Consider the following 288,358-nt stretch of genomic DNA (forward strand, 5'->3'; position numbering starts at 1 on the left):
CCTCCTTCTTCTTCCCCCCATCTCCTTGCCCTGGTCCACTGAAAGGGGAAATTTTCCTCCTCTATCACCTGCCCATAGTTGCCTGTAATCTCTTCCTCTGTGGCCTGGTAAGGTCACGTCACCAAGGGCAAGTGATCAGATTGCCGGCAATCGAGTTCAGGACAGAGGCAGCCCCTGCTCCCCTTAGTCAGTGACCCACATGGAGACTGAGTTGCCTATGGGCTACATCTGAGCAGGGGGTCTAGGTCTTCTCCATGCATGGTCTTTAGTTGGTGCATCAGTCTCTCCAGGACCACCTGAACTTATTCCATAAATGACTATTTATTTTTCTCATTTTAATAACAAGGAGGGGCTGAACACATTTCCACAACAATTGACTGCAGTTCTTAAAATACATCTAATAACCCTGGCATGTGATATTGGAAAGAAGGAAAGACATAGAAAAGCACCACTCAGGCTTTGGGTTGGCCCTCCCCAAAATCTACCTCATGTATGAACTGTCAGAGTGTGTGGAAGGGCCAGTTCTGCTGATCCAGAGCTTCAGGTTCTCCACGACATGGAAAGAACAGGATAACCAGGACGAGTCCAGGTGAAGATCTAATATTGATGGTTTAACAGAAGCCAGAGACCTCAAACCAGGCCAATGACTCACTGCAATGAACATTTGTAAGTGAAGATATGTGAGCAGAAGGATATACTGTAAAACACACTGTGATACACTAAAGCTTCCACAACAAGATGTTTTTTTTTTATGCCCTTAACTTATTCTATAGCTGATGCTGATTTTGAACTACCAGTCTTCCTGCTCCTATGTGCTGCTTGCTGGGATTATAGGCCATACTACCAAGTTTAGCTCAAGTATAGTTTTTACAAGTTTCGCTGATGAAAATGCAGAACTATAAGTTCCTATAAAACCTGCAGCCAGTCCTGATGAGACCTTATAGGCTAGGGTCAAATAGAAGGAGAGGAGGACCTCCCTTATCAGGGGACTAGAGGAGGGGAATGGGAGGAGAAGAGAGAGGGAGGGTGAGTTTGGGAGGAGATGAGGGAGGGGACCACAGCTGGCATACAAATTGAATAAAATGTCATAAATGATAATGATAATAAAATTACATTAAAAAGCCTGAAGAAAGAAAATTTTCCATTGCAAAATAAAGCTAAGAGATTCTATTCCCCGGGAATTTTTGTGGCTAAGCTTTTACTCAGAATTTGTTTAAAATGTTAAATGACTATTGAATAATATTTGGTAATACATAAGAAAGTGAGAAGATGGAACGTAAAGCGTTAGTTGTAACTTACACGTCTATAATAAACCCATGTTGATAAATCACACTGTAGTATTTCCGTCAGAAACAACTCATCCTGTTAAAAGTCCTGGTAGAATTGGAGCACAGTCGAAAACAGAGCCACATGAAAGCCTTGGTGTTAAAGTGACATTGCCTGGGTCTCTGCACGCTGGCTCACCTTTTCCTTTCCCTGTGCAATTATTGCTCATGTTAGTGAAATCAGTTCTCCCCTATGTGCTATCAATTCACAAAGACGACACACTTCTTATCCTGTCCTGTTAATCTTGCTGCTATTCTTGTACGTCCATCTTTCTGTGCACATGATGTCATTTTGACACTGAGCTGAAGGGCCAGGTCAGATACACTCAGGAGAAAAGATTGTATGCCTGACTTTTGTGTGGGCACAAGAAGTCACAACTTACATTCAGATGGACAGACAGGCAGGCAGGAAGACAGAAAAACAGACTGTCATCTCAGGCTCTGTTCAGCACTCAGTGGTCTCACTCTTCTTTCATCTGTGTGCATGTCTTCCACCTGTACAATCTTTAAGTTATGTTGGTCCCTATTTCTCTTTAGCATGTTTACATCTTGTTGCATGTTTCCCTAACACCAGTCTCTCCCTTTTAAATGCCTGTCACTGAATCCAAGCTCCAATCCTCATGACACCCCACAAAATTACTGGCCACTGATGAACCCACTCTCTTTTTCAGCGAGTGCACCATGGAAAATGTCAAAGGCTGATTGGTCACCATGTCATGCCCTTGCCATATGCAAACTAAGCAGTTAAGTGTAGGCAATTGGGAAAGAGTTGGCCACAAAATATGAGGCTGTTCTTTCTAGGTATTCATTTGAAGGTGAAAACAAGCAGATTCTGCAATTACTCAGTCATTTCAAATTCAAAACTTTATTACGTGAAGTTCAGAGACCCCACTCTACCGTGCTCATCTCAGGTGCTCTGGGCTAGAGGGGGACCCTTTGGTACCTTGGTGTCCGAGTGAGGTGTGTACACACCAGTTTCCATGTAGATGCCATCCTCTTTGGCTCCCAGGGCCAGATTGTTCTCCACAGAACAGCATATGACAGAACATCTGGACAGACAGAGGTGAGATGTAGCCATCATGGAGAAAGTTAGGTCTAGAAGTGTCAAATGAAGCAGGGTTATTATTTTCGCTTAAAGGGATTTTTTTTAATGACTTGAAGGCATTTTCTATAGAAAAGATGTTTTCCATGCTCATTGTATTCACCCCTTGGAGGCAAATTCTACTCAATCCTGTCTACTGTAGAGGGAGACTTACATCATCATAGACCTAAACTGTGTGGGTTTCCCCCTCCCTCCCCCTCCTTCCTTACTTTTATACTTTGGTAAAGTATTTGGGGGTGGGGTTGGAGAGCCAACTGTTCAAAACCAGACATTTTTTTTTCTTTTAATCTCCAGCATTTTGTTGTTTATTTTTCTACTGTGATTGATGATTAAATTGGCTAACAGCACCGAAAAAAACAATGTTTAAACCAAATAACTGGCTAGTGATGATGGCAAGGTCCTAATACCCGTGGCTATACACTTGGGTGGTTGTATATATTTTTTTTACTAGATACGGTAACAATTTAATAAAGCCGTGAGTCCATAGGCCAATAGCTTGGTCTTCAGTGTGGACTGTGGGGGGGAGGAGGTCGGTTAGGGATGATGATCTCACCTATCCTTCCCCAGATATCTTTATAGCTACTGTTGCACTGTTGTTTCCTTATTTGTTTTCTAAGGCAGAGTCTCACACTTTCCAGGAACTCACTCAGCTGGCTAGGGGCTGGCTAGCTAGTGAGACTCAGCAGCTACCTGTCTTCATTTCCCTTGTGCTAGAACAACAACTGATTTTTTAAAACCAAGAGAAACAACAATAGCAGCAACAAAACATGGATTCTGGGGAGCAAACTCTCTTTCTCATGGTTATAAGACAAGGACTTTGCCCACCTGTCTCCCTAGATTGCATTGTTTATTTGTTTGTTTATTTATTTATTACTGCATGTGTAATTCTTGTATTTTGTTATATTTAAAATCCTAGTTTCTCTATGAAAAAATGGCCTGACTAGAATGTGCTATTCTGTTCCCAGGAACCTTTATTTTATTTATATATGTATTATTTGTTTATTTTGACATGTATGTGGAGATCTGAGAATAACTCTCTGCAGTTGGTTTTCTCTTCCCACTGCATGGGTCCTGGGGGATCAAACTCAGGCTGACAATCTTGGCAGCAAATAGGAAGCCATCTCATCGGAGATCAATCCATTAATTAACTGAATGCTGCCATATAGACATCAACACATTTCAGTAAGGCTAATTTTTCATATAGGCATCAAAAAGCTAAGATTTTAAAATATTACACTGAAAGTCACAGGAAGGTACCCTGTAAACTCTGAATTGTTGATGCCGTTCTTTGCTTGTCTTGATAGTGACTCAAGATCAAATATCAAGGATGACCATTGCTCTGACCATAAGCAGCATTTTAAGTCACTTCTTTCCCGTTGGCCTTCTTTGTTTTCTTACAGCGCAAGCCTTGCACACACCAGGCAAAAGTTCACCCACTGAGCTACATCTCCACCTCCTGTTCAGTTATTCCTAAATCATCACCACTGCATTCAAGAGAGAATTGACAAGGATTATTTAAAAGAGCTCAGAGGGAAAGCAAATGATTTCTGAGGGAGAAAGCAAAGCAAAACACAAGGTGCGCAAGCCTCAAGGCCGTGGGTTCTATGGCATCCCGTCACGACTTAGCTATTTCCTGCTTTCCTGTGGAGCTTTTGCCAAGCTGAAACTCAGTGAAGATTCTGACAGGGTATTCATGGCAGTAGAGGGGAAACTGTCTAAGTTGAATCTCTGGAGACTAGTTTGGGTTCGATTCTGTATTAAAAAAACAGAACTTTCCTTGAATTTTAAAACAACCTCCTTTCTTAGCTGACATTTCACAAAAGTTGTGTTGTGAATAGCTCTAGATGGGGCATTTTGTCACGCTGGACTTACTCAGAAAAAGCCCATGTATACAAGTGGAAAATACTGCTCTACATGCACTTTGAAGAAATTATCTTCAACTAACAATTAAATCTCTCACCCAATCAGAGCTTATTTAGCTAACTGACAGAATTTGTTTTTCTCTTTTCACAGAATTAAGGCAGCCTGTGCTATTTGCATAGAGCCCCTGGGACTTTTGGGCAGGCTTTTGGTGGGCGATGACTCATTGACCAGAAAGGCGTCTCTCACTACTGAAGAGACGAAGAAGACTTGTTCAAACAGAACATCGTTAATCCCTCCTAAACAGGAGGCCGTCCGGATGACAGTCTAGCACATTTTATGCTAGGCTTTTATTCAGGTGAGTCATAGTTAGAAGTTACAGGATTCAGTCATTGTAAAACCAAACAGAAAAACAACGGAAAGTTAGAATAAATTGGTGGGTTTACAACGATCAGGACGGTGCCTTATAATGTTAGGAAACACGTTGACACGTGAAAGATGTCTCGGAGAACATGCAGCATGTTAGAGTCCCTCCACAGCACTTTGTTACTATTAGTTTCAGGCGTTATGGAGACTGAATCTGGGCACTTGTGGATGCAGAGCACTCATTTCTTTTCACTCTTCTCCGTGTCTGGTAGAGAGACTCCGATACAGGCTCTTCTTGTTCAAGGAAATGATGCTTATAAATTCTCACATGCAGACTGGTTAAACTGACCACCAGACGCTGGTACAAACAATGCAGAGAAACTGGTGGGCACGGCTGAGTTTGCAGGCTGAGTTAGTGTTGCTGGGAGCACTCATAGGGAAAATGTCACCAGGGGCTCCCTGTGTGTCACAAAGTGTTTTGTAAGATGTGTCTGTGTGCATGTTCAGGTAACACACACACTTACTGGTGAGGGCACATGTGTCTGTGTGTATGTTCAAATAACGGGCATTTACTGACAAGAGAACATGTGTTTGTTCATATGTTCAGACAACACATGCATTCGCTAATGAGGAAAAAATCCATCTGTTTATATGTTCATATAACAAATGCATTTACAGTTGAGGGAACATGTGTTGTGTGTATGTTCAGAAAACATGCATTTGCTGATGAAAAAACCGTATTTTTAAAAGAACAGAGGCCAAGCTTAAATCCTGAGGCATCACCTGCTGATACTCATTTTAAGGACAACTGTGGAGGATGGCCATGGACTCAGCTTTCTGAATTGTTTTCTGCTTAATGTTTGAAAGCCAATTGAATAAAAAATTGAGAGGGTAGACTAACGTATGGAAGGAAAAAAAAATATGCCAAGAGGATATAGGAAAAAGGTCATTCCATAAAAGTAACTGTCAGAAATAAAACATGCGTACATGAAAAACAGAAAGGAGAGTAAAAGCAGAAGGTTAGGTGTCAGAGAAATTTTAGAGAGCAAGAAACAGAGCCCAACAGTTATTATAGCAGAAAAAGACAAAAGTGAGGGAAAATTAATAAGGCACATACCAGACAGATGCAGAAGATACAGCTTATGTGGTAGAGACAAGGGAGATAAAGGTGAGAAGATAGAGAGAGAAGTAGAGAGAGACAGGAAGAAAGGAGGGAGGAAGGAAAGTACAGAGCAAAAGAATGAGAAAGAGAGATATTGAGAGAGAGAGAAAGGAAGGAAGAAGGAAGGAGGAAATGAGAAAGGAGAGGACAGAGGGAACAAAGCAATAGAACTCTACCCCTTTGGGGAATGACACAGGAATTATCCCTCCAAACTGTTGAGAGTGCAACAGCCCTGGCAAATGTTCGCAAATGGTTACTGCTAACTGATGAAGCATAATGTCTTTATATTAAAAGATGTAGCCTCCTTCTCTTTCTGGAGAGCCCTTTGCTCATTCTTTGGCATACAGCATCTTTGCTACTATCTTTTACATAGCTCTCTTTCCTTGATACTTGTATTTAAGTCTATATTAAAATCTTTTCTTAATAAACTCCAATTTGCTTCATTGAAAATAGAGAATAAAAGTCTTAAATAACATTAAGAAAATACTAGAAACTGCCATTTTTCTATATTTCATCCCTGATAACACATCATATTATAATCTAGAAATTCTTAACTGTCATTTAATTGGAATGATAAATCAGATAGTGAAAATAGGATTTGTTCATTCATTGTTCATTCATTTTTTCATTCATTGCCTATGTGACTTAGAACAATTAGGAATTGTTCTAAGTCTGAAACAGGTCTTACATTCCCATTAGAGTTTTTTGTTTGCTCTTCTTCTTCCTCTTCTTCCTCCTTTTCCTTTTCCTCCTCTTCCTCTTTCTCCCCCTCCTCTTCCTCCTCCTCTTCTTCTTCTTCTTTCCAAACCAGATTATTTTTATGACCTATTTCAGGTCAATACACAGTGGTGGATGGATTGGAATGCAGAAGAAAGTGGAGAAATAAAAGCATTCTAAATGTTTCCTTTTTGGCAAAAGGGATACATAGATGATTATTTGGGGAGAGATAAGAATTATTCAATTGATATTAAAAATAGTGAATAATAGATTTAAAAGCAGCCAGGTTTCCACAGAGTATGACACAAAGAAAGGGTAGGCCATTCAGTCAAAAAGCAGGCAAAAGGGCATGCCTTCCCAGTACAGGATCTGGGGATTAGATCACTAGCAAACATGTGAATGCTTAGTCTGTGTGCTGTCCTGCCTGTAATCCCAGCATGGAAGACAGAGCCAGGGAGCCTCTGAGCAGGCTATCCAACAGACTAGATGAATTGTTCAGCTCTGGGTTCAAGCGAGAGAGACTCTGCCTCAAATATTCACTGGAGAATAATCAAGGAAGACAATGGGTATCAGCTTCTAGCCTTTGTGCACCAACATGAACCTATACACATGCAAGACAAACCTACATGTACCCTGCCACCCCCATACACATAGGAGAAAAGAAGAAAGATTCTTCAGTCGTCGAGCTTGTGGTGGGTTTGCACAGCATGGCAGAGACTTCCTGGTTGTGCATATGTGACCAGATTCCTGCAGATTCCTGGAATGGGAATATAGATGTTCTGTAAAACTGGAAACAAAATTTCTTGAAAGAAAATTTCTTGCCTTGATTTTGCTCTTCCTCAAGTGGAATACAAACATGTTCACAGGTAAGCTTTGGCCTAGGGTCTGAGCGTAGCAAAACAAAACATGAAACTAACCAGGAGATATCTAGAGCAGTATCAGTCAGAATCTGAATAGGCCTTTATGTAACTCTAAATATATAAGAAAACATAATGGCTTATTTAAAAAGCACCTGAGTTTGACAGACAACTTCTTATCCTCCTCTTTCAGATCTATTTTATGTATATGTGTACATGTTTTTTGTACACATATACATATGTATGTATGTATGTACATGTGTGTGTTTGCCTGGTACCTCTAAAGGTCAGAAGAGGGCATTGGATCTCCTGGGAATGGAGATATAGAGTGTTAAGAGCCACTATGTCTGTGCTAGAAATTGAACTCAAGTTTTCTGGAAGAGCAGCCAATGCTCTTAACCACTAAGCCATCTCTCCAGCCCTAACAACTTCTTAATTATTTTATAAGTTAGCTTTTGGTATAATGCTAGAGAAATTGGTATTAGAAGTGGTACCAACATCACAAAAGAAGTCTATGTAATTTTGATTTATTTGATGGTTTACTGATGTTATGGTCAGGAATTTGCTGAAAGAATGACTTTAGACTTGGGTAGTGTGCAAGCCACAAAGGGTGTAGAAGTCCAGCATGCTGGCGTCACCACCTTTACAACATGGTGGTAACCCCAAGAGGAGCTTAGAGGTCCCTTTTAAAGTCAGAAAGGGGAATTCCTACTGGTTATGTGATCTCGATTGGTATTGGCTGGTGCCCATGAGGCTACATGACTCCGATCAGGACTCGGGTGCTTTTCAAACAGATTGTTAACCAATCTTATCTTCCCCAAGCCACATATCTTGGCTGTTTTTGATTGGTTGCCCTTTTTCTGTTTTTTGTTTTGTTTTGTTTTGTTTTTTTTCCTGTAACTCTTGCCTGTACTGTCTAGCAAGAAAATGAAGCCTGCCATGGAGTTGGTCAGGCTTATTTAGCCAAGCTCTCTCATTGACAACAAGAACAAAATATGGTAGACCAGAAAGATGATCATTCACATCCAGAAAAGGACCAACAGCAGTATTACATGTGATGGTATGCAAGGCAAATTGCCCACTGAACTAGATGAAGTGGCTGGAAATTTCCAGAAATAGTATGTGAAGAAGCATGGGTGAAGTATAGAAGCCAGAAAGCAGGTATGCTTAAGAGTAGAAGTAAATGGCTGAGCAGTATTCCATTGTGTAAATGTACCACAATTTCTGTATTCATTCTTTGGTTGAGGGACATCTAGGTTGCTTCGTGATTACGGTTATTATGAATAAAGCTGCTATGAACATGGTTGAGCAAATTTCCTTGTATGGTGGAGCATCTTTCAGATAGATATATGCCTAGGAGTGGTATAGCTTGGTCTTGAGGCATGGCTATTCCCAGTTTTCTGAAAAAGCACCAGATTGATTTCCAAAGTGATTGTACAAGTTTACATTCCCACCAGCAATGGAGGAGGGTTCTCCTTTCTCCACATCCTCACCAGCCAAGTGTTGTCACTTGAGTTTTTGATCTTGGTCATTCTGAAAGGTGTAAGATGGGATCTTGGAGTTGTTTTTATTTGCATTTCCCTGATGACTAAAGACATAGAGCATTTCTTTAAGTGCTTCTCTACCGTTTGGGATTCTTGTGTTGAGAATTTTCTGTATAAAAAATATCCCATTTTTTTTAATTGGATTACTTGGTTTGTTAGTGTTTAATTCTTTGAGTTATTTATATATTCTGGATATTAGCCCATTGTCAGATGTAGGATTCATAAAGATCTTATCCCAATCTGTAGACTGCTGTTTTGTTCTATTGATGTAGGCAAATGGAAGGAACTAGAAAATATCATCCTGAATGACATACCACAGATCCAGAAAGACACATATGGTATATACTTACTTATAAGTGGATTTTAGTCATATAGTACAGGATAGACATATTACAATGCACAGACCCCAAGAAGATAAGTCTGATGGACATCTTAGGCTTCATGTTGGTCCACTAGTAAGGGGAGTGGGGAGATATTTCTGACATAGACTATGTTGCCTTCTTTCTAATCATTTCCCGCTGATGCGACTTCCCTCTCAGGCCACAGGGCAGGAAGATGAACTCAGTCCTCATGTGAATAGATGAGCTGGGTTTCTGGGTAGGGGGACTCCCCTATTCTGAGGAATAGGGGATAGGAGATTTGGGAGAGAGGGTGTGACTGGGAAGAGAGGAGGGAGTTGGCCCAAGGCAGAGATGTTAAGTGAATTAATTAATAAAAAGAGAGAGTAGCAGAAAAAACAACAACAACACATAACCAATGATAAGGAATCTACCTTGCAGCTTTCAGGACCCATGATGCATACCTAGCACACTGCAAGACCTAAAAAAGCAAACTTTTCAGACATGAGCAATTCTAGAAGAATGTCAATTCTGTAATATCCACTTAGAAGAGATGACAAACCCCCAGAAGGCAAGAAGTGAGACCAGCTAGACTATGGACAAAGGCACTTTTCTCAGGAGGATGAGGAGCCAGACGGATTCATGTCCCCTGTTCCAGCAGTGATCATAGCTTTATAGCTTCATATCACTCTCCTCCTATGCCATTCCTGCCACCATGCTTCAATGCCTTTTGTTCCAATTTGTAGTTTATGGCACAGTCTCCCTGTTCCTGTTTATCTGGGAGACAGAGGAGAGGCAGGAAGGAGATAACATATTGATCTGAAGAAGCCTTGAACTTTGAACCGGATAAAATAATGGTCAGATTTTAGATCAATTCCCTTGTAAATCAAATAGTGCTTTTTATTTGTGGAGAGAATTTTAAGTGACTAGTAGCTAGAACCAAACTTTGTGTGAGCCAGCACCACTTTCTTCCTAGCTCCTTTCTCCTGTCTTCTGTAGTAACACTGATTAAATTGAATATGTTTTCCTTTAAGTTTCCCAGGGTCCTTTGTGGATGGCAGGAATGTGGTTCTTCCTCCAAATATAATTGGAGCAACTGTAATAGATATAATTTCTGCTATATAATTGGCCATTACCAAAAAGAAAGAGTTTTGTTTGTCATGGGTTCAATTAACTCTTTACTGGGTACAAATGCAAAGACAGTAAGATGGTTGCAAATCTGTCCTCATTACCCTAAGGATGGGTGATGGGACAAACCCCCCTGTGTGTCTATGTGTGGATGATGAGCAAAAGAAAACTAAGGGCTCTCCCCTGTGATGCACAAAATTCCTAAGCCAGGACAGGAAGGTATGATGTTTGATGTCACAAAAGAGGAAGTGCTCTTAACGCCAAGCAAGCTGTTGGTAAAATGTTCTTGTGAAATGTATGCAATTTACCCTTGTTCATTCAACTGTTGATTTCTCTACCCCACGGTCTGGTTTCAATCTGGACATTGCATTGTGATGTTCATTCTAAGCATCACCTGTCTCAAGTTTGTATAAACATGCCACCATTTTTTTTTCTGTATTGTCAATAAAACAACCAGGCAGTGCTGAGCAATGGAGAGAATAGGGTGGGACATCCTGGTCTGGAGGAGAAGAAAAGGAAGCAAGTGAGAGGGTCAGAGAAGAGAGCTCGGCAGGAGAGGACCTGGAACCACAGGAGAGATGAATTGGACCTAAGATAAGACTAAAAGCAAGTATAATGTGGGAAAATGGGAAATCTGAACGGGAGGAAACTATGTGGGCTTGAAGGTTTAGGATGGAGTAGCTATTGCCCAGCATTGTGCTCTAGGTTAACTAAATAAATCCTAGTCTCTGTGTGGTAGTTTGGGTAAACAGCTGGTTTAGGAATAACCATTGTTTTGTTAAAAGATAAATCAATAGTAAATATTAATCATCAACAACAAGAGCACTCCTAAAGTCTCCCCCACTCCATGACCTTCCTTCACAGAGACAATGACAGTTTGAGTACATGCTAATGTGTGTCTGAGCTTTGCATATCATGTTGTTCTTTGAGCATTTACCAGAAAAGGAAAAACTAGCCTGACGCATCAAAGTTAATACCAGCAATACTGATAGGACTATGGTTTTCAGAAGAGAAAAATGAATAATTCTACTGTTAGATCCTGTTGAAGAACACCCATTCTTCCCAGTATCTAAGGTGGGGCCTCCAGTTATGCACAGCCCAGGAGGGTGCAAATCCTTTCCTCTCAAAACTGTACAGCCAACAAAACCATTTTAAAGTTTTTCAGGCCGTGAAGCAGCAGACCCTGCTCCTGGAGGCAGGTGGCTTTATTTGCAGTGAGGGTTGGGACAATTGCACACAGCAGCAAACGGGCAAAAGCTGAAGTTCTCGTAGAATGAGGCTGCAGTCTGTGTTGAGGCAAATAACCAGAGTAACAAACTGTTCAGCAGGGAGCTAACAACACAACCAAGGAACGTGGTCCAGCAAACATCGCTTGCTGGGAGCATGTGTTGTGTGTGAGTGTGTGTCTCTGTGAATGTGTGTGAGAGTATGTATATGTGTCTGTGTGAATGATGTGTATGTGTGTGACTGTGTGTCTGAGTATGATATGTAGTGACGTTTATGTATGCGTGCACTTGTGTGTGTGGTATGTGAGTATTTATATGTGAGTATGTATGTGGTATGTGTGTCTGTGTATGTCTCTGTGTGGAGTGTATAGATGGGTGAGTGTGTGTCTCTGTGTGTGGTGTATGTGACAGTGTGTATGTGAGTATGTATGTGTTTATGTGTGCGTGTGGTGTGTGTGAGTGAGAGTGTGAGTGTGTGTATGTGTTGTATTAGAACCCAGACAAGGACAACAGAAAGGAAAACCACCCTCGATGGAAAATTGCCCAAATCAAACATGTTCTTTAGGCAAACTCTGATCTAAAGGGCAGCTGTTAGTCAGTCACTTGCTGATGACAAAGTTATAAAAACTTGTAGAAAATCAGTTTTTTTTTTTTTAAATAAAACAAAACACAAAAGAAAACAGCACCTGTGTACCATACTGGTCAGAGTTTCCTTAGACTCCCCTCAGGTATGCTTCTTAAAACAAACAGGACAAGCAACAAGAGTGGAAATTTAGATAAATAGAAAAGAAAATCATAGCTTAGTCTTGTTATAGCATCTAAATTTTCTGGCTTCTAAGAAAATGTAAAACAGACAAAAATAAGCAAATAGTATGTATGAACCACACTTTGTGTAAAAAGCTATTTCTGTAGAAACTCTCTGGTTGGGATGGCATTTAGTAAATAAATATCAGATCAGATACTTTAAGTTTACTTAAAGAATCCAAGTAATTAGAGTACTTATGTTAAAGGAACTGCAGGAAAATGCAATTACAGTTCCTCAAAAAGGGGAATATCAGTTATATAGCAGAGTCTGTTTGAAAGGGATTCTAAGGCTGATAAGTATGTAAATAAATATTCACAATATTCAAGAAGCTGGAAGAAATCTAATTCCCTCATCTATTTGTGAATCAAAACCAAACCAAAACAATACAAAAACCTTTCCAATGATCTTAATAACAACCTGCCCCAGTAATTAGAACAGTCTATAGTGGTCATTTACCTTAATCTTCCTAACTGAAAGAGAGGACAACTGGGATGAAAAACATTTAAAATACAGTTCAAAGTCAGATTGTTAAGGAAGAAATTTGATAATTTCCATGACAATCAGAACTCCATAAGGATAAGCTAAATGTGACCAGTGAGACAATTTGGGCCATATAAATGAAATTTTATCTATATTTTCATAAACTTGTCAATAGCTGATGAATTGAAGGGCCAGTGTGGAACACAAAATGTAAGCGATATGTCAGAAAAACATGGAAAGTTTTCTTTTATATCCTGGGTCTATATGCCAAGAGTTAGAATGAAGATTGCTCTTCATCCTTAGACATTTATTATTGAGGGTTCGGAGCCAGGGTCCACTTCTTCTCTTCAGAGTGTCCAGGCACCAAAGCATGCAGACACTGGACAGAAGGAACGAAGCTTAAAAAAACAATGCTTAGCTGGAGGATCCCAGTCTGGCAGTGAGTGCCCAGAGGAAGAAAGCCTTCTTCAAAACAGCCTGAAGCTCTCTCAGTGGCAGCAGCTCTTAGATGAAATCCAGGGAAACAGCTTATGTACTTTATTTGGGAAAAACAAGAGCTATACGAACCTGAACTTTGGGGAATGGAAAGAGATTTTCAGGGTGGGTGCATATCATTGGCTGGGGATGAGATGCTGTGAATGCTGTGTTTGCGTTCCAGGTCTACGCTATGTGACTACCTCAAGAACTGGGGAGGTAGGGGTCTTGAGACTACCTCTCCTGGGGCATGCAGGCACAGAATAGGGAGGGAACAATCCTTACTCCTGTTGGTCTCAGGATTAAGATTTTTCGGGATTCGGACAAACCTGGACCTCACTTTTTCCCTGGTGGCACACACATAATGTGCTCCACACATTATGAACAGCCTAACTACAAATTTACTGTTTTCCTTGAACCCACCAGAAAGCTGAAGTCACACAATATCTAAACTGAAAATGTTAAGAGAGAAATATGACGGGAGAAGGATGGGACATTTGCTTAAGGGAGTAGGAAGTGGAGACAGAGTCAGGTGTTAATCCCCAAAATGAGAGGGGAAAGACCATTGACCAAATAATCATTGCCAAATTAATTAAGGCAAGCAATTAGTTAAAGAGAGCTTCTTTGTTTGTGCAGGTGAACTGTCTCTTCTTAAGAGTGGGGTTCAAGAAATTAGTATTGGACATGAGAAAGACAGGGTTTTTATAGTTCAGGGCCAAAGGGTTTCCAAACAGGGAATTTGGTGAGCAAAATAGGTGGGGTTACCAGAGCACAATATAAGCATAACAAATCTGTCATAATGGCCTCCTGAAACAAAGATGTGATTGCAAAGTGGTGGTAGCAAGGTATCCAAAACAACCTTCTGAAACAGAGGTAGGGTTTCAAAATGGTTATAAACAATTTTTTTTTAAACAAACACATAGTTGCTATTTCCTGGAACAGGCAGTACAGAACTAGGTGGTGCATAACCTAGATTTAATCATGAACAGGAATGAGCCTACTTTGTCTTTACTATAAGATGGATTTTAAGCTCAAAATGGAGGCAGGCTGGTTCATCATAGGCACTAGTAAGAAATGGTCAAGGAATTCAGTTGCTGGTGGGAGTGCAAACTTGTACAACTACTTTGAAAATCAATCTGGTGCTTTCTCAGACAACTGGGAATAGTGCTACTTCAAGATCCAGCCATATCACTCCTGGTCATATACCTGAAAGATGCTCCATCTTTACAACAAGGACATTTGCTCAACTATGTTCAAACAGCTTTATTTATAATAGCCAGAATCTGGAAATAACCTAGATGTCCTTTAACTGAAGAATGGATACAGAGATTGTGGTACATTTACCCAATGGAATACTACTCAATTATTAAAAACAAGGAAATTATGACATTGGCAGGCAAATGGATGGAAGTAGAAAGGATCATTCTGAGTGAGGTAACCTGGACCCAGAAATATACACATGGTATATACTCGCTTATAAGCAGATATTAGACATATAATATAGGATAATCATGCTATAATCCACAGACCTAAAGAAGCTAGATAACAAGGAAGACCCTAAGGAGGAAGCTTAATTCTCATTCAGAAGAACCAATAGAATAGACACCAAATCTAGTTGAAGAGAGGGGACAGGATGGGAGCCTACCATAGAAGTCCTCCGAAAGATTCCACCCAGCAGGAGATCAATGCAGATGCTCAGACCCATGGGCAAACTTTGGGCAGAATGCAAGGAGTTGTAGGAAAGAGTGGGGGAATAGAAAGTCCCAGAGTGGACAGGAGCTCCATAACAAGACCAAAAGAGCCAACAAATCTAGGCCCATGGGGGCCTGCAGAAATTCATTAACCAAAGGCTATGAATAAAGAGAACCTAGACTCTCTGCTCAGATGTAGCCAATAGGAAGCTCAGTCTTCATCTGGATTCCCTAGTAAGGGGAACAGGGGCTGTCTCTGACATGAATTCTGTTGTCTACTCCTTGATCACTTCCCTCTAGTGGAAAGCCATTACCAGCCACAAAGAAAGAGGATGCAGGCTGATCCTGCATGAGACTTGATAGTCTGGGGTCAGTTGGTAGGGGACGAGGGCTCCCCCTTTCTGAGAAATAGGGGAGGAGATAAGGAGAAAAAGGGAGGGAAGGTGGGACCAGGAGGAGATGAAGAATGTAACATGAATAAATTATAAAATATAAATTAATGTAGAAAGGAAATTGGCAGAAGTTGAATGTGAGCTGCTGAGAGGGTGGGACCCATGGAGGCAGTAGATGCAAAAGCTTATTACACACACACACACACACACACACACACACACACACACACACATATGTTTTCTCCAGGGATTCCAGCAAAGTAGATTGATGAGAACCATGATAAAGCGTTCTTTGTGGTGTGTGCTCCAGGAATGGGGTAGGTCCTGAAGAACAAGCCAGAAGACTTTAGCATCCTTATCTCTTATCTTTATCCTGTGGGAAGAGTCTTAAACCACAGACTGCACAGCTGCACCCCAGGCACTGGGATGGGGTTGGTTTGGAAAATGCTAATGTTTTCTGTAGAACAGAAAAGCTTCCTGACCTTGGAGGAGGGCAGGGTTATGTAGAACTGTAGCTGGTTGGTGGGAGGTTTAAATGCTCTGGTCCACTGAGTGTAACCGTAGCAACTGAAAATCACAAATTCAGCTCAACTCAATCCTTGAAGAAGTTATGTGCTAATTAAGGGGCATCAAGACAGCCAGATCCTGAAGACAGTGGTCACAGTGTGTGCATATGATCAAAGCTCAGCCAGAATCCTCATGAGAGAGGGAAGACACTCTGCTGAAAGCGAGGCAGACTATGAGGAAATGCTCTTGAGATCAGCACCCACTGTGAGGCAGAGTATGTCTACATAAGTTTACACTGTAATCATAGCAATTGGAAGCTCAATTTACTTCCTTTCTCTTATCTGACTCAATCATTAAAACGACAGATCTAGTATATAGAAAGGAATGTCTTCATGTAAAATTAAAGGTAGCTTCCTCAGTTTCTATTCCTACACAGATATCTAACTTAAAAACAACATAGCAAAACAAAAAACAAACAAGAAAACAACACACACCCAAGCTGTACTAACAGTGAAGAACAATCAATGAAGTACCAGAAAAGTAATAATGAATACAAATCCAGATGATAATGATGATGGAACTATGAGGAGAAGACACTGAGGCTGTGAAGGAAAATATTAGCAGGAAATAATAACAGACTGGTTATGTCAGTAGACATGGGAGCTGTAGTATGGTGTGCAGTGAAAACAAAAATAAAAAGCACCACACAAATGCATGACGTACAGATGCTTTTTATAAGACCCAACACACCTGATGAAAGAATTATTCAGTGTGAATACAGGTCAAGAGACATTAACCATACTGAAGCCAGATTTATCATCAGTGGAAATTCAAAATGGCACAACTATTTTGGAAGACAGTTGCACCATTCCTGTAGAATGAAGTACTTCTTACAATACAGTCTAGGAAGTCCTACTCTGAACAATCATCCAAGAGAAATAAAAATTATATTTAAGCAAAGATATGCAAATATTCATAACATTTTATTCATAAAGAAACATGGTGCACAATGGGCTACTAATTGTCCATTAAAAAGTAGAATTGGGCTTAGAGAGATGGCTCAGTGGTTAAGAGCACTTCCTGCTCTTGCAGAGGACCCCAGTCCAGCACCCACATTAGGCCGTTAACCACCTGTAACTCTAGCTCCAGAGAATCTAATACCTTCTTCTAGACTCCTCAGGTATCTGCATATATAGGTGCACTTACTCCCACAGACACATGGACATATGTGTAATTTTAAAATAAATAAATTTTAAAGAAACAAAATGGATAGATATAAACAATACGTTTAAATTTAAAATTGCTAAGTGAAAAAAGCCAATCCCCAGACCATATGCCATAGTTCTCTATGCATCACATTTTATAAAAGCAAATTTCAGAGCTAAAGACCCAAGCAGTGACTCATGCGGATAAGGACAGTATGAAGAAATCTGGTGAAACAGAACAATTGTTTTCTATGATTTTTTTTTTTTACAGAAGATAATGTGACTTGATGTATTTTTCATAGTTCTTAGAGTTCAGTACCTTAAAGAGTAAATCTTACTGTATGTACATTTAAAAATATGGGCTGTTTGCAATACTGTACTTTGAATTTGTAAGTGACGTGATATTTTTGGCTGGGCATATTTATCAGATACATTATAAATAAAATTTAAGGTTGTTTAAGGCTCCCAGAACTTAGCACAACTGACACCACATTGAAGGCCTCATCCTAAGCTTAGAATGTGGCATGTAGGCCCTAACACCTGCCAAAACAGGAACAAAGACCTAATCCAGTACATAGTTCCAGGATCCAGAGAAGTCTCTAAGTCTGCTAACCTTGTTTTTAGCTTCTGTAGTTTTGCTTCTCATTAACTGCTCTTTCTAATTGAAGGATGACAATCAGGACACGTTTTTTTGTGCATAAATGGCGAGGACTGTGCTGCATGATTTGAGCAAGTTTCTCCTGCAGCCACTGGCCAGCAATATAAAATTTCTAGTCATCTCTGGTCGACTTCCTTGCAACATTCTTATTTTTTGAATGTTTGAATGTGTCCAGGATGAAAGCACAAAAAAGCCCTTTCCCAAACTGCCCTTCCTCACAGGCAACACTAAATTACAACTTAAATGAGCATCTCTTTCTGGTGGACCCAGTCAGATTGAGAACAATGTGCACACTAACTTTCACTGAAAGGGAGCCATTCATTTTTCAAGGACGTAATGTTTTAAGTTAATCCTTCCTTTCTTCCTCACAAATAACTACTGTCCACCTTTTTATGTCATCTTATGAAGTGTCAGGTTGTTCATTCTCCTAAGAAGGTGGGTATGCTAAGGCTCATGAACCATATACTGGACGCACGCTGTTTTTACAATCCTAGTGACTGTCCCTCTGTGGGATAATGTTCATAATTACATGGCTTAGCTGTTCCGTTTACATTGCCTGGCTCTCTAAGGAATAATGAAGGCAATTTATAATTATAATGAAGTTTATTGTGACAGTCCTTTGACCTATTTCATTAGTTATTTGAATAATGCACACACACAATTACAATGGCTAAAACAACCAAATATTCAGGTACTGTGGGAGCTATCATTAGTACATATTCATCTTAGGCTACTGTCGTCATAAATGGACTTTCCCTTCTATCCTTTTAAAAGCCCAACTTAAATTCACCAACCTAGAGGACAGGTGTTCAGTTTAAAGTACAGAGGTTAGGGCAAGATCTGGAGCTGGAACGCTGCCTCTTACCAATTCATAATCACCAATGTTGCCAGTAAGGGGCTGGAGGTGCCAGAGATGGAGATTTGGTTTTAAGACAAAGGGAGTCATGGAAATCAAGTACAGAAGGTATAATTGTTGGAAATAGGGTGCTACTCTCTTTTCAGAAACAATCAGGGATTTAATGCTTACAATTAAAATACATGCTTTTTAAAAATATGAAACAATTCTTGGATTCTTAGAATTAAAAGCACCTGCTAACTCGGGTCACCTTGGGAAACAAAAGCCCATTGTTTCAAGATTAAAGATGAAGTGAGGAGGGTGTTGTGGATGGTAATCATAGTATTCAGGACACAGAGGATTGCAAGGCCAAGGCCAGTGTGGATCACAAAGTGGGACCCTGTCTCAAAACGGAAGCAAAAGCAAACATGAACAAAAGGAAGTAAAAAGTGATAAACTGTGTTTGAGCTATATATCTAAAATATAAACTTTGTCTTCTTGCTCTTCTTTTCTTTTCCCCCTGTGCTGTAGAACACCAGTTCCCTCATCCTTGGGCAAGATGTTTCTTTGTTTTCTTCAACACACCTGTTTGCCTTAGGTTATATGATTTCTAAGTGTGCACTGTTTCCCAGGAGAATGGATTCTTCTGAGTATTCCTTCCGATACTACAGTGCTTTTCACCCTCAATAGTTCTCTCCATGTGCAAGAAGACTTACTTGGAGCCCAGAACCTCTGCATCTGCAGTGAGTCCTCCTAAACATTTCAGTTTGATCCTAAATGCGTTATTGTGGCTGCTTTGTTCTCCAAGCCTCTGCTGTTCTCTAAACCCTACTTTATCCTGAGATATTACTACTTAACCAGTATGACAACATAAAAACCAGGTCTTCTTTTATGAAGGTTTTTAAAATAACATCTTTTTTTGTTTGTTTTTCATGAGTGTGTTTGGGGTACACCTGTCCCATGATGTATTTGTGGATGTCAGAAGATAACTTGAGTCATTGGTTGGTTTCCATCACATTGGTCCTAGGAACCCACCACAGGCTGTTGAACATGGCAGCAGGCATCTTCACCAGCTGAGCTAGCTCTTGTCTTCAAAAGGATTTTCTTCTTTAATACCAGAGTAACATGTTCCCTTGATTTAGCCAACAATAGGAAAATAATGCTGAAAATATGAAGTGATATGAAGATGGATTTGAAGGTGACAAGAGGTAAAGTATGGACCAGGAGATGGTCCATGTGATAAGTTAGGGGAAGACAATGAAAACTTCAACTATGTTTGAAGTAGGAGAGGGAAAACAGAGACAGAGAGAGAACAGCTTATCTGTCTAGAATCTATAGAATTTAGCAAGGAATCTTTTGAAGAGAGTGATGGTAAAGATGAATTCTGAATATACCAGTGGTGGGAGTTGGGAGCAGTTTGTGGCACCAAGAAGCACTGGTAAGCTTTTCAGGTAAAGAGATTGCATTCAAAACCCAAATCCATACGACAACAAACAAATGCTTTAATTTCTCCCTGTATTACTTAGTATGTTTACATACAGAGGTTAGCACACATATCCACAAAGAGGGTTGTGATGAGGATTGAGAGCTATTGCATGGGAGGCACCTGCTGCAAGGCTTCCAGGCTCATGAATGGAAATCAAGATTGTTATGGCCACTATAAAGAAAGGCCTATTCTAATTACCCATCAATGATTAACAATGACCCACAATAGAACAGGCATCAGGGAATACTTACATGGGGTGTTGCCTTGTGCCTTAGGGAGCTGGCCTGACTAACAGAGTCTAGCTGTCCATTCATAGGAGATTAATCTTTAGGGGACCCGTGTTTGAGAAGGGCTTTTGAACATCTGCTTATTTCACCTGTTGTGCTCACTTGAAAATAATCCCTAAGGGAGACTCCGACACTGAATGCTGACAGGATGAAGATCTGGGTGGGAGTTACTGGAGTGGAGCAAGGGAAGGCAGGTGAAGGAGAGCCTCCTTAAAGACTCCTTAAAGACACAGGGCAGGGGAGCGCAGGCTGCTGAGCAAGCCAGTATTGTAGACAGGGTGTGGCATACGAGCTGAAAAGGCCTTTCACCTTAGAAAGAGGGTGGATCCTGGGAAGGGCAGGTGGCCAGAGGTAAGGGCATGGGCCAGGCAGGACTGGAAAGGGACAAATGGGAAATTGCTGGGCCTGGCTGGGTGGAGCCCAGCCAATAAATCATTGAGTTGGTGGAAGTGGCATGTGTCTTCCTTTACGTAGCTGGTCGATTAAAAGGGCCCCGCTTCCTTTCAGTGCTGGTTTTAGTCACTCACTTACTCATCCCTAAAGGCAGCTGGACAAAACCCACGATGCTCCAGGAGTGAGTGGCACTCAGTAACATCTGTTTCACTTGAGCAAGTACAAGCAGCATTACACATCACCGAAACCGTCAGGGCAGGACAGGGTTGTTTCTGGAATTAATTATATCGCAAAGACGTGCTGTTAATGAGATGGAATGTGCCATACATATGTAAATATAGGTTTAGATTTTTCTGATTTAAACAAAGCATGCTTTGATAGGATATTGTTGGAGCCTGCCACTTGTTGTGCTTGATTGGAAGAGAGCAGTGGTGTTGCTGCACGCATAACCTTGGTGTGAGGGAGAGATGAGTTCAAATCCAGCCCTTACTCTTGCCTGGTAGTGGTGGGGCTTTAGGAAGTTACTTACCCTGTTCAGAGATTAGCTTGCTCTCCACCAAAGAGATGGCATGGGAACTAAATGCAGCATGCAAGGTACACAACACCATTAATGATAATAATAATAATGATGATGATGATGATAATGATAACAATAATAGTAATCCACAGCCACTAGTTGCTTGTCTCCTGTCATTATCTCTAACTTCCTTCCAAAGCTATTGAGGTAGCATCATTAGTGTAAGTTCACAGAGGAAGTGAAAGAGGATACAGTAAGTCTGTTGCTTGCTAGGATAGCTGAGATGATATTGGTAGGCCCAGCCTTCTGACGATCACACCTGCTATCTTGTCTATGTGAGGTGTGGGGACACAGTGCAGCTTGGGTCAGTCTGACAGTGTGTGTGCTCAGTCTAGAACTTCATTTCACCAAACAACATGAAATGCTCATGTACTTCACTTCTAAGAAATGATGATATATATATATATATATATATATATATATATATATATGACTTAACTGACAAGACACTCACACATGTTGATGGAGTGAGGAACATAACAAAATTACAAACAAAACATAACAAAAAAACTTAAAACTTAATCAGGGCAAACAGCATGAAATATGGTCAAAGCTCAGTCAGAGATACTCACTTTAGGTTGAGAGAAACTCATATAGACACTCAGTTTGTAAGTGTAGCTGGCTGGGCTCTGGCCTCTTTCTCAGCTCTGTGTCTCCACCTCAGACTCCAGGGAGGTGGAGATTCTCTTAGTTTCTAACATGCACCATCACCTCTCTCCTTTTTTCCCTTCTCTACTCTTTTTCTGCTCTGGAACCACTCTCCATCTTCTCAGCCCACTTTTTCCTCATCCGTTCCTTGAAGGACATTCCTGCCAGCCTGCCTCCCCCACCCGCCACCATGCAAAGTGGGGTTCTGAGGTCAATGGTGCATCCTCCAATGTGTGCTCCTTGTTACCTGCCAAGACCATCCTCATACACTGTGCATGTTTACCCATGTGTCCACCTTCATAAGACAGCTCCCCTATTCCATGGTCCTGAGGGCAGGGATTGTAGCTTTCCTGTTGCCATCAAATCCCCGGGGCTGAACAGGTCTCCCACGCAGCAGAGCAGACTCTCCATAAATCCTTGTTGAATGAATGAGTGAAGGCACCCTCAAGTATACTTTGTTATTTGTGAAGTCAATGTCTCAGGAGGAAGGTGGAATTTATGAGCAGAGCTTTCCAGCAGAGGGTAATTAGTCCTGACATCAAAACTTGTATATGATTATTTCTACACTTTTTATTTTGAAGTAATAATCATTTTTGCAAGTTCTGCGTGTTTGTGAACTCATGAATTATGAGCAATATCAAATGTGGCAGTAGATGGCTCCTGTTCAGAGCTTATGAGAGAAACAATATAAAAGTAAACAGCTTAATTGGGGGCTTCTCTTTTAAAAACAATGCAGCTTAAGAAATGAAGGGAATTGCTTTGAAGAAAGAGAGACTATGGCTAGCTCTTAAGTCTAAATGAAGTAAACTCTGCGTTTGGCCTCTATATCTGAAATACATATGCAATGGTGGAAGGCCCAGGCCTTGTTTTCCTTTCAAACGACTTGGAGACCATTGGCATATCAGAAGTGAGGGAGACAGTATGGATGTATTGAAGGACCGTCTTAAAGGCATTTGCACATTCATATCTCTTGTGCTTACTTTTCATTTCACCAGAAAGGACACTGACATGCCCAGTGGTGAGGCAGCTGCTATAGACACAAAAGGAGTTTGTGCAGTCAGACAGTGCTGAGCAGCGCTTCTGCCATCAATATGTCAAGGACAGAGTGATAAACCTGCCTTCTGACCCCTGCTGACCCTTCCTCACAGCAGCTGCCTACCTTACCCAAAATAAGGAATGTGCCTGTCTACAGCAGAAATGGTGGTGTCAGGAGGGAGGCCTTTGGAAAAGAGAATATCTGGGCTTGAACTCTGAGCGGTTGTTGAAGTGTTGTATGTTCCTCATATGGAATTAGAATTACTGCTCTTGTTAGATGTTCTGAAGATTAAATGCATACAACACACACACAAACATACTGTTTAACTCAGTATTTAAACATAGGAAACTCACTTTCAATCATATGATGTCAATATACAGCTTTTTTTTTTTTTAAGGAAGAAAGGGGTTTATTTTGGCTTATGACAGAGTCTATAATGTTGGGGAAGGTTTGGCAGCAGGCACAGGAAGCAATCAGATCACATCTCATCCGCACATAGAACTCACTTAACCACATATTTTTTTTTCAAGACAGGATTTCTCTGTGTAGCACTGGCTGTCTTGAAACTCACTCTGTAGACCAGGCTGGCCTCAAACTCAGAGATCTTCCTCCTGAGTGTTAGGATTAAAGGAATGCACCACTACAGAACTGGCTTACATATTTTCTCCATTATTAATAATTAAGTAATATTGCATTTAAAATACATATTATTAAAAAAATAAATAACTTTGATTCACATCTGAAATCGCATTAGTAATTAGTAATGACTCTGAGATATCTTGGCCCTGGATTCAGAAGTGTTAGTTGGTTTCTGCTTTTCTCTCTAGAAACTGAGCATTAACCGAAGACTTAAGAGACAAAGCTAGAGGTGCATTTTCTTAAAAAATTCTTTTTAGATGCTTTAATCTTATTTGTTATGTATATGAGTGTTTACCTGTGATACACATACCATGTGTGTTCCTGATGTCCTCAGAGCTCAGAAGAGGGTGGGAAATTCCTTGGAACGAAGAGTTACAAATGATTGTCATGTTGGTGCTAGGAATCGAACCCAGATCCTCTGCCAGAGCAAGTATTAACTGTTGAGCCACCTCTCCTAGAAGTACATTTTCATTTGAGGGACGCTAACATTGACCAGCTATATTAAAGCTGTATTATATTTTTCCATAACTTCCACCTTTAATTCCTTTTTTCAGATGAAATGAAACATAAGAACCGAGTGCAATAAAGAACAGAAGGACACATGCTGCGTGGTCTCACTCTTTCATAGTGTATAAGAGCAGAATTTTGCAATGCATGGTGGCACACACCTATATTCCCAACACCCAGGGAGGCAAAAGCAGGTGGATCTCTGTGAGTTTGAGGCCAGCCTGGGCTGCAAAGTGAGTCCTGGACCCCCAAGTCTACAACCTTGTCTTGAACAAACAAACAAACAAATGAGTAGAATTTCACAGAAACTGAGTAATTTGGTGGCCACCAGTGGCTGGGCTTGGGGAGCTCAGGGAAGGTTGGCAAACAGATAATTTCAGTGGGATGAAGAGTCGCAAAGGAATTGTTTTGTATCACATTCACTACTGAGAAAAATAGCTAATTGAATATTTCCAAATTATTGAGAGAACTGATTTTGAGGGTCTTATCTTCATCTCACCCCAAATAATAAAGATCCGAGGCCATTAACTTTAAATAGCATGATTGGCCATTCTGCAACCCATAGTTACGTGAAACATCACGTTGGATATGATAACTGTGTGCAGTTTTTATTTTTTTAGTTAAAAGTAAGTAGGTAAACACACACATGCATTTCTCCCATTACACTGCTATCCCCTTAAAATAGACTCACTATCGATCCCTGACTCCCTCAGCCTTGACATTCGGTGGGAGAAGCCCGGTATTGCTCTCCTAATGTTGCAAACCTTCCTCTATTGAGTTCTGAAAATATTTCATATGATTCTCCTAGACAGATACAGCTGAGGGAGGTAACCAATTATCAGGATGTTCACCAACTGAAGAACTCTGAAAGCTGAATACAAGATCAGCAATGAAATAGCTCTGTAATGCAAATGATATACAATTCAAGTTTCCTTTTCCAAGTTTTGTTTCAAATGTATGTGTGTATATGAATGTCTGTGTGTGTCTGTCTGTCTACCTGCTTTGATCTTTTCCCTTGGTACCTGCTTACTGCTTACTTCTAACACTCAGCTTCCCTGTAGGGTAACGGCCCAGACATTCAGTAGTGAGAGTCACAGATGTAATAATTTCAGCACTAATTTCTTTTGCTCTCTATTTTCATGGCCAGCCTTATAATGGAAGCAAAGAGATATTTCTCTGCTAAATCAGGTGTCAAAGATATTGTCGGCAGAGCTGTCAACTCAACTTCCCAAAGCTGAGAGACCGCACTCATGCTTCTAAGATGAAGAGCATGGTGTATAATGAACATGGGGATGGGTATGGATAACAATCTCTAGGAAGGCAGGCAGGTCAAATCCCATGCTTAACTATGATGAAACTGCCACCACTCGGCTAAGATGCAAATGCTAATCAAGTTATTCCTGATTATCCCAGTCTACAATCAAGACTTTCGCCTGGGTTTGGGCTGAACTTAGAGGGCTAATGGGACAAGTCTTGACAAGGAAGAACTATAGGCTTTGGTGTCAGGGTTGAGAATTTCACATGGATGGGTGCCCAGAAACCATTGCCGGCAGAGCACCTGGACTTCCACGTGACTACAGCAGCGTGACTACAGCTTTGCCCCCGAGAAGATGAACATTAACTGCAGGTTACACACAAAAAGAGCATTCTTCCTGGCATAAATATTCATGCCACACCCAAATCTTGTAATTTATGCAAATGTAAGACATTTTAGCTTTCAGAAAGCGCAAAAGTCTTTATTTTGAAAGGTTTTCATAAGCATTTTTTTGCAATTTGATTTTTTGTAATATATATTTATATATGCATGTTTTTATTGGGATAAAATTATTGGTTCCATGCAGAAAGATGGGTTTGAGTATCCCCCAAGATTTTTTTTTTAATTAGGTAACAGTGTCTTGTTTCTATGGTATGGGGGCTCTAGAATTGTCACCTTTTTGCAAGCTTCCTAACGAAATCATCCATTGTTAAAAGAAGCATCTGAAGTCAGCAGGAATCTTGGAAGAAAATCAAGTTTCATCTCCTTGATACAAGTTGAATGTTGGTGTCAGATTTCTGAGTGCTTCAGGACAAGAATGGAGTTACATTTGAAGAGTAAAACCTAAGGGAAGGAGGGAGTGGTGGTCCTGTGGTTGTTCTGAAGTCAGGAGAAGAAATCTTCAGTCTGTGCAGCAGGATCCATGGTGGGGAAGGAACACAGCTCTTTCCATGAGGATGCTGTGACTCACTGTCGTTGGCACATGTTCAATTGAAACACACCCTTCTTTTCTCCCAGTGGTCTGGGAGAATACATCTTTGTATATATTGAATATCTTTGGTGATATTCAAAACCACCTTTATGCATGGAACCAGTACTTTTGTCCCAGTAAAAACATGCATATTTATATTGCAAGGATGATTATCTTGCCACTGTGATTTGTCAACTTATTGCTTAGGTTAAAAATTGGGTTTGCAGGAAATAATCTAATTCTCCCGAAACGGCCCACATGCAGCTTACTGAGTCTCCCTCAAGAATCACAATATTAGCAATACTTTCAGAGTTTACTGATTTGAACCTGTTTACCTACCTAAGGCTCTTAGGCATTCTCTTTTCCATCATGTCTTCAATATCTACATGATGATATTAAATAGGACAGGCATGGAAGGATAGGATTTTTATGGGTCATTCAGATGGCAGGAGAGATGAAAACAAAGACATTTTCAAAAGTTTTGATGAGTTATTTCTAATTTCTTTACAGTCATTTACAGTGGATTAATACTGTGCACAATACACACACTTTGAGAATAAGTAAAACAGGAGAACGACGTGAACAGTTTAAGCTGTTTTCCTGGCGTGACCACAATCTGACCAGTATGGGGTCTAGGAGAATATAGTGTGCTTCCAAACCGAGGCTTCTGAGAAGGGAAAGCGTCATCTACAACTGGGGAATTTTATCTTTTCCCAGGCTGATGTGTGACAGACAGACCAATGGGAGAAAAGCAAGATGTGTTTCAATTGAGCATGTGCCAACTGCAGTGAGTCACAGCGTCCTCCTCAGACAGGCAGGACATCTCAGTATGAAAAAAGACTCGCTCCACCCACCCTGCTCACCATGCTTTGCCAGACCTCAGCACTCTCTACACTACTTTCTAGACATGTCACCATGCTTCTGTGGATTGACAAGGAAACTGTAAAATCTCTAGCCAGGGCAAGACTTACATTATGACTTGAGTAATGGCTGACTGCACATAGTGTGTATGTGTGTGTGTGTGTGTGTGTGTATGTGTGTGTGTGTGTAATTTAAAACCTAAGCACTTTTGTTTGTGGCTTTTTAATTCATTAAACATTTGCCAGCAATACATATATTATACGTATTTATATAACCTATTTCCTTTAGTGAAAATTATAAAAATATTTGTTTCTCTTTTACATCTCATTTGTAAAATTATGGAGGATGTACTTACAGAATTAAGAAAACTTGGGATAGGATTTTAGTGTAGTTCAGGCTGACTTGTCATGTGGTAGAGGATGACCTTAAACTCCTGATCTTCGTACATCTACCCCCCAAGTGCTGGGATTCAAAAGTATGCTATTAAGCTTTGTTTCAAAGAAACTTTGAAATTTATGCTCAAACTCCTATTTATAGATGAAAACATTAATGCCATTTCAACCATCTATGATGGAAGTTTAGTCAGAATTATACAATAGGACAAAATTCTAACCTCTTTACTAATTTTCTGACTTTTGATAACAGAGTTAATTTAGGGTCATATGAGATGCTTGACAAACTATTGTCAGTGAAATTTTCTGAAAAATTAAGAATTTATGTTAAATTCATGATTTAGCAACATAAAGGTCCATGAACATTATTTAGAAATTTAAAAAGAAACCAACAAAACAATCAAAAAGACTTAAACTACCAACATAGACCTAGTGGTTGGACCAACCACTAAAATATAAAAATAATCTCTAAATGCTTTGATATATGTAGCCAGACTAGTGTTTGAGAAACCTAGGTGTTGAAACATACACCTGTTTACATTCCAAGACAGTAGGACAGAAAATATACTAAAGTATCCAGCTAAAATAGCCAGCTTGCCTAGTTACACAGAGAGTGTAATCAGAAAGTTATACCTGGGGAAACTCAATTTTAATTTCAAACTGCTTTTTTACAGGCTTTCTGTTGTCACGATGTTACAGTTTCATTATGGAATATACAAGAAAACACATGAACTTCTGATATTAAAATGATTTTTTTTGGGGGGGGAGGTAAAGAGTCTTATGTAGTTCAGATTGACCTCAATCTAGTGATCCTCCTACCTCAGCCTCCTAAGTGCCATGATCATAGGCTGTGCCACGATCAAACTGCTGTGCCACCACACCTATCTTGGCTGTTTACTTGTGTAGGAATTTACAGCTATTACCATGTACAAAATGGCTGCTAGAATATTAAAATTAGAGACCCAGTATTTTGATTAACTTATGAATAAATACCTGACAGAAAGTTTTGAAGCCTACTCTTTTATATTTAGCGTTATAACGATCTCATGGTTTTTTGCATCTAAGAATAATGTGTAAGGACAGCAAATGCTACCAATAGCCTTGTGCCAGGCAGAATCGCAGGCCAAGACTGAAGCACAGAGAGAAAATTTCACATAACATTTTATAAGCCCCAATGGTCTAAGACCCTTTCTTTTCTCTTCGTAATTGTATCCTGGCCCATTAGTTCAGTAAGCTCCATAACAGAGACACCAAGAAAGATATTTCTGACTGTGTCAGCTTGAGGTGTGACTGTTTGATGCTCATATGTATGGTGTATGCACACATGGAGGTATGCACATGGAGGTTAGAGGAGAGTGTCGGCTGTCATGCTGTATGACTTTCCACCTTATTCCTTTGGGTCAGGGTTTCTCACTGAACCTGATGCTGATGGTGTCTTTTAAGCCCAGAGATCCTCCTTTTTCTGCTCCCCACGTAACTGGGGTTACAAGAACACGTATGTAGCCACACCAGGCTTTAATTTACATGGGTGTTGGGAGCCAAATTTAGGTCTCAAGATTACACGGTAATTACTGCTACCCTCTGTGAGCCACCTCACTAGCCTCTGTGTCATTTCATGATACCCCAGTTAGGCCAGAGGAGAAAACCTTAGACCCCAGGGACATCCATTAGGGATGATGTGAGTGTTCTCTTCTTAACCTTCTTCATCTCCACTGAACAGCACTGCTCTCCCTTCGCAGACTCATTCCTCTTCCTTTTACCTCTAAGTTTTTAGAGTGGTAGTTTAATTATAATATTTTCATCAAGGTTTCAGTAGCTCATTGCTTTAAATAACAATGTAGGAATATTAATTTCTCTTCTGGTGAAGGCACAAGTTAGTCTGGTGTAGGAGTGACTGACAGGAGGTGAAAGGAGTCACAAAACCACACAATAGCTTCCAGACCATGGTGGAGACCTTTTCCCACTATCCAATGGCCTCTTCTCTTCTCTTTCCTAATTCTATGCACTGCGATGTGCTGACTGGTTCTTCCTTTCAACCTCAGCAGGTATGGACTGTATTTCTACAACTTGTTTATAAATTAACATTTAAAATGCCCAGTATCTCACATCCTACTTAGAGAACACCCAGTCTTTTACTTTTCTCACCTAATGCTGGGAAGAGTGAAAGGACCCTAGAAATTGTGTTATTGGTAATTTTTCACTGAATTTTTTTTTCAATGCAGTTTATTCAGGAACCTTGAACAATCATCGGACCCTGGGGAAAGCCAGCCCACAGCTTAAGTAACGTCTGGGTAGCCAACCCCAGCATGCCATGTGGGCAATGCAGATAGGTCCACATACATGGAAGCAAGCCAGATCCTCAGCCTTAGCCAAATGTGGAATTGTTCGTGACAGAGAGCACTCATCGGGAAGGTGGAAGGCGGAAACCAGCTCCATCTTTAAGGCACAGCATTCCGCAGCTCTCTACAGTTCCCCCTTTTTGTTTTAGATGCATCAGGCAAGAGTAGAGGTCTGATCTCTGATATTAGAAATAAATTGGGACTTTGTACCGAATTTTTTTTCATTGCTGGATATTCTCTGAAAAAGCAAAAAGGCAGGTGGATGGTCACATTAAGATCAAGAGCCTCTTTGACAGTAGGGATTCCTCCAAGAGAGAAATACAGGAACGGGTCCCCATGCACTGTACAAACCCGTGTACTATAGCTGGTAGTTATTATTTTGCCCAGTCAGAGCTACAGTTTTAGTAGAATAAGTTAATATTGTAATTTAAGTTCAAAATGCCAATAATTTATGATATATTTACATTTGATGTAATGATGTTAAGCATTTTCTTTCTGAGATAGGGTCTCCTGTAGTTCAGGCTGGCCTCAAACTCACGATGTAGCCAAGAGTGACTTTATACTTCTAATCCTTTTGCCTCTGCCTCTTGAGGGCTGGGATTACAGGTATGTGACATACTGGTCACATACCTTTGTGTGTGTCAGGTAAATACTTTCCCAACTAAACTACATCTCTATCTCACAGAACAAATGTTTTCTAACTTTCAGACAGTTAACACATCCACAGATGCTTCAGGTTTTGACAGCAGTTGCTTGATTGTAGGGTATTTGTAGTTTTTAGCGTTGGTCAAGTGAGATTTTGATGTGTTGTGATGCTGAGACACAGTGTGATTTATTTGCATTAGTCTGGTTGATGCAGTCTTTTCCAGTTTCTGTGCCTGTAATCCAAAGTTTGAGTCCTTTCATAGACTCAATACATTGTTTGAGTTTGGTGAAGTTCCTTTCTTGCATCATATAAAGACACGAATAATAAGTGGGATGGCTACCGGTGCTGCTGACTCTAGTGCCAATCTCTGTGACTGGCATGGGAAAAGCTACAGGAATGTGTTTGCATTTGTAGTCACCAAATACTTACTGAGTACACACAGCAAGCTATGCTTGGCATTTGAGAGAGGCATTGTGGGACAGCTAAAATGGACACGGGGAATGGTGCTTCTGAGTTAACACACACAGACTCATCAGAAAACTCAAGGCTTAAATTATACTTTTCACTGAGTTTTGATTAGAAGTTCAGAAAAGAAAAAGGTAGAGCAGATTGATTGTCCTGGGAAATACAGAATTTTTGAGATATCAAGAGGAATGGTGCATCAGGCATGACAAAATGAAGGTTGCTGGTCCTGGGTACCTCTTGATGTGGAAACTTCCTATAAAGAATATGCTGATCACCCATGAGGGAGGGGCTCATGAGTCCCACCTCTCGCTGAGGCATTTCTGACAGTTGATGGCTGCTCAGGGAGAGTCAGTTTTCTTTAAGGGTGTGGTTGAGCATGCTTCAGGGGATGGCCCCATGCCCACTCAAATATGTGCAGTACTGACTGAATGCACTGAGCTATTAAGAAAAAAATAAAATAAAATAAAATAAAATAAAATAAAACAATAAAAAGAGGACATGAAGTTGAGCAGGGTCTGGAGGATGTGAAGTAAATCTAGGGAGAGTTAGAAGGAAGACTGTGAAATGATGCAAATACATTGTATGCATGTATGAAATTCCCCAAGAATTAGTAAGAATGCTACAATGAAAATTAAAATAAAAATTAAGACAAAATTTATTTGCTGATTAAATGGTTAATTTGGCAGTTTTCAGCTGCCGATTTAGTAGTGGCGGGGAAATCTACATCTTCTGAGGTTCCTCATCCCTTTGTCAGCTGTTCTGTCAGAGTGCTCATTGTGTTTAACTGAGATTAATCTAAACAGAAAGTTTCGGCTTTCTCTGGTTGCTAAGTGCCTGCTGTCTGCAGATGCAAGTACATTCATTCAACTAGACAAGTAGTCAGGAGGAGTCAACTTCTTGCTTTTTCACTTTACTTCTTCCATGAATGAAATAATTGTGTCTTTAAAGCATCCTGAAATTGTAGAAAAGCCCTCGTGTCACTGAAAACTTGGGAAGGTAGCATGAGGCTTTGAGAGTCCCACATTTATTTGGAACAAATTATTCTAGGATTTTCTTCCAGCATGTTTAGAGGGGATGGGAAAAAAAATGTATGGGTAGAGATTTTTCAGTTGTGGAGTATTTCTCAGACTCTAGAGGCTTCTTATGGGGTAAAGAGATAGATGTATCTGCATTACTTCATTGAACTTCCTTAAGAACACTGTGCAGTGTGCACCATTCTCTGAATTCCTTACATGTCCCTTGGACAGGGTGAGCACAGCTGGCAGTGCCTACCGTACAATATTGCTTGCTTGTTCTTGTCTTTCAGTGATGGGTATTTAGATGTGGAACTACACACTTATACAAATCTGATAAGCTTGTACTCAGTTTAGAATATTTTTAAGAATGGCAAGGCCCAATTACATAATTATGTGCCAACAAAAGTCTACACTGATACTCTCAATGTAAACCTGGATTTCTGATCACCGTCATTTAAGGCTATCTGAAAGTCCTTTCTAAGAGCAGAAAGAACTTTCTAAGAGATTCTAAGAAGGAGGTGATTTCTGTAATACACCAGAACAGAAGTAAAGATGTGGCTCAGGCCTAATGTCTTAAGTCTTCTGCTTATAGGGTGGGGCACATTTCCTTAGTTTCTCAAAGCTGGATAGGCTGGGAATGTTATCTAAACTTTATTGAGTCCCTGGGATTTCTATGCCATCATATCTCAGGAAGAAGCAAAATGACTGTAGAATTTCTTTGCGATCCCTGTGAGAGATGACTTGATAGTGTGGAGTACAAACCCTCATATCCTGTCCATGAATGCAAGTAGAGTCAAGATTAACATTGAGAGGAGAATGACTTCAGACCTCCATTGGCTCCTGCTTCTTGTAAACAACGGTCATTGTACACAGTCAGTAAATGTTTTCTCAATCCAAGAGTGAGGATTAACCTTTTTGGGAAGATGACTTAACAAGAAACTGAAACTTGTTCTGTACACAAAGACGGGATGAATCAGGTTCTGACATGGGATAAGCACTGATACAGGCAGAAACTTGTTCAACGACACGTTGGCAAAAGAAACCCTCAAACAGAAGAAGACTCTAATTTTGTCAGCATTTCCTAAATGACTCCAGATTTGGTAATATTAATGTGCTGGAATCCTTCAAAACTCATAAGCTTTAGGATAAATTCTGATTTTCTTATTGTTAAACTGAAGAAGGAGTTTAATGTTGGTTTTTTTATACGAGTAATTTTATGTATTTCAAGTATAAAATATGCTGTGACAAAAGGAATTGATTATTTTAAGTAGTCTGTTTTCTTTAACTCCTATTAGCTTATGGATTTGGGAATCATTTCTTGAATTCCATTGTGTTCTGGATACTATGAAGGGTTTTGTTGACCTGATAAGTAGTAGAATCATAATGTAGCACTTAACTTAGCAACACATATTTATGCCATAAATATTTTTGTGACTTAGTGTAAGAAAAATATTTTAAACTGAAAAGTTCATTTTAAATTAACTACTTGGTCAGAAAGCTGCATAGTGAGATGTTTGCACTAATATTTCTTGTGTTGAGAAACACACTTTAGATCACCTTGAAATACTAAAAGAAGGCAATATCATAACACATTACTGGAATTTTTATGTTATTAAACTCCCTCCATTTGAGTTCAGCAGGGTTCAGTTAGTTACACCAATCTCTTTTATGGCTAACGTTGGTTCTTATTTACAGAAAATGAGACTGGGTTTCCCAGTTTATTTTCCATATCAATGGGGAAATGGTCCACAAGCTCCTTGTTTGTGACTGTAAGCTGGGACCCGGAGCTAGAGAAGAACCAAAGTGAAGGGAACCTTTCACTCTTGCAAGCCACAGCTGAAGACTCACCTGCTGAAAGGTTGCAAAAGCTTTAGTTTGCATCAGTGCTACTTGTGGTGCTTGCTAAACAGGACGTTTCCTTGATCTTGCCCTTTCCATTCTCAGGATGGCTCTTCTTGTCTGGCTTGAGAGCAGGAATTTCTGGTTTTACTGAGAGCAACTGGTTGTTTCTCAATGTGTTTAATCTAGATGCTACTCCGAGAAATGCTCCAAGTCATCACACGCTAGAACCTGGGCTAAGGAGTCAAGCGCAATACCATAGAGGTGGCAGTATAGGCTATTTCCCATCTTTCTGCCTATGGTGCTGGAAAACATGCACAACAAAGGCTATAAAATTTTATTTGCTTATCACACTTCATTTCTTCAGCTCTGTCCCATATCTCCTAGCTTCACCCTTTCACGTTAGACCTCTTTAAAATGGTCTCTATTGCGAGTCTACAAAATTCCATTTCTCAGAGTGAAACTTCAACTGTTTTAGGATATTCTAGGAATATATTCTCACATATTTGTAAGAAGGATGTTTAGTCCAGTGGCTTAGGATAAACTGTCTTGATTCAAATGCCTCCTATGTCATCTGTGTGCCATCTAAGAGTCACTGTATGCCCTAGGTTTGCTTTCTTTAACGTGGAATAATAATAGCATCTATTCCATGTCTGTTAATATATTCGCTCCTCATACTTCTCAAGCTTGTGAGTAGATTAACAGGTGTAAGACACCTGGAACAGTGGAAAGAAGTTATTAAAAGTGTATAAGTACTACTTACTGTTCATTGTGTTAAGGCCACTGGGCCAATTATCTGGCCCTAATAGTTTGATGTACAGAGTTTTACTATTGTATTTCAGGAAATGAAAAATATTCTGTTCCTTAATCTTCAGAAACCATTGGCTTCTTTACAGAGAGATAGATATGAATGCACTACAGAAAATATCAACCAATTCATCCTCAGTGTTGTAGAATCCGTTCTCAAAGGATACATTTACAAAATACCCCATATTAAGTCTTGGTGAACATCATGGGAGAGAAGACAGAAAGGCTGTAAGACTCAGAGAATCATGGACTTTCCTGTAAGATTGTCTCCTAGCCTCCTATTGGAGACTATACTGTAAAAATATCTCCCCAACATGGCCACAAAAATGTGAGCTGAACAAAGAAGACACCGTCAAACCTGCCAAACTCATTGAAGAAAAGCTCACAAGGCCTCAACCCTACACGAAGAATGATAGAAAAGTGAGTGAAATTGGGACTGTGAGAGACCATCCTCCCCATGAAAAGCAACCCCGTTGGTCGTTCAGTTCCAAATGGTCAGCACTGAAGAGGTGGGCATACGAGTGTCATTATACAGACCCAACAGGTTATAGTTAAGAATATATGTATATGAAATACTTATGTGCATGTAATAACCGTTGATAGAAAGAATTTGAAAGAAAGCAGGAAGAAGTCAAGGAAGGAAACTGAAGGCAGAAATGTTGCATTTAAAATACAGTCTCAAAAAAAATGATAGTGATGAGGTTAAACAAATCCTGGGGGTAGTGCAGCTCACAAACATGCTATTGGTACATGAAGCTGAGCCTTGTTTTGTTTTGTTTTGGTTTGGTTTTGATTGCTTATAATTTTTCCTTTATTTATAAAGAGACTATTAAACTCTAGAATTAAAATAAAAACAAAACTAAAACTAGTCTATGAAAGTATATGTGATATAAAAAACAAAAACAAAAAAGATAAGAAAAGTAATTTTTTAAATCTATGACTCTTACAAAGATCTTCAAAACAATGACAATATGAAGCTGAGCCTTTCTTTCTTATAGAAAAAGGAATTCAGAAGATTCTCATTTCATACAATTTGGAAGATACTCCTAATACCATTTGATTCATTCATTCATTCATCCATCCATCCATCCATCCAAACATACATACATACAAGGTTTAGTTATATAGCTCTGGCTGGCCTAGAACTCACAATGAAATCAAACTAGCTTTGAATTGGAGATGATCTTCTTGCCTTTGTCTCCTGATTGCTGGATCACAGGCTTGAACCACCTACCATGTTTTTTTTAAGCATCTAAAGGGAAGTACATTGTCTTATCATTAACAACAGTTTATCAGTTTCACAAGTAAATCCTATTTTTCTGATTGTATCTGTGGGGCCTCTGTGGTTGTACTGCATTCTCATTTGAGCTGAGATTATCTTCACATTTTTTTTTTTCAAATTAAACTCTGCTTTAAGAGTGAATACTTCTGTTTAGGAGAATGCCTTGATAAACTTGTTGGTGACATAAAAAGAGGATTTGAAAGAACAAGACTGGAGAGAGATAAGAAGACAAAGGTGTGGGTGACTCTCTAACCACTTTACATTAGCTATAATGGCACAACAACCAGATGTAAGTGCCCGCAACCAGATGGTAAGACCCGATTGCTGGAGTTAGCATATATGGCTGCTGTGGGAAATAAAAGTGGAACTGACCTGGAAGCTTCCTCCCTGCCATATAGCTTTTATAGTACTGAAGGATATTATGCAGTCCAATGGGGAAAGTCATCAATGGGCCCTGTGTCTGTAGGACACAGGGTGCAATAGTGGTATAACTGACACAAGCTTAGCCAACCACTTCCTGATTGGATTCAAGGCCTCCTTCAGAGTAAATAATTCATATCTGGTGCTGTAAACCCTGTCACAAACCCTTGGTTCAGGAAAACATCAGCCCTTGGGGTAACCTACTACTGTTGTTTTGCTAAATGGACAAATTGTCAAGCTGCCCTATAAATATTTATGCTAATAACCATAAATTAGTGTTGATGTCAGCCTTCGTCAGGAAAGTTTCTGTTTGTAGAGGGAGATGGTTAATGCTTAGAGTCATAGCTAGTCAAAGCTGAGAATAAGCGACTGTTGAGTGCTTTAAACAGGGCATCTATGTCACTCCCTCCAAAGCTCAGAGGATGTCATAGAAGAGGAAGTGGAAGGATTTTAGAAGCTGGAGGTTGAGGAGGAGGGTTGTGGAATGCTGTCTTTGGATGTGATGTGGCTATTGAACTTGTGAACTCACAGCAACTATGGCAGTCAACTCAAAGCTTGAACAAGACTGGGCCAGTCAACAGTCCATCATGGATGAGGAAAGATTTCCTAATGTCCCATGCTTTGTCGGGGATGATTGGTATACCACTATTTTGCCATCTGTTTTTGCTGGGGGAAATTTTGTTATTTTCTTCAGTATCGTGGCTACTAATAGGTTATCCTTGCTCAAGTAAATAAGCCCCTACTCATGCTCATTCAAGTAACTCTAATTAAACTTAGTAGGTAACAAAATAAGCAGGCAAACAAACAGCAACAAAAGACCAAAAAGTAAAATAAGAGTGGACTTGTTGAGACCTTCAGCAGGAGTTGTAGGGAAGAGGGATATAATGGGGTAAAATGACACAAACACATTAAATACATGTATGAAAGCATATATAGTAATTCCTTTACTGTTGTGATAAAATGCAGTGACCAAAAGTGTCAAAAGATCATCACACGCTACACACGCACACACGTGCGCGTGCACGCTCACACACACACACACACACACACACACATACACACACTAAAAGGACCATGGAATCATGGGAAGAGGGAGAAAAGAAAAGAACCTCTGAACCTCAATAGGAGAGATAAAAAAAGTGAAGAAATTGAAACATGAATTTATGATGTAGAGCTTGAGAATAGCAAATCCATTAAACTGTGTCCACTGAGCAAATTGTATAATTTTCAAAAGTGTTTCTAATACTGGAAGGTTTTCTCTTGTTGTTTTGCTTTCTAGTGTCCAGCATCTACTTTCATCTCTCTAAACCTCCAGTGAGCCTTGATACACCCCTTTCTTCCCTGTAGGGTAGTTTTGTGGTCCGTAAAGGTGCAGACTATGAAATACTGTACCCTTGACCACACCCTTGTACATACACAGAGAATAGTTCTGGAATTCTAGGTGCTAAATTCCTGGAAAGTGTATGACAAGTGAAGACAAGACTGGGAGCAGAGTGGACAGCTGCTTTATGGTGGTCCTAATTGCAGACGGGGAAGCCACCTCCCTTCTCCTTCCTGGCGTAGTCACCACATGTGTTAGCCATGCACTTCAAGGCACAGATTAACCATATGATTTACACACACTGTCCTGTGAGCCACAAGAAACACCAAGTAGAGACTCTTATTATGCCTTTAGGTGGATAAGAAATCAGGGCCAGAGTTGCACTAATTCTCTAGTTCAAGGTCTCACAGCTGAGGAGAGCAGGATGGCAGAATCAGTGTGAGAAGAAGAGTTCCTGAATGTCAGACTCAGAGTTACCCCCCTGGCACCATCGGCCTCTGCTGACATTGGGGGTTGGGGAAAGGAGTTGAGTTGTGTATTAGAGCAGGAAAGTTGAGCCTTGAGAGGGATGAGCTGCAAGTTGGAGCCAGATCAGTGTTTACAGTTTGTGTATGCAGAGAGTCTGCACAGGGGGCATGATGAGCAGCCAAGCCCATCATCCTCAGGAAGCCGATGATTTGCTCTTTTCCTGGCCTTTTCCTGTTACCGGGAGATGATACCATCAAAAAACAGCTCAGTGAAGGTGGGAGATAGTAAAGGTGAAGCATGGGCATACGGACTAAAATAAAAGCAGTGAGACAGCTTTCATCTCACTGTCAGTTAACGGGATTCTGAGAGGTGAAAAAGACCTAAATCACGAGATAAGACAGAAAACTTGAAGAAATTGAAAACGAATATAGAAAAGGGAAACTTACTGTTTGCAACAGACATTTAAATCATCTTATCACTGAACATGAAATCAGCAAACAATAGAGGGAACTTTACTGGAATTTCAGAGGAAGTTTTGGTAAACAAAGCTTTCTAATTTGTTTTGTTTAAATATTTATACTCAAATGACTACAGTCTGACTACTGCACACGGGCTTAGTCAATCTCAATATTTCCTTTTGTCTTTTTTATAAAGATTCTTGGTACATCTTTAATTTATTGTTAATCCTAAGTACATGATTATGATGATTATGATGGGTCAACGTTAACCCTGTGTCGTATTTTTCTGATTCATGGTAGATCTTTGTCCCAAGCAAATGTAATCAGTTTTCAGGTAGAAAAGTAATTCAAAACGGCATCAAAAGAAATGAAAAGAAAAAGAACATGGGTTGTGAAGATTCACACTTAAGTCTTCATGCTTGCATGGCTGTTGCTTATACCCATTGAATCACCTTCCCAGCTCTGACTCTAACATTTTATTGCAGTTACAGTGACCTAGCTGGTATCAGTAGGTTAAAATTCCATGTTACCACTCACAGCTCTCTGACTGGGAGGAAGTTATTTAAATTCTACAAGTCACAATTTACTTGTCTATAAAATGTGATAATAACAGGACCCATTTCATGGACTTGTTACAAGCATGAGCTGAGATAATACATATTAAGAATTTGACAGTATGTCTGATGTGTAGAAGTCAAACAGTGAATGTTAGCCATTATAATTATGGTGGTGTTTGTGGTAATGGTGATGATTTCTGTCTAGTTCTCCTCTCTCACCTTTGACCTTTTTCTGTTGAATGTGACCAGAAAACCTCAAATATCAATTTACCACCTCTTAACTTCAATTGGGCTACTGAGTTACTCTGGACATAATTACCCAAACAGAAAGGACTAGAGCTTCTGATTTTCATGGTCCCTATCTAGAGAAATATTTTGTTCTTTACACAAAACAGAGCAAAAGATTCACTGTATTCACCACCTTCTTTAGTATTTTATTTATATGTGAAGATATTACCTGTAAAATCAAGACTTAGAGGACCCCAAAATATCTTTATGGCTTTGTTTCCACACAGATACTGTGGCCTCTCCATCCATCTCCTCATGTATTATTATCCAAGAATAAGAATTCAGCATCTATTCTGTTCCCTGCCTCCTCTGGCCTCCTAGCCTTTCTGCATCAATGTACTGATCCTGCCATTACTTCCAAGTGACAATTGTGACAGTCTTGCCTCAAACGAGCTCCTCAACCTGGCTTTTCAGTTTGAACCTCTACTCTGTTCCTTCCATAAGAGTTAACTACAACAAGTTACTTCCCTCTTTAATTTTTAAGTCAACCTATATTCAATTAGAAGTAATCCTTAATGGGGAATGGATATGATGTTTAAACCAGTGCCAGTAAAGTGCTTAGAATATGGTTTTGAATATAATGGCTGCATAAGTCACTATCATTTTCTCCATGTAGAAGACATTTTCCTTGAGAGATTTTTGTGAGAGGCAGAGCAAAAGGGATAGAGTTTCTCTCTCCACCATATGGCACCCTGAATAAGTAGATAGTTAATAGTTGTGAAAAAAAATGATATTTGAGCAAGGGAAACAGGGTTACCAGGAACTCAAAGCTATGAGCCTTGATTTGGGATGGCAGTGTCAAATGTCCTTGTATGACGCTGTTAATAGTAGCAATGATATATGGTCTCTGTGGCAGGTCTTCCATTGTCCTTTCTTGTGATGAGGTCTCCTGGGACACCTCTAGTTTTGCAAACCTGGTTCATCAGCTTTTCTGTTGATTTTTGTGATTTGCCTAAAATTATGTTCATGAATTACTTTCCTAGCTTGTTAGCTGCTGTCCACTTCTTTGTTGGATCCAACCATCTGGGCAAATTCAGTGGTTCTGACAGTTTGTTTTTCTGGAGATAAGGTCCTATGTAGCCCAGGTTGACCTTGAGCTTGAGGATGTTCTGGTCCTCCTGTGCTTACCTCCTGTGTTCTGGGATTAGAGATATGAGGCACAACTTTCTGGTGTTGGGGATAAAAACCTAGGACTTCCTGCATGCTAAGAATCTTCTGCAATCTGAGCTATATCCCTAGCTTCTGTTACAGCTTCGTAAAACTCATTTTCCTTTAGGACATATGATTTTTATATTCCTATCCAGATGCTCCTCATCTTCACATTTCTGTGCTGTCTCTGACAAACTTTTCTCCCACCCCCCTGTTGCTCTGTATTTCTTCCACTATTTCTTGGGTAGTCCACATTGGCCTAAAGTCTTCATCTCTGAAGCGCTGAGGTAATCTCTCAGACCGTTTAATTCCATCCTATTTCTCTATCTCCTTCTTAGACTTAGCATCCATCCCCCACTCCCCAGCCTCACCTCTGCAATTGTCAAGAACCATTCTGTTCAATGAGTTCAGTAGGCATACAGGCTTTCTGGAAGGCAAACCAGTATTTTTCAAGGTCTGTACTGTGATACACCCCTAGAATTGCTTCCAGCCTCTGATACTCCTTCTTTCTTTTTAGGATTTCTAAAACAGTTTTAGAAGTTTACGGCTGCAATAAATCCACAGGTTCTTTATGGACCTATAGATCCCTCACTAGGAGACAGGCTTGAGACAAGATTTGTGGCTTCAGATAGCCTTAACTGAAGATGATACCATGAATCCTGGTAGACACCATAAGTATTGGCAAGTTTGTTTAAACTTTCCATGAACCCAAAATATAATGGGGCTACCAAAGAATGTCTAAATTAAGTACAAGCTTTAATGTCAAAATATAAAAACTGTTTTGTTGTAATTCCTTATACCTTGTCAGCTTATGACATAAAATACTATCATTCTAAATTGACTTTGTATCTTGGAATGATAGACAAATACAATTATTGTCATGAACTCACTATAAACGAAGAGATAGCTGAAAAATGTGAAGCCCAGTCAGTCTTAATTGAAAAGATATATATGGACTTGTCAAACTTTGTCATTCTGAACTCACTATGAACTTGTGTAATGGATACATAGATAAGAAATGTTTAGTTTTAAGGAAAAAAGAAAGCCATGCAACCTGTTGTATTTTTTAATTCTTCTGTTTTGTGATTAATTGCCTTTTTGATTATGAGGCAATTCCTTTCCTGATGCAGAGAGCTTTGTCTCAAAAGTGCAAGAGCGGTGACCAGAGAATAAGCATTGCTTGGAGCCCACTGGACTTCTCTTCATCCATGAGTTGTAAATATGTATGTAGATATGTGTTTGCATGTAAATGTGTCTGTCTGTTTTTTGTATATATGTTACATGAGTGTATGTCAACTGTCTGTCTGTATGTAAGGAGCTCCTTTCGAGCCCATTGAATATGTGTACGATTATGTACAGCTCTATATGTCTGATTTTTTGTCTCTCTTAATTCTTATTTCCTTGTGTATTAACAAAATAGTTAACAGACTCAGGCCTCCACCCTCAGCTCTCTTAGATAACAGGTGTACTTTAGCCTACTGGAGAACTCCACAAAGAGGCTTATCTACAGATCAAAGAGCCTTCTTTTAGAGCCCCCTGCAGTTTTTGGCTAGAAGCCACCTCTTACAGCCCTGGTTGGAGGAAAAATTGGTCAGTTAAAGTTTTTCTCCTTAGCAGCAGTGCAGCCAGTCCCAGGTCTCTAGAGAAGGAATCCTGGGCTCCCTTCCTCTTTCTTGTTCTTTCAGTCATCTGTAGTGATCAGTTGCCTGAGCCATCAGCTCAGTGACTCAAGAGATAAAGTGAATAGGGATTCTGCATCTTGTACCAGATTCTCTCCTGGACCTGCCAAAGCTGGACTTTGGCATGACAATGTGAACCCTCATCCACATCAGTCTTCAGCTGCTTTGACTTGACTATAAACAGTTTCAATGCCTTCATCTCCATTCAAGCCTCCAGTCTTAAGATCCAGGTTAAGTTTTTGACATCTTACATATCATTACTGGATGAAGAGCCTCCCATGCTAGAGCTGGCTCATATAATTGGCTTCCCTTGGGAAGGAATGCATAAGCTAAAATCACACAGGTTCCATCTTGACTGGCCTTTCCTTCCGTTCTCTCCTTCCGTTGTGAGGACTTTGCAACAATCAGTTTCTGATGGCTCAACATCTGGTGCTTCTAAATCTGTGCCACTTTTCAGTGCACACAATGTGATTCTTGTCTCATTAGAAGTTTCAGAATAACACACACACACACTCACACACACACACACATACACACACACACAAACTCACACACACACACACACACACACACACACACACACACACTGTGTCTACCAAAGTATTTCTAGCAGGATGATTCCTGTTGAAAACCAGTTAACTCTACGACCTTCTTCATGACATGACTTCTAAGTATGAGAAGCTAGAAAAGTAGAACTTAGAAACTGTGCCTTCCTAAGCTATCTCAGTGCCTTCTGGGAAGGAATATTGCATCAACACACAATCCTTTTGAATTTTGATTCTTTCATCCTTGCCTTTTCCCAGCTATCCTCTGCATGGTTCTGGGCCTCTGCATTAATCATCACCTCCATCGATGAAGATGGATGCACCATTAATCTAAGTATATAAATACAAATATTTAGAAAGCAGTTTGATAATATGTATGTTGATAAAAAAAAAACAGTAGTAGATTTTCCCCATAGCACCTAAGAGCTCCCCAGCTACCAGCTTTTGGCTAGAACAACAGTACCTAGCATGAATTCCCTCTTGTGCATAGGGCCCCAAATCAATCAGAAAGTGATTAGACCCTCTAGCGCCTTTCATTACTGCATTTGAGGGTACATCCTGCTTGGCAGGTCATTATGGTAATTTGCAGGATTCACAGCGAGGTAATACTGCTGGTGGCTTTTCTCTTGTGGCAGCCTACATCTTCTGGCACTACAGAAGGGAGCCAGGAGTTTCCAGCTCAGCTACAGTTTGATTTCTCTATGTGCAGTGACCAAAGTGCATGGTGTATTCAGCAATCGGGTATTACTAACAAGTTCTTGATGAGCAATAAAAACAATAGGAATAGTCTGTATTACTTTGGAAGGTTCTGTGACCTCCCTGACTAAAAACTTATGGGAGGTATGTACATACCTACACACACACACACACACACACATCAAAAGATAAGTTTCTAAATTTGGAATATAACCACTTATACATACATATGCTAGTTAATAAAGTAATGTGGCAGTAAGTAGCAGAATAAATGAAGATGCTTCCCATTTACATGGTAATGTAGTAACTATACATAAGAAATACATTTTTGGAGCCTGACAGTTGTATAGAGAATGACAGGCAATCAAGCGTGTTTGCTTCATACCTTTGAGTCCTGCCTCTGGATCACCTCACCCTGGTTCCCATTTGGGAGGTAGTTGGGAAGGGCAGAGAGGCTCATTATGCTGACTAGCCTTTTCACCGGATCCACCCAATGGAACTCTGCTCAAGGCTGCTTCTTTTTAGTCAGTTTTCTGTCAGCTGGAGATCAAATTGCAACTGCCAAATGCAGATGGGTAGGAACTCCTACATTGTCATAGTTTAAATATTGCATATTGGTAGAACAGCTGGGTAGCTATCTTAGACCATAATACCTGATTCCAAGAGCACAGAGTTGTGTGAACCATCCTGCATGCTTGATAATAGCACATTTGAGTTTTAAGAAGGTAAATCCATGAGACTGGTCCCGATATAGAAGGCGTTTAGTTCTTTATACCTTCTGCTGATCCACTGAGCTTTTTTGTTGTTGTTGTTGTTTTTAAACTTCCATTCAACATGTGGGTTTATTCTGTAACTTCTATAGGAAAGGGAACTATGTGTGTGTGTTTTGTGTGATGTGTATGTGGTGTGTGTGTGTATGTGTGTAAAGTTACCATTAGGAAAAAAAGATTATTGCAAATCCCATAAAATAAATTATCAATGGTATGCTGGTTTATCTTTAACAACCAACCTTTTAGAAAAATTGGAAACAATTAGAGAAAAATCTGTTATTTACAATGTTTTGATTCATGTGGCTTAACTCTTCTTGAATCTCTTTCTGTCTTACCTAATGTCTCAAAACACTTCCTGGTGCAGGACTGCACTGAAGGCTGCTTTTCTTCCGGCTTCTTTATCTCCTCTAAATGCTCCTCGTCTCTGAAGAGATGTCATGAATTTCTTCCTGCAACAGTGACTCTACCAGTGTCGCTTTCCTTCTCCATCTTGCTGGGTTACTTTCTCTCGTCTCTATAAGCACACAGGGTTGTGTAGAATCGTTCCTTACCCCATACTGTGTTGCAGCCTCTTCCTTACCTGGTTTTTTTTTTTTTTTTTTTTCATTACACTTTGACTAGAAACTGTGTCTACATCCAAAAAGATGAGCACAGCCCAGAGGCATAGGGAGATGCTATCAGGTGAGAAAAGTTGGCTCTACATGGACCAGTTTTCCCTTCAGTCTATTTCCTTTCAGTCCGTTTTCCTGCTTATATGTTTTCCCAGGTTCCCCTCTGTGTAGAGTTTTCCATTCCTTATGCAACCTAATTCCAAGCTAGAGGTCAGTCTCCATTAAAGGACACATTCATTTCTTAACCTTAGTGACACCAGTGATCACCTGGTGTTCACCTCGTTAGGTCTCCAGCATATGCCAGTCTACCCTGAGCTCCTGAAACGCTGCAATTCTGTGCCAGTGTAAACCTGTGACTACATGTTCCTTCTACTTTTTGATTTCCTACCTAGACTTCATTTCTGTTTGCCAGTACTGTACTCACCTTCGTGCAGTTTCTCTCCCCTGTTCATCTTGCTCTCTTCACATTTTTCTAGCAGCATTTTAGACACAGTAGATAAATGATCATTCATCAGTTCTAGACATACTGTGGACAAGGATTCTTTGATGACTGGCAACAGATTGAGCCCATTCCAACATAAAGTCAAACCCTGAGAATGGAATCTGGGTGTTTCCAAATTCAGCACTTTTTTTTCAGACTCATGTTCCCTGACCTATGCCAGTGCGGGAAGATTTTTCTGCTAGGGATTGATTGCAGAAGCATCATAGCATAATGATAATTGGAGGCCAGTGGCTAATTGAGGCTATTTCATAGAGGGTGTATGCTTTAATGAGTCTTAGTTTCTTTTGTTTAATGATAATCACTCTTAAATCCATTTACACAAAAGAAACTATAGTTAACACAACTATAAAGCAGAGAAATGTGTCCTTATTGTAGATCTTCTAAAAATATTCCAAAGGTTACTACATTCTTTTGCTCTCTTCATCCTATATCTACTCTATACATATATTGCCCATATCTATTTTGTATATTATTACTGTGTCTGTAAATAAAAAGCTCTTATTCATCTTATTAATGATAATAGATATAGAGCTGTGTTCCTTTCTAATGAATGTTTTGCTATTTTATGACACAACTATGGCTATTAGAGACCTTAAGTGTTTGTTATGTTTAATTGAAATTCACCAAGGGAATGCAGAATTTAGAAATATGAATGTCCTAACCTATCAAGTACCCCAACATCCAGTTCTGATATGCCTAATTTACAGGGGTTAAGTTAAAACATGGCAAATACAAAATTCCTTATCGCTTAAGAAATAACTGTGAATCTACCCCAAAAATATATGTGTAAACATGACTCTTACAGTGAGTAATCATAAGGAATGTCTTAAATGTCCAGTTAAATTAGTTGTGATGCATTTATGTGAAGGAGGTTATGTTTCTCTTAAGCCAGTTTGAATAAGTGTGTGTGCTCAATAGAGAGAGCCCTCAATTACCCTCGGATGAGTGCTGACCTTTCTTTTCTTAAGCTTGACAACAGTTTTGATAATAATTTGGAGCGGTCACTTAATGTGAAATTAACTAGTAATCTCTGAAATAACCCTTAAGCAATCACTCCTACTAATTTTTCACAAATACTGTAGAAATTTTAATGACCTTTTACTTGGATGATTTCCAAGTTCAATGGAATTGCTGTGTTTTTCTCTCTAGGCGGTAAGAATGTGTTCTTGTGTTCAAAGTCAGCATTGAATAATGTGCTGCTTAACACAGAAGAGGAACAATTAGCAATAATGTTTTAATTAAGAATAAATTTTAAATGTTCAACTTTGAAGGTCACCAGAGAAAATATTAATCAGAGGAGATAGCAGAAACCGAATGTTTCTTTTTTTTTTCAAGTTGTTTGCTTGTTTGTTGATTGTTTTGTTTTTGTAGTATACTGAGCTCAAGACTCCAATTCAGGATGTTGTTTTCAATAGGTGAGACGTTCCCTTTTCTTTGTTTATACATTTTCTTGTAAGATACTTCCACTCCGGAGTCTGAGTTCCTCCATTCACGAGTATTTGACACAAAGTACTTTCTTATAGTTTTATCAGTTCAGTATTTCTACATATCTAGTCTCTTAGAATGAATGGGGTCACCTGACAGTGACCTTAGTGTTGTTTAAAAATAACTGTTTTAGGGTCTTGAATTTTGTCTTAAGTAGCTATTCCTATAAATTGATCACACGTAACCAATTTCTATGAAATACGTTGCACAGTTTAGGTTCATACAGAGATGCACCTTAGGCTAATGATCAAAGAAATACACCTACCATGTGAGGTTTTCCATGCCAAGCTTTCTCTTTATGACTGTAACTTTATGGTAAACGAGAGATTATGAAATATTTACATACATACAATAAATTCTCTGAACTATGAACTTAAGATCTGTTATTTACTTTGTTCTTAAGTGTTAAGGTCTTTAATATTTGCCGTAGTGTCCTTTCCCATCCTTTAAACTTTTATGCAGTCTCCAAAAAGTATAATTATTTTTAGCTTCAGGAGATTGCCAATGTTCTTTTTCTCCTTGAATGCTATTCCTTTTTATCAGGGCACAAAGCCTAGCGTGCAAATCTCTCTGTATTTGTTCAATGAGTACATCTTCGCAAAACTTTAGGTAGCCTCAGCAAATAAAGAGATAAAAACAAAGGGCAGTGCTTTGGGTAGCAGGCAGACATAGATTCTACTGTCAAACTTTTCGCTTGTTTTTTTTTTTTTTTTTTTTTTTTGAGACAAGGTCTCCTGTATCTTAGTTGCCCTTCAACTTTCTGAAGATCCAGAGAGGATCTTCAGAATGTCTCAATCCCTACCTCCACCACCTCCTCCTGAACGCTGAGATTACATGTATGCACCACCACACTTCAAAAGACTCCAATTCAGGTGGAGTCTCTCCAGCCCACTTCAGCAATTTCTGTTCATGAATGCAAAGAGAAGGTTTACTTTCCCAAGGTTCCATCCTTAGCTAAAAGAAGCCCCTGTTGGTCTCAGATGTCTGCTATGGCTATTGATTCATAGCAATGGCCTAGAAACTATGAATCTCATTCTACCATATACCTAAAACTTAACACATGACAGTATTTATTATCCTACTCCAACTTTTACCACTATTATCAAATGCAACAGATATTGAATTAAACTAAAGAAGATTCTGAGGTCCTCACTGCAAGAATCATTGGTATTTATAAAACCTGACTGCTATGACATCATTACACCCATACCCTAGGTCAGCTTCCATGTCACTTGTAATGTACAACTAATTAGGATGAATGGAATGATTCTAATGTGATTGGTCTAGTAGACTTTAGTTGTCCTGCATGGGGCAGGGGAGATAAGAATACAAAAATACAGTATAACAAAAATACAGTGTAACCAAAAGAAAACAATAAGGAAACTATGTCCTTGTTACATTATTATTATTATTATTATTATTAGGTGTTTTTTTTTTAATGAGGTTGATACACTTAGGATATTCCTTGTAGTGTCTACAAGACTGACTCCTAGGAGACAGAAAATAATAGAGGACAGACACAATTCACCTGTGGCATCAGCTGGAATGTCATCTCTCTGGCAAAGCTGTAGTGCATCACAGCATAGGCCCTACCTGAATGCTTTGATGGGGAGATAAGTCCAGATGGAGGCGATTGCACAAGCCTCCGTCCTCTGGTTTGCCAATGTGCTCGACAAAGCATCACTTTTTTTTTTTTTTTTTTTTTTTTTGCATGACGTTTAGGCACAATTCCTGTTTGCACCCGGGGGGCAAGGCAGGTTATTAAGGCCAAGAAGGAGGGGAGACTGTGGGAGGACATAATAACTGGGAGGACTTCACAGCCTCTACCTGGGGGGAAAGGGAGGAGGGCTGAGCATGGAGGGTGTTGTCTTCTCATTCTGACTATGTGTTAAGTGGCAGAGAAATTTTGAAAGCTGCTTTGAGGAGGAGCCAGTGGCTGGGCATGGGGTGTTTTGTGCCTCACTCTCCCCACTTGTAGGAAACCCTCTCTATATTCACAGGTAATTGGACTGGAAGGAAGACAACTGGCCAGGGAAGGAGGCCATTCTGTCACTCCTCCTCCTGTTGCTTATCACCTGCATCCTGATTCTCTTCCAAAACCACCTCAGCTGTGCCAACGTGGCTGCAGAGCATCTTGACAAGTGCCAGCATCTGCTTAGCCTCCCTGTGCCATCCCATTAGCAGCTCACCATCCCTGGCCATTGGGACCACTCCTGATGGCTGTGGCCTCCGCTGCCCCAGGGAGCACCTTCTCTAAGCAGCTCCTTTTCTTTCTCCTGGTGAGTAACATCCAAAAGATTAGGGAACTAGGCTTGCTCTAGCCTGCTTCCTCCTGCCAGCTGGGGCTTGAAAGAATCTTTAGTAGGAAGGCAGCGAGGATAGATGGAGGGAAAGAAAAGCTGATTTGAGAGCAATTTAGAGCTGAGGGGCTTGCGATCCAGGCTAGGGTTACGCTTACTCTCCAAGCTCCCATGCATGCCTGTGTGATAATGTCTTTCAAGGGAAAACCTCATTCAGTTTTGGCTGTGATTTTTTTTTCTTTTTGAGGAGTAGTGAAATAACTTTGGCATTTGGCCCAGAAGTGTCTGAGATTTACTTTAGCTATCAGGCATTCATAAAGTTCATGTATGTTCCAGATTATTCCACTGAGCAGTAAAAAGAGAAAAGGATTCTGGGTGAAGACATGAATTACTCAAGACACTTTTAGTTCATTCAGGAAGTCTTTAAGGATGGGGAGGACTTTCAGCATGAGACTGTAGTCTAACTCAACATGGGGAATGTGACAGTCACCAGACTTGACATGAAGCTGCCTTCCACCTGGGTTGTAATTTATAGGTTGCCATGTTTGCCTTTGATGGGGAAAGTTTCTCAAATCTTCATCCAGGAATTCTGTATTGTGACTTTTTCTGGTTTTTAATTTAATTTTGTATTTTACCAGAAATACTTTAGTTGTAAATTATGTTTTCAGATTCTGGGGGTTTTCATGAATGGGCACAAACACTTTCTCCATATAAAAAATTCATAGTTTAGGGTTGATGATCAGCTTCTCATACTGCCTCTACCTGAGACAAAAGGCCGCCTGGAGTAAGTATTAAGTAAAATGTGGTTAAACCCACTTTTTTTTTTCTTGCTTTTGGTCCTGATCCCTGCCCAACCTATTGTCCTGTGCCCTTTCATCTTTGAACCCCATACTGACTGAAAAGGCAACAACTCCTTCCAAGTCAAATTTAAACCCTAGTTTAACTTGAAGGCAGAGGGACTCCTGATGGGCTGGAAACTTCCGTTGTTTCTGTCTACACCCCATTCCTGATGCAGGGTCCTAAAACAGGAAGGAACTAAAATGAGGGTGGGGTTGGAAATGTAGACATATCCTATAAAATATACGTATACACGTGTATGTACATAGGGTTGTGCCTATACAAATGTGCATGTTTATTTATGCATCTATGTCTAATTGTGATGCGCTTTCCCCACACTATACATGTAGACAATTACTAACCTGAACTTGATCCTCAGGAAGACCTGAGGCATAGTCTAGTGAAGTTCTTGGAATTCCGGATGATGACGTTTCTAAAAAGCCAAATGGATACGAATGTCTCTTGTTTTCACAAGTGGTTATTTTAACTGCAGCTGTATGCAAATGTGACCTTAAAATTGCAGATCCCGACATTATATGCCTAACGTATTTGTAAAGCAAATTTACAGCCTATTTTAAACAGCTATAACATACCTCCTGGACTTGCATTAAAAGACTGCAGCATCCTCAATATGAACATTAACCATTTTGCTCATCCCTAGACAGTTAACATGTTCCATAACTTTAGAACTTGGTCTTCCAAAAAAGCAAAATCACAATTGATCTGTATGGTTCTGAGAACTTTAGCTGTGGTCTTTTTTTTTTTAAATCAGCATGAAGTTATTTTAATAAATAGGACAAAACAAGTAAGTATAAAGTATCACAAAAGAAATAAAAAACGTTTTTGAATTATAGAATTCTCTGAGCTCATGATTTTCACTTTTTAAAGAGAGTTTGTTTTGGAGTTCTATAGTTTTTAACTAATAGCTGCACCTTAAATATAGTTAAAATTCAGAGACTTCTGTAAGTTTAAAACACTTATCTAGGTGCCTTGAGAACACTTAGATTTTGAAGTTTTTCTCTTTTCTGTTCTAAGACAGTCTGAAAAGTGATTTAATGACAGTAAGATGGTTCTAAGTATTATTTTCTATGAGCCTCAAAAATCTTCAGATATTTCTCTGTTCAACAGTAACCTCAAATAGCAATAATAAAACAAAGATTGGTGAGTTAGTGCACCGGTGCTTATAGAATTCTAGAATTCAGTACTTTTTCAGGCTAAAGATCTGTGAGGTTTGTGGCATCTTGGAAGTAATACTCTATAAATTCAGTGGATTGTAATATGTTGTGTTGTAATTATATACTAATGATGTAGTCCTAAGAACTGTTCACTTAATTTTTTTGATTGATACTAAATGACTCTGGAGTTCCTGAAGCCAGTTTCCTGTGCCTGCCAGTTTCTAAATGAATATGAAAAAGTATGGATATGAACATGAAAAATATGAAAAGTATGGATATGAATATGAAAAAGTAGAGGATTAAAAAGTGAATTTCTCTCTAGAATTGATAGTAGTTTTATCAATCAGACAAAATTGTAACGTGAAAAAGTGTGATCAAATACGATAATTAGATTTATTCTTTTTTTATTTCTTTGAGGTTCTGGTATTATTTTGCGATGCCTGTCAGAAAATTTCTCTTCAAGTTCCCTCTCATCTTAAGGCCCAAACACCTGTAGGCAAAGGTGAGAATCTGTGCTGGGAAGTGAACAGTTGCAACTTGCTGCAATTAGCTTTTGGCTGCTCTTGCGAACTTTGGGATGAAAGCTATGTAATTGCTGCCCTGCATTACAACTTGCCATACACTGAAAAGTAGTGCCTTTGTGCTCATGGTGGTTCAAAGTAGTCAAAAGAGCAAATTTTGCTCTGTATCTTTCCTTTCTAGGAAAAAGTAGCAAACATCACAGAATTAAGAAAATTGTCCTAGTTCAAATAAAGCCAAGGCATCAAAACCAGAAGCATATTTTGAGTTTTGTCAACTTTTCTGTTGCCAGAATCTTAATGTCAGGTTTCTTTGCTGATGAAACATTAAACAAACGTTGGAATGCTCCATATGAAATCTTCACCTCTGGTTGGATAAATATTTATTAAGCACTTATGTGGTCTATTTCACAGAATACTTTGTGAGAGTCAAATACAATTCCGGTGTATTTCACTACACAGCCATCAATGTGCATTAAGCACTGAGTTTATCAAACCTCAGTCAGATTTTATGTGAATATTATTTGCATTATTAATGAGAAATATTGCATAAAAGTATACTAGGTTTCTCATCTGTTGCAACATAACTTTTATCTTATTGCCAAATAAAATTTAACTTAATCTCAAAATCTACTGTCACCATCTTATGAAAAAATGCACTATAAAACCATGTAAGTCAACAATGTATCATGAAACAGAAAAAAATATATTTCTCTCCATATTTACACACACACACACACACACACACACACACACACACATTAACTAATCTACCTCTAGAGAGCTCTCAATTTGTGATGGAGTCACATCCTCTTAAACTCATTATAAGTTAAAAATGTAAATGAAAAATGCATTCAGCATACCTAAGTTACCAACCAATGTCTTCTCATCAGGGTCTACTGTACAGTTTCAGACATGGTCCCATACTCTCTCCCAGTCCCAGAATCATTAGGAGTGGCTCATAACTGTGGCCAGCATCAAGAGGGAGTGTCTTACCATATATCCTTTGCTTAACAAAAAAAAAAAAATCACTATTAAAGCCCCAGGCTCAGTCAGTGTCTACCACATGTATGTCACTTTCACACTGTCATGAAGTTGATCCATTGCAAGTCAAGGATCTGTGTAGACAAACACATGAACACTAGGGAAAGTGGAATCAACCCAAATTAAAAAAAAAAAGCAGGACAATAGTTTATTTCTTAAACTAATTCATGATGAAAGTAATGGGAGGGGCATGGATGTAACTCAGTTGGTAGAAGCTTGTCTTTCTTAGAGGAAGTCCTTGGCTCTAACCTCAGCCACTTCTTAAAAAAAAAAAAAAGAAGAGAAGGGAGAAAGGAAAGAAGGAAGGAAGAAAAAAAAGGAAGGAAGAAAAGAGAGAAGGAAGGAAGGAAAAGAAAGGGGATCCATAACTTCACTAGTTTACTTTCACAGCCCTACATTTTAGAATAGCAGGTATGCGGTGTCCCACCCTCCTTCTGCTCCTCCCGTGCAGCTGTAAGTCTTGTAAGACTCGTTCTCTCCTTGTTTAACCTGACACTTGCTGTGAAATGTCTTCATTGCAGTGAATCTGGAGGAATGTCTCAAGTTGCCCAGCCTGATCCTGTCCAGTGACCCAGCCTTCAGAGTTCTAGAAGATGGCACTATTTATACAACACGTGACCTGCTTTTGTCTTCCGAAAAGAAGACGTTCTCCATCCTCCTCGCAGACAGTCAGGGGCAGCAACAAAAGGAGCTAGATATTGTCCTGTCAGCCAAAGAAAAAAAGGTAAAGCGTGTTAGGGCAGGACGTCCTTTCAAGGCCTTTGTTGCATCTACAAAGCTCATGTTATCCTCGAATGGGTAGTTTGTCTTCTGCACTCAATGTTCTCCTAATTGAGGACCAAACTGTCAAAAAAGAGTGGTATTTACACTATTTATACAGTTAGTATTGATGAAGACTATGCCTGAGGAGCAACAATGGAGTATCAGAGGTTTCAGATAAATTTTAAGGTGTGGCATGAAGAACCGCCAACCTGAAGAACAAGAGCAAGGCAGGGCAGATCTGAGAGAACAGTGAAGGAAGCCAGGCAGTGGCACCACACCCTGTGGCTGCCTTCCAACTGACTGGGCTTGTGGAACCCATCAAAGAGACCTGATCTCACATTAGGAAGCTCTATAGGGTCCCTGTCTATAGAGTGGGTGTATCTCTCAGCCAATGGATGTATATGGGTGTCTTGATCATAATCTTATCTTCATGTGTTTAAGGGTGACGAGTCTTGGTCAGGAAAAGATTGCTAAACTTCACATCTCACTTCAAGTAAACTCAGCACACTGACTTATCTTAGTCTTATAAAACTACTGATTAAATTTATAAATAAATTTCCCAACTAAACCTCTTTTGACGGCAAAGACCACTCTTCCTTGAGTTTAAAATATGCTTCATGCTTATAAAAATGATCCTTTTTATCCAGATTGCATGAAAGATGTTTGAATAAATGATGTTCACATTTTTGCAGAAGTACATAAATGTGTGTAGACAGAGTTTCAATGGATTTCACTTGTACCATTCTACATGAAATGAAACCAGTTCCTACCTATTTGTAAATTGACCATCTATTTGGGGTCAGGGAATCTAAGGCTTCTCAAAGATATTCATATCAATGACTAATCAAATTCTGATTACTAACTGGTTACATTAGGAAATATAGGTAGAACTAGGGAATATAATATAGTATGAGGTCTCTCTCTCTCTCTCTCTGTGTATGTGTATGTGTTTGTGTATGTGTATGTGTGCTTGCTGAAAAACATAACACAAATGCTTGGAGATTATTTATGATATTGTCATGTATCACCCTTATTTTCTTCATCTTGTTGTACGTGGGAAAAACGACAATTTTAATAATGTTCAGTAACACTGTATTTCTTCATTCCCATGAAATGTAGGTTTTTAGGAAGAGGCATACCAAAGACCCAGTGCATAAGCGCAGTAAGAGACGATGGGCTCCCATTCCATGTTCGCTGATGGAGAACTCACTAGGTCCATTTCCGCAGCATGTTCAGCAGGCATGTTCTATGTTTTTTTTTTTTTAATTTCATATGTGTTAAATATTCTTGTCATTAAACCTTCCGGTTTAAAAGGTAGAACTTTTAATGGGCTGAGGTTGTGGCTCAGTGGTTGTATGTTTGTCCAGCATGCACCAGGTCCCAAGCTCTATCCCCAACACCTAATAAAATGCATAAATAAATAGAGTACAATACATTGAATGAAGGGTTTAAATTACCAACTGTACTGACATCATCTAGTCATCACAATGAGGTATTCCACAGAATTTCTTCATTCAAATACCAGTTTTTAAAGTGGTTTTAAAATATTTTATTTATTTTTGGGGGTGTGGTGGGCACACATGTGCCAGAGAAACGTGTGTGAATCAGTTGACTGCTAGAAGCAGTTAATTCTCTCCTTCCACCATGTGGGTTCCAAGATTCAAACTCAGATTGTCAGGCTTGGTGGCAAACACTTGTACTCTTGAGCCATTTCTCTAACCCTTTGCTAGGTTTCTAAGTGTTAATTTGCATAGAGTATGCCTACCAATTTTACATAAGTTAATTTGACTTAAATGAATCCTCCCCTCCCCAAATTGGCAAATGTTCTGTTCAGTATGTGAGCTGCCTTACTGCCATCGAGCTGAAATGCAAGCACAGGGCAGCTTTGGAACAATCTGAGGTATGTAGAATTAATTGTGCAAGAAGTTGCATTACTTCAACAGTGATTGTATAGTTTTCAACCCCAAATAATTTGAAGTTATAGAAAGGTTTTCTGCACTGTGTGTAGAAAGAGGAGATGCTCCACAGGCTTTAGAACTACTTGGATAGTAAAACATTAGGGATCAAACAAGGGTCTTTGACTTCACACATGGAAGAATGGAGACAAGATTTCAAATAAAATGGGAGATGTTGGACAAAGGAACAGAGGAAAGAGAAAGTGATTAAAAATAAACTCTTGCAGGGCAGTGATGGCCATGCATGCCTTTACTCCCAGCACTCGGAAGGCAGAAGCAGGCAGATCTCTGTGAGTTTGAGACCAGCTTGATCTACAGAGTGAGTTCCAGGACAGCCAAGGCTACACAGAGAAACCCTGTCTTGAAAAACCAACATAAACAAACACCCACAGATGGTAGATGAACATATTGATCATGATGTATTTGTTCTTTCTCCAAATTGTTTCTTCTTGTTCTAGATCCAATCTGATGCTGCCCAGAATTACACCATCTTTTACTCCATCAGTGGACCAGGAGTGGACAAAGAGCCTGCAAATTTGTTCTACATAGAGAAAGACACTGGGGACATCTATTGTACAAGAAGCATTGACCGTGAGCAGTATGACCAATTTTTGGTAAGATTACTGAAATATTTATTTAACATCGGGTCTTTATTATTCAGCTCTTAATATTTAAATATTGGTTTTTAAATAAATATTAAGTGTCAAATAATTTATTTACTACGTAGAATATTATCAATAAACTTCAAAGTTTCACTGGTACCAGGCTGGGTAGAGGATGGGAGGACATATAGAAAATATGACACATTTTAAAGCATAGATGTTTATAAAGCTCTGGGGAAGTAACGAAGATTTTCATGGGGCTCAAAGTTCTCTATAATAAAACACTTCCATTACTGTCAGTCAAGATTTTATGTTGTAAAACATATAACCTCTAAAAATCAAGATAAGCAAAACTGGTACTTGGACCAATGCCCTGAAAGTCTGACCTAGTTGTTCTGAGCTGGGTCGGTAATCCACAGGGGTCTGACTATGTATGCATGTTGGTTGGATCCACCATTTCAGGCCTTGCTTAGTGTGTTGTTGCTCCCCCTCCCATCCACCCCAACCCCTTTTTTAAGAAATGTAACCCTTGAATTGCATTTTGTCTTCCTAACCATCTAGAACTTATTTACCCATCCATCTTATTATTCTACCTAAAGATAAGTCCACCTATCTGTTTAGCATTCTAATCTTTTACTGGTATACAAGAGACATCCCCATTGGCTTAGGAGTGTGATGGTGACAGACTTAAAATTACCAACTCTGAGGGAGATAACGGTGTTCTTTGCTGGTGGAGTTTACCCAAGAAAAATGTCTGTGAAGAAAGTTCAGAGAAATCTTAGCAGCCTCTGGGAGCTAAGCAGGAGTTGTTGCCACAGGGAGCCACAGAAAAGGAGTTAACTGCTCTGAGAAGGAGTGGAGGGCTCCCAGGAAGATGCATTTACAATGCAAAGACCATTTGGAGTCAGCCATACAGGACAGGCTTGTCATCCTAGCAATAGGAGGGCAGCTCAAGACAAGAGGGCTGTGAAACACCTGGCTATCAAAGAGCTAGAGTCTATAGCAAAAGAAGAACAGAAAGAAAAAGGGGGGAGGAGAGGAAAAGAGGGAAGAAAGAAGGATGGAAAGATACATCAATAGCAACAAACTCTGACCTGAATGTTACTTGACACTTAGAATGTGAGTAGAAGGACAAATGAAGAGGAGAGAGTGCTTGGTAAAGAACTAATAAAGAGGAGACTGGTCTTTGTTCTAGACTATCCATAACAGAACTAACTCACTAAGGTAGCAGCAGTTTCAAAACAACAGAAAATTTTCATTGTAGATATTTCATAACTGAAGACAAGGGTGTTGCTGTTGTGACAATTTCTTTCTTCCAAAGTTCTCTAGATTTAAACATATTTTGCTTTTAATAATATAAAACTATTTCTTAAGAAAGCTTTTTTTGAAGGCTGCCTTACCAGACCACATAGGAAGAGGATAGTGCTCAGTCCTGATGGGACTTAATGGGGTGGTAGAGATGGAGGAATTGGGGTGGTAGGGGTGTGGGGTGGTAGGAGGCTCCTCTTACCTGAGGAATAGGGGTCAAGGGATTGTGAAGAGGGAGAAAGGGTGGGACTGGGAGGAGAGGAGGGAGGGGCCTATGATAAGGATTAAAGGGAAGTAAATAAAGAAATTGAAAAAAAAATGTTTATGAAAGCCATAGGAGAGAGAAGCTAAGTTTCATTGTAATCTTTTTATTTTTATTTTTTGAAGTGGTGGGAGTGGAATCCAAGCATTGGCCATAGTTAGCAAGCAAGCATTCTGTGACAGAGCTCTCTTTAAGCCATCATGGTTTTCATTTTCATCTCCACCTCTTTTGGTCCTGGCGATTTAACACAGGGTCTCATCTACATAAGCAAAATGTGTGTCTTACACCTGATTCCACGGCAGCCACGTTTACCTTTCCATCCACACACAAATGAAAGTTGCTAGAGAAGTATAAGCCACTTACTGCTCAGACAGCACCTTCCCCAGAAGCAAGGCACTTACCCAGAAGGCACTCTGCCCAGTCATAAGAAGCCATGTGCTGTGCATGGTACAGGAAATACTGCATTGAATGCCTTATGGGAGTTCTGACAAAGTCTGATTTTCAACCTTCTGTTTTCTTTGTTTATTACTACAAATAGTTTCAAAGAATGGAGAGAGAATGGTTAAAATAAGCTTCTTTGACATTTTAAAAGGTTTTATTATTGTTTGACACTTTCATACAGCTACACATTGAATGATTGTCATTCTCCTATGTCATCCCAGCTCTTTCCCCCTGGAGCATTCATCTCAGCCATGCCCATCCTCCATCCTCATTGTTCTGTGTGGAGTCACTGAGTTACTTTCTTTCTGGATATTTTACTAGTTTTAGGTTTTTATGGTCGAGATGAGTAGAATAATTTGAAGTCTATATTCACTTGGCTTTTGAGAAATTTTACCTGTTTCTCTTATGTTTAGGTTTAAATTGACATTAAGAAATGCCACTTGTAAAATATGTACTTTTCAAATAGAATTTACCAAGTGAAGTTTCACAAGGAGATGAAAAAAAATGTAAGCTGTAAAATCACTAGAATCAGGATGGAATAGAAGATTTCTTTGTCAGTGGAAATTTTAATGAATACACTTTAAAATTATATATCAATTTTTAAAACAACAGCTCATTTAATTATTTTTTATCTTGCTATAAAAGGCCGTATGAATATATTTATAATTTTCTCTCTTATTTTATTTTTAAAAATTATACAATATATCCCTTACTCTCCCTCACTCTTCTCAGGCCCTACCCTCCTCCCTTCCAATCTAACTTCATCCTCTCTCTCTCAAACCCCCCCAAAATAAAAAATAATAAAGATCAAAACAAACAGACAGACAAACTGACTGACAGACAAAAATTCAGGAAGACAAAAGGTATCAAAACACAAGAAAAACACACCCACACAAAATATGCTCTTTGCTTTGTGTTGGCCAATGGCTCTCGGGCATGGGATCTTCTCTGAAGTGTGGTTTATATACCCAGTGATGTTCCATTGGGAGAAAACTAATTTTCCACTCTCTTACAGGTATCAACTGTGATTAGCTTCTGTGTTAGAGAGAGTATTTTGTGTCTACCTCCTCTCTCAGTGCTAGGGCTTTATCTGGTTTGCAGATGTGTAGACCCCGTCCTTGTTGTCAGAGTCTCTGTGAGTTCAGATGAGCACTAGTCTTATTGTGTCTGTTTCCTTGGAGTCATCCACCTTTCCAAACACTTCCTTTTTAAAAGATACATTATATGGCTTGGTCCTCCAGTACACCTTAAGTATTTATCACTGTCCATTGTAACTTGGTGAGCCACAACCTCTAGGAATCCGCTTTCTTAGTTTATGAGCTGCAACTATCTCCCTTACCTACCACAGAGCCATTCTAATGTTGAATGATAAAACACTGACAATATCACGTGCAAAGAGAACTCCTTAAAGACATAAAATATACATACTCTGAACTTTTGTGCTGGGGGTTTTGGTGCAATTGCTTGATCATGTGCTTTTATTTAATTTATATAAATATGAGATATAAATAATAAAATGCTGTATTGAAAATAATTTCATTTGACCAAGGACTAAGAATAACAGCCTTGGGGCTAACTTAATGTTTATTCTCACTGTGTTCATGGTCTGTCTCTTGCTGCGTATTGTGTTGTTTAATCTTGGATTCTGAAGATTTCCAGGCAGTTTAGGGTTTTTAAGTCATTAAATTTATCTAATCTTATAGAGATTCATGGCAGAGAACTTTTGACAATTTGTCAAATAAGAGGTGAGCTTATATGTAATTTTCCTTATAAGAAGGAAGATTTCTTCACCTATTCCAAATAATTCCACAAAGACAGTTGCAAAGATTTTCCTCTCCAGGTGTTGGAGATTTGTAGCTTTGAAAACAATCTATAAAGCTCTGGCCTCTTCTTTTTTCACACAGAAGCATCCTGTGGAGTGATGCTGATATCGTTCCCAATATCCTTAATCCTTAATACAGTTAAATAGGATTAATATTATCGCTGCCTTACTAACATTTCAATACATTATATTGCATTTATTGTAGAACAATGGTATCTTGTTGGTACATAAAATGTTACTGGAGGTTTTTAAGTGCTGCTGTAAGGACTAAGAAAATATCTATACTTAGTTGCTCTATTATAAGCAAGAACAGATTCTCTGAGAGGTCGAGGCAACACTTCAGTGTTAGATGCTTTCCTGGGTCCAATCATTCTGTCTGAAAAAATTTCAAGTAGGTTTTTACTGGGGGACTCTAGACTCTTTACTAGTGAAAACTAAAACCAAATTAGTATGTGGCACAAGATCACTGAGTCCAAATAAGTAAGTGCAAAAGCATCTCTATATGCAGTCAAATATCAAAAGATGGGATGTTATTATTTAAAGCTACAAGTGTTTCCTAGGAAACGTGATGTTCAGTGGATGAGTAAACCGGCAGAAGTCACTGGAAACGATGGCAGACATAGGGAGGGAGCCAGTGTAATGCCATCGTAGACAAGGTAGAAGAGTTAGTACGGGAGGGTCAAACCTATGGGTAGGTTGTCTTCCTAAAAGGGAAAACGACTAAATGCAATAGGAAAAGAAAATTAATTAAAAACATTTCCAGTATAAGGCACTGTGCTACTACTGTGTTAAGTGTTGCAGGGGAATGCCTGTGACTCTGCCGCTTCATGTCTGAAGACAGTTGTAATCTATTAGACAATTTTCTGCTTTCATCTAGTCTTAAATTTCAAAACCAGCACTTTGAGAAAAAAAATTCATATAATCTGTGGGGAGAAGAGAGGAAGTATTGGAAGGCTGAATAGTGTAATATTTGAATGTTCTAAATAGAGTGGTAAAGATGTAGTATGGTGGTGATGGTGGCTATGGTGATGGCGGTGATGATGGTGGTGACAATGGTGGTAGTGACAATGGTGGTGATGGTGCTGCTGGTGGTAGTGATGACAGTGGTGGTGGTGGTGATGGTGATGATATGTCATGATAGTTATGGTAGTGATGATAGTTTATTATTGATGTGAAGATGCAGCATGACCAATTTATAAAAAAAAACCCATTTAGTTGGGGGCTTGCTTACAGTTTCAGTCTATAATTGTCATGGTGGGGAGTGTGGCCACAGGTAGGCAGGCATGAAAACAGAGCAATATCTAAAAGCTCACATATGATCTGAAAGTTGCAGGCAGAGAAGCAGGGAGACTGGGATTGGAATGGACATACTTTCTCCCACAAGGTCACATATCCTAATTCTTCCTTACAGTCCACAAACTGGGACCAAGCATTCAAATGTATGAGTCTATGGGGGGCTATTCTTATTCAAACTTCCACAATGGTGAAGGTGATGATGATGATGGAGTTTGAGGTTATGGTGGTGATAGTGAGGGTGGTGATGGCAATGGTGGTGGTAGAGATAGGAGGGTTGGTTAGGATGGTGATGGTGGGCAGTAATTTAGTAACTACCTACTGAACATCTACTATACACCAACCACATAAAGAGGGTATAAACATAACTGGATAAAATTTATAAGAAAAAAAACCACATTAAATCCTGGAGGCTGAGATCACGTAGTTTAGGATATAAGCATGATTTATTAATATTTTATTAGAAATACGTGTTTGTAATAGGAAAATAAGAAAATACAAGTATAGATATCACCCAGAAATAATTGTGATATATATATATATATGATCTGTATATATTGAAATCGAAACATGTTTATAAGCTTCGATAAGTAGCTGTTATTAGTGTAATTGTAATGGGGCTCTCTGTGTTCTAACAAGTCCAAAATCACACAGTTAATTCTGAGAGCAGTCGGAGCTCATGGTACTGACAGCACATGGGAGTTTGGTAGAAGAATAACAAGAAATAACTCTTCAAGGAGACAAAAAACTACATGGCGCATATTCATAGTGTGGGTGCACTCTAAACATTGCGTCATTTTTTAGCTCTACGTACCTGTGCATGATGTTTTTAGACAACGCCGTGCATCCTACTTTGCAGCTGGCTTCCTTTTGTGCATGATCTGTCACGTAAGAAGCAGCTGACGATGTTCTCTTCCTTCCAGATCTACGGATATGCAACCACCGCTGACGGCTATGCCCCAGACTATCCTCTCCCCTTGCTGTTCAAGGTTGAAGATGACAATGACAATGCCCCATATTTTGAAACCAAATTGACAGTTTTCAGTGTGCCTGAAAATTGTCGAACTGGTAAGTTGACATTAAAAAACAACATTATTTGTGTGTGTGTGAGAGAGAGAGCCTGTCGAAGTTCTCTCCTTGCACTATGGATTTGAGTTCTTGAACTTAGGTCATCAGACTCAACAACAGTCCATTTACCCACTGTGCCATCTTGCTGGCCTGCTGTTTTTACAGCGATATAATAAAAAAGATCACTTGCACTTTAAAATAATGTAAAGTCAAATGTTTCCTAGGCATGGTGACATATACTTAAACCCTAGAGCTCAGAAATGAGAAGTCAGTGATATATGTACATTGAAGGACAACTTGGACTTCATAAGGCCTGCCTAAGCTACCTAGGGAGACACTGTATAAAAGTTTAATCTTACAATTTCACTTCATGCTCTTTTGGTACTTTGGATTATATACATCTTTGGTTTTGCTGTTGGAACGGTTTGCCTATTAAGGGTCAAATTGCTCTGAGCAAATTTTCTTAAATTTAATTTTAAACTTGAGGTAAGGTTGTATCTTTTCCTTTTCACATCATGGCCATGATTCTGGTAATCTTTATTTGATTTAGTTCTCCCTAGGGTTAGTTCTTGGAGTTTTGTAGTTTAATATCATAGAAATATTGTAGTGCAGGAATAACGGCTGGGTTTTCATTCAGCTTGGAAGATTCTGGAAGAAAGGATCTGACTGGGAATTCAGACACAATATGTAAGGCCAAGACTGTTCCCTAGGCCAATGGAAGAGCCTAAGAAACCTGCTCAGTGTTTAAAGCACTTGTAAGAAGTGTTAGTTCTTGCGGCCTTCTGCATTCTGTTGCTCTGTCCATGTGCAGATATAAAGTTGCCCTCTTAGAAGTATCTTTAAAACCCTCATGTCCGTGACAGATTACTGTATAACATTTGATTGTCATATGCTACAACTGCTTGCACCTATGAATAATTCAATTTATTAAAATGCAATATGAAATGTCTTGAGTATGTAAACATTAAATTAAGTTGCTCTACAACAGAGACGTTCCCATTCAAAATAGAGCATGAACTGTGGTTAACTGCTAATTGTTGGCAGGAGAAAATATTTGAGAGTCACTATTACCAAAGGCTTAAATTCTTATGTGTAAAACACAAGCCGTGCTTTTCGTAGTATACATCTACTTATAAGTCCCAAGGAACATGTTCTTGGAGGAAGTTTGCAAGAGCATTTGTACAGCCCTCAGGTTATCTGTAAAAATCACTGCTGTGTGTTCATGTGTGTCTTTGTGTGTGTGTGTGTATAAAACATGTCGCAATGATGCCTGTATTTTTTGTTTATAATTCAATTGTATCATGGTTTAAAATCTTGACAGTGTTGGCTTTATCCACACAGGAACTTCCGTGGGACAGGTGACTGCCATAGACAATGATGAGCCGGGAACCCTCCACACTCGTCTCAAGTACAAAATCCTACAACAGATCCCCGACTACCCAAAGCACTTCTCCATCCACCCCGACACAGGTGTGATCACCACCACCACACCTTTACTGGACAGAGAGGTAACAGATCGGCGCACTAATTCATCAGCCTCTGTTCAAGCTGCTCATTACCGCCGGGATAATGACAGCACAGCCCATGTGCTTCCTCCCTAAGCCCTCTTCCCAGGCTGTGCCCGGGGAGTCTCTGGAGACTTCCTTGCCTCTCAGAGATGCTGAGATAGCTAGTGCAAGACAGGTCTGACTTGCTCTCATTGTGGGACAGGAGCTCCTGAGAGCACTGCTCTAATGTATTTCATGTCTGCATTTGAAAAACTAATTCCAATACTGTATATCACTTAAAAACCAGTGAAATGTTTTCTAGTAAAGCAGACGTAGAGTCACTGGCAAATGCAGCAGGAAATCTGAACACTCTCATTCATTTTCCTCCCCATGCCTTCACAGGTCTACTGCTGCAGGGCTATTGATACTTACCTTTCCTTACATCAGGGAACGATTCATATATGTAAATATATCATTTGTATCTATATCTATATATAGAGGGCACAAGGGGGAGAGAGAGAGGGAAAGCAAAGGTCAGAGAGAGAGAGAGAGAGAGATTCTTCATAGTTTCACCTTTTCCAGAATGTTACAGTCTGAGCTATGCAATATGTAGCCTTTCCAGTCTGGCTGCCCTCTTCTCCTTAACTGATCTTCCCCCATGTCCTTTTACAGTTCAACAGCTCATTACTTTACAGTACAAATTATTCTTCCATTGTCTGAATATACCAGTCTGTTTACTCATTTCACAGCTAAAAAAAAGATTTGGGGTTTCCTTAGGTTTTGTCAATTATGAATGAACAAATTTACTTAAATTTAATTTTATACTTGAGGTAAGTAGTCTTTATTTCATTTAGTTTTCCCTAGGGTTAGTTCACAGAACTCTGGGGTCTTAGCATATAGGATGGTGCTGTCCCTTAGGTCACAGTGTGGTGCTAATCACACTCAGGCTGAGTCTTTTCTCTTTGGTAAAACCTCTTGACACGCCCTTTCAGGCATGTCCAGGGACATGTCTCCTAGATGATTCTAAATCTAGGCAAACTCAGGATTGAAATTAGCTGCACTACTTATTCAATGTCCTGTTTTGCATTTGTATTTATGGTGTTTTTATTAAATGATATTCAGGGCTGAGCATGCAGTTGTGTGATTATACACACACATATACTTTCTAAAGCTTATTTGTCATATAATCACAATACAAACAGTGTATATAAGATCTGCCTTGAGAGAAAATAGTTGTATTTACCCTTTCTTCCCTTCCTTCCTTCCTTCTTTCCTTCCTTCCTTCCTTCCTTCCTTCCTTCCTTCCTTCCTTCCTTCTTTCCCTCCTTCTTTTCTTCCTTCCTTCCTTCTTTTTATCTTTCTTTTCTTTACAGAAATGTGATACCTACAGGCTAGTGATGGAAGTCCGGGACATGGGGGGACAGCCCTTCGGTTTATTCACCACGGGAACAATCACGATTTCACTGGAGGATGAGAATGACAACTCCCCTTATTTCACCCAAACGTCTGTGAGTAGACCTAGGTGCTCCTTTATTTCTGATCATTAAAAACATCTAGAATTTGGCAGCTCCCGAGAACAGACATATTGCTTTAAATAGTAGCCACTTAAAAACAACAGTGTGAAAAGCAGGTTTGTGTAAGAAGAGTTGGGGTGCTGAACGTTCTGGATGTAAGGGAGCAGCTTCACTCTTGGCCTCTGAAGAGCTCCTCTCCTCCGATGTACCTTATATGATCATTGTTTTCTTTGTTATTAAGGATGCTTCAGTTTGGTAATCCTTGGACTTAAATTCTTTTATAAGTTGAAGAAGAGGCTTTCTTTTCGGTGTCCTGTGTGTTTCACATTCTGAAGCATAAAAGGAATTGGTCTTATGTCCTCTCTGGGGTCAGAGCGAAGACCTGACCCCAGCTCATCCTGCATTGCCCCTTCACTAGTAAATTGCATGATAAGGTTTCAAAGGAGTGATTGTTTTTCTGATTCTTAATGAGAAATTTTGCACTTTTTCATGAATCTACACCATACTGTTAGAGAATAAAAAAAAAACAAACAAAAACTGAATATACTGATGGATGCTTTATTTTCAAAGAGCTCACTCTTATAGACCATAAATCAGGATAGGTAGAATTTAAATACAGATCCAATCCTTTTCGTCTTATGAATTCATCTTACATTTTGTCTTAGTTAAGGTTTTATTTCTGTGAAGAGACACCATGACCCCAGCAACTCTTATGGAGAAAAACATTTACTTGGGGATAGATTACAGTTCTGAAGTTTAGTTCATTATTGTCGTCGGGCGGGGGGGGGGGGGAGAGACATGGTACCGTGCAGGCAGACATGGTGCTGGAGAGGTAGCTGAGAGTTCTACATCTGGACCCATGGGAAGCAGAAAGAGCAGTGAGCCACTTGGCCTGAATTAAGTTTCTGAAACCTCAAAACCCAACTGGAGGAAGTGACATCCTTCCTCCAAAAAGGCACACGTGCTCCAAGGAGACAACACCTACTGGTAGTGCCACTCACTGGTAGTGCCACTCACTGGTAGTGCCACTCACTATGGGGCTATTTTTATTTAAACCACCACACATCTCTTTCAGATTATAATGCCTTTTTTTTTTTTAGTGTTTTAATATCTTAGGCCTCTGTCTTTTTTTTTTTATTTCAAAGAGTGATGCCCATGATTTAATATATCAAGAGAAGAGAAAACTTTTCCCTTAAAATGTTTGCTTGTGAAGCAAAGTAAGTGAAACAAGATTACTTATGGAAACTGGTAATTCTAGGCTGCTGCTGAAGCTCAGACAGAGAGCACTTGCTGTGAGGTCCCAGGTTCACTCCACAACAGTGTAAAAGAATAAAAAAAAATAACAAACAAGTTATATTTGTTCTCACTGTCTACGAGTACTGTGCGATTAATATGTTAGTATAATTTAATGTTTGCCATGTCTGAAGACAAGGATAAACTGAAAATGCCATACAGGGTCAGAGAAGAGACAAAGCTGAGTGAGAGCCAGAGAGAGCAGGAAAATCGCCTCTCAGAACTTTGGCAGTTAAGACATGAGTCACCTTTGTTGAATAGAAGAGTTTTGAAAAGAGGATAAAGAAGAAAGAATTTAGCTAGGCACGACACTTTGTAATTTCTTTTCCAAGTTAGGAGAATCTATTACTTCCATATTTTATTCTTTAAATATAATTTTAAATACAAAGATGACATTGTTAAAGCTGTGGATGTATAATTAGAAAGGCCTTTTTTTTTTTCCTCAGTATACCACGGAAGTAGAAGAAAACAGAATTGATGTTGAGATTCTAAGAATGAAGGTACAAGATCAAGATTTGCCCAATACACCTCACTCAAAGGCAGTATACAAGATCCTGCAGGGAAATGAAAACGGAAACTTCAAAATCACAACAGATCCGAACACGAATGAAGGAGTCTTGTGTGTTGTCAAGGTAAGTAATATCCATAAAGCTACTCTTTAAAGCATTCAAACCCATGCTCCAGCACTGGTATGGAAATTACCGCCGTCTCTGAGCCTTTCACAGCGGAGCTACAGTCAGTGAAAGGACACATGGGGAGGGGAGTGTGTCTTTCAGGACACAGCCACTCCATTAATAAATAAGCCTAAAAAGAGGACTGCAAAAGAAAAAAGAAATTTTTGTTGTTGTTGTTGTTGTTGTTGTTGTTTTTTTTCTGTGGAGGGCAAACAGGATCAGAGGAGATAACAAGGGATTAACCATTGTAAGAAGATAATTGACCTTTGTGTTAGCACCAGCTTTGGGTAACATTTTGAACCCAGGTCCTCCGGAAGAGCAGCCAGTGCTCTTAACCGCTGAGCCATTTCTCCAGCCCTGGGTAACATTCTGAAACTAAGAAGGGCACTTCCTTTCTATTAAACTTGGACTCGTCAGTGTTCTGATAACAATATGTGGGCTGACCGGCGTATGACTATTAACAGCCACTGAACTACGAAGCCACTCGGCAAGTCACTCTGCAAATCGGGGTCGTTAACGAAGCCCAGTTCTCTAACGCTGCCAACGCACAACCCCCCACGATGTGCACCACGACAGTCACTGTGAAAATTAAAGACAGTGACGAGGGCCCCGAGTGCCAGCCGCCAGTCAAAGTCATTCAGAGCAAAGATGGGCTGCCAGCCGGCCAGGAGCTCCTGGGCTACAAAGCCGTGGACCCCGAAACGAGCAGTAGCGAAGGCCTACGGTAATGCACTTCCTCCAAGCTCCCGGCTTTTCACAGAAGCACGTTTCAAGCTGAGGAATGGACTGTGTGTCCCCTCTTTGGTCATCTGATGTCTGCTTTTTAAAACAGGTATCAGAAGGTAGGAGACGAGGATAACTGGTTTGAGATCAACGAGAGCACTGGAAACTTGAAAACGGTGAAAGTGTTAGACAGAGAGTCCAAGTTTGTGAAAAACAACCAGTACAATATTTCAGTCGTAGCGATGGATACGGGTGAGTGCCATTTTCTAAACGCGAAACGTGAATGTAGAGTGTGCCTATGTCTAGGTCGAATTTTAGTTCAGACGCTGTTTACACTAAGATGCTAGTAATCTATGACAAAAACAAAGCAAAACAATGTAGGATAGCTCATTTTACTCAGGTCACACCTCTGGTCCTCTGTCTATCCCTCAGGCAAAGCTGCATGAGAGTAAATGACTGGAGTCTAATTCTGAGTAGGGAGTTATTTATTTCTGCTGAGAGATCCCTGGGGTTGCTTCCTCTTTGGTTTAAATTATGATGCTCTGAACGTGTTTAAAGGGCTCAGAGCAGTGCAAAAATAATCTGGCGCTGGCTCACATCCTTGCTGGAGCTTATGATTGCCGAGAGTTCTAGAGCCACTCACAAAGGAAAAATCAGTTTCCTTCAATTGACTATGTATACAAACCACACTTAAGGGTAGGCCACAGGTTCAGTAGCAGGTGTCCAACACAAAACAAACTCTTGTGTTTTTGAAGATTTTCAGAATTTCATAATGCCTTGTCTGGGGCTTTTTCCTCCCTGTCCCAGTTAGGGTCACTATTGCTGTGATAAAACACCATGAGCAAGTTGGGGAGGAAAGGGTTTATTTCATTCACAGTTCCATGTCACAGTTTATCCTCAAACGCAGTGAGAGCGGGAAAATGTACACAGGACAGGAATCTGGAGAAGAGAATGGATGCAGAGGCCGAGGAGGGTGCTGTTTACTGGGTTTCTTATCATGGCTTGCTTGGTCTTTATTTCTTTTTATAAAACCCTGGACCACCAGCCCAGAGATGACCCCCTGCTCACAGTGCACTAGGCTCTCCCACACCAATCACTAATTAAGAATCCTTTACAGGCTTTCCTACAGCCTGCTCTAATGGAGGCATTTTCTGAGCTAGGGTCCCTCTTTTCAGATGACCCTAACTTGTATCAAGTTGACACAAAACTCATCAGGACATTTACCTTACAGCCCTTTGGCTTATGTATTAGGTATATGATTTCTGGTTTGGTGTTTTTATAGAATTTTTTGTGTGTGCAAATATTTTGTCGTTGAATTTATATGAGTTTCTTGTGCTTTTTCTTTGCTTCTTTTTTTTTCTGCTTATTTTGTCCTATTCTATTTTGGTATTATTTTATTATTATTTTTAGATGCCTGTTTATACTCTAAAAAATGAGAGAGAGAAAAAAAGTAAAGATTTGGGAGGGTGAGGGGTATTTGGGAGATGTTGGGGGAGTGAAAACAGTAATCAGAGTACATAGTATGAAAAAAATCTATTTTCAATTAAATAACAATAACAACAACAAACTAGTTCCAGAATCAACTCTCTAGAGCATCTTCTTCAAATACTGTCAACTGGTTAGTGGTGATCTTGAGACTCTTGAAATAAACCATATTAGATAGTTTAAATAAACATGCTCCTATAAATGCACTATTATGGAATGTAGTGTACTAACCTATATCACAGACATGGGTGACGTAAACGTTAAAGTGAGTAACACACTTTAACACACTTGAAACAGAAGTGATACTTTGGTTGTGTACTTACTCAGGTAAGACAAATGCTCACAGAGATGAAAGAAAATGATCTTGGGCTTTTCAGAGATAATTATTTTGCCTATCTGATTAACCCAAGAAGGACTCTGCTGTTTTCAGATACACACACTGAGCATGTAAAATGTATTGCCAGGCAGGAACATAGGCCATTTCTACACCATTTCTTGAATTTGTTCAAGTTAATAACATACAATGATTCCCCAGGCATTATTGGCTATGTAGCCTATTTTAGCAATAGTGTTTTAAACTTTTTTTTATATTGAACTATGTGTGTGAATGTATGTGTGTGTGTGTATGTATGTGTCTGTGTAGAGCTATGTGCATGTGTAGGTGACCAAGAAGACCAGAGACATTGGCCCCCCAAAGAGCTGGAGGTACAGGAGTTTGTGAGCCACCTCATATGGGTGCTGGGACTTACACTCTGATCTTCTGGAAGAGCAGTACATGCTCTTCATCATTGAGCCACCTCTCTGGCCCTTTCACTATAGTTTCAAAGCAAGAGCTGTATCTACTGAAAGGGAGACAAAAAGTTAACTGAAGATGCCGGCTGCTTCCTACTCATGCAGACATGGCTAGCTAACTCGTGCTTGCTTTGCCCATTCAAAGCTTTTCTTACCTCTCAGGTCTGCTGCCTTTGGCATGGAAATGCCAGGTTACACATCCTCTTTAGTGAAAAGAGTGACAGTGTTAAAGAGCCCTCCTCTCAGCTAAAACATCTAAATCTGAACTGCCTTTTCTACTTCCATCCATTTGCCTGCAAATTTCATGTTTTCCTTGTTTTTAATTGCTGAGTAGTATTCCACTGTGTATATGTACCACAATTTCTGTATCAGTTCCTCAGTTGAGGGACATCTAGGTTGTTTCCAGATTTTGGTTATTACAAATAAAGCTGCTATGAACCTAGTTTAGCAAATGTCCTTGTCGTATAGTTGGTTGAACATCGTTCAGATATATGCCCAGGAGTGGTATATCTGGATCCTGAGGTAGTGCTATTCCTAATTTTCTGAGAAAGCACCAGATTGATTTCTAAAGTGATTGTACATGTTTACATTCCCACCAGCAATGGAGGAGGGTTTCCCTTTCTCCACAACCTCTCTAGCATGTACCATCCCTTGAGTTTTTGATCTTAGCCATTCTGATGGGGGTGAGGTAAAATCTCATGGTCATTTTGATTTGCATTTCCCTGATAACTAAGGACATTGAACATTTCTTTAAGTGTTTCTCTGCCATTCAATATTCATCCATTGAGAATTCTCTGTTTAGCTCTGTACACTGTTTTTAATTGGATTGCTTAATTTGTTGCTTTTTAACTTCTTTAGTTCTTTATGTATTTTGGATATTAGCCCTCTGTCAGATATAGGGTTGGTGAAGATCCTTTTCCAGTCTGTAGGCTGTCATTTTGTTCTGATGACAGTGCCCTTTGCTTTACAGAAGCTTTTCAGTTTCATGAGGTCCCATTTATTGATTGTTGATTTTAGAGCCTGTTGTTGGTATTCTGTCCAGGAAGTTGTTTCCTGTACCAATGAGGTCAAGGTTCTTTCCCACTTTTTTCCTAACAGATTTAGTGTGTCTGGTTTTATGTTGAGATCTTTGATTCACTTGGACTTTACTTTTGTGCAGGGTGATAAATGTGGGTCTGTTTTCATTTTTCTACATGTAGACATCCAGTTAGACAAGCACCATTTGTAGAAGATGCTATGTTTTTTCCATTGTATGTGTGGGTTTATTTCTGGATCTTGGATTCAATTCCATTGATCCACCAGCCTGTTCTTTCTTTCTTTCTTTCTTTCTTTCTTTCTTTCTTTCTTTCTTTCTTTCTTTCTGTCTATAAACATCTCATGAAGATCTCTTGAGATTTGCAGAATAGCTGAGAAGTAAATGATGGTCAAGCATATTGATGAGAATTCGGTACATACCTGTTTAAGGAAGACTTTAAAACATTATTTATGAGTATGTGTGCATCTGCCTGCAGCATCTTTAGAAAGCTACAATCATTGGATCCCTTGGAGCTAAGATTAGAGGCAGTTATAGGAAGCTTGGCTGTTGAGAGCCAGGCTGATCCAAAGCTTTTTCAGAGACCCTAATGAGAGGACCAAGGGGACCTACTTCTGTGTCCTTGCCCAGATATCATCTTGGCAAGTTCCAGTCTAGGGATGGGACCAGGGTCTTAAAGAAGTTAATGTTTCAGTTTCTCAGAATGTAGCTTCACCACCCTTTCCCCCAAGAGACTGAAGTTATTAGTCTTAATTCTTCTGTGTGCTTCATCTCTAACACTCTTGAGATAGTCCGTGTTCACCTTGTGCAACAGTGCTTTATCAGCCTTCTGCTGAATTTGTCCCATTTCTTTCCTAAGACCCGTATGCAAGATGCTGTCCTTCTAATTAGACTTGCTTGGCATAAACCGTCACTTGTGCAAGAACTCCTGACCCCAGCTTACCTATCTTCTTTACCGCCTCATCTTCTGGTCCTCCTCCTTAGGACTATGTCACTGAAGAATGATCTGCTTCTCCATGTCACCTGACATGGATGCTAGGATCTAAACTATGGTCCTCTGTGAGAGTAACAAGAACTTTCTCTCAGTAAGTCTCAACTAATGCAACTGTTTAGACTTGTCATTTCTATATGGTTTGAGAAACACATCAACAAACATCCAGGTCCAGATTGTGAAATTCATGACTGTGGATTTTATGACTTTGAGGTGTACTTGGTACTTGGAACAACTGAGCTCAAACTTTATAAAATACCTTCTTATTTTTAGCTCATGAACAAAAAAGTCTTAAAATCTTAAAATTACTGAGTAGGTATCATATCAAAGTGGTAAGCAATTTCTTATTTGAGTCCAAAGTAACACACACTATGTTGGGAACTAATGGGCATATTTCAGCTTGAGAAGATACAAAATGGAATTTTTTAATAATTAGGCACTCTTTTCATTCAGGGGATGACATGGAATATAGTGAGCTTCCAAACACTGAAAACATACAAAAATGAGAACTACTGACTTTTTAGAGGCTCTTTCTAGAAATGCTAAGAATTAAGATCTTATTAGTCCACGTACTTCTTAGAAGCTCTGTGACTGATATTCCCCCACTTACTGACACTTATAATTTGACTAAACAGATAATTTAAAGTAAGCTGTTGAACTAGATAAATGTGTGGGCCTGTCTCTATGATGTTCCATCATTTCCTATAAATGGAAAATCGGCCTTTGTTGCTTTGGAAATGTTTCAGGAGTTTATTTTCAAATATGGTTTTGATTAATACATTTTCAAGTAATGTCAAGCATCTCCCATTCTGTTTTTAGCAACATCCTTCAAACTAAGAATCTTATAGGAAAAAACAGTAAATGATAAATATTGGCTAAATATAGGCATAAGTGAATCTCACTTTAATGTGATATGAGAGTAATCTATTTTTTTTTTTTTTCAATTTATCCTAGTTGGCCGATCATGCACAGGAACATTGGTGGTTCTTCTGGAAGACTTCAATGACCACCCACCACAGATTGACCAAGATGTGACCATCTGTCAGCAGGAGAAGGATTATGCTGTTTTGGAGCCTGTCGATCTTGATGGGCCTGATAATGGTCCACCTTTTCAGTTCCTTCTGGATAATTCTGCCAACAAACTTTGGACTCTTGAACCACAGGATGGTAAGGACTTATGCAAAATGTTGTAAACAATCCTGGTTCAAGATTGCTGAAGGCTTTTGTTTTTAACTTGGTTAGTCATAATAAATACATGTGCACTGTATTACTCATGTTGGAAAAGATAATAATGCTTTCATACCTATTTTTATCTGTAATCTATACCTATCTATCCACCATGTCTATCATTTATTTATATATCTATTATCTGTTTATCATTTATCTACTTAAAATGTATCAATTATCTACATATGCATGAATGTTTCTATGAATCAATCATCTATCTTATTCAGGGTTTTGCTCTGAATATTCTTTAAGAAAAACATACATCAATTTTATATTATCGGAATATAACATTTTAACTATGGTCTCCTTCCTTCCTTCCTTCCTTCCTTCCTTCCTTCCTTCCTTCCTTCCTTCCTTCCTTCCTTCCTTTGTTTCTTCTTTTCTTTCTGTCTTTTATTCTGTCTTGTTGGTTTTCTTGTTTGTTTTTGAGACAGGCTCTCTCTATATAACCCTGGCTTTCCTATATTAACCATTTAGACCAGATTGGCCACAAATTCACAGACATCAATGTGATTATGCCTCCTTAGTGCAGGGATTAAAGGAATGCACTATCACACCAAGCCTGAAGATCAGTCTACTTTTAATTTAAAGTAATGTTGACCCTTTTTCCGGTATTATGAAACATCAAAATAATTTTTAAGAAATAAAAATGAAACATTAGAGTTTTTGTTGCAGAATTTTGAAAACACACCAAGTAGGAACAATGTTGATGTTAAAATGTTATTTTAATAAATATTCTATCTACCCTTTTCCTTTTAGGTAAACGTGCCATCCTTCGTCAACGACACAATCTTAATTATAACTATTATTCTGTGCCAATCCAAATACAAGACAGACATGGTTTCTCTGCAAAACATGTATTATCAGTGAGAGTGTGTGACTGTGCAATTCCATCAGAATGTAGAATGAGTGCTAAGGAGGAAAGGGATGTTAAACCAAATGTAGTCCTTGGGAAATGGGCCATTCTTTCCATGGTCCTGGGCTCTGCATTACTTTTGTGTAAGTATTATTATCAAAAGTCTATCAACTCAAATGTCATGTAATTCTTAATTTTTATCAACTCAAATGTCATGTAATTCATTAATTTTCCATCACTGTAGCAAAATCCTGGAGAAAGCAACTCCAACAGAGAAGTCTATTTTACTTTAGTTTCGGAGGGCCCAGCCCATGATCAGCAGTCTCTGTTGTGTTGTGCCTATGACCATCAGCATGTGGCTGAGCTAAGCTACTTGGTTTATGGCAGCTAGAAACCACAAAGAGAGCAAGAAGAGGTTAGGGTCCCACTTTTAAAGGCATGTCCCCAGCAATGCAACTTCCTTCATTAAGGCGTGCTCTTTGAAGATCTCAACTAACTCTCAACAGGATTCTGAGGTAGAGACCAAAACTTTAACACACGGACCACCCAGCACAGCTTACCCCAGCTACAATAGTCTAGAAAAATATATAGCAGTTCTTTATATTAAAGATATGTGTAACTGCTGGCACATGTGCCCTTTTAAAAACCTTGTTCTGTGTCTATAAGTAGGGTTCTGAGTAATAGGAAAGATACCAGTAATAGTAGATTAAAACTGTTTAGGTAAATTTCACAGGTCATGCTTTAATTCTTGAGAAGTTGCTCATGAGACAGTGAAGATTTCTGAAAAGTTGTGCAGATACTTTAAAAATATTGTTTTCAATTTTTAAAATTTTAGTTTATTGTCAAATTATTTTAATATCTACCAGAATGCGAAGAAATATTGTTTTACTTTTCTTTCTGATTTCTCTTGTAGGCATTCTGTTTACATGTTTCTGTGTGACTACTGCTAAAAGAACAGCAAAGAAATGCTTCCCAGATGATGTAGCCCAGCAAAATTTAATTGTATCAAATACTGAAGGACCAGGAGAAGAAGTGACGGTAAATCAGAAATAAAGTCCCTCTGAGTTACATGGAAATCCGATGAACATAATTGATTAATCCATAGGAATAGTAAAATGTAATACTTTTTATTGATCCTTACTGCACTGAGCAGAAATTGAAACGCCCTGCATATTTTAACTCAGTGGCTGTTTGTACTAGCTTCAAAGAGCTACTATAACACACTGAGTGACTCAAACAATAGAAACACATGTTCTCTGTGTTTTGTAGGCTAGAAATCAGAGATAAAATATTTACAGGACCACTTTTCCTCTGAAGGCCCTGAGGAAGGATTGACGAAGCTCTTTTTACTCTTTGTCCCTTGGGCTTGTAGCTACATAAAGTGATTTTCATGGCATTACCTCTCTGTGTGTCTTAGAATTCAACTTTTCCTTTCTGTAAAAACATTAGACATGTTAGATGAGAGCCTCACCTAAAGCGGTATCACTTCTTTGAAACTTACATGATTGCATCTAAAGTGACCCAGGGTTTACGAACTCAAAGAATGGATTACGAGTGGGCAGAGTTTGACCCAAAGTACCTACAACATGGTTCTTACCATTGTCCTGATTTTTACATGCAAAGAACAGAGGCCCAGCCTGTGGCTTGTCTGTGGTAGGAAACAGTTGGTCTCATTACCATTGGTTCATTTTCTAACTCCACCTTTAGGAGGCAAATATTAGGCTCCCCTCCCAGACAGCCAACATCTGTGATGCCAGCACGTCTGTGGGGACTCTTGGTGGCCAAGGAATCAAGACGCAACAAAGTTTTGAGATGGTCAAAGGAGGCTACACGTTGGAGTCCAACAAAGGAGGCGGCCACCAGACCTTGGAGTCCAGCAAGGGAGGTGTGCTGGGAGCAGCAGACTCTGGCCGATACGCTTACACAGACTGGCAAAGTTTCACTCAACCCCGGCTTGGAGAAGTAAGTGCCCAAGTCTACAGGTGCCCGTTCTGTGAGATCTCAACATGATTTGTGAACCAGGATTCCCAAAGTCCGCCTCACACACCTGGAACATACTTTTCCATCTCTCGAACCGACATAGGCACTGATGTCAGAAGCAAACTCAGAGCAAAATACTCGTTCAAAGTTCAATTGAAAAAAAAAGATTCACAAGACTTTAGGACCAGTTTATATGGATGACCTTGAGATATCAAAAAACTGATGTCTTTACTGTCAGAAAAAGCATCTACAGTGAACAATTGGCTATAGTATAATGAACAGATCAATTGTTACCATTTTTGCCAATGTGCTATATTTCTACTTGTTACGAAATCTTGCCTACCTAAATCAAACAGATAGGTTGGTAAGCTTTATTCTTAGGTTCTATTTCATTATTCTGAGTGTTTCTGGTTTGTTTCAGATTGCTTGGGCTGATGTGAGCCAAATTTTAGAAAACTACAGCTACATTACATGTTGTATATATTACACATGTTATTATTAATGTATTATTAACATGTAACATTAATATATTAGACCCTCATAACTACATGACAATATGCATTCAAGAACCACAGCCTACATTGGTTTCCCTCACATATATGAGGAAAGCCATTGAGGTAAATTTCAATTACATACACTTTATATTCAAGTGAGAAGTTGTAAATTATGTATGTGATATATGCATAGCCTTAGTTCTTATAAGTGTGTTCACTCTGAGCATTTATTTATTTGCTATAATTTAAGAATGAATATAATATAGACCAATCATGTGCATTTTTTATATGTAGGAATCCATTAGAGGACACACTCTGATTAAAAATTAAACAGTAAAAGGTAAATCCAAGATATCATTTTTATGCTAGTCTGGTTTAGGTGTCACTTAAAAGACATAATGAATTGTGCTCTTTCTCCACACAGAAGGTGTATCTGTGTGGACAAGACGAGGAGCACAAGCATTGCGAAGACTACGTCCGTGCGTATAACTATGAAGGCAAAGGCTCCATGGCCGGCTCTGTAGGCTGCTGCAGCGATCGGCAGGAGGAAGAAGGGCTGGAGTTTTTAGATTACTTGGAGCCTAAATTTAGGACATTAGCAAAGACATGTGTGAAGAAATAAAGGTGCTGGTTAATAGAGTGCGATCTGCAAATGAATACAGAGGGATAGCAGCTTGTGGTAGCAACTTTGCTTATTATAAGACGGTAAAGTCTTTTGTAGATAACGGTGCTTTACCGACAGTACCACCCCGAAATTCTCCTTGTCTCCAGAACTTCCCGTTGTCTGGACAGGAAGTTGTCACTGTTCCTTTTCTTTCTGTGCATGTATACATTGCCGTTTCAGGACTGGACTACGTGTGAACTTCTGGTGACCTTTGAAACCTAAGCTCTTTTGCACGCTATGCAAGACTCCATGGCGAAGTTTGGTCTCGCGGAAACCTAAAATACGAATTTGCATTGTGTATATACAAATCAAACATGGTCTTCAATTCTATTTTCTTTAGTGCTGGGATACTGTTTTTCCTCTCCCAGAGCAGCTTCAGATAGATTTTTAGGTATTTTTAGGTAGAGCCTTTTGTGTGCCTAAACAAGCTGGATTCTCACTATGCTTTTCACTCCCCTGAGGAGCACCGTCTTCACTCAGGAGCCTTCAGAGATTAGTCCATCGATGTCCGTCAGGTGGCTGTGTTATTGTGTGCTTCCTGGAGCTCCTGTCAAACAACGTGGCCAGAACACCATGCTCACAGTACCTTGAGCTGCAGAATTCCGTGCAAACACTGGAATCCTGATCTCCACAGGCTGGCTTAGGCTCACAGATATATATAATATATAACATTATATGTATATGTTATATATATATGTTATATATATATATGTTATATATTATATATATAATTTGTCAAACTTAATGTGGCATTAGCTTACATTAAAAAATATATAAATATTTTGGGAAGAATATTAGCCTCTTAACTTGATACTGATCCACTATTGCAGGCTTTCAGCTAGTCTCTATCTTCAAGTCTGTTTCCGAGCAGCCTTAAAGGCATTAAGCTGTAACTCTGACATAGGGCCTAGCACTTAACATGGTCAACACTGAGTTAATGTCTATACTGGAACTGAATAATCAGTCCATCTTGGTAATTACTCAAAGAAAAACTAGAAGGTCAAAAGTAATTTTGCATAGATATGCATTAAGATTATCGATCCATTACACCAACACCTACCAAATATGATTGAATTCATAAATATTTTAACATGAGTAAATAAATCAAGGTAAAATATTTTAATAAGATATTATTTTTTTGCTCTATAAAGAAACTATTGTTAAATGATATTTTGTTAGTCCTTTTTTAGTTACCTATAAATATGTATCAAGTTACATGTCATGGACAATTTACACTTAAACCAAACTGACTTTTTAAAACCATTACTTTCTATCTATTGGCTAAAACAGATTTCTGTTTCATTTAGGTTTGTGACTAGTCCTATTGGTCTCAGTTAGGAAAGGTGCTTCTTATTGTGAAATTGTATAGTGGAATAAAATGGAATATGGAGTCAATAAGCCAGATTTGATTTTGTAAATTCCCCATAGTATATGATTTTTATAGCCATTGAAAGATAATGTGGGGTGGGGATACAATTTTTACTTTTTGAGGTAAATGTCACTCTGACAATGTGGATTTTGACAATTTAGGTTCTAATAGTACCAATTTGGAAATGTTTCAAATGTCACAGTAAGTTACATTCTTCAGTGTAGTTATAGAATATCCAATGAGTAGTTACAAATTAATCGCTTCACAATAACTTACATGTTGTTTGTCTTCATCTTGCTCTTATACTTATTGAATTATAGATGATGAAACTTGTGCCTAAATTAAAAAGTACAGTTGATGTTCACAGGTAAATTTCTCATTTATCAAGAGAAAGAAAGTTATTAGATAGTATGGAAAATTAATCAGTATTAAGCAGTTTTAGTTACTTAAAATATTTTAAGACTTAAGATTTAAAGGAATTATATTTAATGTTGGATTTATTTAGGCAACTCCTAGTAATTCTCTTTTTGCATCAAAAATTAAATATTAATTGTATGATGAATTAAATCTATAAAACCCTACCAGGCTGCAAATTTAGTTTGCTAATAAAGTACTGTATTTAATAAAAATTTTGAGTTAATTGCTGATTTAATAAATTAAGCGTTATAAAATGTTTTCTATATTTCATAAGATATAAGGGAACCATACAAATCCAGTTTTCATCTTTTTGATTTAGATTTGATTTGATTTGATCTTTTGGATTTATCTGTTTGATTCAAATAATTCATAAGAAAATATCCTTTGGGAAGATCGGTAGAGATAAAATGATTCAGTTACTTTGAGCAAGCTTCCTCAAGTACTCCAAAATTTTAATTCCCAATGTGTATAAAAAAATCTTGCATAAAACTTGAAACCTGTATATACATTTACATGTAGAAATGTCATTTGGAAAAAGATCAAAAATGGTGTCTTAGAACTGAGGAGTTGTACTTTCCCTTTTTTAGCATACCAGTCGTAAAAGTGGTGTACGGTTGGAAAATTCTAGATGAAATGACAGCCATGGAATAGAGTGTTTGTGGCATTGACCAGCTTACTATTTTCTCCTCTTAGCTACAGGAACACTGTGTGTGATTAGACACTGCCTTTGCCTTTCTGCTTAGGAAGGAATGGAAAAAGTATAGAAGGAGAAAACGTTCTAAGAGTAGACAGACTTACACAGTGTGTAGGGCCCAATAAAATAAGTCAGTATACAACAAACATGTCTGGAATAGATATTATCTGCAAAAGCGATAAAAGCTATGCTGTATCACCTCAGACTCTTTTAACCAACAATAGCCATTTTAAGATGTGTGTGTGTGTGTGTGTGAGAGAGAGAGAGAGAGAGAGGGAGCGAGAGAGCGAATCAGTATAAAAACACACTGACTTGGCCCCAGGTTTCTGATGTATTTGTAATGTATGTTGTGTGAAGATAAATTGTTTAAAATCTGCATTACTTGTCATTCATGAATGGGAATAGTGTACCTTTGGATAAACAGTCTACAGAGCTACAAATCATTTGTTCACTAACTTTAGGAGTGGGGGAAGCAGAAGCAGGCATGCCCTTCCTTTGGTCAATATTAGGCATGAGAACATGAATGCATAGGATTTGAAATTTGTGTTTGGTTATCAATGTGCAGCAATTAACATCTGAAACTGTGGAATCTTATTTCTGATATTTAGGAAATTTAAACCACATAACATGACACTGTGAATCCCCCCCCAAAAAAAAAGAAAGAAAGAAAGAAAGAAAGAAAGAAAGAAAGAAAGAAAAGAAAAGAAAAAAATAATTTCAAGGCTATGGTTGAGCTATGAAAGGTTTTCATACCTGAAAACTCACATGGAGCTATTTTCTCTCTATTGAAGTTCAGGAAAAGTTAGAGAAGCTTCAGTCCAGAATGGGAAAGGAGAGGGGTGTGATTCATGGCCAAATTGCTGTTTAACACGTGTGAGCAGCTGGTTTTGATCCCCAAGACTCCAATGCAAAATGAAACCCAGAGTGGAAACAGAAGAATTTTCTTTCTTTCACTTTGCCTCCCATAAAATGTGTAGTTAAATGAGGAGTTACAAACGAAACAATGGTTACATAGCTCCGATTCCGTACCTATGCAGCTATCCGGTAACAGCGGTCTGTTACATTCTGTGCCGTCGTTGCTCCCGTTGCTCAAATGGAAAAGCAGCGCCAAGAGCATTAGCTGGGTAATTCTCAGACATGCACATTCTTGAGTCCTGGCCTGAATGTCCCACAGAGGGGGCTCTGAGCTGGGACCCTCCGCTCAGATTTCTGATGCGGTCCACCTTAGGACCCAAGTCCTCTGCTCTCGTTCCCCTCAGAGCTCTGCTCTTGTTCCTCTCAGAGCTCTGCCTGTGCTTTCATTATCTCTGTCCTCTGGTCGGCTCCTGACGTCCTATCAGGGCAGGGGCATCTCAGCCCGACCTCAGCCTTACTGAACTGGAATCTGCGTTTTAGGAAGAGCGCCAGTAGATGTGCATGCACATGAAACCTTGATAAGCACCATGTAAGTGACTGGGTGAGAGGAAAGAGAGAATGTGCCAGAAGTAAATGAGGCCATTAGCTGATTACAGCTAACAGGGCAGGTTGCCTAGAACAACAGGCCCAAGGAAGTTATTTTTGCTGAGTTAGTGACCCACATTCAAAACCATCTCTAATCACTTGCAAAGGATCAGCCTCTCCTCTCTGTTGTGGACTACTGACTTTTTGAAGACTTTGTGTCTTAACAAGATCATAAGAACATATAATGTACTCAAAATTTAATAAGGCACATTTTTAGTGTGTTTTAAAAATTTTTTATTTTTTTTAAATTTATTACAGTTTATTCACTTTTTATCTCAGCTTAGCCCCCTCCCTCATGCCCTCCCAATCTCTCTCTCCCTCCCTCCCTCCCTCTTCTTTTCCCATGCCCCTCCCCAAGTCCACTGATAGGGGAGGTCTTCCTCCCCTCCCATCTAACCCTAGTTTATCAGGTTTCATCAGGAGTGGCTGCATTATCTTCCTCTGTGGCCTGGTAAGGGTTTTCCCTTCTGAGGGGAGGTGATCAAAGAGCCAGCCACTGAGTTGATATCAGAGACAGCCCCTGTTCCCCTTACGAGGGTACTCACTTGGACACTAAGCTGCCATGGGCTACCTCTGTGCAGGGGTTCTAGTTTATCTCCATGCATGGTTCTTGGTTGGAGTATCAGTCTCAGAAAAGACCCCTGGGCCGAGATTTTTTGCTCTCCTTGTGGAGCTTCTGGCCCCTCCAGGTCTTTCTATCTCCCCCTTCTTTCATAAGATTTCCTGCACAAAAGTTTGACTATGAGTTTCAGCATCTGCTTTGATACCCTGTTGGATAGAGTCTTTCAAAGGCCCTTTATGGTAGGCGCCTATCCTGTTCCATTTTCTCCCTCTTCTGATGTCTATCTTGTTTGCCTTTCTGAATGAGGAGTGAGCATCTTACCCAGGGTTCTTCTTTTTGCTTAACTTCTTTAGGTGTACATATTTTAGCATGTTTATCCTATATCATATGTCTTATAACCACTTATGAGTGAGTGTATATACCATGTGTGTCTTTCTGCTTCTGAGTTAACTCACTCAAGATGATCTTTTCTAGTTCCCACCATTTGCCTGCAAATTTCACGATTTCAATAAGGGACATTTTTATTGTCACTTAATAAATAAATTTGTTTTTTCCACCCTGAATTAAAAAAAATCACGTTTAACAAAGGTAAATTTTGATGTATGGTGTGTGCATATGTAGGAGTGTATGAGTATGTATGAGTACATGTAAATGTGTGAGACTATGTATATATATATGTGTGTGTGTGTGTGTGTATGTACAAGTATGAATATGTCTATGTATGAATGTATATGTCTGAGTGTGTGTGATTTGATGCAAGGTTTGATCAGGCGTAGTTAAACAATTTATACAGTTTTATTTGCTAACCAAGTTGAATAATTTCCATGACCGAAATAACACTGCTAGGATTGCTGTGACAAACAGGTGGCTTGATGTAGTCTCTTTTTTGTACAGTTTGTGATTATGCATGCTTTTAAAGTTTTATTTGTTGGGTGTGGCTGATACAGAATATTATAGGTGTGACTAAGACATTGGCAAAAGCAAGTCCTTTGTGTAAGTAATCAAATTCTGTCTAGGTTGCTTTCCCTTCCCCCCAATCAGGCTGGGAAACAGTGTAGAAAAAAATGCTAAGATGAGGTCTAGGAAGATGACTCAGTTGATAAAAGCACTTGCTGTGCAAGCCTGAATTCAAATTTCAGGCTCCATCTAAAAGCGGGTCTCCTATATTCCTACAGCATAGATGATTGGAGGACCAGGGCTACCTTGGTAACTTGATGGAGCCTCTGCCATGATATTAAGTTAGTAGACTTCTATGTATCACAGACATAAAATTTTAGTTTTTTTGTTATTATGTAGCTGATTCTAAACTTCCACAGATAACAAAGACTGGCTCTAAATATATATATATATATATATATATATATATATATATATATATATATATATTTTACTTAAGTTGTGATCCAACAATGTTATTTTCTAGATCCCTTCATTTCTTTCTTTCTCTCCCTCTTTTCCTTTCTCTTTCCCCCTCCCTTTCTGTCTTTATGCCAGGGTCTCATGGAGCCCAGGCTGGCCCAGAACTTGCTGTGTAGCCCTGGATGACCTTGACCTTGGGGTTCTCCTTCCTTAACCTCCCTGTTGGTAAGATTGGAGGAATGAATCTGCCAATGTCTGCCAATAACTCATTGTTTTCTTATTCAGAGTTCAAACCAATGAGGCTGATAATATCTTAGAGCTCTTTCAGTGAACCCCAAAGCAAAGTGATTAACCACTTGCTGGAAGTAAGACCAGGATAATAATAGATAGCTAGAAGGTACTCTCTTCCTGCCCCACTAAACCCAGAAGCCTGGCTATAACCCTTGGGTGCCAATTATAAGCCGACTTTCTTGGACCACCAGTTCTCAATAATGACATGGAGATCTTTTATTAATCGGGAAAGCTAGGCCTTAACTTAGACTTGTTCCCCAAGTAGCTCTTAACGTAAATTGTCCTGTTTATATTAATGTATATTCCGCCACGTGTCTTGCTACCTCTCCTAACTATCTTAGTTCTGGCACCTTGTCTGCCTGGCAAATCCCTTTTTTTTTTTTTCAATGCAGTTTATTCAGGAACCTTGAACAATCATCGGACCCTGGGGAAAGCCAGCCCACAGCTTAAGTAGCCTCTGGGTAGCCAACCTCAGCATGCCACGTGGGCAATGCAGATAGGTCCACATACATGGAAGCAAGCCAGATCCTCAGCCTTAGCCAAATGTGGAATTGTTCGTGACAGAGAGCACTCACCATCGGGAAGGTGGAAGGCGGAAACCAGCTCCATCTTTAAGGCACAGCATTCCGCAGCTCTCTACAGTTCCCCCTTTTTGTTTTAGACGCATCAGGCAAGAGTAGAGGTCTGATCTCTGATATTAGAAATAAATTGGGACTTTGTACCGATGTTCATTTAGGTGTCATCCACCCAAAGAGCATCAGACCCGACCGATACCTTTTTCTCAGGGGCGGGACCTGGGGCATCAACCCGTGTGCAATCAGACTTGCTCTTCTCTGGGTCCAAAGCGGCTGACCCTGAGTGCAGTGCTTAGCCTCGCATCCTGAGCGTAACATTTTAGCTTTTTATGGTAGCCAACCATGCTTGGGGAGACTGTCCTGCTTCAATGGCTGTAAAGGCCTGAATGGTCATGGCTGCATTACGCTGTTGTGAGACTCTAATCTTGCATATATACCACAGGCAAACCAAGGAGACCAACACCAGAAGGCCATGCCCGCCCATTCCTTCAGATGATTCATGGCTGCAGCAATCCATAGTGATAATCCTGTGGCTAGTCCTGCGTCCACTCTGGTAGAATTTACTGTGATAATGGCCACTCTCAGCTGCTCCATCGTAGTATCGAATTCTCCAGTCCAATTACATAAAATATAGCTAGACAATTGTTTAGACAGATTTGCAGCACAGGAAAAATTCTCATGTTGTATGCTAGTGACACAAAGTCCAGCATACTTTCATTGACAGCCAAGTTGAGCCATTTGCCATAGGGTATCAATTTGCTCCTGCATGAGGTCAATCCTCTGATTGAACACCATCAAGCCTCCTTTTAGTTGAGCATTAATTCCTTTTTGTACATCTAAGGCATGAGCTACATTGGCTAAAAGATTATTCAGGGTCTGAGCAGTCTGCACAGTATGACTCCTGGCTAATGCCACGGTGGTAGCTCCAACAGCCGCCAATGAGATGGCAGTAACAATGGCGGCTGTAGTTCCAAGATCCCTTTTCTGTCTGAAGAGAGTCATAGCGTGAGGGGCATCAATGGGCACAGGCACCCAGCGAGGCATGTGAGTAACCAGGGCATACCTAAATTCACTAGCATTCCAGCATTGGGCAAAAAAGCAAGTATCATCACCACAATTACTTGGCTCTATCTGGCTAATAATGAATAAAAATGGGGGATATAAACAAACAGGTGTGGGCTTATAGGAAATATTATGAGAAGCCTTAACCCCCTCGTTGGAACATCTTGCATCAGTTCTAGAACTAGCAGTGGTGGTGTCTGAGGTCTGAGTAGGTTCAGGAGACCATTGCCCCCAGGGGCAAGACATGCTCCATGTAAATTGACTAACTCCATGTTTTGCTCCACTTTTGAAAGTCATTTAAGGTTCTTAAATTATTTCCCCCCCCTTTTTTTAAAATTTTTCCTCAATTACACTTTATTCATTCTGCATCCCCCTATAAGCCCCTCCCTCCTCTCCTCCCAATCCCACCCTCCCTCCTCCCTCTGCATGCATGCCACTCCTCAAGTCCACTGATAGGGGAGGTTCTCCTCTCCTTTCTGATCTTAGTCCATCAGTTCACATCAAAAGTGGCTGCATTGTCCTCTACTATGGCCTGGTAAGGCTGCTCCCCCCCAGGGGGAGGTGATCAAAGAGCAGGCCAATCAGATTATGTCAGAGGCAGTCCCTCTTCACATTACTATGTAACCCAATTGGACTCTGAACTGCCCTGGGCTACATCTGTGCAGGGGTTCTGGGTTATCTCCAAGAATAGACCTTGGTTGGAGTATTAGTCTCTGGGAAGTTCCCTGTGTTCAAATTTTCTTGTTCTGTTGCTCTCCTTGTGGAGACCCTGTCCTCTCCAGCTCTTACTATTTCCCAGTTCTTACATAAAATTCCATTCACTCTGCCCAACACTTGCCCATCAGGCTCAGCATCTACTTTGATAGTCTGTAGGGCAGAGGGTTTCAGAGCTGGCAAATCCCTTATCTCAGATTCCTTCCCAGAGTTCCTATCTCTGCAGGAAGTTCTGCATTTCCTCTCCTGCTTCTTTATTAAACCAATCAGGAGATGTTGGAGGGAGTGTTTACAAAATATGATGCAGTCGTAAGAATAACGATACCAAAGTCTGGCCTGTAACCAGATCTCTGCCCATACAGAAATCAGTATATTTATAATACAAAGACAATCTTTGCACAGTGAACAGAATGATCATCCCACCACCGACTTTAGAGAATTTAAGGGACCTGAAGTTTTCTCATGAGATGTTGTATGGTTCCTGTCAGGTCGATGAACTTCATTGTTTTGACCCATCAACTCTAAGAACAATTTTGCAGTTGATTTTATCAATCAAATTATCATGCTCTTGAATTCAAGGAACTGTTTTCCCTGCTGTGCTGTAGCACTTTACAGCTGGGCTCTGCAAGGTTTTGCTTTTGTTTTTACATTTTGTTATGCAGGGGATAGAATCCCTCTCATGCATGCTTAGCACAGCTCTGCCCCAGAGCCTTAATCCCAGGCCTGAGGTTTTGTTTTTAACTTGTTGCTCTACATGGTATTGAGTCTTTACTTGTTGCATGAGTCAAAGCACCAAGTGAAAGCAACTTCTGTCAGTGTACACTGCTGAAGCGGAGTGTTTCATGCTTGCTTTCTGCTCTGCTGTACAATGCTCGCAGTGAATGGCGAGATGCTGTTCTCGTTGCCTTCAGTCTGACAGATTCAATGCTGACTTGCAATTTCATAGCCTGAGGTATGATTTCGCTTTGCAGTTCATCAGAATTCTGTCCTTTTACATCCACTGCAATCTCAAACCCGTTTCTGTGCCCCCTTGACTACACTTCCGTCTTAGAACCAGTAGAGGTGGGATTGATAAAGATGGTGGCAGTTTCAGTCTGTGACAAGACAATTTTGTGGTTTCTCTATATGACCAATGCTTATAACAGCTTCCAATGAACTGCATTGGAATTCTGTTATAGACTATATGAGCATCTTATATATCTCAATGGAATGCCTAGGACACGTATTAGTCTTTAATAACAGCTAGTCAGCAGGGCCTTAAGCAAAGTAGAATTTAATTTTTCTGTAGTGCAAAGCAAGTCAAATGTTGGGCTCATATGGAGGCAACTTAATCATTCTTGAAACTGTTTTTTGTTTTACTATCTTTTATATAAATCGCTTTGTAAACACAAGATGACCAATGTAACTTCAGCTGTCACATCTGTCTCTAAAGTGATTGTTGAGACAGACAACTAATCTAGAACTGACTATATTTTCTGACTATATAAAGATTGGACAATGCCTGCTGATGGTGGCTTATGCCTTTGATTCCAGCACTTGCAAGGCAGAGGCAGCTAGATCTCTAAGTTTTACGTCAGCCTGATCTATAGAGCAAGTTTTATGACAGCCAGAGATATGTAGAGAAACTCTATCTTAAAACAACAACAACAAAAACCGAGCAATCAAAAACACCAGAAGATTAAAGACAGGAAATAGATTGACAAATCTAATCATTGCAGTTCTTTGGTTGATTTTCATGACAGAAGTGGACAAAAATAAGATGCACACAAAACAGTCCAGGGCTTTTCTTTCATGGCTCAAGTAAGTCAGCAGTCAGCCTTCTGTTGATAGGGAAGTAGAGATGAGAGCCAAAACCAGCAGTAGAAACAAACAACCAAGAGGCAACAGAGCTCCAAAGGGCAGCTAGGAAACTGGTATTAAATGAATAAGTGGGAGACGCTGGTTGGTGGACTGGGAAATCAGGTGAGATGGTCACCTAAGAATTGAGCCCAGCACATCCATGATCTGGGACTTTGGCAAGAGACCCAGGAAAAGAGAGGGTGACTCCCATGACTCTAGTTTCTTGACCAAGTAGGAGAATGACAAAGTCATTAGCTTCATTGAGGACAACAGCAGAGCTCATTTTACTTTGCAGTGAAGGTAGCCATTTACATTAGACATTTGAACATGAGCTTTTTATGGGAGTTTCAGGCAAATCCTTCCTGTCTATCACTTAGTCATAAAGGATACACTAAATGTTTCTTTTTTTTTTTTTTTTTTTTTTTTTGCTACTACTTAGTACACATGTAATCTATTCTCAAGTGTTGGAAGTGCATTCAGGGCAGGGGTCAATCATTACATAGCTATAACAATGACTAGTGCTCTGACTCATTTTGTGTGTATACTCAACTAGTGTGGAGACTCAACTGTGCATATTCAGTTTTTGCTCAGGGACAAGGCAAGCATTTTGTCTTGTGTCTATTTCTTTCAGTTCACTTAAGTTCTTCCATCCTGACTCTAGGTGCTAGTATTCTATAAGGAGAGTCACACTAATATGTTAGCTATACCATCATCATCAACAGTCTCTTGTATCCCTGACCAGCCTTGGACTTTACATGTATCTGAAGATAATCTTAATCTTCTGATCTTTCTGCTTCCACCTCTCTGAGTTTACTGGCAGACACCACTAGATCTACTTATGAGGTGCTGTGTATTAAACTCAGAACTTTGTTCATTCTAGGCAATCACTCTACCAACTAAGCTACAGCCCCAATCCCAGAAAGCGTATTTTCTGGTCAAATATAATTATCTTCAGAGAGAACAACTTAAGTTCTAGCTCAAGAAAGCTATCACAGAAAGAAAAACAAATTGAAACAAACAAACAAACAAACAAAAAATGAGTAAGAGCTCAATGACTAAGAGGTAGCTTATTTTCTATTAGGTGGTTGTGACTGAGCAGAGACTATTTGGAGAGGTACATTTCAGCTTCCAGGAAACAGCAGCAGGCTGTAGAAAGCCCCTTGATGTATCCCTCAGAGAGGACTCTGAAGCCTTCTGAACACACTGAAATAGCCATGCAGCACTTGATCTTTCAAATCCCGGAGACTTTGGCATTTGATCTCATTGGGATGAGAAACCTCTGTGGGATTTTTTTTTTTTTTTAAGTTTTAGGAAATTTTAGAGTAACTTAGTACAATAACATAACAACCCCAACTTTTTACATTCATTATTTCTCAGTGACTTATTGAGAAAGGGACTTTCGATGTAGTCCAGGCTAGTCTTGAACTCCTAGTCTTTCTGCCTCAGTGTCTTGAAGGCTGGGATGACAGGTGTATGCTGTTAGATTCAGCCCTGAATTAGTTAAAGACAAAGACAACAAAGTTGCTTGGTTGAAAACAGAGTAAAGTTATGAGCATTATCAACAAGAAAACCAATTAAAAGGTTTCTGGCATAACCCCAAGGAGAGATGACAGCAGTTTAGGGCAGAATGGTATTGATAGAGATGGTGAGAAAAAGATAAAGTCCAGATATTTTCCATAGGTATCTTTGGAATTGACCCTAGAAAAAGAAAAAAGAGAAAAGCCAAAAATTTGCCTCACCTACTGGAAAGGAGGTGTTGACAGAAAACAAAAAGATTGATTTTGTAAGACCTTGGAGGTAGCAGAGCTAAGACTGTATTAGGCATTAGAATCTAGAATACAAAGAGAGACCTATAACAGATATTTATACATGTTTATCTCAACATCCTGCCAAGACTTAAAGTCGGCATCTGGATGAGATCAATATGGGAGTGACAATACTGGGTACTATGATGTGGGACCAGCACTAAGTCCCATCCCCTGCGATACTGAGAGGTTATAGGAGGAAGAGGTATCAATTAATGACAGGGGAAAGAAAAAGAGAAGTCAAGGTCAACATGTTTCAGTGATGCGTGGACCAACTTCTTGCAATTCAGATACTAAGACAAAGCTGAAAAACACCAACAACAACAACAACAAAAAACCCCATGTTCCATTCAACTCTAAGAACATGCTTTTATTTTTGGGATGTGGTAACTAGCAGGAGAAATGAGGTAGCGAGCAGTCAGGACAGGGCCTTCCTTGTTTTTCTTCATGTATGATGGGGAAAACAGAGGTGGTTTAGTGGATGAGGTGGGGGAGAAGAGGCAGCATTTTTCCAGCAATGACCTTGAGCAGGTGGGAGTAGGTGGATGATGGAACAAGAAGAGAGCCTGACTTTAGTCATGAATGAGGTGGTGTTTACAAGGAATGGGAGAAGAGACAACCTATCTGGCACAGGTGCCCCGAGTTGTTTAGGCAGAGAGAAGCGTCTAGGAGTTCTCCATGATTTCCAAGTGCTCTGTGAAACGGAAAGCAGGTCAGTGGTGGATCAGGCAGATGTTCTGAGGTTTGAATAGAGGAGAGGTATACAAAGATGGATAAAGAGGAGCTCTGGGGAGTTTCTCCTCGCAACTTCAAACTGGATAATGGTGGGAGCACCCAGAAGAGGACCTGGCCACAGTGCCCATCAACAATTACTGTTTTCTCTCTCCACCATGCCACTAAATGTTCTTTAGGCACAGTGACGGCTGCTAATATGACACTCTCTTCTATCTGTCAGCTGCCCTGGTCAAACATTCTGAAATCCTATTGTTGAGGGTCTCTTTATCCATACATACTTCAAGGTTAATTCATCACATTTTATTAATAAAACGTCAAAAAAATAATTTTTCCTGAACATGTGGAAAGTGGTCATAAAGAGTATCAGCTAAAGTTATTTATCTAACATGAGCTATAGTCTAACTGTTGGTTCTTTAAAAACATTAATATTTTAAATATTATTTTATTTATACTATAAATGAAATTATTTTATTTATAATATAAAACACATTACTGGATTTTTCTAGATTATCAATTGTATCCATCAATTTCTTCATACTGTGTTGTTTTTGTTGTTTGGAGGTTAATGATCCATTTATCTGCTTAGAATTTCAATAAAATGGGTTTCTTTTTAACTCATTATGAGGTTGTAATATTACTAAGAAGCCCTAAAGAATAATAGACTCTTAGTCAGTGGTTATAGAATTTAGTGGCTTCATCTGGGTGTGTCATAAAGGTTTCTTGCCTTCTCCTATAACAGTACAGTTTTCCAGTAAATAAAATGTTTTATGCCCAACATTTTCATATGGATATTTACTTTTTGTGATTTGAAATGTTTCTCTTTTCACATCTCACATAAAACATTAAATCTACTGATTTGGTTGACCTGATTTGAAGTTTGCTTTCTCATTTGTTTCTTCTATAACTACAGGTAACTTGGTATTTTTAGCTTTTGTTACATTATAAAAAATTGAATCTGGCCAACCTTGAGGACACTTTGTTTCTTTATAAGTTTGGAATATGGTGGTAGACATCCCGAATTTTATGATTATGTATGACAAACTAATAGCTATACATACATACCACCAGTTATGATGTACAGTGTTTATGTACCACCAAGATTTCTAGCTCCTCATTGTATCAACATCGATTTCTATTCACTTGGCCTTTTCACTTCCTTTTATTCTTGTTCTTATTATTATTCTACAAGATAGAAACAAGAGTATACTACTAAAAAAAAAGGACATACAACAGAAAACAATACACTAATTTCCATTGTTTCTCTTAAAATGAACAAAATTCAAACAGCAGTATACATTGTTAAATATTATTTTATATTATTAAATATTATATGTACATATTTCTTTTTGTTAGCCCTTTCTCTCCTGAGCCTTCTCTGTACAACTGTATTTTTCAAACTCATGTTTTATCTCCATGAGGAGTTTGCTTAGAATGTGATTTTTTGCATAAAAGCACACTATTGTTGTAAACTTTTTGCTTGTTTATATTTACATTTCATTCAGAAATATTCTGTTTCAGCTATTTGATTGGATTCTGTTTGTGAGAGCCAGTAATTCTTCCATATGGAGCCTAGTGTAGGAACAGGGATGGATAGAAGGCATCAACCACCATGAATTTTTTTTTTGTCTTTAAAGATAATAATGTAGATTGTTCCTAATTGCCTCATAACAAACAACTTTCTATAGAAAACTATGAGACTCTCTTGGAATTGTGTAATAAGCGGACGATTGCTCAAGCAATGGAATATGAGGGCATTGTTAGATAACTTTGCTCAATATTCTTTTAAATTTGTAATTCTATCATGGTTCTCAAATTATCCAGAATTTATCAGCTTTTGATATTATTTGGCAAAAGGATAAATTTAATATTTTAGAATACCATTCTCTGATTTCTAGAAATAGACATTTGTACACTTTGGGATTCCTTTTTTTTTTTTTACTTTTTTATTTTATTAATTACAATTTATTCACTTTGTATCCCAGTTGTAGCCACCTCCCCCCTCCATTCCCAATTCCACCTTTCCTCCCTTTTCTTCTCCTATGCCCCTCCCCCAGTCCAATGATGGGGGAGGTCTTCCTCCCCTTCCATTTGACCATAGTCTATCAGCTCTCATCAGGATTGGCTTCTTTGTCTTCCTCTGTGGCCTCAGGTGGAGGTGATCCAAGAGCCAGCCCATGAGTTCATATTGGAGATGGTCCTTGGTCTTATTACTTGGGAACCCTCTTGGATACTGAGCTTCCTTGAGCTACTTCTGTGCAAGGGTTCTAAGTTACCTCCATGCATGGGGATTCCTTTGTTTTAAAATGCTTGGTCCCTTTCTTGTTCATTTGTCTCTTGAGGCTCTGTTATATTCTTGCATGTGTTGAAGTTCCTAGTCTACGCTAGGTATGTTTTGTTTGTGTCACAAAAGTTTTCTTCCAATCAGTGTCCTTTGTTAAACAGAAATCTTAAACTTACAAGAAACCAAAAATTTTCAAGATTTCTATTTCTAGAAAGGAGAGCAGATGAATGGGATGTGGTAGCTAGCAGGAGAAATGGAGTGGAGAGTGGAAGAGAGCTCTTTGACTTCTGTCATGTGTTATTTGCAGGACTGAGATGGGTTTAGTGAATGATGTAGGAGAGAAGCAGCAGAATTGTTCCAGCAATGCCCTTGAGCAGGTGGGAGCAGGGGGTGGGGGGATGATGACACAAGATGAGAGGCTGATCTTAGCCATGAAAAAGATGGTGCAGAAGTGGGGCAGAAGTGCTTCTGATTTCTTTCGAAAACCCCTTTCTTTTTAAAAATTTTTATTCATTACAGTTTATTCACTTTGTATCACAGCTGTGGTGCCCTCTCTTGTTCCTTCCCAATCCCCCCTATCCTCCCTCTTCTCTGTCCATGCTGCTCCCGCAGGCCACTGATAGGGGCAGTCCTCCTCCCCTTCCATCTGACCCTAATCTATCAGGTCTCATCAGGACTGTCTGCATAGTCTTCCTCTGTTGTCTGGTAAGGCTGCACCCTGCCCCCCCCCATCACTCAGGGGGAGGTGATCAAAAAGCCAGCCACTGAGTTCATGTCAGAGACAGTCCTTGTTCCCCTTACTAGTGTACCCAATAGGACACTGAGCTGCCATGGGCTACATCTGTGCAGGGATTCTAGGTTATCTCCATGCATGGTCCTTAGTTGGAGTATCAGTCTCACAAAAGACCCCTGGACCCCTGTTTTGGTGCTATAGCTTTTCTTGTGGAGCTCTTGTCCCCTCCAGGTCTTTCTATCTCCCCATTCCTTCATAGGATTCCCTGAACTCTGTCCAAAGTTTGGTTATGAGTCTCAGTATCTGCTTCTACCTGAAGGGTAGAGTCTTTCATAGGCCCTCTGTGGTAGGTTCCTGTCTTGTTCCCTGTTTTCTTCCTTTTCCAATGTCTATCCTGTTTGCCTTTCTGAGTAAGCATCGAGCATCTTACCCAGAGTCCTCCATTTTGCTTAGCTTCTTTAGGTGTATAGACTTTAGTGTGATTCTCCTATATTATATGTTTAATATCCACTTATAAGTGAGTATATACCATGTGTGTCTTTCTGCTTCTGGGATATCTCACTCAGGATGATCTTTTCTAGTTCCTACCATTTGCCTGCAAATTTCTGATTTCCTTGTTTTTAATTACTGAATAGTATTCCATTGTGTAAATGTATGACAATTTCTGTCTCCATTCCTTAGTTGAAGAACATTTGGGTTGTTTCCAGATTCTGGCTATTATGAATAAAGCTGCTACAAACATGGTTGAGCACATGTCCTTGTTGTAGACTTGAGCATATTTTGGATATATGCCTAGGAGTGGTATAGCTAGATGTTGAGGAAGCACCATTCTTAATTTTGAAAAACCCTTTCCACCTCCAGGGATACAGTCTTTCATTCTGCACTGTCTTCCATTAACTTTATAGCTCTCTGGCCTCAGCACAGGTTGGACAGACTAGAAGCTACTTTGCATGTGCTTTTGAGTACCGGCTCAGTTTTGTACTTATCTAACCGTGACTGTTCTTTCGGGTCCATCTCTCAGCGATTTCTTCTTTTCATCATGGTGTCTGTATCAGTCAAGATCCTCCAGAGAGACAGAACTGACAGAAAAGAAGAGAACTTACCAGAATGGTTTACATGATGGAGACTGGACAGTCCAGCAGTGGTTGTCTGCCTGTCTGAGAAGCCACGAACCTTTTTCCTGGCCAGTCTACGAGGCTGGGTGCCTCAGTTGGGCCTAATGTGGTATTAGAGGAGGAGGGCACCTACAGTAACAAAGGACGAGTTCCCTCACCTGGGAGAAGCACTTCTTTTTAAGGTGCTTGTCACCTGGGGGAAAATCCGCTCCTTTATGGAATTTCTCTCAGGTGACTCTCAAATTAACCACTCTAGTGTCTGCCGCCTTTATGTATGTATGTATGTATGTATGTATGTATGTATGTATGTATTTGTAGCCATTAAGTTCTTATTGCACACTCATCTTTCTTAAATTATAAGTTAAAAACATCAAGCGTGTTTGTTTACTCCTTTACAGAAACAACAGTTGTCATTCCTCGTAGGCTCGTCTTTATCATGTTCAGTGTCTTTTATACTTATCAGGAATTCCAGTCTTAATAAGTGTGATCCAAGACATCAATCAAATATGTGAATATGTGTGGAGATTAGAAAAAGAAAAGGATTACATGTCAATAAATATGTCCAAATGCACTGTATATTCGTCAATCATTTATTTGCTCATTTGCTCATTGATCCCACAAATACTTAAGTGTTGACTATTTGGGAATTGTATTAGTATGGGAGACATAAGGGTGAACTAAAAAAACGTAATCATTAAATGTAATCTTTGGTGAGTGAGAAATATTACTTAAAAACACACCCTAACAAATTTATCATTGTAATTTTGTCAAATGTTCTGAACTGGTTTAATGAAGTGGATTTTACCTGGTCAGGGAATAAATGAAAGTTGACACTTTTAGACAGGAAAAAAGTTAGTTTTCCCAGGAGCACAGAAGAGATCTTCAAGCAGAAGAAAAAATATACCATAGCACTCACAGCAAAAGAAGCCTATGAGTGCAAGGGTCTGAAGAACACAGGTGTTTGCATGTGGGTGTGTGGGTGCATGCATGTGTGTGCACCAATACTGAGATTGCAGGAATAATTTTAAGTTGGATAAGGTACAAGGGTCAGTCTAGACACAATCCGAAGAGAATACACAGGCACAGCCAACAAGGAAGAAGAAAACCAGGACTGATAACCTGGGCTTGTTTGTCATGGGCTTTAAACTCAGACACACTCTCTGTCGCTGGCTCCCATGTATATTTTCCACTTCACTGACACTAATTTTGAAAAGCAAGCTTAAACGAAGTATGTGAAATGTAGAAAGTAACCATTTTATTTAACAGAAACACAAGAAGGTATTAGAAAAAAATTAATTTTTTTAAATTGGTGCAAATTTTCAATAAGTATACAAACCTTATATAGTCTCATTTTAGTTTCATATAGTTAAATCAGAGTTACCAAAGGATGTCTTCACTTGCTATTGAGAAGAGGTTGGAGGCCTTGAAGTGGTGAGTGAATTAGCATTATAACTAAACCTACACTAAATAGAGAGCCTTTTACAGAAGCATACTAGAAAAGCAGGGAAGAGTCACAAAAATGAGATGGAGCATGTGATGTAAGTGGGCTGAGGAGTATTCCACTGTGTAGATGTACCACAATTTCTGTATCCATTCCTCCCTTGAGGGGCATCTGGGCTGTTTCCAGGTTCTGGCTATTATGAATAAAGCTGCTGCGAACATGGTTGAGCAAATGTCCTTGTTGTGTACTTGAGCATATTTTGGATGTATGCCTAGGAGTGGTATAGCTGGATCTCAAGGAAGCACTATTCCTAATTGTCTGAGAAAGCGCTAGATTGATTTACAAAGTGGTTGTACAAGTTTGCATTCCCACCAGCAATGGAGGAGGTTTCTGCTTTCTCCACAACCTCTCCGTCATGTATTGTAAGTGGGCCAGAGACTGGGAAGGATGGTGTGGAGAAGAGGTGTGCCCATAGTTGCAGACACAAAAGGACTTCAGGAGCATTTAGAGCATTTATTCTGAGTGCATCATACACCTTTTGTGACTACCCTGAGCAGTGAATAGTTGTGCCCTTGTTATCACATTCACTTTCTACTCCACCTCTATGAGATCTAAGCAGTGTACTTGAGTCTTGTTTTATTTTTCTTCTTAGATTTCTGTCATACTTGCTCCACTGTCGATTCGGTATTAGGGACACACCTTGGATAAACAGAGTCCTCCTGAGAGCCACATTCAAGCACAAGTTTCTCTTTCAAGGACTCTGACAGTTGTGGGGGTGGAGTTGGGGATCTCCCAAGAATTAATCTGTTCCGTGGCAGGAGCCTGCACACATCTGTGCAAGTAGGATTTTTGTACATTCGCTTGTTTACTTCAGCGGACGTTTAGTTTCTGGCTTCTGAAACTAGAAGGCTATGAAGCTGCAGGGTAGATTTTTGACCCTGGATTTCAGGTTTTACGTTGTTCCTATCTCTAAGGAGTTTCTGGTTCAGACGCTGTGATATCCATGTAAGCAACCTCTGTCTCCAGCTGTCTCTTTGTAACTCTCTCACAACCAGTTCAGTAGTTTAGTTTTAGCTGGAGGACGTGCCATAGCTCAGCACCCCTTGTTTTGGATTACTTTTCTTGTCAGTTCTGAGGGCTGATGCCTGAGGAATTCCCATAGCAGGACAAGGTGGACAGGAAACTGGTCCTTACTTTGCCTCCATTAGAGTAACCCAGAGCTGGCTTATGTCTCAAGAGTTCTGTTCTCAGCCAAAAGACATTCTCAGAGAAAGTCATGTGCATCTCCACTTCTCACACCACCACAGTAGGATGTTTCAAAACCGGTTCAAGGATTTACAATGGCCATCTACTCTAATCCATCAAGGCAGAACATTTACTTAGAAGATGTAATTTTCTATCTAAATTTTCATGAAAGAACAAATAACAGTTGCTATTTTAAAAGCTTCATTTATCTGTTATCTCTGAGAGGAATTGTCTAATCGCTCCCTCACCCCTTTGTGGAATGAGGAAGAGCATGAGCCATCCCAAAGGTATTGGAGGCTGAAGGATGGCAAGAGTTTGGCAATGTCCTGTTGTCAAGAGCTGTGATGCTGAAACCAGCTGGCTTCTGTACTTTCTGGAAAGCTTAGAGTTGGACACTAAGCTTTGGTGTCATTGGTGGTGTCATCACCAATGAGTTGATAGACATTTATGAAATCATCCCTGGGCAAACATGAATGTGGGTTAAGAAGTAAGAAAACAAAACATGATACTCAGACTCATGACCCAGGCTTATTTTACTAGCAAAGACTGGTACTTTTATGGCTATGGAGACAATAGAACACTCACTGACGCAGCATTCATTAATAGAAAACACCAGGTCAGGCACTTACCATTAGACATTAATTTTGGGTTTAACATGTGATTGGTATCATCATCATTCTGGGCTCTGTTCATAGCGGGGGGAGGAAACATTTTTGATAACTGAAACGGTACTCAGTGCTGTCGTCAGCTCTTCCAACTTGTTTTCTGTAACTGTCCTTAAACCAGGCAACCGGGAAAGGACACATTTGTCTTCCTGAGGAGACTTTCAAGGTGGCTTTGAAAAGAGGTGCAGAAGGGTGAGTCAGAAAAAGGAGTCAGCGCAAAGCAAGGAGCTCTCAGACTTAACTTCCTGGTTAAGCCCCTGTAACTCAGGCTTAAGCGCACGTCAAAGCAGAACGCAAATTCTCCTGTTCTTGTTCACTTTTCACCATGAACTCTAATCCTGATGACAGTACAGAGAACAATAATTGGTACCAGGACACCTAGGACTCTCACGTGGGTGCTGTTCCGAGAAAATCACAGGAAAACCTCTTCAGATATGGCAAGGCTAGGCCTCAGTTGATGTGTTTTCTTGTGACTTTGGGTAACTTTGGTTTTTATTATTTCGTCCTTCCCTCTTTCCCTCTCACCCTACTCCCCCCCCCCCTTTCCTTAGCTCCCTTCCTAACTTTCCTTTTCCCCCTAAATTATCGAACCCGTGTCAATGTGCGTAATTTCTAAACCTTGAGACCTTCTAGGATGGAACTACTATTGGAACCTTATTTCCATGTCAGTGGGACTTTGATTTGCACAGTAGAATCTGCCTTGAGTCCAACTCTTATCAGGCTAGCTTCAGGCAGCTGTGACTAATTCAGCCAGTTGATCCAAGGTAGTTGTGGGTCTGGGAGTTAACCTCAGGGCAGAGACCTCCTCCTGCAGCGGGCAGTGCGCTGGGCGGGGTCAGGGCCAGAGCTCTCCGATGAGTCTAAGTACAGTCAGGGCTCCTGCTGGGCAGGGCCAGCTGTTAATCCTGCCAGGCGGCCACCGGGGCGGGGTGGGGGCGGGGTGGGGGCGGGGGGGGTGACAAGGGACATATAGGTGGCGTCTGCTGGCTGGCGAGAAACACCTAACCAGGTGAAAGGGTGTCGTCGAGAGGGAGTTCCCACCGGTCGGATTCTTAAAGCCATGAAGACTCAGGAAAAATAACAAGGAGTGGCCCACTGGAGTCTTTTGGACTTGCCTGGAGCTCCACCCTCGGCTAGAGGAAAAGCCCCTGGGGACCAAGGCGGGAGCATCAGACCGGTGTGAGAAAAGCGCCTGTGCGCGTTCCACCTCTGCGCAGCGGGTGCAGGGCGGCGACCTGTCCCTTGAGCTGGCCATGGCGGCTGCGGGACCTAAGCGCTCCAGGAACCTAGCCCTCGGTCTGGGGCACCTGCTGACCCTCGCGGTGAGCTCCGGGACCATCCCGGGGGACGGGGAGAGGAACTTTGGACCTGGGGAGACTGGTCCAAGTGTGGTCCCAGGGACTCGCGACTTCTTAAACTGCAGTTGTTAGCGGTGAGGGAGGGTGGCGGAGAGCCGAGCGACCCGGGCGCCAAGGTCCCGCAGGGGAGGGAGTGTGGCCGCGAGCTGTAATAGGCGCGCGCGGATGGAGACGGGGGCGGATCGCGGACGCCCAGCCAAAACCCTGGCCTCGGGGATCCCTGGGCAGAGCGGGGTGCGCCAGGGCAGTGCCGGGGCCTGGAGCACAGTCACCGGAGCTCCGGGTGCAGGCCGCCCTGACTGAGAGCAGCTGCCTGGCGGAGGACACCAAAAAGTCCTTGGGGTCAGAAAAAGGACGTGTTGCCTTTGAGGGTTCTGTGCTGCGGGTAGGATTCGAGAGAGAAGTCAGAGCTGGAATGAAGAGAGAGTCTGGACTTTCTTCCAAAGTCAGGAGACGGGTGGACACGAAGTGACCACTGATCCCCTCATTCTCTGGGAAGTCTGCATGCTGGCCCGGGGATCTTGGCCTGGAAGGAGTATGGATTTTCATCTCAACTCCTGTTCAGACTGATTCTTGCTTTAAGAAGTAAAACAGCCAGGATCTCAAGCCCTCTTGCAGGGCTTTTGTTAGCCAAAACCAAAGTAGCTTTATTTGGGACATAACTGGATCTCCCTAAGGAGTCAGAAGACTCAAGAACAACCCCCCAACCCCAGCCCCGGAGTGAGTAGGCCTTTGGGGCATCTGGGACAAGAATGCCACAAATTGTAGTTTTATGTGGGTCTCTTGGACAAGGGAAAAGTTCATTGTGCTAGGTGCAAAAGCGTTACTGACTTGATAGTGCCCTTTAGCTCTGAGCCTGAAGCAGTAGGCCCGAGTTGATCTTGAAGGAAGCCTGGAGGACCAGGGAACCTCAGGGTGTGTGGGAGTGAGGTCCAAAAGGTCCGGACATCTTCCACTTCTCCTGGACTCTCCTTTCACAAGGGATTCCTGAGTCTTTTTTTATTACTGAAAATGTGACTGGTTACTGGATTTAGAATGTCAGTCCCAGGGAATAGATGGACTTTAAACCTTTGATCAGAATTCCCAGGGGCTATCCATAAGCACAGGTAGGGACAGGTCCCTCACAGTCAAGATCTTATGGCTACAGAAACTGAGTCTTAGTGACATAGCATTGCCTTGTGCAAACCCCCTCAACTAGATCCTTTTAAAAGAAATGTATGCTAAGAGTGAATAAGTAGAGTCCTCGTTCCTTGATCTCTCTGAGCTTCAGAGTCCTGGAATGGGTGTGTGTGGGGGATGTTCTGGCTAACCCCCTCCCCACTTTGCTTTCAAGCGGGGAAAGTGTAGTGTGCGTTTCCTCGAGTTGTTCTAAACTCCAGTGCGCCTGGGAACAACGCTTTGGCAGCCTCAGATGGCGTGAGAATAGCATAAGGAGTAGGTGTGAGGTCTGCTGAAGACGAAGAAGAACTTTTTTGGGGTGAGGCTCCCTTCACATCTCTTTCTCATACTCCGGTAATCCCTTGACATTTCCTGGAGTCAGCTTCCCACCACTTCCCAGGACTGCTCCACCCCTTGGTGACTTAAGCGCTGGAGTTCTGAGGAAGAACTGGCCTTCTTCCTGAACACCAGTGGCGCTTTGTTCCCGAGTCCTCTAAGATCTCCCTTGACAGGTTCCAGTGATGAGTTCTATTCTTCACATAATTCTACCCTGTGACTCATCCCTTACTCTGGAAATGAACACCTTAGAAAAAAACTCTGTCCCTCAGAATCTGACTCCCTACCCAGTTTCTTCATCGCCCCCCCCTTGCCTGTGTATGATTTAAAGGCATTACATGAGTTTTTAAGACAGAGCTCTAAGCATAGAGTTAAAAGATATATCTGCAAGCATGATACTGTGCCCCCGCTCTCTGGATCCTTGTGCCTTACACCGCAGAAACTATACCTTTTGGCAGCAGACCCTCTTCTTCCTATGCCCCACGCCATGGCTGCTGCCTTCTGTTCTTTACTTCTGTGTGCTTGGCCACTGTTTTCCTCACTTGTACATGCTAATTTTCGGCGGAGCCTTCTTCTAAGTCCTACTTCTCAAATGTATATCCTCCCCCCAAGATCATTTACTCTATGCTTTACAGAATCACACTGTCCTAAATTACTATTGCTATTTCGGATGTCAATTTTAACCAATAAGCTTTCCTATCCCCACATAGTGTGCTATAATAAATAGCATACCATTTATTATGTTCCAAAAAAAAAAAAAAAAAGATTTTCTTTTGGTGTCAGAGATTTCTGTATGCCCTGATCCTCATGGAAAAGTCTAAAAGCTTCTCTCTCCTCATTACTGCTTTTATTATTGTTTCAGTAAGTTCATGTTCAAAGATTTTGTATGTCTCTGTTTACCGCTATCTATCACTTCTGTTACTGGCTGTTGCTCTTACTAATGTCACAGTGGACAAACTTGGCTCTATGCCATTTCTATATGAACAGGTACATTTATGGATGGGAGTACCAGAAGTGGGGATGACAAATACAAAGACAATGACCATGAATTTGGAGATGTTGTTCTCTCCAAACTGGTTGTATATGGCTCAAAAGAAAGTTGTTTTATGTTTGATGGCATGTTATACCATTGGTGCTAAGTCTGTGGATGATGACCCCTTTGGGGTCAAATGACCCTTTCACAGGGGTTGCCTAAGACTATCAGAAAACAGATTTTATATTATAGTTCAAAACAGTAGCAACATTACAGTTATGATGGAGAAACTAAAATAATGTGGTTGGGTGTAATCACGACATGATTAACTGGATTAAAGGGTCGCAACGTTAGGAAGGTTGTTGTGGTTTATTAATGTTTATTATTGATTTATCGTTTAGTTAAGCAGCGGTTAGTCCTAAACCAGCTGTATACCCAAATCACCACACAGAGACTAGGATTTATTTAGTTAACATAGAGCACAAGGCTGGGCAATAGTTGCTCCATCCTAAACCTCCAAGCCCGCATAGTTTCCTTCCATTCAGATTTCATCCATTATACTTGCTTTTAGTCATATCTTAGGTCCTGTTCATCTCTCCTAGTGGTTCAAAGTGTTCTCCTGTAGAGCCCTGCACTTCTACTCTTCCTGCTTCCTTCTCCTCCCCTCCAGACCAGGATGTCCCACCCTATTCTCTCCCTTGCTCAGCACTATGGCTGGTTGTTTAATTGACAACACAGAGACTAAATGGTGGCATATTTACACAAATTTGAGACAGGTGATGCTTAATGCGATGTTCAGATTGAAACCAGATAATGGGGTAGAGAAATCAGCGTTTGAATTAACAAGGGTAAATTCTATAAGTTCCAAAAGAACATTATACCAACAGAAGGTTCAGAAATACTGTGTTACATCTTTAAGGGTTACATCATGTAAGAATTACTGAGATTGACTATGAGGCTGCTTGAGTTGGGCAGAAGCTTTGCAAAAGGTAAAATTGAACCCATATTTTATGCAGAGCACCATAGAAAACTCCAAGAAGATGAACATGTAAAGTGCACGGTGACTCCATGTGGGTTATAAGAGAAGCATGATAGATTCTGATAAATGCTCGGTTAAGAAAGCCTGTCTATGACCTGGATTCCAACTTTTTAAAGTTGAGAAAAGCAATGATATAAAAACAGAATTTCCATGGTAAAAGAACAAAAATAAAACAAAGCCAAACCAAACTACAGCATAAACTATGTTAAAAGGCAAATATATATATCAATATATAAATATGATATATATCAATATATAGCAATCTATCTATATATATCAATATATAAATATGATCTGTATATATATATAGAACATATTTATACAGATATATACAGATCATATTTTAAAGGAGAGCATATACATTAAAAAGTTCACATAAGTTCTGAAGAAAATTCTTATATGAACAAGAAGAATACATATTCCAGAAATTAAAAAAACCCTTAAAGTATAAAAATAAAAGTAAATTAAAAGCAATTTTGAAATGTCTTTTCACACTTAATGGTTTTTGATAACATGCTTTGTAGGCAAGAATGTGATGAATAGAAAACTCACAAATTGTTAGTGACAAAAATTGTATATGACCTTTGTTGGCTGTAAATAGATCAGGTGCATGCAGGAATAGAATTTGTCTTTCTAAATTATGAAACCAATACTTGGCTATCCACATACTGATACATAGGCCTGTTTTAGTTCGTAGAATTTCATGTGCTCTTATAATGTCTACATAGCCTTTTATTGCTCTTCTTTTTCATAACTTTTCCTATAAGCTTTTGAATCAGCTCCAGGAATTTAGCTAAATTTGAATTTAGATCCAGGAAATACTCTGTTGAGATTTTTTTTTTTAAATAGGGATCATAAAGTTGTAATTTAATTTAGGATTAATGTATGCATGTTGCCAATTTTTCTCAACTCATACTAGAGACATGTTTCTTTCTGTGTAAACCTGACTATCTGTTTTGAGTTTAGGTTCTTCTGAAGAGGGCAGCTCTTCTGTTGGGAAGTCATGGGAGGAGGAGAGCAAGGCTTTCGTAACCACAGTCAGGAAGCAGATAGCGGGAAGCAGATAGCGTGGTACTGGCACACAGCCTTTGGGGCTTCTAGCTGAGCTTACCCCCTGGCATTTCTACACATTTCCTTGCTTTAGAACATGACTTCTTTTATGTTATATGACTGGTTTTGTTTATGGACATGAAGAGTAGTGATAGCTGTATTTAACAGTTGCTTCTCTCTTATTGGTTGGTTTGCTTGAGTTTTGTAAGCAAAGTCCAAGCAAACACAATTGAGAAATGTTTCCCCTTTTGCAAGCCCTAGCTCCTGCCCAGGATTTCTTCAGTGTGACATGAAGAACCTATGGTGACCTTGGAAAACCTATTATGTTTCTGGGTTTAGCAATGATATCATCTTCTTTTCTTGTTGCTGTGAATAAACACCCTACAAGAAGCAATTAAGAAGGGAAGAGTTTATTTTGGCTATAGTTTGAGGCTAGCATCTCCCTTCATGAGAAAGTCACAGCAGGAGGAGAGTGAGGCATCTGGTCCTGTTGTACCCACAGTCGGAAAGCAGAGAGAATATGGGTGCTGGCTCCAGCCTGTTTTCTTCCTACTCAGTCCTGCACCCCTGTCCGTGGGATGATGTCACCCACTTTCAGTGTGAGTCTTCTCTCTTCATTTAAACCTTTTGGAGATATCCTCATACACACACACGCACAGAGGTGTGTTTCCACTAAACACACCAAAGAGTACCCGTTCTAAGAGGGTAGCTTTTGATGCTTTCCTGGTGGCATTGTGCTTATAACATACAAGAGACTTCTGACCGAAACCACGTGTTTGAACGTGGATCATAAACCCACGCAGAGGTCAGGTTAGCTGTGGCTCTCACTTATCCTGAAGGCATAATGGAGAGTAGCTTCCTGTACACTGTAGTTGAGCCCCATGTTTTTAATCTCATCCCGTCTCCACCGAGTCCAAGAAACCAGAGCCAATCTTGGCAGGTCAGAAGTTATTTCTGGATTCTTCTATCCTGTTGTCTATGTTTTGGTTTTATCTGCAGACCTTGCCTTTCGATTCTTTTCTATATTTGTCAGTCCTTTGATGCTGTAGGATGTTTCAAAATCATGTTGTTCATTATTGCTAGTTAGATTTTCTTATATGTCTTCATGGAAATGAAAGTTGTTTTCTTTCTTTTTTTTTTTTTTTTTCTCTTGAGTTATTTCTCCACAGTGTTCACACATAGCACACTCCAGTATAAACCTGTTTAGGTAATTTATTTACTTGAGGCAAATCTTTATTTTCAGTATTAGTCAGTTCTTTCCATTACTCAGAGACATACCTGAGAAAAAGATGTTAAAGGCAAGATGTATTCTTGGTCACAATAATAAAGGTTTTTGTTCATGGTTGGCTTACAACATTGCTTTCAGGCTCACGCAAGACAGAAACAGCATGGATGATGGTGGAGGAAGCCTATTTATGTCATAGCAGACATTCAACAAAAAGGAGTAAGATGAAGGAGGCAGGACAGGATCCATCATTCACAGACTCACCTCAGTGACCTGCTTATGTGAATCTTGAGCCAACATAACTTTCCATGACTTCCTAACAATGCCATCAAAGGAAGCATTCATTTATTGTCATTGATTAGGCCAAACCCACACCATGCAGCTTTCTCACAATGATTGGATGTTTCACCCAGAAAGCATGCCTTTAGGGACCCACCTTATTTGTAACCCATAGGAGCTCCTTCTAATGTATAAGAGAGCGAGTCCACATAGGCTATTGACACTATTCAAAAACTGTTCCAAACTTATTCCTCAGAATTACTTAATTTTTCTCCTTGTACTATACACATTAGCCACTATGTGTTTTCAGTGTCCCTCCCTAATGCTGAGACCTTGAATAGAGTTCCTCATGTTGTAATACAAATATCTGTGTTTTCAGGTGGTCGTAGCCAACCCCTGGTGAAAGGGTGGTTCAAACCCCCAAACGGTCAGGTCACAACCCACAGGTTGAGAACTGCTGCACTCTAGGTTTCTGTTCAGGTTTTTGTCATCTGTCATTCCGTATGTTTGCATTTTAAACCCGGCCATCTCCCGTCATGACTGCCTCATGGCCATTCTTCAGTTGATCTTACCTGGTTTCTAGGTGAGGCTGGCTTCCCCTCCTCTCCTACCAGCCTGTACTTTCCTGCTGTGGCATTTCCGTACCCTACCGAGCTTACAAATATTCTGGGGTTGCATTTTCGTGAAGCTCATGCTTGCTACTGGGCTCTACTGTATAGCAGACATTCATTGAAATTTATTGAATGTATGAATGAACTGATGTCAGGGACACTGTTTGCAAAGGTGATTGTCTGAACTGGGCCATTCACCTGTACCGGTAAGACTTCAGTGCAAGAACCATGTCCCTCCCTTAGAACAGTGCTGCACCACTGCAGTTGTCCGGGCTTCCATTCCTATGAGTCTGCAGTCTTGTTGCCATGTGTCCAGGTGACTGATTGCTGGTGAAGACCAGATAAGGCCATTTCTGTAGCTCTGTGCCTCTCATCGCTGCTTTTCTGTGCACTCTGAACAAAACCTCCATTTCTTACCATGGCCTTTCAGATCCTACGTAACGTGTTCCAGGCTTCTCTTTAAGTGTGGAACTGGTTTGCTCCCTCAGTTCACCGAGGCCCCAGCCTTCTCTATCATCTTTGTGTTTTTTTTTTTTTTTTCTCTCCTGTAACTATTATCTTTCTTGGCCGCCACCTTGGTGGGATGTGACGTTTGTGCACTTGTCTGTTTTCCTCGCTGCACTGCAGTGTGATCCACTGTGGGGGCAAGGACCTTGCTTTGCTCACTGCTGGAGTCTATGACTGAGCATAGCACCTCCTTATCCCTGAGTGTTGGTTGAAGGAATAAGTGTTGGCTGAGTGAATGACTAGATGTGCTTCGACAATCACCGTGAGCCATAGTCCTCAAAACATCTGGCTGTGCCCCTACCCTCTTGGCTAGGAAGCCTCTGAAAGTTCCTTTCTTTTACTTCCAATGTAAAAGTCTTTCTTTTGGGGAGGAGTAGGCGAGGGTTTGTTAGTGTATGGGATATTCCATGGGCTTGCTTTCAGAGACCTAGCAATTGCTTCCTGCGGCTGCCAAATGCAACAAATGTGTGCTGTGGATAAAAAGGACTGGCCCTCCACTCATACTTTCTTTGTCTGTCCCCAGTGTTCTCTCTGTCTGTCCTCTGCGGACACCCCCTTCCCCTTTCCTCTCTGCCCTTCTTTGTCTGCCCACATGGCTCTGCACCCATCTTTTTGCCTGTTTATATGTCCACCTGTCTGCCTGTATCTTTTTCCAGATCCTCACTCCTCTCTCCTCTTTCTTCTCCCCTCTCCCAATAAACACCTTTTTTTCCCCCCCCAGGTTCCTTTGCCTGTGAAGGTCCTGCCATGGGTACCCCTTACTGCATTATATTTCATAACAGAATCTATTTTAATTTTGCAAATAAAATATAATCTCTACCGTATTGGATCCCTCCTAAATACTTCAAATTGGATAATTACAGGTGCTTTAAAATAGATTGGAAATGAAAATTTTCATCCAAATCTAGCTGATTTTCATTTTTGATAAAGGACTGAATGCTTAGCAGCGTAGGTGCTGGTTGCTTTCCTTGCTTTTGGTCAAGGACTGTGGTGAACTGAGGAAAACGGAGCGTGCATCTTTCAGAAACATCCACAGAAAAAGCCCACAACAGAATTAAACTTGAGTTTTCAAATACACAGTTGGAATTAGCTCCCTGAAGATCACTAAATCATTTACAGCATTTGAAGTCAAGTGTTTCCTGAAATGGCCTTAGCTGTCAGTGCGGAGCAGTTGTGTACTCAGAACGAGATCCCATGTTGTGTAGACTCATGTCTAGATTCTGCCCACCCCTCCCCTGGCAGCCCCAGCCTCCCTCAGTGAAGGCACTGAGGTGTGTTTTAGCAGGCTATCACTTTGGCTCTGTCGCTCCTGAACATTTACAGGAACAGTGTGATGGGTTGGTGGGTTTATTTATTTCTCTTTCCTCTGTGTGTTTGGTACTGTCTCACACATGCTGCTGCTGGATGCTCTCTCAAGCCTCCCAGTCAGTGTATTAGCAAATTCATTTTACAGAATAAAATGAAAACAGTCCTAAGAAAGAACGTGGTCCCCTGAGCATAAAATGCCTTGCAAAGAAGGGAGCCACGGGGAGTCATTACCCTTTCATCCATCGCCTTTGTATATTTCAGATTTCTTACTTTAGCACATATTTCTTATTTTATTATGTTAATTTAAATTAAATAATTGTTGTCTGATTATACATATACTTAAATATTCAATTAATGTTTATTTTATGCAATTAAATGAATATTTCTGTGTAATGGAGACTTAAGTAAACTGTGTATTCATTAGAAAGATCTTGTGAGTGTATGACACAAATGTATTTGTTTTAGATCCTTGCACTTGCCTGTGATGCCTGTAAAGAAGTGACCCTTCAGGTCCCTACCAAACTACCTGCTGAGAAATTTGTTGGCAGAGGTAAAGAGCAGCTATAGTGTGTGCTATGCTCCGTTAAAAGTTACTGTGATACTTAGAACCATGATTAATATTATAATCATGATTAATAGTGAATAGTGTAATGTTTTTAATACATGTTATATTGTATCAATGAAATATATTCTTTATTGAAAAATATGATTACCCAAATAAGATAAAAATGTTAAGTTCAAATAATAACATAATTTTTGATGTTTATATTCCATGGATCATATTGTATATGCTAAATATGCCTCTAAGCATTTGAGAACCAATATTGAAATTATTTTTTGACTTTGAAGGTGCTGTTCTTACTGTATTTTACTTCTACATTGTGTGCGTGTGCTGGGCATCAAACCAAGGGCATTGCACATGCTGAGCAAGCAGTCTATCTCAAGCTGTGTCTTTAGCCCCATATACTTGTTTTTATCAATCATTTTTTTAGTTTGTTTAACTTATAAAATGTGTGTGTGTGTGCCCACATAAACAAGCTGGGCAAAAAATTTACTCCCTGGCCTCTCACTGACCTGTCCATTTTTGATATGATTTAGTTGTAGAAGGAAAAAAAAATCAAACTAAATTGAACATAATATGGTAACTATTTCACGTTTGTTGTAGACTTCAGTAGTATTTCAGTCTAATAACTTCTGATTTGAAGTCGAGTAGTATGTAGTCTCTAGTAGCTAATTTTAGTTAAGAAAGAAAACCCATTTTCAGTGTTGTGTCAAATGTTCAAATGCTGGAGTCCACATGCCTTTGTTTCAGGACAAGTATCTCTTTAAACAGATATAAAACAAAGCTGTAGAAGCAATATGTATGTTAGGGAGAACTTTAATCATGTAGTGTAGTATATGATATAAAAACACCAACTATTCCAGAGTGCGTGTGGTTTCAGCGTTTCGGTCTCCCTGCACATGAATACTGTGTCGACTTTTGAACCCTGTGTGGCAAAAGTGACCGCTGTGTGTGTTTTCTGCAGTGAACCTGAAGGACTGCCTTAAATCGGCAAATCTAATTCACCTGAGCGATCCTGATTTCCAAGTCTTAGAAGATGGTTCAGTGTACACAACCAATGCCGTTGTTCTGTCCTCGGGGCAAAGGAGCTTTACCATATGGCTCCTCAACACAGACAACCAAGAAGAAAGGGAGATATCTGTCCACTTAGAGGGCCCAGGAGAGGTGAGTGAGATAGTATGCGTGAAGTGGAATGGTGTTGTTTCTTTAGGATTAACTGACACTGACTAGGAAGATGTGGAATCAGAGTAGGCTTGGGATGGTTTGGTTGGGAGGAGAGTGAAAGCCATGGCTCAGTCGTGTTTAGGGAGGAGGGTTGGTTGTGCAGCACATGTCATTACGAGTGGGTCAACCCTGTTCAGTGAAGTCATCCCAAGTTGTCATCCTTCACATTTGGGATAAGCTGCACATGAGAACTTGAGATAGACTACAAAGAAACGCTTTTGATTTTTGGAATGGATTTTCTAAAACACATTTGGAAACTCTACCTCTTAATTGAATTATTTTTCCTCTTGCATATTAGTGTTATAGGGATCTCTGGTTCTTGTCTTCTTGAAGAAAAGAATTCAGACAAAAGACTAGATAGTTTAAGCAGATGTTTATTTAGCCAAGCCAAGTCAAGCACACAAACACTCTAAAGAGGGGTTGGGAAGACTGCTCCAAGGCAGTGATCAGTCCAGTGAACTCTGTGTTGTGGATCTTAAAAATGTTTTATGAATATTCATGAGGTAGGTAGTATATTCTGGGGAAAAGGTGATCCTTTCTCAGTGTCAAGTTATGATGGACCACATCTCATTTTTCTTTCCGTGGTCCTTAGAATAGCCCACAAGAGAAGCAGGGCAAAGCCATAATGCAAGGGATAAAATGATGATGTCAGGCCTTGGGGGATGCAGACACTTTGTTAGGCCATATGTCTCGGAGGATGTCCTGGTCCCTTCATTTCTAATACAGTGGGAACCGTCTAACTGCGGTGTTAAAGTGCTTACCCTCACAGGGGTTCTGAATGACAGGAGGCTCAGCTCCCTGGACACAGCTGCAGCTTTCTTCCTTTACCACACCCTTAACTTCTTGCCTACCATGGCTTGTGGTTAGGAAGACAGATAATAATGGAGAAGGTTTGGACCACATGTGTGCCTGTTGGTTGTAATACCAAAGGTCAAAATAGCCACTTCTCAGTCCCTGGTCATTCTTCCCTGAAGCAGCCTGAGTGCTGTCACTGTATTTCTCTCTTCATTCTGACAGATCTCTGTTGGTTCCCTGGCTCTGGCTAGTGGCTGGTGAGTGGAATATACATATGTTAAATACAGCAGTGAAGACATTCTCATTGCATCTCTTTCCTCCCATGTTCTTGCATGGCAACATGGCTGCAAAAATTTGCTTTTCAGTGTTGCATTTACTCTTCTAGTCCATCAATCTTTCTTTCATACTTTCACCACGTTATTTTTCTCAGGAGGGTTTTTGACATAACAAGAACAATAGTCTTTTTCTTTGCCATTGCTGTTATTATTTCTGCAAAATTGAGGTTTAGTTTGGTTTTCACGTACTTCCGTGGTTTACATGTCCCTACCCATGAGAGGAGACAGCTTGAATGTCTGGGGAAAAAGTAGACTCTATTGACTTTGTAGGCTTTCCTTGACTTTAACAACTAGGGTTTACCTTTCTTTTCTTCTCAACCAAGGTACTAAATGAACAACATCATCCAGAGAACATTCTCCGCCGTGCCAAGAGAAGATGGGCTCCTATCCCTTGTTCCATGATAGAGAATTCCTTGGGCCCTTTCCCACTTTTCCTTCAACAGGTATAGTTTACTTTGGCTGCTGAGGTCTGCCTTTTTTCCATTATCAGAAATAATTAATAGCTATTTAAAAGTAATTGTGGGCAGACTAGTTAGAATGCCTGCCTGCCATGCTCAAGAGTTTGAATGAATCCTTACTAATTAAAAAAAAAAAAATCAAAACTATGTAAAGTAGTTACATGTAAATATAAGAATGGAAGGTTTAAGTATCATGCTTCAACATATGTGTGTAAATATTTCTTAATATTGTGTATACATTTTACAGTTTTAGTCATGTGAAAGTAATCGATGAGAACTGTAAAACTCATCTAGCACTCTAAAGCAATCTCTGTGTTACTCATTTTATATACTGTTAAGTTTCACAAAGATAGCTGTTCTCAGTGTATAGTGTATTCTGACTAATTCACTCCCACCCACTCACTTCTTTCTTGCTTACCCCTCACACCACTCTCCTTCTTTCCTCCATTTCCCCTTCTGCTTTCATGTCATATAGGAATGGATACACACACACACACACACACACACACACACACACACACACATGTACACACACACACAGTCTAGATTCATAAATGAGAGAAAGTATGATGTTTGCCTTTCAGAGTCTGGCTTATCCACATAGACAAGCTCTTGCTCTCTAGCCTGAGGCTGGCCTTTTCTCCGAATTCTCCCATCTTTGCTTTCCCAGGGCTGGGATTACAGGCATAAGCCACCATACCTGGTAAAAATCAGCTTTTATAATAATTGGCCAAATACAATAAAATCTCAGGACTTAAGTAGGTGGCAACAGATAATCATTCAAACTCATATTGCTATATTTTCAAATGAGGGGAATCCCAAGTGTCTGGTTCATTTATATAATATTTAGTCTTCAGAGTATTGCTTTTTTTTGCTATAGAATTTTGTAAGTATCTTGTTTTTGAAAAATTCAAATTTAATTCCTTATTCTATTGCTGCATTTTTCTGATACTGAACACAGCAGAGGACTGATGTTTATTCTAGTAGCTGGCAGTGTTATTGCATAAAAATACCCATGCAAATTTTACTGAAATAAACATGTCTTGTGCTATATTATTTATTTTCTAGATCCAGTCTGACACAGCTCAAAAATACACCATATACTATTCCATCACAGGGCCAGGAGTCGATAAAGAACCTCGAAACTTATTTTATGTTGAAAGAGATACTGGAAACCTGTATTGCAATGCTAGTGTAGATCGTGAGCAGTATGAATCCTTTGAGGTAAAGTCCGAAGATCGATCATCTGCTGTGCTTGTGGTTGTCTTAGTTTAGGTTGCTATTGCTATCATGAAGCACGCACCAAAAAACCAAGCCAAACCAAACCAACCAAACAAAAAACAAAAAACCTGGGGGTGGGGGCAGGAATGGTTCATTTGGCTTATGCTTCCATATGTTGTTCATCACTGAAGGAAGTCAGGACAGGAACTCAAACAGGCCAAGAACTGAAAGGCAGAGGCCATGGAGGGGTGCTGCTTACTGGCATGCTCATCATTGTTTTTTCAGATTTTTCTTTTAATGGAACCCAGGACCAAAAGCCCTGGGATTGTTCCATTCACAATGGGCTGGACCCTCCCTCACCAATTTCTTAACTAAGGGCTTGCCTACAGCCCAGTCTTACAGAGGATTTTCTCAACTGGGAGTCCCTCCTTTCAGAAAACTCTAGTCTCTGTCAAATTGACATAAAATTAGCCAGCATAACAGATATTAACCTCGGCCACTGTGTCTTTCACTCTCAATTTATTTAACCCGCCCCCCTCGCCCGAGGCTTTTCACTGGTGCTCTGGCTACAATTGATGACAATCAATGACAGAACTGAGTTGAAACAAACAAATTAAGTGAAGTAAATAAAATTCAATTCTGTTAGTCTATTCCTGGTTTTATGATTTTTTTTTCTGTTTTAATTTTCCATAAGAGAAAACATTAGACAGCGCATTTGTTTGTCAAAGGGTTTAGTTTAGCTCAGTGGAGACAGAATGCTTGACAAGTGTTGGGCTCTGAATTTTACCCCCAGCACCACAAAAATAAAACATGGTTGTTTTTACTCTCTGTCATGATTTTTATTCTTTTCATAGCTGACTGCGTCCGCAACAACTCCAGATGGGTACACAACTGAGTACCCGCTGCCACTCCTCATTAAAATAGAGGATGAGAACGATAACTACCCAATTTTTACGCAGCCGGTATACAGTTTCACAGTTTTGGAAAACAGTCCAGTCGGTAAGTAGCCACACCAATCATACAGGGCAGCTTGAGTTAGCATTGGTTCGGGAAACTGAGCCTCTGTGTGGCCACAGGAACACAGCCTCCTGTGGTGGCGAGAACAGGGGTACTGAGTGAGGCTTTCTCCTGTCTTTCACTGGTTTCCTAGTTTGACAAACCACAGTTTCTTAGTTTATTATCCAGTGAATGGGATATCTACTTTACATTTCTATGAGGTAAATGAAGTGCTTTTAAGAGAAGAACCTGTAAAGGAAGTCATTTGGCATTTGGAGGCCTATCTACTGAGCTCCAGAAATGCCTAACTGGGTCGTAGTGTTCTGAGCATGATCAAGGGTCACTGAGAACAATACAGGAATTTTTTCCGGTCTTGTTAACCTCAGGCCCAAATTGGGTGGATGTCAGAATGCAATTTTGGGAATGTATCCTAGGAAGACCTGCCTGAACCAATAATTTTTAGAGAGAACTGCCTCAAATGGTTAATTTAAGCACAAGAAATGGAAATTTAATTTAAGCAAATGAGAAAGAGTTCAAGAATAATTAGGAAATATCAGCCTAGAGGTGTAGCATTGACAGAGGGATAATATCATCATTTATAGAATCCCACATGAACATAGTGTAAAAATAGGTGTGGTCACCAGATCTTCAAAATATTAGAGCATTGAGTGTTATTTTTTGTAGTTGTCTCTTGACTTAGAAAAGCCATGATACTGATTTGTAAAACAGTTGTTCCAAAAGGCTTCTGAAATAGCTGAAAAGAGCAAAATGAGGGCCTAGAGCTTAGGTTTGGCCACTGAATAGGAGCTTTTCCTCTGCAGGCTTTTTTGTAGGGGAGGTCTGTGCTACAGACAAGGATGAGCCGGGAACACTGCACACCAAGCTGAGGTACTCCATCCTGGAGCAGGTGCCTTCCCCACCCACATTCTTTACCATGCACCCCACGACTGGGGTCATCACTACCACGTCATCTCAGCTGGACAGAGAGGTAAGAAATGCCTCTCTGGAAGTAGAGATTTTAGTATGTTTCTCCTGTATTATATGATTAATATCCACTTATAAGTGAGTACATATCGTGTGTGTCTTTCTGCTTCTGGGTTACCTCACTCAAGATGATCTTTTCTAGTTCCTTGTTTTAACTGCAGAGTAGTAATCTATTGGTCAAATGTACCACAATTTCTGTATCCATTCCTCTGTTGAGGAACATCTGGGTTGTTTCCAGATTCTGGCTATTACCAATAAAGCTATGAACATGGTTGAGCAAATGTCCTTGTTGTATACTTAGGCATATTTTAGATATGTACCTAGGAGTGGTATAGATGGATCTTGAGGTAGAAGGAGGACCCTAGGGAAGTTGCTCAGTCCTCACTCAGAAATCAAATGAGATAGACATCGGAAGAGGGAGAAAACAGGGAACAGGACAGGAGCCTACCACAGAGATCCCCTAAAAGACTCTGTCCAGCAGGGTATCAAAGTAGATGCTGAGACTCATAGCCAAACCCTAGGCAGAGTGCAGGAAATCTTATGAAAGAAGGGGGAGATAGAAAGACCTGGAGAGGACAGGAGCTCCACAAGGAAACCAACAGAACCAACAGGTCCAGGGGTCTTTTCTGAGACTGATGCTCCAACCAAGCACCATGCATGGAGATAACCTAGACCCCTTGCTGAGATGTAGCCCATGGCAACTCAGTCTTGAAGTGGGTTTCTTAGTAAGAGGAGTAGAGGCTGTCTCTGACATGAACTCAGTGGCTGGCTCTTTGATCACCTCCCCCTGGGGGGTGCAGCCTTGCCAGGCCACAGAGGAAGATGTTGCAGCCAGCCTTGATGAGACCTGATAGGCTAGGGTCAGATAGAAGGGGAGGAGGTCCTTCCCTATGAGGGGACAGGGAAAAGGCATAGAGGGAGAAGAAAGAGGGTGGGTGGGATTGGGAGGGGACAAGGGAGGGAGCTACAGTTGGGATACAAAGTGAATAAATCGTAATAATTAAAAAAATTAAGTAAGAATAAAAAAAGGAGAAGAGGAAATGCCAGCAGACAAGCTGGATTAGAGCTTGGCTTTTAAGAGCACACTGTCTCATCTGGACAGAGTGGTGACAGATGTTAGTGGATAAATGTGGCTATTTAACAGCACAGATACAATAGCTGTATTCTGAAAAATCTCAAGACGGAAAAGCTCCAAAATATGAACGTTTTGTTTGAGCACTAATTTGGTGGCAAAGATAGAAAATTCCACATCCAGCCTCATTGACAGGTTGCAGCGAAAAGACAGCAAGCTAAAAACATGCTATCAAATCACCTTTGAGCTTTGTGTAACAACCGTGTCTTTCTGTGGGCCTGACATCAAGCTATCCTGTGATGTGGATTCAGTGAGGGGTACTCACACCTGCTGACTCTGGGCATCACCTGTATGTGTGTTTCTGGAAAGTCTGATTAGTTCCCAACTTTGCAAAATTTATTGTTTCCATTATGTAGTTGAAGGTCATTTAGTAACTCCATGACATGCTGATGTAGAACATCTAGATCATTCTCTCCTGAACTTCGTCAAGCAAATGTCAAATTAAAAAAAAAAAGTGAACCTTCTCGAGATGGGAAGAATGTGGTATCCACTGAGAGAGAATTCTTTTAGCAATCTCATTTATGTTCTTCCTCCAGTGTAGATAAAATATCTTGAATGTGTAGTCTTTGACTTCCATTTCCACTAACTACTCAAATTCTTACCTGCCTAGAAATCTGAAATGCACCATAGCTGCCTTAATATTTAACTTGTCAGCAAGCTCTCTTTCCTGTATTTTTTTGGTAAAATGGCTTTAATAATTTCCCCGTTGATGATTTGTCTAGTATCAACTTGCAGCCATGCTGTCAAGACTGTGTATGTCTCTGCTCACCTGCTAGATCAAAAAGCTTTTCAAAGTATGGATGTCCCCTCTGAGAGTATTTTACATGTATAGTCTATACTTTCATTGCGACTACCCTATTAGATCTTTACTTACTTCCTCATCCAACTATTACAATCCCCAGCACGAGCTAGCCACACGAAATCTTATAGCAGTTTGTTGGGCTTATTTATGGTCTGCAATATTTAATCTTGTAGTAGTACATGATTATTGGGTATTACTGGGTATCCATGACCACAGTGTTTCTCTTCCTTTTGAAAGTTGGTAAAGCTAGCTAATTATACATTTTTTGAGTTGATAACACTTTCCATTTGAGAAATGACTCAGTTTTAATATATTGATTACACATTACTAGAACGAGGCACTTTTACTAGATATAAATGCTGTGAAATGTAAGTGTTCCTTTAAATTATTAGCAAAAAAAGAGGGACCAGAGTAGAAGTCAAGATTCCACTTATAGAGGTGCTGCTTTTGCCTAATACTTATATTTTCTTTGCTTTCAGTTAATTGACAAATACCAGTTGAAAATAAAAGTACAGGATATGGATGGCCAGTATTTTGGTTTACAGACAACAGCAACCTGTATCATTACTATCGGAGATGTGAATGACAACTTGCCAATCTTCACTCGAACTTCAGTAAGTGTGCTGCTTATCAGGGCAAAATTCATGACCTATTCTCTGTTTTAAAATACATGAATTTCTTTCTGTGCCCCATGGCTTGGCATGAATGCTCACAATGACCTGAAGGTAGCTTGGGGTTAGAGTTGGAAACGTGAGAACATGGAACTTTGAAAACTGTCAGAATGGCTTATTTCACATGGTGATCTTGTTTTGTGAGGCTTACTAAATGAAGCTTTATTCTTTTTATTTCTTTCAGTATGTGACGTCAGTGGAAGAAAATACAGTTAATGTGGAAATCTTACGTCTTACTGTTCAGGATAAAGATTTAGTTAACTCTCCTAATTGGAGAGCTAATTATACCATCTTACAGGGCAATGAAAATGGAAACTTTAAAATTGTAACAGATCCTGAAACCAATGAGGGCATTCTGTGTGTGGTGAAGGTAAGACTTAATTATTCAGTTAGATATTTCTAATTTATAATATAGAATAGCAGGCAAAGATTTAATGGGAAGAAAGAGATGCTGGTAAATGGAGGCATAACATGTATAATTTAGGTAATTATAAATACTATTTTATTCATATATATTAAATGGGATGAACATGTTCACTTTGAATAACTGTGATAGTTTGCCCTCTCTAGCTGAAAGCAACTTGAGAAGAAAACTTTTTTTTTTTTTTTTTGCTTACACTTTCTTATCACAGTCCAAAGGAAGTCAAGGTAGCAACTCAAGGCAGGAGCTGAAACAGAGGTCATGGAAGGACACTGCTGACTTATTTGCTCACTTAGTTTTCTTAGATACTTCAAGAACAACCTCTCAGGGGTGGCACCACCCTCAATGTGCAAGGCCCTTCCACCTCAATCACTAATCAAGAAAATGCCCTGCAGGCTTCCCTGCAGGCCAGTCCTAAAGAAGCATTTTTCTCAGTTGAAGTTCTTTCTTCTCTGATGACTCTAGCTTGTATGAAGTTGAAAAAACCCAAAGCAGTCACCGTTTACAAAGACATGATTTTAAAATATAGTATTTGTGTTTTATTCATGTGTAGTAGTATACACTTGATAACGTATATTTTAATAGTTTAATAACTGGCAGAGCTTTATCACCAATGGACAGATCCAATCTTTAACAAACTATTCTTTCTGTTTCTGGGTCAAGGAGTTTTCAGCTATTTCCTGAGTTTCTGAATTGGGTCATACCTTGTCAGACCCACAGAGAGACTGTGAATAGGTTTATTTGTCTGTATCTTGTATATAGTACAGTCTTAGTTAGCACACAGGTTCATAGCATGCGACTCAAGTGGTCAGAGACGTCCCCATTTCCAAGACCTTTTTCTAATATTATTTTGCATATAACTTAGGAGCCAGGCCTGAGACACTAAGGAACCCAGGCTGCTTCAACCTCGGGTGCTTATATGACATCATAGGTCCATTTCTGTGATATCATTAAATAGAACACAATTCCATCCTGGGTCTGGAGTAGTGGTTCTTAACCTGTGGATTGTGACCTCTTTGTGTGTATGTGGTGGTGGGGGGGCTGTCAAGCAACTCTTTCACAGGGATCACATATCAGATATCCAGAACATCAGATATTTACATTACGATTCATATCAGCAGCAAAATTACGGTTATGAAGTAGCAATAAAGTGCTATGGTTGGGGTCACCACAACACAAGAACTGTTTGTAAAGCATCACATGTGGCATTAGGAAGGTTGAAAGCCCACCCACGGTCCAGCGAGCTTTCTTTTGTACACATTCTCAAGGGCTGTGGATCAAAGACAGTGAGTCCATTTCCTCACAATGATGCAAAGCAGCTGCAGCTTCTGGCTAATTTCTGTTTCAAAACATCAAAGAAAAGCCCTTTAAATTCTGTCTTTTACTTGACCCCAGCACTGTCGCAATTCTAACACCAGACTTTATCTCTGGATCATCGTGGTCACATCTCCTCATCACCTCACTAACCAGGCAGAATGAAGCATACTTTCCATCCACCTTGAATGAAGAGATTTTAAAAAGGAACAAATAACGACTCTAAGCTTTCTATATTCTTGTTCCCCTTTAGCTGACAGGAGCTAAAGGGAGGGTTTGTAAAGGTGGATATCAAAGGTGAACATTACAGTTATCTAAGGAATCCAAAGCTGGGCAAGAGAATTGCTGGACTGCCCTCACTTCTTCCTCCTTTCCACTGAGTAATAAAAGGACCACCTCAACCAGTCCCACTGGGGATAAGAGTTCACAGAAGCAAAAAGCAAGGGAGCAAAAGCAATCAGTTAAACGCCTCACAGCAGGAACACCATTATCCTCTTCTTATCTCACTTACAGGCCACTGGGATCTCACAGACATTCCAGGGGGTAAAGGTCAATGACCCTAAAGAAATTCCTGGTACCATTTTAAGTTTCTTTAGCCATCTCGGGGGAGTTGTGTAAATTAATACAAAGGTCTAAGCAGTCTAAGGGAAGTGCCTCTAATAATTGGGATAGAACAGTGTATTTCTCGGCAGGTAATAATAACCCAGTGCCGTCCGGTTAGGGCTGGCTGTCCCATCCCCATGCCAGTCTTAAACATTTTCTAGAGCTGGGCTACGTGGCTTGCTGGTCTAGCATACACAAGGTTCTTGATTCAAATTCTAGACCAACACTAAATGGGCATGGTGGCCCAGCATTTGGAAGGTGGTGGCAAGAGTGTGAGAAGTTAATGTCCTTATTATGTGATTTGAAGACCAATCTTGAATACCCAATATTTAAAACAAAACAAAAAGCAAAAATTTGACCTAAATTTTGACCTAGTTTTTCACTCCCGAACCCAGTGAAAATAACTGTCCTCCTCAGGACTCTAAAAGAAGCTGTTTTAAAGTAACTAGCATAAAATAACTGTTATAGTCCATACCCCAAATTGTAACTTATGTTAAGCATCTACGTATCTAGATCTATGATACCTTTCATTTTCAGTTTTCTTTTGAGGGAAATACTGAAAGGCCCCTATGGGTCAGACCTGTATTTAATACTTTCATGACTGTTCATGATCTGGTATTACCCATTTCCAACGCAGCAAGTCCTATGTATTGTGAACTTTAATAGTTTGATCTGATATTCAACACATTTCCTCTAGGCCCTGGACTATGAAGAACGGCAGCAGGTGACCCTGCAAATTGGTGTGGTTAACCAAGCCCCTTACACCAGAGAGGCTAGTTTGAGGTCACCCATGAGCACAGCCACAGTGACGGTCACCGTGAAAAATCAGGATGAGGGGCCCGAATGTATCCCTCCAACACAAACTGTGAGGATCCCAGAAAATGTACCAGTTGGTACTAGACACAATGGGTACAGGGCGTACGACCCTGAGACCAGAAACAGCCATGGGATAAGGTATTTGAAGTGCTCCTTTTCCTTTCACATTTACAATGCTGGGAAAGTCTCTTGTCTTTGGCTTTGTGATTTGGCTCACGATACCTCTTGTTGCATCACTTCACCATGGTTAACAGGTACAGGAAGTTAAGTGACCCGAGAGGGTGGGTCACTGTTAATGAAGATTCAGGATCCATCAGTATTTTCCGAACCCTGGACCGAGAGGCTGAGACGGTCAGGAATGGCATCTACAACATTACAGTCCTTGCATTAGATGCAGGTAAGAAAGAGACTTGTCTTTAAGACAGCCACCTGCATCTCCTATTGTATGCTTCTTCAGTTTTAAAGTCAATGATATATATATATATATATATATATATTTTTTTTTTTTGTTTAATCTCATGCATGGAATTGAACTCAGGCTTTTCAGATGCTATGAAAAACACTCTGCCACCAGGGCCTGCCCCAAGCCCAACCACATACCTGTTCATCTTTTGACTCAGGGTCTCACTGTGACCTGTGGTCAGCCCTGGCCAGCCTGGACCTCCCTATACAGACCATATTGGCCTTTAATTCATAGAGCTCCTGTGTCTGCCTCCAAGTGCTGAGATCAGAGGTGCTTGTTTCATGCCCAGACCACCAAACATACAGTTTTAATATTGGCTCCATATATTCTCAGTTTATTATCCCTCAGTATAACGCATAATTAGAAGTGTGCTGTCATTTATTAACCCGGTTGGCTAACATTATTAGCATTAGATGCAATTATAAGATACCGTGGTCTAAGATGGAGCCAGTGGGATGGCTTAAGTGGTCCTTGCTATTCAGCCTGAGTTTGATTCAGAGTTTGCTATTCAGATCTGATTTTGATTCCCAGGTGCAAGGAGAGAATGGACTTCTACAAATTGTCTTTTGACCTCCACTGTCACTCATAATAATTAAACACATTCAATAAAAAGTAAAGGAAAAACCAATTTTGTTTAAGAAACAACATTATAAAATATAGACAATAGTCACTAAAAATTAGAAAATCTACTGAAAAAATATATTCATTTCTCTTGCAGCATTCAGGAGAGTTCATAATAAGAAGGAACTATTTAGTCACATAGTACACTTCTAGAAAATATAACACTTTACAGGAAACTAACAGTATTGGGGGGTTAGAATTCCAATTAAACACACTATACAAAAATGAATCAGTCATGGTCAATAGTATGTTGTAAAGTGAGAGATTCCAACTTTGAGTTCACATATCCCACTTTTGTTTCTGTTGCTGTGATGAAATGACCTTATGAAAAGTAACTTGGAGAAGAAAGGGTTTAACTCCATCCATCATTTCAGGCAGGTGAAAGCAGGAACTTGAAGGATGTAGTCACACCTGCAGTGAAGATCAGAGAGAGTGAAAGTGCTCAGCTAGCTTTCTCTCCTTCTACACAGTCCAGGGCTCAACACCCAGGGCTGCTGCTGGATGTTTCTAGCTGGGTCTACTTACATCACTTAGGATAATCAAGACAATCCCCTCAACCCACAGACATGCTCACAGGCCAATGTGATTTACACCACGAGAAGCTGAAAATTAAACTAAGCCCATACCGGATAAGAACATAAAATACAAAATTGTGTTTTGTGAACCCTGAAAATTTAGAAAAATATGAGTTCAGTCGTTGTACATATAAGGCCCATTTAGTGTGAAAAATGTAATTTTGTTATAAGATGTATTTATTTGTGTGGGCATAGTACATACCGGCAATTTCAGTACTTGGCTATTGGAGGCTATAGGATCATTTCAAGGTTAGCTTCAGTTAAGTTTGAGGCCAACCTGGGCTACCCGAGACACTGTTTCAAAAAGAACTTAAAAATAAACAAAACAAAACAAAAAAATAAAGGTGTAATTGAATTTAGTGCATTTGTAAAATAAATATGAAATTATAATAAACTTATCTCATTACGCTCTACCTTGCAAAATTAAATCGTTTAAGTGATTCTGGAAGATAATTTAGGCATTATAACTCTCTCTGAATTAACTCAAATACTTTGAGCAATGAACTTCCTCAACTATTTTCTTCCCTGTTTCTTCCTCTTCTAGAATAAGTATTAGATGATTTTTTTTTTTTTTTGCTGTTTGATTTCTACATCTATTAGAGCTATGATTTCATTTCTGTTTAGCAAATTCTTCTTTATGTCCTTGACGATCTTAGATGCACTTATTTCAAAGCTCTCATGTTGAGTACATTCATCTCCCATCTGGTGACTTTGTTGTTTATATTAATATTATTCACTGGGTCCTATCCTAATGTTACCGGGATATCTGTTCCACTCTGCCTTTCATTCCTCTCCTTCTACTTCACTCCATCTTAACTGGCAGGCAGTTTTGTATTAACCTGCAGATATGTTTCTGGCCTGCGGTTCAGAATCAGTTCTTAACCTGGTGGCCTGGTGTGCCTACCCTTTCATGGTTCTATAGAACTGCCAAGATCCAGCCACTGTGCCAGAGGAGCCTTGGCTAAAGTTATGGTTGCCAGGCAAGCTTGTTTTCCATTGCTTAGGTTGGCAGCTGCACACAAGGCATGGACCCAATTACTGGGTGATATGGTTTTTATTTTTCCTTTTCCTCCACCTCTACTGTCCAAATCCTACTTAATAAGGAGAAAGAACAAATGGTTCAGAAACAAGGCTCCTACTTTCATGTTGACTTTATACTTCATAACCTCCCTGGCCATGTGATTGCTCCATCTTTTTAAGCCCCAAACTTCCCAATGTAGTGCCCTGTAGAGAGTTATCAGGAAGTTATATTTGAATGACAAGTTAATTACAGAAGTTACACCCACAGTCCTGAGTTCCTTAATATATAGATGACAGGCTATTTATGAGGCTACACCCATAGTGGTAATTTCTACATTTAAAAATGTCTCTCTACCCTTTGAACATCTCCTTGAGCCATTTCTGCTTAAAATTTCCAAATACATATCTTCTACTCTTCAACTTCCTTGTTCCAAAACCTTAAGCCTTCTCTTCATGTATGCTAAACTCTCTGTGTCTGCCCTGACCTGTCAGCCATCTCCATTTTCTCCACATCACACGTAAGTGTAACGTGGTGCCCACACCCTTGTATTTAACTGCATTTTAAACATATTTTATATATCCCTTCTAGACTATAAACAATATACCATACACTCTCTTTTTGTCTCTTCAAAATCAACTAAGTCTTCTCTGTCTAACATTTTCCATGCCTAATGTAATAATCTAGTGAATGGATGAAAATGTGTAAGTAGCACTTACTATATGTATTGCTTGGAAGGAATAAAATTTTTCTTTTAGTGTTTCCTGTGTTGTTGCTCATGGCTGTACTTGTTGTAACTTATGCATTGTTAAGTGATTAATAAGTACTGATATTAATTTTAAATGTAGAATTTCCTAGCAAAAAGAAAAAAAAACAACAGAATAAAAAAAATGTATTCTTCCTGTTCTGTGTCTAGATGGAAGAAGCTGTACTGGAACCCTGGGAATTGTACTTGAAGATGTGAATGACAATGGCCCATTCATACCCAAGCAGAACGTGGTGATATGCAAAGCTACCATGTCCTCTGCTGAGATTGTTGCAGTGGATCCTGACGAGCCAGTGAATGGCCCACCGTTTGACTTTAGTTTAGAGAGTTCCGATTCGGAAGTACGGAGAATGTGGAGGCTGACAAGAATTAATGGTGTGTGCTTTCAGCATTGCCTTTTCCTTTTCAACATCAGGCTGTGTATTCCCCTCCCCCTTCCCTGAGTGTGTGTCTTGGGGAATAAGAGAAAATTTCATTTTAAGAGAACCATTCGGAAAGAAGACATGACATTTTGGCATAGTAGGCAGCGAGCCTGTTGTGCTGCTGCTGATGTCAGGATCCCCTTAGGTATTCCCTAAATTCTCATCCAAGCTCTCATCTTCATGGATGCTGTGCAACTGCAGGTCTGCCAAGCAGCTGGGGCAGTACCTTGCAGGGGTATCTGTGTCTTTTACAGTGCCCGACACCCCACTGCTTCTTTCTGCTGCCATGCTGACATCTCACTGTTGTGTGTCCAGTGTGCTCTCTTTGGGAATCTTTCTCTCTTCGTTCCCAGTTGACTGTCGCTCAGAAGGGTCCTACTGTGACAAGAATAGCTGAAATTAAAGTGGCTCTTCTCCACTGCCACATGTTAATTTTCATCTCCTGTACACACTCATGGACTGTGAGGCCTCATAGCTTTCTTAACTCAAGAACCTCACTCACCTTTTGTGTGACTAGAAACGTCACTTAATGTTTTCAACACTGTGTTTTCAGTGGCCATGCCTCAGTTTCCAGCTATGAAAAATTAAAGAAAAGTTAAAAGCCAAACAAAAGCAAAGCAAAACAAAACAATGCAAGCAGAGTCCAGGATGGGAAAACATTTTTAGAAAGCAAGGCTAAACCCAAGGAAGCTGAGGCATCCTGTCTTGAGCCACAATGATCTGTAGATTAAAAAGATACACAAATTTTAAAACAATATTCTGTTGTGTGTCTTGGGAAGAGGAGAAAGTTTTTTATTTGTTCTTTCTTAAGAAAGAAGTAGCATTATTCTTAGATTTTAAACTGAGTATTTTAGTTTAAATGACATTAACTGAAGATAGTGGGATTTTCAAAATTTCTGTTCAGCCAAATAATATTTTGGCAGCAATACTCTAGTCAGAAGGTTTTTTTTTTTTAAGTCATTTTGTCTCTATGGTAACGAGAATTGGACCCAGGGTCTTGCAGAGGCTGGGAGTGTGTTAACTGAGATGTGACCCAGCTCCGGATTTAGTTGTTTTAAGAATACCAGTCCTTGAGCACATGTGCAGTCCTGAGAAATGCCACAGTTAGAAGAATGTACCTGGCAGAGGTCTTGACATAAGGCGGGCTTCATGTCAAGTGCTGGATGAGGTTTATTTTCTTGCAGCATCAGTTCACCTGTGTGTGAAAGTGGATTATTTCTAGAAATTATCAAGATAAGAAAAGACACAGAACATGACTCACTCTTAGATCTGTGTTTTGACTCATGATTATGTCTTACACAATACACCGAATGGGTAGCTGAGGTTTCTATTAAAGTCCCAGTTTTGTGATTTCTTGTCCTAGGAACTAAATTCACCTGGGGAACTTCAAATACGATACAGAAAACGAGCACACCTCATTGGGAGTTTAAGTAACAGAGTTATTATTCTATGGCTTGTGGTGGTTTATAGTACCACATAAAAATAAATTTAAAAACACATTACAGATTTTGCTCTGAGCTCGAGTTTCTTCTAGCTTTTGATATAGATATTTCCTACTTTCAATCTAACATATATTTTAATCTATAAGATATATGATATATATATACAAAACAACAACAAAAAGATTTAGTTGGTTCCCGTGTCCTATAGGACCATAAGATCAAGTTCCTTTGGTGTGCTTGTGACCTGCCCATGAAGTAAATGTGTTACTGGCTGTCAGGAGCAGTTCTTGTTGATAAACCACAAGTATTAATATCCATTTCACACATTTTATGAAAACAAATGAGAGACACCAGAATTTCAGATGGCTGCCTCCCTGGTGAGTCACACATGAAGGGAAATGTAGCACAATGGGCTTAATTGAATATCTTAAACATAGGACAAAGAGCAACCTCTTGCCGAGTCTGTTAGCTATAGTAGGAAGGATCTGTGTATGAACAGATAAAATATTAGAAGAGCCAAAGGACTTTAATAAAGAGGCAGTATATTAGTTACCGCCCTCATTGCTGTGACGAAAGAACAGGCAAAGGAAGCTTAAGGAAGGAAGGTCTTATTCTGTCTCATGGTTTGAGGGCTCAGTCCTTCACAGCGGGTAAGGCAAGGTTGTAAGAGCTTGAGGCGGCTGGTCATATTCCATCCACAGTCAGGAACCAGAGAGCCATCAGCACTGATGTTCAGCTCTTTTCTTCCTTCTCCCCATCCTCCTCCTCTTTCTTGTCTTGGACCCCAGCCCATGAGATACTGCATTCAGTGTGAGTCTTCCGTCTTCACTCTAATGTCTCTGGAAATGCCCTCAGAGGTATGTCTAGAAGTATGTCTCTTAGGTACCTTTAAAATCCTGTCAGTTTGGCTGTGTGTCAGAGACATTCAGTTCAGCCACGGCTTCAGGAAGGATCCTAGCATTTATGATAATCTGTGAGTGTCTGTTTGTAGGGAAGTGGGTATCTATTTGATAACTGGCCAGTTTGCTCAAGAGATGTTGTTGGGTTCCTTAATACCTGGTTTTATTTATTTATTCAGATACAGCAGCTCGTCTTTCCTATCAGAATGACCCTTCATTTGGAACCTACGTAGTGCCTATCCGAGTTACAGACAGGCTCGGTCTGTCCTCGGTCACTTCATTGAAAGTCACTGTATGTGACTGCATTACTGAAAGTGATTGCAGAATCCGCTCAGGAGAAAGGACCAGCTATGCAGAAATGAGACTTGGACCATGGGCTATCCTTGCTATACTGCTGGGCATAGCCTTGTTGTTTTGTAAGTTCTTTCTTGAGTCTAACTCAAAGCCTTTAAAGCAACTTTAAAACATTCTTGGAATGAATGTTAATACTTATGGGTGGTGGTTTGAGCATAGATATATTTCTACTTAATATAATATATTTAATGTATGTATATAAAATTATATATATATATGTATATATATATATGTTGGTAGGAGTGTGCCCTGTATAAATATCAGAGAACAGTTTTCAGGAGACTGTTCTCTCCTTCCTCCATGTGGGACTCTGGGAGGGAACATAGGTCATCCATTTTGATGGCAAGCACTTTCACCTGTTGAGCCATCTTACCAGTTCCTGTACTTAATACATATTTTTAAATGTACTTATGTGTAACTCTCTTGTCTTCTCAGCAGAGTATACATGTTATGTGCTATGTGTAGCGTATCTGCGTAGGGCACACTCTCCTACTGCACATGCTTTGACACGTGCAATCATGTGTTCTTGAAAGATGTTTAATATGTACCCTTCAATGCATGATTTGTCCATGTCGATGCCATCAACACAGTTTTACATTATTTGATGACAGACTGAAGGGAGCCCCTTCCTTTCTTCCTCTAGGCATTTTATTTACACTAGTCTGTAGTGTTTCCCAGGCAACGAAACAACAGAAAGGTCTTCCTGACGACCTAGCTCAGCAGAACCTAATCGTATCAAACACCGAGGCTCCTGGAGATGACAAAGCTGTAAGTCACCTTTCTTTTTAAACCAAGTGCAGAGGATGATTCACCCTATATTATGTGTTTCTTCTAAAACTTTTTTTTTTCCTCCTCAACAAACTTCTTTTGGTGTCTGGTAACTCAGTAGCAATGTCCCCCATCCCAGGGGATCGATACAATGTGTATAGTTCCCATGGGATGTGTGGTAGTTCAGTTTGGCCATGCGGTGCTACTTAATCTTTAGTGCACACTTTTTTTTCCTACTTCACGTGTCTCACGGCTTCAGTAGGTCTGTATTTTTAAAAACCTATCCAAACTACTGTTTATGCTTCAAAATATTGCATTTAATTACTCACAGATCACCAGTATAAATGTTTTTTTTTTTTTTTTTTTAACCTGGCTCCAGCAATAAAATCTCTACAGGCTTTGATCACGGTGGGAAAAAGTTTATTGGACTCTTCCTGACAGTAATGCAGGTTAGAAATGAGCCCGAGGCGGATAGTCTAGAAGCAGTACACTAGTGAGAGGCTCTGACGTTTTAGCCCCACGGGGGAAGGAAGAACAAGTAAATATCTTCCCAAAAGTACAACTGCTGGCCAGAGCAGAAAAGATCTGCAAGCCAAAACAAACAACAAAAACAAAACAAAGGAATCTGCCCTTATCTGAGAAAAAGAACGAGGTGGGAAACTAAAACTACATTTTGGGTTCTAAACTCACAACCTAAAAGAGGAGTAGCCAGTGTGTTGGGGTTTCTGGGATTTTCCTGCCTGGTTTTCTGTTTCATTTATGTGGACTGCAAGGATTATATGTTTATAGTAAACCTTTCTTTTGTTTTGCGTTGGAGGAACTATGTTCAGCATTGACTGAGAAAGCTTGCCATTATTTGTTTCTTCTCTTGCTTGATAAAAGAGAATGGGTTTAACTGAGAAAGTAAATACTGTGACACAGCAATGCTGCCTTCAGAACATGGCCAGTATGCTAAGGAGTGTCTAAAGGTGCAATCTACATCAAGGTTTTTGATCTGCACTGGCAATTTGTTTCTTGTGTTAGACATCACATCTATTACAGGGCACATGTTAGGCACTCAGGATTGAAAAGACAGAGGGAAAGAATAGGTCCAGTCGGGGTCTTTGGAAAGATTATTTAGTAAGGCCTACATCAAATTAGGGAACCATCTGCACATACCATTCTTTCTCACCTTCTTTTGTTCCTCTGTGTATTTAACTGATGCAAGGTGTTTTCTTTCCAGTATCCCACAAATGGCTTCACAACTCAGACTGTAGGAGCTTCCGGGCAGGCAGCTTTCGGCACCTTGGGACGAGGAGTCAAGAGCGGAGGGCAGGAGACCATCGAGATGGTAAAAGGAGGACAACAGACTTTGGACACCTGCCGGGGAGCCGGTTATCATCACCACACTCTGGATCCCTGCAGAGGAGGGCATGTTGAGATGGACAACTTCAGATACACTTACTCTGAGTGGCACAATTTCACTCAGCCCCGACTTGGTGAGGTGAGCTTCTGAGCTGTTCCCCAGTGTTGCTGTAATTTAAATTTTACAAAGGCTTCCAACTTAGTGTTTGTGTAGGCTGCTACTTGAAGTCAATGGTGAGTCTACTTATTAAGAAGTTGCTATTTTCAATTAATTTCGGTTTAATCATGTTCTGATTTACGTGGTCATTTACTTTCCTGCAAATTTTGTTTGGCTTTTATTAAGTTTTAAGGAAATAATTTTGTGCTATGATTTTTGCATCTTAAAAATTTTGTTTTTTAACAAGTCAATGTCCAGCACAAGGCAATTCAAACATGTACCATTGTTTTGCCTGTTTGGAAAGAATGGACTTCACATCAATTTGGGTTCGGTCTACTGAGCGTGTTTTTAGTTTTTCTACTACTTTGAAAGATGGAAGCAATGGCCACTTAAAAGGAACACTTGGGTGCTTACTGCCACGCAGGACTTTTAGAAGCATGCGAATACTGATTTGCAGTGTGATTTTATAATACAGACCAATCATGTGCATTTTCTACACATAGGAAACCATTAGAGGACACACTCTGATTAAAAATTAAACAGTGAAAGGTAAATCGAAGCAATTCCTTTTCTTTTAGTATGTTTTGGTGCTTAAAATAACAAAAATAAAAACTGTTGTGCTTTCTCCCTGGAAGAAGGTGAAGTTGTGCCATGAGGATGACAACCAGGTGCTTGGTCAAGACTATGTCCTCACATACAACTATGAAGGAAGAGGCTCGGCAGCTGGTTCTGTGGGTTGCTGTAGTGACCAACAGGAAGAAGACCGACTTGAGTTTTTGGACCATTTGGAGCCCAAATTTAGGACATTAGCAGAAGTCTGTGCAAAGAGGTGAACAGCTTCTATCAGGATAACCAAAACTAATGGATTCACTGCCTTTTTTAAAGCTATAAACCAGGATTTTTCAAAAACAGAAATTATATTTGGGCCATCCTTCCCCACTGGTCTGCAGCATCTCCACGGAGATGCACATTTACGGAGAAACTTTGTATATTAGCACTTGAAAACCATTCTGCATGGGTTTTTAATACTTCTCTTTTCTATGTGTCATCTGAGACAGAAACTTTAAGAAAATTTGCATAACTGTTTACATTGAGCATAGTGCCATCAGCCAACTTAGAGTGCAATAAAATTTAATGCGTTTGAGTCTGTTTATGGACTTCTTGACCCAACAGGAGACTATAGAAACCATTATCTCCAATTAATGGATTCATTCATTGTTCATATGGTGCTTGGAAACTCGTTTTCCTAAACATTCTGAACTGTATATTGCTGTGTCTCACTTTTGTTATATTCTTGCAAGATGGCCTGGCTTCATAGTGCAAAGGTAGATTGCCAGGCAGCCATTGGGTGTGTTTGCAGTTCCTTTCCAGCGAGGTTTCCTTTTAGGTTCTATTCAGTGCAGTGAAACTGTGCACTGAATATACATCTCTTTTGTACCAACTTTGCCAATTAAATTTAGACTTCAGAACTTTAGAATTTTTTTTTTTTACCATTATGAGTTTTTGTGAAATATGTATGCTCTCATTCCTCTTCATTTCTTTTTCTCCTTCTCTCCTGTTCGATTTTGAAACTTCCACTTGGGCTAAAGAATCCAAAATATTCTCAAAACTTGTCTCTTCTCATAAAATAGCCTTTCTGTGGTGTGTAAGCAAATGCACTGCCTGGTTTTTTAAGCTTAATGTAATAACAACATTATGGCTTTGAAATTTTTGGTAATTGCTTCATTTCTGACCTTAGTGAAGAACTTTTAATTTTCCAATGAAACTGTAGGACTCCTTCAGGGTCTACTAGAAGCAACATTCTATATAACAGAAGCAATAGTATAGTTAGAAGTAGGTTGTGGCTGTCTAATGTAGAATTTCTGTCCTTAATTCAAGGACACTGGAAGTGGGATATAATGACGGTGTTTGAGGTAAGCTCCTCAGCATAATAATCTCAGACTATCTCTAGGACAACAACTTTATAACTTTTTAGATGATATGGCTAGTAGTAATTACATGAGTGTAAAATTGTTTTTAAGAATAGTTTGTAATTATAGTTTTTATCGAATATAGAAATGGGCCAAATGTTTAGAAATCTTTTAAAGAATTTAAACATGAGCAAACATCATAGCCAACCAGATTCTAGGTCAGAGGTCACACTTCTTTCAGTTGGTGAGCTCAGCACTTACAGTAGATGCACGGATATTCAAGGTGCAGTTCTGATGTGCGTGATTGTTCACTGTGTGTGTGTGTCTTTAATTCACTAGTTTGGCTTATAACAATTATTCTTCAGAACCAACATTGGGGAAAAAATTGAATATTGATGATGTTTGCAGCAGAGTCACTATTGTTCAGTCAAAAATATTTCTCAGAGTTATTTTTAATAAATTATGTACAAAATGATTGCGTGCTAGTGGTGTTGATAATGTAAACTAAGCAGCTATGAGGAGCTGGTGTGTGTGGGCTTGTTATTCTTGGGACTGGTATGCCTGTGAGTGGGTACAATCTAGAGAACCAGCTTCCTTTTCCAAGCTGCTGTCACAGGATGCTGGACTTAGATTCGCAGATACCTGGTACACTGCAGCCATCACACTTGGATGCTATTCGTGTGCTATGGGTATTGGCTCCCTTGCATACTCTTTAGTTATTTTTATCATCTTAAGGCAGAGAGTACTTTTAGCATTCTTATCTTGTAAGTTTAAAAGACACTTGGATAAAAAAAAATTACCTGTGTGGTTGTGTCTTAGGGTAACTCTTGCTGTGATAAAGCACCATGATCAAAAGCAACATGGAGAGGGAGCAGTTTTTTTGGCTTCCATAAATGGAGTTTTTAAAGGGGGGGGGGGCAGCGTTAAGAATGACATTCATAGAAAATGATCTACCTAAAGTTACCGCTAGTAATAATAAATATATCATATTTATGGCCAATTTTATGCCAGTAATAATCAACTAAGAAAATGGGACAATGGAGACTATTTTGAGTTGCCATTTGCCATTTGAGAATGTGTCTCTTCATAATATTCAGCTGATGACTGAATCACAGACATGAAATTGTTCAATGCAGTCTATAAAGGTTGGCGAAACATGTACAGAGGACTGCCTAGTTTGTTGTGCTGTGGACATACCAGGTTCAAGCACATGGAGAACAGAATATTCACTTCTTATATGGATGATGATTCTGAAGGCTTCTGAATTAAGATTTTACCCGGGAGGCCCTTCCTCCACCGCTCTCTTACCTGTGTCCTGTCAGGCATCAGCAATGGATTGCTACAAGTTTGTAGTTCCTTCTGGTCATCTCAGCAATGCACAGCACACAGATTCCAGAGTGGATTCCCTGATGCAAACCCCGTTGCTGTCCTTCCTGGTGTTGGGCTTGCCTTGAGGTGTCATTTAATTGCCTTAGGCTTATTTTTCTTCCTTGTACTGAGAGAGGAGAAGACTGCCCGAAAGGATGAGTTAAATCATGAAGGCTAGTTGCAGAACTGCACTGAGAATGTCTGGGCGACTGCTGCTGCCTATACAGAGAGCGACTGGGGAAGTCATCACATTTGCAGTCTCCCTTCTGCTGCTGTTTGCCAACTTCCCCTGCCCACCTATCCCAGAATCCTGACCAACATCTTCCCTGTGATGGACTTTAAGATTCTGTGGCTTGGAATAGTTTCTACAGCTCATTCTTGTAGTTACAAAGGCTCTTTGTACTCATCCATAGCCCAGAAATCAGAGTGATAACTCTTGAGGGGACTAGAAAAAAAAAAAAAAAAAAGGAAGTTACCTACCTAGTCAGCAATCATTGTCCCAGGAGACAAATTTTTAGGGATTTCCCAAGAGAAATGAATGTGATGACATCTTCAATAAGATAAAACAAATGGTGCTCTGTTATCAGTGACTTCAAATATTATTACTTTTTCCTTTTAAGACAGGATTTCATTATGTAGTCCAAGCTAGCCCCAAACTCACAATCCTTCTGCCTCAGCCTTCCAGGGAAGTTCAGTGAAGTTTAACTTGGAGTTTCTCTGTAGCCATTTTTTTTAATTGCTGTGGTTTTCTTGTTTAAATTTTTCAATTTAATATGAGGATTTTTTTAAAAAAATATTTTTGAGATTTATAATTTAATTAAACCATTTTTTCTTTCCTCCCACCAAACTTTTCCATGTAGCTCTCCTTCCTCTCTTTCAAATTCATAGACTCTTTTTTCATTAATTGTTATTGGATACACACACACACACACACACACACACACACGCACATATATACCCCTACTCAGTCTGTATAATGTATAATGTTATTTGTATGTACTTGAAGGGCTGACCAGTTGGTATGTTCTTCCATGGGAAAGTCTATTTCTCTCATTCTCGGTGTTCCTTAGTTGCCTGTAGTTCATTGTGTTGGTTTGAGGCCTCCCGGATTCCTCCACTTTAGCATGTCTATTGTCCTTGTTGAGCTCCTGTTCAGGCAGTCATGAAGGTGAGACTTTAGGGGTATACCTTCTGACGGTACGAGGAGACACAACTGCACTGTAGAGTCCCTGATCTTTTAATTCTTGCAGTCTTTCTAAGCCTCTTGTAATGTTTCCTGAGCCGTATGTGCAGGAGTTGTTTTGTAGATGTATCCACATGGGACTAGGCTCCCACAACTCCAATTTTTGATTCGTTGTAGTTTTCTGTTGAGAAGAGAAGTTTATTGATAAGAAGTGAGGATTATACCTACCTGTGGGTAGAGGGCAGATGTTTAGCTTGTTTACAGAGATCATGATGGTTTAGAAAAGTGATGGTTATGGGTTTTCCTCCAAGATCCATAACTTTACTAGCTCTTGACTGTTGGTTAGGTTTCCAGTACCAGGCATAGTTGCCTTCTGGGTTACTGGTTCTTTAGTCTGGTTTTGCTTACCGCTAAGGTATGTGTGCCACTACTGACTTCGTAAGGTTTAAGTGCCATCCTAGGCATTGATGTGACTTAAGGGTACCAATGCTAGGTTGGATTGTTGGTTGTCTCCTTCCTTTTTAGGGTTGCATGGGGGCTTTCTGGGACTATGAAAGCTAGTCTTCAAGGAGTCAGATCAATGACCTCTTGGCCTTATTTCTGAAGAGGGTGGTTGTGTCGTCAATAGGTACTTACCCTCTCCTCTGGGGATCAACCATGGACAATAACAACAGACTGTAATGTTTTTAGGAGTCTCTTGGACATCCTTAACTAAAAACTCAAAAGTGTCTTATCATTCCTGGTGTTGGGGTGTTTGATAGATGGTCTTTGACTCTTGGAGGGAACATTGTTAGTGAAGATACAAAAATTTCATTTAAAGTATAGATGTGTGTTTATACTCAGAATTTTATATATTATATTTTGGTTAGGTAGATAGTTAATAGTATGGTTCCTTATGAGTTTTTCAGATATCCTTATTTTTACTTTATCCTCCTGTCTCTTTCTTCTGTATTTCTTTCCCACCTCTTTAGTTAGAGCCCTCATCTTCTCCATTTCCCTGATCAGATCACTTATATCCCTTTTCTCTCTTATTCCCCCATCCCCCTACCTCATCAATAGTTCCTTATACTTTCTGGATTTCTGCAGTTACTCCAAATGTGTTTAATCTTGGGTCCTGATCCTCTCATATAAAATCTGACTTTGGCCACAGCCTTCCTTGTTAGTCAATATTTCTACCATTTTTTTTTTCTTGGCCCCAGATCAAAAATCTTCTAGTTCTTGTTTTTCATTGTGGGGTCTTGGACTTAGGGCCTCTGCCATATAAGGCAAATGCACACCACTGATCTACAATTCAGCCCCAAGTTGATGTCCTGGCACCTGATTTTAATGTGACCAGCCACTGTTGTAACATCCTGGAATAAAATGCTTTTCCTTCTGTGTCCTTCAATCTTCCTTAAGCAAGAAAGCCTAAAGAGAAGATTTGGTGTCTGTGGAGCTTATGGGTCATGCTCAGTTCTGAAAAGTACATGATAACACTCTTGCACTCTTCATTGTGTAAAAAGAGAAACATTTTGTCGCCCTGTCAATCCTTCCAAGCCTCTTACATACATGTTACTTAGGCTTGAAATTGAGAACCTTTGATCCCTTTGAACCTTTGATTCCCAGCACATCTTGTTTGTTGCTCACATTGTCAAACTTCCTTGGAATTTTTTAAACAATCTCATTCATGAAATGATTATCTGGCAGCCATTTTACGCCTTCCTATGTAGTCACCCATGGCTTCCTATAATGTGCAAACAAGGACTGCAGCCCATGAGAAAGGACAGGATGAATCAGATCCTCACCTCCTCCACATCCTCTCTTGCATGTCAAGACATGCAGGGTGTAGACAAGGTATGGGTTAATGCCTGTAAAGTTCACATGATGCCTGGAATATGGCAAATACTCAATGTATGTGAAACAACTCCCAACAGCACAAACAAATGGGTGCTGTAGATGGGGAAGGCATTGTTCTATCTCCAATCTTTAAATATACATATATATTATATAATAATATATGTTAATTGTGTGTCTGTGGGGGGCAAAGTATGTTGAGTGCAGGTGTCTTTGAAGGCTGGGGGAGGGCTTCAGATTCCGAGGGGCTGCAGGTAGGAGCAAATGCCCACCTCACATATGCAGGTCCTGGAAACTGACCTATGGTCTCCCTCCAGAGCAATGCTCACTCTTAGCTGCTGAGCTGTCTATCCAGCACCCCACAGCCAACACAGTCCGCTCATTCAAGCTCTCCACACGCCAATCAGTGGAGTGTGTGCCTCTCTACCCTTCTTCCAGCTGCCACTGAAGAAGAGACAAGGTCATGACATTTCTCCCATGGGTCTCTGGTTTCCTGTGCATCTAAGACATACAATCACATTCTGCTCCTGATCTCTGTACTCTACATGCTCTCTGCTGTGCAGATGGTTGCAAGTGTCTTTGTGCAATTATTCCAGATGGGAGGTGTTGAGCTGACCTGGATCATTATGTGCAGATAGCACTGCCACAAACTCATCTTGCTCATGGCGGGCCTGTGGCAACTGGCTCACTGTCCATTTTTTCCTTTGTAAAAGTGGGACTCTCTTTGATGGTACGTAGTTCCAATGTCATTACTCATAGATTCGTACATATGTATGTATATGTGTTCCTTCTTGTGTGAGAAATTCTTGAAGAACTGACTGGTGTCATTTGAATGCTGCTGCTCTCAGCACATTTTAATGAGATCGAATTGTATTGCCTATGTCACTAAGAACAAACATACTAAAAATTGTACATCAGAGGTTTGGTTTGCTCGTTGCTTTCTCTTGGCATAGACTTTCTTGCACAGTCATAATGCATGCACTATTCTGCCCTGAATTCTTTCCTCATGTAGAGACAATAAATAAATAGAACACTGAACATTGGCATTTGCCATTCAGCTCAGGAAGGAGAATCCCTGGTGTTTTGGATTCCCATCCTGTTTCTGTGCTGGGTGGTGTGGGTGAGAGAGAACATGAGTTCTAAGCAGTTACTGAGTATTGTGGCTTTTGGTCATCTCTATTTCTGTCACCATTAATCACAGAATTTTGTGACACATGGGGGTTTTGCCTGTCTTCTTCACTGTTCTCCAGCACTTAAGCAGTAGACAGTGTTGATAGGTGAAAGGATAAGCAAAGGAATTCTTAATGTAAGTTAGGTACCTGCCCAAGACTGGTCTGTGATGACTTAAGTGTTTTTTGATCCCTTACTGTGAGACCCATTTATCAGTATGAAAATTACATCTGAGTCTATCTCTTTATCGACACACATTCAAATGGTAGTGCTTTTTTTCCCCCTAGAGGTAACCCTGTTTGTTTTAATTTTTAATATTTAATTTTTATTTTAATTAATCAATTAACATTACATCCCAACCTCACCTTTCCCTCCCTCCTTCCAGTCTTTCTCCCTCCCCCACCACTCCTCCATTCATACCTCCCTTTCTCTTTAGAAAAGGTAAATTTCTTTACCCAAATATCTAGGAATAGTTACAATTAATTAGTTTCTGTGCTTTACTGATTGCTTGCCTTATCAGTTTTTCATTATTTCATTCGGCATGTCTTTTAATTGTTCATCTACACACCTTTCCTGTGTTCACATCAACAAACAAACAGAAGGAAACCTAGAACTGTAACATTCTATGTCTCTGAAATTTTATTGCACATAAAACAAATCAGCACCCAAGTTGCTTCCGTTCAGAGTAGGGAATACATACGAAGATGTCACTGAGCCAGAGGTATGAGAGTGAACAGGAGAAGTTATGAGGAGGAACACACTGAATTTTCTTCCCCAACCTCAGCATTGTCTTGTGCAGTTTATGGAAAGAATGGAGGGTATATGCTTGACAGATGCCTTAGAGGCTGGTCCAGAGGAGAACGCTCTGCCGGGCAAAGCTTGGAGCTCGGTGTGTGCTGAGAGCCAGGCTTCCACCTCGAGTAAATAACTGGGAGGCTGCATCTGGAACACGTTGCCCTCTGACCTGCAGAATCCCCCCATCTCATTTTATTTTTCACATTCCCAGGATCTAACATTCCTAGTATCCTGTCACCTCTAAGACTTTTCCCTGTCAGGAAGTGGCCATCACATGCATGTGCACACTCACACTATCTTTCAAAGTACAGCACTTTTTTTTTCCATAAAAAGAGGAATTATTTTATTCTATTTTATCTTAAATGGGCGCCCTAGGATGATATTTACAAGCTAGCACTCTCCAGAACTAAAAGATAGGACCTTTTCTCCTGCTACCTGCTTCCATTCTGCACTCTGGAACTCACAGGCCAGCAAACAAAAAATTCACTGTGTTACTTTTACTTTTGGGTAAAAGTCTGTCTGTCTTTTTAGTTCTCTCCAGTGGTGGCTGTTCACTTTCCCACACTCCCGCAACTAAAGTTCATGCCATCTTACTTCACGTTTGTCACTGGCCACGAGCACTCTTGCTCCCTTCTCCTACCCCACACTTCTCAGTGTGCTGCTACTAAGCTACACCATCCATCATATCGTCTTTCAACCTTCTATCTGTATTGAGGCACCCCTCGTTTATTAAATGACAAGTATGTATTTAATACATTTATTAAATATATTAACGGTTGAATTTTCCATGGGCTATCCAGTTGCTTCCGTAAGTGGTCATATTCTTTCAAAATCTGACTGTCCTTTGGGCTGCTCAATTCCAAACACCTTTTTGTGTCATCCTTTTTCTATCCATTTTGAGGCTATCCTTTTGAGGACCTCACCAAAAACTTAAATTTCAAGTATAATTGTGAACACATTCTCTTACTTGTCCAATTTTCTTACTCCTCTGTTCCCAGTGTAATCAAAAGACTAGAAACCAATGCTGCTTCATCCTAATATTATTTATCTCAATGTTTTCTTTGTTTCTTAGTTTAAATTTATTTATTCATTGCTTGCTCTCTTGTCCCACACCTCTCAACTCCCCCTTTCATCTCTCTTCCTTCTGAGCCACTAAGCAAAACCTCGTTACTGGAGAAACCCATTTGTTACCCATATCATGGCTTTTCTTTTTTTTTAATATATATATATTTTTTATTTTTAAATAATTTTGTACATTCACTTGTATCTCAGCTGTAACCCTCTCCTTTCCCTCCCAACCCTCCCCTCCCTCCCTCCCTCATCTCCTCCCTGCTCCCTTCCGAATCCACTGAGAGGGGGTGTCCTCCTCTCCTTCCATCTGGCCCTTATTAGGTATCTTCAGGATGGTTGCAATGTCCATATCTGTGGCCTAGCAAGGCTGCTCCTCCCTCAGGGGGGAGGGGAAGCTCATGAGTTCATGTCAGAAACAATTCCTTACTAGGGAACCCACTTGGATACTGAGCTACCATGAGCTATGTCGTCTGAGCAGGGGTTGCAGGTTATATCCATGCATGGTCCTTGGTTGGATAAACAGTCTCATAGAAGACCCCTGTGCTCAGATATATTTGGACCTTGTGAGGCTCCCTGTCCCCTCTAGGATATACTAATTCTTCCTTCCTTCATATGATTCCCTACACTCTGCCGAAGGTTTGGTTATGGGTCTCAACATCTGCTTTGATATACTGCTAGGTAGCGTCTTTCAGGTGTCTTTTGTGGTAGGCTACTGTCGTGTTACTTGTTTTCTCCTATTTCCAATGTCCATCCCCTTTGTTTTTCTAGATGAGGATTGATCATCTTACCCCTGGACCTCTTTCTTGTTTATCTTCTTTAGGTGTACATATTTTAGTATGTTTATCCTATCTTACAGGTCTATATAAGTGAGTATATACCATGTGTGTCTTTCTGCTTTTGGGATACCTCACTCAGGATGATTTTTTTCTAGATCCTACCATTTGCCTGCAAAATTCATGATTTCCTTGTTGTTAATTGCTGAGTAGTATTCCATTCTGTAAAAGTACCACAACTTCCATATCCATTCCTCTGTTGATGGACATCTGTGTTGTTTCCAGGTTCTGGCTATTACGAATAAAGCTGCTGCAAACATGGTTGAGCAAATGTCCTTGTTGTGTACTTGGACATCTTTTGGATATATGCCTAGGAGTAGTATAGCTGGATCTTGAGGAATCACTATTCCTAATTGATTGAGAAAGCACCAGCTTCTCTGTATTGTTCCAATTTTAGTATATGTGCTGCCGAAGTGAGCACCATCATGGCTTTTCACTGAAGACTGGAACAAACTCCAGAGAGCTGTAACTCTGTATCTTTGTTTTTGGTTTCTTGAAATAGGGTTTCTCTGTGTAACCCTGTTTGTCATGGAACTTGCTTTGTAGACCAGGCTGTCCTCGATCCCAGAGATCTGCTTACCTCTCCCTCTCCAGTGCTGGGATTAAAGGCATGTGCCATCACCACCTAATTACTTTTTGGTAAAAGTCTTTCTGTCTTATTAGTTCTCTCCTGTGTTGACTGTTCACTTTCCCACACACCTGCAATTAAAGTTCATGCCATCTTACTTTACCAATTATTACCTAAATTCAGTTATTACCCAAATTCAATGCTCTTACAAATGCTGATGGATAAAACTTAATTTGAGAGGGGGAATTATCAAATATCAATGAATTATAAGAAAATAAAAAAAGACTAGTATATTAGAAAGGTATAGTAACCATTGTTAGTGAAACTTTTGTTCCAGATTATATACTTTAATCAGTATACAGGCACAGAATATTTATTTTATTTGTATATTATTTGTAACACTAAGGTCCAAATCCAGTGCCTTGTGTATTGTAAACAAGTGTTCTATGGCTGAGTCACACACCCATCCCTGGAGTCAACAATTCAAAAGACTGACCTTGTCAGTCATTTACTTCACATCTAATCTATCTTCAAATCTGTATCTCATATTCTTCAATTCATATTTAACTTCATTAGTAAACCAGAAGCTGAAAAGAATTCCTCCACCTATCCATTGCCATTTATACAGTGCCTGCCAGAATCCATCTATGAACACTTGGCTAACATCCTTAAAATTAATGGCTTCTGTTTGAATCCTTAGATACAGTGCCTCTGTTACTACACTGGTTTCCCATTACCTTTGCCTCCTAAGAACTCTGTTCCTATAATCATTTATCTATCTATCTATCTATCTATCTATCTATCTATCTATCTATCTATCTATCTATCTATCTATTTTAATTATAGTTTGTTTACTTTGTATCCTAGCTGTAGCTCCCTCCTTCATTCCCTCCCAATCCCACCCTCCCTCATCTCCTTCCTGCCCCTCTCTAAGTCCATTGATAGGGGAGGTCCTCCTCCCCTTCCATTTGCTCCTAGCTTATCAGGTCTCTTCAGGGCTGCCTACAATGTCCTCTTCTGTGGCCTAGCAAGGCTGCTCCTCTCTTGGTGGGGAAAGGTCAAAGAGCCCACCATTGAGTTCATGTCTGAGACGTCCCTGTTCCCCTAACTAGGGAACCCACTTGGATACGGGTTGTTATGGGCTATATCTGAACAGGGGTTCTAGGATAAATCCATTCATGGTTTTTGGTTGGAGAAACAGTCTCAGAAAAGAACCCTGGACAACAACTTCAAACCCACTAAATGTGATAGAAGTTGCCAAGTTGTAGCCAATGGGCCAGATCTGGTCCAATGTTTATTTTATAAATACAGTGGGATTTATAACCCCACTAATTCATTGCCAATGTATGGCTGATGTAAAGCTGTAGTGGCAGGCTTGAGTTACTGCAGCACCGATTGCATAGCACATAGTCTAATATGTGTTATGTGGTTGAATTTTCATTGTTTTGATTACTGTATTTTATGTCCCTCTCTTGATTTTCACCATTGAAAGTTTCATTATTTACGAGGTAAAAATGATTTCATGACTATTCCCAGGTAGAATGATGCTCATTAACAGCATTTTGTGTTCTTTTCATTGTAAACAGATGTTATCATAAACAAAACAAAGTGCATTCTCTCTTCATTGATCAAAAAAAAAAAAAAAAAGAACTCTGTTCCTCAAACTTCTGCCTTTTACATTGCCATGTATGGTTTCACCAATAAGCAAAAGTGATTAGTAAAAATATACACTTTAAGTATAGAACAGCTATCTTGCACTACATCTGGTTGTAGAAATGCAATGCTTGTTAATTCTTGCTGTCTTCACCTGATAAGGAATTACTATTTCCATTTTTTTTTCTCTGCCAAAACTATTAGGTGAGGTTGGAGGTGTAGTCTTTCTTATTTGAGCCTCTAGAAGAAACTCAGCCTATTCAAAACCTCAGTAGTAACCCAATGAAATGCTGACTCAGATGATCTAGTGAATTCAGGTACAGACTTCTGACATAAAACAGTGGGAATTAGTGTGTGGTATTAAGTCTGTGAGCTTGGAGAAAAGTAATACTAATTGTTTTTAAGAGCATGCATGTGTGAAGCACATTCTATCTATTTCTCAAAAAAATTTTTTTAGTTATTTTTCTCATTGCTGTGACCCAATACTTGAGGAAAAGCAATTCAAGGAAGTCAAGATTTACTTTGGCTCATGATTTAGGAGTACAGTTCATCACGGAAATAAGAAGGCAAAGCTGATGGTTCCATCTGGGCAGATGAGATAGACAAGGAGGAATTCCAGTGCTTAACTGGATTTATCCTTTTCCCTTTTCTATTCAGTTCAAGACCCCAGGCCCTGAGAGAGCCAACACCTTCAGAATGTGCCTTCTTCCTTCAACAAATCCGCTTTCGAAACGCCCTTGTAGACTCACCCAATGGCATATCTCATCAATTACCCTTCATTAGGTGTTTTTTCTTTCACTGAAGCTGACAACAAAATTAAGGATTAAGGAGTAACCGTAACTGGGTAGGTTAATCCCACTGAACTGATCAGCTCAGGGACATGCCCTTTGTTAACGTCATGTTTTTTCTTTCTCTACCTCTGCCTCTGGGTATACATCTAGACAGATTAGTGTCTCTCACATTCATGTGTTCGCTTCTTCCTTCAGAAGAACCAATGGGACAGAGGAAGCAGTGACCCGGAAAAAATCAGCTATGTTTTCATTTCCTTATTACCTCATTTTGTCTATCTTTGATTGAGTGCTATTATGTTTTCACCATCACCAGACCAATGAATCTGACTTTCTTGACACCAATGATTTAATCCATGTCCAATCCAACAGATGATTTTTTAGCTCTAATCTTATTTGCCTTTTCAAATGTCATTCCAATAGTTAATATTTCCTTCTAGTTGACGATTGGTCCTCCCTGGCTTATGGAACATTCACAGGCTGATCCGTCTAGGTCTTCGTCTTGAACAAGCCATTGTCTGGGAGCTGGGTTTTATCTTTTTTTTTTTCTTCAATGCAGTTTATTCAGGACCCTTGAACAATCCTCGGACCCTGGGGAAAGCCAGCCCACAGCTTAAATAGCCTCTGGGTAGCCAACCCAGGCGTGCCACGTGGGCAATGCAGATAGGTCCACATACATGGAAGCAAGCCAGATCCTCGGCCTTAGCCAAATGTGGAGTTGTTCGTGACAGAGAGCACTCACCGTCGGGAAGGTGGAAGGCAGAAACCAGCTCCATCTTTAAGGCATAGCATTCCGCAGCTCTCTACAGTTCCCCCTTTTTGTTTTAGACGCATCAGGCAAGAGTAGAGGTCTGATCTCTGATATTAGAAATAAATTGGGACTTTGTACCGATGTTCATTTAGGTGTCATCCACCCAAAGAGCATCAGACGCTGGGTTTTATCTTTGCTCATTCCTTAGACATTCTTATTTGGTCTCAAAGTTCTAAATAATACATATTTAGTTGTACACTTATTGCAAACCACTTTCACTCCCTGACTTTACCATTCTTTCATTCTTCTCAAACCCTTGCTTAGTCCAAAAACCCTGTTAGCATCCTTGTGATGTCTCTTTCTCTCATACCTTATTTCTACTCTGTAAATGAGTACTGTAAGGTCTAGCTTCAAGTTATCACAGATCCAAATTATTACTTTTATTACCTTTTTTCTTGCAGCAATTTTTAATAGATTATTTTTAAAATGCAAATCCAACCATGTTCATATTTTACAGCAAGAGTCTTCTTCAGTTACTTTATGCAAGTGGAATTAAAGCCTACATCTTTTGGCTTTTAATATGTCCAGTCCAACAGATGATTTTTTTTTTTAGCTCTAATCTTACTTTACTTTTCAAGTGCCATTCCAATAGTTACTATTTCCTTCTAGTTAACAATCTGTCCTTCCTGGCTTTTGGTATATATTCATGGGCTGATCCTTCTAGGTCTCAGTCTACAACAAGCCATTATCTGGGAGCTAGCTTGTGGTCTCTTAATGATGTGAGATCATTGGTAAGTCACCCCTTCTTTTAAGTCCTCCAAGTCTTTTACCTCTGTTACCATTAAACCCCCATGCCTACGCATTCCTCTCCATGCCCTAAGAAAACCAATCCTGTCCTACTCAGGACTTCAGCATCCACAGCTCTCCCAAGTTGAACTGCTTTTCTTCCTGATCACGTCTTCTGAAACCTGGGTGTTGAGTTAAAATTCACCTTTCAGTCTTTATTGAGAGACCTCTCTATAATACCCGTCCCTTCCCATTTAAACTACCCCAGGTGTTGGGGATGCTGAACCTTACTAAAAAAGAAGGCAGAAAAGTTGTGGTTTCCAGAATCATGCTTCCACTGCTGTCAGAGGTCTGTCACCTGAGAGCTCTCACTGTTTTAGCTCAGAGTTGGAGGGTGAGATGAAAGCTAGGAAGAACAAGAGATAAATGAAGAGATTAAGACAAAACAAATGCTTTCTAGGTGGAGATGAAAGAGCCATTTCAAAGAGGAACAAGGTTTGCTTTTAGAGCTGTTGTAAGCCCTTGATTAGTGAGTGGTTGTACTTTAGTACTTAGTATGAAGGCAGTGGAACTGTATGTCTTAGTCTTCTGTTTACTTATCTCCAGATGCTGAAAGCATTAGACGAGGCTTTAGCTAGCACAGAAGGAATACAGTGCTGAAATTATGTGGGACATTTTTTCAATGGCTTCAGACATCAAAGTGAACTGTAAACATCATGTCTATTGTTAGTGGAGAGGATTTTGAAGGTAATCATATAAAACAGCGAAGCCTGAAAGTTAGAGTAGGTATTTTTTCCCTGGGCATAGGAAATCCGACCACTGGGGGATTTTTAGTGGTAGGTATATCTCCAAAGATAGGAAACATCTGGATCTGAACGGCTATGAGAGAGAAATTCTTCTCTCATACAGCTGTGTGCTGGAGTTTCCTTTAATCAAAAGAAACTTTGAAAGTACTAGTAAGAGTACAGATAAAAGAAGGGCAGAAAGTATAGTATGTTAAGTCCTATCCATCATGAAAGGACATGGTCCTTTACAAATATATGTAGACTTTTTTTTTTTAATAAAAACAAAGATTAGATGGATAGTGAGGGTTCTGTAAAGAGGGCTGAGGCATGGGGAATGGGAACACTACTTTGAAGTTAAAATAAAACTTTACAAAAGAGCTATTGGAGGTAGCTCCATGTGGTTCATGGCAGAAACAAAATCAACAAACTCCTCCAGATCTATCCCAACCACTTCCTGAGTTCTGTGTCTCTATTGTTCTATTTCTAGGTAAGCAAGGGGGTCTCAGTTTCATACCAATGGTTCTGAGGAAGGAACCATGCTTTGAGGACTGTGCATCTCTAAACAAGAATCACATCCTCCATCTGCACAGTAGAGCACCTTGGGAAGTTGTCAAATAACACAAAACAATACAAAATTCAATCCTTGCCCCAAAATGCTTGTGTAATTGGTTAGAAAAGGGGATGGTGTTGGTTGCTTATTAAACTCCCTCAGAGACCCTGTCTTAGAAAAGAACAAAAACAAAAATTCCAGGACAAACAACACAGAAAAAAAATAATACAAGAAAAAAAAAAGGGATTTTAAAAATGATGGATTTTAAAATAATCTTGTGTACAATTTTTAATAAACTTATACCCAATTTATTTTTAAAGAAAACTTATGCCTAATTATTACTAAAGTAAAGAACAAGGGACAGAATGTTAAATAAAAGCATGTACTTCACATTGGGAATTGGTGGGAAGCTCCTTTTGTATTCCTGACCTAGGTGACAAGCCTCTGAGCTGGGGACTGTGCCACTTCCTAGGCAGATATTGAGGGATGGTCCTCACCTTCTGGGAAAAGAGAAGGCTGATGAGGCAGTGAGTCAAGCATGACGCCAGGATAATGACGCACGAGATCTGGAAGTCATCCCACTCACACCTTAACTTTCATGCTGGGGCAATGCCCTATGGACAGACAGAAGCCTACAGTATGCTCCAGTGGACACTGGAAGGTCCAGGAAAAACTGGAGAATCTGACAGTAGCACAAGATTCTTTCCTCTGAAAGAGATACAGTTGGAGAACTCACAGCACATTTCAAATGGGATTTTAAATTCATTATGAGAGCCAGAAAGATGGCTCAGGCAGTGAAAGTACTTCCTGTGCTAACATGAGGACTTGAGTTCAAATCTCCTGAACTCATGTAAAAATCAAAGGGTGGTCACATGCACCTCTAACCCCTGCCTTGTGTGTGTGGTGTGTGTGGTGTGTGTGTGAGTGTGCTGAGTGTGGCATGTGTGGTGTGTGTGTGTGTGTGTGTGTGTGTGTGTGTTTGGGGTGGTATTCATGGGCTGTGACAGGATGATTGCTTTGGCTTATTGGCCACTATCCTAATACCAGGTTCAGTGAGAGATCCTGTCTCTAGGGAATAAGGAAGAGAGTATGGCAGAGCAGGACATCCAACATCAATCTACTTCTGATCTTCACCATGCACATTGGTGTACACATTTATGTACATTACTCACACACACACACACACACACACACACACACACATACACACATACACACACCAACACACACACGCCATAATCAGTTCCTCTGAATCCGATCCTTTGTTCATGGCTGTAAGACATCATCATTGTCACAATGGGCTTTTGTTTTCTACGTGAACATGATCATTCCTACCAGACCAGTGGGAAGTCGCTGGGGCGCTGCCCTGCCTCCTTAAAAGGACTGTTTGTTGAAGAACTGCTTGTGAGGAGCTCCTGTACTCGAGCAGAAGGAGGAAAAGCCCTTGTTCTTGACTCATCTCAGTAAAGCGAGGCTGACAGACTCCCAAGCTTGGCACACCCTCTGTGAATTGGACTGGCTGTCATCATTCCTGAGACTGCATGGTGGTGAATCTGGGCGATGAATAAGTGTCAGACCTGTGTGTGATGGTTGCTAATGCTATAGTGGAAAGCCAATGCTCTGATCTTTTTTCTGTGGATAGCAGTGGAAAGTCCTACCGTTAATCATTCTGGGGAGAGGTAAATCCTAGGATGAGAAATGAGACTTGATGGGAGCCGTAGCAGAGGTGGCTGAATTATAAGCACAACGTTTCTTAGGAGTTATGGTTATTAATATATCTATTAGCCTAGATCTGAGGTTCTCTTTGCTCCCTGGAACATTTCTGTGGGGGCCAGAATAAAAGCTCCGAAGAGGTCTGAGAAAATAGGAAGGAATCAGATGGCTGTATGCATGGCTCTTACACCGGGCAGAATTCTTGAATGAGGGTTCTCTTTAATAGCAGCTTCTAGCAGTCTTTTAAGATGACCCCCAAACTTGCTGTTGGCTTGGTATCCTAGGTGATCTACACATGGCTTCTAATAACACCTCGGTTTGTTATCCCAAATAGCGTTCTGAAAGTGATTGTGCGGTAAGATCCCAGGGCAGAATTTATTTATTTTGTGTCACTGGGACGATTATTCAAGCCCATTTTCTGTTTGTTCTTCACTAAAGCTGTGTTTCCACTTCTGATTGGCAGGCTCCTTTCAGGCATCATGATGTCCTGACACAGTGTTACAGAAGTGTTTCAAGTGACCCAGACTTGCTACATCCCTGATCACAGTGACAGAGGTGAGTGGGTGTGCTAGACTGGTGTTGCACAAGGTAGCCTGGACCAGTGGGTCAGGGGTCAGCATGAATCTCCTAAGATTAGGTACCCCTCGCCATTGCCAGAGACTCTTCCCAGGTGTCCCTCTGATTCTCCTCCCTCCTCCTCCTCCTCTTTATTTGTGTTTTTGGCTTGAGATGATACACTTTTGCTAAATAGCCTATTTGGGGCAGGAACTCACTGCACAGTCCATGGTGGCCTCAAAGCCACAGTGCTCTTGTCATGTCTTTCTGAGCGCTGAGAATGCACGTGTTAGCCACAGCGTCCAGTTCAAATCTCCTTCAGAGTGTTTCAGCTCTACTTTCTGTTAACTGTATTCCAGTTCACCAGATTATTACAGTTTGCATGTTCATCTCAAGCCTCTTCCCATCATTGACTCTGATTTGTTATGCTTTTACCTTTAAAACTAATGCCAGAATGGTGGACTAATACTTCATTTTTCTACCTGGCTCCTTATGGTTTTAGCAGTGCTTTCCAAGTGACTTGCTATTTTGAAGATCAGAATTGTAAGGAGACACGTCATGAAAGTTTTTTGTGCTTCCTCTTATCTCATGACGATTTGAAGCTTTAAAAAAAATTACAGATAATTCCCAATTCTAACTACATTCAAGCCCAAACTCATATTTTAAACAAACTTTCCAAATATGTTTTAAAATGTAATTCATGTAAAAACATATGAAATTGAATGTGTTTCCAGGGTGTTCTGTGTTGTCATTGTAATTGATGGAAGGATACTTTCTTACATTACAAGTGTACACTGCCTTCTGCTAGGAATTAGACTAATGTCTGCATAGAATGGAGAATGCCAACCCATCAGCTAATGCTACATCCAATCATGTTAATATAATTAATACACTGCACTTAAAATCTTACAATTCAAGTTGAAAATATTACTCACATGCTTTCCTAGTGTTTATGGAATAGATTTGATCCAGTATTAATTTTAGGATGAGACTAAAAACAATTGTACTATCAATAGGCTTATCAATACCGCGTATCAGATAGCACAGACCATAGATCCAAAGGGACAGTCTTGCTGAAATTTTAGCCACTTGCAAGACAGCCACAAGGTCAGACCCTAGTTAATCTAAAGATCTATTTTGAGGTCATTGAACACTTTGTATCATTTAGAATGGAGTAAAATGCATCAATAATATCCATCTCATATGTGTGTCTCTGTACATATGTGTGTGTCTCTATACATAGAGACATGATAAAGGGACAATCATTTAAGTGATTGGCATTATGGATAATGGACGTAAGTCATTACTTATCCTCAGTAAACCTTTTCATGAGTTTAAGTTGAATAGATTGTCATTTCTTCCAAGACAAGCTCTTGCTCCTCAGTATGGCTTGTCACAAGCCAGTCATGCTAGCCTCTCAGCCATAGGTATTCTCATCCTGCTCTTTTGAACCAATAGCCCTTTCTGCCTCCATGTACAAAGCTGCCCCAAATCTCTCCAGTGCTTCTCCAGCCCTGGCCCGGCTGCTGTTGCTGGAACACCCCTACCCCTCGGCCTTTCTCTGTTCTAATCTCAAGCATCTTTGCTTCTTCACTGAACTCTAAAATTGAACTCTTCAAGCCCCTCACTGGAGGAAGAATCATGAACAGGACAGCTCTGTCATGGCCTGTCCTTCCTCCTTGTACAGCAGAAAAGCCAGCTCCACTCTGGATCTCAAACATTGATTGAGGCTGGGAAAGACAGCACAGCTTTCCCTGAAGTCATAGGCCACAGAGGAAGTCAATGCAGCCAGTGCTGATGAGACCTGATAGACTAGGGTCAGATGGAAAGGGGAGGAGGACCTCCCCTATCAGTGGACTGGGGGAGGGGCATGGGTGGAGAAGAGGGAGGGAGGGTGAGATTGGGAGGGGAGGAGGGAGGGGGCTATAGCTGGGATACAAAGTGAATAAACTGTAATTAATAAAGAAAAAATTAAAAAAAAATGTTCTTTGCCTCAAATATTGCCAGTAATGAAAACACAAAGGGCAGTAATTTTGAGTGTGGAAAAATGGTCAGATGAGCACATCTTTTCTCTGGTTTTAATATCTGGCACAGACAATCCATGGCATTCGGGACAATTTTCCTTCAGTGGTTTATTTTATCATGTTAATGACGCCTGGAGAGACTACCTGGGTCTTGTTTCAACGTGCGAAGAGGTTTCCCAGAGTCTGCACAGCAGTGGACTGGATGGGAGGCTCCCATGATCTGATCAGGTGTGTGTTCCTGGCACCCAGAGTAGAGTCAGAGCAGGCGAGTCTGGGTTGGCAGTGGAGATGCCCAGCGCAGTGTCAGCGAAGAGGACGCGAGTAAGGTTGGGCGGCAACCCCTTGGGGCAGATAAGGGGCGTGGGAGAGCCAGCAGAGGGTGGACCCAGGACCGCTTTCTCGGGGAGTGAGCTCCCTGGCGGCTGCAGGGAGCTTAGGGCAGGCTCAGGCAGCGCCACGGCGGCCCCGCAGGTGATAAAACTTGAGAAATAACTAGGAGGGGCCACCCAGCGTCTGCTTGGTCCAATCCAGTTTCAGGCGAGAACACGCTCCTGGGCAAAGAAGCTTGAGAGAGGCCAGGAAGACTTCTAGACAAGCTGCTGCAGAAAACCTTCTGAGCCCTGGATCCCAGAGTTCCTGCTTGGCGCCTGCCTGAGTCCTCCTGAGGCTGCAGGGAGCGATGGCGGTCCCTGGACTCATGAGCCCACCGTATGGGGCCCTATGCACCCAGCTGCTGCTGACTCTTTGGGTGAGCCACCCGCGGGAGCAATCTGATGGGGACCCAGATGGGGAAGGGGAACAGATGGATTCGCCCTGCTCGCTGCCCGGATTTAGTGGGCAACAGGGATATATGATGAATGTCTCCGCTTATTTCTCGCCTGGTTCAAGTTCACACTGGAGGGGTGACAGGCGAAAAGTTATTTGGGACCCGTTGAGATTCAGCTTTTTGTTCTGGGCCGCTGTTGGAGATTCCTGAACTAGGGGTCCCCCTCTGGCTTCTCTGTGAGCTGGTGTCTGGGCCACAGGTGGGCAGCAGGTGCAGATCGCTCTGATGGTGATGGGGGCTAGGGAGCATAGAGAAAAGGGAGGACAGTTGTTGTGGTGGGGGGAGAGGAGGAGAGGGAGAGAGGTTTGGGGTGTATATAGGATCTTTGACTTAGCCAAAGGCAGATGTGATGAGACTCCTGGGACTTCCTCGCTCTGGGTATGTACTGAGACCCAGGAGGGGACTTTAGCCAAAGCTGTGTCCTTTGAGCTGTCCTGGGCTTGATTGTTCTCAGCTCTGCTTCCCTTAAAAGATTACTCAAAGGGCTGGCCCAAGCTGACCGACCTGCTTGTTCGCCTGTGCCCTGTGCGCCAGAGATCCGTGTGTGGGAAGGCGGCTGAAGGGTTGCACCAGAGGTCCATGGGACAACAAGGGGACTGGGGGGGGGGGGGCAGGACTGATAAGCTGGGGGAGAAATGCGATTGGTCTCTTTAGCCTGGCTCTGGGGATTCACTGATCCTGTGTAGAGAAAATCCTGGGATCTCCTGTGTCCCACAAATCCAGGGTTGAGCTTGTGATCTTTCTGGAAAAGAAGTTAGTGATCATTTTCTAGAGCCGGGAAGACTCGTTCGCGAAAATTAGGAATTCTGACGGCATGGTAACCTGTAAAACTTCAGGCCTGTCTAAGCTAGCACTAGTGACACACACATAGGAGCGGAGGATGTTACCATTTCGATGTTCCAAAGATTAGGCAAGAGGTTCAGGGGGCCACAGGACCCCACCTGACTAAGCAGCTGGTCTACTGTGCTATGTGGACCTTATTTGTTTGTTTGTTGAGAATAGCTCAGGCTGACCTGAATCAGGTATGTAGTGAAGGATGGCCTTGACCTCCCGATCCTCTCACCAACACCTCCTCTGTGTGGGCTTTACAGACACAGACCACCTTATGTGGTTCTTGGCTAACCCTAGTTCCAAGTAGATGGCAGGCGGCCCGAGTTTACCCTCTCTTTAAACCAGGGAGTTGCAGACCTCAGACTGGTGTCATGATCTGAACTATATTCGTGAGCCAGATAAATTACAAGTAAGTCCACTGACTTGCCCTGCAACAGTAAGAGCTGGGGGTCTAAGTCACTGTAAATGAGACCCCCTCACATGTTGTGTTCTTCTGGGACAGATATGAACTTCCAATGTTTTTGCTTAAAAACATGCATGTTTTTCCTGAACAAAAAAGTAGGAAACAAGGAGGGACTGCATGTGTTCTATTGTCAAGATTTAGGACACTAGTTGGAGGGGAGGGTACAGAAGGCAAGACACTATTAACCAGGGGATTGTGGATCAGGGTCCTGCTGTGTCCAGGCCGGAAGGTGTATGCAAGTCTAAACAGCTCTGCTCATAGCATGTTCTTTCAAAGTAATTTAAAAAGGAATTGCAGTGGGCGTCGGGACTGTCTCTGACTCTTTTGCCTCCTTTGGGGATCCTTTTCCTCCTACTGGCTGCTTGGTTCACCCTTGATATGAGGTATGGGCCTAGTCTTACTGTAACTTGTCATGCTATGTTTGGTTGAGATCCTTGGGAGGGCTGCTCTTTTCTGAAGGGAAATGGAAGAAAGGTGGGAAGGAGGGGCTGGTAGGACAGGAGGGAGGGAAAGTTGTGGCCAGGTTGCAATATATGAAAGAATAGATAGATAGATAGATAGATAGATAGATAGATAGATAGATAGAAAGAAAGATTGCCCTGAGCTTAGATTAAATGGCAGACGCAGAAATTGAGATATGTGCTCAGATTGGTCATTTGTCTTATCAGTACCCCCAGTTTACAAAAGCGTTGAATTTCATGACTGAACGTTTTTGTTTGTGTTGGTTTTTGACTCGGTGGCCTTTGAGCATAATATAAAAGAGAGCACTTTAGGAACTCCTTTAATTCCATAGTGATTAATTATGGAACTCTAAAAACAGTAAGCTGTTCTGAGGATGGCTTTCCAAGCATGTCTTTAGCATAAGCCAAAGACCCTTCACATCTCCCAAGCCCGCTTCCACAGCTTTTGGCAAGTGGAGGCATCTTTGCAGTTGGCAGGTTTTGCATCTGTTTCACACCCTCGCTCTGAGCTGCCATAGACTACAGCTTGAGGAGGAGGAGGAGGCAAACAAGACAACAGAAAAACAATCATCTCACAATTAATGAAGGTTCTTAAGTGTTATTTTTAGAGTGTTTTCCCCCTTTAATGTGCCAACAAATTACCAGGAGGGGTGAAACTAACAACAGATCAGCTGTTTTCTGCACATCACTGATAATGGGATCACTAATGTTTACGTTTAGTGCTGTTGTCCACATCAAATCTGTCCTTGAAGTCTCATTAGCTTTGTGATTTATACATGGTATGCATCTGGAGATAGTCTACCATTTTCCTAAAAGGGCTCCTCTGTCAACCCTCCCCTCCTCATTCTCTACTTTCCCTCTCTGGAATGCATAAGCTTGCTGCAACCGATGTTCACAAATGTACCTTCCATCTTTTCGGATTGCATATCATTAATTAATGCGGGACCCCTTTACCTGGAAGACTTATGTTCTTGAGAACATTTGACATACTTAAAGTAAAAGGGAATACAGACATTTGTATTGACTTTTACTAGTGAAAGAGGACTGTAGCAGATAAAGTAAGTAAAGAAGAAGCAGCTTTCTTTTAAAGCCTCATTATAAGAAAGTCAGAATTTAAGCCAAGCGTAGTGGTGTGTGCCTTTAGCCACAGGGGTCATAGGCAGAGTCAGGAAGATTGCTAGTCTACGTAGCCTGCTCTACATAGGAAGATATACGATCCTACACACCAACAAAAGAAGAAAATTCAGAATTTTTATATATATTTAGGCTGGTTCATTGTCAGCTAGCCTCTCCCCCTGCTAGTGAACCCATGCCCCAGAAATTGGCACTTTCTACAAGAGGTAGTTGATACTATATTGAGATGACTAGGTCTCGAAGTAACTTTTGACTATGGAATAAATGCAAGGTTATGTACATTTTTTGACCCTGTTGTAATCCTCGTGCCCAGAGTCTTTCTTATAAGGCATCTCCCAAGACCTCTTGTTAGTCACACTCCCCACTGAACCAGAGCTCCTGTCTTACGAGTTTTGTTAGAAGGAAACTTATTAGAATCAGAGTTATCACTAGAGATTGATACTACTGAGTTATCACTTATCCTGGAGGTAGTAAGAATTTGGGTGCTGGTGTTTCCATTTTGTAAAGGGTAACTGTCTAGAGGAGGAAGGAAAGGTTTAAATTATAGTGTCAGTTACTCTGCTCAGGCAGGGCATCCATGTCATCAGCTGCCATGTTCCTTTTGTATCTCTGGGAACCCAGGGCTGTGCCATGCTTGGCAAATGCTCTGCAGCTGAGTCACACCCAACCCCATTCTATAGCTGCATGTGCCTTTGATGGAGAAAGGTGCCTGTGATGGAGAGTCTCTTATCTGTGTTGACCTCATAAAGCTGAGCTACTCAAAAAGTGAAACAATTACAGAGAGCATCTTTAATCTTCCACTCTCCTTTTGGCATTAGGTTTGAACAACTGGGAGGGAAGCCCAAACATTTTGTTGTCCTTCACATCCAGCAGAACAGTAAGAAGTAAATTCTCACAGAATTATACAGAATAGACATAGAACAGAACTCCGAGAACATAAATAAAATGGGGCTCAGCTCACATTTTGAAGACCTTGAAGTTAAAAGTAGTCTGATATCATAATGGACATCATGTATGGGAAATGATGAAATACACAGCAGCCAGCAAAACCCATGGAGTATATAAAAGTTATGTCTTAAGAAGGATTGCCTCAGGAAAGGGGAAAATTCATTATTGTTTTATCATGCTAATGTTGTGTTAGCAGAGCAAAACTGTAATCGTTTCAAAGTAAGCAGGCAACTTAAATTTATTATTTAAAGGAATTCTTAACAAATTGGTGATGTGAGAATGGGTTTTCTTAACTCAATGAAATATACTTAAAAATGAATTGGGGCTAGAGCTGTGGCTCAGTGGTTAAGAGCACATATTGCTTTTTCAAAGAATCCAGATTTGGTTTCTAGCACCCACTTAGCCTAGTAATTTCTTCTTTCTTCCCCCCGTGGAGGCAACCAGCACCCTCTTCTGTCTCTTTGTAGCTGCCTGATGGGGATACTGCTTAGAGTGAACTCATGTATAAACTCTGTCTTTATTATGTCTGATTCGCGTGATGATGGCATGTTTACCCATGTTTTAGCATGGGTCAATAGTCTGACTTTTTTAAATAGAAGAACAGTATCCTATTACATAGCTAGATCACATTTTGTTGATGTGTTCAGTAGCTGGGGGATGTGTTTGCACTTCTTGGTCCTTATCAAGAGTGAGGTCATGACTGTACATGTAGAGGTTGTTGTGGACATGGCTTTTAAACAGCGTAGGTTGCTGGATTACATCTTTAATTCTCTCAGGAACTGCAACGATGTCTGTATGTCTACATCACCTTCTGTTTCCATGGATGACACCAGAGGGTTCTGGTGTTTTTTGCGTTCTCACCCATCATTTTCTGTTTTGTTTATTTTAGCTCTCCTGGCAGGCATCTCAATAGTTCGGATTTGCCTTTCCCTAGTGCCTCATACTGTTGGGCATTTTCCATCTTCTTAAGCATCATTAGTGTATCTTAAATACTCTCTATTCAAACTTATTTTTCATTATTTGCCATCTTTTTATGGAGCTAAAACGTGTCTTTATATTATTATGGATATGTCACTACTTGTTCTCTCATTTGAAACTATTGTCTTCCATTCTGTGAGTTTCGGTTTCCTTCCTTTATCATATTGTTTGAACTGCACAGGTTTTATATATCAAACAAGTCCTGTCCATAGTTGTTCCTTATTGCTGGCGTTTAGATATTGCAGCTAAGAATCAGTGCCCAATAGATTTTGAAGTTTTCTTCTCAATAGTTCTTGTCCTTATCCTTAGGTCTGCTGTCCCCTCTGAGTTAATTTCTGCATGTGGCATGATTTAGGGGCTCATTTCCACTTTCTGCAGTAGCAAGTTTCAATCATCCCAGCACCATTTAGTAAAGAGATTTGTCCCTTAAACTTTCCAGAGGACATACAGAAGTGAGGCTTATTTCTAGAGTGGCATTTCTAGTCTAGTGTTCATACATTTATCTGTGTTAATAGCACTTGGCTTTGGTTAGCATAGCTTTGAGCCATCCTAATCCAAATTGAATAATGTCAGTTCTCCAACTTTTTTTTTTTTTTTTTTTTTTTTTTGTGGGAGGAGTGTCTTGGCTCTTGCATTTCCTCAAGGATTTCCTTCCTCCCTCCTTTTCTCCTTCCCGCCCTCTTTTCCTTCCTTCCTCCCTCCTTTTCTCCTTCCCTCCCTCCTTTCCTTCCTTCCTTCCTTCTTTTGTCTGCTTGTTTGTTTGTTTGAGATAAGGTTTCTCTGTGAAGCCCTGGAACTCACTCTGTAAACCATGCTTGCCTCTGCCTACAGAGTGCTGGGATTACAGATGTGTGGCACCATGTCTGGCTAAATGCATGATTTTCTTTTAAAAAAATGTAAAATTCTGCCACGGACCGGCCCAGTCAGGCTCCTGTCGTCCACAGGAGAACAAGGCTTTAGACAGGAAGACACGGTTTCGGCGAAGAATTGACAGACAGAGACACCTTGATGGTTTTGACTCTGCTGCAACTTTACTGAAATCAAGCTAGTATTTTTATAATGATTTTACAAAAGGCACCTTAAAATTGGCATACTTCCCAGAACATTCAGACTTTTACCAAGAATACAAAGTTTACATTTTAACTCAAAATGCAATCAAACATAAAGCAGTACCCACAAATAATCTTGGCCTAAAAACTTTTTGATCAGAGCAAACAAAGGAAAAGAAACCTCAAATATAGTTTCATTACTGCTAACCAATGAAGAGGAAAGTCAGGAGCTAAATCAGATGCCTGCCAAAGTCCTTCTCTATATCAAAATCTAACTACACCTTTGTTAACCCTCCTCCCATATGTCCTGCCCAAGATTTATGATCTTCTCTAGGAACAAGGCACTGAAGGGAGGGGGAAACTCCTGCCAGCTGCACCTCTCATGCTATTATTTCTTAAGAAGGAGCCTATTATTATTTTACTATTCTTAATGCCTATTAATACTAAATCTAATTCATTACTTTCCTTAAACTTATTTTTATTAAAGCCTTTAACAATCTACTAATAATAAATTTCTTTATAAAGTTAGTTGTGCTGTTTCAGGTATCACAGGGAAAAATCAAAGAATTCATTATTCCAGCCCCAGAGCCACAACTGAAGAAGCGTAGAAATCTCAGAACACGTCTCTTTTCCAAGTGGGATGAGTTTGCCAGGGACCTTCCAGGGGGCATTATTTCCGGGGAAATCATATCCTCCGCCCTGTAGCTTATGTTACTATGGCGACACTGGCGTGGGTGTGGCAAAATTCAATAGAGATTTGCTTTGTAGAATATGCCTTCTGATCCATGAAGATAGATGAAGTTGACACTTATTTGGGTCCTTTAAAATTTCTCTCACCTTGTCTTACTATTTTCAGGGCATAATCTTGTACTTTTCTTTTTCTTCCAGTAAAGAGATTAGTAATAGGAATCTGGGGCCTTGTGAGCCAAAGCCTCCTTCAACACGACAGTGAATGAGCTTGACTGGGTTCCTCCCAACTAGACTAGTGGTTCTCAACCTTCCTAATGATGTGACTCTTTAATACAGTTCTTCATGTTTTGGTGACCCCAGAACTATGTTTGTTGCTTCATAACTGTAATTTTGCTACTGTTATGAATTGTAATGTAAATATTTGTGTTTTCTGATATTCGTAGGTGACCCCTGTAAAAAGGTTGTTTGACCCTCCAAAGGAGTCTGACATTGTACTTCTTTGACAAATGTATATGAAAATATTTTATTCTAAATGAAACTATTTGGGGATCTTTCTTCCTTCCTTCCTTCCTTCCTTCCTTCCTTCCTTCCTTCCTTCCTTCCTTCCTTTCTTTCTTTCTTTCTTTCTTTCTTTCTTTCTTTCTTTCTTTCTTTCTTTCTTTCTCTCTTCTTCCCTTCTCCCTTCCTTTCTTCCTTTCTTTTTGACTTTTTCTTCTATTGAGAGTTTTCTGTTTAGCGCTGTACCCCATTTTTTTTTAATTGGATTACTTGAGTTGTTGCTTTTTAACTTCTGGAGTTCTTTATATATTCTGGATATTAGCCCTCTGTCAGATATAGGGTTGATGAAGAAGATTCTTTCCCAGTTGTTTTGTTCTGATGACAGTGTTTTTTGCCCTACAGAACCTTTTCAGTTTCATGAGGACCCATTTATTGATTGTTGATCTTAGAGCCTGTGCTGTTGAATTTTTGTTCAGGAAGTTGTCTCCTGTGCCAATGAGTTCAAGGCTCTTCCCCATTTTTTCTTCTAACAGGTTTAGTGTATCTGGTTTTATATTGAGGTCTTTGATCCATTGGACTTTAATTTTGTGCAGGGTGATGTATACAGAACTATTTGCATTTTTCTGCATGTAGACATCCAGTTAGACCAACACCATTTGTTGAAGATGTCTTTTTTCCATTATATGGTTTTGGCTTTTTTGTAAAAAATCAAGTATCTGTACATGTGTTGGTTTATTTCTGGTTCTTCTATTTGATTCCATTGATCCACCATTATGTTTCTATGCCAGTACCATGCAGTTTTATTACTATTGCTCTGTAGTACAGCTTGAGATCAGGGATGGAGATACCTCCAGAAGATCTATTATACAGGATTGTTTTTGCAACTCTGGGCTTTTTGTTTTTTCATACAAAGTTGAGAAGTGTTCTTTCAAGTTCTTTAAAGAACTGTGTTGGTATTTTGATGGGAATTGCATTGAATCTGTAGATTTCTTTTGGCAGAATGGCCATTTTCACCATTTAATTTCACCATGTTAATCCTACCGATCCACAAGCATGGGAGATCTTTTCATCTTGTGACATCTTCAGTTTCTTCAGAAACCAATTTTTTTCAAACAGGTTTTTCACTTGCTTGGTTCAAGTCACACTAATTTACTCTATTTTATTAGTAGCTATTGTGAAGTGTGTAGTTTCCTTAATTTCTTTCTCAGTCCTTTGTTTATTTGGTGTGTGTGTTTGTGTTTGTGTACTGTGGTGTATTTGTGAAGGTCAAAGGAAATGATGGTGGCTATCACTTCTCTCCTCCTATCATGTGGATTCTGGGCATTGAACTCAGGTCATCAATCTTGGAGGCAGGCACTTTTACTCACTGAGATGTTTTGGTTGTCCAAAGAATTCACTTTTGTATGTGCATCTTCTCTCCCACAATCTTTCTGAAGTCATGTGTTTGTTTTATTCCTACCCCCCCAATGGTGGAATCTTTGATATATAAAATATATGAACATATGTGTGTATGTGTGTGAATATATATATATATATACATATATATATATATATATATATAATATGAACAGAAAGTTTTATTTTTTCCTCTCTAAGCCATTTGTATACCCAGATCAATTTGTTTTCTTGTGTAAGTGCCCTGGCTAGAAGCTCTAATATAATATCTCATAGAAATAATAGGAGTAGGTATGAGTGTCTTATTTCCAACAATGGAGAAAAACATTTAGTCTCTCTCACTTTAAGTATGAACTTAGTTGCCAGTTTAACACAGGCACTCTTTGTTAAGCAAGTTCTAGTCTGTCACCAGAATGTCGAGACCATTCTCGTAAATGTCAGGTAGAGCTTGTCAATTGCTTGTTCTTCACTTACTGAGATGATCACATGGTTTGTTTCTTATTCTCTGATAAACTAATTTTAACATTTTAAAATTTCTAGGTTTTCAGTTTTGTTGGTGAGGCCTGTAAAAAGGTGACATTTCATGTGCCTGCAACACTAGAGGCGGACCAGATCATCGGAAGAGGTGAGGAGTTCTGAAACAACCTCTGACACAGACACATAGTGCCCATGGGCTGCCCGCACTGTGCCATGTCGCCTTTGCCCTCTGGAGCTGTTCTACATTGACTTAGAAAGAGAGGCAAATACATATTCAAATACATATCTTTGACCATTTAGCTATTGAATTAGGTGGTTAATTCTAGTGTGAGTTTTCCAATCGAGGTTTTTGCAGTCCTTAATCTTTTAACATTTTAAAATATCACACTTTTAACACTTCAGGGTCTGAGAATTACAGATGCATAGAAGAGTGTTGGAAAGATACACAGCAGTTATTTTAGATTTTACTTTATTTTATTTATGTTGTGCTTGTGAAATTATGCTATGGTGTGTGTGTATGTGTGTGTGTGTGTATGTGTGTGTGTGTATGTTTGTGTGTGATCAACTGACAACCTGTGGGATTTTATTTTTTCCTTTCACTCAGTGAGCACTAGGGATCAAGTTCAGGGTGTCAGGCTTAACAGGAAGAACCTTTACTTACTAAGGTATCTTGACATCCATGGTGCCCCATTATTATATCTATATTGAGAGGCAACGAAGTGTGCCTTTCTCCTCCTGGTAAGACATTTAAAATTGGAGACCTGAATGAACTTGAGTTTCTACCAGTTATCTGGACAACTCTGCCCAGCTGTTTTTATTTGTTTTTTGCGAGAAAAATTAGAGGAAACCACTGATTTTTTTTAAAAGAGCGATACTTGTCCAAGAAATATGAAAATTGCCTTTTTGACAAAATGTTCAATTTCTGAGTAAACTGTCTCAGTGGGTTTCATCAAATTAATATCACTTTTCCTGCTGTTGGGAAAGAAGAACAAAAATGTAAAGAGAGGCATGGTTTTCTACTAGGAGAATAAACCAGAAGGAATCACTTAGCTAGAATATGAGGATTATGTCTATATTCCTTAAAATGCTCAGGCCCTTAGGTGAAACATCCATCATTTTGATAAACCCACCCATAACAGGTTTGGGTTAAAGCAAAGATACACATGAAGCAAAGGAGCCCTCAAGTGAGGTAATTTTTTGAGCGTCATCAGTTTGGTTGCTATAAAAACAGATTAAAAAGTGGGATGGAAACAGTTGTGTTTGAATACTTAAATATTTTATTTAAGTATTAAATTATTAGGAGGAACATTCCCAGATAGGGAAGCTGCCATGTGTTGTTCTGCTAGAAGTCCACAAAAAAAAATTGTTATGGGAGGAATTCAGAGACTATGTTCATGTGACTGTCAGGATCCTATGCTTCTCTGTTCTTTGTGCCTCTGTGTATATCTTCTGACTAAAGGGAGGTGCACCTTAAGACACTCCCCGTGTATTGTTGAGGGAAATTTCACTGTGTTTAATCAGGTGCACATGAGGGTGTGTGGCTCATCTTTGTCATGAGAGTCATGGGTCACCTATTTAGTGGAAGATCATTTTCATAAGCCTCCCAGAAGCATATTCATCTTTAAAATATCTTTCTCAATAGAAATAATATACAGTCAAGCACCAAAATTTTTAATTAAAATGAGATTATCATTTTTAAGGATGAAATAGGTCTATTAAGGCATTCCACAAATATAACTGCCTGGTTTTCATGATAGTGTACATTATGTTAACATACATGTTTCCTTTATGCTTGCATCTCCATCTTACAACTGGAAAATTTTTCCTGGCAGTTGATCTGAAAGAGTGTCTAAGATCTGCTGATGGCATCAGGCCAAGTGATCCTGATTTCAGAGTTCTAGATGATGGGTCAGTGTATACAGCCAGAGCTGTTGTGCTGCCTGATGAGAAGAGATCGTTTACCATTCAGCTTTCTGACTCAAAAAGGCAGACACAAAAAGAGATCGCAGTCATCCTGGAAAGCCAGAAGAAGGTAAGCAAAGTGCACTGGACAATTTCAAGCATGGGGCTCTTTTCAGTAAAAGTCTTTCCTTAGAAATTGCAAAGAGGACCAATGAAGGAATAGTGTCTTTGCTCTCTCCTCTTGTCCCTCCCTCTCCTTTCCCTTCCTCCTCTCCATTTTTGTTCATGTTAGTTCTCTTCTCCCTCCATCCTCTTGCTTAATTTTGCCTTTTGTTTCTAAACCTTCCTGAACACCAGTTAAATGCTGGCTTTGGGTTTTCTGGTGTTAAATGTAAATGCTAAGTCCCTTCTGTGAAGCTTTTGTGTACCTCTGACATCTAGCTAATGACAGTTGTGTTCTAGTATCAGTTTGCTACTTCTTCCTTAACAGACCTTAAAATTTCTCATTAGTTTAAACACTTACTCATGAGGAACAGTATGTGAATGAAGTCACAAAATGATGGAAGATTTTAATTGGCCCATACCTAATCTATGCTAATGAAGTGGTAAGGCTAATTAAATGACTGCTGAGTACTTTATTGAATATTTAATAAAATAATTAATTAACAAAGACCATGATACCAAGTGTCTCACTTTGCTACAAACATAAAATAATCATTTCTAGAGCATCTGGTGGAATTTTCTGGAAATGTTCTAGAATGTTCTGTAATCTCTACTGTGTGGTACAATGACCCAATGTTAGTAGCTATTTGGGTGTTTAACATACAACTTGTGTAATGGAAGGATAGAGTTTTCCATTTAAATTTAGTTTATGGTAGCCTAGTGGTGGCCAGTGGCTGTCATAGAGTACAGAGCATGTAGATAGAACAGTGAAAGACATGCATTTCCTTTCCATGGTTTACTGGATTGTGATGCTTCTGATATTTTGGTTCTCTTTTAAATTTAGGTGATGAAGAAGAAGAGACACACTAAGGATACTGTCCTTAGGAGGGCCAAGAGAAGATGGGCACCCATTCCTTGTTCCATGCAAGAGAATTCCTTGGGTCCCTTTCCATTGTTTCTTCAACAGGTAAATATTCTTTCCTTCTGATTGTGATCTTTCTAAGTGGGCAGTCTGTTTTACTCAGGTTTAGTAAACACTTAAGCATTAAAATAAAGCAGACATGACTGAAGTTGTTCAGGAAACTCAAGTGAATACAGTAAGAAGAAAATGACTGAGGTGCTCATGGTATAAGCAGCCTTCAGCCTTTGCGTGTTTCCTTCCTGTGTTCAAAAGTGACAATGCTTGCTTCCCCTTTTATAGCATAGCCCAAATTATCATGGATATTGATTTTATTTGTTTACATAATCTATTACATCATAATTCCTTATGCTGTTATTTTTATCTTATTGTTTATATTATTTTCATGTAAATCCCATTGACTTGACCGCATGCAGCCAGACCTAATTGCAAGTAAGATAGGGGCTGCACCCTTCTGCCCAGCATTTGTAGGCTCAGCTGTAAAGAAAATGGCAGAATAGGGACTGGAAGTGGAAAAGGGACTCGCCACCAAGCCTGACACCTGAGTCCTACCCTGGGACCCACATTGTGAAAGGAGTACATTGACTCCTGTATGTTGTGATATGATTTCCATATGCATACTCTAGTCTTACCCTTACCACCTATAAGTTATATTGTTCTTCTCCACTAAAATATTGTTATCAAGATAAAAATATATAACACACCAAACTGACATTTAAATTTAATTCCAAGTGCATGCCTCTGTGTATTTTTCCTTCAGGTTCAGTCTGATGCAGCTCAGAACTACACTGTCTTCTACTCAATAAGTGGACGTGGCGTTGACCAAGAACCACTGAATTTGTTTTTCATAGAGAGAGACACTGGGAATCTGTATTGTACTCGCCCTGTGGATCGTGAGGAATATGATGTTTTTGATGTAGGTGTTCTATGGAGAAATATGGCTCTATATTAATGAGCTGTCTCTCTTCTAAGTCCTTGCCTGCTTTTTTTCTTCCAGCATTCTGTTCTTAGAGGGTGTCTTCAAGTCAGAGGACAATACCGTGTACTGAGTGTTGGAAGCTTGCGCAAACCTGTAATCTCAGCTTTGGTTAGGCAATCCTGAAACAAAGCAAAGAGGTTTAATTGTATTTGAACATTAAACTCAGTACAGTGTTAAGAGTTTAGCTTATGTAGCCCATGGCAGTTCAGTGTCCAATGGGTTCCATAGTAATGAGAACAGGGACTGTCTCTGACATGAACTGATTGGCCTGCTCTTTGATCACCTCCCCCTAAGGAGGGGGCAGGCTTACCAGGACATAGAGGAAGACAATGCAGCCACTCCTGATGAGACCTGATAGACTAGGATCAATAGGAAGGGGAGGAAGACCTCCCTTATCAGTGGACTCAGGGAGGAGCATGGGTGGAGAAGGGGGAGGGAGGGTGGGATTGGGAGGAGAGAAAGGAAGGAGCTACAGGGGGATACAAAGTGAATGAATTATAACTAATAAAAATTTTAAAAAAAGTTTAGCTTAGCTTACACTTTCTTTGGTCACTAGAATATTTTTAATTCTCCAGGACAGATCCACGACTGAGCTTCCTCCATTGCTCTGGGTATCTTTTTTTCACTTTCTTCCACATGTGTTTCTCTCTGATCATGTCTGATGACTAGAAAAAAAGAATAAAAGTGGGAAACAAAGTGTAAATCAAGATTAATAGTTCAGCTTTCTGATACAGATAAGTGAACAATTGCTGTGGGACTGACTTAGGCAGGTTCCATTATAGAGAATGTGCTCTACTATGAACCAACCCTGTGGTTCATTCAGCAGGAAGGATGCCCCCCCCTGGAAAGAAGCAGCAGCTTTTACAGGATGAAAGAGATGCTGAGGAGCCAGCTTGGCTGAGGCGCTCATGTGGCATTCTTTGCTTTTTGTTAGAAGATATGAAACTTGATGCAATTGTTCACTGAGAAGAGATACATTCTGTCTGACGTTACATCTTCTTTGTTTAATGAGCAGTGAGGGAATTAGCAAATGTGTTTTGTAATAAGAACAATATAAATGTACAGTATAATGTCTATGAGGTATGTAGTAAGAGTCCAGAAACAACAAGGTTAGGAGATTTTGCTTTATAAATTATGTAGAAGGATTTTCCCCCTCATGGCTATGAGCTGACCGTTCTCCCAGTGAAACTTACTGATGTCAGAGAGATTAAATACTATAATCTAATTTACAAGTACACCCCATGCCTCCAAATAAGGCATAGGGAAATTCATCTCCAGCTTTTCTACATTTTGTCCTGTTCTTTATCTCCAGTGGAGCTGTTCCTCCCAATACTGAATACCAGTTGTCTTAAGTATCTCAGGGTGAGCATTGAGTGGGTAGCTTACTACTGAAAGGCCTTGCAGGGGAGAATACAGGGCATCTCATCTCTCCTGTGCTGTGCTGCTGGCTGGCTGCTGATGTTACCTTCACCTCTCCCACAGCTGATCGCCTATGCATCCACTGCAGACGGTTATTCGGCAGATTTACCTCTCCCGCTGCCGATCAAAGTTGAGGATGAAAATGACAACTACCCTCTTTTTACAGAAACAGTTTATAACTTTGAAGTTCCAGAAAGCAGTAGACTTGGTAAGGCTGTTTTTACATTAAACATATTTGTGTATAATTTTGAGACACTGGGATTTTTAATTTTGGTGTTTTTTTTGTTTCTTAGTATTTGTGTGTATGTGTGTATAGAGTACAACCTCTACTGTTATATTCAAGTTACAATTTACCTTGTACCTCACTACATATTATTTAGAATAAACAGTAGAATAATTTGAGGGACACAGATCACACAGATTGTCCATTCTAAGTAGTTCCTCAATGTGGAAAGCAAATTATTTCATTTCTATGGCATTGTCATACCTTGTTTCTGAGGTTTGTATTATGAAGACTGCATACCACCACAAAGGCGAGACTGGGGACTCTGGCATGAACGAGGGCTAATCGTTTTTTCTGATTTCTAGCCGTTGCTTACATTCTTACTGTATTATAGCTACATTTTCTCTCCAGGTCACTGAGAGAAGTTGTGGCAATCACTTCCACTTCCTTCACTTGTACATATATTTGATCATGTCAGAGAAACTATTCTGTTCCCAGCTTCATGGTTCTATGGCCTTGTTGCATTTTTCTGGTTCCTAAGAGGGGTAATTGGCTTCAGTTTTCCTTGAGAATCAAGGAAAAGAAAAAAAAAAAAAACAAAAAAAAAAAAAACACTTGGATCTCCATTAACCTGGGTTACCTGCAGCTAACCTGATCATTAGACTCAGAGCTATTGATGCCGTGAAATTCTTAAAGGGAAAGGAATAAAAATAAATGAAATCAGAGCAGACAGAGCAAGAAAGTGAGCAAGAAGGGAAGAGAAATGTCTTCAAATGAGTAGGAGATGAAAGCAGAGAGGGAACTAAAGAACACCCGAAGGCTCATGATATGGCTCATCAGGTAAAGGAGTTTGCCACCATTGACCTAAGATGATTTCTGGGGCCCATATGGCAGAAGAAGGGAATTGATTATTGCAAATTGTATGCTTTGGCATGTCTCCCAATAAATGAATAAATTAAAATAAAAATAACTTTGCTCATTTATATAACTATACTAAAATGAGTCTTAATTTAACTATTAATTAAAAGTCTAATAAAAACTGAATTTTTTATGAGACATTGCTTATGACTCTGGATGGCTTATTATTTCAATATGTGGGAATACACATGGATATTTTTTCAGCTTCACGTGTTTGTTTATGAGATGGTCTTGCTATATAGATCAGGTTGATGTCAAATCTCAATCCTCCTGCCTCAGCCTTTTTCGTGTTTGGAATACAAGTACTGCCCCATGCCCTGCTCTGAAATTCGTATTGGTTGCCATTTATAATTTATTATCAAATATTTTAATCAGTGGCTCTCAATGCCAGAATGTTTGGATTCCCCATTAGAAGTCTTCTTCCTGTGTCCTCTCTAAAGTTATGATCCATTTGGCAAGAAAGATATTTTAAATTAGGTTTCCATAGTCATTGTGAGTGTTGAAAAGTATAGTCACCAAACACACTGTGCTGTTCTGGAAGTTCAAATTTGCTTTTTAAACACACAGGTACTGTAGTGGGTACGATTTGTGCCACGGATAAAGATGAACCTGACACGATGCACACGCGCCTCAAGTACAGCATCTTGGAGCAGCAGCCACCGTCACCTGGGCTCTTTTCTGTGCACCCTGACACTGGCGTCATCACCACTGTCTCTCACTACATGGACAGAGAGGTAGTGTTTGTACTGCAGAAAGTCATCTCCCTATGGGTTTAATCCCTCTTCCCACCTACTTTAACTTGGTGTTCTATCTTATTTTTTTGAAGTGTAAGAGAATAAGAATTCTTGTCATGTTTCCTAGTTTTTAAGCATTATTTCTATTTCTGTATGTAAGGGAAACCCTAAGCAATAGAAATACAGTTTGATTGTTGTTTATAAGAAAGGATAGAATGTGTTTCATAGGAAAGCTACCGGTTGTTCCCTTATTTCCTTCATTGTGTAAGGCCAGTTGGTTGGTGAGCAGTAAAGGCTTCTGTAGTCATACAGGGAAATAAGGTCTAACTTCTATAGTGAGTACAGCTCTTATTCCAATCCCTATTCAGTTAATCTATCTGTGAGCAGTTTTTAAAAAGAACAGTATTAGTTCAGATAAAATTAAATTTATTAGTAATAGCAGATGGTCATGTGTGTGGTAAATGTATTCAACTTCTTTATGGGAATATTACTTGGTGTTTAAATTTATTTAATCAATTGATTATGAAAGTATAGTAAATATCTAATCTATACATGAGAAATATGATGGTTAGAGCTGATTGGCTTGCCCAAGTCAAATTATTTGAGGAAGTCTTCCATCATTTATTATTTGGTCAGCCTTTTTAACTCAGAGTCAAACAATTGTTGTTTGTTTGGTGTCTTTGTTTTGTTTTGTTTTTTGCTTTTTGTTTTTGTGTTGTTTGTTGAGACAAAGTTTCTCTGTGTAGCCTTGGCTGTCCTGAAATCGCTTTGTAGGCCACGCTGGCCTCTGTCTCCCTGAGTTCTGGCCACCTCCTTCTTTCTTAAGTAGATAATTAACTATCAAGTCCTGCTATACTATCACGCCCCAGACAATTTCATCTTCCTTTCTCTTTGCTTTTGTTTCTACTGTTTAAGGTTTGGACTACCATGTAATGTAAGGGTTCCCTACCTGTTAACCATGGTGCCAGGTTAGTTTACTTTAGACTGGTGGTTCTCAACCTGCAGGTTGCAACTTCTTTGACAAACCTCTATCTCCCAAAATATTTACATTCCAATTCATAACAGTAAAAAAATTACAGTTATGAAGTAGCAACAAAAAAAGTTTTGTTTGGTAGTCACCACACATGAAAAACTGTATTAAAGTGTCATAGCATTAGCAATGTTGAGAACCACTGCCTTAGACAATGCTTACATTTCCTCAAGAGTATTATATAACTTAAATGTCATTACTTTGTATACCATCTCTAACTTTCCTATTTTCTGTTAGGACATTTCTAAATTCTCAGCATGCCTTTCTGTAAAGCAGTGCTTTTGTGAATTACCTTACTCTACCAAAAGTTAAGAGTACACCCAAATATAGACATCAAATAAAAACAAGCAAAAGAACATGCAAAACAGGTTTCACTTATGAATCTAAACAAGCATCAGAGTCAATTAAATAATTGTTTTACTTTCAGGTTGTAGACAAGTACAAACTGATAGTGAAAGTCCAAGACATGAACGGCCAATTCTTTGGACTTATCAGTACAGCGACTTGTATCATAACAGTGCAAGATTCCAACGACAACGCACCCACATTCAGACAGAGTGCTGTAAGTTTAAAACACTCACATCTATATTTGTTTTGCTATTTCTGTTTAGTGTTTTCAGTTTATAGAGTTTCTAGAATGCATTGAGTCATGTGGTTATTTATGAATCAAAGTGCAGCCAAAAAATATAATGCACACATCCACACATGGCCCGTGTTTCCTGATGTTAGTATTTATGTTATCTTCTTGTTTAAGGGCAATAATGTTAGTTTACATTTTCAAGAAATATTATTTATCTTAAAACTTCATGAAGAAATATTATCAGTTATCATACTTTTAGCTCATCTACGTAAACACTATAACGCCCAGTTCTTAAAAGAAAGAAAGAAAGAAAGAAGGAAAGAAAGAAGAAAGAGAAACGTTTTTTACTTTGTGAAAATTTGTATAGCAAGCAATTTTTAAAAAATGACTTTCTTTTCTTCCAGTACGAGACTTCTGTGGAAGAAAATACATACAATGTCGAAATTTTGCGCATACCTGTAGACGATAAGGACTTGATTAAGAGTGCCAACTGGAAGGCAAATTTCACCATCTTGAAAGGAAATGAAAACGGGTGGTTCAAAATCACAACAGACCCAGCCACTAATGAGGGTGTTCTATGTGTCGTGAAGGTAAATGGATAATGAGTAAGAATTTACGCCACTCAGTGGTTTCATCTGCTTGATAGTTTCGTTGGAGTCCTATAGCAGCCAAGTTGAAAGAGAACTAGTTAGTGTGACTGTTCCCAGGTGGCTCCCATCTTTCTTGTCTCTAAGTGTATGCCAGAATATTGTTAATCATTAAGATCTCTGTATCTCCAGTGGCATCCCTCCCACACTTGTAGAGCTTAGTTTTTAGTATAAGTCTGCACAAGCCACTCTCTTTACAACTGACACCCTGAGCCCAGGTCTAGGTCTATAAGAGACACAAAACAACAACAACAACAAAACTGCAGTGTCCATTGAAGACTTACCTTCTTGAGGGCCTATCTGCAACATAACTTAGAATCCCTACATTCTTCTCATTCTTTTAAGGATATATGCCTGGTTGTATTTTATTCCTAATAATCAGTGTGTAGGAAGAATACAGTAGTATATGAGATAGCACTGAATAGATATATTTTTATTGTACATATTGCTATTTGATTTCACTCTGTATTCTTGGTCTCAAGTTAAAAGGGCAGGAAGGTCTGTTTGACAAGAACATTTCTTTTCATATTTCTATCCTAGAATAAAAAGATGAAAGTGCCCTGTGGGCAGGTATGATGACTATTCACTGTCTAAGGGCAACTTACCGACTGATGAGAATATGGTGGCAACCTTGCTGGTTTTAGTTGTTTCGTACATGAGAACTCTACGGAATTGTATATCAAGTCCAGAAAGTTCTGTCCAAATGTGACAGAATGTTCAGCATGTTCCTGCTTTGTCTCTGGCTCATTTTTGCTGAATTTTTTTCTAGGGCTTTTAGGTGTGCTATTAGGTTGTTTGTATGAGATGTCTCAAACTTCTTTCTGAAGGCACTTAGTGCTATCACGTTCCCTCTTAGCACTGTTTTCATTGTGTCCCATAAGTTTGGGTAAGTTGTTCCTTCTTTTTCATTGAATTTTAGGAAGTCTCTAATTTCTTCTTTCATTTCTTCCCTAACTAAACTTTCATTGAGTAGAGAGTTGTTTAGTTTCCATGTTCATCTAGGCTTTTTGTTATTTCTGTTGTTGTTGAGGTCTAGTTTTCGGTCAGTTTTGGAGAAGGTTCCGTGAGGTGCTGTCTAAAGGTATACGTTTCTGAGTTTGGGTGAAAAATTATCTAGACATCTATTAGGTCCATTTGGTTTAGGACCTCTGTGTCATTGTTTCCCTATATTGTTTTTGTCTTGATGGTCTGTCCCTTGGAGAGATTGGAGTGTTGAAGTCTTCCACTATTAAGGTATTGGGACTGATGGGTGATTTAAGCTTTAATAATGTTTTGTTTATAAATGCAGGTGCCCTTGTATTTGGGGCCATAGATGTTCAGGATTGTGATGTACTCCTGGTGGATTTTTCCTTTGATGAGAAGGAAGTGTCCCTCCTCATGATTTTTGGTTAATTTTGGTTGAAAGTCTATTTTATTAGCTCTTAGGATGGCTACTCTATCTTGTTTCCTGGGTCTGTTTGCTTGAAAAACATTTTCCAGCCCTTTAGTCTCAGGTAGTATTTATTTTTGTTGCAGATTGTGTTTCTTGGATGCAGCAGAATGTTAGATCCTGTTTCTTCAACCATTCTGTTAGTCTGCGTCTTTTTACTGGAGAGTTGAGTCTGTTGATGTTGATAGATAATAGTGGCCAATGTATATTAATTCCTTTTATTGTGGAGTTGGTGTTGTTACTGTGTTTCAGTGCTTGTTTTCTTGGTTGTGAAGTTATCTATATTCTGTGTTTTCTTGGGTGTAGTTGATTTCTTTAAATTGGAGTTTTCCTTCTAGTATCTTCTGTAGGGCTGGGTTGCTTTGTAGATATTGTTTAAGTTTAGTTTTGTCAAGGAATACTTTGTTTTCTCTATCAATGTTGATTGAAAGCTTTGCTGGGTATAGTAGTCTGGGTTGGCATCTGTGGTCCCTTAGAGTCTGCATGACATCTGCCCAGGACTTTCTGGCTTTCATAGTTTCTGTTGAGAAGTCTGGTGTGATTCTGATAGGTCTACCTTTATATGTTACTTGGCCTTTCTCCCTTGTTGCTTTTAATATTTTTCTTTGTTTAATATTTTTTTTCTGTAGATTTAGTGTTTTGACTATTATGTGACATGAGGAATTTCTTTTCTGGTCTAGTCTATTTGGTATTCTGTAGGCCTCTTGTATGTTTATGAACATCTCTTTCTTTAAGTTGGGAAATTTTTTTTTCTATAATTTTCTTGAAAATAGTTTCTGGACCTTGGAGCCTGGAATCTTCTTTTTCATCTATTCCTATTATTCTTAGGTTTTGCCTTTTCATGGTGTCCTTGATTTCTTGGGTGTTTTGTGTCAGGACATTTTCTGATTTTATGTTTTTGTTTTTGTTTTGTTTTTTTTTTTTTTTGAGAAACATATTGATTTCTTCAATTGTGTCTTCAGTACCTGGGTTTCTCTCCTCCATATGTAAATTCTGTTGGTAATGCTTACCTCTGTGATTTCTAATCTCTTTGCTTGGTTTTCCATCTCCAAGAGTGTTTTCTTTATTGATTCTAATTCAATTTTCATGTCTTCCACAATTTTCTTCATTTTTGTATTTGGATTCCTGTCTGTCCATAATGACCTCTATTTTTTATTTGTTTGTTTCTTTCCTCTTTAAATGCCTCTATATGCTTCCCTACATGTGTCTCTGTTTGTTTGGCTGTATTTGCCTGTATTTCTTTGAGAGCTTCTGTTCATTTCCTCTTTATGTGTCTCTAATAACTGGATAAGCATAGATTTGAGCTCATTTTCCTGTGTTTCCAATTAATTAAAATATTGGTTGATTTTGGGGGTTGCTGGTGAAGCCATGATGTCCTGTTTTTTTGTTGGATATGTTTGTATGCCGGCCTGTAGCTTATCTGTAACTTTTGCTGTTTGTTCCTGGAGTCTGTACTGCAGACTGGATCTGTCTGTCTCTGGAGTCTGTAGTATTCAGCTTCAGAGTTTCAGATAAGGTACATGCTGGGTCTCTGCCATCTTGGAGCACCCCTCCCCAAGTTCACTTTTTTAAATACCTTGTTTATCTTAACTCCTTTGTTAATATTACCTCTTTTTTTCTAACTTCTTAAAATCAATGCAATTTTATCTGTCATGTCATTCTCCCATATACATTAGAATACGGTTAGCAATCTCTCTAATCTCTCATGTATCCTTTTGAATTCAGCATTCATCAAATGACCGTTTGTTTGCTTTTTTTTTTTTTTTTTTTTTTTTTTTTGGTTTTTAGAGACAGGGTTTCTCTGAGTAGCATTGGCTGTACTGGACTCGCTTTGTAGACCAGGCTGGCCTTGAACTCACAGAGATCCTCCTGCCTCTGCCTCCCAGAGTGCTGGGATAATGAGCATGCACCCCCATGCTTTACTAAGTGACAGTTTTGATAAGTATAACGATTCAGAAAAAAAAGTCCTGTAATTGGAAAATAGTGCTTTTATGGATTTTGCTGTCTAAAAATCACATATAACTAAGGCATTTATTTAAACTTTTCTGAAAGCTGATGAACCAAATTAATTGATTTAGTGATGTGGAGAGATTAAAATGAATACATTAAGAAAGTTGTCTGTGGCCAAGCCACCTGGCTTAAAACTCCTGCCCAAATGAAACCTTTCGACTTTTGGAAAACCAGTGTTTCTCGCTATTCTTCAGACTGTTGCTGTGTAAAGTGGGGGTCATAGTAGGAATCCTGCTCACTCAGGTGTGAGGATGTAGTGAATTTACACTTACTGCTTACAGCTGTGCTGTGCATCAGCAATGACAATCATGAAGTCCATCAGGCTGGTAGTCTTCCGCATTGCTGTTGTGAGAAGTCTATGTAGTCAGTGATGGACGGTGCCAAAGTACTCTTCTCAACTTGTGAAAAATATATGTTTTTTAACAGAAGGTAGTGTTCCATCATTCAGGAAGGAATCCTAAAAAACTGAAGTGGATTCCTAAGAAGAAATGAGATCCCGAGTAGACTCTCATTAAAGAAAAGACCTACTAGAGATGGCTCACTTAGATGTCTCATATAAGGATACCTAAAATAAATATCTGGGAGCTGAGTAAGGGGATACCAGTAATCCCAGCACTTGCACAGATGTGAAAGGAGGATCACCATAGATTTCAGCCAGCTTGGATTACATAGTGAGTTTCAAGGCTAGCCTGGGCCATACAATAATACTGTGCTTTAATAGCACAAAGATGAAAATAAACAAACAACAGCAACAGAAACTAAACCAACCATATTCTCAAAGACCTACAGAAAGAAAACAAACATTGTGAATTTGGAAATATCCAACTTTATAAGATTTGTCAAATACCAGGCTCAGATGGCCCTAAACCTGTTAGACATTGACACAATTCTTCAATATTTCCAGGTTCAGAATAATTTTCCTTAAAAGAATGAAACAAACAAACCAAGAAATAGTTGAGGGATTTCTTTCCCAAAGCCATCTGCGGAGATTTTGGCAAAAACGAATTAATACAGAATCACAGCTCCAGCAAGGGAGAAAAGTCACCATTGACAAAACCTCATGTTTTGTGAATTTATTATGTAGTCCTTTCTATACTGATAAAAATGATGGGCTACTTGAAATATCAAATGTACTGCATACTGAGCTGACATGTATATCTTTAATTTTAAAGCCCCTGGATTATGAAGAAAACCGTCAAGTGACCCTAGAGATTGGAGTGAACAATGAAGCTCCCTTCATCAGAGATGTTGCAAGCCGAGTACCCACCATGAACCGGGCCTTGGTTACAGTTCATGTGAGCAACCAGGATGAAGGGCCAGAATGCAAGCCCCCCGAGCAATATGTGCGGATCAAAGAAAACTCAGCAATTGGGTCTAAGATCAATGGCTATAAGGCCTATGACCCTGAAACCAGGAATAGCAATGGCTTAAGGTACCCAAATCTTGGCAACCATGTGCTAAGGCAGTTGTCATAATCGAAACAGCTAACTTATTTTGAGGCGTGTTGTGATGCTAAAGTCTTAAGAAACTTTGTTTTATTAATAGGTACAAAAAACTGAAGGATCCTAAAGACTGGGTCAGCATTGAAGAAGTTTCAGGGTTGCTCACCATATCAAAAACCTTAGACAGAGAAGTCATGGCTCCAAGAAATGACTTATACAATATTACAGTCATGGCAATAGACCAAGGTAACAGAGTTTTAATTTAGTGTTTTGTAACGGAACGGAAGAATGAATTGTAATTATTTTTGTGCAGAGTTAATATTACCTCGTAGACTACTATCTCTCTTCTTGTCCTACAAGATAACTTTAGTGAGAAAACACCATTTATTCCTGGTTTTGTTTTGTTCTGATGGATTTGTTTGTTTGCTTGTGTAGCCAGAGCTGCTCCTTAATTCACTGTTTAGGCAAGGATGACCTTTATAATTCTTGGTCCCCCTGACTCAGCATAGTGAATGCTACAGGCTTGCACTCCACATTCAGAAATGTGCTTTTGTTGTTGTTGATACAGAGTTCTATTCTGTAGCCCAGGGTGACTCAGGCTCACTATGTAACTCAGGCTGGTCTTAAAGTGTGGCAATTCTCCTGCTGTAGCCTTCCCTGTGCTGAGTTTATAAGTGTGAGCCATCATGCTGAGCTAAATAACACATATCTTATTTACCTTTATATTCTGTGTGCAAGAACTTAGTTATTGCACATCTTATTGTCCTTTGTGGGAAAGGACAATGATGAGACTTAACCATAAGACTTAACTGTAAGATGCAACGTTCTCCTCAGACTCCTCCAAGTATCTTGTGTTACTTTGCCTGGAGGAGTTTACTCATTTCAGCTAATGACTAAATGCTTCTAAACTTGAATTCTGGAAGTAAATGTCCTTTACCCATGGCTTTATTTTTAAATAACAATAATTTCAATGTGTTACATTACCTTGTACTCATTGAATAAGATTCCTTGGTTGTGGAGCCTGGGTGTAATATATTAAAACCACCCTATCGGAGTAGAACAATACTTCTATAGCTGTTTCATCAAGGCACATTAATATCTACGAGCCCAAGGAAAGAGAGTGTATAATTCAGCATTTATTTCTATCATTTATAGTAATTCTTTCAAAAGGTTTGTTGAAAGTTGTATCCAATATTATCATCAGCAGGAGCCATTGTAGACAACCTGTAGCTTTAAGCCATTTATATTCTTTTGTTGTTGTTGTTGTTTTCCTGTAAAATATTTATTCACTTTAAATCCTAATCGTAGTTTCCTCCCTCCTCTCCTCCTCTCACCCTATCTTCTCCCATTGCCCCTTCCCCTTTTCAGAGAAAGTAGCACATCCACCCCTGTGCCATCCCACTCAGGACCTTCATAACGATCAGAACTAAGGGCATCCTCTTCCACTGAGGTCAGCTAGGGGAAAGTGATCCAATAGAAGGCAGCAGAGTTCATATCAGGGACAGCACTTACACCAGTTGCTAAAGGACCCATATGAAGACCAAATAGCCCATCAGCTCCATAAGTTTAGGAGGCCTAGGTGTATGCACTTAGGTTGGTGGTTCAGTCTCTTTGAGACTCCATGGGCCTACGTTAGCTGGCTCTGTTGGTCTTCTTGGGGAATTCTTGTCCCCTTTGGGTTCCTCTATCCTTCCCCCAACTCTTCCATAAGATTTCTAGATCCCTGTCTAATGTTTGCCCAAGGGTCTCAGCACCTGCTCTGATCTGTTGTTGGGTGGAGCCTTTGAGAGGACAGTTACACTAGGCTTCCATCTGCTAGTATATCGGAGTATCACTAGTGGCGACAGGGGTTGACTCTTTTCCATGAGGTGGGTCTCAAGTTGGGCCAGGCATTGGTTGGCCATTTCCTCAAACTCTGTCAAAAGTTTTGTGAGTGGGTTGGTATCTTCTTCCCTTCACTGGAAATCCTACCAGGCTATAGGCGGTGACCACCTCAGTCTCCACATCTGCTGCTAGAATTCTCAGCTAGAGTAACCCCATATCCTCCCAGTAGCCTCTCAGCTGTTAGAGATTCGATTGCTGAGAATTCTTTTGAGCCCCATTTCTAATTAGATCATTTTATTTATTGGTGTATTATTTCTTGAGTTTTATTATATATTAAACACCCTTTATCAGATGTAGGATTGGTGAAGATATTTTCCTAGTATGTACACTGTCATTTCATTCTGCCGACAGTGTCCTTTGCCTTACAGAAGCTTTTCAATTTCAAGAGATCCCATTTATTAATTGTTGACCTTTGAGCCTGAGCTGTTAATGTTCTGTTCAGGAAGCTGTCTCCTGTGCCTGTGAGTTCATGGATCTTCCCCACTTTCTCTTCTAATAGATTTATTATATCTGGTGTTATGTTGAAGTCTTTGACCAGCTTGTACTTAAGTTTTATTCAGGGTGATAAATATGGATCTGTTTTCAATTTTCTACATGTAAACATCCAGTTAGACCAGGATTATTTGTTGAAGATGCTGTTCTTTTTCCATTTTGGGGTTTTGGCTCCTTAGTAAAAGATGAAGTGTTTGTAGGTATGTGGGTTTATTTCTGGTTTTATTTCAATTCCATTGATCAACGAGTCTATTTCTTTGCCAGTATCATACATTTTTTATTATTATTGCTCTGTGGTATAGCTTGAAGTAAGGGGTGGAGATACCTTCAGAGGTTCTTTTCTTTTATAGGATTGTTTTAGCTCTTCTGGTCTTTTTGTTTTTCTATATGAAGATTAGAATTGTCCTTCCAAGGTCTGTAAAGAACTGTGTTGGTATTTTGATGGGAATTGTATTGAATCTGTTGATTTCCATCTTCTGATATTTTCTTCAATTGCTTTCTTCAGAGACTTGAAGTTCTTGGCAAACAAGTCTTTCACTTGCTTGGTTAGAGTTATACTTCGATAGTTTATATTATTTGTGGCTATTGCGAAGGGCATAGTTTCCCTAATTTCTTTCTCAACCTGTTTGTTGTTTGTATACAGGAGGGCTACTGATTCTTTTTTTTTTTTTAATTAATCTTGAATCCAGCTACTTTACTGAAGGCGTTTATCAGTCGTAGAAGCTCTCTGGTGAAATTGCTGGGATCACTTATATACACTATCATATCTGCAAAAGCGATACTTTGACTTCTTCCTTCCTGATTTGTGTATCTTTGATCTCCTTTAGTTGTCCTATTGCTCTATCTAGAACTTCAAGTACTACATTAAAGAGACATGGAGAGAGTGAGCAGCTTGTCTTTTCTCTGAATTGGGTTGAGCTTCTCAGCATTTAATTTGATGACGGCTATCAGCTTGCTGTATACTCTTTACTGTGTTTAAGTATGGGCCTTGTATCACTGAGACTTGTATCTCTGAGACTTTCATTATGAAAGGGTGTTAGATTTTGTCAAAGGCTTTTTTCCACCCAATGAGATGATCATGTGATTTATTCTTTAACTTTATTTATATGGTGGACTACATTGATGGATTTTTGTATGTTGAATCATCCCAGCATCCTGGGAAGAAGCCTACTTGATTATGGTGGATGATGTGTTTGATGTGTTCTTGGATTTGGTTTGGTGAGTATTTTACTGAGTATTTTTATGTCAATATTCATCAGTGAAATTGGTCTGAAATTTTCTTTCTTTTTCTTTTTTTGAGTCTTTGTGTGTTTAAGTAACAGGGTGACTAAAGTTTGGTAGATAAAAATCTATCAAAAAATAAATCCATTTCCTTTAGATTTTCCAATTTTGTGGAATACGGTCTTTAGAAGTGAGACCTAAAAATTTTTTTTTTAATTTCCTTATTTTCTCTGTTGTGTCCCCCCTTTCTTTTCCGATTTTGTCAATTTGGATACTTTTCCTCTGCCTTTTGGTTATTTTGGCTAAGGTTTTGTCTATCTTGTTGATTTTCTCTAAGAACCAGCTCTTGGTTTCATTGATTCTTTGCATTGTTCTCTTTGTTTCCACTTTATTGATTTCAGCCCTGTGTTTGATTATTTTCTGTTGTCTACTCCTTTTTGGTGTGTTTGCGTCTTTCTATTCTAAAGCTTTCAGGAGGGCTGCTAGGTTACTAGTTCGGGATCTCCTCTCCAACTTCTTTATGAAGCCTCTTTGCACTAGGAAATTTCCTTTTAGCATTACTTTCTTTGTGTTTCCTTAATTTGGGTATGTTGTGCCTTCATGTTCATTGAATACTAGAATGGCTTCACTTTCTTTCTTTACTTCTTTTCAGACCCAGTGGTCATTAAGTAGGGAGTTGTTCAGTTTCTATGAGTTTTTAGACTTGTTTTTTTGTTTCTTTTGTTGCTGATTTCCAGTTTTAATCCATTTTGGTCTGATAAGATGCAAGGGGTTATTTCAACTCTGGTGCATCTATTGAGGCTTGCTTTGTGACCCAAGTATATGGTCAATTTTGGAGAGGGTTTTGTGAGATGCCTATAAAAGTGTATGTTCTTCTGTGTTTGGATGCCATCAATTCTCAGGGGATACAGGAAGGACTGGTAGTCTCTGGTGGCTGCTGGTCTCTGGGATTGCAGGTAGATGGTCCCTATGTCTGCCAATCTTTGGAAGTTGCTGGTAGAGATGGGGCCCAGGGAAATGGAGTGCATCTGTGTGATGGAACAGAGCACCAGGGAAGACTGTGCCACTCTCCTTTATATTCTTATTCACCATTTAGCTAATAATCAAAGATTCTGTTTTCAGGAAATACAGATTTTACCTGCACCACTCAGCAACCCATGCATCCGTGTGATATACTGCACTAGTCACAGTAGCTGGGAAACAGAACCAGCTTAGATGACCATCAAGAATAAACAGCTAAAGAAAACATACACAATGAGATTTCATGTCTCTGTAAAGAAAAATGAAATGATGACATTTGTAGGAAGGTGACACAACCGGAATCATTGTGTTAAGAGGAACATGCTAGATTCAGAAAAACAAATACCACAACGTCTTTCATGAATAGAACCTAAATTTAAAATTATATATTATATGTATATAAAATAGAAATTAAACTGTATTTTCCTCTTTGGACCCTCTAAGACAAGAATATAAGAAGAGAATTGAGCCTTTGTCCCTTTCCCTTCTCAGCGGGTAAATCATGCACAGGAACACTTGCAGTGAGCATCGAGGATGTGAATGACAATGCACCAGAGATCACTGAAGATTATCTTGTCATCTGCAAGCCAAAGATGGGGTATATGGACATTTCAGCTGTGGATCCTGATGAACCTGTCAATGGCCCTCCTTTTCAGTTCAACTTGGCAAGCTCTTCTCCAGAAGTCAACAGAATCTGGACCCTCAAGCCAGTTAACGGTATTCCAGAAAGTTAATGATTCATGCAGAATGACTGTTGGAGGGGTTCACGTGGTGATTTACGCAAAGGGTGATGCAGAAGTTTAGGGTGTTAAATTAAGCTTTTCCAATGCATGTGTATGCATATAGAAGTGCATGTGTATGGGGAGGCACTTCTCTGTGTGTGTGTGTGTGTGTGTGTGTTTGCCTCTGTGTATAAGTGTCTGCATGTTCATAGAGGCTTGGTGGACTGCCAGACTAGCTTAATCTGCAAGTGCTGGGCAAAGAGAGATCCTGTCTCACAAAACAAGGCCGTCAGTTTCTGGAGAATGATACCTGAGGTTCTAATGGGATCTTTCTATGTGTACATCTCTCTACACAAAATCAATCAATGGAAACCAAATCTTTTTATTTTCTTAAAGATACAGCTGCCCGCCTATCCTATCGGAAGAATGCTGAAGCTCAGATATACACCATTCCTGTTACTGTAAAAGACAGAGCCGGGAAAAATGCAACCAAAATCTTGAGAGTTAACCTGTGTGACTGCACCCACCCCAGCCAGTGTGCGGCCAGGTCAAGGAGTGTAGGGATTGCCATGGGGAAGTGGGCCATCCTTGCCATCTTGCTGGGCATCGCACTGCTCTTTTGTAAGTACTTTCATTCACTTGAAGATAAAATGCAAAATTAAAGGTCTGAACATCTTGGGAAGTAAATACAGACAAGCATCCTTTAGGTGTGAGTTTTGTTTATACATTGCCTCTGTATTCTGTGGTAGCTGAGTTCTGCTAGAATCGTTGTTCTTTGAGGGAACTTGGGTCCTTTCTGCAACAGAATTGTTAAAAAGTATTCAGCTTATTCAATTCTGCTTTCTTTTCTTCATTTATAGGTGCAGTAGTAGTAACCTACACTGTGGGGGTACAATTAAGTAAATTTATGTGAAATTATTAGACTAGTACCTACTAATTTCTAATTTTCATTTATTAGTTTTCACCAACACAACAAAATAAATGTATCTTTAATACCTACTAGATTTCAGAAAATGGTACTAGGTAGGGTTCAATGGAAAGCAAAATAGACAAAAATAAATAAATAAATAACAAAATAGAAACAAAAAAATCTCAATAATCACCAAAAATTTCATTTCTGAGAGGAATATATTGGAATACAGTAAGTAGACTCAAGCATGCTGTCATGTATGTATGAGGTTATCGGTCTTGGTGGCCACCCATTTTCACAGATGGTTAGATCACTAGGTCATGCCTACATAACATGATTTGGGCTCTTCCGTTATGTGGCATACCCAGGGAGAAGGGCTTTCAGCTGGAGGAGAAAGTTAAGTCAAAAACTGTATGGTAGGATTATGTCTGAAGAAATCAAACAATGGTGCAGAGTGTCCTTTGTCCACATGGAAGTGGATGAGGGGAGGAGGATCAGGAAACACAGCTAGAAGGAGAGGGGAGGGGAGGCACAGTGATCCTTCAGGGGACAGATGGTGATAGCTCAGAGCCATTCCGGTCCCCTGAAATCTGTGACCTCTGTAAGAAGGCCTCACTGAGAATATCTGAGTAAAAGGCTTAGACGTGTTCCCTCAGAACTTGAAATCTGCGTGCTAAAATTTGAATTTCCTGTAATTTCTATTCTTGGGTTTTTGTTGTTTGTTGGTTTGTTTGGTTGGTTTTGTTGTTGTTTTGTTTGTTTTTGAGGCAAGAGTCTTACTATGTAAACCGGGTTGTAATTTTCATATCATGAATTAGTCTTATTTTTGCTTTTTTTTTTTCTCTTCACTTAAAAGCTTAAAAATCTAAGGTCGTGGGCCATATAAAATCATGTGGTGGATGGGAATTATGGACACAGTTTGCAAGTGTGCTAGAGTGTCTTCTGAACCACTGAAAATAGCTGTTATTACTACTGATTTAGTGACCATACTGTCTTAAATCTCCTATTATTATGTAGGATAAAAGTCTGAACACATGAGATACAAAATGTGTTAAATTATGTTCCGTTTTTTCTTCAATTGGCGAACTGATCTTTTGGGACTCTGTAAATATTTCCAATCTTTAACTTAAATAGATGTTAGAGACTTTAAGGTCTACAGTTGAACTCATGATTCTAAACCCGTTCACATGAAGGGGAGGATGCCTTAGAAAAATTATCAGAATATGCATGTGATTATAACACATTTCAAATTGTGCCTGTGAGTTTGAAAAGACCAGGAAGGACAATTCAAGGGAAGCGACAGTTAATGTTCTTGTCCTCCTGAGGCCTAAGGCATAGCAATATTTATTATATATTTGGTAACTTACGTTCTTTTAAAACTGTATTTCTTTATTGTATGTTTGGTAACTTGAGTATGATAACTTAAAAATGTATTTCTTATTTTTACTTAGCGGTACTGTTAACTTTAGTGTGTGGAGTTGTTACTACCCGAAAAGGAAAACATTTTCCTGAAGATTTAGCACAGCAAAACTTAATTATATCGAACACCGAAGCACCTGGAGACGACAGGGTGGTAAGTGATTTTTTTGGCGAACAACTCTCCCTGTAGTTTAAAACTTCACTGTGTGAAGTTACTTAGGAGTTACTTTATTTTTGTAATTGGTTAGAATCTTGTAAATTTTAAGTCTTCTGTCTGTCAGCGTTCCAGAACTTAACAGAGTGGTACTTATCGAACTTCAAGAAGCAAATTTACCTTTCAGTTCTATTCTTTCCACTTTTTTGCTAGTACTAATTCAAAATTAGTCTTTTACGTTGTGAATTAATTACAACAGTAATCATTCTGACTGCTTTCTGCAATGTGTAAAATTCTTTGACCCCACTATTTTCTTTCCTTATTATAATGTAGTGCTCTGCCAATGGATTCACTACCCAGACAGCCAACAACTCCAGCCAGGGCTTCTGTGGCACAATGGGATCTGGAATGAGGAATGGCGGGCAGGAGACCATTGAGATGATGAAAGGACACCAGACCCTGGACTCCTGCCGCGTCGCTGGCCATCACCACACTCTGGAATCCTGCAGGGGCGGACACATGGAGACGGACAACTGCAGATACACTTACTCAGAGTGGCACAATTTCACTCAGCCTCGACTTGGTGAAGTGAGTTTCCTTACATGTTTTACTCTGAGGTAGAGAACAATAAGACACTGGTATTAATGTACATCTCTAGAAACTGCTTTGCTAGGTCCCTTCTCTTGTTAGTGTTGGTCTTTTAAACAAGTTGTGATTTTGTTACTGTATTTAATTTTTAAATATTTTTATTCCTTTGTCACATTCTCTCAGTTTCTATGATCTTACAGGAACCAGGGGCTTCTATTTTCTGCCCCTAAAGATACATTTTTACGTGCACATTTACCTTATAAACTCCTTTGATAAGAAAAGAATGTGAAGAAAAGTTCTAGTACCTCACAAATATACATTTCCCAAGTAAAACTTATATTTTGCTATGAAAACATAAACTTCTGAATGCATTTTTTAGGTTAAAGATTAACACACTTAAGGTATACATTGATTTGTTTATTTAATATTTTCCTTTATTCTAAGTGGACTAGTTATAATTGCACATATTAGACGATGGGTGTTAGTGATTGAATGCTTTTGCTTTATTCTGCCAGTATGTGTGTGTGTAACAAAAACCTCACATGTGATTTGTATGTTAGGTCAGGGTAGGGATCCTGTTTAAGATTCCATGTCTGAAGCAGAGGGAACTACTGTGCTCAAGGCAAACATTGTACCAACCACCTTTAGTTCTGAGATGAACAGAACACAAGTTTGAATATTCTGGAAGAGGGCTCTTAATTTCTTCATACCCATATCTGTTTTTTTGTCATAGTCAGTGTTTACATGTTTTATATTTGAAGATGGCATTCACCTGAGCTCACAATAAGGGACAAAGCTCCATACACTCACTTAGAAACACCCTTCAGTGTCATAACTAGTAGTGGAAGGAGAGGCTAGCAAGGATAACATTCTTGGTAGCAGCGGGCCACCAGGTGATGGTTAGGAGAGGACTGCAAGAGCAGATAGCATAGGAAGCCTTGAAGTGTGGAAGACAGGCCAGCGAGACACAGCACTGAGGGTGAGGCAGCGGTGGTCAATGGCTTTGCCGCTTCAGAACAAAAGCAAAGTTTCTGCAGTGTGAATTAAGCAGATGCTTTTAAGTTCAGTGATTTTCTGGAGGTGTATCTCTGGCTCTTGGCGACTTTGGAATGCAGTAATTTTCTTATGTACTTCATCACGGCACATGGTGGAGCTTTAGTTTATATTCGTTGTACAATTACCATGGGATGGGCATAAGAAATGTGATTTCATGCGTTGCTATTGCCATCATTAGCTTCCTGAAATAACAAAGCGATATTGGAAGGGAACACAACTTAAAGTAACACAAGTTAGTAAACTAAAGTTATTTCAAACTAGGGCCACTTGGTACCCACACACAAATTCCAACCACCTGTCATAGTGTCTCCATTTTGTGAAACTGACTGCAACTATAGACACAAAATTTGGGGATAAATATTTTATGATGACTTAAGTGTACTTAAATATAAATTTGTGGACCTAGTTTTTAATCTTATGAATTATTAAAAATGAAAAATAATACTGATTTTTGATATGGCTGTAATATAGACCAATCATGTGCATTTTTTGTGTGTAGGACTCCATTAGAGGACACACTGGTTAAAAATTAAACCTAAAAGGTAAATAAAATAAATTTTCTGTTCATATGTTTAAGTTGTTTAAAAAAATAATACAACCCTCTTTTTTGGACTTTACAGAAATTGCATGTGTGTAACCAGAACGAAGAACACATCCCATCCCAAGACTACGTCCTCACCTATAACTACGAAGGCAGGGGATCTCCAGCGGGCTCTGTAGGCTGCTGCAGCGAAAAACAAGAAGAGGAGGGACTGGACTTTTTAAACAACCTGGAACCCAAATTCCTTACATTGGCAGAAACATGCACGAAAAGATAATGCCGCCTGGCAACAATTAGACACGTCCTTAGCAGAAGTTTGAAACGATGATATGTAAAACAGAGTCACTATTTGCACAAAATGGTCTTGAGCTATGCTGGCTTACCTTGTGATAGTCTGATTTTAGTCTAGTGTGAAACTGACACATAATCAGGAGTAGCCATTTCTGTGGAAATCTGGTATTTTCTGGGTGGCTGTGTGCTGTGTGTAACTGTCCTGCAATGCTGGGCAGGACAGTGAGCTTCAGCTCCTAGCCCGTCACAGGGTCATGGCCATTGCAGAGTGTGGGGTCATATATCTCCTCTGATTGCTAATAAGATACAACCACACCCTGAGCCAAGGACAGTGTGCACATATAATGAACTTTTCTACAGTTTAAAGTCTCCCCACAGCAATTTGTATTAAAGTGATTGGCTGCTGACCACTTTTTAAAAAGCACAAGTGTTAAAATTAGATAGCTAGAGGAGTTCAAGCTGCAATACTGGAGTTAGCTAAGGTCTGGAAAGGGCCTGCCTAGCCCAGAGGATACTTTCCTAACAAATGAATTTTGTAACGTGTTAGTCTTAAAGAACTGTTAAGTTGTTATCAACATCACACACTACACAAACCTTCTAAAGGTGGTTTAACATACAAACAAAACAGTAAGGATGAATGTTTCAGGACAGAAATAATTAATGCTAAGTTACATTAAAATTTCTGTAAAGCTGAGGATCTCTGACCTGCCTCCTTCGGATTTCACTGTCAAATATTTTACTGGACTTTGGAAACAAAATTTGGCAAGCTAGGATACTGTATAGCAATTTTCTATCTCATCACAGTCTGAAACCTTTTGTGATTTGTAACCAAAGTAGGAATCAGAGTGATGTTTAAAATGCAATGTAAAAAAGAGAAAAATGGCAATTATTTAAGTTTAGTGGGAAAGAAAGGAAACGTGGATTTAGTTTGAAGGATATGTAAAGATTTGTACATCCAAATATTAGAAGGCAACTAGGTGATCCTTCCCCATAACCCCTACAATGCTGAGACCCACAGTTTCCTGTCGGGGGTAGATTACAGAAATGCATGTTTTGGGGGGATGTAGTGTTGACCGCCAATGAAGTTACATCCTCCATCAACTTTTTCTTTTTTTTTTCTACCCTTTTCTCTCTCTTCCTCCTGTTCTTTCATTTTTTATTTTTTATTTTATTTTATTTTTTTTTTTAGAGGGGGTAGTGGTGGTGGATTATCTTTACCTACTGGCTGTCCTCAAATTCACAATACCCCTGACACAGCCTTTGAATACTAGAATTAGAGGCAAATGCCACACTCTTTGTTTTTTGATGCAGAGCCAACTGGCCTTTGGAGCCTTCATTGTGCAGTGCAGAAGACAATGGGGAGAAAGTGTTGTTATCCTTAGAGCCACATACTCATGGCTTCTTATCTCCCTCCAATGAGAATTGTAGCTTTTATTTCCAGTACCCACTCACACCCTATGTGAGAGGAGCTCTGGCACCATTTCAGAAATGCAGGCCCTCCTTGGTTCCTTTTCCTGTCCACCAAGCACCTGTCCACAGATGCTTGAAAGCCCTGCATCTGATCCACCTAGGTGGCAGATCTAGAAACTCAATCATCCTTCAGTGTGATTTAACTTTTAAACAAGCAGAGCTGCCAAGAAGGTCAAAGCATGAAGCCAGCAGGGCTGTGAGCAGCAGAGAAGGCCACATTTTATGCCCTTTGCATTCTCCAATGTCTTTATCCTGCCTTTTCTTCTTGCTCTTAAACCAATATGCCCACCCTTTAGTTTGTAGAAGTGTTGGGCAAGACATTTTTAAGACCTCTTCTCATTTGGAATATATTGAATCTGGAAGAAGGACAGTGATGGGAGATGTAACTCAGTCAGCAGAATGCTGCCTGGCATGCCTAAAGCCCAGGATTTGATTCCAAGCACTGCATAAAGCGGGATTGGTGACTCTACTAGTAGCCCCAGCCCTTGAAAGAGGTGAGGGCAGGACGATCGAGGTAGTTCAAACTCTTCCATAGCTATGTGAAAAGTTTTTTTTAATTTTATTTTTTATTGTTAGTTACATTTTATTAACTCTGTATCCCAGCTGTATTCCTCTCCCTCATTCCCTCCCAACCCCACCCTCCCTCCCTCATCTCCTCTTTGCCCCTTTCCAAGTCCACTGATAGAGGAGGACCTCCTTTCCTTTCATGCTACCCTTGTTTATCAGATATCTTCAGGACTGGCTACAAAGTCCTCCTCTGTTACCTAACAGGGCTGCTCCTCCCTCGGGGGAGAGGGAGGTCAAAGAGCCTGCCATTGAGTTCATGTCAGAAATAATCCCTGTTCCCCTTACTAGGGTACCCACTTGGATACTGAGCTGCCATGGGCTACATCCAAGCAGGGTTTCTAGGTTATCTCCATACATGATCCTTGGTTGGAGAAACAGTCTCATAAAAGATCCCTGGGCCCAGATATATTTGGTCCTTGTAGAGCTCCTGTCCTCTCCAGCTCGTACTAACTCCCCCTTCTTTCATATGATTCTCTGCACCCTGCCAAAGGTTTGGTTATGAGTCTCAGTATCTGCTTTGATACACTGCTAGGTAGAGTCTTTCAGAGGCCCTCTGCGGTAGGCTCCTGTCCTGTTACTTGTTTTTGAGGCCAGCGTGGGATCTATGCTGTGAGTCTTTGGATGCGCTAGGGTAAATATGACCTGTTCAATAAAGTCCCTATCCTTTATCCATTGATGCTAAGGTCTTCAACTATGTGAGTATCTAGAATTCTGTTTTGATTTGTACATTTTTCATGTTTTTATTTTATCCTGAGAGTTACTTTCTTGGTAGATGTTTGAAATTGTCCTTTTTTTTGTTCATATAATATTATTCTTTTCCCAAATGTAAAAGGTGAAAATTGTGCTATTTTAGTGGGTAAGAAAAACATCTTTTGTTTTTTAACACTTTCATCCTACCCCCCCCACCCCAGGTTTTTATGTAAATGTACAGTTACTTTTTTCTCACATTTATAAGGAAGCAGTCTAAAAAGCAATTGGAGTTTGTTTTTCAATGATTTAAACAAGTTCAATTTGACAATTAAATTGCTTCCGAATCTTATCAAATGAAAAAAACAAGCATGGAATGTGAGAAATAATGCTTCTCAATAAGGAATGTAATAAAGTGATGTTAAACTGCTTTCCTGTCTTTGCTGAGTGTAGAGGCTCAAGGATCTAAGGGTGTAACATGCAAACTGAGTTTCGGGCTAGCAAGAAAATTGAAAGACTCCACAGCTCCTCTGTTGCACAGTGGAGAATATTCTCTAGAACACGTCACTGGCAAATTGTCACCATCATCAGTATGTCCTGGGACCGTGACACCATTTTGAGGCAGATTTCTCCAGATGAGGACCACCTGGAAAAATTCATTATGTGGCTGTGATTTACCATTGATGACATACTGGTAAAGAACTTGAAACTGGGGACCAGCAATTGTTAAAGTTATTTTTAAATATAATTTATTCACTTTATATCCTGATTGTAGCCTCCTCCCTCATCTCCTCCCAATTTCACCCTCCCTCTGTCTTTTTTCCACCCCCCTCCCCTAGACAACAGAAATGGGGAGCCTTCCTCCCTTACTGTCTGACCCTAGCCTCTCAAGTCTCATCAGGACTGCCTGGATCCTCTTCCTCTGTGGCCTGGCAAGGCTACCCTGCCAGGAGGAAGTGATCAAAGAGCAGACAACCAGGTCTATGTCAGAGACAACCCCTGCTCCCCTTACTAGGGAACCCACATGGAGACTGAGCTGCTTATAGGCTACTTCTCAGCCGGGGGCTTAGGTACTTTCCATTGTGTTAGGTCCTATGTTGGGGCATCAGTCTGTGCAGGCCCCCCTGGGCCCATACTTGTTGGTTCTGTTGGTGTCCTTGTGGAATTTTATCCTCCAGGGTTTTTCTATGCCCCTCCTCCCCAACTATTCCATAGGATTCCTTGCACTCTGCCCAAAGTTTGGCTATGAGTCTCAGCATCTACTTCAATCCCGTGCTGGCTGGAACGTTTCAGAGAACATTCTGGTCCCTCTCTTCAGCTGCTTCTGTGTCTATTCTATTTGCCCTTTTGAATGAGAATTAAACATCTGCCTAGGGTACTCTTTGTTGTTTAGCTTCTTTAGGTCTGTGAAACGTAAAATGGTTATCCTGTATTATACACCTAATATCCACCTAATAATGAATATATACCATGTGTGTTGTCCTTCTGGTTCTGTGTTACCTCACTGAGGATGATCTTTTTTACTTCCACACCTTTGCCTGCAAATTTCATGAGCTCTTGTTTTAAATAGCTGAGTAGTATGTATTCTATTGTATAAATGTACCACAATTTCTGTATCCATTCTTGGATGGTAAATCACAGCCACATAATGAATTTTTCCAGGTGGTCCTCATCTGGAGAAATCTGCCTCAAAATGGTGTCACGGTCCCAGGACATACTGATGATGGTGACAATTTGCCAGGGACATATAATTTGTTTTCATATTATGGCTATTATGAATAAAGCTGCTATGAACATAATTGAGCAAATGTCCTTGTTGTAAGGTAGAGATCTTTCTGGGGTCTTAGGTAGCACTATTCCCAATTTTCTGAGAAAGCACTAGATTGATTTCCAAAGTGGCTGTACAAGTTTGTGCTCCCACCAGCAAAGGAAGAATGTTCCCGTTTCTCCACAACCTCTCCAGCATGTGTCATCACTTGAGTTTATTTATTTATTTATTTTTATTATTAGTTACATTTTATTAACTTTGTATCCCAGCTGTATCCCGCTCCCTCATTCCCTCCCAATCCCACTCTCCCTCCCTCATCTCCTCCCTGCACCTTTCCAAGTCCAGATGTCCATCAACGGAGGAATGGATACAGAAATCGTGGTATTTTTACACAATGGAATACTACTCGGCAATTAAAAACGAGGAAATCATAAAATTTGCAGGCAAATGGTGGGATCTAGAAAAGATCATTCTGAGTGAGGTATCCCAGAAGGAGAAAGACACACATGGTACATACTCACTTATTTAGACCTATATGATGCCATAAACATAATGAAATCTACATACCTAAAAAAGATAAACAAGAAAGAAGTCCCGGGGTAAGATGATCAATCCTCACTTAGAAAGACAAATGGGATGGGCATTGGATGTAGGAGAAATCACTTGAGTTTTTGATCTTAGCCATTCTGAAGGATATAATATGGAATCTCAGAGTCATTTTGATTTGCATTTCGCTGATGACTAAGGATGATACACATTTCTTTAAGTGTTTCTCTATCATTCTATATTCCTTTACAGAGAATTTTCTGTTTAGCTCTGTACCCCATTTTTTAAGTGCATTCTTTGGTTGGTTGATGTTTAATTTCTTGAGTTATTTATATATTCTGGATATTAACCCTCTGTCAGATTAGGATTGATGAACATCTTTTCCCAGTCTGTAGGCTGTCATTTTGCTCTGTTGACAGTGTTCTTTGCTTTACAGAAGCTTTTCAGTTTCATGAGGTCCCATTTATTGATTATTGCTCTTAGAGCCTGTGCTGTTGGTGCTCTTTTCAGGAAGTTGTCTCCTGTGCCCACGAGGTCAAGGCCCTTCCTCACTTTTCTTCTAACCCGTCCCACAGATCTGTCAACAGAGATCCTGAATGGGGGAGTAGGATTGAAAAACAGGGACAAGGGCGCGAGAAATGAAGACCAAGACAGTATCTCTGATCAAAGTCTCCGTTTATTCAAGTTTTCCATACAACTATATAGGCAGAAACAGAAGGAATGTAATTGCCTTTGGTAGAGTTACTAAGTGACTAGAAATCACAGGATAGCCCACCAAGATGTGGTAATAATGGTAATTTGGAAAGTTCCTCAGAAGAGTTACTTGGGAAGCCCTGAGGGAGAGGAGGATTTAAGGTATTTCAGGAAGATGATCTTATCGGAAACCCCAGGTCAGCCAGGAATGTACTATTATATCCGGGCAGTATACCGGTCAAGCCAGATGCCAAAATTCAGGGAGCAGCAAGGTGCCAGAAGGCCCCTGACATTCTTCTAACAGATTTGGTGTGTCTGGTGTTGAGGTCTTTGATCCACTTGGAGTTTAGTTTTGTGCAGGGTAAATAAATATGTATCTATTTACTTTTTTCTACATAAAGAAATCTATTTTGAACTACATTATTTGTATTTTTCTATTGTATTGTTTTGAATTCTTCATCAAAAATCAAGTGTCTATAGGTGTGTGGGTTTATTTCTGGGTCTTTGATTCAATTCCATTTATTCACCAGTCTGTGTCTAGACCAGTACCATGCTGTTTTTATCACTGATGCACTATAGTACAGCTTGAGAGAAAATCCAACACCTGTTCATGTTTAAAGTCTTAGAGAGATCAGTGATACAAGGCACATACCTAAACACAGTAAAGGCAATATACAGCAAGCCTATAGCCAACATCAAACTAAAAAAGAGAAAATTAAAGCAATTCCACTAAAATCAGGGATATGACAAGACTGCTCACTCTCTCTGTATCTCTTCAACATAGTGCTTGAAGCCCTAGCTAGAGCAGTAAGACTACTAAAGGAGATCAAGAGGATACAAATTGCAAAGGAAGAAGTCAAAGTATCACTATTTGCAGATAATATGATAGTAAATGTAAGTGACCCCAAAAATTCTAGTAAGGCACTCCTACAGCTGATAAACGCCTTCAGCAAGGTAGTTGGATACAAAATTAACTTAAAAAAACACAAAAAACAAAACAAAACAAAAACAACCAATCAACCAACCAACCAACCAACCACCACCACCACCAACAAAAAACAATAGCCCTCCTGTATACAAAAGACAAAGGAGCTGAGAAAGAAATTAGGGAAACAACACCCTTCACAATAACCACAAATGACATAAAACACCTTGGTGTAACTCTAATGAAAACAAAACAAAACAAAACAAAAAAAACCCTGCAAGTCTCTATGAAAAAAACTTCAAGTCTCTGAAGAAAGAAATTGAAGAAGATATCAGAAGATGGAAAGATATCCTATGTTCATGCATCTGTAGTTAACATAGTGAAAATGGCCATCCTACCAAAAGCAATCTACAGATTGAATGCAATTCCCATCAAAGTACCGATACAATTCTTTTTTTTTCTGCAGGACAAATATTTAATTGGAAAAATAATAGGATGGAAATGAAATTGATATTTACTATGACTGGAACAGAGACTTGTCCTAGAGAAGAAAATTCAGTTTTCACTTACCAAAGGCCAAATACAAGAGAGAATCCTAAATTAAAGCTGGAAAGATCTGAATTCTATAGCTCGCCAACACAATTCTTAACGGACCTTGAAAGAACAATTCTCAAATTCATATGGAAAAACAAAGAGCTCAGAATAGCTAAACCAATCCTGTGCAATAAAAGATATTTTGGCTGTATCTCCATCCCAGTTAAAACTATTTTTATAAAACTATGTTTGTTTTTTTTTCCTTAACACAGCTATCATACAAATAGTAGAGACTCTTTTATATTTGTTTAACAATAAGCTTCACAACACAATAGCTGAGCAGTTATTACTCTACTCTTCACCCTCTATGCTAATCTTCTTTTCTCCCAGCATGCATCTCAGAGACACTTGACTTCGTAGCTGTCCTGCTGAGCTCTTTCCTCTGATCCCTCTTGGACATCTGCCTTGGCTGAATGCTTTATTTCCTCTTCTAATTCTCCCTACCCTGCCTGGCAGGGTGTCCAGCCTTATTCTCTATCCTGATCATCAATTGGCTATAACCAGGGAATAATTGGGGAGCAGTGTTTATACAACATTGAGACAGGAAATATTCAGAACAAGGATTGCAACCAGATATTGGGGTGGGTATAGAAATTAGCATTTTAATTACAGAGTAATGACTTTATATCTACAAGTAATTGTTCTTAATGGCTGAGCCATAGCTCTAGCCTCTTTTATCTTGTTGGTAAAGAAATTTACTAATAGAAGAATAAAGGGGTTGTGTTTTTGTGACATACATGGAATTCACTGACATTCTTTCTACCCCTCTCCATACCAACAGAAGGTATTAGGAACTAGGAATGTGAGAAGCAAGCTGTTTCCCAGTGCATTTTCTGGTTTGCTTTATGGTGAGGCAAGTTCCTCTTGAGTGCTCCAGGCAGAAGGGGCTGGCAGTCTATCTTCACCTGTGGCTCTCTTCCCACAGCTTCTTTTCTAGTGTTTGCAAGGGAGTGTAGGTCTTAAATAAAGACCTCTCTTTAAACTTAGACCTCTCTTGTTCTCAAGAACCAGTCAGGATGAGCATATTACTAGGGCCAGGAAACATGGTGTTGTTACACATACTTATTTCCCCGAGTAGAATCATCTACATCAACTTTGGGACCCCAAATGCTGAATTTAAGCAAAGAAACCTGACACCTCCCTCATTTATAATCATCGGCTCCTGTGAGTAATGCAACCACGGTGGGAATAAAATAGTTTTGTCTAAGATTTACTTTGTATGTGTGTACACTCACACAAATCGAGGCGCATTTAGAGATCAGAAGGGAACATCAGGGTCCTAGAGATGGAGAAAGTTTTGAAGTAGCTGTAAGCCTCCCAATATGGATACTGGAACTGAACTCTGATTCTCTTCAGGAGTAGGAAGCACTCTTACCTATTAAGCCATCTCTCCATCCCTAGAAGAAAGCATTCATCAGTTCTCTTAGGCAGCATTTTCACCAGCCTATATAGATAGATGCAATGTGATCACACAGGGAACATTTTATTCTTAGATTCTGAAACTCTTTATGTAGACATTTTACTATTGTGCCTTTCATAATGCCTTATGCTAAATGTTCTCTAGGATATAAATATATGCACATTAGTTCTGCTAAAATAATTTTCAACTTTACCCTTAATGATTTGTATTCCTTTATGTGTATAATCTGCATCTCGTGAGTGATATTGAATTTCTGGTTAGAGAGCTATGTTATAAAGGAAATTATGCTCGTGGGCCATGCAGGCTTCTATGATATCATGTGAAATGCTGGAAGCTAAGGGCAATCTTACAAATTATTCCAGTTATGTAGAATTGTTTCTTTAAAAATATGAGTCATCACAGGCAAGTTAAAACAGATATATAATAGCATAAGCTTACTTGAGGAAGTGCTAAACAAAAGAGGTCCAAGCCCAACAGAGAGAACACAGAGAAGAAGACAGTGATGCTTTATTTTCTTTTGCATCAAGCTGGGTTGCATTTTTGCCCTGTGATCCTAAGTTAATGAAGTGCACAGGACAGCTGAGCCACAGTAAGAATCACAACTCAGAGTTGAGCATGAATGTGCCTAAGTTCACACTGTGAAACTCCACCCGACTCTTCTTCTGTATTTAATGTACATAAAGTATCCGTCATTTATTGTTCTTCTAGTCCTTAGCTCAGCACATAGAGGGCTTTTTTTTCCTCCTCTGGGCTGATGATTTTCTCTAGGTTGCTGCTGATGATACGATAAAGCTGAGTATAGCATGCCATGCCCTCAGGTCCAGCACTATGGCCCTGAGCTCCCCATAGGCTTACTTCATACACCAAGGCCCAGTAATCTATTATCTATTACATGAGTCTCCTTAGAGGCCTTGGTCACAGCACCCCCTCGTCCTGAGAAGGACTTGGGAATGGCTATCAGGGAAGTTTCTACTTTTGTCACAATGGCATTCACTCTCTCTAGCACCTGCTTCTGAATTGCCACTCCAAAATCATTCCCATCCTCAATCTTGCGGATCAGGTGCTGGATCCATGTGGTTACCAGAACGCACTTCTCTTTGAGAGTCCAGACTTCTGGCTTAACCCTAGCAAGCAGGGCCAGAAGCCTCTCAGGAAGAAAGCCACAGCTAGGAGCTTCTTTCTTCTCCTGCTTGTCTGTTTCTATCTCATCCTCTTTGGTTTCAGGATCTGGGATGGGGATGTCCAGGGGAACCCAGGCAGAGGAGAAGTCAGCCCCACTGAGGGTATCCTGCAAGAACTGACTCAGGATATGCTTTTCCATGGCAAGAATGTGCAGAGGAGGTCCTCGGCTTCCTGGAGAAGATTTGGTCTGAGGACCTCCATCTGTTCATGCATTTCTTCACTCAGGCATACCCGACACTGCTTGACCATGTTTCTCCAGTTGTTAGCTCTTGAGTCTCCTTATATTACTCTTCCAAAGTGAACCCTGTTCATTTGGCCTCATCCAATGTGAAAAGTCTTGTCATTCAGACGATCTAGGTTTTCTCTTATTAGTTTTAAAAATACTTGATTTTATGTGATCTGTATGTGAGCCTGCCTGTGTGTGTGTGTGTGTGTGTGTGTGTGTGTGTGTATGTGCTACATGCATGCAGGAGCCTGTGGAGATGACAAGAGGGCATCAGATTCCTGGAAACTTGAGTTCTATATGGTTATGAGCTGCCATGTGGGCACTGGGAATGAAATCAGGGTCTTCTGCAAGAGTAGTGAGTGCTATTAACCACTGAGCCATCTCCTCAGCTTCAGGTTCTGGGTCTTATATGTCAATTTGGGCTTCAACTCATATCACCAGTGACAAATCATGATGCCAAAATAAATCTTTATTTTCCTCAGAATTTGATTTGTTTTTATACTTAAAAAACATTTAGGTAAGGGGGAAATAGAAGCATAATCTCATCACAGTAAATTGGCATTCTTATATTTTCTGAGTGCACATTTCTCTACAAAATTAGATTAATTTTATTTACTTCTGAGACCATCAATCCAGTACTTTACCCAGTTTTAAAATTTCACTCAATTTAAAATACTAAAAGGCTGTATAGCAATCTATCCATATTTTTAAGACTATAATTAAAACATTATTATTTGTACCTGTTGATTAGGTTAACTTCCGATCTATATACTTCCAATTACACACAATTATTCACAGCAACTATGGAACAATGGGTTATGGCAACTGTCCACAAGTGAAGATAAGGTAGCATAAGAATCTAAAGACCCAGAGAGAGGGACAAGAAAACACGAGCACACAAACATATGTGTATGAAGCTGGAGAGTAGGCACAGTGGTTGAGAGCATTGTGGTAGTCTTGTCTTTCCTTGTGCCCAAGTAGAACCCAAGGTTACCCGTGTGCTGCGCAGGTGTTTTGTCACTAAGCTACACGCCCGCCTTCGCTTGTTCGGTTTATTTATTTTAATGCTGGTATTTGCAGGAGGGAAAGGAGAGAAAAATCTGACCTCTCATATGCAGAATCCACTGGCAGATATTTTAACAATTTACTGCGACAGTGATTGTTTCTTTCATACATTTATGCTGTGAGTTTATCCTGTTCTTGTTCTGGCCACCTTATCTAAGGGGAGAAAACTAGTGTCTCCTTTGCTTAGAACATGAAAGGCAGATGGAAAGCTAACATTATTGGGTACATGTTGCGTAGTTAATTATTTAATTCTGCTGTGTGTGTGTATTTATTTTGTAGATTAAATCTTGGCTCCTTACAGGTAAGGAGTGGGCACATTTTTAGAGGTAGTGAGGAAGGTTGGGGCAGGAGAAATTCCACACTTTGCCTCCATAGAAGGAGGCAAAATTGTATTTCTGTTCAATGAATAATATTTGTCATTAAATAGTGGTTACAGAATGCCTCCAAATTACCATGGTTAATAGTAACTATAATAACTGTATATTCTGAAGTTGATCTAGGGGAATTAGTTTTACACTGAACCCTACATTCAATTTGGCTTATTAAGTTGTTCAAATATTAGGCTTTGTTACCACATATTTTGTTTTCTCTATCACAATCTGGTACAGAGAAAAAAAAAAGCACAAAAAATCCTGCCATCTGCTGATAGTATTAGAGATTGCTGTATTGAACGAAACAGGACAGGCTGAATTATAGAAACCAAGAAATCAAACTTGTGGATGGTCAGAATGCTGGTTCCCAGCAACAGGAGAGGGCAGGAGGGCACAAAGAAGGTCAACTGTTACAGTCTTCTAGGGTCCAACTGCCAAAGTCTCTCTCTGCTTTGGCAAGGTTCCAGGGCCCAGGGTAGGATCTGGGACTGGATAAGGAACCCCCCCCCCCCCTGTTTGCTTTATCTCTTGGGTCTCAGAGCTGATGACTCAGCAATTAATCACTGAAAAAAAAAGAAATGGGAGGATTTCTTCTCTCGGTCTAGGGATCAGCTGCACTCCTGCAAGGAGAAAAACTTTAACTGGTCACTTTTTATCTCCCCTGCAATCAGGACTGTAAAATGGCTTCTAGCCAAAACTGCAAGGGTTGTAAAAAGGGGCTCTTTGAATGAGATTAGCTCTTGTGCATTAGCTTTCACAGGCTAAAGTAACCTTTTTCCTGCTTATAGTAGGCTGATAGAATCTGAATCTGCTCACTTATTTGTGAAACAATAGGAAAAGGAAAGAGGAGAGAAAGTAAGCAAAGACTATTCATGCACACACATTCAAGGGAAAAGGTGGATGAAGTTAACTTTAACTTCAGCCAATTCACGCAAGCTTACATGCAATGTTGATTCTGCTCGCACCCCCTCTGCAGAAACTGCAGCAAGTTTAGGCTGCGGGTTCCATGGTATCAGCCCGTATGTTCACATAGACAAACAATCAGACATCTAGACCTGTACATATTCATACATACATTTAGTGGAAAATAGAAAAGGAACTCCTTACATACAGGCAGACAATTTACATGCACTTATTTACATGTGTAACATATGTACAAAAAACAGAGATGGACATATTTACATGTAAACACATATTTACAAATCATGGATGAAAACAATTCCATCAGGCTTCTGTACAATGGGTTTCCTCCTCCAGGCTTCTGACAACAGGGGTGTGTGTTCTGTCACCGTTTATTGTATGGCCTTTATACATCTGAGACAAAGTTTCCAGAAAAGGAATTACCTTGTGGTCAAAATGGCAATTAATCACAGAAACAGGTGAATTCTAAAATACAACAGGTTACATGTTGTAAAACTAAACATTTCTTATCTATGTATCCATTACATAAGTTCATAGTGAGTTCAGAGTGACAAAGGTTGACAAGGCCTAAAAGTTAACAAGATCTAAAAGAATATATATCTTTTCAATTACTACTGACATGGCTAAACATTTTTCAGCTGTCTTTGGGGTGATAATCTTATCTGTCTTTCATTCCAAGAAACAAAGCAAAGCAAATTAAATTTTTTTTTCAAATTATTATCATTCATTACAATTTATTCAATTTGTATCCTGGCTGTGGCCCCCTCATCGCCCCCCAGTCCCACCCTCTCTCCTCCTACCCTCCCTCTCTCTTCTCCCTCTATGTCCCTCCTCTAGTCCACTGATAGGGGAGGTCCTCCTCTACTTCCATCTGTCCCTAGCCTATCAGGTCTCATCAGGACTGGCTGCATTGTCTTCCTCTGTGGCCTGAGAAGGTTGTACCCCTCAGGGGGAGGTGATCTGAGAGCTTGCCACTGAGTTCATGCCAGAGAAAGCCCCTGCTCCCCTTACTAGGGACCCACTTGGAGACTGAGTCTGGGCTATATCTGAGATGGGGTTTTAGGTCCTCTCCATTGTCTTTGGTTGGGGTATCATTCTCTTCAAGGTTCCCAGGGTTCAGTTTTCTTTTCTCTGTTGCTGCAAAGCCAATTAAAAATGACAGTATATAATGCCATAAGGTGACAAGGTATAAGAAATTACAACAGAACAGTTTGTATATGCTGACATCAAGGTTTGTATTTAATTAGACATTACTTGGTAGTCCCATTATAATTTGAGTTCATAGGAAGTTTAAACCAACTTGCTTATATTTATGGTGTATACCAGGATTTGTAAGGAAGGCTTATCTTGAGACATAAGTCTTTCTCAAGCCTGTCTCCTAGTGAGGCATCTGGGGGCCACAAAGTTATTTATTGCAACCATAAACTTTCTAAAGTTGTTTTATAAGTTCTAAAACAATTTAACTTTTAAAATTGTTTGAATCAAATCAGGAATTCCATAATCAGGAATTAATTCACCTGAAGAGCAGTATGTCTTCATTAAGATCCCATAGGAAGTTTGTTCAATCAGAGTGTGTAAATACCCAGACAGTGATGATTCACACAGTGCACAAAGAATGAGTGTCAGAGACTAGAAGAAATTCTGGGGTGGATCATGGTACAGACCTCGCAAAATACCTGATCCCTTCCAGAAAGCCCACCTGCCTAATGAGCTCCTTTAGCAGAATAGCTCCTGACAGTCAGCCAGCATCATGGCAGGAATCGCCTTCAGTTCTTGCATAGCGTAAGCAGTGGCTGTTGGTTACAGCAGCCTATGCTGGGATGTCCTCAGTTGGCTAGAGGGAAGATCACCTCCTCTCTGCAACGCATCAAGACGCCTGGTGAAGAGAAGCAGAGTGCTTAGCAGCTTTCTCTGATTGCTGCTAGTTATGTTCCAGTGTTGATTGAGTAAGTGAATGAGTAAGCAGAAGATCTAAATAAGAAACCGTATAGTGATTACGAATTTGCTATCTTCCATTTTTGAAAATTTCATAAAAATATGGAATTTTTCTGTCTTTGCTTTTAATTGAACATTTTGTTTTCATGAAATATACTCTTCGTGTGTCATATTTTATATTCAGTTCTCATTTGTTTGACAACATCAGATTTTCTTTGCTGAGTGTTTATGTGGTACTCCTCTTCCTCTTTCCTCCAGCCATCTCTTTTATTCTGTGTCTTACATAGAACACATGGTTAAATTATGAACTCTTGTGTTTTAATAGGAGCATTTATTTACTTTCACTACCATAAGGTAATTATTGATATAACTGAGTTTTGTTCTATTGTACTGTATTAGCATTGCTATGTGACTTCTTTTATTTCTACCTGTTTTTCATTCATTCCTTACTCTTTCTTCATTTGCATCAGTTCGCAGGAGAGCATCTTATTATTTGTCTTGAAGTAGAGTTCTAACTTTTATGCCTAGATGGATGTCTGTGTGTAACGGGCACAATGAAACACATCACAGGTCTCTTCAACTCATCTATGTGTCACGTGTAAAGGACAGCTTTCACCATAGTCACGAGATGTTACAGCTGACCCTAAGTCGATTTTTAGGCACTTTACTTTTTGCCCAAAGAAAAGCCATGCTCGTTTTTTTTCAAGTCCTTTCACTGACTGCAGCCAGCTCACTTTATGCTGAGACACATGTCCCCACTCTGAGCATGCATGTAGTACCCATTCTTCTGTGACTGTCTTTAACTGTAATCCTTTCAAAGCTTATTAATGGTGTTACAGATGGCCATCTGCCTGTCATCTTCCTCTCCTTTTTGTTCTCTTTTTTCCTTTTTTCTTTCTAATTTCTATGTAGACAATGATGGTTTATAACTCTTGATCCTCTTGCCTCCATCTTCCAAATTCTTCACTCTTTCTGTGAGCATTTATAAATGAAATTCATGTGGAGGTATGTGACACCACAATTCTGTTTATTTCTGAGAAATGTTTAAAGTGTTTACTACAGCAAAAAATATTTTTTATCTTTGTAGAGTGTTTTTTTTCTTTTTTTGACAGACCAGAGTTCATAAAAGTTGTTTTCAGATTGTTAACTTCAAGTATGAGTGACTACACTGTCTTGTATATATTGGTCTTGTTTTCTTTGTAACATTTTGTTTTTGGCTTTTTTAAAAAAATCTATTTGTTAGCTCCTTTATTTAATACAATTTTCATCTGTGTGTTTGTTGGGAAGGTCAGAGGACAATTTGTGAAAGTTGTTTTCTTCTTCTACCATGAGGACATCAGGTATGGATCTCAGGTGATCAGCATTGCTGGCAAGCACCTTTACCCATGGGACTATCTCTCCTGCTTCAAGGTTTTTATTTTGAGAGTGTTAAGTTAGAGAATATTTAGGGTTCCCAGAGAAACAGTGAGGTCTCGACAGTGGGACTAACTTGCTCCTAATGGATACTCACAAACTTACAAACAATGCTCCTAAATTCATGCTTCTGACTCTATACAAGAACTACATTCGGTGTCTTGGATTACCATCACAACATACTACAAATGAAGTGATTTGAACAACTGATAAATTTTCTCAATGCTTTGCGGGCCAGAAGTCTGAGATCATGATCCCAAAGAGATGGATTTCTAGTGAGGCCCTTTCTGTGGCTTATTTCATGGCACCTACAGGTCCTGTAGGACTAAGACCCTACATTTATGATGGAATTCAATGCTACTTATTTCCCTAAACTCCCTGCTTTCAAACATAGTCACTGTGGGAGTCAAACATTCAAGAGATACATATCAGAGGGAGTGGAGCCCCAGTTCAGCCCATGACAATGGCCATCCCTAGAATTGAAGAATGGTGTATCATTACAATGTTATTATGAAATTAAGAAGCTAATAGTGTAAGCAAGGGAAAAAAACTGTATGTTCTCAGCTTAAAATTCAATTCATCATTCTTTAGGTTCTTCTTGTTTTCTTTTTTCACTTTCTCCCCCACCCAATTGAACCATTGTAATAATTTGTTTTACTTTTGTAGTTTTAGGTTTAAAAATTGTGCTACTCAAAAGAATAACTTATTTCTTTGTTGATATTCTCAATTTGTTCAGATTTAACTTTTATATTTGATTTTATTATAAATTCATTTATTCTCAGCATTTTGAGTGTGTATGTAGGTCAATTTTAAAGTCTTTTTCTGATGAATTTGTTGTCTGCACAATTTATTCTGTTTTTTTTTAAGTGGGTCAGTTTTGTTTTCCTGTTTTTTAAATAGCTTGTAGGTTTTTTGTTGCTCTTATTGTTGGAAATTGATTATTTTATCATCATAGTGTAGTTTAATTGAAAATCAGATTTTTTTTTTCCTGTGCTGGAATAGTCTCACACCTTTTGTTGTTAAGAGCCATAAGTAAAAAATAATAATAAATCCATAAGGGGTAGAATACCTGTTTTGGACTTCGTAACTTATGAGTTGCTCATTGTTTTTGTATGCACTTATTGCTCTCTGCTGCTGTAATTAGTTTCTTTTTGGTGATAAATACCTTACAAAAACAACTCAGGAGGGAAATGGTGCATTCATTCAGTAACAAAGAAATAGAGTTCATAAAGGTGGGGAAGTCATGGCAATAGGCAGGGAGAGCGTGGTGAATACAGCAAGAAGCTGGCTGCTCACACTGAACCCTCACTCAGGAGGCCAGCAAACAGCAAGTGGGAGCAGACTGTAAAATACCAAAGTCCTCAGACTTCCCACCTCTTCAAACACCACCTATGACTGGGAACTGAATATTCAAACACATGAGTTTATGGGGACATTTTATATTCAAGCCACAACAGTAGCTTTAGCTCACATTCACCAACTCCTTGGACAGATTTTCTTGATGGCCAGGGGGTCAGACAGACAGACAGAGCTACAGACATGTGTGTGCACGCACACATCACACACAACTGAAGTGATGTAACAACTACCTTTTCTGCTTTATGTAGAGCAGCTCTGGCTGAGGCCAAGCCTGCTGACTATCCAGTCGTGCTCTAGGGTTAAAATTCATGATCTTCTCAGGACATTTCTAAGCACGTGTCTGGCATGGGAAGACATTTGTGACATTTTAAGCATCCTTCATATATGTACACAGCTGCACATGAATGTTTCATTTCTAGAGAGTCTTGTCTTACCTTTTCTTCTGGCCCTTGGTGATCTGTGATGTAACTCTGTCTGTGACCTTAAATGCTGAGCATCTGTATTTTGCTATTCCTGGCCATGAGAATGGAACCTTTCTTCGTGTCTAGATTCAGTGATATGATTTCAGAGCCTAGCAAGCCAGTTCTACAAACATATTCCAACTAGGTTAGAACACACACACGCACACACACACACACACACACACACACACACACACACCACACTCAGTTTTTGAACAAGTTATTTGTATTCATCAGTTTTTCTCATTACCATGAACAAATATCAACAGAACAATTTAAAGAACATGGATCTGTTTTGGCTTATATGTTTACTGTAGACTCAGCCCATGGTTGCTTGGCCTCGGACAGAGCTTCACTATAATGGAAAATTGCGGAGAAGTTATTTATCTCACAGACCATATGAAAGAGAGGAGGTAAAAAAGAGAAAGGGGTGCATAAGGAGCAGGGACAACCTTCCAAGACATAGTTGCAGTCATCTCCTTCTTTCAGCTCAGCCCCATTGTTAAAGTTACACCACTTTCCCAAAGTAGCACCATCAGCCTGGAGGCCACAAGTTCAACACCAGAGCCTGCAAAAGCCATTTATGTTCAAACTAGAACATGTGTTTTGCTCTCTTTACTTTCAGGATGAAGGGAACTGGGCTACCACTGTTAAAAGCCAACAAGGCAACTGGGTGGGAGAGGGTTTGAGGCAAGTTAAATACTACCCAGCTGTGCTATCATTTTGGAAATAGTTCCTTCTTCATTTGGGTTTGCTTGACTGCTGTAGGTCTTTGTTTTTGACGAGTCCAGAGATTTGTTTAGAACATCTGTCTTCTCAGTGTTTCTGGTGGAGGGGGCAGTTTGTAGTTCTGCGGTTTATCACTTTGCTGACAGATTCCTCAGAGTTCTTAACTATTCAAACAGTTATTTAGTTCAAGTTTCTACTCATCTTGTGGCACTTTATGTTAGGAAAGCTATGTTAGAAGATAAAAGAAAACAAAGGTATGCATTGTTTAACCCAAAAGTCTGGTATTTTTCCTTCGAGTTACAGATAACATTAAATCCTAAAGATGAAGGCTCAGTGGTAGCATTTACTTTTAGAAATTATTTTTACAATGCTTCCTGCTTACAGGGATATTCGTATAGAAACTCTTCCAATGCTAGACATGATTTCCCTGTAGAAGCTATAAATTCATTTGAACTTATAAAACACCAGGTATGTGTCACTATACTGCCTTCAAGTCAAAAAGTTATTTGCTTCCAGTTTAGAACATGTACTCTTGTTTCTGATTCTGATACAAAGTGTAAAATACTTTGTCTTCATATATAAAACGTTTAAAGTGATTTTAGGGATTTCTTTAAACATAGATGACATCTTTTCTTCTGAGAAACTACAACGTGTGGACATTTGGAGCTGTCTTTGTGAAAGTAATTTTCAAAAATCATGTTGATTCAATCAGCTCAATTAATGCTGTAATTATAAAATTTCCTCACAAATAGACTTGGAAGGTTGGGTTTTGCTTCCAATTACCTTTTCAATTAACTAAGAAGTGCTTCACGGATAAAAATTTGTCCTAATAGGATTGCTGAGAATCAAAGGGTCATTTTGAGAGAATGTCAAGCTGACACTTCAAAGGGATTGTTTTAAATAATGAAACAAGATTAACCATTAGAGACAAATGAGCTTCTTCTGGTGTCAACTGCCTGGAAGAATGTTCCAGAATGTCAATATCCACTCGCATCAATAACTGCTTAAGAACATGACATTATTAGGCTTGCATTTCATAACTATTTAGACTCCTGATTTCATATGTAAATATTGTTGTAATAAGATACCTACTTACTATTAACTATATAATGTAGAAAAAAGTATAATAAACAACACGCATGGAGTTCTCTAGTGTTATGAGCTGGGATCTTTTCATTCCCATGGGTGCAGTTTCATGCAGCACATAGCTTTAGTGCTGGGGAAGGTCAAAGGCTGTGTGTGCTCTTCCTCCTCAAGCCGAACCACATGACCTTGAGCTCTCAGTGCTTCTCTTTTATTTATTTATTTATTTTTATTCTCAGAGTCTTTTCCCTTATTTAAGCCTTGAACACACGTCATTTGATTTCTGAGTTAAAAGGTATTAGTAAGACATCTCAAAACTTTAAAGATAACTTTATTCTTTGCTCAGTGGTCTCCCTTTGGGCAGGACCAGGGGTCAAAATTTATGTTATATAGAAAGCTATGAATCCTTTGATCCTTTGCTTTGCTGGTTATTAGTTTTCTAGTTTCTCTCTTAAAATAGGTTTTTCTTGGCTTTAAAGTGTGCATATATGTGTATGTGTGTCTAGTTGTTGTATGTTCATGTCAGTGAGGATGCCTTTGGAGGCCAGAGGTGTCAGATCACCCTGGAGCTGAACTTACAGCCAGTTGTGAGTCACCCGATAGAGGTGCTGGGACACAAACTTGGGTCCTCTATAAAAGCAGTACATGCTGTCAACTGCCCACCCATCTTTACAGTCCTGGAATGTACTACTTTTCAAAAAATCTGGGAACATGTGTTTAAGTTTTATCCTTGTTTGGATTAAAAGTGATGATTTTATTTCTGCTGCGTCAATACTATTTATACCATGCTGAAATGTGTTTGAGAGGGAACCACTAGAAACTATTCTATATAGGACATGCTCAGCTGTCATGTTCTAGCTTTATTTGCAATTGTCAACTTTTGGGTGGCAGGAATTGGGTAGAATACTTGTTGTGCAAGCATTCAGGTATGAGTTCAGATCCCTCAGCACCCAGATAAAAAGCCATCAAGCCAGACAGAGACAATAGGACCCCTGGGATTTCTAGAACCAGCAGGCTCTACTTCTTGTGAGAAGTATATCAACCAAGTACATCTACTTCCTCAAGCACATCAACCCCTGGCTTACACACACCAGCCCCATCAGCATTACCTCTACCACCACCATCAGCACCACCTCCATTACCAACACCACCAGCAGCAGCAACATCTACCGATATCATGCCAGTATTCTAACTATTTTCCATAACAAGCTTTAGATGGGATCAGTGCTAAGACCCTGAAAACAAAATGCTTAAAAAGAATTCCCAATAAAACAAGTGAGAAGTGTTTATTCTCCCAAACTTATTTGAACAAGTCAGCAGGTGCTTAGTGATTTGGCTTATTTTCACTCTCATTTTGTTCTGTGTTACTGATGTTCTAGATGGGAAAAAAAATGCCTATGTTTTAAAACATGAAAATATTGTACTCGTGTTTTTTCCAAATTGATTGAGACTTGAGACCAGCAGTCCTCAACCTTTCTAAGGCTGCAATCCTTTAACGTAGTCTCTCATGTTGTGGTGACCCATAACACTACAATTATTTTTGTTTCTACTTCATGATTATAATTTTGCCAGTTATGAATCATAATGTAAATATTTTTGCAGATAGAAGTTTGCCAAAGGGGTCACAGCCCACATACTGAAAACAGCTGGTTTATACATGTGTAGTTTTCATTAAAGTAGGTTCCAAAGAAAAGGTTTTAGTAGCATAAATAATTGGAAACAGTTCTCAGCTATATTTCAAGATTCTTCATATTGTCTGGGAATTTCTCCTTCCTTAAATGTGTGGACTTGTACTTTATATGTGAGAATGCAGAGGGAAAGCACATTGAAACTATTGTGTAGCAAACATACAATGTGTAGCATCCTACAATTCTTACATGTAGATTCTAGATAGTTTTTAGTCATTACTTATAGAAAGGCAGCAGGCCTTAGTAGGCCCCCGGACTTTAGCACAACTGACTCCATGGTGGAAGTCCCATTCAGGCTGTACAACTCAAAATGTAGACAGCACCACCAGCCAAAACAAAAACAAAGACCTAATCCATCAACGTTCTGGGAGTCTTTTAATGTACTAACCTTACTTTTTGGCTTCTGTAGTTCCTCTTCTGTCTAACTGTTCTTGTTACTGAAGTATGTAAATCTAAGATATGATTTTCTTTCTTAAAAACTCACCCTGAGAAAGGTTCAGTGCTATACTGGGAGCCCAAACACTCAGTGTGGTTGCTGGCCAGCTAATAAAGACTATTGGCTTAAACCCATCTTTGAGCAGTCTTCTTTGTTGAAGTACCCCACAACATTTCTGGAGGTTCCCAACAAGATCCCAGAGATCACACATCAAGACATTAGGGATCTCTGAGCTTCTTGGAACAAGAAAGAGGAAGAGTGCAATGGTCAGGAGACTCCTAGGGGTGCACAGCCTGAGATGTTTCAGGTCCCCAGGGCTCCCTTTGACCAATCACTACCTAATGCTTTAGCTTTAGAAGGGTGACAACTCCACCCCAAAAAGAAACAAATTTAAGTCACTTGTCTGGAGGTGACAGTGGTTGAGATGCCCTCCGTATGGACAAATAAGAGGTCAAACACAACCACTGATTTCACTGCCTGGGAGCTAAGGAAGACATCAAGAGACTCACCCTGACTGTTCAGGTGTATGGGTATTTTTTGGCCATCCCTGGTTGTCTTCTTACTCTCTCTCTCTCTCTCTCTCTCTCTCTCTCTCTCTCTCTCTCTCTGTGTGTGTGTGTGTGTGTGTATTTTTCTATATATATTTTTTCAGTTCTGTTTCTCTGCATTGACCAGTTATGAGAATCCCTTGGCTTAAGACCTTTACTCCCTTCTGTTGGGGACCCAGATATTTTTGTTTCTACCATGTTGCCCAGAGATCCTCCCACAAAACAAGAAAACAAACAAATAAACAAACCTGTCCCACTCTGGGAGCAGGAGGGCTTGTTTGTTTTGTTGCTTGAGGCTTTAAAAATAGCTTTGATTTCAGCTCTAGCCCTAAGCACTTCCAAATATCTCAAAAACCTTTTCCACTTGCTTGTTCTTGAAACAAAAGACAAAAGAAATTTTAACCCAAAGTTTAGGGCCTTGTGACATCCCATTGGCCCTTGCAGGCACAGTATGGCCTATCTATCTAAGCTGTGGCAGCTACTCCTAGTATAATGACAACAAAACATAAAAGTTAACTCTAGGTCAAGACCTTATGCTCACAGCACCCTGTGCCTTTGAGGCCATCATCCTAGGAGCACCAGAACACTGGCTATCTAATGCCTGTTTGACCCCACCACCCTACTCCTTTACTTGTCTTATTGCTCTAGGTAGAACTTCAAGTACTATTTCGAAGATATATGGAGAGAATGGGCAGCCTTGTCTTGTCCCTGATTTTAGCGGGAACGCTTTAGGTTTCACTCCATTTAACTTGATGTTGACTATTGGCTTGCTGTATTGCCTTTATTGGGTTTATGTATGTGTCTTGTATCTTTGATTTCTCTAAGACTTTAAACATGACAGGGTTTTGGATTTTGCCAAAGGCATTTTCAACATCTAAGGACATGATCATGTGATTTTTCTCTTTCATTTTGTTTATATGATGGATTTTGTTGATGGATTTTTGTATGTTAAACAATCCTTGCATTCCTGGGGTGAAACCTACTTGATCATGTTGGATGATATTTTTGATATGTTCCTGGATTTGGTTTGCGGGTATTTTATTGAGTATGTTTTCATCAATGTTCAGAAGGGAGATTATTCAGAAATTCTTTTTCTTTGTTGGATCCTTGTGTGGTTTAGTTATCAGGGTGACTGTGGCCTCATATAGTGTGTTTGGCAATGTTTCTTTTGTGTCTATTTTGTGGAAGAGTTTGAGGAATATTGGTTCTTTGAAAAGTTCATTGAAAGTCTAGTAGAATTCTGTGCTAAAACTATCTGGCCCAGGGCTCTTTTTGTTTGGGAGACTTTTGATGACTGCTTCTATTTACTTACAAGTTATAGGTTTATTTAAATTGTGATCTTGATTTAACTTTGGTAAGTGGTATCTACCAAGATATCATCTATTTAATTTAGATTTTCCAATTTTGTGGCATACAGATTTTTGAAGTATGATCTAATGATTCTTAGGATTTCCTCAGTCTATTGTTTTATTACCCTTTTCATTTCTGATTTCATTAATTTGGATCCTCTCCTTCTGTGTTTTAGTCAGTTTGGCTAAGCGTCTTCTTACCTTGTTGATTTTATTAAAAAGCCAGATCTTGGTTTTGTTCATTCTCTGTATTGTTCTTTTTGTTTCTAGGTTATTAATTTCAGTCCTGAATTTGATTATTTCCTGTTGTCAACTCCTCTTGGGTGTGTTTGTTTCCTTTTTTTTTCTTTAGCTTTCAGGTGAGCTGTTAAGTTGCTAACACGAGCTCTCTCTATATTAAAGGCACTTAGTCTTATGAACTTTCCTCTTAGCAGTGCTTTCATTGTGTCTCATAAGTTCGGGTATGTTGTACCTTCATTTTCATTGAATGTTAGAATGTCTTTAATTTCTTTCTTTATTTCCTCTCGGACCCAGTGGTCATTAAGTAGGGAATTGTTCAGTTTCCATGAGTTTTTATGCCTTATATTATTGAAATCTAGTTTTAAGCAATGGTGGTCTGATAGAAAACAGGGTGTTATTTCAATTTTCTTGGATTTGTTGAGGCTTGCTTTGTGTCCAAGTATGTGATCAATTTTGGAGAAGGTTCATGAATTGCTGAAAAGAAGGTATATTCTTTTGTGTTTGGATGGACTGTTCTGTAGATATCTGTTAGGTCCAATTGACTCATGATATCAGTTAATTTCATTATTTCTCTGTTTAGTTTCCATCTCAATGATCTGTTCATTGGTGAGAGAGGTGTGTTGACGTCTCCTACTAGTAACATGTAGTTCCATGTGCGATTTAAGCTTTAGTAATGTTTCTTTCACAAATTGCATGTGGGACATATATGTTCAGAATTGAGACATCATTTTGGTTGATTTCCTTTGATGAGTATGAAGTGCCCTACTGCATCTTTTTTGACTAATTTTGCTTGAAAATCTATTTTATCAAATATTAGAATAGCTACTCCAGCTTTTTTGTGTGTGTGTCCATTTGTTTTTTATAACCCTTTATTCCGAAGTAATGTCTATCATTATTGCTGAGGTGTGTTTCTTGAATGCAACAGAATGATGGGTCCTGTTTACATACCCATTTTTTTAGCCTGTGTCTTTTTATTGGTGAGTTGAGGTTATTGATTTTGAGAGATATTAATGACCAGTGGTTGCTACTTCTTACTATTTTGATGTTGGTGGTGGTAAAATGTGTGTGTGTGTGTGTGTGTGTGTGTATGTGTGGGCACACACACACATGCTTTCTTTCTTTCGGTTTTGTGGCTGTGGGTTAGTTGTTTCTGTGTTTTCCTAGGTATGGTTAGCCTTTTGGGCTGGAGTTTTCTTTATAATATCTTCTGTTGGGCTGGTTTTTGGGCTAGGTACTGTTTAAACCTAGTTTTGTCATGGAATATATTGTTTTCTCTATCTGTGGTGATTGAAAGTTTTGCTGGGTATAGTAGTCTGGGTTGATATTTGTGCTTTTTCAGTGTCTGCATGACATCTGTCCAAGCCTTCCTGGCTTCCATAGTCTCTGCTAAGAATTCAGGTGTAATTCTGATTAGGTTGCCTTCATATGTGACTTGGCCCTTTTCCTGTGCAGCTTTTAATATTTTTTCTTTGTTTTGTATATTTAGTGTTTTGATTTTTATGTGGTGGGAGGATTTTCTCTTCTGGTCTAATTTATTTGATGTTCGGTAGGCTTATGTTTATAGGTATTTCTTTCTTTGGGTTGTGGAAGTGTTCTTCTAGGGTTTTGTTGAGAATATTTTATGGGCCTTGGAACTAGGAGTCTTCTTCTTCTACTCCTATTATTCTTAAGTTTGGTCTTTTCATTTCCATATTGTCCCACATTTCTTGGATGTTTTGTGTCAGAAACCTTTTGGATTTAACATTTCCTTTGGCTGATGGATGGGATTTCTTTGGTCATATCTTTTACACCTGAGATTCTTTCTTCTTACGTGGTGTCTCACCTGCTGTTCTCTTCTCTGTGTTGATCTCAGGAACCACAGATCTGGGTGGCTCCCAGGAAATGGCACAGGCCGGGGAACTGGGGTGTGTGGCATGGAGGGAAGTGAAGTGCAGAGGTTTCTGGGCAGACATGGGCAGTGTTGTTGTCAGGCTGTGGCCGGCTACTGGAGGGGTGGGGTCTCTTACCTGCTTTTCCTACACCTGTGCCGGTCTAGGGGGAATGGTGCAGGCCTGTGATGGCTGTGAACCTTTTTAGACATGGTTCTTTGGGGGTAATTTCACTCCTTGTTGTCTGGATACCATCAGTCTAGTCAAGTAGCAGACATCAAACAACAATACAAATCAACAGCAGAGGTACGATTCAGCAGAAATAGCTGAATCCACTCCACTGGATCACCACCAGTCAGCAGTAGCAGCAAGACTCAACCAGAGTGGCACAAATTCTTTTCCCTCTGAGAAGTGTAGAAAAATGTAGACCAGTGAAGAGATGTGCACCTTACAAAGGGTAGCGATGCAAAAGCATTGTCTGTCTGTGGGCTTCTATTTACGCCTTCTCCGAGTTCATGCAAGGCTGTTTCGCCAGATGGCAAAACCCTTGCCCTTTGCACGAGACAACTTCCTTCAAAACTTCATGCACCTTTTCCACATCTGTTATCAGCTGACCAAGAAACGAGTTTGTTTTTCTTTTTTTATTTTAATTTTTTCACAATTTATTCATTATATGTCCTGACTGAAGCCTCCTTCCTCAAATCCTCCCAGTCCCACCCTCTCTTCCCTTAGGACCTTGATCCCCTGCTCAGATGTTGCCAATTGGCAGCTCAGTGACCATGTGGGTACCTGAGTAAAGGGAACAGGGGCTGCCTCTGTCATGAACTCGATTGCTTGCTCTTTGCTCACATGCCACTGGAGATACAGTCTTGCCAGGCCACAGAGGAAGAGGATCGAGGCAGTCCTAATGAGACTTGATAATTTATAGGCAGATGGCAGAAGAGGAGAATTTCCTCTTTCAGTGGCACGAGTTTGTTTTCAACTGAGGATGAACTAAATACATTGCCTGTTTACTAGAATGTAACAAGGTGCCATGTCAATATCATGTACATGTACACACCCCTTAAACTCTCTAGGCAGGTGTGGGTAACCTTGAACTCCTAACTTTCTTGCTTCCATTTCCCAAGCGTTCAGAAGTCCCACTATGCAGCTCCATGCTCATGTTAAGCTAATATTTTAAACAAATGGAATAGAACTCTGTGTAGTTCTAAGGTAGGCTATTTTATAGAGTTTAGAACTGACAACAAAAGACTTTAATTAGTTGCAGTTAACTGATGGAAGGGTTATTTCTTCTGAAAGGCAGTATGACACTCATGCCTGATATGGTGGGGAAACTATAAATTTTGTTGCATGGGAACATCCACGCTCAAATCAGTGAATGATTACTCAAAAAAAAAAAAAAAACAAAACCAAAAACCAAAAAAACAACAACAAAAAAACACAGCAGTCTAGTAATATCTCCTCCTATTGATACACATGCATTTTAATATCACACTAGTGTGATATAATCTGCTAATAGTTAATTGTTATAATGGCAGAATGATATTAATTTGATTTCAGTGATGATGTGATGATGTACTCTAGATTTTGAGCCCTGCGTGTAAGCAATGCAGTTCCATTTAAGGTCCAAAGTGTGATCTAATATATGACCACTAGGTGGCAATATGTATTGATGAGTTCTGTGCTTTTTCTTCCGCTCGAATTGCACGGTAAGTTCTCATGCACTAAAATATTTTAAGATAAATTCGGATGATTTACATGAGTTGGATCACATGAGAAACTTTTGAAATTAAATTGAAATAGCTTTCCCCCCCCTGAATTCGCCTTTTGGAATTTGTTGGAGGGTTTCTTTTGTTTTTTGTTGTTTTGTTTTTGAGACAGGGTTTCTGTGTTTATCTATGGCTGTCCTGGACTCACTTTGTAGACCAGTCTGCTCTCGAACTTACAGAGATCTGCCTCTGCGAGTGCTGAGATAAAAGGCTTGGACCACTGTGCCTGGCTTTGTTGGAGTTTTTACTCTGTTAATGTTTTTGGGTTGACAGTTGAGCAGCCAGTATTTCTGGCACCAAATTGTCAGTGTCGTGTGTGAGAGATGGTATGGTTTTTGAAAGAAAATATTAACTTTAGTTTTCGGTCATATGTGGAAAAGTGTTTTAATAGCAGTATTTGCATGCTTGGATTGACTAAAGCCAAGCTGTCTCTTCTTACCCCTGAAGGGACATTTTCATAGTCTAAAGTAATAGTATAGTGATAACCTCTTCTTCCAAATGAAGGCTATGTGAGATTCCTGAATGGAAATCTCATAGTACTGCATTTTCTATTGACATTCCTTAAGGAAAAAAGTCTGCTGAAAAGGATAAATCACAAATATGACCGTTTCTCTTCATTCAAACATTCTGTTCGGCAGAAGGGCTTTAATCAGGAAGGAAAACAACTCAAACTAGCTTCAGGACATTTCTGAAACTGGCCAGTTCCACTAAGTTCCTCCTGCCAGAGTTAGAAATAAAAACCGAGAGTTCCACTCAGACAAAGTGAAGCTGGGCGGCAAAGAAGACTTAGACAGTAGCCCAGCTGCCTGGAAAGCACAATCTCCGACCTGTGGAGCTCCCTGCGGGCTGTGCAGTATGATCCAGGCTCCCAGCTCTTGTGAGCTGTCAGTCACACTGGAGTGGGCTTGGGTGATACAGCTGTCTTTGAGTCACATTCCTGTTAAGCAATCCTAAAAAACTCATTAATTCACTAAGCTTGAATTTGATGGTATCTGTCGTGGGATTGGAGTGGGTAGATGTGTGTGTGAAAAGGGTTTCTCCACAAAAAATTTTGTTATGTAACATGTAGGTGAGAAATACCACTTGGAATGAGTGTAGGTATATATGAATATAGGAAGTAAATTTAACATAAGGATACACCCAAAACAGTAACAGTGAGAACGTGAACATTAGTGTTCCAATCCTAATGGACTGCAATCTTAAGAGTGCGTAAAGTGCTTAGCATTGCTTGGACCATTCATGGAGCTTGGAGTTAAGTTATATCCTGTTTTCAAGGGGTAACTGGAAAACAAACCAATTCTGTGTCAATGAGCCACATTGAGTTGATACAAACTGTATGGACTTGGGTGCATTTTAATTTCTTTGTGTGGTAGGAGAATGGAGCAGGGCGGGAACTAGACACAAATTTCTAAAGAAAGCAAGCCTAAGGCTGTCACAGTATGTCTTCCACACCTCTGAGGAATTCTATTTTTACTACAGGTGAATGTGCAGATTAATAAACTTTTGAGACTACAATCTGAAATAGCACAAAAGACAGACTCTACCACAACCTTTTTTACTGGACTAACTAAAGAAATCACTTGGTGAGCTGTCACCACAGCTATATACAGGTGCAGCTAAATGCCACACCCATGTTTTCCATGAGTAGATTTGATACTGGCACCATGTTTTGGGCAGAAATGCATTCAAGTCTGATTAATCACTTCTGCTTGTTGATTTTAAATTAAGCAATCAGATATGATTTATTTTTCTTTGCTGCCATCTTGTGGATATTTCAGATAAGAATACAGTGGAGAAATTCAATGTTGAATAAATGACTGGAGCTCTCTGCTTTGTGGAGTAATTCAACAACAAATGTCTGAATTGGACATGCACCTTCTGTCTGCAGAAAGAATGGCCCTTAGCGGCTTTCATTCATTTATTTTCTCCATCTTCCATCCCTTGAAGATACAGACCTACTTTAAAATGGTCCTTCCCTTGCATAATTCATGGAGGAGAAAATTCTCAAGAGGGCTTCCAAATTCTGAGAAATGATGGTCTCTTAGTCTTAAATATTTCTGTTGGGGGCGGAACATCTATTTTCACCTTAATTTTCAGCTGATCAGAACTCATTCTTTTCTGAGTAGTCTGTCTAAACTAGGCTTTGAAAAATATCTGTCATACCCATGTGGTAATGAGAACACTGGAGCTGGTGGATAAAGAGCTGGGCTGATTTATTTTGGAATGTGGCTACTTCAGGCTTTATCTTCCTTTTATATCTTAATGAAACATGCTGCTATTATGCAAGTGTTCTTGCTGTTACTGCAGAATAATATGCCCTGCAATAGAAGGAAAGTCTCCTTTAGCAAAGAAATGGAAAAATACTTCCCTTGCACACAGCAGATGCAGAATTATCTTCTTTAAAAAAAAAAGGGAGTTTTGGATCACCCACTTAACATCAAATGAATTCTTTGCTCTTGCATAGTTGCATTTAATGAAAAAAAAAAAAAAGGTTTAGTGTGCCATGAACTAATATAAACAATATTAGTGTTTACCATTGTAGGGTTGAGCCAAATAAAATTATTAGTCATTACCTATTTATTTTTCAGAAAATTTTCTGTTAACATTTCTATTCCACATAAAAATATAATAAGCTTTAAAATACAAAGCAAATAGTATAAAGGAAAATTATATCCAACACAATTTCTTTCTCTTTTTGTTGTTGGATTTTTGAGAAGGAGTTTCCCTTTGTAGTTCTGGTTGTCCTGGAACTCACTATGTAGATCAAGCTGATTTTTGAAGATCCACCTGCCCCTGCCTTCCCGGTTGTGGGATTAAAGATGTGCCCCACCACAGTTAGCTATGATCCAACACTATTATGTTCAGTTATTTATTATTAGCAGTCTTTGATATTGCTTTTTAGAAAATATTAAATACCGTTCTTTTCTTATAAATATTATGCAACTTTAATGTTAAAACTGTGGATTTCTTAAATCGAAAGAAACACCACAGTGATAACTTAGGCAAGCTCCTTTGACCTCGCCTGTGCCTTCTATTTATTCCCTATGTGAGAACATTATTTCTCAGATACCACTGCTCCAAATCTCTACTGAGAAAGAATACTGCAACTAAACCAGTCTCCTGTCTTTGCAAAGCAGCATGAATTCAGTAAACCTTCTGCTAGATGCCACCCTTTATCAATTTTAAGCACAGAGTCACAATCATTATTTCATATTATTCTTAGTTTCCTTCTGTAGGCAGAAGAGTTGTGTGAATAACAAATCAATAGAAAATGAAAGAGGTAAACAACAGCTTGCTAAATAAATAACACAAAGCGATTCTCCATCAAAGCCTCAGTAATTATTTGGTGGAACAGGCTGCCCTTAATAAAACAATTAATTAATTTTTCCAAATGAATTATGCAAGCCACTATTTTCCTTCATTAATGTTTTGTTGAAATCATTAGGTTTTATTAATGAACAACAAAGAAGGAATTGGGCCTTTCTTCTAACTGATATATATTAATGTGCTTGACTCAAAGGAAATGTGCTTCTAGTATGTAATGAAATTTGAATCAATCAAGTCAATTTGCTAGTCAAATGTCCTTTTGGAGCCCAGCTGCTCCATGGGGATGGCCTGAATGTGATCCAGAGACGCCATGGCTGTGCCAAGTACCACAGCAGCTCTTCAGCACAGCATCCCTGATTTTCTAAAGTAGGCAAGTAGGGCCTGGTGCAGAACTCTATTATCTGATCTAATTACGATGATAGCTTAACATTCATCAATGCAAAATTAACCACCATTAACTCAGGTGCCGGATCCTTCTCCAAAGAGAAAAAGGCAGGGAAAGCAATGGTTGCCATAGTCCCGTATGAGCCTGTACGTAAGCTGTAGTTTTTCTGCCAATGTCAAAAGATGTATGGTTATAGTTACTGAGAGGGTCTGAAGAAGGGCCACAGAAATCACATCTGCTTATCACAGAAACAGTGAAAAATAGCACAAACTTATTTCTAAGTTATTTGATATAGTAAAACACAGTATTGGTGCCAAGGGCAGCGTTTTGTTCTTTTAATGGCTAGACTGCATCTAATGTATATTTTTAAACTCCTTCATCCACAGATGGACATTTGCTTGATTCCATATCTTGGCTATTGGGTGTACTGTTGCAGAAAATATGGTTGTATGGGTCTAGGTGTCTGTCTGATGTACGTTCTTCATTTATTTATCTGTCTGTCATCAATGTAGTAGTGGGGCTGTTGGATTTTACCTAGTTCTTTGTGCAGTTCTTTTGTGTAATCTCTGTATTGTTCCCCATCACAACCGAACTGATGTACAGTCCTCATAACAGAGTATGGGAGTTCTCTGCTTTCCCATTGAGGCAGCAGTTACAATTTTGTTGTCTTCTTGATAGCATTCAATTTTGAACTGATGGTGAGAGATATGATTATGATTTTACATTTCACTGACAACGATGGGGAGGAGTTTGTTTATATACTTGTTCAATATTTGTATTTTTAGTATGCTTTTCCATTTTCATATGTATGGGTGGTGTGTGTGTGTGTGTGTGTGTGTGTGCGTGTGTGCGCATATGTGTGCTCTCCTTGCATGGGTATGACTATTTTGATGTGTGTGGGCCCATGCGTACATATGGAGGTCTAAGATTAATGTGAGGAGCCATCCTCTTATGCTGTTCTGTCTTAGTCAATGGGGCAGAAGCTATCAAACACAGAGCTTGCAAATACGGCTAATTTTGCTAGCTGGCTTCCTGCTCTGGGAGTTCCTAGTCTTTGCCTTCTGAGGCATGAATTTCTGGCAGGCTGTTGCACCAAACTGGAAATTATGAGACTTCTGGAAACTTAAACTCCAGTGTGCACACCTGTGCTGTAACCACTGAGCCATCTTTCCAGCTCCTTGTACATTGTTGGAGAAATGCTTGTTCAGATAATTTGCTTAGTATTTCCTCAGGCTACTTGAGTTTTGCTGTTATGTTGGCTGAGTTCTTTTTCTATTTGAATATGTTGATCTTAGCCAAAAGGCGAAGAAGCGAAGAAGCGATCACATCTGGGTATTAATACCATAATTTGCACAAATATTCTTGTGTTCTGTCGGGTGCTTCTTCACTCTGTTGACTACCTTTTCTGTCTCCAAATCTCTTTATTATAGTTTTATTTTTAAAATTTTATTTTTCTTCGTGTGTATGTGTATGTACCCTGGTGTCCACATGAAGGTTAGAGGACACCTGTGGGAATTCAGTTCTTTTATCCCATCATGCGGGTCCTGGGGATTGAACTCAGGTCAGTAGACTTGCAGAGAGCTCCACCACTCACTGAAGAATCTCACTGACCCATGTGTCAAAGTGTCTTACTTTTTTATCAGCCCACATGTCTAGTTTTGCATTTACTGCCTGTACTTTTGAACTCTTATCCACAAATCTCTTGTCTGTCCCACTGTCTGCAAGGTTTTGCATCAGCACTTAGCTGCTTATTCTGCAGGGTTGACGGCTGTGCCTCTGATGTTTCTCTCTCGTCTCTGTGCTTCAGGAAGACACTTCGACATTTCTTTTCAGTGTGACTTTCTACTCACCAGTTTTATAGTTTTGCAGTGACACGTCATTAATTTTTAATGATGGAAAACCACAGGTAAGACGATAGTGGATCAAAGTCAACACTGCTCATCTGAAAGAACAACGAACGCATGGAGATTCATTTAGGGAAGCTTGAATAGTTCCAGTTTAGTTCTGCTTAAGTTATGACATTTAGAATGACAGACAAGCCATCTGCACAGGAGAGTTCTGTGAATTAACCAGATGTGTCTCACCATCTAAATTTGCAGCATCCAAGGGCTGAATTTTTATATGAAGACAATTAGTTTCTTGCCTGACTGTAAGAACAGAGCATAGTATTACCAATGGAGAGTGGCTCTCAGGTGAAGTTAGCCATCATTCCCTTCATTACAAAGAGTTACGGGAGTGCCTACATTTGTAGTTGATCCTTGGAAGCCAGACTGTTTCTGCACTAATTTTTACTTCTCTCTCCTGTCAGCTGTATACTTTTAGACAAATTATGAAACCTCAATGTTCAAGTTGTGCATTGCACATTTATAAAGATTTTGATCATGTCTGCCTTCTGGAATTGAAGTAAGATTTAGCAGAGGTTAAATACAAACGTCATCAGACATACAGTGAGAATCAAATAAACAATGGGCATAGTGTGGCATGCGTGTTTTCTGTCTCCCACATTATAATGATGGGTCTGGTTTTCTTCTCTCTCTAGTCCCTAATATGTAGGAAATACTTGATGAATAATTATTACATAAGTATTATAACATGTGCTTACATCATATCAGTTTCTCTTTTTAATATATATTTGATTTTGTGTCTTCTTGTGTACCTCCCTTTGAGTGTCCTTCAGGTGATGTGTGATGTCTCCTTTGAACAAGATGCTTGGAGCAGAAATATTTAGAAGAATCTTAGTTGAGAAAACTAGATACTTCTTATTAACATGGTATAGAACAGTACCATGGTTTTAAAAATTTGCTTTTTATCATTATTGGATCAGAATTTTCTTCTGTAGATGAGCACAGTGAGGGTAGGGAATTGGCTGAAAGCTGCTCAAATAACAAAATGAAATGTAAGATTTGGATAAGTATTGTCTAGCTCCCAATGACCCCCTTTTACTTGTACTCTCTACTCATGCCTCATCAACAAGAGGTGATTGAATGTCATTGAAGGAACACACATGTTGCACTGAAGCAATTTTCCAGTGTCATAGTTAGGCAGAAGACTGTCTTAAAACAAAAATTTTCTCCCTCTTTTGATGCAGACCGATTTGTGTACTTAGATATTTAGAGATTGTCCTAGTAAGTGACAATGGATATATGTTACACATATGATCTCCTTTTAGAAAAATTTTATGTTTTTACAATTTATTCATTATATATCCCGATTGAAGCCCCCTTCCTTAACTCCCCCAATTCTACCTTCCCTCTTCCCATCATCCCGTTCCCCTAGTCCACTGAAAGGGGGAGTTCTACCTTAGTGCCATCTGCCCATAGCTTGTTAAGTTTCATCAGGACTGCTTGGGTCCTCATCCTCGGTGGCTTGGCAAGGCTGCATCATCAGGGGTGAGTGATCAGAGAGCAGTCAACCGAGTTCATGATAGAGGCGGCCCCTGATCCCCTCCCTCAGAGATCCACATGGAGACTGAGCTGCTAATTGGCCACATCTGAGGAGAGGTCTAGATCCTTTCCATGCATGGTCCTCCATTGGTGCATCAGTCTCTGCAGGACCCCCTGGGCTCAGATCTTTTAATTTTCTTGGTCTCCTTGTAGGGCTCCTGTCCCCTCCATGTTCCTCTGAACCCACCCCTCTCTTCCTCCATAAGACTCCCTGCACTCTGTCCAAAGTTTGGCCCTGAATCTCAGCATCTGCTTTGATTCCCTGTTGGGTGAATCCTTTCAGAGGACCCTCTAGAATAGATACCCAACCTGTTTCCTCTCTTCCACTGCTTCCAGTGTTTATCCTGTTTGCCATTCTGAATGTAATTCTTTACAGACCTTGAAAGAAAAATCTCAACTTCATATGGAATAACAAGAAACCCAGACTAGCAAGAACAATCCTCTACAATAAAAGATCTTCTGGAGGTAACTCTATCCCTCATCTCAAGCTGTACAGTAGAGCAATAGTAATAAAAACTGCATGGTACTTGCATAGAATCAGGCCGGTGGATCAATAGAATTGAATAGAAGACACAGAAATAAACCTACACACCTATCAGCACCTGATTTTTGAAAAAGATGCCAAAACCATACTGGAAAAAAGTTAGCATCTTCAGCAAATTGTGCTGGTATAACTGGAAGCCCACATGTAGAAAAATGCAAATAGTCCCATATCTATCACTCTGCACAAAGTCCAAGTGGATCAAAGACCTCAACATAAAACCAGACACACTAAATTTGTTGAAAAAAAAAAGTGGAGAAGAGCCTCAAACTCATTGGCACAGCAGACAGTTTCCTGAAGAGAACACCAAGAGCTCAGTCTCTAAGATCTACAATTAACAAATGGGACCGCATTAAACTGAAAAGCTTCTGTAAAGCAAAGGTCACTGTCATCAGAACCAAATGACAGCCTACATGCTGGGAAAAGATCTTCACTAATCCTACATCTGATAGAGGACTAATATCCAGAATATATAAAGAACTCAAGAAATATATAATATTTATAATAATATATAATATGTATAATTATGATATAATAATATATATTATTATACTATAATAATAAATAAAATACATAAAGAACTCAAGACACCAAGAAACCAAATAATACAATTAGGAATGGGCTACAGAGGTAAGCAGAGGAATATCAAATGGCAGAGAAACACTTAAAGAATGCTCAACATCCTTAGTCATCAGGGAAATGCAAATCAAAACAACTCTGAGATTCCATCTTACACCTATCAGAATGGCTAAGATCAAAAACTCAAGTGACAACACATGCTGGAGAGGTTGAGGGGAAAGGCAAACCTTCCTCCGTTGCTGGTGGGATTGCACACATATGCATCCACTGTGGAAATCAATGTGGCGCTCTCTCAGAAAATTGGGGATAGCACCAACTCAATATCCAGCTATACCACTCCTGGGCATATACCCAAAAGATGTCCCTCCCTTCAATAAGGACATTTGCTCAACTATGTTCATAGAAGCTTTATTTGTAATAGACAGGCTCTGGATACAACCTAGATGTTCCTCAATGGAGGAATGGATACCAAAATTTACACAATGGAATACTCAGCTATTAAAAACAAGGAAATCATGAAATTTGCAGGCAATGGATGGAACTAGAAGAGATCATCCTAAGTGAGGTAACCCAGCAACAGACATACATGGTATACACTCACTAATAAGAGGATATTAGTCATCTATACACCTAAAGACGCTAAACACTAAGGAGGTCCCTAGGGAGGATGCTTAAATCTCATTCAAAATGGCAAATAGGATCTCCCTTTAAACAAGTTTTTACAAAAAGTTAAATTAGGATAGAAAGATAGCTCAGTGGATGAGAGCAATTGCTGCTCCTGCAGAGGGCTGGAAGTCAGTTCCCATCACTTATATTGGCTCACAACCTTACTGCCATCTTCAGGGGATCTGATGCCCTTTTTTGGCCATGGGCATCTGCATGTGCACATAAAGAAACTCAGACACACACAGACACAGACACACATGCTACAAATGAAAACAAAAAAGCTTTTAAAACCTGAAATAAGTAAATACGATTTAAAGTTTTCTTCATAGATGACATTGTACATGTCAATTCCAGGTCTCTACTGTACTGGAAGTTCTCCAACTACAGAGTATGGTAGATGTTTCTTGCCCCAATTTATAGATTGATAAAGGCAGATATAAAAGCAAATTATTAAAAAGCAAATATGTTGCAGTGTGGAAATGTGCCATGTATAGCAGATCAAAAGCTGGCATAGTCCAGTGTGACATGTGGGTTCAGTAGAACTGCTATGCTGACTATTGTTATAACAGTAAATCTTCATCTTGAGGACCAGGGAAACAATTATGGAGACACAGAAAAGGAACAGCAGAGGCAACAAACAAACAAACAAACAAAAAAACACTCCTGTCCATTTGATGCAGTGTAAATAATTCAATTTGACTGACATGTATAAGGACCCAGGGAAGCAGAGGTTGTCTTGAGAAATGGCTTTGGATAAATACACAGGGCACAGATGATGAAGGGCTGAACAGACCTTGTTTTACTCTACGGGTCTGATATACCAGTCAACATTCACCACCGAAGGGCTGTAAATACAGATACAAAGATCATTCTTTTATTGGGTAAAAGGAGAATTGGAGACAGATGACCAAGATCAGTGGGGGTATATCAGTTACTTTTCTATTTCGGTGGTTAAAACACCACAACCAAGGCAAATTTTATGTCTCTGTCATGGTGGGGCTCACAGCAGCAAGCGGTGCGTCTGGCAGCAGGGACAGAAATCCAAGAATGCACACTTCTTTTTTTTAATTTTTATTTATTTTTTATTTTATTTTATTTTATTTTTTCTTATCAGTTACATTTTATTAACTCTGTATTCCAGCCATGTCCCGATCCCTCATTCCCTCCCAGTCCCTCCCTCTCTCCCTCATTTCCACCGTGCACCTTTCCAAGTCCACTGATGGGGGGGGGACCTCCTCCCCATTCATCTGATCCTGTTTTATCAGCTATCTTCAGGACTGGCTGCAAAGCCCTCCTCTGTGGCCTAACAGGACTGCTCCTCCCTTTGGGGGTAGGGAGGCAAAGAGCCAGTCATTGAGTTCCTGTTAGAAATAGTCCTTGTTTCCCTCACTTTGGGAAACCAATTGGTTACTGAGCTACCACAGGTTACATCTGAGCAGAGGTTCTAGGTTATATCCATACATGGTCCTTGGTTGAATGTCAGTCTCAGAAAAGACCCCGTGCCCAGATATATTTGGTCCTTGTGGAGCTCCTATTCTTTCCCCATCAGACTAACTCCCCTTCTTTCTTATGATTCCCTGTACTCTGCCAAAGGTTTGGTCATGAGTCTTTGCTTTGAAAACACTGCTAGTTGATGCAAAAATACTCAATAAAATACTTGCAAACCGAATCCAAGAACACATCAAAGATATCATCCACCATGACCAAGTAGGCTTCATCCCAGGCATGCAAGGGTGGTTCAACATATGGAAATCCATCAATGTAATCCACCACATAAACAAACTGAAGGAGAAAAACCACATGATCATCTCCTTAGATGCTGAAAAAGCATTTGACAAAGTCCAACACCCATTCATGTTTAAAGTCTTGGAGAGATCAGGGATACAAGGCACATATCTAAAGATAGTAAAGGCAATATACAGTAAGCCTATAGCCAACATCAAACTCAATGGAGAGAAACTTAAATCAATCCCACTGAAATCAGGGACAAGAGAAGGCTGCCCACTCTCTCCATACCTCTTCAACATAGTTCTTGAAGTCCTAGTCAGAGCAATAAGACAACTAAAGGAGATCAAGGGGATACAAATCGGAAAAGAAGAGGTCAAAGTGTCACTATTTGCAGATGATATAATAGTATATATGAGCAACCCCAAAAATTCAACGAGAGAACTCCTCCAGCTGATAAACACCTTCAGCAAAGTGGCAGGATACAAAATCAACTCAAAAAAAAATCAGAAGCCCTCCTGTATACCAAAGACAAAAGGGCCGAGAAAGAAATTAGGGAAACAACACCCTTCACAATAGCCACTAATAACATAAAGTACCTTGGGGTGACACTAACCAAGCAAGTGAAAGACTTGTTTGAGAAAAACTTCAAGTCTCTGAAGAAAGAATGCACACTTCTAAATACAATCAAGAAGCAGAGATTGAGGACTGGAAGTAGGCCAGGCTAGGAAAGAGACATACCTCCCCTCCCCCACCCACCCATGCTCACTTCCTAAACTGAACCAGAGAGCATCACCAACCTGGACCAAGTGTTCAAATATGTGATCCTATGGGGTGTGTTCTCATTCAACCTACTATAGGGGGGCTACTGTAGTAAACCAAGGTCAAGGGTATACCTGGCTGAGGTGGATCGTTTCCAGGGATGGCTACATACTAAAACACTGTAGGCAATCATCAACATGGTGGATTCCTGGTGTTCAGTCAATAATCAGAATTTTCAGTGCCACCCTCTGACATTCTAGAGCTGATTTTCTTCCTTGAATATACATTAACGTTCACTTTAGAAATAGATACTTGAGCTTCACCTCAGCCTTTCCCATCAGACGCTGTGTCTATAGCTAGGTTCCTAACTGCAGCCTGCTATTCTCCACCCACTTCTCTCTCTCTTTCTCTGTGTGACTGTGTGTCAGTGTGCCTGTGTTTCATGTGTGGAAGTTAAAGGATAACTATGGTGTCAATCCTCAAGCATCTACCATCTTTTGTTTGAGACAGGGTCTCTCATTGGCCTAGAGCGTTGTCACATAACCCAAACTAGCTTGTCCACCCACTTCCACGATCCTATCTCTGTAGAGTGCCTGGATTTGTCACCTGAGTTCTGAGGATCCAAACTCAGGTCATCACATTTGCTTAGTTTACTGAGCTTTCTTCCCAGCTCTTCCACATGCTTTTCTTATGTACTGCTAGTGAGGCACACAAAACATTACCCCCCAACCCAGCAACTTGACATATGAATCAACCAGCAAACATTTTACCAACTGAGCTACATACCCAGTCCATCAACCTTAAGAGAATTACCTAAGGAAGTGATTCTTAAGTCTCTTTCAAAGAGGTGATGGTTCTAATAATTTAAACAACTGTCACCAGCAGTGAACCAAGACCCTAAGCCCAAGCTTCTGATCTACAAACCCTTGGGAAGAAACCATACCCAAATCCTCCCAAGACTTGGTCAACTCAACTTGAACCATACTGCTGCAGCATTTGAAGACAATTTGACAGGTCTTAGTGTTAGTGTTGTGTTGATTACTCACCGAAACAGACCATATCTAGTAATATACTAGTTTAGCTGGGTGAAGTAGACAGCATACAGTATCAAAGGGTGTAATAGTTGATTTTAAAAGATATTGGTTGGCCTTAAAAAGAGAAACAAATTTTTTTATGAGAACAATTGTTTTCTGTGATCAGAATGAAAGGGAGGAAGGCTACAATTGGTTATGAAAACCTGGGAATGTCCAGAGTTGAGAACCAGAGGGCTAAGGGTTGGATGGTCAGAAGGTATGCTCAACTTGGAGACTGAATGAAACAAAATGACAGGGAGAAAGCTGTGCTTATTAATTTTTATGTGTCCACTTAACTGGCGGCAAGGGCCTACATTCTGTTTCACTGTGATTCTTTGTGTAGAGTGTGTTTGCATGTGACTGGGATTTATTTGTTAGACTGAAGCAGATGGTACTCTGTAATGTTGGGTGGCCCTCATCCAGTCAGTTAGAGCCCAAATAGAATCAAAGCCCTTCCCGATGAAAAGAGGCTTCTTTCTGCTGACAAGCCTTCAGACTCAAACCCAGATGTGAGTGCTGCTGTTACTTGGCTTGCTGGTCATCACACTGGAACTAAACCATCCATTCTCCTGCATTTCCAGCTTGCCAAGTCAGCCATAGACTGGGGATTTCCTGGAGCCCATCATCATTTGTGAAACAATTCCTTACAATAAATTACATGCATCCAGGATGTTTCAGAGATAAACAAGCAATAAAAAAACAAGAGCTGAACACAGTCAGCTCTCTGCATCTGGAGGTTTTGTATCCATGGATTGAATGTACCACAGATCAAAAAATGCGAAAACTTTGTGTTTAAATAGTGTCTATATGAGCATGTGTATTTGTGCATACATTTTTATTTGACATTATTCTGTAAACATTGTAAGTACAATTTATATTTTACTGAGTATTATAAATTGTTGAGAGGTGGTCAAAAACAATAGAAATGTGTACAGGAGATACGCAGCTGTTATGTTCTTTCATAAAAGGGACATGTGTACTCTTCTTGATAACTGTGAGTATCTTGAAATAATTTGAGAATACAGAGAGAGAGTCTATTTCCAGGCATTATGTTTTGTGTTTCATTCTCCCCTTGGGTCCTAATGCAGGTAGTAATCTAGAACAAGGTGATTAACACACACTGTCCACATTTGCTCTCTCTATCGACCTGATTCATAACAATGGTCTGAAAGTTCCATTTCTCTGGGCACACAACTCTGTGTAAACCAAAAACTCATTCAGTTAGGTTTAGGATAACATGCACCATCCCCTCAAAGGAGAACTGTGCCCCACGTGTTTTCTGAAAGCATACAGTTGCCATAAGGATTTATTGGCTTGACTTAGTTGCCACCACAGAGAAAGCAAAAAAGAAGCGAAAGTGATGTTGTGGACCTGTGATATTAATCTTTATGTGAATAATGAGTACCAAGATTCAACAAGAGAGTAAAACTAATTATCCAAAGATATCGGGCAGGGGACCTGCGTGTCCGTGACTTTTATATACTCAGCCACGGGAGCTTTTCATCCCTTGCTACATCCCATTCAGTCTAGCTTTGAAAAACAAACCCAACTCAGACTTTTGTCTTGTTTTTAAAAGTTTTCAACATCCTAGCTTTCATTTAAGATTCCACTTTCATATACTGTCTACATTGTTAAATTGTCTGAAAATGCAAAGCAGTCAGGCAGTACACAAATTAAGCCACAAAGTCATTGGTTTAAAACACTAAATATTCACAGCTCAATTATGTTATTTACTGGGATGCTTGTCTTGGCTGTTGAAATCTCTGTATATTTATACCTACCTCATACTAACCTTTTGAAAATATCCTGAGATGAAAATTAAAAAAAAAAGTACATTTGTTTTTAGAAAGCAGGTTAAAGTTATGGTTCTAGGTATTTAAAAGTCAATAAAAAGTCAATTACTTTCAAATTTCTCAACAGGACGATTGGGTATTGAAAATGGAGAGCTGATTACAAATTGCCTGATTATTCTTTTGTTTTTGGAAAAGAATGGTCAAAGAAATTGTGATCTTAATTACAATCCTATCTGTTTTTCTTTCCATTTTGAGGGGTTCTGTATGGAACCTGTTTCCCAAATCCAGCGCTTTCATTATCGCCCTTGAATTCAACTGGAATATTCAGAGAGTACTAGATAAATTTGCTCTGTTCACCTTTTGAAGCATTATTTCTCTTCAGCAGTGGAAAGATAACAATAGCTTCCAAAGGAAGGTCACTTTCAATCTTCCCGTGATAACAATAAAATCTTTTAATTTTTAGAAAAATGATGAGCTGTTAAACTTTTACTGTGTGTGTGTGTGCGCGCGCACGCACACACATGCACACATGTGCACGCATGCATCACTGTGTCTATGTTGGTGTGGGTAAGGATCCCATGGTTCCCCCTGAAGAGCCACAGGTAGTTGTGAGTTACACAACATAAATGCTAGAAATTGAACTTGGACTCCTCTGGATATGCTTTAAACCTTTCAAACACCTTCCCAGCACCCCAAAACTGTTTTTAAAATATGCATTTGCAAGTAAGAAACATTTAAGCTTAAAAATGTCAGTCACCTGGCCTCAGGTCTCACCAGGGCTTAGCCTCCTTTGCTAATTAGGTCTGTGTGAGTCCAGGGCCCATGCTCTGCAATTCTGCACTTTAGCAACTCTCTTATACCAAGAGGAATGACCCCACTGTACTTGCTTCTGATTGTTGCTAGGACAAATTATTACAAAAGCAGCCAATGAAAATAATACATGGTAATTACCTTATAGACCAGAAGCTCAACTTTGTTCTTGCTGGCTTAAAACCAAAGGCTGAATCCATTCAACTAGCTGCAGGGGAAAAGCTAGGGTTTTTTCCCTTCACTTTAAAAAAATATTTATATTTTTATAAATTACAGTTTATTCAATTTGTATCCCCGCTGTAGTTCACTCCCTCCCAATCCCACTCTTCCTCCCTCATCTCCTTCCATGCCCCTCCCAATGTCCATTGATAGAGAGGTCCTCCTTCCCTTCCATCTGACCCTAGCCCATCAGGTCTCATCAGGACTGGCTACATTGTCTTCCTCATCAGGGGTTGGTGATCAAAGAGCCAGCCACTGAGTTCATGTCAGAGACAGTTCCTGTTCCCATTACTAGGGAACCCACTTGGAGACTGAATTGCCATGGGCTACATGTTTTTTTGTTTTTTTTGTTTTTTGTTTTTTTTTACTTTACCAGCTTCTAGAAATGGCCAGCTTCATCAGCGTCTGCGTTCCTTATCTTTCTGTGGCTCAACCCCCCTTTCTACCTTTCCTATTTTGATTACACTGGGCTCGCTCAGATATTTCAGTGAAGGTCTTTGTCTCAGGATCGTTAGTTTCATTACATCTGTACTGTTCTTCTAGTCATGTGTAGTAGTGTGAATGGGGATCACCGCCGTAGTTCATATGCTTGTTCGCTAGCTAGTTGGAACTGTTTGGGAAGGATTAGGAGGCGTGGCCTTGTTGGAGGAGGTGTGTCACTGGAGTTGGTCTTTGAGATTTCAAAAGCCCAGCGGATGTCCCAGTCTCTCTCTTCTCTTCTCTTTCTCCCTGCCTCCCATTCTCTGCCACTGATCAGGATGTAAAGCTCTCTGCTCCTTCTCTAGTACCATACCTGCCTGTGTGCCACCGTGCTCCCATCCATGAGGCTAATGGAGAAACCCTCTGAAACTGCAAGCAAACCCCCCAATTAAATGTTTTCTTCTGCAGGTTGCCTTGCTCATAGTGTCTCTCGACAGCAGTAGAACAGTAGCTAAGACACAATGAAAAGTCACATCTTAGGTTCTGAGGGGCAAGGTGTGGCATTCTTGGGGGTCTACCCTCTAGTTACTCTACTGCCTATCACATTTATATAGAAATGGTAAATCATGCTGCTGACTCTAGGTAAGGAAGAAATGCATCATACTTAGAAAGGTGCAGTGCAGTCTGCTCTTGCTTTAACAAAGATTGCTTGATAGGCATGAGCACACCTCGCAGAACCTGCAGGTGGCGCACCTTTTCCAGGAGGAATGTGTATCTTCACTCCTCAAGGCTTCTGCTAGTCACAGATTCCTTCACGAGAACACCACTGTATAGCACATCTTCACTGGTTCACAGTCGCCAGACTGAGGGACACATTTCACAGACTTGTGGTAATCCTACTGCGGTGCTTAAAACACGTTTCAAAATAACCCCACATAAAAACTATGAACTCATCACTACTTTACAGTCATCCAGAAAAAAAATACATTGAAGACAGAACAAGGAAGATTTTATGGGTAAGGTGGTGCTTCTAATTACAGCACTTGGGAGGAAGAAACAGGGAGATATCCTCTGTGATTTCTAGGCGAGTCAGGTCTACAGTGAAGTTTGTCTCATATATATATAAATATATATGTATATATATATATATTTATATATATATATATGTATAAAACCTAGATGTGGTACATGCAGTATATAAAAATATACCTCTCTCCATATAAATACATATATGAAGAGAGACTTAAAATGGCACCTATACTTTTTGAGGCACTAAAAGTATTTAGAATATTTTGGAGACCTTTAAGGTATTAGGAAGCGTTTATGAGAAAGATAAAAGTCATGAATTGGAGGGAGTTTAGTTTATATTTCCTAAATTCAAATCTAATTTAGTCAGCATAATAGTCCTTAGAAAGACACACATTAACTTTTCTGGGAGCAGAATGTCTCAAAACACAAAGGTTGTTATAACTCCTCTGATTTTAATTTTATAGGCTACATTTTTATCCTGCATTTCACGATCCAAAATAGAAGATAAGAACAAAAATTTTATCGTTTGAAGATATATTTCTCCATTTTGTTGCCTCCCCCTTTTGTCTATTTCTCCCCCTTCTTTCTCTCCTTCCTCTTCCAGCTTTCCCTTTTATGGGGAAATGGCACATTAAGGTGTAAAAAGTTCACGTTTAGGATCTCTTTATGTCTTTTGCCTAAGAATAAAATTACACAAACTTTCTCTTGAGATGATTATGGGAACTTTTTCCCTCCACTCTCTCTGAAATTGATGAACAGTGTTTTCTGTTTAGTTTCTGACAGTAGGCACTTTACTGGTTAGGTTCATTAAGAAGGAGAGCAGTTATTTTCTCACAGAGTGTAATGTGAACAATGAAGGAAACATTCACAGCATGCACATAGGATGGTTTCTGGGAAGAACTGATCAGATCTTGGGCTCTGAGGCTGAGGAGAAGAACAACTGCAAAGGGTGGGAGAGGGAAGAAACAGAGAAAGGAAGGACTTTCTAGCAGTCTGAGAAGAGCAAGAGCCTGGCTGGTTGGCCAGTGAGCGGCTGGAGGTATGCTGCAGAAACTTTGTATCTAAGGATAATTCAGTAGACATATGATCAAATCTATTAGCAGAGACTCCCAAAATATGGTTTAGGGCCAAGCCACCTGCATTCCTTCGGAGCAAATCTGACATCTTATAATTGTCCTTATTTTCACTTTTGCTTAATAGAAAATTAAACTCCCGTCTTTATTTTGTGATGTTGTGCTGTAAAGGCTACAGGAGCATTAAACGAACAGAATCATATTTTAAAGAACTCCCTTTGATGGCTAGTCAGGAACATGATGTGGTCTGTCAGTGAACAAAAACGCTCTTAGATATTTTCTTTTTCAAGTCTGACAACCATTCAATTCCTATGACAAAAGAAATGTGGAAGCTGATGGATGGATGGTGGCTTTCTGCACCTCTTTTTATTATTTATTTTTTATATAAATTACAGTTTATTCACTTTGTACCCCAGCTGAAGCCCCTTCCTATTCCCTCCCTCTCTCTTCTCCCCTCCTCCTCCCAAGTCCACTCACTGATAGGGGAGGTCCTCCTCCCCTTCCATCTGAGCCTAGCCTATCATCAGGACTGGCTGCATTGTCTTCCTCTGTGGCCAGGTAAGGTTGCCCCCTCAGCTGGAGGTGATCAAAGAGCCAGCCACTGAGTTCATGTCAGAGACAGTCTTTGTTCCCCTTACTAGGGTACTCACTTGGAGTCTGAGTCTATGGGCTACAACTGTGCAGGGGTTCTAGGTTATCTCCATGAATGGTCCATGGTTGGAGTATCAGTCTCAGAAAAGACCACTGGGCCCAGATTTCTTGGTTGTGTTGCTCTCCTTGTAGAGCTCCTGTCCCCTCCAGGTCTTTCTATCTCCCCTTTCTTTCCTAAGAGTCCCTGCACTCTGTCCAAAGTTTGGCTATGAGTTTCAGCATCTGTTTTGATACTTGCTGGGTAGAGTCTTTCAAAAGTCTTCTGTGGTAGGCTTCTGTCCTATTCCCTGTTTTTTCCCTTTCCAATGTCTGTCCCCTTTGCCTTTCTGAGTGAGGACTAATCATCTTACCTAGGGTACTCCTTATTGCTTAGTTTCTTTAGGTGTACAGCTTTTAATATATTTATTGTATATTATATGTCTATTATCTACTTAAAAGTGAGTATATACCATGTGTGACTTGGTATACCTTTGGGATACCTCACTCAGGTTGATCTTTTCTAGTTTCTACCATTTGCCTGCAAATTTCATGACTTCTTTGTTTTTAATTGCTGAGTAGTATTCCATTATGTAAATGTATCACAATTTCTGTATCCATTCCTCAGTTGAGGGATATCTAGGTTGTTTCCAGATTCTGGCTATAGCAAATAAAGCTGTTAAGAACATGGTTGAGCAAATGTCCTTGTATACTTGAGCTTATTTTGGATATATGCCTAGGAGTGATGTAACTGGATCTTGGGAAGCACTATTCCTAATTGTCCAAAAAAGCACTAAATTGATTTCCAAAGTGGTTGTACAAGTTTACATTCCCACAAACAATGTGGAGAAGAGTTTCCCTTTCAACACATCCTCTCCAGCATGTGTTGTCACTTGAGTTTTTGAGTTCTTAGCCATTTTGATAGGAGTAAGGTAAAATCTCAGGGTTGTTTTGATTTGCATTTCAATGTTGACTATGGATATTGTACATTTCTTTAAGTGTTTCTCTACCATTTGATATTCCTCTATTGAGACTCTGTTTAGCTCTGTACCCCAAATTTAAATTAGATTACTGGGTTTGTTGGTGTTTAACTTCTTCAGTTCTTTATATATTCTGGATATTAGCCCTCTTTCAGATTTTGGGTTGGTGAAGATTGTTTCCCAATCAGTAGGCTGTCGTTTTGTTTTGATGACAGTGTCTTTTGCTTTACAGAAGCTTTTCAGTTTCATGAGGTCCCATTTATTGATTGCTGATCTTAGAGCCTGTGCTGTTGGTGTTCTATTCAGGAAGTTGTCTCCTGTGCCAATGAGTTCAAGGCTCTTCCCCATTTGTTCTTCTAACAGGTTTAGTGTGTCTGGTTTTATGCTGAGGTCTTTGATCCACTTGGACTTTAGTTTTGTGCAGGGTGATAAGTATGGATCTATTTGCATTTTTCTACAAGTTAGACCAGTAGCATTTGTTGAAGATGCTCTCTTTTTTCCCTTGTATGATTTTTGCTTTTTTGTCAAAAATTCAAATATCTGTATGTGTGTGGAATTATTTCTGGGTCTTCTATTTGATTCCACTGATCTGCTATTCTGTTTCTATGCCAGCATCATGCAGTTTTTTTTTTTAATTACTATTGCTCTGTAGTACAGCTTGAGATCAGGGATGGAGGTACCTCCAGACAATCTGTTGTTTTATAGGATTGTTTTTAGCAATTCTGGGTTTTTTGTTTTTCCATATGAAATTGAGAATTATTCTTTCTCAATAGAAAAGATTGTGTGGGTATTTTGATGGGAATTGCATCTTAGATTGCCTCCACAGATGCAGATTCCTCTGGCATTTTTTCTCTGAGGAAAAAGAATATTAAAAATTATTTTCAGGAGAAATGAATGTCCTGCATTTGAGTTTTGAATATTTCAGAATTTGTGGTAAATGTTTTTGCTTGAACTTTCATTAGATTGGTGATAATTTTTTTGTAATTATTTTATCTGTTTTTTTTTCCATTTTTTTTTATTTTTTATTTTTTTTTATCAGTTACATTTTATTAACTCTGTATCCCAGCCATGTCCTGCTCCCTCATTCCCTCCCAGTCCCTCCCTCCCTCCCTCATCTCCACCGTGCCCCTTTCCAAGTCCACTGATAGGGGGGATCTCCTCCCCATTCATCTGATCCTGTTTTATTAGGTATCTTCAGGACTGGCTGCAAAGCCCTCCTCTGTGGCCTAACAGGACTGCTCCTCCCTTCGGGGGTGGGGAGACAAAAGAGCCAGTCATTGAGTTCCTGTTAGAAATAGTCCCTGTTCTCCTCACTTTGGGAAACCAATTGGTTACTGAGCTATCACAGGCTACATCTGAGTGGAGGTTCTAGGTTATATCCATACATGGTCCTTGGTTGAATGTCAGTCTCAGAAAAGACCCTGTGCCCAGATATATTTGGTCCTTGTGGAGCTCCTATCCTTTCCACATCAGACTAACTCCCCTTCTTTCTTATGATTCCCTGTACTCTGCCAAAGGTTTGGTCATGAGTCTTTGCTTTGAAAACACTGCTAGTTAGAGTCTTTCAGATGCGCTCAGTAGACTCCTGTCATACGTTCAATGCACATCCCATCTGTCTTTCTAAATGAGGATTGATCATCTTACCCCATGTCCGCTCTATTGATTATCTTTTTTAGGTGTATAGATTTCATTATGTTTATCATATCTTATAGGTCTATATAAGTGAGTATATCCCATGTTTGTCTTTCTCCTTCTGGGATATTTCACTCAGAATGATCTTTAAAGTGCATCCTTCCTTGGAATGAAGCATATACTTCCATAAGGACTGTGACTATGTAGTGCTTACTTGTTTCTGTGTTTGCCTCATCAAGAGACTGAAAATTCATGGAGAACAAGGGCTAGAATTTCAGTATCATCTCTATAAGGTATAAAATTTAATAATGAGAAGCCCTATCTTTTGATGTCTCAGATTGTTAAGTTTACAAATAGACTCAACCTTGAATTGAATTGTGACCCAAATGCACTGTATGTGGGGTATTTACTTGGTATTTAGGGTCACTGAAAATATAAACATTTAAGATGCGGTCCTTAAAAGTAGTGGGATCTTGATGCAACATAGATAGTCTTCTTATACTAAAGGGGTTTTAAATTGGTAGCCACCCTCAAAAAGAACTCCCTGTGACAAGGAAATCAGTGCTGTGAGTGTGTTTAAGCCAAGGTGCACCAAAGATTTCCAGCAAGGACTAAAAGCTAGGAAGAGGCAAGGAAGAAATAGCCTTACAGGTGACCCTGCCTCAGTCTCCAGCCTCCAGCGCTGCATGACTGTCTAGTGTGTTAAGCTTTATGGGTTTGTGACTCACAGAATATATTCAAGCTAGAAGCCTAACAAAGCCTTGAAGTACACTAGCCTTTTTATTATGTTATCTGGATGTCTTAGAGATGGGTTTTCTGTGCATGTCTCTAAGCAAGAGTGGTGTCTTATGTTTGTTATATTTCCTTCTGTAGACAGTAGTCATTTTTTATTATTGGCAATAAGTGGCAGCTGTGGCTTCCATATGACTTCACCACTACCCCTTGTTGTATATAGTGATAAAGCAAGCAGGCTGGGAGAATGGTTCAGGTGATAAATTGCTTCTGGCACAAGCATGAGGACCGGAGTTAGACTTCAAGAGATCATATAAAAATAGTGGTGAGCTATGCTGAATTTATAATCCCAGAACTGGGAGGCAGAGAGCTGGATTCCTGGGTCTCAGTGGTCAGGTAGCCTAATGTGCTTGGTAAATTTTAGACTAAAGAGACACCTAATCTCAAAAAACAACGTGGATATTTAGAGTTATGACATCTGTGGTTGACTTCTGAACCTCACATGAATGCACATCTGCCTTCCTCCCATGTGTGCACTCATGCATGGACATGCACAATTCAAAATGTGCTGTCTTTAAGTTCTCCACACCTAGTGCTGTGGTATAGAAATGTTGAACAGGCAGTTGTTTGTGGTTCTCTGCACCCTTAGGAGTTGGGTAGGTACCATGAACCTAGATGTGGTACATGCAGTTATTTGGTCATGGAGTCTTCATAGGAACTCCATGTAAGTGTATTCTCAGCTTCCCACATTGCAACATCCGTCACATTCCCCAAACCCCTTTGCAATAAATAATCCCTTTGTTTTTCTTCTTTTTTCCCCAGAGCTACTGCTTCAACTATATTCTCATGCATGGTAGGTAACTAGCTGCCCAGGCCACAGGAAATACCTGTATTCCATTTTCTTTACTGTTTGGCTACTAAGAACTTTAAACATTTTTTTCAATTAATTAATTTCTTTATTCACTTTATTATTCTATAATGCCCTCTTTCTTCTCTCCTTCCGGACTCACCCTCCCTCCCTCTTTCTACTATTCTCTCTCCCCTACCCCTCAGTAAAGGGGATCCTTTCTCCTACCAACCCACCCCAGCACATCAAGTCACATCAGGAATGAGTGCATCCTCTTCCTCAGTAGCTTAGCAAGGCAGGCCTGTCAGGGGGAAGTGAACATAAAGCATGTAACAGAGCCCTTGTTGAAGACTGATAACTTTTAAGTTTCATGGTTTTTGCTCTATTCCCCTCTTCCAAAGGTCTACATTCCAGCCACTGGCTTAAAAGGAAATAAAAGTCTTGGTTACATCTTCTTTGGTTCTGGTGGAAAGATGAAACCATGCCAGTCCTTAATTTGTATGTGGATCTGCCCCTTTGTTCCCACTTGTACCCACAATTAAACCTAAACCTGGTCAATTTTCTTTGTTTCATTGAGGTACTTCAAACTAGTGCATGGAAGGGTTGGCAGTGGGAGGAGGGTCTCGTACTCCCTGCAGGCCTCATGGCATGGTTGGCATCACTCTTGTTACTCTGACTAACTTTTGAGTGCAGGTCTATCCAACTGCTTCATGGTTTAAGACATAGGACTCATGCTCCTAAGGTGGTCCATCTAACTATGCAGCACATCAGGCAGAAACCACATGAGTCAGGGTAGCGTACTAAGAAGATCCTTTTGATAAGACCAGTGTATAATATGGCAAATTCAGTCCCCATTAAATGAGAAGTTATTCGTATAGAGCTCATATTCCCTTGAAAATATTGCTTTAGGGAGAAGCATGAAGATAATTGAGAATCCAGGAAGACAGAAAAGTAAAAGGGACCAGAAAAGAATGAGCCAGAAATTGTAGTGAAATTATACATTAAAGGAAGGAAAGAGATTCTACCTCAGAAAGACCTGAAGAAACCATTACATGTATGAGTGATATAGAAAAGAAAAATGAGATTTGAGGGCTAGTCATAAAAGACAGCCATGTATGAGGAGAAGCAGCAGGCAGTATAGCAGTGAGGGTTGATACAGCTTGGAGCTCAAATGTCTCCCAAAGACTCCTGTAATAAATGGTCCACAGAGTATTGTATTAGCAGGTGCAGTGGATCCTTTAAGAGAAACAGACTTATGAGAGGTCGTTAGGTCACTGGGGGATGTGTCATTGAGGGAACCTGTGGGATCTTTATTATTTCCTGTATTTTTCTTGCCTTCTGGTCATGACATGAATGGCTTTACTCTGCCATGTAATCCTGCCCTGATATGTTGCCTCGTTGTGAGCCAAAGCAGTGGAATTAAACAGCCCTGCACTTGAACATTCCAAACTATACCAAAAGAAAACACTTCTCTTTGTAAGTGTATTATCTTGGCTATTTTGTTGTAGTGACAGAAAGCTGATGACAGAGCTGAAAGTCAGTAATCTCAGTGTCAGTGTGCAGAGGGATTAGTTCGGCTCAAGGGTGAGAAATTAAAATTAGACTTCACATGGAGAAAGAGTTAGCTGTTTTGGTGAAAGCACCAGTAGCATCCTTTTTCTAAAAATCACTCTAAAAAGAATGATTTTGGTTAATATAGTAAAAATTTAATTTACAGTCACTGTTTTACATATGAGTTTGGGCCTTTTATTTTCATAATAGAATGCACAGTAAATAATAGAAAAGTTAATGGAAAGATAAATACCTAGTAGTATTCCAGAGGAAAAAAATACTGAGTTAATTAATATTCAGTGTCTTTATTAGCATGGTCAGGATGGGTGTTTCACATATAAAATTGAATTCACAGTCCACATAAGTGGGGACTGAGATTATTTTCTTACACTAAGGCATCCTCACATGGAGAAAGTAACTTCTAATTATGTTCAGTTTAATCTGAATGTAAATGTGCTCCTGGCATTAGGACTCTGCTGAACCCAATAGCTGCTCTCTGAAAAGGTTAATCATTAAGAGAGGTTCTAGGGAAAACTTACCAGGGCACAGAGGAAGACTATGAAAGACAGTCCTGATGAGACCTGATAGGCTAGGGTCAGATAGAAGGGGAGGAGGTCCTTCCCAAACAGTGGACTGGGGAAGGGGCATGGGAGAATATGAGGGAGGGAGAGAGAGTGGGATTGGAGGGGACGGATGGGGGCTAAAGCTGGGATACAAAGTGAATAAATTGTAATAAATAAAAAATTATATTTTAAAAAATAAGAGAGGTTCTAGCTTGAAACAGTCCCTCTTTATAGTCCCTGCTCTGAAGAAGGCTGAATCAAAAACTCTTGGGTTTGAAGTTCTAGTTTTCGTACAAAGTAAGAAAAAAAATATTAAACACAAACTCTTATCACCAATGGGATGATGAAGAAAATTCATTTAAAGATTTTCTTTTTTTATTTTTATTTTTATTAATTACAGTTTATTCACTTTGTATCCCAGCTGTAGCCCCCTCTTCCACCCCTTCCCAATCCTACCCTCCCTCCCTCTTCTTCTCCTATGTCCCTCCCCCAGTCCAATGATAGGGGAGGTTCTCCTCCCCTTCCATCTGACCTTAGTCTATCAGGTCTCATCAATACTGGCTGCACTGTCTTCCTCTGTGGACTGGTAAGGCTGCTCCCCTCTCAGGTAGAGATGATCAAAGAGCCAGCCCATGAGTACATGTCAAAGATGGTCCCTGTTCCTATTATTGGGGAACCCTCTTGGACACTGAGCTGCCATGGACTACACCTGTGCAGGGGTTCTAGGTTATCTCCATGCATGATCCTTGTTTGAAGTATCAGTCTCCCAGAAGACCCCTGTGCCCAGTTTTTTTGGTTGTGTTGCTCTCCTTGTGAGGTTCCTGTCAACTCCAGGTCTTTTTATCTCCCCATTCTTTCATAAGATTCCCTGCACTCTGAAAAAAGTTTGGCTATGAATTTCAGCATATGTTTTGATACTCTGCTGGGTAGAGTCTTTCAGAGGCCTTCTGTGGAAGGCTCCTGTCCTGTTCCCTGTTTTCTCCCTCTTCTGATGTTCATCTCATTTACCTTTCTGAATGAAGATTGAACATCTTATCCAGAGTCCTCCTTCTTTATTAGCTTTATTAGGTGTACAGATTTTTGTATGATTACCATATATAATATGTCTAATATCCACTTATAAGTGAGTATATACTGTGTGTGTTTTTCTGCTTCTGGGATACCTCACTCAGGATGATCATTTACCTGCAAATTTCATGATTTCTTTGTTTTTAATTGCTGAGTAGTATTCCATTGTGTAATTGTACCACAATTTCTGTATCCATTCTTCCATTTCTTAACTTTGGGTTAAGTCACAAGAGTCAGTCATCTGATTAGCAGTGGGTGTTTTTTGTTTGTTTATTTTTTAGTGTTTGACAAAGATTTTAATAACCATGCACAGTGAAGAAAAACACCGTTTCTTCAACAAATGGTGCTGAAAAAACATTTCTTATGTTTCTACCTTCTCTGGTGACCGTATGTAATGCTGAATGAGATTTATCCTTTAAAAATGCACAAAATTTCTTTTTTATATTTTATTATTTTTTAATTGATTCACTGTACATCATGATCACAGCTTCCTTCCTCATCTCTGCCCAGTGGTCCCACTCTTCCTCCCTCTTCCCCCTATGCCCTTCCTCTAGTTCTCAGAAACAGGGAAGCCCCCTACTCTACCATCTGACCCCAGCCTATCAAGTCTCTTCAGCACTTCCTCTGGGGCCTGTCAAGGCTGTCCATATAGAGAGATATGATCTAGGAGCAGGCAACAGAGCTCATGTCAGAAGCAGTTCCTGATCCCCTTGCTAGGGAACCCTCATATAGCCTGAGATGGCAACATCTGAGCAGGTGGTCTAAGTCCTCCCCAAGCATGGTCCTTGGTTGGTGCATTAGTCTCTGCAGGCCCCAGTGGGCCCAGATTTGTTGGCTTTGTTGGTCTTATTGTGGAGCTCCTGTCCCCTCTGGGTCCTTCTCTTCCCTAACTCTTCCATAAGACTCCTTTCACTCTGCCCAAAGTTTGAATGTGAGTCTCAGCATCTGCTTCAATCCCCTCATGGATAAAGTATTTCAGAGTACTTATATGGTAGGTTCCAGTCCTGTTCTCTCCCTTCAACTGCTTCTGAGTCTATTCTATTTGCCCTTCTGAGTGAGGATTAAGTATCCTTGTTAGTGTCTTCCTTGCAACTTAGCTTCTTTAGGTTTGTAGAGTGTAACATGCTTTTCCTGCACAATATGGCTAATATCCACTTATAAGTGAGTACATACCATATGTGTCTTTCTGGATCTGGGTTATCTCAGGATGATCTTTTCGAGTTCCATCTGTTTGCCTGCAAGTTTCATGATTTCCTTGTCTTTTTATTAAATTTTATTTTTATATTTATTTATTTCAATGTATTCACTTTGTATTCCCACTGCAACCCCTCCCTCTTCTCCTGCCAGTCCCATAAACCCTTCCTCTTCTTCCCCTATGCTATACCACTCCCAGGCACATACCCAAAAGAGGCCCCACCATTCAATAAGGACATTTGCTCAACTATGTTCATAGCAGCTTTATTTGTAATAGCCAGAATCTGTTAACAATCTAGATTTCCCTCAATGGAGGAATGGATACAGAAATTGTAGTACATTTACATAATGGAATACTAATCAGCAATTAAAAACGAGGAAATTATGAAAATTTCAGGCAAATGGTGGGAACTAGAAAAGCTCAACCTGAGTGAGGTATCCCAGAAGCACAAAGACACATATGATATATAATCACTTATAAGTAGATATTAGCCATATAATGTAGGATAAACATACTAAAATCTATAGCCCTAAAGAAGCTAATCAATAAGAAGGACCCTAGAGAAGATGCTTAATCCTCATTCAGAAGGACAACCAGGATAGACATTGGAAGTAGGTGAAGACAAGGAACAGGATAGGAGCCTTCTACAGAGGACTTCTGAAAGACTCTACCCACCAGGGTATCAAAGGAGATACTGAGACTCATAGCCAAACTTTAGGCAGAGTGCTGGAAACCTTATGGAAGAAGAGGGAGATAGAGAGACCTGAAGGGGACAGGAACTCCACAAGGAAAACAACAGAGCCAAAATACCTGGGCCCAGGGAGGCCTGCAGAGACTGGAGGACTAAGACCTCTTGTTCAAAGAAGCCCATTGGCTGCTCAATTTCCAAGTGGGTTCCCTAGTAAGGGGTCCAAGGGCTGTCTCTGACATGAACTTAGTGGCTGGCTCCTTGATCACCTTCCCCTGGGGAGTGCAGCCTTGCCAGGCTACAGAGGAAGATAATGCAGCTAGCGTTGGTAGGTGGTTTTATTTTGGTCGTTTAAGACATATGGCTTTAGGCTCCAATTAGACTATGATTCCAAGTCTTTCTTCTGATCTGAAGAAATGGGTGTTAACCTATCCAGATTCAAAGTCATGTTTGAAAGTAACTCATTCTCAGGTTGTGAGAATTTCCAGTTTACATCTCTGATAATTAAAGTTGTTTTATTTCAGATCATATCGTATCATCATTATCAACACTGCTATTTGTATAGAACTTGCTATGTGTTAGAATATATATTTATATTGTGTTTGTGTGTTTGTGATGTGATTATATATGATCAAGGGCACATAGAGATAATAGGAATGAATAAAACTTTCTCCAGAACACCCATGCATGTTCACATGCATTCATGAGTTCATGTTTCCCTTTGTGTTTGAGGGCACAGTACATGAATCATCAAACAAGAACAATGAAGGCTGCTATAATGAACCAAAGCTGCCATCATTCTGGGCTCCTACTTACACAGTGAGGAACTCTGGGTGATCAAATAGAAGCCTGCTATTTAATTAGCCTTGGGCACCTGAATCTCTGCTTCTCTCTTCACTGGTTCGCCTTTGCAAAAATGACAAGAAAAGATGATTTTCAAATTTTCAGTTTCCTGCACTATGTTGATGCAGTTAGTGAGGAAATGTCATAAGCAAGATGGCATGAGGTAGTGAACAAAGGGAAGGAAATTAGCGGCTCAGTTCTACAGTGCTATTAGACTAATAACTAATATTTATTGATATGATTCAGAGAATAGAAATTATTGTAATTATACATATTTTGATGGTCAAAAGATAAAAAATGTTAAATGACTAAAGGCTAGTTATCTTGGTAATAATAAGTCTTATTGGGTTTCAATAATATTAAGTGGTTTTTATGTTCAGATAGGAATTATTTGGGCTTATGTATAAACCGACTTTGCAGATCAATCTTTTTCTAAAGATTATTACTAAAAGAAACCCATTATTTTACAGATACACGACAATTATATAAATTATAAAATTATAACATCTGTGGCATAGAACTGAGTGACTGCTAGTCTTTACAACATGTCGTGGACTTCATCCTTCATCCTTTGTTAATTGTGCAGTGTCTTCTTGAGCTGTGAAAGCAAATGTGACTGAGAGGCACCAGGAGATCCGACATTCCATCACCTGCTCCTTTCTGCTGTTCCCTTGCAGCCTTAGACACAAGCGCAGTCTGCCTGTGTGAGAGTGAGTAGTGGCTATTTTATCCATAGCACAGGGTCAGCCACTTGACACTGGCAGCTGGCTCGTGGGCAGTTATAGAAGTGAGAAGCTTTTTAATGGGGAAAGGGAAGGCTTGGGACATGTTCTGATTGGAGGTGTTGAGGATGAAAAAACAGCTGTCAGAGGATTGCTATGCCCTAACTGCTTGTAGCTGGTAGTAGAAAAAGCTGTTCTCGGAATTCTGTGATCATAAATGACCTGGCCACTGTTCCTTTGGGGATTCACTGTTTCAGTGGAGTCTAGAGTCAGGACAGCAGCATCCCATTTATCCACTAAGCACCATATATGACATGAAAATATCTGAGATTAAAAAAAAAACATTTAAGTGGCTAACAGAAAGATAGAATCTGAAGAAACAAAACAAATGATGCTTTATACAGTATTGTGAAAGTTAATGTGTCAGGACTGCACTGATGGTCCTGAAGTTAAGAGCACTTGCTGCTCTTGAAGACCTCATTTGGTTACCAGCACCCACGGTGACTCACAACTGCCTGAAACTCAAGTTCCTGGAGATACAGAGCCTTCATCTGGCCTCTGAGAACGTCAGACCTGCAAGTGCTGCATGGACATAGATGCATTCAGACACATAAAATAAAAGTAAGTAAATCTTCAAAAAAAGTTAACATCATCTTTATCATTTGAAGATAATTTACGGGTTGTTTTATTCAGTTAGCAATAAAAGCAGATGGCAAATAATTTCAAAATCACATTTGTAGTTTATCTTTGCCAAAATGTTTAAAGTAAAGCTAAAGGGGCTCACGGCGGTATTTTATTGTCTCAATGGGAAATGAGGTGGGGTTTCCCATGGGAAGAGTGCATCTTGTGTTAGAGGTCTGTTCTAGGAAGCTCTTGGACTCCGTCACATCCCACAAGGAGGCTTCTGCTGTGACAAAGGTAAAAGCCAAGGTCCACTTGATGCCTAGAACAATTCACTTAATGTTACTTAAACTAGAAATCTGCTTCTACAAGGCATCACTATAATTTAGATAGTGAAGGAGGTGTCTTCTGGGAAGTTGCGGATGCATCGGAGTGGCAAAGACATATTGTGTAGTTAATTAACCTCACAGAAAGATGAAAGAAACCTACCCAGCAGCACAAACTTGACTTATGTTTATTTTTGTATTTGTGTTTTTGTCCTCGTTTGGTTTTCTTCTCCCCAGCCTGCTGCCATATGCTGCTGGGACTCCACTGTAATTATCCTACCCACAGATGAAACACAGAGTGAAACAAGCAAATGGAACCTCCAGCACCACAATTCAGGGCTCCGAATTATAGAACTTGGCTGCATTTATTTTAGCATGAGGCAAAACAGTTTCTACCACATGGAAAAGGGATATTGTGTTTTCTTCCTCCACGAAAACCCGTAGGAGAGGACAGGACCAATTTTTAACACACATATATGGAAGTGTATTGAAACTTTTGGAGATAAATAAGAAGACGTTATACCCGTCTATAATTGCACGTCAGAAATATGTTGGATGCTGTAAAAACATACAGGCCCTGGGTCTATCATAATAATTACAATTGCAATGAGAAATCCAGGGATTTAAGCTCCAGGTGCTTTTCATTTGATTCCAAACCCTGTTCCCTGCACTGTGTTGTGTTACCTCAATAGCTGATGTAACGGCACACTGTGTGTATTTCGTAGGCTTTTTTTCATTTGGGATGATTTAATTGATGGGTAATTGTAGCTATTAGGGCTCACGGGGTTGGGGCAGCTTCCACAGACCTGACTTGGGAGAAGTAGGGAAGAAAATACATGACAAACAACCAATGGCAGGCGCGGAGACGGTGTGTAGGAACCTGATTGGTCACCCAAGGCTCTATAACCTGCTCTCTCTTCCGGCATAAAGAAGTCTGCAGCTACTCACCCTCAGATTGCATTCACCAGACTCCTGGTGTCTGTGTTGTGACTCCATGCCTCTTACCCTCTCAGCCTGGAACCCCTGTCCTCACCCACGGGTTGGACCCTTGGGAGAAGGACCAACAGGTAATTAATTAGTTCTATCTACTCTCTTGTAGAATGGGGATGAAGATACATCACGGCACTGATTTTCAGATCTAGACATGGGGTGATAGAACGTAAGTATTACAGAAGGACATTTCAGAATCGTAAGAATGATTTATTTGGTTATATTAGTTTAAGTGATTCCTGAAGTAGGATTTAGTTGTGTTTATCCAAGAGGCCAGCTTGGCCAGACAGAGGCAGTCGTTTCACACTTGCTGTGGAATGCTGTGTCGGTTGGGTAGTTTAGCAAGTGTGTCTACTGTTTTCAGTTAGCCAGCAGCCACTCATTAGTTAAGAATGTAGAAACAGTTTACAGCTGCGGAGTTAGCAACCCGGAAGCCAAGGCATTCGTATGGAATTTTGCCTTCTTTCATTTGCTTGAAATTATTTCTTCTGGGATTTCCATCTTCTCCAAGATTACACACTGCAGAAATGAAAGAAAGTATGTAATTTATAAAACCGTGATTCATCTGTATTTGTTTGATGCACACAGCTCTGAAAGTGAGGTATGTCTTCTATACCCTGCAAGGAAAGTGATGTGCTGGTTAGTCCTGAAAAGGGTCAGCAGCTTTTAAAGGTAGAAAAGAAATTTATATTTTAAGTTTTTTTTTTCCATGTGGAGATTACCAGAGAGACCTTAGCAATAGCAAGGCGTCTATTTGATCAAAACTCTACTGTGACAGTCTTTGTTCTAAGCAACAAGGCATTTTGAAAGAAAATGTCCAATATGACTGTATCGCTAAGTCAGAAATAAAGGAGCTAAGCTAGTTCAGGTTGTACATCTGCTTGAGCTAAGGAATGAAAATACAATAATGAGGTGGTATCCTGACTTCTCTAAAAGAATAACAACGAAAACTGACGGGAGAACATGAACCAGATGAACCGTCGTGGACAAATGAACATAAAGATTCCATTCATCCAAAACAAAGACGGTGAGTCTGTGCTGTATGAGCTGAAGCAACAGAATGCAAATAGTTCTTGATGGGTAGAACGGTGGTGGCACATACCTTTAATTTCAGCACTGGGGATGTGGAGGCAGGTGGATCTCTGAGTTGGAGGCCAGCTTGGTCTACGGAGTGAGTTTCAGGACAGCCAGGGGCCACACAGAGAAACCCTGTCTCAAAAAGACCAAAAACCGAAACAAACAGAAAAGTACTTGATGACCTAGGAGAGGTAGACAGGAGAACCCAAGGTCTCTAAACCTGGGTGTACAAGAAGTCTGGGGGTCAGTGTTGAGGCCTTGTTCTTTTGTTGTAGGTATAGCCATTTTTGTTTCAGGCCCACCAGCCATACCATCTCAACTTGGTGCCAAAGTAAAAACCTCTGCACAAGGACAGACTGACCAAAAGCTATGTTTGTGTTCAGCATACTCTTTGGCCTTGTTGTTCATAGAAATTCCCTAACCATAAGTGCAGCTGGCCCTAATCATAAACTTTACTTGAGGCCAATCAAATTAAAGGTCAGTTAGAACTGCTTGTCTAGTTAGCAAAAATAACTTGAGTCAAAAAATACCACCCTGTATCACATCCCCCCCCCATGAGCTAATTGTGTTTATTTTTAAATTTTTTATATTAATTACAGTTTATTCATCCCAGATGTAGCCCCCCCCATTCTCTCTCTCAATCCCATCATCCCTCCCTCATCTCCTCCCATGCCCCTATCCAAGTCCACGGATAGGGAGGTCCTTCTCCCTTTCCATCTGACCCTAGCCTATCAGGTCTCATCAGGACTGGCTGCATTGTCGTCCTCTATGGCCTGGTAAGGCTGCTCCCTTCTTAGGGAGAGGTGATCAAAGAGCCAGACACTGAGTTCATGTCACAGACAGGCCCTGTTCCCCTTACTAGGGTACTAATTTGGATACTGAGCTGTTTTGAGCTACATCTGTGCAGGGGTTCTAGGTTATCTGCACACATGGTCCTTGGTTGGAGTATCAGTTTCAGAAAAAGACCACTGGGCCCAGATTTCTTGGTTCTGTTTCTCTCCTTGTGGAGCTCCTGTCCCCTCCAGGTCTTACTCTCCCCCCTTCTTTCATAAGATTTCCTGCACTCTGTCCAAACATATGAGTCTCAACATATGTTTGATATCCTGCTAGGTAGAGTTTTTCAGAGGCCCTCTGTGGTAGGCTCCTGTCCTTTTTCCCTGTTTTCTCCCTCTTCCGATGTCTGTCTGTTTGCCTTTCTAAGTGAGGATTGATCATCTTATCCAGGGTCCTCCTTCTTGCTTATCTTCTTTAGGTGTACAGATTTTAGTATGTTTATCCTATATTATATGTCTAATAGCCACTTAGAAGTGAGTATATAGCATGTGTGTATTTCTGCTTCTGGGTTTTTTTTTTTTTTTTCCTTTATAACCTGACCCTGCAAAGCAGGTCAATATCATAGTTAGGCTCCTAAGACCTTTCTGTGGCCCTTATTGTGATCAGCTTGGAAAGACAATCACCTATCTGTATGGGAATGTAAGCTGAGCAGTTTGTGTGGTAATTCTTGGGTTAGAAAATCCCTGGAGAGTTTCATTAAAATCAGCATAGATTTTTAGAGACTTGAGACAACAAGATTGCAGAATAAGATTTTGCGGTGCCTTTCATTATTTTTATTATTTTTCTTCTTGCTGTGTGATTAGATAGCTAATGAAAAGCAACTTAAGGGAGAAAGCATTTATCTTGACTCACAGTTTGAGGGGAATACAGTCCATCATGAAAAGAGAGGCATATAGCAGGAGCTGGACACAGTTTGTCTTGCTGCATCTGGAACAGGGGATAAAAAGCTCATGCTCAGTTCTCTTTCTTCTTTTTAAAATTTTTATTTTTTATATTAATTACTGGTTATTTACTTTGTATCTCAGCTGTAGCCCCTCCCTCATTCTCTCCCAGTCCTATCCTCCCTCCCTCATCTCCTCCCTGTCCCTGTCTAAGTCCACTGATAAGGAAGGTCCTCCTAGCCTTCCATCTGACCCTAATTTATCAGGTCTCATCAGGACTGGCTGCAATATCCTCCTCTGTGGCCTAGCAAGGCTGTTCCTTCCTCGTGGGGTGGGGAGGTCAAAGAGCCAGCCATTGAGTTCATGTCAGAGACAGTCTCTGTTCCCCTTACTAGGGAGTAGGCTACGTCTGAGCAGAGGTACTTGCGTGGTGCTTGGTTGAAGAATCAGTCTCAGAAAAGGCCCCTGTGCCAGATATATTTGGTCCTTGTGGAGCTCCTGTTTTCTCCAGGTCTTACTAACTCCCCCTTCTTATCAGGTATCTTACCCTAGCTTATCAGGTATCTTCAGGACTGGCAGCAATGTCCTCCTCTGTGGCCTAGCAAAGCTGCTCCTCCCTCAGGGGTGAGTGTGTATCAAAGAGCCAGCCATTGAGTTCATGTCAGAAATAGTTCCTGTTCCCCTTACTAGGAAGCCCACTTGGATACTGAGCTACCATGGGCTATATCCAAGCAGAGGACCTCCTTGTTTAGCTTCTATGGGTGTATAGATTTTAGTATGGTTACCCTTCCTTATAGGTTTAGTATTCACTTATAAGTGGATATATACTTTGTGTGTATTTCTGCTTCTGGGATACCTCACTCAGGATGATCTTTTCGAGCCTAGAACTCATTGTCACAGGAGACAACTTCCTAAATAGAACACCAACAGCACAGGCTCTGAGATCAACAATCAATAAATGGGACCTCATGAAGCAAAAACGCTTCTGTAAAGCAAAGGACACTGTTGTCAGAACAAAATGACTGCCTACAGACTGGGAAAGGATCTTCACCAACCCTATATCTGATAGAGGGCTAATATCCAGAACATATAAAGAACTAAAGAAGTTAAAAAGAAACAAATCAAGCAATCTAATTAAAAATGGAATATGGAGCTAAACAGAGAATTCTCTGTAGAGGAATATAGAACAGCAGAGAAACACTTAAAGAGATGCTCGTCATCCTTAGCCATCAGGAAGATGCAAATCAAAATGACCCTGAGATTTCACCTTACACCCATCAGAAAGGCTATGCAAAACACAAAAGGGCCAAGAAAGAAATTGGGGAAACAACACCCTTCACAATAGCCACAAAGGACATAAAGTATCTTGTTGCGAACCTAACCAAACAAGTCAAAGACTTGTATGAAAAAAAAATTCTAGTCTCTGAAGAAAGAATTAGAAGAACATATCAGAAGATGGAAAGATATTCCGTGCTCATAGCTTGGCAGGATTAATATAGTAAAAATGGCCATCTTAACAAAAGAAATCTACAGATTCAATGCAACTCCCATCAAATTACCAACACAATTCTTTACAGACCTTGAAACAAAAATTCTCACCTTAATATGGAACAACAAGAAACCCAGAATTGCTAAAACAATTCTCTATAGGAAAAGATCTTCAGCAGGTATCTCCATCCCTGACCTCAAGCTGTACTATAGAGCAACAATATTAAAAACTGCATGGTACCGGCATAGAAACATTGGTGGATCAATGGAATCAAATAGAAGACCCAGAAATAATTCCACACACTTATGGACATCTGATTTTTGACAAAAATGCCAAAACCATTCAATGGAAAAAAGACAGCATCTTCAGCAAATGGTGCTGGTCTAACTGGATGCCTGCATGTAGAAAAATGCAAATAGATCCATACTTATCACCCTGCACAAAACTAATGTCCAAGTGGATCAAAGACCTCAACATAAAACCAGACACACTAAACCGCTTAGAAGACAAAGTGGGGAAGAGCTTTGAACTCATTGGCTTAGGAGACAACTTCCTGAACAGAACACCAACAGCACAGGCTCTAAGAGCAACAATCAATAAACGATACCTCATGAAACTGAAAAGCTTCTGTAAAGCAAAGGACACTGTTGTCAGAACAAAATGACAGCCTACAGATTGAGAAAGGATCTTCATAACCCTATATCTCACAGAGGACTAATATCCAGTATATATAAACAACTCAAAAAGTTAAACAGCAACCTATAAAGTAATCCAATTAAAAAATGGAGTACAGAGCTAAACAGAGAATTCTCCATAGAGAAATATCCAATGGCAGAGAAACACTTAAAGAAATGCTCAACCTCATTAGCCATCAGGGAAATGCAAATCAAAATTACCCTGAGATTTCACTTTATACCCATCAGAATGGCTAAGATCAAAAACTCAAGTGACAACACATGCTGGAGAGGTTGTGGAGAAAGGGGAACTCAACTCCACTGCTGGTGGGAATATAAACTTGTACAACCACTCTGGAAATCAATCTGGCGCTTTCTCAGACAACTAGGATTAGCACTTCCTCAAGATCCAGCTATACCACTCCTAGGCATATATCCAAAAGATTCTCAAGTACACAATAAGGACATTTGCTCAACCATGTTTGTAGCAGCCTTATTTGCAATAGCCAGAAGCTGGAAACAGCCCAGATGCCCCTCAGTGGAGGAATGGATGCATAAATTATGGTATATCTACACAATGGAATATTACTCAGCAATAAAAAACAAGGAAATCATGAAATTTGCAGGTAAATGGTGGGATCTGGAAAAGATCATCCTGAGTGAGCTATCCCAGCAGCAGAAAGATGCACATGGTATATACTCACTCATATAGACATATAATATAGGATAAACCTACTAAAATCTGTACTCCTAAAGAAACTAATCAAGAGGAAGGACTCTTGCTAAAATGCTCAATTCCTATCCAGAAAGGTAAAAAGGATGGACATCAGAGGATCTGACTTGCTTCCATGTATGTGGACCTATCTGCATTGCCCACGTGGCACGCTGGGGTTGGCTACCCAGAGGCTATTTAACCTGTGGGCTGGCTTTCCCCAGGGTCCGATGATTGTTCAAGGTTCCTGAATAAAGTGCAAAAAAAAAAAAAAAACAGTGAGAACACAGGCAGCACAAAAAGGAGCACTGGGTTTAAAGACAATTGTAAAGGGGTGGTCCTAGGACATGCACATAGCCCTGTTTTATGGTGTAGAGAGCCAGAGATGAGTGCATGCAGTAAGGAAGGGTTTTAGATATGAGTGTGTGAGAAATACCGTGAATGGAGCTCAGAGACTGGTACAGACCTGCCCAAGTGAGTAGTTTTGCCTAATATCAATGCTGTGATTACAAAGGTACTTGTGACTGAAAAGAACAAAACTGTTTTCAGAAAGAAGAGAATACTGGTCCTAATATTTTCCCCAAACATTATGTTAACCTAAAGCACTGGGAATGAAAAGCTTTTTCTTATGTACTTATCATATAGGAAAATCTGAGGAGGAACCCAGTCTTCATTCACTCTGCTCAATGTTGTGGTTTATTTAAGCACAAAGAGATGAGAGGTGCATCCCTAAGACAATGGAAAACACCTGACTGTTTTTTTTTTTGTTCTCAGAATGTCAGAATAAACCTATGTTTTATATTTTTGAAAGAGGAAAGAGAAATCCATTAATTCTAACAACAGACATCTTTCTTAATCTTTGCTATTATTCTATCATTTACAATAAATGAATCAATAAGAATGAAATATAGTCACCGGCACCAGGCTGAGTCTTTCCTCTGATATTCAGCCAGCATCTTATGGCACACATGTCATTTAACTCTCCCCTAAAGTCGGCTGACATTAGGTAGCAATCTTGATTGATGACAGTTTATATGCAATACTAAACCGTCCTGTGTTTTGCTTATTTCTACTAAATGGAAGCAAATCCCCCTAGACCTTAAGGCAAAATTTAAATCAGTCTTTTGTCATGCTGTTCTCAGTGATCTGGCGCAACCACAGTGGGATTGCTTTTTCTCTTGCAGCTGATTGACCAGGCAAGTTTAATTTTGTCAGAGTGTTGGGATTGAGCTTGTTCTCTAGCTGGCTACTTTCCAGTTTGAGCAGTACTATAAAACTGGGGGCCAGCACACCTGTTGGGATTTCTATATTTTCACCAATAGTGTCTGTGTGCTCTGTCTCCTGTTCTTTAAACTACATAAATACTATCTTGTTCTACTATAGCACCACCAATTAAAAGGTCCAAGGCTGGCTAAGCTTTTTAAAATTATGTTTTATTTATTTATGCATGTAGTGTGTGTGTGTGTGTGTGTGTGTGTGTGTGTGTATGTTAGTGGATGTGCGTGCATGGGCCAAGGCATGTGAAAATCAGCACAACTTGTTGGAGTCTGTTCTTTCCATCTACCGTGTGGTTCCCAGGGACCAAACTCAGGTAGTGAGGCATGGCAGCAAGTTCCTTACCAGCACTTATGACAGAGAATGATTTTAAGAATATTTTTTTCTTTTTTGGTGGTAGTTTGTCTTATTTTTTTCACATTACTTCCATTATTAGAACAATTGCATGATATCCTTAAATTACTTCTGGTCGTGTTGCTTAGATGAACTGATGGCACAATAGAAGCAGGCAAACACAATTAAAAAAAAAAAACTAGATCATCAATACGATGATTTAACTATTCAGTTTGATAGTGATTTATTTGAGAAGTGTACATTTTCAAAACTATCTTTTCATAGAAATCAGCATGCCAAATATGGTATAAGAAAATAGCAGGACACAGCTCACAGGACAATGAAGAAAGGATTTACAGTTACTAATGTAAGGTAATTAGTACTGCAGAGCAATAGTGTTGAACCTCATTGACTTTAACAAGTGCTCCCTGGTTTGTGATCTATTGTTGCAAGCACACTACAGTGCAATATTATCATTTACTTTCTACGAGAGGATGTTTCCAAATTACTAGCAGAAAACAGGACCACCGTCTTTGTTTCCATATAGCTTTGAACCTGGCAGTGAGAAGCTTCTCATCTCTTAGTTTCAGTCAAGTAGAACATACTTCAAAGCTCACTAGAGAGAAGGTCAGTTTCCTTTATTTTGAATTTTTTTCACTTTTGCTTATACCTTATCTTTGTAGTACCCCTTATCTAAAATCTTAATGAACAAATCTTTTTCTTTTTTTAATTAATTTTATTTTTTATATTAATCACAGGTTATTTACTTTGTATCCCAGCCGTAGCCCCCTCCTTCATTCCCTCCCAATCCCACCCTCCCTCCCTCATCTCCTCCCTGCCTCTTTCCAAGTCCACTGCTAGGGGAGGTCCTCCTCCCCTTCCATCTGACCCTAGCTTATCAGGTATCTTCAGGACTGGCTGACATGTCCTCCTCTGTGGCCTAGCAAGACTGTTCCTCCCTTAGTGGGGGGAGGTAAAGGAGCCAGTCATTGAGTTCATGTCAGAAATAGTTCTGAACAAATCTTTTTCAATACATTTGATTGTATTTTGCCCACATAATTATCTGTTCTCTTCAACTGGATTCTAAATCCTAGAAACCAAAACCCATTTCTTAATGTTCCACTTGAATATTTCCTCAGCACTACATCTATAACCCAATATTATCCCAGTATTTATGTAATGGCTTCATAAATATTAATTTAATCTATTGTCATATTAGCTGTACTTACTATTCTTTTAAATGCTACACTCTCTCATTAACTCAGAACTAAAGATCGACTATACTTTGAACATATTTTCTCTGTGACATTCACAACACCTTGCTAATATGATAATTTATCTAAATGTCTACAACAAAGTCGCTTTACCCTTCCTCGAATAGTGTGGCTTAGTTATAGAACTTGGAAAATTTGATCAAGTATTTTTTCAACTGCTGTGGAAGAGAACATGAGGTTTAGAAAAGAAATGATGAAGGGGATATTTTAAGAAGGTCAATCTGACTATGATGTGTGAAGTGGATCTGGGTAGAAAGACTGTGAAAACTGACCGGACAGTTTGAAAACTGATTTAGCAACCAAGCTGTGAGGTGTGAGAGAAAAATGTGTCTGGTGGAAGTGATTCAAAGCCTCCAGTATAAATATATAGAGAAAAATAAAGGGATGATATTGTTTTAAGTATCACCAATATGGATACATGCTGTTTGTGATACTAAGGTTTATTGCCTTAGTGACTAATAACCCCAGGTTTCATTTTCTTATACTTAAAGTAATAGTAGCCACCTGATAAGTTTGGGTCATTAAAGGAAAATTAACATCTGATTTTTGTCATAGCTGAGCCTCTAATACTTAGGGAAGAATCTGGCACGTGTCAATTGCCTACAAATGTCATTCTTGGTCAACGAATTAGTGAGTGAAAAAGATTAAATGGTAGCTGTTGTCGTTGTGCTCATTCATACTATTCAGTGAAAGAATTTGTTGATTGCATTACACCATTGAAATGCAAAAGGTTATTCTCAAAGGCGAGACACTTGTGATTTTGTAACCGCTCCCATCTACCTGTGACCTCTGAGAGTAAGCTTATGGCTTGATTTAGGATCCTCCAAACAGGTATCAAAGAATGTGTTACAACAAGATTGCCAAAGACTTTGAAACAATCATATTTTCCACTAGTTACTTCTGTTGCTGTCAAGTGGCCTTGAGTTGAAGGCACATAAAGAAGCCAGGGGGCTGATGTGATGATGGCTTGAAGGTCAAGGGCACTGGTCACTCTTATAGAGGACGCGTGTTAAGTTCCCAGTGCACACATGGTGGCTCACCAGTCCCTGTAGCTCCTGTTTCAGGAGATCGAGCACCTTCTTCTGACCTCTTTGGGTACCTTCAGATATATAATACATACCCAGTCACATGCATGCATACATGAAATTTAAAAACAATAATAAAAAATGAAGGCCGTGGGATGGCAGGAATATCTGCACTCAAGACAGAATCTGTCCTCCTCTCTCTAGTATATATTAGTTTTGAAAACTTGTTTTAATCTTGGTAAAAATGGAGTAGCGTATTCTACACCATACCTTTTACATTTTATAAAACAACATGCAGCTAAAAAGACACTGGCACAGAATTTGGCTGGAATAATGTAATCATGATTTCAAGTTAGAAAGGTCAATTTCATTAGAGGTATTTCACTTAAATGAGAAATAGGGATAAAATTTGGTTATAAAAATATCAAGTATCTACTTAAATCAGAAATGACAAATTACAATTTTAAGGAAAATTGTCTGTTTTCCCCCTTTTTCTAAGAAGGGTTTCCAACCTTTAGATTTACTCAGAATCATTAATTTGTCATTAATTTTCCGTATGATGTGAACAATCTCTATCACATGAATAACACTAAGTTATCCAGAAATTATTTAGTGCTCTTCCTTATACAAATGATTGCTCATGCTGTGCAGGAGGTACTTCATTATGAAGCAAGTCATCAGTGCAATAAGGAAGGATTTCCTAAGAAAAAAGTATTCAGCATCAGAGCCCCTGTCAGAAAGTCTTGACTCAACGTGCCAAAGCTGTGTGTCAAATAATCCTTTAATTAGATTGCGGAATGCAGCTATTATATGTCAAATATCTATTGATCCCAGAAAGAAAATGGCTTGAGGTTTCTTAAGTATGAAACACCAAATTTCATTTGCCATGCAATTAGCTTCAAATTACTTCCTTGGGAAATTAATATTAGAGAGAATGTTTAGGCATGTAAAAGTATGTAATTGTTTTTTTGCAAAAGAAAAAAAGAGAAATTAATGATGAATAATGCTGTTTTTAAAACCTTTTTGCCCATGTATATGTAATTTAGCCTTTTGGTTGCTATTACCTGTTTTTAGAACATGCAGTCACCTAAAATGCATCAGTTGCTGAAATCAAATCACCCACCAAGGAGTACAAGGGACAACATTGTTTTGTGTGGAATGATCAAGACCAGCTCGGTGATGAAAGCTAAGCAAGAAATAGAAGTCGCCTAAACTTGGAGGTAAAATATGGGGATAGACAGTGAAAATTACCAAAGCAGTCACAGAGCTGTTACAGAGCTGGACCCAGCGTTACCCAGGTAGCAGCACACAGAAGCAGGACGCCAGCCTCATAGGGGCAGGCTGCGGCTGGGGTTCGATATTTGGTGGATGAGGTTCAGACAGCTGGGAACAGATGCTAAGGGAGTTGGGACACACACAAAGTATCTTGTTATTTCTCTGCTCCTAGACCATAATCAGTACAAGAGATTCTGACATCATTGTGCGTAGGGAAAGGAGGTGTCAATAAATTCTTTACCAACACTTCTGAGTGTCGCCTAATACAGTTCCTTCAGATCCCCAAGACTTTCCCCCAACAGCTCGGGCTGCCAGTTAGAAACATTAGGCTATCCTACCTGAGCTCTGGGTTACTGATAAGTGAATCAGTTTCCTCCAATCCCGCTTCTTGGGTTAAATGACATTATCAAGTAGCTCACAGATCTCAACAGTACACATGAAGAAAGATCTATGGGAGACATAAAATTTCCACACTCTGTCTGGACACACTGCCCTGCAAGAAACTTCATGGCTTCCGGTGTCCACAAGTTCATTAAACCGTTTCTTCTGGGGCTTTTATGGCGACTTCATGAATACACATGACTTCTAATAGCCTGGGTGTGCTAGCATGACAATGAAAGTGTTTCCCTTTCTTGTAGCATTTCTCCTCCAGGATATGGGACATTTATTATCTAAGTAAGAAGGAGAGAGTCTTACTACTTCTAAGATAAGATTAGCAGCATCTAAAAGTCTAAGCCTACAAATAAAGATGAAGAAAAAATAAGAGTGTTGGGGAGATGAGTCAGTAGATAAAGAGCTTTTCTTATAAGCAGGGGGATCCAAGTTTCTCTCCTTAGAAGCCATATACAAAAATTCAAAAACCCTGGAATTGGGGTATGTTTGAAATCGCAGTGCTGGGGAATAGGCAACAGTGGGATCCCTGGGATTTTAGCTCCTGCTTGCATAATCTTTCTTAGTATATGTTTTGCTTGCTGATGGGTTAATTAAACATATATACAAAATTGTATGCTAGAAAAAAAATGGGAAAAAATTCCAGAACCCACATGGTTGCTGTATTCAAATAAAAGTGCTAGACAAAATAAATGTATTTCAGCTATCTATATCTAAAACATCTTAATTTCATGAAAGAACTTTTCAGCCTCAGCAAATGTAAACATTCAAAAATGTTGATGTTGCTAATAGTAGGCAGAAAATAATCAGTTATGTGTGACTGACATGGAAAGAACCGGAATGATTCAGTCTAAACCATCCAGAAGAGTGTAAAGAGAGAACATTCTTGACAGTGGTCCTCACATGTTTCTGTGAGACATCTCCCAGAGATCTGACTTGTTTTCTGAGAGGTGAAAATAATTCGATAAACCCCTGGCAGATTAATTATTTCTTAATTTGTCTGGGATGTGTTTCTGAAACCAGGAAGAGTACATTTTTACTGGGATGTTGTCTCCTGGGCGTGACATGTTCTTTGCCCTGTTTTGAATGTCCAGCAGGCATGATCACCCAACTGAGACCTGTGCAGGACTGAGCCCATTGACACTGTGTTATGGAGAGGGGCAGGTATGAGATCCTCTTCTGGAGAGAGGGTTTCCTAGGGTGTTTGAGTCTCTCAAAAGTTGGCCATGCTTTTGTGACCAGCCTCTCACCTGTGCCCCCATAACTCACTCTAGTTAAAATCGTAGGTTCACCAAGATGTACTTGGGTGGAATAATCCCTTTGTGTCCATCATTGGTACCCTGACTTGGAGCGAGCAGACATTTGCTCATCTCTTTGGGAAAAACTCACACCGTCACATCTATATTTTTTGAAGGAAAATATAAAGTTAGAAATCCAAGTGTGGGAAATGGAAGAGAAGATAAGGGAAGAGACCAGTCATTTAGAACAGTGTTCTGTACTAACGTGGAGAACTCTGTAGAGTTAGTTCAATTTCTGTTGACTGTTAATCACTGCACATACCTAGAGACCAGCAATGCTGAAAATTAAAAGCTTCAGCACTGCTGTGAGGGCTGTGATTCATGACAATATTTTGCTTCCATCTCCAGGAGATTCTCCATTTATCTCCTATGGAGGTAGATAGTCTGGGATTGACTTCCATGATAGCCTTCCTTTCCCAACAGATGTTTAATCTTCCTGAGCAGCCAGTGCACTGCTTTCAAAAATGATTGTGTTTATATTTGGGGGTGGAATTTGAATTAGGACTTTTTTAGCTCTAGAAGTTTTATTTAAAGCAGAAGTTTATTTTTTATATATGTACTCTTGGATCCTATTATTTCATTTTTGGACAAAAGTCTGTAAAATAAAAATATTTTAATAAAACACCTGTGATGAGAAGATTTGAAATTTAAATGTGAAAATTTGTGGTTCTTATTAAAATTATTAACTGAATTCTTACGATAGCTGTACAACAAGCAAGATGATTTAAAAATAAATTTAAAGTTATTAAACAAGGTGTGAGTATGCGTGCTTGTAATCTCATTATTTGGGAGACTTGGGCAGAATTAGAATCTCTGCAAGTTCAAGGGCAGCCTGATGAACATATTGAGTTTAAGGCCATTTAAGACTACATGGTCAGACTGTATCTCAAATAAGCCAACAAAAATATGGCTTATTATCATATTTATTAAGGAACATCTCTAGAGCAGGACAGTTGGGCTCAGCTGATGATTCCACTTTTTCTAGTCATGTATTTAAAAATAATGACAATGTGCAGAATGTTGCAATGACAGTATTCACTTCATAAGCTGTTCAGAGGATTAATGCAAAAATTTGACATAAGTCCTGAATCATCTCCTGTTTCCTGTCCTATGATCCTACTGAGCAGATATAGTCCTGCCTAAATATCCATGCAATATGTTAAACTGCATAAAAAGCATTCATATCTGCAATATCATTTTAAGGACATTGATATTTGAATTTTAAAGGAGCAAAATATAGCAACCATTCTCTGTGTGGTTATTGCATGTTATTATTAGTTTCACTAATAGGTATCATATTATCTTATTTAATTCTTGAAATATATTTTTTTATTCTTTATGCCTTGTTGTGACATTGCAGTCAAGAGTTATTATCAGAGCCCTATTGCTGTCATTCTTGGAAACATTGCCTGGATTCTCACCTCTCCTTTTACATTTTTATTATTTTGATTGATTGTGTGTGTGTCTGTATGGTGTGTGTATGAGTGCGTGCACATATGTTTGATGTGTATGTCATGATGTACATGTAGAAGTCAGAAGACATTGTTGTGAAGTTAAGGTCTCTCTTTCCATTTTCAAGTATCTTTCAGAGATTCAACTCAGACCTTTAACTTTAAAGATGGTCATCTACCCCTTTAGCCATTTCACCAGCCTTAATTTCTTTTTCAAACTGACAATGGAAACAATGTCTATATTCATGAGATACAACAGGGTGTTTTGATACACAGTTATGTGGGGCCAGCTAATGTATCTATCATCCTATGTGCATTTTTTTTTCAGTAAAGAAAGTAAATGCAGTCTCCTGGTGATTTTAATGCACATGTAATAATCATCACTAGCTATTGTCACTGCACTATAAACAGGTTCCCAGATTGTACTGCAGTTGTCTTACTGACCTTTGCACCTGTGATTCACAGCTCTTCATCCCAGTCCTGCTTAGCACCCCAATCCCTGATGACCACTCACAAGTTTGCTTCAAGGGAGCTCTCTGATTGAATGAAACTGTAAAGTATCTCTCTTCATGTGCCTGGTTGATGTCATTGGGCTTAATGTTCGCAGGTTGAACCAGGAGTCAAAACGCTTTTCTTACATCTGCTCATGGTGCTGTCTGGAGATTACTGTTTGTTGTCATGTGACTGTGGTACTGGTGTTTCCATCGCTGTGAGGAGGGTCTAGAGACTTTATCTGTCTGGACTAACCTTCCTTGATTGTATTAACATAAGACACTACTTAATGAAGAATTAACACTTCCTCTTTGTAAACAATGTTTTTTTTTTTTTTTTTTTTTTTTTTTTTTTTTAATAGTCTTCGAGTACCATGAGGTGCTGAGAAAGTGAGTGCTCTCTGTCATGAACAATTCCACATTTGGCTAAGGCTGAGGATCTGGCTTGTTTCCATGTATGTGGACCTATCTGCATTGCCCACGTGGCACGCTGGGGTTGGCTACCCAGAGGCTATTTAAGCTGTGGGCTGGCTTTCCCCAGGGTCAGATGATTGTTCAAGGTTCCTGAATAAACTGCATTGAAAAAAAAATAATAAAAAAAATAAAAAAGATAAACTGAAATTCCCACCAAATAAATTTTAATCCTAATAACTGTTTACATATAATGTAAGCAGAAAAGCTCTGAATCCCAAATTCTATTCATGGCTAAGAAACTAGAAATTAAAAAATATATATATATTTACCTTCAAAAAAAATCTTTAGGGGGATGAAGCTCATTGGCTGCTCAGTGTCCAAGTGGGTTCCCTAGTAAGGGGTAAGAGGGTTATCTCTGACATGAACTCATTGGCTGGCTCTTTGATCACCCCCACCACATGATGGAGGAGAAGCCTTACCAGGCCACAGAGGAAAACAGTGCAGCCAGGCCTGATGAGACCTGATTGGCTAGAGTCAGAGGGAACGGAAGGAGGACTTTCCCTATCAGTGGACTGTGGGAGGGGTATGGGAGGAGAAACGGGAGGGAGGGTGGGAGTGGGAGGAGAAAAGAGAGGGACTGGAGTGGGTATACAAAGTGAATAAATTGTAATAAATAAATATATAAATAAAATTAAATTAAAAAAGAAAAAAATAGTCTTCGAGTAAAAAGGTCTTCATCGTCTTTTGACATAGGTGCACAACACTACTTTTTAATTTATTTTTTATATTTCAATGTGTGACCGTTTTGCTTACAGGTATGTGTGTGTACCATATGCATGCCTAGTGCCTGCTGAGGTCAGAGAGGATGTCAGATTCCCTGGAATTGCAGGTACCAGCAGTTATGAGCTCTCCCGTGTTTCAGAGAACCAAACCTGGATTCTCTGCTAGAGCAGCAAGTGTCTGAACTGCTGAGCCATCTTTCCAGTTCCAGAATACTATTTTCATATCTTTAGTATTCTGAACCCTTACCCTCCTCAGTCATGCTACTGACACAGGACAAGAGAGACTCTGGGGACATGAATCTGCTTGTATCAGCTTGTGAGTTCCACATCTCATCTTCCTGGACACAGAAACAAGAATGACCTTATGGATACAGGAGAAACAGGTTTAATATTAGGACCAATGCAGTCAATATTCACATGCTGTCACAATTAGAATTAGCTGCTTCTCCTTAGGGTCTAATATGATAAAATACCCATGTTTTGATTTATGTAGGAAATGGATAATGCTAATACCATTAAAATGATAAATTAATAATAGAACATAATATTTCTCGTGTTTCTTTAAATTTTCCTTTTGAAGTGCAGTAAATGTAATAACCCAACCAACATGGTTCAGAACCATTGTCGTGGAATTGTACATACGAAAGCTTAAAAGCATTTGGACTGAATTTAACTACAAAATGTTCATATGGCTTGGGATTAAGAGGCTCAGGAAGTAATATCCCTGAGTTATCTATGGGAGGTATAGATAATGCTATTCAGATGACAGCAATTCTTCATTTGGACAGAGCACAAAAACAAGATTTAAACAGGGATCCAGCACAGTGGATGTTTTAAAGAGGATTTAGATGTTAATTTCGGAAGAAAGGTAATTCAGTTGTTCTTGTGAGACCACTCTGTCACTGCCTTTTTGCAAGGAGCTTGTTTTTCTTCTATCTGCAGCAGCCACTAACAGAAGCTATTATAGGCACCCATTGGAAAACCTGAAAACGTGCTGCATTTAGTATACATGAAAGCTCGAGGTTTAAATATGTTAGGCTTTTTAAAAGTTCAGCATGTGGTGGAATTAAGACCTGGAGCCTGGGGGCACCGTGGAAGTTGCTAAGGAAACGCTGTGGGGTTCAGTATTATATCCCTAAGAGCAGCTTTTAAAATAAAGGACATATAGGGAATGCACAGTAGAAAACAGGCAAGATCATGCTTTTTTTTTTTTTTTTCAGGTCTAAAGTTTAATAATTGAAACTTTGCTGCAAGAAAAAGATTATTCTGACTGTGACGTAACAATCCAAAGAGAGGTTATATTAAGCTTAAGGACATCAACTGAAGCATGGGGAGTTGGTGAGACAATCACAAGGAAAACAGTGACAATAGAATTGTGATGTTTAGGTTCTGTCTCAGTTACAGTTTACCCTCACTATGTTGTGAATTTGGATGAAGTTTTTATTTTTATTTTTTTAATTAAATGAATTCATTTCTTATTTTCCTTCCCTCTCTTTTTAAAGGAAGACAAGATCTGGAGCTATGCTTTGAGTGTCAAGAGACCTGGAGGGGACAGGGACTTCACAAAGACCAACAGAACCAAAAAATATGGACCCAGGCATCTTTGCAAAGATCTATATTCCAACCAAGGACCATGCATGGAGATAACCTAGCTTCCTTGCTCAGCAGCTCAGCCTTCAAGTGGATTCCCTAATAAGGGGAGCAGGGGCTGTCTTTGACATGAACTCAGTGGCTGGTTCTTTGATCACCTCCCTGTGAGGGGAGAGCAGCCTTAGCAGGCCACAGAGGAAGACAGTGCAGGCAGTCCTGATGAGACCTGATAGATTAGGGTCAGATGGAAGGGGAGGAGGACCTCCCCTATCATTGGACTAGGGGAGGGGCATGGGAGGAGAAGAGGGAAGGGAGGGAGTGTCGAATTGGGAGGGGCTGAGGGAGGGGGCTACAGTTGGGATACAAAGTGAATAAATTGTAATATTAAAAAAAATAAAAAAATTTAAAAGTTTTCTTCCTTTTATTATTGAAGTTTTTTTATAATTAAAAACTTATGTATATGAGAAGTTTGCCTATATGTACATCTGTGTATCGCTTGCATGCCTTGTACCCACAGAGGACAGAAAAGGGTGTTGGATCCCCTAGAAATGGAGTTACAGACAATTGTGAGCTGCCACACAGGTGCTGGAAACCCATTCCAGGTCTGTAAGAAGAACAGAGGATTTTAGCATTAACATTTGAGCAGTTTTATTATAGATTCTCATTTTAGAAACATGCTTTAAAAAGTATTTTGACAAAACTCTTCAAAACTTGAAAAATGTACCATTTGCTAAGGGCAATTTTTCTTTTTTTGGGAGTGCTTTTGCTATTCAGCATAAGAATTCTTTTCAGTCTTTTCATAAATACTGCATGATTTTCTTTCCTTCCTTTTTTCTTCCTTTTCTTCTTCCTTTTCTCCCTTCCCCCTTCCTTCTTTCCTTCTTTCCTTCCTTCCTTCCTTCCTTCCTTCCTTCCTTCCTTCCTTCCTTCCTTCCTTCCTTCCTTCCTTCCTTCCTTTCTTTCTTGACAGGGTCTCTCTGTGCAGCCTTTGGTGCCCTGGAATTCACTCTGTAGAACAGGCTTGCCTCAAACTCATAGAACCACCTGCCTTTGGCTCCCCTCTGTTGGGGTTAGAGACATGTGCCACCACTACCCAGATGTGTAATTCTCAATGTAGTGAGTCATGCGGTCTGCAAAGGGGACAGCCGATTTCTTCATTTCTGACATGCATGCATTTTATCTTGTTACTTTCCTTGTTTAGTAGTTCAGACTTCCAGCACTACAATGAAGGAACACAGCAGCAGAGCGCATGGTTGTTTTTCCCAGACATTCTTGGGAAAAGCTCTTCACTCTCAGTTGTGAGATCAAGTGCAGGTTTTTCTTTGAAGAAGGTATTTGCCAAGCTCAAGTAGTTCCCTCCTGTTCAAAACCAGCACAGTACTTTAATGGTGAATAGTTGTTTATCCTTTCACTTTGCTTTTAAACAGTCTACTTGATTTAAAATCTACTTAAGCTGCACATAACTGGATCATCTAGTTTCTTGACCTGTATATTTATTTATATGCATATGAACAATTTTTTTGTACACATTCATGCCACCTTGATTTTATGTCTCAGGGCATTTTTAAATCTAACTAATCGCTTTCACCAGGCAATAAGTAACCCATCACAGAAGATTCGTTTGCTTTTACTAGAATTTTGTAACAATATATCATATGTTATATAGTTTTTATTTGGCTTGCATTGTCATCAAGTTTTATTGAGATTCACAAAATCATTTGTGAGTTTTGAGATTCATCCATGTAATTCAATATACCAATAAATTATTCTTTCTTATTTACTGATACTATTGTTTTTAATTGGACTCATGAATTTATTTACTTATTCATTTGTTAATTGACATTATATAGTTAATTAATTCTAATTTCTGAGCACAAAAATGTATGTATGTACCAACATTATAATATTCATTTTTCCTGAGATATATACATTGAAATTTCTGTTATCAGTTTTTAAGGTTTTTGCCAAAATTTTAGTAGTAACTCATTATTTGCACATACATTAGCTATTCTTTTGTCAGGGTCTATTCATGTCTTCAGTTGTGTTTTCTGAATGTCGATTTTTAACACTCTTGTCTAACGCTTTTAGTCTACTTTTTATTAAATTTTATTTTTTTTACATTAATTACATTTTATTTACTTTGTATCCCAGCTGTAGCCCCCTCCCTAATTCCCTCCCAATTCCACTCTCCCTCCCTCATCTCCTCCCATGCTCCTCTCCAAGTCCACTGATAGGGGAGGTCCTCCTCCCCTTCCATCTGGCCCTAGCCTATAAGGTCTCATCAGGACTTGCTGCAATGTCCTCCTCTGTGGCCTGGCCTAAATGAGTAACTTTATTGCATTTTTCCTTTAGCTGTCTGGATGATGGCAGGATGTCTCTGTTGTTATTAACACCTCCTAAGCGAATGAGTCTCTGCATATTTTTGTATTTGCTTAATATGTAGGAGCCTCTGTACTTGATCCCTAGTGTCTCCAAAACAGTAGTAGCTGCAGCTGCAACAGCAGCAACTACAACAACCATAAAGACCATCAGACGACTTTCCATGTGATTGAGATCCCCAATCCTTCCATTCGGGGGATAAAACAAATTTTAATGTTCTTAAACTTTTTTTCTTATCATTTTCTTTTGTTTAAGACAAGGTTATTCATGACTCAGTTTTACCTAACAGGTGTTTGGTTTTTATTCTGTCTCATACTGTCTTCCCCTAGGGTCAGGAGGCTGATGTTTTAAGGTGCATATCTTGTAGCTGTATGGTTTTGCTAAGGGTCCATTAATGGGGAAATCATGCTCATCTGTGGTAGTGTGTAGAGTCGGCTTGACACTTCACACCCCAATGATGAGGTCGTGACAACTTAAGAATGCTTATTATCAGTACACTTTAATTTTAGGGCCTGGCACCCATACTGAGAGAGAGTCCCGTCCCTCAGTGGAAGATGGCTGAGAGACCAGCACTGTTCAATCCTGCTCAGAGTGCTAGTAAGATGCACCTGTCTTCATTTACATCCAGGCTCCTTTGGTTTCTTCCTGCAGCTTTCATTTTTTTAAAAACTCTTGTACACCCCTGGCCTGTTGATCCCTCCCGTAAACGGTCCCTGTTGTTTCCTGTGCTGCCATTACTTATTCATTTACAGAACTGTTAAGTTCAATTTCAATAAGATTTTGTTGATGAAATTTCATTGAGTACATTTGGTTGGTAAATAATGCATGTGCCCAGTCTGTCGCCTTTTCCAAAGGTCTAAGGATTACTTTCATAAGTAGAAAATTAACAGCATTTTGGGAAGAAAATGGAGCATATGTCTGAAGTCATTAAACATTTAGTTTATTTTCATCTTAAGAAAAATTATTTTGCTGAAATATTCTGACTTAAAATTTAAATGGAGTCACACGTTAAAGCACTTAGTATTTTCAGTGAAGGTAGAAAACCCGTGAATCTGAATGCATGTAAGAAATATATGTACAGAGAAGGCCTGTAGCATTTAGATTCCTTCATCATGGTGACTGAAGTTGAACAAACTTGTAGTTGTGAGAATCAACACATACAATATATACTCTGTAAATCAAAATTTTGTTTTTATGGTTTTTGTTCATTTTATCAATTACTTTTTAATGACAATTAAAAAGTATATTACTCTAATTGAGTTCTTTAAAATATGACTTCTTACGAGATTGTACTTTTGTCAAATGCTTTTTTGGCATCTAAGGAGATGATCATGTTATTTTTTTCTTTCAGTTTGTTTATATGGTGGAATACATTGATGGATTTTCGTGAGTTGAACCACCTCTGCATGCCTGGGATGAAGCCTACTTGGTCATTGTGGATGATATCTTTAATGAGTTCTTGGATTTGGTTTGCGAGTATTTTACTGAGTATCTTTGCATCAATGTTAATAAGCAAAATAGGTCTGAAATTCTTTTTCTTTGTTGGGTCTTTGTGTGGTTTAGGTATCAAGGTGACTATGACCTTATAGAATAAGATTGGTAATGTTCCTTCTGTTTCTATTTTGTGGAATAAGTTTGAAGAGTATTGGTGTGAGCTCTTCTTTGAAGGAGTGGTAGAATTCTGTGCTGAAACCATCTGGACCTGAGTTTTTTTTTTTTTTTTTTTTTCTGGGAGACTTTTGAGAACAGCTTCTATTTTCTTAGGGGATATAGGACTATTTAATTTATTTACCTGATCTGGATTCAGCTTTGGTAAATGGAACCTATCAAGAAAATTGTCTATTTCATTTAGTTTTTCAAATTTTGTTGCATATAGGCTTATATTATTGTTATTATCATTTATTATAATTTATTCAATTTGTATCTTAGCTGTAGCCCCCTCCCAATCCCACCTCCACTCCCTCTTTTTCTCCTATGCCCCTCCCCTAGTCCACTGATAAGGGAGGACCTCCTCCCCTTCTATCTGACCTTAGCCTATCAGGTCTCATCAGGACTGGTTGCATTGTCTTCCTCTATGGCCTGGCAAAGCTTTATCCCTCAGAGGGAGGTGATCAGAGAGCTTGCTACTGAGGGACCTCATGAAACTGAAGAATGATACCCAAACCCAGGACAATGCATGGAGAGGCATACAGGCTTTTGAAGTAGGGCATAATGATTCTTTGGATTTCCTCAATGTCTGTTATTATGTCTCCTTTTTCATTTCTGATTTTGTTGATTTGGTCAGCGTCTGCTTCTAGTTAGCTTGGCTAAGGGTTTGTCTTTCTTGTTGATTTTCTCAAAGAGCCAGCTCTTCGTTTTGTTGATTCTCTGCATTCTCTTTGCTTCTACGTTATTGATTTCCACCCTGAGTTTGATTGTTTTCTGATGTCGTCTCCTCTTGGGTGCATTTTTTCCCCTTTATTCTAGAGCTTTCAGGGAAGCTGGTGAGTTGCTAATATGAGCTCTCTCCACTTTCTTTATGAAGGTGCTTAGTGCTATGAACTTTCCTCTTAACATTGCTTTCATAGGTCCAGTGTAGTTTCCTATAGTTGTTGTGAACTAATGACTGTGGTAGTTTCACGGAACCTAGGAAGGCATTTCACAGCCAAGCATCCTATCTTTAGGCTGTTAGATAATTCACTTCCCTTGTCCTGCTTTTCAAGTGTTGGTTTAGTGGCTTTTCCTATGTCTAGCCATCATGGCAGTTTTACCTTTGAGGATTAATTTGCAGATAATTTTGAAGAACGTTCCGAGGTCAGCATCTACTACCCAGAAACGTGCAGAATCTAGAGTTGTATTCACTGATGACTTCAGGGGAACAGGTCTATTATTGTAACATATGACTACACCTAAGCTACAGCATGTCTTTTCAAAATTTAAGAAAATTTCTTTTTTCTGAGATTAAAAACTCTGGAGATTTTAAGAATCATTCTTTTCCTACAGTGCATCTTTTTTTTGTGTGTGTGTGTGCTTGTTTTATTGCTAAACCTTCCAACATCTAGGTAAATATTAATAATAAAGCTTACTTTTACTATTCTTCTAATTGAATTTTGTTTGCTTTTCATTTTTAGTAACTCTTGACTCACTTCTAATCAAGTCTATCCTCTTCCTCTAATTGCATTTTAGTCCCTGTCTTGATTGATATATTTTCATAAATTCGATAATTAACTTATTGCTTACTCCAATCAAGTGTTAACATTTGCCAGTATAACTGAAAAATACAATTAGCCCTATTAAAATGCTATGATTGTTTGCTTCTCTAACACTCAACTCCTGCACATAGTTCACCGTTTCTCACGGAAAAGTTTATGTGCTGAGAATTAGAATTTAATTAGTGTGTGTGTGTGTTTTCATGAAAGAAAGAAGTTCTAAATGCTTAAGAAGTTTTGTTTGATTCAACATTAATCGATTCAATGAAACCATTTTATTCAAATCTTCCTTAATCTCTGACTTTCATCTGTTTTCTGTGGTTTTAAAAACCTTTGCACCCCTTGTTTCTACTTTTTTCCTACCTCTAAATTTATTAACTATAATATAGAACTAAATTATATTTTAAATCAGTTACTGCATTTTCATGTCAACTATAATTTTTTTAATTACAAGGCCCTGCTTTCATTTTGCCAGAAGCAAATCAAATTTCAAACAGTGCTAAAGTCCAAATTAGACTGAGTTGTTTTTTTTTTTTTTTTTTTTTTTTTAAAACATGAGGACAATTGAGTTTCTTCCTTTCCCTGTACATTGGGAGACCTACTTATGATCCTGATAGGTCAAAAAACACTTTACATTACTTTCAATTAATTTATTGATAACTGGGAAACCTCTGCTATTCATTTGATGCCCAAAGATGGTTAGATACAGCATGGATTGGGGACTTAAGTGGGTGCCTCAGACTGCTGATGACTGTAGAACGGAGGCTCTAATCGCGCATATACACAGGGACTGCAGTCAGGTGTCCGTGGACTCCCACAATGTGGCAACGTGAATGTGTGTTACCCAGACAAGAGGAAGAATACATCTCAATATTCTCAGGTTATTTTAGGCAAGCATTTGTCATGTGATTTCATAAGCAATTTTCTCTATTAGCAATAAAATTGGCTTGGACAAGCATATCTAAGTGAATTAACATAATTAATATGATTTCATTAATGCTACCAAAATGTTTTCCTGCAGGAAAATTTGACAGGCCTGATACACAGCAGTATTTTGCTACAGGCAAAATGTGATTGTCTCTCTCCCTAACCCATGCAGATTGTTGGCATTATGGACCCAGTAAGGTTTTACAGGTGAAACTATTGAGGCAGGTGTTAGGTGTGGGAGATTATAAGATAGCTTAGATAAGTGAATGTGACAACTAATATATTCTATCTAGTGTGCAATTTGTTCAGAACCCTAGGCACTACAGGTGATCACAGAGACAGAGAAGGAAAACAAATAATCTTTTTGTCTCTTAGGGGTGTGTAGTCATGGCAAAAAGAGGTCATATAGTGGGCCTATGCAATAAAAGAAAGCAAGTCAGGAAGGCACCTTTCTGTGTTGTGTAATAAATGAACAGACTTAAACAAGAATGGGGTTGCCACTGGAATCACAAATGTATTGAGGTTTTGGTATGTCTTTCTTTTGTTTTATTATGAGTCAGGGGCTGACGTAGCCAAGGCTGGCATAGAACTTGATGTGTAGCTGAGGGTGACCTTGAGATTTAAATTCTTCTGCATTCGCCTCCTTAGTACGTTATAAGAGTGTGCCACCACATCTGGCTTATAGAACACAGGGATTCTGGCATGCTGGACAAGCACCCTAAAATGAATATATACTCCTAGCAAGAATTTTATATTTTCCTCTCTCAAGTACTAACTGGGCCCCACTCTGCTTAGCTTCGAGATGAGATGCGCTCAGGTGCACTCGGGGCGGTATGCCCATAGGCAACAGAAAGTGTGTGCGTTCCTAAGAGGCACAGTACGAACTTCTGTGCATGACTAGTTCCTGTGAATTACAACTCCTGTGGTAACTATATAAGCCAGCAAACATTTTAAGTACAAATTGCTATGCACACTGTATTACATTACATTTCCTCAGTGCTACAACAGGAAACAGTGTTTATATCTTTAGTTTAAAAAAAAATCACCATTTTTACATGGTGGAGAGGCATGCATTTACGCAGTCATGCACTCCTTGCTGGATGACAAGAATATGTTGTTTTAGGAGAGTCAACCAAGGTGTGAGCGTATAGAGTATCCTTGCCCCAAGTAAGACAGCGTAGGTCAATCCTTCAGTGGTGACTTTATGCATGGGAGGCGTGGTAAACATGGGGGTGTGAGGTTGTTGATCATGTAACATGGCACCTTATGTTAATGTAAATTTACAAACTGCGTACAATAGACATACAATGAATAGTTACAAGAATCATTGTGTGGTAAATACATGCACTACGAACAGTCCTTTATTGACTTTACCAAAATTTAGTTACAAAATGTAATTGTGAGTATCACACTTCTATAGGCTTGTTTACGTCAGCCTTTTCACAGATACCCATGACATATTGATTGTGCATTCTGATCAGCTGAAATATTACTGATACTAAATTTTAGCTTCATTAGAATATAGTCTGTCACTTACTGACATGGATGCACACATATGTACACGTATGTTTATTTGTACACACAAATGCACACATGTAAGATGTAGACATCGATAACAAAGCTTTATAGTTGCGAAGTGGAGAGGATGGTAGCAAAGACAACAAAATAAATCATTTTGTATTAGAGAAGTAAGTGTATATTTTGAATGTTGTTTGCATTATTTTTGTTCTTGTGTAGAAAATTTTCATAAAAATTTTAATTACTGTGGGCAGAGGCAACCAAAAATTCATCATAGTAAATGATTAGGAGAACCACGAGCTCAAGGTGATCTACCATAGCAAAAGGTGAGAGGAAGAGGTATGGATTGTAGACTAAGCGAAGAAGAGGTGAGTGACAGGGTAATCAGAGGGTCTGCCTGTGCCACAGGGAGGTGCTAGCCTTTGGTATATTTAATTTAATTATATTAGGATATGTTAGGATATATTAGGATATATATTAGGCTCCTTGGGATACGAAGGGTAATATGGACTATGTACTCGTGAATGGATTAATGCTTTAACTGATTAGTGATTTAGTGAACTACTGCAGGAGTGATCTTATTATAAAACAAGCTCTGCAAATTCCATACTGTATCTCTCCCTCTGATGCTCTCTGCATTTTTGGGTGCAATAAGAAGGCCCTTGTCAACAGGCAATATCATATTCTTGACTGAGCCAATACATTTCTATACTTTGTAAACTACTCAGTGTATGTCATTCAGTTATAACAACATACTAAGATAACAGGCAGTTAAGCTGAGACAGGCTCAGATTTATGAGCAGTAGAATAAAAAAAAAGTGAAGGCGTGAATGTTGCTCTGTTCTGTGATCAGTGTGGACAGGAGAGGCTTCCTATGTAGAGTTTACCCACTTATTTCCTCCACTAAAGTGAAACAATATTTTTATGTGCTAAATGATTGAAGGATGACCAAATTGTGAAAGAAAGAGAAAAGTCTGGACTGTTCTGTTGGTCCTGCACGTAAAGAAGGATTATTTCTTCTATCTTTAGATTTGGGGACTAAAACAAGAATGAGCATGAAAGGGTCTGCGCTCTTGTCATTTCCTTTTGCATTTTGTACAGAAACTAGTTCATATAATATTTGTTTCTCTGCTCCAAATAAGCATTTTGTTATACCCATGGAATTTGGGTTCAGGATTTGGATGGGCATGGCAGCTGCTCTTCGTTTCTGTACCACAGTATCTAAGATCTCAGAGAGGAGCATTTGGAATTAAGAAACTACTTGAAAGCAAGAGGATGGACTTACTGAAGCCTTGTGCATTAGCACGTCTGGTGCTGAAGGATGTGATTTAGCACATGACATTTATTTGTAGTTTGTATGTTTGAGCTTCTTTCTTTCTTTATTTTTTTTGGAAATTTTAAAGTACTTTTTTATTTTTTTAGCAATAATTATAAAGATTGCCCTGTTTTTAATATAATTTTTAGCTTTTATTTTTTAAAATTTTTATTAATTACACTTTATTCACTTTGTATCCCCCCATAAACCCCTCCCTTCTCCCCTGCCAATCCCACCTTCCCTCCTCTTCTCCACACATGCCCCTCCCCAAGTCCACTGATAGGGGAGGTTCTCCTCTCCTTCCTTCTGATCTTAGTCTATCAGATCTCATCAGGAGTGGCTGCATTGTCATCTTCTGTGGCCTGGTAAGGCTGCCTCCCCCTCAGGGGGAGTGATCAAAGAATCCGTTTATGTCATAGGCAGTCCCTGTTCCCATTACTATGGAACCCACTTGGACACTGAACTGCCATGGACTACATCTGTGCAGGGGTTCTAGGTTATCTCCATGTATGATACTTGGTTGGAATATGAATCTCAGAAAAGAGCCCTGTGCTCAAAGTTTTTGGTTCTGTTGCTCTCCTTGTGGAGCTCCTGTCCTCTCCAGATCTTACTATTTCCCACTTCTTTCGTAAGATTCCATGCACTCTGCCCAACAGTTGGCCATAAGTCTCAGCATCTGCTTTGATAGTCTGCAGGGCAGAGCCTTTCAGAGGCCCTTTGTGGCAGGCTTCTAACTTGCTTCCTGTTTTCTTCTTCTTCTGATGTCCATTCGTTTTGCCTTTCGGGATGAGGACTGAGCATTTTAGCCAGAGTCCTCCCTCTTGATTAGTTTCTTTAGGTGTACAGATTTTAGTAGGTTTATTCTATATTATATGTCTATATGAGTAAATATATACCATGTGTGTCTTTCTGCTTCTGGAATAGCTCACTCAGGTTGAACTTTTCCAATTCCCATTATTTACTTGCAAATTTCATGATTTCCTTGTTTTTCATTGCTGAGTAATATTCCATTGTGTAGACGTACCACAATTTCTGTATCCATTCTTCAGTTGAGGGGCATCTGGTTTCTTTCCAGCTTCTGGCTATTCAAATAAAGCTGCTACAAACATGGTTGAGCAAATGTCCTTGTTGTGTACTTGAGCCTCTTTTGGATATATGCCTAGGAGTGGTATAGCTGGGTCTTAAGGAAGCGCTATTCCTAGTTGTCTGAGAAGGTGCCAGATTGCTTTCCAGGGTGGTTGTACAAGTTTACATTCCCACCAGCAGTGGAGGAGGGTTCCCCTTTCTCCACAACCACTCCAGCATGTGTTGTCACTTGAGTTTTTATCTTAGCCATTCTGATGGGTGTAAGGTGAAATCTCAGGATAATTTTGATTTGCATTTCCCTGATGGCTAATGAGGCTGAGCATTTCTTTAAGTGTTTTCTGCCATTCGATATTTCTCTATGGAGAATTCTCTGTTTAGCTCTGTTCCCCATTTTTTAAGTGGATTACTTGGTTTGCTGCTTTTCAGCTTCTTTAGTTCTTTATATATAACGGATATTAGCCCTCTGTGAGATATAGGGTTGGTGAAGATTCTTTCCCAGTATGTAGGCATTCATTTTGTTTCAATGAAGGTGTCCTTTGCTTTACAGAAGCTTTTCAGTTTCATGAGTTCCCATTTATTGATTGTTGCTCTTAGAGCCTGTGCTGTTGGTGTTCTCTTCAGGAAGTTTTCTCCTGTACCAATGAGTTCTAGGGTTTTTCCCACTTTTTCTTCTAAGCGGTTTAAATGTGTCTGGTTTTATGTTGAGGTCTTTGATTCTCTTGGACTTTAGTTTTGTGCAGGGTGATAAGTATGGATCTATTTGCATTTTTCTACATGTAGACATCCAGTTAGACCAGCACCATTTGTTGAAGATGCTATCTTTTTTCCCATTGTATGGTTTTGGCATCTTTGTCAAAGATCAGGTGTCCATAAGTGTGTGGGTTTATTTCTGGGTCTTCTTTTTGGTTCCATTGATCTACCATTCTGTTTCTATGCCAGTCCCAGGCAGTTTTTATTAGTGTTTGAACTTTTTTGTTATATAGTGGTTTCAAGGGAAATTTCTTTGAATGTGTTTATGACACAGAAGGCCCCCACTTTGATTCCTTGGAATTAATTCTGGCTGTACTTCTAGAAATGGTGATTAGTAGTGGCCTTATTGCCCTGTCATCGAACAATCTGTATTTTGGAAGCTTCTACTATAGTAGGTTTTCAGATGACTTTCTTAAATTGTCTTTAGTGTTACGTACACATCTCCATAAATGTTAGAAAATTACCAACGGTCCATGAGAAAAGGCTTTCAAGGGGGGAGATAGAATGTATAGGTTATGAAGGGTTAAAAGAAAATAATGAAACAAGAAAGGCTAAATTGAGGTGGGGTAGGGAAGAAAAGAATAGAGGAGTGGATATACATCTCCTAGACACAGAGGCTAAGAAATAAAATTTCTAATGCCAGGAAGGTATTCCAATATTACAGAAGGTACCACATCCTTGAGTTATAGAACATGAAGAAAGTAAGCTCGTACTGATCTGAAATCCCTCATTCCAAGTGGCTAGCCTTCTTAATGATGGAAGGTACCACCCATATATTTGGAGGAGAAATGTACATGTCAATCATACTTGTTTTGTCTAGTTTTATGTCAACTTGATACAGCTAAAGTCATCTGAGAGGAGCAAAACTCAATTAAACAGTTCCTCCATAAGATTGGTCTGTAATAAGCTTGCAGAGCAGTTTCTTAATTAGTGATTAATGGACGAGTATCCATCCCACTGTGGGTGCACCACTCCTGGGATAGTCACTGTAAATTCTATGAGAAAGTAAGCTGATTTATTGTCTCATACTTCTAGAGGCACAAAGCCCAGCATGAAGGATGTAACAGGAGCAGTACCTGACAAGAACCATTTAGCAGAATGTGGTGGCTGCCCCTCCCATCGCTTCTAGTTTCATTGTGGAAATTTTTAGTACTTTTTGCCTTACAGAAGCTTCGTTAGTATCTTTAACTCAGTATTCAAAAGCTTCCTGCTGAATGCTGTCTTTATTTCTCTGTATTGGTTCTAAGGAACTCATTGAAATAAATTTAAAACTCATTTCAATGAAAAAGAAAGAAAGAAAGAAAGAAAGAAAGAAAGAAAGAAAGAAAGAAAGAAAGAAAGAAAGAAAGCTGAGCAAGCCATGTGGAGCAAGCCAGTAATCTTCAACACCTCTCCCTCCAGCTATGACCACTGTATCAGCTCCTGATTCCAAGTTCCTGTCCTGTTTGAGTTCCTGTCCTGATTTCTTTCAGTGGTAGAATACAGCTTGTTTTACCACAGCACTAGTAGCCCTAAGAGAATACCCATCTGTGAGCTCTTTAAGCTGCAATGATAATGGGCTTGGCAAGATATGCCCACTGATGCCATTTTGGACTGAATATCATGAAACTACTTTCTTACTGATTTTAAGTCTTATTCCATAAGATGATCCCTATATCAAGCACCATTATTGGGGCAAGAACCAATGTCTCCACAGGCAATAGGTTCTAAGGAAGAACTTACTACTATTATTTTACTAAGTGGTCATAGTATGAAACTGACTTCTAATGATTTAATGCTATATGTTATACTTTTAGTTCAGTGCATCTTTCAACCCTCATATGAGAACCTTTGATTTGCAGTGGACAGTGATTAACACAATGACTTGTAACTGAGCATGGGTCAAAGAATAAAAGACTGTAGAATACTCATACCTAAATCCAACATATATACTATAGCGTTCCCTCCCAGAGTTCAGTGGTCATTGCAGAAGAGAGGGCAGAAAGAGTATATAAGAAAGAGTGACTGTGGGAGATGACGAGGAAACAATGTTCTCATAACACAGCAGAACAACTGGCACATGAAACCACAGTGGCTTTGACAGCACGGGCAGAAAACAAAACAACATCCCCATCCCCAGCCCAACCTGCACAAGTCCAGGACAAACTATATCTCATCGTGGAGACAGGACTTGGACATAAAATCCAAACCTTTGCTGTGGAGCTATTGATGATTATTAGCTGGTGGGAAAAAGAGAGACAACTACACTCTAAGAGTGTAGTTCCTATTAAGTTGATCACATTGCGTGGAAGCCCACAAATCCAAGCATATTTGGGCAGCACAAATTGTTCTTGATGGGGCAAACAAAGATATAAAGTTGGCCAGGAGGAAATGGAGGTTGATAATGAAAATGTTTTATGGGGGGGATTAAATGCTCTTTTACATTTTTTTTCCTAATGCTCTTTTCTGGGATTATTTCCACTGTTTCCTTGATACAACTTATGCATATCATACATAACTTAGCCATAACTTCCATCTGACCTTGTTTCTTGTCATCCTCCAAGGGAAAAGGTTATCATGTGCCAGCTTGGTACCCTGTTAGAGTCGAGCAGGACATCAGGTAAAAAATAAGAGTCTTTACCTTTTGAACATGAAAAGTAGAGGAAACTATGACAGCATCCTTTTATTTGTAGCGAGAGGCATTGTATGCTTTTTCATAGTATTTAAGGGCTGGAGAGATGGCTCAGCCATTAAAGGATAGGCTCACAACCAAAAAATATTTATAGTATTTAATTGAATACCAACTGCAATCAGAGGAGATAAGCAATACAGCTGATATCAGAATAGAGACCATTGAAATATATCTCTGCATAATTCATAAAATACAAATGTGTGTCTGCCATCATTTCTGATTAAAGGTCTTGAATAAAGGTTCTGCTTTTAAATGGAAATATGGTCCTCATGAATACTGGGGTTTGACAAACTCATGCATAAATCTTATGTCTCTGTGTGTATTTCTCTTTAGATATTTCTTGGACATTGGTAAAATAATTTTGATCACAAACTGGATGTTTGACTGGAAAATTATATATAGAGAATATATATGAAAAAGTATAGAAGTTTTGTCTCAGCAATTTTATGAATTGCTGCAGTTATTGTGGCTGAATGTTCTAATTTCATTTTTTATGGGAATACCAGTATGTCTCAACTTCATAGAAGGAATTCACTGCTTTATTTAAAATCTAAAACTAGCTTGGTTGTGTATATTTATAATTTTAACACTTGGGTGGCTGGAACCAAAGAAGTAGTAATGCAAGGTCCTTCTTAGCTATATAAGGAGATTGAGGTTAGCTCAAATTATGTGAAGTCCTACTTCAAATTATCCAAGTAAATAAACAAATAAATAAAATACATTCAGTTTTTTCTTTATGTTAATATCTGTATGTTAAGTAAGAGAAAAACAATTTAAAACCAACTTTTACATGCTTTTAGAAGATTTACTCAAATATGCTTTCCCTTTTTAAGCTCACAATCATTTTAATTACAGAAGTGATAAGCTTCAAATTCCAATGATTAAGTGTCTCATAAAAGAAGTTCACATGGAGAGATAGCCATGTCTTGCAGAAAAAAAGAAGAAAACACATCTGATTCTGTGTTTTGTATAGGTTCTTGTTTATTATTTAATCATTTTTCAATGTGACATCCAGGTTTCACCAGCAGAATTTTAAAACTATTGTCATCCTTCATTTTGCAAGTGGTCATTTATGCCATTATGCTAATGAGTAGAATAAGTTTCACATTGGCCTAAGAGTGGATTTGGGGAAGCTTCTGGGAAACCTCTGTAGATTCACAAAGTTAATGGCTTGACCTCCCTATTCTCCAATGTAAAATATGCTATAATGATTTTTCAGGCTCTTAGCTCTCTTGCATTAAAAAAAGGCTCCCATTTACATCCCATGACTTTGACTTGATTTTCTTCATAATCCAATTGTAAATGGATAATCCCCTATCTTCCAAATGACTCATGTCTGAGTTTTGGTGCAATCCTTCTTGTGCCAGAGAGGGAAAAAAATAGCAGATGGTCTGAACAGAAACTGAATTCTTTGGAATTTATGATGCCAGGAGCCTATTTCAAAGTGTCAACTCACATATCTTGGTAAAGATGAGAAGAAGAAACATGAGAAATGCATTTGATATTTATTTACATAAACAGAATGTTGGCAAAGTAGGAAAGATTGTACATAGTACATAAAAGTTTAGCATTGGAACTTTTAAGAACTTAGGAACAATTGAATTTTGATTTCTTGAACATCATGAAGTTCTGAAGGTTTCTCTTTAAGCTGAAACCCTAATTTGCCATGCTACATTTAAAAGCTCTGGTCTTAATGCATGGATGGCTACATTCATAGTTAGTCCTTAAATAAATGCATGCCATCCTTAGGGGCAGTTCTCTGCAGTTATATATTATATCCCTGTGGTTCAAATCAGTGCCAATAGGGGAATAAAACCTGGCAGCATGAATCTCAAGTTACGATAAGATTGTGTTTTTACTAAAATTGAAAAAAGCTTATTAATAGTGTATTTTCCAAACAAAAGGAGTTACTTGATTCTGGGCACAGTGATATTTGCCTTCAATTGGGCATGTTCCAGGCTGAGGCAGGAAGATTACAATGAGTTGTGGTCAGCCTAGATTACATAGTTAAAGAGTCCCTGAACAAGCAAGTGAACAAGCAGGAATAAAGGAGCTAAGTAAAGATAACAAAAGAGATGTCACTTTAACAGTTATCAAGTTGATAAAAACTGATCTCTATTTCAATCTCAACTATGACCTCTCTTTGTATGCATTTTAAAAGTTATTTAAAAAGGCCCTTGCTATATGGCTTCTCAGTTGCAAAATGCATCTTATTGCTGGAACAGTCATGCTGTAGGATATGTTTTGATGAGCTTCTCTTTTTTTTATTTCTCCCTGTTTTGATATAGAAGATTTTAAAAAATTATTTATCATTTCATGTATATGAGAGCTTGTCCAAATATATGTCTGTGTACCTCATGTGTGACGGGTGTCCAAGGAGGCCAGAATAAAGCATTGAATCATCTGGAACTGGAGTTACAGGCAGTTTGGAGCGTTCCTGTAGGCGCTGGAAACCTAACTTGGGTCCTCTTCAAGAGCAGCAGATGTCCTAACTGCTAAGGCATAGCTCCAGACCCTGATCTAGTTATTTATGGAAGTAACAGATAAGCTACTGAAGTGGAAGTTTCTGGTTTCTTTGAAGACTCGGTTTTGTCCTGTGATGTTTTGATGCAAGCAGGGCATGTGATGTTTTGCTGGAGACTGGCTTGTGAGAGGGCGTGTGATGTTTTGCTGTGAGTTTTCTAGTTCAAGGGGAATGACTTTGGACAGCCAAGAACATCTGTGGGTGGACTTTGAGGAGAGGAGCTATATAGAGATCCCCGCACAGTGAGGCTTTGCCTTTTGAATGGACATCCCTGTGCTGATCTTGTGCTTGACACTTGACTTTGCAGAGAGAAATGCTCTAGAGAACTTCTCGGGGCAATCCAACTGAGTCTCGTGGCACTCCTGGATTGTTGTTCTGATTCCTGTGGCTGTTTGGTGTTGGCCTTTGAACTGGTCTGATGGCATCCTGAGGACTGAGTTTGGTAATCCCCTAAAGACCCATGGACCCTAATCAGCAGGAAGTTCATAAAAGAGGTCTACAGCTCTTTCCCCTCCTAATCTCCTACCTAAGGCCCGGAGGGGGGGGGGTTGGAAGGGAGGTAAAGGTGTTTTAAGAACCTTAAATACAGTAGGTTTGGTAAAAAAAAAAAAATCTAAGCCTACAGGCTATTGTATGTGATGAATTAAATAACAATATGCAAGGGAATGACAACTGATGTTTTTCTTTTGAAGCAGTATATTGGTCTTTAATGGATACCAGCTACTCACTTATCTAATAGAGTGTAATCTGTGCAGAAACCTTGTGTTTTAGGAGGTGTTAAAGGGCTGGCTTCTATTAACCATTACCATGAAGCATATTCAGGGAAGATTTTAAGTATTTTAAAACATTAAGGTCCTTGCTTTGGACAGAAATAATTCATATACTTAATTATTTTCCATCCTGTAGTAGTTAAATAAGGTTGTGGTATAGTTATGTAGAGGACTTGGAAACTCTGTGTTTTGCATTCTGAGTTGGATAAATTGTTCTGGAGGCAATTTCATATTAAGGATATTGCTAAAATCCACAGGAGCAACTTTAAGTAAAAAGCTGAACCCAATATAAACTCAGTTTCCCAGTGTATTAGGTTCTTTTCTAATCACTACAGCCAAACAGCTGACAGAAAGCAGCTCAAGGGAAGGATTGATTCGGACTCGTAGTTAAAGAGGATACAACACATAAGGGCAAAGAAGGTGTGACAGCTCATACCTGCAGGAACATGCTTCTGGAGAGACTATGAAGAAGAGAGCACAAAGTGCTAGTGTCTCACGGGCTTCATCCTTTTTCTTCTGTTAGCCACTCCGGTAGCCCACTCCATGAGATGGTATTGGCTTCACTCATGGCACATCTTTCCTCTTTAGTTAAACCTCTAAACAACTCTCAAACATGCTTGAGGATGTGTCTCCTAAGTGATTCCAAGTGTTAGCAAGCTGACAGTGAAGATCAACCTTTACAGGCAGCAGACGGAGTGCACAAAGACTGAGTGCTGGCCAATTGCCTCGTTAATGAAGCATGGACATAGCCAAAGGAATAAAAGATCAGTATGGCAATCTTGTCTCAGAAACAGTACACGCACTACTCAGATGAGCTTAACTCTATAATGGAGGCAACTGGGCTGCAAAGTACTTGTTGAGGTAGAAGATAAAGATACAAAATCCTGTAAGTTAAGCATGATGCTACTGATAGTTTGAATATAGTTATCTTTTTGGAACACTTAAGATACATTGCCCTAGAACAGCATTCATATTATTCCTTAATTGCATCTCGGAGAAGCAGGCTTCTTAAAGTGATATTTACAATGAGAATAATTTGACTGGAAGACAGGACAAATAAAAGAGGAAAAGACAGCATTATCAGCATTGGCTCTGATAACTGTTTAATGGGATTTAAATGAAGACAGTAAAGATAAAAGAGAGTTAGGAGTTATAACTACTTCACTAATATTTCTGTCTGGCATCTACTTCTCTACAGTGGTTTTTCAATGATCAGTGGGTTTCTGGTTCAAACAACATATTAATAGTTTTGAATTACAGTGGTTGAAACATCTGCAGGTTTTTCTTCTGATGTATCAGACACTTGTTCACCATGGAAACTTCTCTTACAACATGTGAATTTCTCCACCTACCACAAATTTGGGGCTCTTAGGGGAAAGAATGTTTTATATTGGGTTCACCATGCAACTTATGACATTTAAAAAAATTCTCTTGTCCCGTTTCTATGTGCTGTCATTATAGGTGTTCCTGTTATACCGAGCAAAGCTTTGGTTTGTCTTCTACTCATAATAGTGGCTCTTTGCCACAGCCGTGTGGAGCCAGTGACTTTAGGAGATGAGGAAGGTTTTACCACTCATTTACCAGGAAGCTTACTGACTCTAATTAGAGCTTGTTTATCTAGCAAGTTAAAATCAATGTAACAAATGGAATCTCAGATAGTAAAGGGCTTGCAGACCATTTTTTCCCACTTTCCTGTCTTCAGGCAAGTAAAAAAAAATAATTACACCTTAATGACATTAAGGTCTAGTCATTCAGGTAAAACTAAATGTGTTGTTGAAACCATCTAGTGAAATTTGTTTGTCATTAAAGCTAATGCAGGTGTCTTTGCAGGGGGAAATTTCATTTTTGTCCAGGGATCCACCTTGAATTCTCTCATAACATTTTACAATGTTTTAACTGTATAAAGGTAATTTGAAAAGATTGATTAAATGATTTAAGGTCTTCCAGTAAGTGAAAATTATCAATGTCCTTTCTAGATTCTGTCAGAATTGAGCTTGCTATGTTTATAGGTAGATTTTGTTTTATTTTTTCACTCTCACTAGTATAAACAAAGGGGTTTAGGAGAACAGGGTAGTCTCTCTCTCTCTCTTTTTGTGTGTGTGTTTGTGTGTCTGTCTCAGAGAGGTATGTATGCTGGTGTTTTAACACATTAAAGTTGTAGTGCCATGCCTCATTTCTGCTGAGCCTCCTGATCTCCAGAGGAGTCTTTTGTGCATCAGATATGAAAAGTGAAGTGGGCCATCAGAGTAATCCCTCTGTGTCACTGAGGATAACATGGCATAGTGCCAGGGTTCGCTTCACAGCAGGGGGTGTTTCTCTGAGCCCTCTCAAGGACAAGCACTTAAGGGAACAACTTTATAGACTTGCCCAGAAAATAGAAGCCTTCAGCTCGTGCTGTGACCCCCTCCACTCCCTGCACATTGCCATTCATTGCAATACTTCATGCGTTTTATGAGTTTAGTCTCAAATTAGCTTCTCCTTTATAAATGTTCTAATTGCTCAAGGCTTCAGTTGTTTCACTTATCTGAAACAGAGAGCAGAACGAATGACTGCGTGTTTCATGAGTATGCACATTTGAAAACTGCTCTGTGACTTTATTTACTCCTCTAACCAATTTACTTTTCCATTTATGTGACACTCGGATGGAGACCATTACATGACTTGACAGGAGGTTTTGTAAATCATTCTACGGCATCAGACCAGGGCTCTCTCCATTTCCCCCAAGATGAGCACATTTTGCATGCTAACTTGAAGAGTTTCCACATAGAAAGAGTATATAAATGGATTTCTTGGGGGGGGGGGCAGCTGTCCATTGGAACTGTTTCCTGTACATGACCTTATAACGTGAAATCTTTGGTTTAACGTTTTCCTTAGTTCATTCATCTTACAAAGTAGTTTTCAGTGTTAAGTTACTGTGATTTCATTGATTCCAGGTAAAGCAGGAAATGGGACTTGTGTCCCGTGCCAAATTAGGATGGCACACGGCAGAGAACTCTTTCTTCCCAAGGCAGACAGAAGGTGGTGCTGTTGATTAGGAATAATATGCAGCCACACAGGTTTTTCTTTTTTCTTTCTCTCTCTCTCTCTCTCTCTCTCTCTCTCTCTCTCTCTCTCTCTTTGTATTAAATTTCTGATCAGGTTGTTATCATTGTAATCATTCTTTACTGAAGAGAAGGAAAAAATTGCAGCCAACTGGAATGTATCCTGGCATTTGACTTCAGTTACTTCACAGCTTAAAAAAAGTGACCTGAAGGATGATCCACCCATACTATCCCTCCTATTTTATGCAAATCCAGGAACGTGCACTAAACACGGTTTTTAATATTTATGGTTGTTGTCTCCCTCCGTGCAGGGAGGCTTAATATTATTTAAAATGACTGCAAAACATTTAGGCGTCTGCTTCACTCACTGGTTAAAGGAGAAAAGCAAGGCATTTAAAAACCAATGAAATATTGTTATGTATGAATATTAAGGTTTCACAGACACAGAAAAATTGAAAAAGTCTAAGTTGTCCCGTGGATACTGCTCATGTGTCACAGTATTTAAACAAGTTCAGATACCAGGAAAGGAGCATATCTTCCCTGTACATGGAAAGTCGCTTTAGAGGCTGCTGGCTCTGAAGATGACATCTCAGTCCTTGAAGAGGCCAGGACACTTAAGTTATCAGTGACATCATGGAAATAAATTGCTATTAAAGAGTATGCTTGAAATTTAAAGGAAATCCTGGGACTCTAAATTACATCTATAGAGTACAAGGCTGAAAAAAAATCTAGGCAAGATGAGGACAGGACAGCTTAGGAGAGATGAAAGGAGAGGAAAGGGGAGGGGAAAAGAGGGAGGAGAGGGAAAAGAGAAGGGGGAAAGAGAGAACTGAAATTGGGGGCACAAATTTTTATTTGAGCTTTAATGTGCCTAGGCAATCTGATTTCTTTGTAGAATTTCCTCAGCGAATATGAACCTCAAATTTATTTCATGGTTCATTGATGCTTGAATGAGTTTCGGAGTAGTGAGAGGTAAGTTTAATTGTCAACTTGATACAAACTAGAATCTTCCCTCCTGGGAAGACAGTATGAGTGAGGGTTTCTACACTCAGGTTGGTCTGTGGGAGTGTCTATGGCTGCTGTCTTAACTAAAAAGATAGGACCTGAACATTTTGAGCAGCACCATGTCCTAGGTTTGGATTCTGAACCGTGTAAGGGTAGAGAGGAGACTGAGTACTAGGAGGCCTTCATGCATTCAGTAATATCTACTCTTGACTGTGCACAATGTTTCGGTTTCAACGGACTTATGATATCCCGGAGCTGTGGGTTAAAACAAACTCTTTCACTCCTGAGTTGAGTTTTGTCAGGATTTTTTTTTTTATCACAGTGGCAGAAATAAAATTAATTATATTCTAGTTTTATAAGAAATGTAAAAAAAAATTAAGAGATATCCACTATTTGACACCCATCAAATTGTTGGGTCCAGGGAGGGAGATTAGCTTAAAGCCATTAATGAACTTCCTATCAGATAAGTCTACATTACCAGATTCCGCTCAATTCCATCAAGTCTTGAAGAAAATAATTTGTTTTTTTTCTTTACTTTGTTAGTAATAAGAGATAATATTGGAATGGAAAAGCAAGTGTCAAGCTGGGTATGGCGGTGGATGCCTCTATTCTCAGCATTTGGTACAGCGGAGAACTTCAGGAATTCTCAGTGACTCCCAGCTCTTTAATGAGTTCTACGAGAGTGTCAGCCGTCTGAAATCTTATCTCAAAATAAATAATCAATGAACAAAATTTAGAAGGAAATGTTCAGGCCGAGAAGTTGTGTGGTGGTACCCGACACAAAGGCACATCCCATAAACCGGAAAGGGGGAAGTCAAAGTATCACTGTTTGCAGACAATAGAATTGTACACATGAGTGACCCCAAAAATTCTACCAGAGAGCTCCTACAGCGGACAAACATTTCAGCAAAGGGACTGGGTACTAAATTACCTAAAAAAAAAAAAAAAAAAAAAAATCAGTAGTCCTCTTGTATACAAAAGACAAAAGGACTGAGAAAAGAATTAGAGAAAACAACACCTTTCATAATTGTCACAAGCAACATAAAGTACCTTAGTGTAAATCTAACCAAGCAAGTAAAAGACAAAAAAAAAAAACAAAACAAAATAAAACTTCACGTCTCTGAAGAAATAAATTAAAGAAGATATCAGAAGATGGAAGAGTTCCCATGCTCATGAATTGGTAGGATTAACATAGTAAAAATGGCCATCCTACCAAAAGCAATCTACAGATTTAACGCAATTCCCATCAAAAAATCAACAGAATTCTTTACGGACCTTGAAAGAAAAATTCTCAACTTCACAAGGAAAAACAGAAAACCCAGAATAACTAAAACCATCCCATACAATAAAAGAACTTCTGGAGGTGTCTCCATACCTGATCTAAAGTTGTACTATAGAGCAACAGTAATAAAAATGACATGGTACTGGCATAGAAACAGACTGCAGGATCAATGGAATTGAATTGAAGACCCAGAAATAAATCACACAGCTATAGACATCTGATTTTTACAAAGAAGCCAAAACCATACAATGGAAAAAAGACAGCATCTTCAATAAATAGTGCTGGTCTAACTGGATGTCTACTTGTAGAAAAATGCAAATAGATCCATAATTATCACTCCACTGACAAAAGTAAAGTCCAGGTGGATCAAAGACCTCAACATAAAACCAGGCACAATAAATATATTAGAAAAAAACAAAAAACAAAAAACCTTGAACCTTGGGGAAGAACCTTATACTCACTGGCACAGGAGACAACTTCCTGGAAAGAATACCAACAGCTCAGGTTCCAAGATTAATAATCAATAAATGGGACCTCCTCAAACTGAAAAGCTTCTGTAAAGCAAATGACACTGTCAACAGAACAAATGAAAGCCTACTGACTAGGCAAAGATCTTCACCAACCCTACATCTGACAGAGGGCTAATATCCAGAATATATAAAGAACTCAAGAAATTAAACAACAACAAACCAAATAAACCAATTAAAAACTGGGGTACAAAGCTAAAGAGAGAATTCTCAACAGAGGAATATCAAACAGCAGAGAAACACTGAAAGAAATGTTCAATGTCCTTAGTGATCAGAGAAATACAAATTAAAACGACTCTGAGATTTCACCTTACACCCATCAGAACGGCTAAGATAAAAAACTCAAGTGACAGCACATGCTGGAAAAGATGTGGAGAAAGGGGAACCCTCCTCTATTGCTGGTGGGAATGTAAACTTGTATGACTACTTTGTAAATCAATCTGGCTTTCTCAGAAAACTTGGAATAGTGCCACCTCAAGACCCAACTATACCACTGCTGGGCATATACCCAAAAGATGATCCACCACATAACAAGGGAAGTTGTTCAACCATGTTCTTAGCAGCTTTATTCGTAATTGCCAGAACTAGAAGCAACCTACATATCTCTCAACAAAAGAATGGATACAGAAATTGTGGTACAATTATATAATGGAATACTACTCAGCTATTGAAAACAAGAAAATCATGAAATTTGCAGGTAAATGGATGGAACTAGCAAAGATTATACTGAGCGAGGTATCCCAGAAACAGAAAAACATGCATGGTATATATTCACTTAAAAGTGGATATTAGCCTTATTATATAGGATAAGCATACTAAAATATACAGACCTAAAGAAACTAAAGGAGGATCCTGTGGAAGATGCTTAATTCTTATTCAGAAGGGAAGACAGGATAGACACCAAAAGTGGTAGAGGAGGGGAAACAGGACTGGAGCCTACCACAGATGTCCTCCAAAAGACTCGAACAAGCAGGTGATGGAAGCAGATACAGTCTCACAACCAAATTTTGGAAAGAACACAGGTAGTCTTATGAAAGATGGGGACATAAAATGACCCAGAAGGGACAGGAGCCACACAAGGAGACCAACAAAGTAAAAAAAAAAAAAAATGCTTGGCCCAGGGGTACTGCAGAGACTGATGCATCAATCAAAGACCATATGTAGAGAGGACCTAGACCCCTTGTTCAGATGTAACCCATAGACTGCCCAGGCTCCATGTGGTTTCCCTAGTAAGAGGAGATCATACAGTCCCTGACATGGACTCCATTGGTTGCTCCTTGATGACTTCTTCCTGGTGTGGGGACCTAGCCAGCCCAAAGAGGAAGAAGATCCAGGCAGTCCTGATGGGACTTGATAGGCTGGGGTCAGACAGTAGGGGAGGAGGATGGGATAAGGGAGGAAGAGGGAGGGAGGATGGGACTGGGAGGAGATGAAGAAGGAAGCTACAACTGGGAGACAACGTGAATAAGTTGTCAATAATAATAATAATAATAATAATGAAAAAAACCAAAAACAAACAAAAAATGCACATCCTTCTGGTAATAAACTAAATTTTAAAATACTGAACTATCATCATTACTTGTTTTTCAATATATATGTCTATACATATGTTTTATCTTTTTAAACATCTGCTAAGTGGTAGGAGACATTTGATAGCTACAACTGATCTTGAGAAGTGAAATCACCAAGTGTCTTCTAGGAACACTGTTAAAAATTACTGAAACATTAATAGGAGCCATAGACCAAAGAAACAAGGAAATCTGGTTTGTGAGTAATCCCCCAAAACAGGACTGGACCTAGCATGGGAGGAGTCTGAAGATGACTAACACCAGGATTATGTTCTGCTCTTAGACATGGCTCTACAACTGATAGCCACAGCAGATAATTAAGCGGAAGTCTTCAACTTGAGTCTAGATGAACAATTTAATTGTAGGATTGTTTAACGAAGGAAGTTGTCACTACATGAGTCTTGCTTTCATTCTTCACAGGACATAATCCCTTCCCAATTAAACATTTTTTTCATTACTCATAGATCAAACATTATAGACTCCATCTAGTAACATAATAGTCAGATACAAGCAAGTTTCTAAATTTCCTGTAGGAATATACAAGATTTTATTTTTAATGTTTTCAGTACTGCTTCAACACTCTAAAGCAATAATTGGGGCAATATACTTCTAGCTTTAGCCTACTGGACTTCTTAAGCTTTTAACAAAATAAAGGAATCTAAATATGAGTATCATATATCATTATGATTTTGGGCACTAGGCAAAACGGAGGTGTTCTTTTTCTTCACAGCTAATTAACAATCTGACTGGAAAATAGGCCTTTTTCTCATTTCAGTTTTAGAAATGATAATATAATTCAGGAGACACTGGAAAACAATGGATCTTTGAATTTTAGATTCTTATTTTAATGGAAATGCTGTGTAGCCCTCTCATTTTTAAGTTAAAAGTTGTTCAGTTTTCCTGTAAAATCATGAAAATATACAGCAAATATGATTGCTATTTGCCATGTGATATATATATATATATATATATATATATATATATATATATATATATATAAAATGCTTGCAGGAGCTGCATATTAATCATGTTTTTTTTCTTTACTTGGAAGGGAAGAGAATATGCATGACCCAGCAGTGGATCTGAAGGCAGCATTTTTCCCTTGACAACTTTCTCATCCTTTTGTGTTTAGTGTAGCAAAGTACTTTTGTCCTTTATTTGCCACTAATGCTTATGATAAAAAATTAAATTACTGTTCATCCCTTCAATATGTTTTCCTCAGAGGGTCTCTGCTGAAGAATAAACGTTTAAAAGAGGACGTGGGAGGCTTAGTTTTATACACAGCCCTGCTATATTATTCATTGCAATGCATTTTTAATGTTAGAGAAAAAAATAAAATGTATGCTAATTTCTAGGGTGTGACTGGCAGTGATGGAAGGCTCTGATACATTCAGAGGCAGAAAATGAGTGCTCCAAATAAAACAAAGAGGCTCTCTCTTCCAGATTCTGATCTTCCTTCCCCCCCCCCTTGGAGTGGAAGCTTACAGTTCTTAAGACATCATTTCTAACTAGCTAATGTGTCTTAGTCTGCAAATGTGTTACTGAGAAAGAGATCACAGAATTAAGATTATGAAAAACAGTAACAAGGCAAAACAAAAGAGGGCTTGCAGAAATGGCTCATCAGACAAAGCTTTGGCAGGCAAGTATGAGGAACAGAGTTCAGGTCCCCAGAACATACTTGAGTAACAGCCTGATGTGTAAGCCCATATCTGTAATCACGATATATGTAATACAGGTAGAAGATGTCAGCTGCGGACAAGGAGGAGGAAACATGCAGTTAGTGGTTATCTGCTCTAGCAGACTGAATAGACAGACATCTTCAATGCAGGTAGCTGCAGAGATTCACTGACATAATTGTATGCACAATTCTAATGTGTAATAGTTCTTCAAAAACGTTTAAAAATTACAATATTAATACTAGAGTAGTTATATTTCTCTTAAAGTGTATTTTTACTTTATATATCCACATCACACACACACATACACACACACACACACACACACACACACTTAGATGTTAATAATCAGATGAAAATTTCTTTTTTTCTCTTTATTGAAAGCAGAGAATTCATTGAAATAAATTGTTTTTTATTTAATATTTATTACAATTTATTCACTTTGTATCACAGCTGTAGCCCTTCCTCCCGATCCCACCCTCTCTCCCTCTTCTCCTCCTATAACACCCCCCAAGTCCCCTGAAATGGGAGGTCCTCCTTCCCTTCCCTCTGACCCTAGCCCTAGCCTATCAAGTGTCTTCAAGACTGGCTGCATTGACTTCCTTTGTGGCCTGGTAAGGCTGTTCCCTCCTCAGGGGAGGTAATCAAAGAGCTGGCCACTGAGTTCATGTCAGAGACAGCCCCTGCTCCACTTACTTGGAGACTGAGTCTATGGGCTACATCTGACCAGGGATGTTAGGTCCTCTCCATGCACGGTCCTTAGCTGGGGATTTTTTTCTTTTAAGTGATATATTCTGATTAATGTTTCCTACTCCTTCCAGTTTTCCCCACCTTGACTCCACCCTCTTTCTGTTACTCATTAGAAAATAAACATGCATCCTGTATGGTTGCACAAGCCTGTAATCCCAGCACTCAGGGAGGCAAAGGCAGAGGCATCTCTGTGAGTTCAAGGCCAGCCTGGTGTACAAAGCAAGTCTGGACAGCCAGGGCTACACAGAGAAACCTGTCTTCAAGAAACCAAAACCAAAAATCAAAACAAAGAAAAAGAAAAGAGACAGTGCAGGCAGACAAAGGTGCCCAGAGGCTCATCTTCCAACACACCACTTGACGTGGGTGGCTGAGGGGAGAGGAGGACACCCAGAGAACCTCCAGCCACGGGAGTCACTACAATGTAGAAGTACGTGGTGGACAGATGGGAAAGAAAGAGAAGTAGAACAGTTTGAGCATTGTGGAGAGAGGTGGAAATGGAGATGAGGGTGGAGAAGAATAGCCCGTTGTGAAAGCCAGCCCAGGATCCTGAGGCCATGGTGAAATCCCAGCCCCTATTCCCACTGAGGGCCGTGTCTGTGCCCATGTCATGCAGCAGCAGCGGTCCGTGTCGATGTCTAGCTCACATTACGACTGAAGACCATGGGATGTCCCTGGTCTGGGCTGCCACCTGAGACCACACTGATGTCCAGAGGAGATGAGGGGCCCTACTCCTCACTGACTGCAACACTTGGGAGAGTGGACCCTTCACCTGCCCTTGGCACCACAGTTGAGCTGACTTTGTGGCATGGGTACAGTTGAGCTGTCCCCAGGACATGTGAACAGGAGATCTGGACCTGCCCTTTGCAGGCCGCAGGACTGGGTGAGCTAATTTCAGCAGTGCTTGAGAACTTGCCTTACTAGTGTGTGTGTGACAGAGCTGGCAAGCTAAACATCTTAGCTGCCATGAAAGGCCAGACCCAGGGCTTTAGACTGACCCATGCTAACATCTGCCTCATCCATGAAGTGCTGGAGCACGTGAAAAGGCCTGTCTTGCAATTTTGAATCTGCAGCTTCTGCCATGAGATGTTTTCTTAGTTTTGCTTTGTTTATTTTTACTTTTCATTTTCTTTAGTGAGGAGGTTGCAAGACTAGTGGGTGGATACAATGGGACAAAAAGATGAGTGGGATTGGGGTGCATGATGTGAAACTCACATGGGGGTCCTCTATGAGACTGTTTCTCCAACCTAGGACCATGTATGGATATAACCTAGAACCCATGCTTGGATGTAGCCCATGGTAGCTCAGTATCCAAGTGTGTTTCCCTAGTAAGGGGAACAGGAACTATTTCTGACATGAACTCAATGACTGGCTCCTTTACCCAGCCCCTAGCCCCAAGGGAGGAACAGTGTTGCTAGGCCGCAGAGGACGACATTGCAGCTAGTCCTGAACATACCTGATAAGCTAGGGTCAGTCAGATGGAAGGGGAGGAGAACTTGGAAAGGGAAAGGGAGGAGATGAGGGAGGGAAGGTGGGATTGGGAGGAAATGAAGGAGGGGGCTACGGCTGGGATACAAAGTAAATAATTCATGATTAATATTAAAAAATAAAAAGTAAAAAAGTAAAAAAAGAAGAAGAAAATAAACAGGTTTCTAAGAGAATAATAAATAAATAAAGAACACATATGAATAGGACAAAACAAACAAAAGAAAGACTCCAAGAA

General features: G+C 39.6%; 3 protein-coding genes and 1 pseudogene across 6 annotated transcripts; 3 read left to right on the plus strand and 1 right to left on the minus strand.

Moving 5' to 3' along the window:
* The first annotated feature begins 48,908 nt into the window (after positions 1–48,908).
* Positions 48,909–80,445, plus strand: Dsc1 (desmocollin 1). 2 transcript variants are annotated; one of them, XM_060377641.1, is made up of 17 exons: positions 48,909–49,345; positions 51,796–51,880; positions 53,462–53,664; positions 54,822–54,941; positions 56,116–56,271; positions 62,309–62,453; positions 63,795–63,961; positions 65,314–65,448; positions 67,194–67,379; positions 67,886–68,145; positions 68,254–68,396; positions 73,400–73,612; positions 74,432–74,671; positions 75,442–75,566; positions 76,236–76,490; positions 77,297–77,342; positions 77,427–77,560. In XM_060377641.1, exons 1-16 carry the CDS (start codon positions 49,283–49,285, stop codon positions 77,330–77,332), a joined length of 2,532 nt encoding a protein of 843 aa, XP_060233624.1. In that variant the 5' UTR covers positions 48,909–49,282; the 3' UTR covers positions 77,333–77,342; positions 77,427–77,560. The 2 variants fall into 2 exon arrangements, with proteins under 2 accessions (XP_060233624.1, XP_060233623.1); XM_060377640.1 differs by lacking the exon at positions 77,297–77,342 and having other exon boundaries at positions 77,427–80,445.
* An 18,590-nt stretch (positions 80,446–99,035) lies between these two features.
* On the plus strand, positions 99,036–131,460 carry LOC110541476 (desmocollin-2). Of its 2 annotated transcripts, XM_060377643.1 has the most exons (17): positions 99,036–99,390; positions 108,378–108,462; positions 109,439–109,638; positions 111,152–111,271; positions 112,355–112,510; positions 113,362–113,506; positions 114,325–114,491; positions 116,901–117,035; positions 117,277–117,462; positions 120,128–120,384; positions 120,501–120,643; positions 123,840–124,064; positions 126,632–126,868; positions 127,450–127,574; positions 128,797–129,057; positions 129,579–129,624; positions 129,711–129,843. In XM_060377643.1, the coding sequence occupies exons 1-16, from the start codon at positions 99,322–99,324 to the stop codon at positions 129,612–129,614; spliced, it is 2,547 nt and encodes an 848-aa protein (XP_060233626.1). In that variant the 5' UTR covers positions 99,036–99,321; the 3' UTR covers positions 129,615–129,624; positions 129,711–129,843. The 2 variants fall into 2 exon arrangements, with proteins under 2 accessions (XP_060233626.1, XP_060233625.1); XM_060377642.1 differs by lacking the exon at positions 129,579–129,624 and having other exon boundaries at positions 99,037–99,390; positions 129,711–131,460.
* A 15,712-nt stretch (positions 131,461–147,172) lies between these two features.
* Positions 147,173–187,007, plus strand: LOC110541478 (desmocollin-3). 2 transcript variants are annotated; one of them, XM_060377645.1, is made up of 20 exons: positions 147,173–147,187; positions 147,296–147,387; positions 149,482–149,639; positions 149,943–150,159; positions 159,225–159,309; positions 160,994–161,193; positions 162,070–162,192; positions 162,905–163,060; positions 164,606–164,750; positions 166,251–166,417; positions 167,875–168,009; positions 168,432–168,617; positions 173,286–173,545; positions 173,659–173,801; positions 178,665–178,889; positions 179,291–179,515; positions 181,256–181,377; positions 181,711–181,965; positions 183,521–183,563; positions 183,642–183,765. In XM_060377645.1, exons 4-19 carry the CDS (start codon positions 150,091–150,093, stop codon positions 183,545–183,547), a joined length of 2,523 nt encoding a protein of 840 aa, XP_060233628.1. In that variant the 5' UTR covers positions 147,173–147,187; positions 147,296–147,387; positions 149,482–149,639; positions 149,943–150,090; the 3' UTR covers positions 183,548–183,563; positions 183,642–183,765. The 2 variants fall into 2 exon arrangements, with proteins under 2 accessions (XP_060233628.1, XP_060233627.1); XM_060377644.1 differs by lacking the exons at positions 147,173–147,187; positions 183,521–183,563 and having other exon boundaries at positions 183,642–187,007.
* Positions 187,008–193,234: 6,227 nt separating this feature from the next.
* On the minus strand, positions 193,235–193,954 carry LOC110541016 (proteasome activator complex subunit 2-like; annotated as a pseudogene).
* Between the last annotated feature and the right edge of the window lie 94,404 nt (positions 193,955–288,358).

The sequence above is a fragment of the Meriones unguiculatus genome, chromosome 2 (assembly GCF_030254825.1).
Source record: "Meriones unguiculatus strain TT.TT164.6M chromosome 2, Bangor_MerUng_6.1, whole genome shotgun sequence".
Lineage (NCBI taxonomy): Eukaryota > Metazoa > Chordata > Mammalia > Rodentia > Muridae > Meriones > Meriones unguiculatus.

What these genes read in the sequence shown, in the direction of transcription:
- LOC110541476 (XM_060377642.1), top strand. Translation starts at nt 99,322, where the DNA reads ATGGCGGCTGCGGGACCTAAGCGCTCCAGGAACCTAGCCCTCGGTCTG. An exon ending in CAATCTTCACTCGAACTTCA is followed by an intron (nt 117,036 to 117,276) that starts GTAAGTGTGCTG and finishes TATTTCTTTCAG; the next exon opens with TATGTGACGTCAGTGGAAGA. An exon ending in GGGCATAGCCTTGTTGTTTT is followed by an intron (nt 126,869 to 127,449) that starts GTAAGTTCTTTC and finishes TTCTTCCTCTAG; the next exon opens with GCATTTTATTTACACTAGTC.
- Dsc1 (XM_060377640.1), top strand. Translation starts at nt 49,283, where the DNA reads ATGGCTGTGGCCTCCGCTGCCCCAGGGAGCACCTTCTCTAAGCAGCTC. An exon ending in CCAAACACCTGTAGGCAAAG is followed by an intron (nt 51,881 to 53,461) that starts GTGAGAATCTGT and finishes TCTTCATTGCAG; the next exon opens with TGAATCTGGAGGAATGTCTC. An exon ending in GAGTCTTGTGTGTTGTCAAG is followed by an intron (nt 67,380 to 67,885) that starts GTAAGTAATATC and finishes GACTATTAACAG; the next exon opens with CCACTGAACTACGAAGCCAC.
- LOC110541478 (XM_060377644.1), top strand. Translation starts at nt 150,091, where the DNA reads ATGGCGGTCCCTGGACTCATGAGCCCACCGTATGGGGCCCTATGCACC. An exon ending in GGACCAGATCATCGGAAGAG is followed by an intron (nt 159,310 to 160,993) that starts GTGAGGAGTTCT and finishes TTTTCCTGGCAG; the next exon opens with TTGATCTGAAAGAGTGTCTA. An exon ending in CTCAGCCTCGACTTGGTGAA is followed by an intron (nt 181,966 to 183,641) that starts GTGAGTTTCCTT and finishes TGGACTTTACAG; the next exon opens with AAATTGCATGTGTGTAACCA.